Source organism: Xyrauchen texanus, chromosome 35, assembly GCF_025860055.1.
Source record: "Xyrauchen texanus isolate HMW12.3.18 chromosome 35, RBS_HiC_50CHRs, whole genome shotgun sequence".
In the NCBI taxonomy this organism is placed as follows: Eukaryota; Metazoa; Chordata; class Actinopteri; order Cypriniformes; family Catostomidae; genus Xyrauchen; species Xyrauchen texanus.
This window is the reverse complement of record NC_068310.1, coordinates 3,011,247-3,299,604: the sequence shown is the minus strand read 5'-3', so window position 1 is coordinate 3,299,604 and position 288,358 is coordinate 3,011,247. Positions and strand designations below refer to the sequence as shown.

The 288,358-nt window shown below is 40.1% G+C and overlaps 5 protein-coding genes and 1 pseudogene across 9 annotated transcripts; 2 read left to right on the top strand and 4 right to left on the bottom strand.

Annotated features, from left to right (window-relative positions):
* Positions 1 to 30,424: 30,424 nt before the first annotated feature.
* On the top strand, positions 30,425 to 33,858 carry snai1b (snail family zinc finger 1b). Its single transcript, XM_052106136.1, has 3 exons — positions 30,425 to 30,616; positions 31,304 to 31,846; positions 32,828 to 33,858. The coding sequence occupies exons 1-3, from the start codon at positions 30,541 to 30,543 to the stop codon at positions 33,007 to 33,009; spliced, it is 801 nt and encodes a 266-aa protein (XP_051962096.1). The 5' UTR covers positions 30,425 to 30,540; the 3' UTR covers positions 33,010 to 33,858.
* Positions 33,859 to 102,272: 68,414 nt separating this feature from the next.
* On the bottom strand, positions 102,273 to 116,411 carry LOC127629304 (uncharacterized; annotated as a pseudogene).
* An 18,767-nt stretch (positions 116,412 to 135,178) lies between these two features.
* pacsin1a (protein kinase C and casein kinase substrate in neurons 1a) lies at positions 135,179 to 208,519 on the bottom strand. Of its 2 annotated transcripts, none has more exons than XM_052105115.1 (10): positions 208,377 to 208,519; positions 167,883 to 168,003; positions 152,846 to 153,002; positions 152,281 to 152,516; positions 149,170 to 149,313; positions 143,044 to 143,219; positions 142,073 to 142,193; positions 140,545 to 140,660; positions 140,098 to 140,294; positions 135,179 to 138,073 (listed from the first exon to the last, which is right to left on the bottom strand). In XM_052105115.1, exons 2-10 carry the CDS (start codon positions 167,940 to 167,942, stop codon positions 137,964 to 137,966), a joined length of 1,317 nt encoding a protein of 438 aa, XP_051961075.1. In that variant the 5' UTR covers positions 167,943 to 168,003; positions 208,377 to 208,519; the 3' UTR covers positions 135,179 to 137,963. The 2 variants fall into 2 exon arrangements, with proteins under 2 accessions (XP_051961075.1, XP_051961077.1); XM_052105117.1 differs by lacking the exon at positions 208,377 to 208,519 and adding an exon at positions 176,706 to 176,850.
* A 2,420-nt stretch (positions 208,520 to 210,939) lies between these two features.
* Positions 210,940 to 238,656, bottom strand: LOC127629137 (diphosphoinositol polyphosphate phosphohydrolase 1-like). 2 transcript variants are annotated; one of them, XM_052106218.1, is made up of 5 exons: positions 238,375 to 238,656; positions 231,539 to 231,649; positions 221,288 to 221,332; positions 221,006 to 221,120; positions 210,940 to 213,287 (listed from the first exon to the last, which is right to left on the bottom strand). In XM_052106218.1, the coding sequence occupies exons 1-5, from the start codon at positions 238,471 to 238,473 to the stop codon at positions 213,130 to 213,132; spliced, it is 528 nt and encodes a 175-aa protein (XP_051962178.1). In that variant the 5' UTR covers positions 238,474 to 238,656; the 3' UTR covers positions 210,940 to 213,129. The 2 variants fall into 2 exon arrangements, with proteins under 2 accessions (XP_051962178.1, XP_051962179.1); XM_052106219.1 differs by having other exon boundaries at positions 221,036 to 221,120.
* Positions 238,657 to 242,861: 4,205 nt separating this feature from the next.
* LOC127629221 (small integral membrane protein 29-like) lies at positions 242,862 to 255,299 on the top strand. Of its 2 annotated transcripts, none has more exons than XM_052106350.1 (6): positions 242,862 to 242,966; positions 243,963 to 244,171; positions 244,519 to 244,544; positions 245,682 to 245,787; positions 249,308 to 249,384; positions 249,833 to 255,299. In XM_052106350.1, exons 2-5 carry the CDS (start codon positions 244,064 to 244,066, stop codon positions 249,374 to 249,376), a joined length of 309 nt encoding a protein of 102 aa, XP_051962310.1. In that variant the 5' UTR covers positions 242,862 to 242,966; positions 243,963 to 244,063; the 3' UTR covers positions 249,377 to 249,384; positions 249,833 to 255,299. The 2 variants fall into 2 exon arrangements, with proteins under 2 accessions (XP_051962310.1, XP_051962311.1); XM_052106351.1 differs by having other exon boundaries at positions 249,818 to 255,299.
* Positions 255,300 to 258,741: 3,442 nt separating this feature from the next.
* LOC127628680 (high mobility group protein HMG-I/HMG-Y-like) lies at positions 258,742 to 269,263 on the bottom strand. 2 transcript variants are annotated; one of them, XM_052105469.1, is made up of 5 exons: positions 269,126 to 269,263; positions 268,002 to 268,107; positions 266,456 to 266,548; positions 265,621 to 265,680; positions 258,742 to 258,885 (listed from the first exon to the last, which is right to left on the bottom strand). In XM_052105469.1, the coding sequence occupies exons 2-5, from the start codon at positions 268,089 to 268,091 to the stop codon at positions 258,814 to 258,816; spliced, it is 315 nt and encodes a 104-aa protein (XP_051961429.1). In that variant the 5' UTR covers positions 268,092 to 268,107; positions 269,126 to 269,263; the 3' UTR covers positions 258,742 to 258,813. The 2 variants fall into 2 exon arrangements, with proteins under 2 accessions (XP_051961429.1, XP_051961428.1); XM_052105468.1 differs by lacking the exon at positions 269,126 to 269,263 and adding an exon at positions 268,389 to 268,553.
* Positions 269,264 to 288,358: the final 19,095 nt, after the last annotated feature.

The window sequence follows — 288,358 nt, the reverse complement described above, 5'->3', positions numbered from 1 at the left end:
AGCAGCGGCTGAGGTCGCTGTGGGCCACTCACTTCCCGGGTAGCCTCAACACCACAGCGGACGCGATGTCGTGGCAGGTGACGCAAAGTGGATGAGTGGAGACCCCACCCCCAGGTGGTCCAGCTGATTTGGAGTCAATTCGGCAAAGCACAGGTAGACCTGTTAGCTTCTTGGTAATCCTCCCACTGCCCACTCTGGTATTCCCTGATGGGAGCCCATCTCGGGACAGACAGCCTACTTGCACACAGCTGGCCCAGGGGGCTGCATAAATATGCACTCCTCCCAGTGAGCCTACTTGCACAGATCCTGTGCAAGGTCAGGTGAAGACTGGGAACATGTCACCCTCGTGGCCCCATACTGGCCACTGGCAGTGGTAGGCTACGATGCAGCTCTATGCCCTGAAATGGCATTTGTTCATGAGGTGGTGACACGGTGACACGTTGGACGGTAAGTCCCTAGGGAAGCGCGACCTGACTATCAGGATTCTCAGAGGCGCCCGGAGGCTGAATCCTCCTAGGCCACGCCTATTCCCCTCATGGGATCTTTCCGTGGTCCTCCTGGGCCTTCGGAGATCCCCGTTTGAGCCGCTATAGTCAGTCAAGCTTAAAGCCCTCTCCTTGAAGACGGCCTTCTTGATTGCGCTCACCTCCATCAAGAGGATTGGGGACCTGCAAGCTTTCTCTGTCCCACAGATTCTTGCGTGATCCTGAGACCCCGGCGAGCTATGTGCCCAAAGTTCCCACGACCCCCTTCAGGGATCTGGTGGTGAGCCTGTAAGTGCTGCCCCGGGAGGAAGCAGACCCAGCCCTGTCGTTGCTGTGTCCGGTGCATGCTTTGCGCATCTACTTGGATTGCATGCAGAGCTTTAGACGCTCTCTTTGTCTGCTTCGGTGGACAGAGGAAAGGGAAAGCTGTCTCCAAACAGAGGCTTGCCCAATGGATCGTTGATGCCATCGCTTTGGCATACCAGGCTCAGGCTGTGCCCACTTCTGTGGGAATATGAACACACTCTACAAGGATTATGCATACTCGTGGCCAGTAGCTTATGGCACCTCTCTAGCAGACATCTGCAGAGCAGTGGGCTGGGCTACCTTTGCGATATTTTACAATCTCCGGGTTGAGCCAGTTTCGTCCCGTGTTTTGTCAGGTACGAACAGGTAAGTTTGGTAATACGGAAACAGCTGGATGGGTGTATCGCTTGCGTATAGCGCCTTTCTCCTCCGTGAGGCAAAGATGTGTGCTGCTTCTCCCATGTGAGTTCACAAACCCATGGATCCTAGATGTCCTTCCTCCCTAGCTCTGTGGCTCGTGAATTCGGCAGAGGAATTCGCAGCCAGACCCACTACGTGTGCTAATATGCCCTGTACTGAGATAGGTGCTCCACTGTGATGTATTTTCTGTGGTACGGTCTCCCTTTTGGCAGACCCGAATCTGGAATCAGCTGTTGTGGCCTTTTTTTCTATAGGGACCCCTAGTATCACTACATTGGCACAACGAGACACAACGAGTGACAGAAGGGGAACGTCTCGGTTACTGTCATAACCTCCATTCCCTAATTGAGGTAATGAGATGTTGTGTCCCTCTTGCCACAACACTGTACTAGCCGCTGAAATGGCCGGGACCTTATCTCAGCTCCTCAGCACAAAATCTGAATGAGAGTGGGCATTCCAGCTCCTTTTTACTCGTATGTACGTGGGAGTGGTATGCAAATTCTCATTGGCCTTTTCTCAAAGATCTGAGGTGTTTTGGGGCTCTCATGAGCGACCCCTATTGTCACTACATCGACACAACATCTCGTTCCCTCCATCAGGGAACGGGGATTACGACAGTAGCCGAGACATTTTGTACTTTATTTGTCACAACATTTGCAACACAAGATATTAAGTTTATGCTGTATTCATAATAATGAAGAAACTTGGGGCCTGGGTAGCTCAGTGATTATTGATGCTGACTACCACGCCTGGAGTCGCGAGTTCGAATTTAGGGTGTGCTGAGTGACTCCAGCCAGGTCTCCAAATTGGCCAAATTGGCCTGTTGCTAGGGAGGGTAGAGTCACATGTGGTAACCTCCTCACAGTTGCAATTAGTTGTTTTAGTTTATGGTTGAAAAGACTATTTCATTTTGCCGTCTAAACATTTTAATTCACTTCACAATCTAAAACTGTTTCAGTTTATGGTAAACATTTGGCAACCATTGCTGCCATGCATTTACCGTTATTTTAAGTTATTTTTTTATTTTTTTACAGTGTATGGAAATGCACATAAACACAAATGCAAATGAATCTAGGCCATTGGGTAGAAGAGACAGTTTCCAGATCTAAATAGAAAAATTAAGCAACCAAGTCTTACAAAAGAAACGTCTAGGTTATGGATGTAACCTCCGTTCCCTGATGGAGGGAACGAGACGTTGTATCGAAGAAGCGACACTAGCGGTCTCTCTTGAGTGCCAAATATGCCTCTGATCTATGAAAAAAGGCCAATGGGAATTAGGCAAACAGTATTTGCATACCCCGCACCCAGACATAAGGGTATAAAAGCAGGGAAATACGTCGAGTTCATTCAGGATTTTTCTGAGGAGCCGGAAAGGATCCGGCCACTACAGTGGCTCAGCGACGTGGCCGGGAGGACACAACGTCTCGTTCCCATCGGGGTAACCTCCATCAGGGAATGGAGGTTACATTTGTAACTAACACTGAGACTGAGTCTAACTCCATGCAGAGAAAAGAGATGCTCTGAACCGGGGCGAGCTTGCTCTTTTCTTGGCCCCAAACGGCTGAGGTGCCTGAGCACCTGGTCTCTGTGCGTGCATAGTAACTCTCGGGAGTGGGCCAGAATGAGCCAGTCGTCGAGTTAATTGAGTATGCGGATGCCGGCTTCTCGGAGTGGGGCGAGGGCTGCCTCTGCGACTTTCGTGAAGACGCGAGGGGACAGAGACATGCCGAGAGGGAGGACTTTGTTCTGATACGCCTGGCCGTTGAATGCCGGACGCAAGTTAAGATGTGTTTTTGCGTGGGAGTTTTTGCAAGGCCCAGTTGAAAACTGAAAATAAAATGTGCTTCTTCCTGCAACAAAAAATATTTGTAATAATTTTTGTAGCCAAGTGGAGAAATTTTATGTAATTTAATTCTAGTCATAAATTGGACGTGGCCCCTTTATGTATGTTAAATATGTTTGATATACAAGTTTTGGGACACCCTCTTGTGTTAGGAACGTGAAAATATGTTTTGCGCAAGAGAGCTCCCAGTTTTGTTCATCAGTTGAGAATTCTTGGGTAAATATCAAATTGTATTCAAAATGCTTATAAATTTAATTAAAAATGTGTTCAGAAGAGTCATATGTTAAAATTGAGAGTTTGTTATGGATCTTTTTTTAAGTTGGTCCAAACAATGCAACTGAATTGTGACCAAAACTTTGAAGCTCCAAAAAGCACATGAAGGCTTACACAAAAACAAATGTGGCTAAACCATATATTCTGAAGAGATATGATATGTGTGGGTGAGAAACAGATCCATATTTGTGGCAATATGCACAAGATGTCACGAACCCCGCTCCCTCGCTCCGCCCCCTCGAGCTTCCACGCTCGTTCCGCCCCCTCGAGCTCGCACGCTCGTTTTGCTCCCTCGAACTTCCACGCTCGTTTTGCTTCCTCGAGCTCGCATGCTCGTTTTGCTCCCTCGAGCTTGCACGCTCGTTTTGCTCCCTCGAGCTTCCACGCTCGTTCTGCTCCCTCGAGCTCGCACGCTCGTTAGCAGGTCTCCCTCCTCGGGCTCGCAAGCCCGCTCTCAGTCACCACATTAGTTTCACCTGTACTCGTCTGATCACCCATCATTGTTTACACCTGCACTCGCCCCTATATATATCACAACCCTTTCGTCTCACGGGGGTTGGTTATTGTGTTTAGTTTCCCGTGTCTTTGCCCCCCCACTAGTCCCGTCTAGTTCCGAACTCCCCTGTGAATAGTTACCCCTTAGCTTGCCAGCTCGAGTGTTCCCCTAGTTCCCCTGTCTTTGAACCACTAGTCCCGTCTAGTTCTGCGCCCTTGTTGTTAACTGTTTTCCCGGCTTCGACCTCCCGCTCTCGTTGACCACTCTCTCCCGGATTTGCCCCTTTGTTCCATTCTGATTCCCCGGCTCCGACCTCCCGCTCTCGTTGACCATTCTCATTTGGATTTGCCCTTGTTTGTACTTTTGCCTGCTTTGCTGTTAATAAAAGCAGTTTCCCATCGACATTGTGACTGTCTCGTCTTGTGTGTGCGGGTTACAGAATAACCAACCTCACCGAAGACAGTCACAATGCATCACGCAGAGGAAACCTTGGAGGCTTATGTTATGGATTTTTGTGCCCTGGCGTACCAGGTGAATTTTGATGAGGTGGCTCTGAAAGACATTTTTCAATGTGGACTGAATGAGCCAACCTCGTCATTCATGCCTGGTGGTCGCTGCTCCCTTAACCTGGCTCAGTTTATTGACCTCGCCCTACTGCACGCTGGTTCCTCGTTTACTGTGGGGGAGGCAGACACTGAACCAGCGCTCCATGCCACGGCCCCCGTCTCAAAGCCTACCACGGCCCAGGTCCCGAAGCCTGACACGGCCCTAGTCCCGAAGCCTGACAGGACCCCAGTCACGAGGCCTGTCACGGCCCCAGTCCCGAAGCCTGTCACGGCCCCAGTCCCGAAGCCTGTCACGGCACCAGTCCCGAAGCCTGTCACGGCCCCAGTCCCGAAGCCTGACACGGCCCCAGTCCCGAGGCCTGTCACGGCCCCAGCCCCGAAGCCTGTCACGGCCCCAGCCCCGAAGCCTGTCACGGCCCCAGCCCCGAAGCCTGTCACAGCCCCAGTCCTGAAACCTGACACGGCCCCAGTCCCGAAGCCTGACACGGCCCCAGTCCCGAAGCCTGTCACGGCCAGCGAGTCAACGCCCTTGCCTGCCACGGCCAGCGAGCCAGCGCCCATGCCTGCCACGGCCAGCGAGCCAGCGCCCATGCCGGTCACGGCCAGCGAGCCAGCGCCCATGCCTGCCACGGCCAACGAGCCAGTGCCCATGCCTGCCACGGCCAACGAGCCAGCGCCCATGCCTGCCACGGCCAGCGAGCCAACGCCCATGCCTGCCACGGCCAGTGAGCCAGTGCCCATGCCTGCCACGGCCAACGAGCCAGCGCCCAGGTCTTCCACGGCCGGCGAGCCAGCGCCCATGTCTGCCACGGTCAGAGAGCCAGCGCCTGTAGCCTCGACCGTCCCCATGGCCACGTCCCCTGTTGGCCGAAGACGTAAGAGAAGGAAGAGGGCCCCTTCTCCCCAGTCTCGTCTTGTGCTCAAGACCACAGAGGTTCCCTCAGAGCCTTCTAAGGCTCAACCGACCTCTGCTCCGCCCTCAGAGTCTTCCATGGCTCTGCCGGGCTCTGCTCCGCCCTCAGAGTCTTCCACGGCTCTGCCGGGCTCTGCTCCGCCCTCAGAGTCTTCCACGACTCTGCCAGCTTCTGCTCCGCTCTCCGAGTCTTCCACGGCTCTGCCAGCCCCTACTCGCCCCTCAGAGCCCTCGTGGCCTCCGCCTCACGAGCCTCCCAAGGCTCCTCCTCTCGAGCCTCCCAGGGCTCCTCCTCTCGAGCCTCCCAGGGCTCCATTTCTCGAGCCTCCCAGAGCTCTACCCCTCGAGCCCCCCCGGGCTCCGCCTCTCAAGCCTCCCAGGGCTCCTCCTCTCGAGTCTTTCAGGGCTCCCCCTCCTTCCAGGCCTCTCAGGGCTTCTCCTCTCGAGTCTTTCAGGGCTCCTCCTCCCCCCAAGCCTCTCAGGGCTTCGTCTCTCGAGTCTCTCAGGGCTCCTCCCCCTCTCAAGCCTCCCAGGGCTTCTCCTCTCGAGTCTTTCAGGGCTCCTCCTCCCCTTGAGCCTCTCAGGGCTCCGTCCCTCGAGCCTCTCATGGCTCCACCCCTCAAGCCTCTCAGGGCTTCGTCTCTCGAGTCTCTTAGGGCTCCACCCCCTCTCAAGCCTCTCAGGGCTTCTCCTCTCGAGTCTTTCAGGGCTCCTCCCCCCCTCGAGCCTCTCAGGGCCCCGTCCCTCGAGTCTTTCATGGCTCCACCCCTCAAGCCTCTCAGGGCTTCGTCTCTCGAGTCTCCCAGGGCTCCTCCTCCCCTCCAGCCTCTCAGGGCTTCATCTCTCGAGTCTCTCAGAGCTCCTCCTCCTCTCGAGCCTCTCAGGGCTCTGTCCCTCGAGTCTTTCAGGACTCCTCCCCCTCTCAAGCCTCTCAGGGCTTCGTCTCTCGATTCTTTCATGGCTCCCCCCTCAAGACTCCAGAGCTTTCTAGGGCTCCACCTCCTGAGCCTCCCACGGCTCTGCTCCCAGAGACTCCAGAGCTTTCTAGGGCTCCGCCCCTTGAGCCTCCTATGGCTCTACCCCCCGAGACTACAGAGCCTGCCAGGCCGTCGCCTCGGAAACCCCCCACGGCGCCGCCTCCCTTGGCTCCACCTCCAGAGCCTTCCAGGCCTTCGCCCCTAAAGCCTCCTTCGGCTCCACCTCCAGAGCCTTCCAGAACCCCGCCTCCAGAGCCGCCTACGGTGCTGCCTCTGACGGCTCCGCCTTTCACGGCTCAGCCCGGACTTCCTGACCCTCTCCCTGTGGCCTTTTCCCTGGCCTCCGGACCCTATTCCTGTCCGGTGGTCACCTTCCAGACCCCCGGACCCATTCCCTGTCCTCCAGTCGCCTTCCAGACCCCCTGACCCAGCCTCTGCCCTATGGCTGCCCCCTAGATCTCCCGACCACCCGCCTGTCCGCTATGTTCCCCCTGACCTTGCCTTGAAACTGCCCATTGACCCCATGGACTGTCTCATTTCCCTCTGTGCCCCTTGGACTGCCCTCAATTTTGTTGATGTGTTTTGTGGGTTTTCTGTTCAGGGGTTTTTTGTTTGTTGGGATCGTCCAGCACCACTTCCCAGAGGTCGCGCTCCTCGCAACCGAACGCGGCCGTCAGGAGCCGTCCGTTATAGAGTGGGGCGTACTGTCACGAACCCCGCTCCCTCGCTGTGCCCCCTCGAGCTTCGATGCTCGTTCCGCCCCCTCGAGCTCGCACGCTCGTTCCGCCCCCTCGAGCTCGCACGCTCGTTTTGCTCCCTCGAGCTCGCACGGTCGTTTTGCTCCCTCGAACTTCCACGCTCGTTTTGCTCCCTCGAGCTCGCACGCTCGTTTTGCTCCCTCGAGCTGGCACGCTCGTTTTGCTCCCTCAAACTGGCACGCTCGTTTTGCTCCCTCAAGCTTCCACGCTCGTTCTGCTCCCTCGAGCTTGCACGCTCGTTAGCAGGTCTCCCTCCTCGGGCTCACCACATTAGTTTCACCTGTACTCATCTGATCACCCATCATTGTTTACACCTGCACTCGCCCCTATATATATCACAACCCTTTCGTCTCACGGGGGTTGGTTATTGTGTTTAGTTTCCCGTGTCTTTGCCCCCCCCGCTAGTCCCGTCTAGTTCCGAACTCCCCTGTGAATAGTTACCACTTAGCTTGCCAGCTAGAGTGTTCCCCTAGTTCCCCTGTCTTTGAACCACTAGTCCCGTCTAGTTCTGCGCCCTTGTTGTTAACTGTTTTCCCGGCTTCGACCTCCCGCTCTCGTTGACCACTCTCTCCCGGATTTGCCCCTTTGTTCCATTCTGATTCCCCGGCTCCGACCTCCCGCTCTCGTTGACCATTCTCATTTGGATTTGCCCTTGTTTGTACTTTTGCCTGCTTTGCTGTTAATAAAAGCAGTTTCCCATCGACATTGTGACTGTCTCGTCTTGTGTGTGTGTGTGCGGGTTACACAAGAATGCAAATCGCAAAAACAAAAGAGGAATGTGAAAGTTGACATTTATAGTAAAAAAAAAAAAAATCATATGAATCATATGAATTAATTTTACGCTGCCTTTATGTGCTTTTTGAAGCTGAAAAGTTTTGGTCACCATTCACTTGCATTGTATGGACCTACAGAGCTGAAATATTCTTCTAAAAATCATAATTTGTGTTCTGTAGAAGAAAGAATGTCATACACAACTGGGATGGCAAGAGGGCGAGTAAATGATGAGAGAATTTTCGGAGCTGTTTGTTTTTCTTGTCTTATATTACAAACATCAATAAAATTGTTAAATAAAAAAGCTTTGTATAGACAACTGACATGACTGTGTATTGGTCTTCATCTCATGCGATTCTACATCATTTTAAACATATTTATCAAAAGTAATATTCATTTCTTTATGTATTTTTTATGTAATAATCAAAAAATTATGATTGCATTTCTAAGTCTAAAGAACTAAAGTGTGATTAGACAGAAGAAAGCCCATTTCAAATTGTACTTCATGCTCTTGCTCTTTATTGATTTGGTGATTCATGATAAGATGGGAAAATGAGGGACCATGAACTGACTTACTGTACTCTTTATCTGTGTACTACATATAGATTGTTTCTGTTTCAGAGAGAGTACAGTATGTTAATGTGCAATAAACTTGCATAACAAAGCAGACCTGGTTGTTGCTGGAATTTTCTGTTCTAATGAAAACAGATTGAAAACAATCTGGGTTTCCCTTTAACTTCAGTTTATTTATCGTACAACATTGTCATATTACTGTAGTTTTTTTCTTGTTTTAAGCACAAATTTCAAAAAATTCAGTTATTAAATTAAATTAAAATATATATATATATTTTTTATTGACAATCTAAGAAATCTTTTACTTGTAATGTTGTTTCTCAAGTAAATGTCTTGTTTAAACAGCCCATATTATGCAAATGTATGGTTCATGATTTTATTTTGGGGGTCTGCTAGAATAGGTACATGCTTTAATGTTCAAAAAACAAATGGTCTTTCTCATAATGTACATTTATTTTCCTGGCGCTTCATACTCTGGCCGAAAGGCTCTGAATTAGCTACCACCTATTGCCCCCCTTTCCGAAAAACCCAGTCTGCTGTGATTGGTCAGCTGGCCTAGTCTGCTCTGATTGTTCAACCATGTAGAGCGTGTTTCAGAAATGTAACACCCCTTACCATATCTGAGTTTCAGGCTTCCTTAACAGCTGTAAACACTTTTGTAACTTTGATAACAAAGGCGTCGGTCTTTGCCATACCAGTTCGAGCCAGAGTCCGATAATGAATGAAATAATAAAAGTTTGGTAGAATAAGCTGATCGAGTATAGACAGACTTTCAAAGCCAACCTATCTTTTTAAAATGCCTGGATAATATAACACAAGACACAGTGATATAAATACATAAATAAAAATACAGTGATATAAATACGTGGAACAATGTTAACATTTATATTATAAAATATGATGCATAATATATAAAAATAATATTGCAATTTAGTTTATTCCAAAGGAACTGCCGAGCCTCACTGGTATTTTTTAAAGCCATGAGAATATAGTAGCACGTCCAATGCTGTTGTGTGCCAGATGTTTAGCGCCACCATCACACTGGATTAAGTAGCTGCAGTGACTCTGGGAAAAATGACAAAAAGCGATTATCTCATTGATCAATCAGTTTACATTGCAGTCCGAGAAATAAGAATGTTGACCACTCACCATAAAAAAAACATCGGATTTTTGGCAGACGATTTGTCAGACCCGATGTGAATAGTGCCGTAGGAATCCATTCCTATCCATTCGGAATGTACAATTGCATCGAAAAAAAAACGGTTTTGGTGTGAACCCGCCTTATTGTGGTGTCAACTTTTGCGTTGACAAGTACCATTTCTTTAGAAAATGGTTTCTTTACGATACTGACTCAACTCGGAGATTGTAGAATCTCGCAAAAGTGTTAGGTGTTGCCCAGCCCGCTGCTCTTTAAATGTCTGCTAGGGCAGTGCCCCTAGCCAGTGCCCATGAGGACGCAACACTCCTGGTGGAGTGGGCTCGGACCCGCAAGGGGGGGGCATGGCCTGGGTGTGATAAGCCAGGGAAATGGCGTCGACAACCCAGTGGGCGAGTCTCTGCTTGGAGACAGCGTTCCCTTTCTGCTGTCCCCCAAAGCAGACGAAAAGCTGCTCAGAGCGTCTGGTGCTCTGTGTGCGGTCCAGATAAATCCGGAAAGCACTTACTGGACACAGCAGTGAAAGGGCTGGATCTGCCTCCTTCCGGGGCAGCACTTGCAGATTCACCACCTGATCCCTGAAGGGTGTGTTAGGAACCTTGGGCACATAGCCCGGTCGCGGTCTTAGGATCACGAAAGTGTCTGCCGGACTGAACTCCAGGCAAGCGTCACTAACAGAGAACGCATGCAGGTCCCCGACCCTCTTGATGGAAGCGAGCGCGATCAGCAGGGCGGTCTTGAGAGAGAAGGCCCTGAGTCCAACTGAGTCAAGCGGCTCGAAGGGGGGTCTCTGGAGTCCCGTAAGGACGACCGAGAGATCCCAGGAGGGGAACAGGTTAGGCCGGGAGGGAGTTATCCTCCGGGCACCTTTTAGGAACCTGACGATTAAGTTGTGCCTATCAAGAGACTTGCCGTCTACTGTGTCCTGGTGGGCCGCGATAGCGGCGACATACACCTTGAGGGTGGAGGGGGACAGCCTCCTCTCCAGCCTCTCCTGAAAAAACACGAGCACTGACCTAACTGCGCACTTCTGCGGGTCTTCGGCTCGGGAAGAACACCAGTCTGCGAACAGATGCCACTTTAAAGCGTAAAGATGCCTGGTAGAGGGGGCGATGGTAGGCCGGCTAGATCGTCCGCATCCCATCCAAGGGCCAGACGTGGAGGTTCCAGAGGTCTGGGTGTGGGTGCCAGAGCATGCCCCGTCCCTGAGAAAGAAGGTCCTTCCTCAGGGGAATTCGCCAGGGAGGGGCTGTCGTGAGGAGCGTGAGGTCCGAAAACCAAGTCCGGGTGGGCCAGTAAGGGGCTACCAGAATGACTTGCTCCTCGTCCTCCCTGACCTTGCATAGCACCTGTGCAAGAAGGCTCACTGGGGAAAGGCATACTTGCGCAGCCCCGCAGGCCAGCTGTGTGCCAACGCGTCTGCCCCGAGGGGAGCCTCTGTCCAGGCATACCAGAGCGGGCAGTGGGAGGTTTCTTGGGAGGCAAACAGGTCTACCTGAGCCTTGCCGAACCGGTCCCAAATCAGATGGACTGACTGGGGGTGGAGCCTCCACTCTCCGCCAGGCAAGCTTTGTCTTGACAGCGCGTCCGCTATCACATTGAGGTTGCCGGGGATGTGAGTGGCGCGCAGTGACTTGAGTCGCTGCTGACTCCAAAGGAGGAGACGACGGGCGAGCTGTGACATGTGGAGGGAGCGTACTCCGCCTTGGCGGTTTATGTAGGCTACGACCGTGGTGCTGTCTGTCCTGACTAGGACGTGTTTGTTCTGAATTAACGGGAGAAACTTCTGCAGGGCCAGAAAAACAGCCAGCAGCTCTAGGCAGTTGATGTGCCAGCACAGCGGGCCTCGGTTCCACCAGCCTGCGGCTGCGCGCTCGTTGCACACGGCGCCCCAACCCAATTTGGAGGCGTCGGTTGTGACCAGAACGCGTCGTGACACCTGCTGCAAGGGTACTCCTGCCCTTAGAAAGCAGAGGTCTGTCCAAGGTTTGAAGGTTTGGCGGCAGGCAGAAGTAACTTTTACATTGTGCGTGCCTCGGTGCCATGCTCGTCTCAGGACTCGAGTCCGGAGCCAGTGCTGAAGTGGTCTCATATGCATCAACCCCAGCGGCGCAGCCACCGCGGAGGATGCCATATGCCCCAGGAGCTGTTGGAAACGTTTTAGCGGGACCACGGCGCCTGGCTTGAAGGAAGGGAGGCATTTCAGCACTGACTGAGCACGCTCGTTGGAGAGACGTGCTGTCATTGAGACTGAGTCTAACTCCAGACCGAGAAAAGAGATGCTCTGGACCGGGGAGAGCTTGCTCTTTTCCCAGCTGACCTGAAGCCCCAAACGGCTGAGGTGGCTGAGCACCTGGTCTCTGTGTGCGCATAGTAACTCTCGGGAGTGGGCCAGTATGAGCCAGTCGTCGAGGTAATTGAGTATGCGTATGCCGGCTTCTCGGAGCGGGGCAAGAGCTGCCTCTGCGACTTTCGTGAAGACGCGAGGGGACAGAGACAGGCCGAAGGGGAGGACTTTGTACTGATACGCCTGGCCGTCGAACGCGAACCGTAGGAAGGGTCGATGTCGAGGGCGAATTGAGACGTGGAAGTACGCGTCCTTCAGGTCTACCGCTGCGAACCAATCTAGATGCAGGATGCCAGATAGAATTTGGAACGGGAGTTCAAAGCATTTTGAACGGGAGTTTGGACAAGGTCCGATTGAAAACTCGCAGGTCCAAGATCGGTCATAAGCCGCCGCCTTTCTTGGGTACAACAAAGTAAGGGCTGTAGAAACCCTTCTTCGTTTCGGTTGGAGGGACAGGCTCTATCGCGTCCTTTAATAGAAGGGAGGCGATTTCTTCGCGCAGGGAATGGGCATGTTGGCCTTGTACTGTGGAAAAATGTACGCCCACGAAGGGGGGCGGAGACCTGGCAAACTGAATTGCGTAACCGAGTCGAATGGTCCGGTGCAGCCAGCGCGACAGGTTGGGCAGTGAAAGCAACGCCTCTAAGCTCCGTGCTAGGGGCACCAAGGGGATGAGTTTTTGGACGTACCCGGCGGGGCTTCGCAGCGGTGCGGAACAGGTAACGTGGCGTCGGGAGGCAACATGGTGTCCCGAGGCTCTGGTGCTGAGAATAAACTCAAAGCACTTACCTTGCTCCGCGCACCCGGCAGGGGGCGGGTTCTAGACTGAGGAGGAGATCTGATGCTGGCGTCCTCTGGACTCGTCTGAACCGGCCGGCCGGGTAACAGTCGTGAGGCTGAAAGGGGGGACACCGCGTCCATGGAGCCGGGACTTTTGAGGCCTGAAAGCAGAGTGCCGTGAGAACGACATTTGCGGGCCATGTGCCCCAGAGACAGAGGAAATAGCTCTTTTACTGAGAATTTGGGTACCGCAGCCCATGTTAAGGGGTGCGGCAAATGAAAAAACAAAGGATTCTCCTCCCGGCCCTCCACCGGGGGATGGAGTGGTCTTGCCACCTCCGGAGCTAACATCTTGGGCTCTGGGTGCTTTGTCTCAGGAGCGCTTGGGAACCTTCCGGTTGAGACAGGGGGCGTGCGCTTCCCGCGGTTTGCTCGACGCTGGGGCTGAGAGCTGGGCCCGGGTTGAGGCGGAGCAGGAGCTTGTCTTCTGGCCGTGGGAGGACGGGGGCATGGGCCGTGGCTGCAGGCTTGCGGCGAGGCGTGATGTGAGAGATGGCCTCCGTCTGCTTCTTTACCGTGAAGAACCGCTGGGCAAAATCCTCGACGGTGTCGCTGAAGAGGTCGAACTGGGAGACAGGGGCGTTGAGGAAGCGAGTCTTGTCGGCTTCACGCATCTCGACCATGTTCAGCCACAGTTGACGTTCCTGGACCACTAGCGTGGCCATCGCCTGCCCGAGCGCTTGCGCTGTGACCTTCGTTGCTCTCAGGGCAAGGTCGGTCGCTGAGCGAAGTTCCTGCAGCGTGTCGGGATCAGGGCCACCCCCATGCATGTTGCGTAGTGCCTTGGCTTAGTGGACCTGCAGGAGAGCCATGGCATGCAGGGCAGAAGCGGCGCATCTGGTGGCGCTGTAGGCCTTCGCTGTTAGCGAGGAGGTTGCTCTACAGGTCCGGGAAGGGAGTACGGGGCGACCTCGCCAGGTGGTAGGGGTTCCGGGGCATAGATGGATCGCAACCGCCCTATCCACCTGGGGAATCGCCACGTACCCGTGGCGCGCTCCGCCGTAGAGGGTGGCGAGGGCGGACGAGCCTGTGGCGGTGTGACGAGTGGAGAGGGGTGCTCTCCACGAAGACGTCAGCTCGTCATGCACTTCCGGGAAAAACGGAACCTGTGGGGGCGAGGCTGTGAGCGGCGCCCGGACCCCAGGAACCAGTCGTCCAGCCGTGATGGCTGTGGGGAGGATGGAGGGTTCCAGTCCAAGCCCACGCTGTTGGCTGCCCGGGAAAGCATGTCGGTCATCTGTGCGTCGGCCTCAGCCTGGATGTGCAGGCCCGAAAGCGGCAGCCCAGAGGAGTTCTCAGCATCAGATACCACGCCCTCCGATGCCGCGGCGAGCTCATCTGCTTCCATCGCAAGAGGGTCGGCAGACTGGCTGTGAGGCGAGGCGCCGCCGCCTTGAGCACGGACGGGAATCAACGAGCGTGCTGGGGTGCTGGTGGTCCGAGGGGGCGTACCCGGCGGAGCTGCACCCGCTGCCATCCCCAAATCGCCTCCATCGCCAGCCGCATCGTCCTACAATCCCGTGGGAAGAAGGAGCAACACGGGGGGCGGCTGGAGTGGCTTGCTCACGGTTGTAAGCAAGCCGTGACCACAACGTTGTCATGGTCATGTTCTCGCAGTGAGAACATGAACCATCCACAAACGCAGCCTCGGTGTGATCGCTACCCAGACACACGAGACAACGCCTGTGGCCGTCTGAAGCGGAGAGCACTCTACCGCATCCAGAAACAACACAGGGGCGGAAAGGCATCTTTATAAAGACGTGTCCTTAAAAGGACGTTCAACGCCGCTGTGTTTTGCTCTTTTAGAGGAAATTACTCTTTTAAATAAAATCACTCTTTTATGAAAAAAGGACTCGTGAGAGTTCTTTTATGATCTGCACTGTCGAAGCGCCCAGGGGCAGGAATGCACAGCCGTGCAAACAGGAGAAAGCCGGTGTTGTGCGCCGTGGAATCCAACAGCATGCAGCAGAGGAATGACAGGAACTCGGTGTGTAACACGCAGCAATTGCAGACACATCCATCGGCTCCAAAGAAATTTTCTGAATGAACTCCCGTATTTGCGCCGCTTAAATACCCGTATGTCCGGGGGCAGGACATGCAAATACTGGTTGCCAACTCTCATTGGCCTTTTTTCATAGTTCAGAGGTGAATATCGGCGCTCAAGAGAGACCCCTTGTGTCGCTTCTCTGACACAACGTGGAGAGAGCGACAGAAGGGGAATAAAATATATAGATATATTTTTACTTTGGATCCTTTTTTGGTATTGGGTTGTAGAAAGCATCCTTAAACAGCTGAAAAACATTTGATGAAGAAAGTGATTCTCATGTTACAAACTAAAGGGCTCATTTGTAGCAGACCTGCTTACTGTGTTCTCACATGTCACTCGTTCATGGCCTGCCTCCTTATGGTCTTCTCCAGTTGTGTGATGTGACATCAACCTTACAGCACAAGTGATTCAAAACAATACAGGAATGAATATAAACACAAAATGACATAATCCCTCTGTGGAGGTAGGGGTATGGTTGAGCGCCGATTTGTGAATGGAGAGCGAGGCCAGGAGATGATAGTGGTAAGGAGTTATACCTGTGGGGAATTATAATAAGCTGTTCTGTGTTGCAGTGAGAGGTGACAGAGTGATAAATGGGAGCTGAGAGCCACTGAGGAGGAGAGGAGTGACACGCTTGCTGTGTGTGTGTGTGTGTGTGCTGTGTGTATGATATTTACTGTGACACTGAAAAGTAACTTGTGCAATAAAGACGAGAGGTGGAAATTTGTCTAGCTCCAGCTTCATCATTCCACGAGAGAATTAAAGAACCAGTAACACCCTCCTTTTAATTTTACTGCATTGTGACTTAAATCATACATTAGGGCATTTTAAGTTTTTACAGATTATGTTTAAAAATGTGTATTTATTAAGCATTTAGCCTTTTTACACAGGCTCAGTCAGTGCTTTATAATGCTTTTGTAAATGTTTATTAGTCATTAACGAACCCCTTTATAAACCTTTAACAAAGGAAAAATTAATGAAAAGTTTTACCCTATTTACTATTATTCTTAATGGATTAGTTGTGCTGTCTAAATGAAACTAGTGAGCTACAACACAACCATCTCAATTTGTAAGACTTTAGCCTGTTTGGTCAGTTTTTAGCATCTGCAACCAAAATAAATAAATCGTTATTTACACAGCAATAAACCTGTATGCTGATATTTTCTTCAGTGAAACACAACAGTAGAATTGAAGTCTCGTTAAGCAGATGTTGACAACAAATGTCAGTACATAGTGACTAGGTGCTGTCAAGCTCTAGAAAGGACACCAATACACCATACAACTATCATAAATGTAGTCCATATGCTGTTTTTGAACAATCTAGTCAACACTTAATATATAACAAAATGCAAGCTTCTGGAGGGGACACAAATATCAGTTAATAACGTCAACAATTTCAGTGTGTTCCACTCACAAATTTATTGCATGGCTTCAGAAGACTAAGAATATAGAACACAAATTGTATAGACTACTTTTATACTTTAATGGTGCTTTTATAGTGTTTTATTTATTTGTTGTCCTTTTTATTTAAGATATGGTCACTATGAAATATTGTAGAATGAGGGGGAAAAAACTGTGTAACGATTTTTCCAACTTTTGTGTTTCACAGAAAACTACCAGCATCATTTTGTACATACATTTTTTTATTTTATTTTTTATAATTTGCACACGTACAGTATATACACAGTTGGCACGCAAGGCAAGTTGAATGATAGTCTGCAGAGCATCAGGGTGAGTTTAAACTTCAGATTACATAACTTTTCCCTGCCCTGTCCTAAAATATCCTGCCTGGTCCTGTGTCTCCTCTTACCCTGAGTCTCTGCATGATGATAACATAAACCTGTGCACGAAGCAGGGGTTACACGAAGAGACTCATCAGGCCAGCAGCGTAATAAAATACAGGTGCAACACAGATTAGCTTAATAGGCTGTCAAATATAGAGCAACAAGAGATGTAAAAAAAAGTGTATATATATATATACATACTACTGAGTTTCAAAGTCCAAACAAAAAAAAATTATTTGCAAAAAATCTCCATATTGTTCATAATGAAAAGAGCATTTAGATAATATTAAAAATAAATATATATTAAAAATAAACACATGGCCCCTAGAATTAGGAAAACGACTTTCCTTTTTCTTTATGTAATGAAACAATTCAGCCTCTGTACCAGAGTCTATGAAATGTTTAAATAATTTGCCAGAGCAACCGAAGCATAATAATTTATAATATTAAGTACACAACACAAGTCCTCCACATGATTGTAGAAGGTTTTAGAGCAGCAAAGCACCTCATCCAAATATAGGACATTTAAGCCCTGTAAACACACCGTTCATTCATCTCTGAAATGCTACAGGAGCATCAAATTAACTCAAAGATATCCAGATTTACTCATAAAGTCTTCAAGTTGCACTAAATGCTGCTGTGAGCCTTGGTGGTCTGCACTACCTTGGTGAAGATTTGAAAACCAAACATATAAAATGATTAGGTATTTGCCTCAATATTTCTTACTTAACTTGTGGAGGTACAACAGACATGTTAAATGCTAAAAAAAATTGTGTAGCATTGGTGTCCCTGTTTTGTTTGGTTATATTTGAATTAATCAAGCAATAAATCCATTAATGCGTGTGTGATTTCCTATCTACAGTTAAAAGACAAAAATATCGTGTCTCATCCCTCTCCCTTGTTCCCTATGTAATGAACACAAATGTGGGCGCTAGCAAGAGCCCTGAGCCGCTAAACAATGGGACATGTTTACGAGGTTGTGCATTAAAATGTAGTTAACAACATCACTGCCATTGTGTATGTGCATTATAGCTGTTAAGAAGTCTAGTGCCATTATGATGAGCACTTGTACTAAATTATTTATCAAGCAAAAAAAAAAATTTACATGTATAATGCCATTCGGACATTGATTTAACAAATATAAGAAAAATACATAAATTAAGAAATAAATAGAAAGAAAATGGGTGAAAGATTATTAAAAAGAACAGTAAATCATCCTGATTTATTTTCAGAACTCACAAAACACAAGAAAGAGGTTTTGGATCTGTGCTTTGTTTATTTTAGGCTACATATACAATTACAAATGGAGTATTGTTCAGTTTCTAGTTTTCTGGTAAGCAAATCAACATACCATGTGATCCAACAAGGTCCATTTGCACTGACTCATTTACAGAGAAACAGACCCCTTTCTCAACGAGACTGTTTACAGTAGTGCGTTTCATTCAGAAGTGATTATCCATATCTTTGGAGGGCTAATAAGTGTGAGACTAAACAGTCATCCAGAACTCACTTTTAAGTCATTTGTTTTGGAAAATTCTGTTTAGAACGAACTTACAGGATGACTATCATGACTGTTCTCCCTTCAAAGTGCCATTAGAAGGCATAATTTATGCAGTTTGGAACGCATGATGAATACAAACAAAGCCTTTCTAGCAAGTCAATCCACTGTCGGCCATCTTTGGATCGCTCTCGGGAGGCTATTTCCAGTCATGCCAGTGTAGCTCCTATCTACTTGAATGGAGAAAGACCAAAATATCAAAAATGGTTGGTTGAGATTACGATCAAAGAACATATTTCAAATCAGCAATAAAATCTGACAACAATCAATATTATTCTTTATCTCATAATATGCTAATTCAATTTTCCCTGCTTGTATAGCTAATGCGCATGCACGTTCTAGAGTTGATTAACAGGTGATGTCTGTATGTGTAGGGAGCTCAGTAGAGTTGGGGTACTTGAGTTTGGACTTGGACTCAAGTCCGAGTCACGAGTCCAATTTTAATGGACTTGGACTTGTCACGGACACTGATTCATTTTTACTCTGACTTGACTTGGACTCGAGCCTTTGGAACTCTGCATTTTTTTCAGAGTCCATGACATTTGTGATGCAATGAAATAAACAAATAAATATCAAAACAGAAATGAAGGAACACATCTCTGTCTGCATGCAGCTGTATTAGCCTCTGAAGTCGTATATGTAGCCTTAGTTGTTTCACTGTGTTTAAGCAAACACACAAACACACATACGCACGTGCACAGGCACACTCATCAGTCAACCAATATGAGTCCCCAGAGACCATTCCTCATGCGGCTCCACCCGCTCCCCTAGCGACGCCTTCTTCAACTGTTACGTCCGCGTTACTAGTGTCTTCCCCTATAGCAGCTCCTCTACCTGAACCAGTCCCTGTCCTGTGGCCTCCTCCCAGGCTTCCTGAACCAGTCCCTGTCCTGTGGCCTCCTCCCAGGCCTCCTGACCCAGTCCCTGTCCTACGGCCACCTCCCAGGCCTCCTGACCCAGACCCTGTCCTGTGGCCACCTCCCAGGTCCCCACCTTGAGGTCATCCCCTTGGTCTCCTGGCTGCCCGTCTGGTCTGCTCTGGTTCCCTTGGTCTCCTGGCTGCCTGTCTGGTCTGCTCTGGTTCCCTTGGTCTCCTGGCTGCCCATCTGGTCTGCTCTGGTTCCCTTGGTCTCCGGGCTTCTCGCCTGATCTGCTCTGGTTCCCAAGGTCTCCTGGCTGCCCTCCAGATCTGTTCTGGTCCCCTTGGTCTCCTGGCCATCCGCCTGATCTCCTTGGTCTCCTGGCCGTCCCCCAGATCTGCTCTGGTCTCCTTGGTCTCCTGGCCACCCGTCTGATCTGCTCTGGTTTCCTTGGTCTCCTAGCTGCCTACCTGATCTGCTATGGTCTCCCTGACCTTGCCTTGTTCCTCTGCTCCCCTTGTGCCCCCCTGGACTGCCTGTTTATTTTAAACATTTAAATGTTTTTATTGTAAACAACCGAACTTATGCACGTCTTTTTTAGCCTATATCTCTGAAACTTTTCAATTCTGTTAAATTTATGACTCAAAATTATTATTCTCCATGTTTTTGCGGTTAAAGAAGAGCTTAATTAAATTTTCTTTGGTTGGTATTTAAAGTTCCCTATCTGTCACTCACTCAATGTTCTGTCGATGTAGTGACACTAGGGGTCACTCTTGGGATCCCCAAACACCTCTGATCTTTCAGAAAAATTCCAATTGGAATTAGCATGCCACTCCCTGGACATATGGGTATAAAAGGAGCTGGCTCACAACTATTCATTCAGATTTTTTCTTCAGAGCCGAGTGGTGTTGAGCTGCAAGTTCCACTGCCGTTCCATTCACCTCATAGATGAGAAGTGTATGCCACTGGATATATGGCGCATTTCAGCGGCTTTCTCCCCTGTGCACGATTAATGCAGAGTAAGCCCCTTTTCTTGCAGAAAAGAGTATATTTCCTTCTAAAACTGTGTGTACTGACAGAGAGCATCTTTTTAATCTGTGTGTAGTTCCTGGATGTGGTCAATATCTCTCTGCCTCTGACGGTCATGAGCGCTGTCTCACATGTCTGGGCTGTCACGTTGAGGCAGCATTCGTGGATGGTTCGAGGCTGGGTCAGCAATTTGGGGTCCCCAATGGGAGCAGTTCCTGCGGGTAATCCCCCACCTCCCATTCCTCAGTATGCTTGTTTTCCCTGGTCGAGTTCTGGGATGAGACAGGCAGCTCACTTCAGGGCGTTTAATGTCTCTTTCTGGGCTCATGAGCTTGATGAGCTCTCGATCGCAGCATTGGAGAGCGGGTTGGCGCAGTTGGACGCTGAGGTCTCGACTGAGCTTCCACCTTTGGGTGTGGCCGCCCAGTCTGAGGCTGACATGGAGCTGACCGCTGCACTTGCCTGGGTTGATAATTGGTTCCTGGGTTCAGAGCGCCACTTGCAGCCATGCATTGCCCTGGTTCCTGGTAACTGATCTCGCCCTCCGAGCGATGAAGGCACTCAGGCAGGTGATGTCCACCTTGGTGGTCCAAGAGCACCACCTATGTCTTAATCTGGTCAAGATGAAGGACACTGACATGGTCCGCTTCCTCAATGCTCCCATTTCACAGATCGGCCTATTCGGCGACACCATTGAGGACTTTAACCCAGCAGTTCTCAGCTGTGAAGAAGCAGACGGAGGCCATTCAGCACATCCTGCCCCGGCATGGATCACGGTCCCAAACCCCGTTCTTTTCGCTGAGGGCTTCCTCTGTGGCTGCAACTCATGCGGCTCAGCCGCATCCCGGGCCAAACGCTCCCCTCATCTCACAGGTCAGCACTAAGAGCACCAGGAAGGCCCCCAAGCACCCCTGAGATTGATAACCTAGGGAGGAAGAGGCCCACTGGAGCCCTGGAGCTGGTATCCAGACCACTCCATCCCATGGAGAAGGGTTGGGAGGAGAATCCTGTGTTCCCCTTAGTTTTGTTTTGGCTGCGGTACCCACATTTAAAAAATGTGGGTCCCTGGGTCATACATACGGTGTTTACGGCCGTCGTTGTCACGAAGTCTGTTCACCGAACACTCGCGGCTAGTGCGCTATAAACACGTGCCCCCCACCTTCATGCACCCCCTTCTCCCCCGTCGCTGACCGGTCCTATGGTGGGTATGTGGAGCAAGGTAAGTTCTTTTATGTTTCTCTCAGCACAGCCACAAGCTCGGGATGTGAGGCCCCACCCGCAGGTAAGTCAAATGCGATCGTCACCTTGGTGCCCCTTGCTTGGAGTTTGGAGGCATGGCTAGCACTTTAAAACCCGTCGCACTGGTTGGCTGGTTGTGTTTTTCGTATAAGGACCCCTATTGTCACTACATCGACACAATGTCGAGTGAGTGACAGATAGGGAAAGTCTTGGTTACTGCTGTAACCTCCGTTCCCTGATGGAGGGAACGAGACGTTGTGTCCCTCTTGTCACAATCCTGTACTACCCGCTAAAATGGCCGGGACCCTGTCTCGGCTTCTCAGCGCAAAACCTGAATGAGTGGTTGCAGCCCAGCTCCTTTTATACCCGTATGTCCAGGGGAGTAGCATGCAAATTCCACTCGCCAATTCCCATTGCCATTTTCTCAAAGTGTTTGGGGCTCCCAAGAGCAACCCTTAATGTCACTACATTGACACAATGTCTCATTCCCTACATCAGGGAACGGAGGTTACAACAGTAACCAAGACGATTTCATAATGATTGCATACAAAATAGGCACTATACAAACAAAAATGACTTGACTTAACCAATGCGGCTTCCGCTCAAGCAAATATAAATTATTATAATTTTTTTATCTGCTGTGAGACGCACAGGGACGCATCAGGAATTTAGGTACACGTTCAGCATGCAGAACTGCCCTGCATTGTGCTTTTCCCACAAATTAACTAGAAAATCATGTCCGTGACTACATGGTCCCAATATTAACAGTGGGCTTTTCAAGTGTTTTTGGATGTAGAATTTGCAGTCAAATCGTGATACTTCTCAATGAGTGCTAATTACTACTGTGTTGACTCATTTGAATGTACTGAATTTTCCCAAACCAGTCGGCAGATAGAGAAAAAATATTCAGAAAGAAATCTCAGTATAGTTTATTATTTCTTTAGACAGGGATAATTTTAAATAAAACAACATTTTATTTAATTGACAATTTGAAAATGAAGTAGAAATAAAAACAAAATTATAAAGTAATAATACCTCGGGTTGTAATGACTAATGTAGCGTTCACTTTCCATGTCTATGTTTGAGTGGAGGGGAAAAAGCAACAAATAATTGAAACGTCAAAAGAACACAATAAGAATTGTGTTCAAGGACAGTTTTGTCTTCATACACCTAAAGCATATGCTTTCATTCTGAAACCACTTTAAAGTTTGTTCAGCAGGATACTAATCATAAAATATATATATTTCTCCCATTCATTTTAATAGAAGTGGCCCATCTCTGGTAAATAATCTATGAAACAAACAGAAAATGGTAGACAGACACTGAGGTGCACAGAATGGGGGCTGTCACTGTAGACAGTTGAAAACAATGAAGAGAGACACAGTTAAAAAAATTTATCAAGTGTGACCTATAGTGGTGAGAAGGTAGACTTTTAGGTAGAAGATTTTTAACTAAGGAACTAACTGATTGAATGAACAAACGAATGAACAAACAATCAAAAAAACAAATAAATAATATTATCATTAAGTACAAATGGCAATGAATAAAGAGTGTAATGTACACATTAAATGCTGTAAATAGTGGAAGAACAAGTGTTTATCAGACTGAAAATATTGTTGGACAAGTTGCCTTTAGAAGGTGTAATTTCATTATGCTTGACTTGCTCTATACATAAAGGAAGAAGAGGAAGAATGTGTGTTAACCCTGATTTGAGAATTCATAACAATTTCAACAGTGAAACCACTATACATCACTCGTGAAAACAAAAAGGGAAAATACAAAATATTAAACCATTGTTTGGCAAAGCAGAAATTGCAATTAATGAATTGCATAAAATTACAACATATAAAACACATGTGTCAAACAGACTGACATGAAAAAAACTACTCTTCTCCCAAGAAGTTTTCCCCAATCCACCTTCAGTGTATAGCCGATGCTTATTTTAACGTTTGGTGGTTTTGGTGCAACCCAAAATGCTCTCATATAAAGTTGAAGTCAGAAGTTGACATACACCTTAGCCAAATACATTTTAACTAAGTTTTACAATTTTTTTTTACATTTAATCGTAGGAAACTTTTTCTGTTCTCAGTTAGGGTCTTTATTTTATTTTAAGAATGTGAAATGTCTGAATAATAATAGAGAAAATTATTTATTTCAGCTTTTATTCCTTTCATCACATTCCCAGCGGGTCAGAAGTTTACATACACTTTTGTATGTTAGTATTTGGTAGCATTGCCTTTAAGTTGTTTAATTGTGTCAAATGTTTTGGGTATCCTCCCACAAGCTTCTCAAAATATTTTGCTGGAATTTTGGCCCATTCCTTCTAACAGAACTGGTGTAACTGAGTCAGGTTTGCAGGCCTCCTTGCTTGCACAGTACACACTTTTTCAGTTCTGCCCACAAATTAACTTTGTTGTCCTTAAGCCATTTAACCACAACTTTGGAGGCATGCTTGGGGTCATCATCCATTTGGAAGACCCATTTGCGACCAAGCTTTAACTTCCTGCAGCAAAGCACACCCAGAACCTGATGCTGCCACCCCCATACTTCACGGTTGGGATGGTATTCTTTGGCTTGCAGGCCTCAGCCTTTTTCCTCCAAACATAATGATGGTCATTATGGCCAAACAGTTCAATTTTTGTTTCTTCAGACCAGAACAGGACATTTCTCCAAAAAGTAAGAACTTTGTCCCCGTGAGCACTTGCAAACTGTATTGTGGCGTTTGTATGGCTGTTTTGGAGCAGTGGCTTCTTCCTTGCTGAGTGGCCTTTCAGGTTATGTCGATATAGGACTAGTTTTACTGTGGATATAGATATTTGTCTACCTGTTTCCTCCAGCATCTACACAAGGTCCTTTGCTGTTGTTCTAGTTTTGATTTGCACTTTTCGCCCCAAACAATGTTAATCTCTAGGAGACAGAATGCCTCACCTTCCTGTGGTTCCACAGTGTTTATAATTGCGTACTATTGTTTGTACAGATGAACATGGTACCTTCAGTCATTTGGAACTTGCTTCCAAGGATGAACCAGACTTGTAGAAGTCCACAGTTTTTTATGAGGTCTTGGCTAATTTATTTTGATTTTCCCATGATGTCAAGCAAAGTGGCTCTGAGTTTGAAGGTAGGCCTTAAAATACATCCACAGGTTCACCTCCTATCAGAAGCTAATTGTCTAAAGGCTTGACATAATTTTCTGGTATTTTCCAAGCTGCTTAAAGGCACAGTTAACTTAGTGTTCAGTACACAAACTTCTGACACATTGGAATTGTGATATAATCAATTAAAAGTGAAAATATCTATCTGTAAACAATTGTTGGAAAGATTACTTGTGTCATGTGTCAAACTTTAGTTTGCTAATATTAAATTTGTGGAGTGGTTAAAAAATGTGTTTTAATGACTTCATCCTAAGTGTTTGTAAACTTCTGACTTCAACTGTAATGATGAAATAACTAGTCTACTGCAGTCAGTGAAGGTCAGCGCAGTGTTTGTGTTATCCTGTAGATAGCAGCAGTGAGTTTTTATCATGCTCTCATCCTCTGTATGTGGTCAGTTAGTCTTCTAGCTTCAAACAACATAGTCAGTGCTATCTGAGGTGTGCATGTTCAACAGAAAATATCATAGACATAATATAATTACTATAATTATAAACTATATATGATGTAATACTTGTACAGTGTGTACTAGTCCAAGTAGCCTAAATGAGAATGCAATGCACCTGCACATTAAAATGTAGAGAGTTTGAAATTTTGATCTTCCCATTCTGAAAATAAAGTTGTATTTATGATTTGATTGTAAATGGAAAAGTTTTACCGACACTGTGACACTTCAACATCAACATTCTGGTTCATATCGTCAAACACATCAAGAAGGCTGGAGACTGTAAACCTAATTTAGACTGCTCACATGGACACCCAATCATTCTTGACATAAGTTTGTGCCACTGCAGAGTAAGTTAAAAAAAGATGTGTTCTTTGGAATCCTCACTTTCATCTGGAATTTATTGGTACATAAAGACTGCACATAGGCCTATATGGAATTTACCTTAGATCGGATTGCTCCGAAAAAATTCACAACATTTTGTTGTTGTTTTAAAAGGATTTTTACTATATCTATAAATACTAAATATGCTGTATACTTCAAATAAACAGTAACACATTTTCTATATTACTATTTTCATTGTTTCATGAACATATATTTTATTCACCCCAGTCCCATGACAGGTTGTAATAATAGGACGAGATGGTGAGTGGCTTGTGAAATGTACAATTTTACTCCCATAGAGGAAAATAACAAACAAACAAATTATGTTGTCAAATTTTTTAACCTATTCATATGATTTTGCCATCTAATTATTAACAATTATTTTTACAATTGGTCATGAGACTGTTGTTTTTATTTAACCATTATTTAACCATTAAAAAACCGGAAATGTCTCATTGTACTCTCTGTGACCTGACAAGGAAGCAATCAAATAATTTCTCCAAGGTTTTTCATTATGTTTTTCTTTAAAGCGGAACAATGTCATTTCTGTACAGGTAGCATGACCAAATGGAAATACAAAAACAATGACTGTTTTCAATCAGATTACATAGACACACCCCCTGTCTGTGATTGGGCAGACAAACAGATAGTTGTGCCACTGGTTGAACCAATGTTATTGTGTCTGCAATATTTGAAAGTCCCACAGAGTCACAGTGTTTACTTTTTTTGGGACATCTACCTACATATGGCTATCTAATAGCTGACTTTGTATAAAGATGCTGGGATAAGAGAGAGAGAGAGAGAGAGAGAGAGAGAGAGAGAGAGAGAGAGAAACATATTTCACCATTAAATTTCAATTTCTCAGATTTTTGCTGGATATATTCATTTGTTTGCACTATAATTATGTCTTTTCCTAATAATTTTTTGTTAAGTCAGTGTGTCTTATCCAACATCTGTGGTTATTTTCACACACTATGTGCCAAAACACATGGTGTGAGTCACCCAGCGGCATCCAGTCTCCGTCGGTCATCTGAGGATATAGGTTTGTTTGTCTTAGGTTTGGAGGTGTTTTGATTGCGGTTGAGTCAAGAGGAATAGGCAAGTCTTAAGCGACAGCTCATCAAGGTTGATAAAGGTTGTTAAGTAAAATTCCTGAGCTGCTCTAACAAAAGGAGCATTTCACCATATGTTTCAGCTTAAATTCCAGAGGGGGTCTGTCATGCAAGGGGTCTACAGTACCTTATCTTGCCCATAATGTGTCAGGCAGGGGTTCAGAAGACGAGCATCTCTCGTCCCCACTGCACCCTTCCCCCTGGCCCTTAAATGAACTACTGTGTTCACATGACAGTCAACAATGTCTTTCATTGAGTTCACTAATCTGATGAGGTGCAACAACAGCATACAGCTTCTACTAAATCAAGTGGAATCTGCAGCACATTTGACAGAGAGAGACCATAGCGGCTTGGACTACAAATGATATTTCATGAGTCATGACTACGACGTGAATTTTCTTATATCTCAAAGGGGTGTAAAACAGAGTCAAATTACTTGCAAGATTAAAGTCTCATGCATTGTGCAATACTGTACACTCAAATAGTCCTACAGTAAAAATAAAATGAGCTATTTTAAACAAATACTAATTTTTGTCTAATTATTATAAATGCAGTTTGTACCCTGAAAACTCTATTATGTTGACTCTACTCAACTGACTGAGTAATGGTTTCACCAAACTTTGTGTAATAAAGTTCACTGAACTTGATCATTTTAATTGAACGGACTCAAATGTTTATTAAAAGGTGACACTTAAATAATGAAGATTATAACTGATTCTAGGTTAATAACTGTATTTCTCTATTTCTCTACTGAAATGTATATATATATGCCTTCAGTTGCACATGCACAACGAGAACTGAAATAGTGTTAAAAGGGTCCAACTTGACCAAAAGTGGACACAGATCACCCTAATAGTGACATCACGCCAAACAACTATATATTTGCAACATAAATAATACTACAAAAAAGATAAAAACCTCTATGAATTCTTAATAACAACTATTTAAATGCCTCCATATGTTCCCATTATTCCCTTAAACATAATTAAATAATTCAAGCCCAAGGCGTTGTGTATTAGTCTCATTTTTGTACTCAATAGTTCAAGTTATATACAATAAAATCTTAAGTCTATGTATTTCTATTATTTATTTGAGTTAAAAGCCCAAAACTAGACATTTTAAGTAATGTTTAATAAACACAACTAGATTTTCTTCCAGTAAGGACAACATTAGGGTAATGTGATTCTGTATTAATTGAGAAACCTTTTTTTATACATTTAAAAATGCATTTGACACTGCAGCACTGTTTATGCACCTCAAAAATATATTAGGAAATTGTGACATTTCTTCAATACTAATACATTCATATGAAATTAAACCTTAAACAAAAGAGAAAAGTTCATGTCCATGTTATTTGCCAACAAGAAAAAAATACCTTAAATAGGTGCAATATCAAGCAATATAATACATGAAAATCACAATGCATTGCAGCCTCAGACATGTATTTACAAAGATCAAATACATCCACAAATACCAATACACAGCTGTTGAAGTACATTATGATCAGATGTCTAATCTTGATGAAGTCATCTGAATCACATACAGGTTCAGTGGTGAATGAAGCTTGAGTACTGGGTCAGTCTGCCTCCTGCTGAGCAACACAAGAAAACATCTGTTCACAGCTGAGGACATTTCTGTGCTTATATCCTCTCTGTGTCCAGTTCAAAAGATCATCTGCACTCTGGTCAGAAAACACAACCTGTGACTGTTTCCTAATGTGCACTGACAAGCATGACATGCAACAAATTATGTGAAAGCCGATTCAACACTAAAAACTGTTGTATGCGTGTTATTTTGGAAATGCATTTATACATTTTATTGTGTCTAATTTATTGTGTTTCTTATTATTGAATTTACACAAAGTACTCCTAATCGTTTTCAGCAGCAGCAAAATAAATAAATAAATAAAAATAAAATAATAAAGGATATAGGCTATATATAGGCTATCCTTTTGCATGCTCTATTTACATAATGTATTAGGCTGCAATGAAATACAGCCTAGATATAGGCCTACCCGTCACACCCCATATTATTAATTGTCGTGTTTAAAATGAGAATTGTTTGAGTGTGAGTTATTGGAATGTGCCTGGTACTTGTAAAGTGGTGTCGTTTGTAATGGATTTTAGGGGCAGTGGTGCTCCTTTGACCCGCGCCTGCATGGCGTCGGTGTGAACGGCGCGTGAAGAGCCACTAACATGCGCCACATTCCTCAACAATCTGCCCCATGCACAGGTGCAACACATGACAGGAATACTAAATGACAGCAATTAACACCCTCACAGTCTAATGTGATGGCCACATCGACTCTGACAATGACCAAATTCATTCGCATAAGCACCGATTGAGTGAGTTCTTTGCACCTCATTTTCCATTAGGTCTGAGACGGGTAATATATGAGCAGTGAATGTGCCTGAGGCTGGATCAGAACAGAGGAGGATTCAGCACGGACACTTTTGTTCAAAAGAGTCGGTTAATTTTCAGCCGCACCCGCTGAGCGCTTCTCTCGTGTCCCGTGGTGTCCCGTGCGGGAAATGCATTTAATGTGTGTCCTCTCATCCCGGAGAAGAGGGATAATAGGAGCTTGTGCTCCAAATGACTGTAAAATCACATGAGATCAGCAATTGTGCTTTGAATCACATTTAAAGCACGTTTTCAGCAGGCACAGTCGCCTACCAATTAAAGCTAAACAGTGCGTGTTCAGTGCTTTGCAGTCTGATTTCAAGCAAATTCTGCATTAAACAGAATTCATAAAACATTAAACAATTGCTGTGTCACGACAGTGGTAAACACTATTTTCAACCTGCTTTTCCCCATTAGTTAACTGACATTTAATAATTAATACATGAACATTAGATGTGAAAAGGGCATTCCTGGATATCAATATCCAACAAAAGTTATATATAGCCTATATATAATTTTATATAAAAATATTTTTATTTAGTTAGTTATTAATTATTATTTAGTGCAGAATATTATTCATTCGAACAGCATCCATAATTTTACTGAGTAAGTTATTTATTATTTTGTCTGTGAGCAATTTGAAGCTATAAAAAATGGCCTAACTATATTGTATATTTTTTAAATCACACCACTGTCCGCATTAAACAGCATTTGAACATATAGGCCTAGTCATTCTGTAAATAAATGAATCAAAAGCAAAGTGCTGAACAGCAGCATTTAGGCAAGCTAAAATTCAGCATCAAGAAGACCTGACATGATGCGGAAGATATCCGAATTAATCGTTATAGCCTACACAGTTCATCTCCATGAATCATCCGAACAAACCGATTCACCTATGAATCAGAATTCCCAATGCTTTAAATAAGAAGGAGAGGACGTTAGGATAGCTTTACATGAATCGCACAAACGAACTGATTCACTAAAACGAATCGGACTTTCTAATGAATCACATGAGTTATTGGTTTAGGAGAAAGGGTTTGATCAGTTTCTTCTCTTGAATAGTGTGCATATAAGTGCTCATGGATGAACTCGTTCGGAAAATGTTCAAATGTCGGGACATTTTGCATCCAGGAATAGAATTTATTTTTCCAGAATAGACGGCCAAAAAACAAGGACGACCCAGGAAAGTCCTGGACTGGTGGCAACCTTTCACAGCCTCGTTTTCCTTCACGTTAAAATTAAATAGGCTATGCATAAGGAGATATGTAGCATAAGAGAGGCTATAATCTAAATAATTACATAAATAGCAGTTTTCTATATTTACTTATTTTGTTTATTGCAAAACCTTTGGAGAGCGATAATTTAAGAGAACACATATTTATAAAAAATAACTAGCATTATTTAAGTCTGAATGCGGATATTGGAATATTCAGAACAAGACACATATACGGCCATAATGCTAACACACAAATTAAATGAAACATAGTCTACTATGCATGCATAATGACGGCCGATTAAATGCAAATATATATAAAAAGTTGTCCCATGTGCGCCTGCAGGAGGCTGATTGTCAACCAGTGGGATATTCTGGTGGGCGGGATTGAGCTCGAACCCTTGCCGCCCCTTTTCCAGCTCAGCCTCATATGAAGGGACTCGTCTGCTCTGAATGGCAGAATATCATCTGCAGCTCTTAGGAACTGTTCGAACACCACTGGACATCTGAAGCTGATTCTGATTCTTACATTGAGTCTGAAGAGCTTTTCGAGAACTTGCACTGAGATTTGACGCCGTGGAGAAGATTTTCACAAAATGCCTCGCTCATTTTTGGTCAAAAAGTATTTTTCCAACAAGAAGCCTAACTACAGTGAACTGGAGAGTCAAACTGGTGAGTCGATAAGAGCTGTTTGTTTGTGTGTTGTCGTTGTATAAACAATACTCATCTAAGTTGTTGTTCAAATCAAAACTTATTAAACTGATAGGCTAAATGATAGCCTATTCCACGCTCCACGCACGTTGGCATATTTAAAAAAAAAAAGTTCCAAACAAATACATTCTGCACTAGACTAAAATCATTGCCTCGAGCCCATCAGAAAAGATGTTTAGAAGTAAAACTGTTAAATGGGAACAATACTGTTTACAAAAAGGCAACAATTATAATATCATTCACGTTATTCTTAATACTGCCAACACTGTAAGTGTTGTTCTTTACAATGCTATTAAAAATAATGTTGGATAAATATTTGATGCAATCTTTAATAATTTAATAGGAAAATTACTGTTTAGAAAAAAGTAATAGTGTGAAATGCTGCACAGAAATTTCTGGGAACATTTGTAAGCAATGACTTGGTTGTGAATTAATTTTAGAGCTGGTTTTATTAAATGAATCCTCTGAACGAACCGGCTACAATGAATCAGACTTTACCCCACCTCATGTAATCAGTGCTGCTAACATTTAGGCATTTAAATCTGATTTAGACTTTCTGAATATTTGAATCGCTTGTGATGTTGAATCCAAACAAAGTAGCCCATTACTCAACACCTGACCCTCTGTTTCTCACTTGCCCTCCTCCAGACAGCCGGTATGCCATTATCCCACAATGCTTCCCTCTGGACAACATGCCCACCAAGGGCGTCGACTCTCTGGTGCCCGCCTACACATCCATGCTCGTCTGGACCACCAGTGTCCTACCCCTCACTTTCACTCCAGTCTCACCCAGTATTCCCTCTCCTTCTGGGCCTCTAGACCTGAGTTCCCAGTCCAGTTCCAGCAGTGGAGAGGAGGACGATTGCCGTACGTCCGATCCCCCCAGTCCAGACCCAACTGACCGCTTCCAGTGCGCCCACTGCGGCAAGACCTGCAGCAGCCCTACCTCCCTCTCTCAGCATCAGCTCACTCACTGCACCGCCAGCCCAGAAACAATCGTTGCTGTGACAGGAACGGCCAGTACCACATCTAGAGCTGCGTTTCACTGCAAGCACTGTTCTAAAGAGTACAGCAGCCTCGGTGCACTCAAAATGCACATCCGTTCACATACGCTGCCCTGTGTGTGCACCACATGCGGAAAGGCTTTCTCCAGACCCTGGCTACTGCGAGGACACATTCGCACGCATACCGGTGAGTTCCTAGTGCATGGTTTTCTCTATAGTGAAAAGCATCCTTACTAATTTTGCTCACATTAAAGCCCAAAGTATACTTCTATCAGATACAAATGCTACAAGTGTCTGCGTGCAGGACAAATTATGCAAATTTGCTGCATCAGCAGGGTGCTCGAGCACTGTAGGTATGCATAATTTTTCGAACCGCGCATACTGTAAATGAGTCTGGAATTATTTAAACTAATTAGAGGGTCCACAAGGTAGCGACACTCACAATTGAGCCACTGCTTTCACGGAGGCACGCTAGAAGAAGATGTGATCGCCACTAAACAAAAGGAGAGAAGTTAGTAACATTAATAGTGGAAGTGCATGTAAAGAGTGCATGTGTGAGGAGGTCAGGAGATACCTGAAAGTGTATAACTCAAGTCTGAAGGAACTCCTGAAGATAAAGAGTCCAGTATTTCATAGCAGTGGTCGCTGAAGTAAATTAAGTATATTTTTGGAGGCTGAGTGTTTGACTGAATGCAGACGTTAAGCGCTTACATCAAAACCAATGTATGAATTGGGCTTCAGGGTTAGGGATTTGAACAACCATTTAACCCCATGATTGATACCGCAATTCATGTGGCTTGTTTGGGAGTTTGTTTTGTATGGGCAAGCAATAAAGTGTCTTTTATCGCCTTACATAAATTGGTCAGCTGGAGAGTTTAGAATGCATTATAACCATAAACATACTTTTGTTCATTTATCACATACGTAAATGAACCATGGGTTTTTATTACAGTATTACTGTAGTAAACCCATGGTTAATTGTATCAAAAACAATGGATTTCAGCCAAAACATGGTTACTACAGTTACGGTTAGACCTGTCAATAATATGACTAATATGTAAAACCATGAGTGATTTTTGTAAGGGAATACTCATGTACAAATACCCTTTTTTATCACATTCAAGTCTGTGTGCATATTAAAATCAGAGTTTTTTTTCTCTGTTTCAAGGTGAGCGTCCCTTCTCATGCCAACACTGTAACCGGGCTTTTGCGGACCGTTCAAACCTGCGAGCTCACCTCCAGACCCACTCCGAGGTGAAGAAGTACCAGTGTGGAAACTGTTCTCGAACCTTTAGCCGTATGTCTCTCCTGCACAAACACACCCTTTCTGGATGCTGTCTGTCTGCGTAGAGTAGAAGACAGCTGCCTTGCATCTTCCAGAGTTAATCTGGGATAGGTTTATTCCCTAAATGAATGTTCGGACTCATTTCAAGTATGAGATATTTTTTAAATATCCTTATAGTGCCTTTTGATCATACAAACCAAAGAAGAGATGCTGTTTTTCTACCAGTTTTAGTCTTAGACTCAAACAATGTCTACAATGAGGGCTTATCATACGTAGTTTGCCCACTGTGGATTCCCAAGATGAAACTCGGTGCCGGCTGGTCCGACACTGTGAGGGGGCAGCTGCTTTAAAGTGTGTGTGGGGAGAGAGGTCATCTCTCACCAAGATCTCTGCAGACTCCCAGGGATGTATTGAGACAGCTGTCGAAGTGCAGGCCTGTCCACAAATGCACTGGCCTCGAATCTGCTCTCCGTTTGTGTTGTGCCTGATACCAAAGACCTGTTTTGATAAGAAGTTCAATTAGGCTGTGGAATTTGTCTCTGTAATTTGAGCTTCGAGGCTTCACTTATCATCCCCTGAATTTGCAGCTAGACTCTTAAAATCAGAATTATTTTTTTTGTCATGTAAAATGTTTTCTAAAGACTGTCAAGTTGTTTACTCAAAAGCACAAGGCTGTTACAAGGGTCATTTGATTTTAGCTGTTGTTTGTGTGCCAAGTTTTCTCTTTCAATTGCTGGGAAATATGCAGTCTCTCAGTTGAGGAAGACTTTCCATGAAGCCTGTATCATTTGATCTACATTTATTCCAAAGCCACAACGATATATGAAGCTACCTGTCAACAAATAGTTTATATGTTGGACGTATTACAAAAACCAAATGCTATGCAATCTTTTTTGAGCAGTGGTATTTTTACTGGGTCTCCACTTGCTATTTTTTCCAATAAAAAAAATGTATGTATGTTTAACAGAAGTTTCTTGTTTGTGTTTTTCTCAAAGGTGGAGATGTTAAAGTGCTAACGCTTTACATTAATGTTCTCATTATAAATTATTAATATAGCATGCATAAAAAGGGTGACTTTCATGCAATACTTCCAAATAGTGTGAATTCAGTTCTTCATTCTCATTCACAGCAGATATCATATAACAAAGCCTGATGAACATGAACCATACGGAACTTTATGGACAGGTTTCTAACATCTGCAGCTCTTTAATAAATGCTTTACATGTGTCCACTTTACATTACAACAATAAGGTATTTTAGGTTACTAATTTTGAATTAGGTTTATTAAGCATTTATAACAAAAAGGTACAACAGGTCACAATTTGACTCATCCTGTTTAACCATGTTTTTATAACTGCATATAAATTAGTTATATTGCATTCATAAATTACTTATTAGTCATTAATTTACCCCTTTATAAACCCCTAAAAAGGAAAATTTGTTACTGTAAATGTATTACCGTAAAAATTCATTTACTCATATTCATGAATTTTAGTCAATTGCTGAAGCTGAAGATAATGTGCAAAATGACAAAAATATAAAAATGTAACTGACCAAATGAATAAACTATTTGCAATTACTGTATGTAAACATGCATCAAACATTAAAAAATGTGAAAACTGTCCTGAAAACCAGAGCTCTTGAAATTATATCATATAATGAATCTACTGAAGTGTCAGCTACTTTTAGAAGTTACTCTGTTGTGAATTTCTCACATTAAGACAGTTCAGGATATTACGTTAAATGTAGTGTATTTTTATGGAAACAGCACATTCACAAAGCAAGTTACACATTCTGACTGGCACACACATGCACACACTTTCTGCTCAGGCAGACACTCATGCATTAACACAGTCTAGCTGACACATGGCCAATAAATGTTCATGTCTGACACACTGCAGGTGGAGACAGAACGAAAGAGAGGCAGAAGAATTCGTAGAAAAGTAATGGGCCAGTCTGCACCATTCAGACCAGTAGATCCAGCTCTGGGCTCCAGCACCTCAATCTGTCAAATAGATAGAAATACCTCCCAAGGGGAAATTGAATAAATGTGGAAATGCCAGCAATCTGTGCACCAAACCTGGCCAGAGTTTTGAGGCTTTGAGTTTTCGAGACCTCCTCCACAACTTTTCGACAGCAATCCGAATCCACAAAGCCCTTGTGACCTGAGCACTGACGCCAGGCAGTCGTGCTGGAGTAATGATGCACTTCCTCTGCTGATCTGGAGGCTCTGTTAGTAATGTTAGTTTGATATGTTGGGGCACACTTCAAGCAATATTATGTGTTAAATACCACTTAAGCTCTATCAACAATCTGTGAAGTGCTATCTCTTCACCACAGAAAATAATTTAGATGCAGTTTGAAAACAAACAAACAAAACAATGAATGCACAATTCATTAATCAGTTTTAAAATGATAGCCATAACAATTCCATAACAACTGTTTGCATAAACGTCAACTTTTACTTCTGTGTCGAACCTACGATGTAGGTACTTATTCTGGCAATGTCCTGGTGCAATGACCATTAGAGGCGCCATACCAACGACTTGTATTCACTTTCACACAAATCACGAGTAAAACGGCTGATAATCAGTTAATAAACACTTACTTTTCACCCTTTTCCTCACACAATGCTATGACATCTAAACTCATTTACCAAAGTGTATGACTTGAAAAGTGAAACATTCTAACATTTTCATTGCATCACCAACTACATTTACAAGCTTGTTTCATCGCGATCAAACTGCGCATTAGCTCAAATGATAGAGTGTTGCACTTGCGATGCAAAAGACTGTGATACAAGTGAAGATATATGTGGGCAGGTGGTGATATATGATTGGTGTTCAGTAGACTGAAGTCATCTGGGCTTGTGGGTTTGATGTGGTCGGTCTGCACCGGAGACATGAAGTCAGACAGAGTACCCATGGAGGATTGAGCTGCCCCCTCAAACACATGGAGTCATGTTCACAGAGAACATGAGAACTGTGGGTGGGTGGCGAGATGGATGACAGAGGATGATGTCATTGTCTTTGAACCCTCGGAGGGGCACAAATCTGCAAGAATGCCCCATGGAGCCAAAAAATGTCCCATCGTACCTGTGAGGTGGTGAGATAATGTGTTCATGAGAGTTCATATATACAGACTGGAATATCGTAAAAACTTGGGGGTGGACTCTGTTACTTTCTCACAACATTGCTCTGTTTGTTTGAGCATCCCAACTATGGCTCGCGTTAATCTGAAATTCTCTGTCTGTTTTTATTCAAGCATTGACAGAAAATTCCAAATGCTGGCAGTCATTTTAACAGATGAAAAACAACAACAAAGAAACCTTTTACACCTAATGTATCTGTTTTGACTTCACACTATATTTTTTTCTAGTTGCATCTAGGTGTTTTTTTGAGTTGACACAACTATATTGTCCAGTCAGCTTAACACATTAAGTTGTGATTCTATTGCCTGTGTCTATCAAGAAGCAACCATCCTGCAGTGCAAATCTTTCAGGGTTATCTTGACAATTAAAGTCACTAAACTGATTAAATTCAGCCATGAAGTTTTTACAAATCCATTCAATCAGTTCAGATTACTTTTAAATTTGTTAGATAAGCTTATCCAATTAAGTAAAGAAGTGCATGCAAAAAAAGGCACTAAAAAGATAACGTTGACAATCAACAAAACATTTTTTATAGTGCACTCTCTCTCACTTCTGCGCCGTGTGTGCCCTGTTTATTGCCATGTAATAAGATGTTTTTCAGGTGATCTGATCACAAGAGGACAGGAGTCATCGGCATTTACAGCTGATCATAATATGTGTCTCTTCTGACATCTATTCGGATTTCGAAGGGAGTCTCTGATTTCAGGACTGCATACCTGAATCATTATGTCAGTGTATAAAACAGCAAAAAAAAGCACAAGAACAAAAAGAAAGCATGAAAAAATCACCTTACTATTTCTGCATTTAATCTAAATGCAAACATGTAATTTACAGCAGAATTCCCTGTTATTTTATAGGAAAATCTGTTTTAACTGAGCTGTGTCTAACTTGATGTGCTTGCTTCTCATCCGTGCCGTTTATTTTCTGACCAGATGGTTATTTCTTTTTCAAGCCACCCGTAACTGGCAAACGTAACTATCTTGTTTTAGCACAGCGGTTGATTGACAGATCAAACTTTCTTCCTCAAACTTCTGTTTCAACAGACTTGTGCTTAGGGAGCCAAAAATCGATCCTATAACCACTGTCATGTACAGTATGCCATTATAATGTATGCTATGCCCTTGAATGTCATGTATTCAGATACAAGACAAAGGCAGGCCTAACACAGTCCTAAAACCTGACTGAGACCTACAAACACACAGTCATAAATCTTACTGATACAAACCGCACCAAAATCAAACAAAGGGAGTACAAAAAAGACTACAAATCCCATGAAGCCTTGCTCACTTTACACCTATGTGTGAAATTACAAAGGATCGAACTCTCAACTCCTATTGGATGAGGTGCTCAACAGAATGGCCCTAAACCACAATGTCATCAGGAGTAGAAATACCTCTGAGATCCTTCTGTGCATTGCTTCCAGCGACTTTGGCGTGCATAGATGCAGCTCATCGCTGCTCTCAGGTGTAGCCTCAGTGCACAAGGAAATAACGTACGACTTGAAATTTCTATAATTCAATTCAATTTCTATCTCGCTGGATGAGTTGAGATTACTCTGTGTTGCACCGAACACTCCGAAGGAGACCCCCGAGCAATCCGCATCTTCATCCGTTTGCCTGCAGAAGTGAAGAAAGAACATTTATCTTCCCTCTTCAACCAAGTCGACGTCGCTGATTTCTCCGCCAGCCTGCCGAGAATCAGCAGCTGTGCAACAGACAGCGAGGAAACGGCCTTCTGTCATCACCCGAGCCTCGATGAACCGAGTCGGAGTTAAAGGATGGATGAGCACACGTTCTACCAGCGTTCTCACGTGATCCAAGTAAGAGGTATATGTCTAGGCAGAGATAGACTATTATAGTATGTTATACTTGTGTATCAAGGTTATTGCAGTTTATGGACTGCCGAGTCCACTCATTGTTGCTAATAATACTCAAGGTATTAATATAACGTACTGTGATCGTAAATTAGATTTTGCTGTATTTACACCATCTCAGATGAGTTTATCCTTTAAAGAATCAAAGACCACGGGACAGTTTACGAGCCGTTCACTGCGTCTCTGAGTGATAAACTAACAGCTGCCTTCTCTCCCACGATTGCGAAACTGGATTCGGTGCCGGCACTTTATTCTCTCTCTCTGTCGTACTAACTGCACACACAAGTGACCCCTCACAAACATTTGGCTAGTAGATAACTTGGTGATAAATCTCAGCTTTGTCCACAAGTTATCATACAAGCGGTACAAGCAGTATCATTTACACACGGTAAACAGACACGCGGTAAACAGGCTCTCCGCCCACATTCATGGCCATATTCTCTGGCCGGAAATCTCACGTGATGTACTCTCCACGAGAGTCACGTTCGCCATTTTGTGTGCATCACTCCTTTCTCACACACACACACACACACACGCACACCTGTGTCAAAGGCTGGCAGGGGATGCCAGTGCTCGGATTCAAGTCTTTGTTGTTTCCTTTTGAATATTGATCTAATATCTAATCTAATATTGAGACTGTTATACTGTCTGGTTATTAGTCCCTGATACCAGGTTGGTGCCCCAGTGATATTAATCCTTATTAATATTCTATTAATTTTGATAATTGTCAATTAATTTTGATGATTGTTGAATTTGAAGGATCAATAAGCTAGTGTTAATTCTAATCAATGTTCCATTAATTTTCATCATTAGTGATTATCTTTGATAATAATTAATATTCTATTGAATTTGATACTTGATGTCTTTGATGATTGTTGATTTAAAGGATTAAAAAGCTAACATCGTGTCTAATTAGTGTTCTATTGATTTTAATAATTTATAAATAAAGGGAACAAAGTGTTACTGTTAGAAGACAGATCTTTTTGGTGACACTAGTGGTGTAGAAAACAGAAGTCACACACTTCACCTTTAAATGTATAAATATGTTGTTCAACACATAGAGGATTGGATTACACTTATAAATAAATAAGTAAAAAAATAAATAAATAAATAAAATGTAAAAAATTATTTTATCATTAGAATATCGCGTCATACCTCTCATGTAACCTGTATTGAAATCAGTTGTGAATCGATACTCTTGTGTGATGTGTGTGAGTTGGTGCCAATCTACAGCATTTTTAAACCCATGTTTTATGAGGATCCACTTCAGTAAAGATGCTGCCATAGAAAACAGCTGCATATGTAGACATGTGTGACGTCATTTAGAAAACATATCTGGTGTTTTATCGTTCGTTTCAGTGGTTCGCAAGATTGCAAGGGTGAACTTTCGGCTTAAAACACAATCTTACCGCGATTGGTCAACATCATCGGTAGGTGTGACCAGGAGCTCCACCCACTTTGAAGCCGACAGCGAAACTTTGAAGCGAGCTGGTGCAAATGTACCTACATCTGTACGATTGTTCATGTAGAGACATTTTCCAAGATCATGCAATTTTTTGTTTTTGTTTAATTAGTCTACAAAAGGAATAAAATCTTCGGAAATACTCTTAAGTGCCCATTCACTTATGTGCCATCTGCAGTGAAAGCCATTCACACATCTGCCAAAAGATATTCCTCTATCATCTTTCTTTTGTCATCATTCTACCCATTTATGCATTTTTATACATGTATCTTTGCAGTAGTATCAGTGCCATCATAAATGACAGTAACAGAGTGAGATTGGCACATATTATGGCTGTGTATATTACGTTAGTGCATTAGAGCCATGAATGCAGAATGTAAACAAGACAAATTACTCATGATCTGCATTTATATTAATTTCAATCATCATTGAGTAGTTAAAACAGTTTCTTTTCTGACATCATGTGAATTGTACTCATAGAATAAGGCATGAAGTCGTTGATAACACATTTTAATGTCATATTAGTTGATGTTTTACATATAGTCTTGAGAGTCCTCATATTTAAATTCTCTTCTAAATGCCTCCCACAGTGGTGTAACCGATGTCTAATTGTTCACGAACAGTATGTCGTTGCTCAGCTTTTACAACTTCTTTTTGGCTCTGAGTGAAGAACAAATAAGCACTTCACCGTGAGTGTACCGGGGCCTTAAGTGTGAATTTAGAACTAGTAAATCATTATTTAAACTCATTATATTTTATAAGGCCTATTATTTAGATAATGTTCAGATGTTTCCCTTTAAAACATCATACTCGTTATTTTCTCTAATATAGTGCTGACATTTATAGGACGACAGTGGTCTAAAACCAGTTTCTTATGTCTTTCTTGTATCTTGAGACTTCTTTTATCTGTTATTGACCTAGTTTAACCTCACTTTCCCTTTCAACTCAATCTCTGTCTTTCATTTTCCTCTCTGCAGGCCTGAGAGCTCTGGGTAAGGGACACAGGAAACAGCTTGTCAGTTACATATAAACACTGACCTTTCTGCAATACAGATAAAAAACATCTGAAGCTTCAAATAGTACTGTTAACTAGAGAGAGAACAGTGGAGGGAGAATGTCAGTTATTTTTACATAATTTTTCTCTCGTCATTAACTCACCCTCATGCTGTTCTTAACCTGTAGGACTTTCTTACCTCTGTGGAACGTGAAACAGGAAATGTTGAAGAATGTACTGGGGCTATCAAGCTCTAAAATGACAAAAATGCTCCATAAAGTACTTCATACAACTTTTGCACTATATTCTTCTGAATCCATACAATAGCTTTGTGGAACACACTGAAATTTAAGTTATAATTCACTTTAATTCTTACCTTCCACCATAGCTTTTAAATCTTTTAAAACATTCAAGATGTTTCGCACCCATCATGATGGCATGTCGTTACAGATACTTCAGGTACCCTAGGTTTGATCACATTGTTCCGACTCACTAATAAGTGTCTCCTAGCATCTCCAGTGTACCTTATAAAAAATCTAGAGCTCTGGAAAACTACTCGCAAACTATCCTCAAATTTGCAGCAAATTTATGTCATTGTGTTGACAAGCAAATGAGCTTGTGATTCACCGTAAATGTTTGCCAGAAGTTTGCAGCTCTTCACCAGTAATGGTGAACCTGAAGCAAAAACTTTGGCAACAATGGACAATTTGCCACTAGGTCGCACTGCATTCTGAGGTTGCATTTTTCCCTCTAACATTACAATTTGACTTCACTGATGGTTAGGTTGAGGTTTGGGGTTTGGGTTGGGAGGGTGCAGTTTATAAAATATACATTCCTCTTCAATGTATTTCAACCCGTACAGCTGAAAACCACTCACTTCACAACTCGCTTTTGGCACCCCTCTGTGGACATTACACCCAAAAAATGCAGCTCACATGTGTTCATACGCTCAAAAACACTTAACCCTTTGGCCACTGGGGGCAGTGTTTTGAATTTCGGAAAGCACAGACCGATTTTAGCTAAGGGAAATTGTACCTACTGTTTCCGATTTCACAGTGACCTTTTGTATTTCACAGAAGAAAGACAAGTTTTGGATTTGACCATTTTAATTTTGGATTTAAACTCTGAATGATGGTCTTCAATGTGCAGTGCAGGGGCCTTTGGACTGGTTGTAGTCGTGCATTGCCTTTAAAAGGGCATATTTGAGCAGTGATGTTCCTGTCTTGTAATGCTTGAGGTGGTAGTTTAAAGAGCTGAGTCACAGAGGATCATGTTAGAGCCAGGAGCTGTTATGATGGTTTGGATTACTAATAGTGTTCTGGTTGACTATGCTCTGGTGTTTGTGGATTACCCACATACTTGGACTCATATGCTTATTTCCCCAGTATTCTCTATGTATTTTCCAGATGCACCCCTCCTTTTAGAAACTGCTCTGGCACTAGCAATGCTCCTACCTTTTTATCCCTTGTTCTTCTTCAATGATCTTCAATGGAGTCCTTAATGTCCCTTAACTAACTGCTTATGGAACTGCATCAAATAAACATTTTCAGACCCACTTTATATTAGGTGGCCTTAACTACTATGTAACATTAAATACAATGTATTTATTATGTACATACTCTACATTTTGTTGCATTGCAATTACTTTTAAAATACTTGCATTTAATTACATTTGCATTTACACTGTTAACTTTACCCTTAACCCTAACCCAACCCTTACCCCAAAACCTAACTTTAACCCCTAATCCTAACCCTACACTTACTCCTAAACCTACCCCTCCTCAACATCAGTAGCAATACATGTGGGACTTTTCCACTTTTTTACACAGTAAATGCATAGTCTTGTATGTATTAAATGTTAGTACATAGTAGTTAAAGCAACATAATATAAAGTGTGACCACATTATCAAACAAGTGCTGGTACTACCATGTTTTTTACACATGTACTATGGAAGTACTTTGGTATTATTTAAAATACTATGTAGTAGAACCATATCATTATCATGGTACAAACAACCTGCTATCCAGAAGCATTTCAGAGCCATAAACAAATTGGTCAACCATTATTTTTAGTAAATTTCTATAATGTTTATAATATTTGTATGGAACAGTGTATGGTGTATAAAGTATAAAGGATTTGAGGCTCTCAAATGCAGTCACCTATAGAGCTGAGACAAAGAGCTGTTATGCAACATGACAGAACCAGCATGCTTAACTCTATGTTTATTCTGTTGGTTCATATTGTCATGTCTTTTATTTTGAAAAGTCTAGTTCCTGGTTCTTGTCATGTGATTTTATGTTTCCCTCCATGTTCATGTGTCTTGTTTTCATTGGTTCATTGTTTGATTACTTTGTTATTAGTTCTAGTTTGACATTGGTTTTAGATTATTAGTCTTTTTTATCTTGCTTAGTATTCTGTTTGATCATTGGTTTATGTTTCCCCATGTCATGTATTTAAGCCCTCATGTTTACCATTGTCCTTTGTCTAGTAGACAAGTCAAGTTTAATCAAAACCTCAAAAGTCAAGTTCATGTTTTGTTCAAGTGAAGTTTAGTCAAGTTCATGTTTTGTTCACATTTGGAGTTATGTTTTTTGGATTTCAATATTGTAAATAAACTGCACTTGGGTTTGTCACTCCATCGTCAAAGTCTTCGTCATTGTCATTGCCATTGCCATTGCCAGTTACAAGACGTTACAGAATACTTGACCACACAATGGACCCAGCAGTTCAGCTTCTGAGCCTCTGTCAGGGGAGTCGTCCCCTGGAGGATTATGTTGAGGACTTTTGTGCCCTAGCCAGTCAGGTGACTTTTAATGAGCTTCCCACAAGGACATTTTTCGGTTCTGACTTAATGAGCCCATCTCCTTCTTGATGCCTGGCAGTCGCAGTTCCTTCAATCTGGCCCAATGTATCGACCTCACCCTGCAGATCATTGGTTCAAAATTCACTGTGGGGGAGGCGGATACCGAGCCAGAGTTCCTCGACATGGCCGCCGCCAAGCCAGAATTTCACGTCATGGCCGCCAAACCAGAGTTTCACGTCATGGCCGCTAAGCCAAAGTTTCACATCACTGAGTCTCAGCCTGTGTTCATAACCACTGAGATCGTTCCCGAGACTCTGTCCATGCCCACGACCTCAGAGGTCACTCCCGAGACTCTATTCACACCCACAACCACAGAGGTCGTTCCCGAGTTTCAGTCCTCACCCCTGATCACAGTGGTCGTTCCCGAGTCTCTGTTCATGTTCATGACCACAGAGGTCGTTTCCAAGTCTCTGCCCATGTACACAACCACGGAGGTCGTTTCCAAGTCTCTGCTCATGTTCACGACCACGGAGGTCGTTTCTGAGTCTCAGTCCTTGCCCCCAGACTGCTCCATGCCATGTCATAACCGAACCTCAGTCTGCCCCATGCCATGTCACAGCCACGCCAGCGTCAGCTCCAGGCCATGTCACAGCAATGCCTCAGACTGCTCCATACCATGTCACAGCAATGCCTCAGACTGCTCCATGCCATGTCATAACCGAACTTCAGTCTGCCCCATGCCATGTCACAGCCAAGCCCCAGACTGCTCCATGCCATGTCTCAGCGAAGCCCCAGACTGCTCCATGCCATGTCTCAGCCAAGCCCCAGACTGCTCCATGCCATATCTCAGCGAAGCCCCAGACTGCTCCATGCCATGTCTCAGCCGAACCTCAGTCTGCTCCATGCATTCTGTAATGGATTTACTTCAGTGTTTGGGGACGTTGTCCTGAATCCATTTTTCCCTTCGATGATGGCAAGTGGCCCAGTCCCCAAAGCAACAAAGCAGCTACAAATCATGATGTTCCATTCCAGTATTGGGGAGTAGAAATGCTACAATTAGTGACAATACTACTATACTTAATATATATATATATAATATATAGTATAGTATATATATAATATATAGTATAGTATAGTAATATATAATACTATACTTAATGAAATTTTTCAGTAGCTTGACAGTAGCTCAGCTGCTTTGAAAACAGAGTAGCTTTTCCAGTAGCGAACTACTTTATGTCAGCAAGTAGCGATGCAGATAATAACCTTCTTTATTGTGTAACAATAACCTTATCATAAAAATGTCTGACGAACTAGCAGCGCATTTCTGGATGCTACTCAGAATCAGGCAGGGTCTTTCTTCATCTTCTTTTGTAATGGCAAGTCACAAGCTAAAATAGTGCATTACCACGATCTAAGGTCAGCTTATTACAGCTCACAATAAGAAGAGATTATGATGGTTATGTAAGAGCGACCAACCACAGTTTGCTTTCACAACACATACAAATTGATAAAAGAACACCATTCTATTCTATGAAACAATGTTTTAGACACTTTGTTGTTAATAGACACCATAACAGCTTATTTATGTATATTTTTTTAAATTAAATAATTCAAAAGTTCTTATTGCCTTTCTCCTGTTTTAAATATGGTTATTTCACTTCTCATTATCGGTATGTTATTGGGAGCAGCGAGATAAATAATTACTATTTGATTTCTCAATTTCTTTTATTAAAGTATTATGTTCATGTAAAATAAATAAAATTCATAAAATAATTTATTATGGCATGCATTATAATGCAACAATCTATTATAGGGTGACTCTTTTTTTGGACCTGAACAAAGCGTCCAGCCGGGATTTAAAATTTGCCTCTAAATGTCTGAGAGATTTTTGTAGAGCAACAAAGCCCAGTTCTATTGGGGTGCTTGGGGGTGCGAAGCACCCTAAAATGAACCTTAGAGCACCGTCAATTGCAGACCAGGGCAAACTGCTCCCCGCGGGTCAATTTATCGTGAACATTTTTTATTAGATCTTTCATTTATTTGGCTTTGGGACCTATCGGCATCCATAAACCTTTAATATGCTCAGCGTTGCCAGATAATAGATGCAAAACCCCAATCAGAGATTTATTCATGCACAAATAGGAAATATTTTGCCTTATGCAAATCAGTATGTCCTAATCTGCACCTGCACGTGCTGATATTTTCAGATCATATGAAAAAAAACAAAGCAGTAAATGTTTTGTACATCAAACATTTTTATTTACATTGTTTTAGTATTTAAACATGATATAATATATTTAAAATATATGTAATTACGATACAACTCCACTTTATACAGAGCAACCCCACTATTTTTTACAAGCACTGAGTCTCTTTTCATATATTATCCGTACTCAATATTATGTGACATGCACAAACATCAGCCCAAGGAGAATTTGTCATAAAAATGTGATCTTTAGAGAAGTAGGCTACGCCTGGGCACAGCAGGAGGACTGAAAAGTGTGAAGTTAATCATTTTATTTAATGGCGTCTGATCTTTTCTGTTTTTACATTATGTTGTTGTATTGTATTTTATGGCCATTATTAACTGTATTAGTGTTACTATTCATTAAATTAATTAAATACAACTTTATTTGTGTACATTTTGTTATTAATATTTGTATTATGTTTGATAGTAACATTGTAAAAAAAAATATTGCCTCATTAAGTAGCTTCAATGTAGCTGTGGCATGGGGGCGTGGTCATGTGTCTGTCTGTGTGAGAGCGAAAGCTGTAAGGCTCGTCACCTGGGCTGTAATTACTCTATCTCTCAGTATAGTGATGGTGGCGGGAGACCTGATAAGGCATGCCAGAGCGTCAGAGAGGGAGAGAGAGTGGCAAGGAACTGGTGTTTGAAGGACTGGCAGCAATAGACAAAGATTGCATCTTACTGTCCATGAGCCCTATTTGAGTTGGCCACTGAAAGATATGTTTTCGTTTTGGTCTGTTTGAGTGTGGAGGAAATAAATACTAACCTCAACTGTTTGCTGTCTCCTGACTTCTCCATTGCCCATAAACTAAGATACTTTAGTAATTTGTAGTGTAGCTAACTTCTTTTTCAAAAGAGTAGCTTGACTGTAGCTGAACTACTTTAAATTACATTTACATTTATGCACTTGGCAGACGCTTTTATCCAAAGGGACTTACAGTGCACTTATTACAGGGACAATCCCCCGGAGCAACCTGGAGTTAAGTGCCTTAGTCAAGGACACAGTGGTGGTGGCTGTGGGGATCGAACCAGTGACCTTCTGATTACCAGTTATGTGCTTTAGCCCACTATGCCACCACCACTCCATTTTCCAAATGATGAGGTCTTTGATCTTGAAGCTTGTCAAACTACAGTTTCAAAGTAGCTTCCCCAACACTGCTCCCTTCACGTTACTTCACCTTTGGGATGATGTTTTCATGTTGGTATGCAGTACTCTTTATACGCCATACGTAGTGCTGCACATTCTTCCCAGACAATTCAACCATAGATTCATAAGTCCATAAAACATTTTCCCAGTAACGTTGTGGAGTGTCAAGGTGGTTTTCAGGTGTGCAGCAATGTTTTTGTTGGAAAGCAGCAGCTTCCTTCTTAGCTGTCACTCAGCTTAGCAGCATTCTTGTTCACCTCATTGAACTTTTTGCGGTATGCCTTTGAATCATCTTGGCTGGACAGCCACTTCTAGGGAGAGAAGCCACAGTAATAAATCATCTCCATTTATAGATAATTTGTCAAAATTTGCACAGATAAATATCTAAGCTCTTCGAGATAACTTTGCAACCCTTTCCAGCTTCATGCAATGCAACATTTCTGGATCGTCTCCTTTTTGCGAGGCATGGTCACGTAAGCAGTTGCTTCTTGTGAATAGCAAACGTGAAATGTTTAGGCACCTTTTATAAATCAAAATAGCTGTAATCCACACCTCTAATCTCATTTCATTATTTGGATGCCAAGTTTGCCAACTCCTGACTCTAATTAGCTTTTGTTGATGTCATTAGCCGAGGGGTTCACATACTTTTTCCAACCTACCTACACTGTGAATTTTTGAACAATGTATTCAGTATGTACAAGAACAATACAATAATGTGTGTATTATTAGTTATAACAGATTGTGTTTAATTCATTATTGTAACTGAGATGAAGATCCAACCAGATATTAAACTATTAGTGTTCTCTTTAACATTATTATTTCTATTTTATATATATATATGTATGTATTTACTGTATATATTTATATACTGTATATATGTATGTATGTGGGTGTTTTTTTAGCCATGTGGACTTTTTTGTCAGTTATCAACTCACAATGTCCAACAGTGAATGTACATGCATCAAATGAGATTTATGTAATTTTTGTAATTTTTCTGGAAGTCATGAAAATTCACAGTATAGTGTAATTTCCAGCACATATCAAATTCTGTATTATGTGCTGGAAATGATGGTGTAATCCAGTAAAAAATATTCTGCTCACAAGTGATATTTAACATGAATCTCGTCTCATTTTTAATCTCAAGCATGCTCTTCACTCTCACTTTCATCCACTTGGTCAACAAGTACACTTGTGTGGTGGAAATGATTGCACAACTGTGGAACAGGCATAATTTTTGACAAATTAATTGAAATAATTTTCATACAATATATCTGTTGGGGCCTCTGTATAAATAAATTTATGTGAGATTTTTCCTAATTTGAGAGTGGACTTACCTTTTGCATTATTTTCGAGCCTATACACACCTGGGCAATTGAATCATTTTTGAAGCTTGGACTGGTGTTTGGCACAACATTGTTTGTTTTTGTGCTTACATGCAATATATATTGAAAAGGTTTATTTCATTCTTTATCACAGTTTTAAATATGTAATAATTAGTATTAGTTTGAATGTCAAGTCAAGTCATTTTTATTTGTATAGCTTTTTTCACAACACACATCATTTCAAAGCAGCTTTACAGAAGATCATACATTAAAAGAAAATGAAACTGTAATATCTATAAAGACTTAAAGTCCTGTGTAGTTTGATAAAATACGACTGTGAATTGTGTTTGAAAATAAGTAATTAAATAATAATTGTATTAATAACCCCAGTGAGCAAGCCAATATGGCAAGGAACACAAAACTCCATAAGATATAGATTAATGGAGAAAAATATCCTTGGGAGAAACCAGACTCACTGTGGGGGCCAGTTCCCCTCTGACTAACATCATGAATATAATGTAAATATTACTTATGTAAAGTTAAAATCATGGTTTAAAATTATTAAACTAAGTAAATGCTAAGGGTCAGTGTTTAAACATCGATTTTGTTTGAACTGTAAGATTAATGACCAATGTCTTTGAAGTTCATCCTGGATTAACTGCAGATGTCCACATTGCATCCTTTGTTAGTTGACTGATGAAGACTTTTGTTGACAAATTAATTGTTAGTTTATGTATTCCATTTCAAGAGTGAAGTCCATCATTAGACCAAGGTGATGCAGGCAGAGATCAGTGAGGTGCATCGCAGTTCAACCGGACGTTAATTTCAGTGAGGTCTATCCTAAATCCAAGGTTCAGACAATGGCATATGAAGTATCCCATGTCTTATGGTTGGAAATGGCATCAGTTCATCCTCTGAAGTCCATCATAATAGACTGAAGTGATGTTTTGCTGGCACCGGCTGCATTTAATCGTCATCACTCAGATGCCATTCAATTTATTGCAGAGTTATAGATCATGATCAATGTTTCTGGTTTCTGGTTCCGGCAGACTAAACTATAAACGATAAATTAGACTTAAACTGAGTGAGTGTGTCTGAGTCCCGAACAGTGTTAGGGAGACAATTCCATAGTTTAGAAGCCAAATATGAAAAGGATCTACCACCTTTTGTGGATTTTGATATTCTAGGAATTATTAATGAGCCAGAATTTTGTGTACATAATGAACATGATGGAAGATAGCATGGTAGAAGGTCACTTAAGTACTGCGGAGCTAGACCATTCAAAGCTTTGTACGTAGTTATCAGAATTTTTAAATTAATATGAAATTTAACAGGTAGCCAATGTAACGATGATAAAATGGGGCTAATATGATCATATTTCTTGGTACTAGTTAGCACTCTGGCTGCTGCATTTTGAACCAATTGACAGATTGGTATCAAATATAACAAATAAGTACTTCACAGTAGAAGACGATGTAACAGTGCATCCATCAAGAGACAAATTATATTTTAGCTGCTTATTTTTAGAAGTTTTTGGTCCAATAATTAGTACCTCTGTTTTATTAGAATTGAGTAGACGGAAATGTATGGCCATCCAATCTTTGATTTCACTGATACACTCTGCTAATTTGGTTTAGATGAATATAAAGTTAGGTATCATCGGCATAACAGTGGAAATTTATTCCACGATTCCTGATAATATCTCCCAGGGTAAGCATATACAAGGAGTCAGATGCAAGTCTAAAACATAGAAATATCTATAAATAAAAGGCATTTGAAAAGTACAAAAAATAAATAATCAAGGCCTGGTAAATAGTTTTATAGTCACCTTCATATAACAAATATATATATTTTTTTTAAGTCTACCCCTGATACGTAAAAGTGCCTGAAACTTACATAAGTAAAAAAATTAAAAATATAATAATTATTGCACACCTAAAGCTGAAATAATCCAGACAGTAAAGTTTGAATTAAGGTTGTATGCTAAGCAGATCAAGCTGAATTAAGTGGTGAAAATTATAGAGAAGAGAAAAAGATGGGGAATTTCAATACACTGCTTATCGTGCCAGCACTCAGTCGAGTTGTTTTTCTGAGTTTTGTACTGAAATATAGGGCGTCTCACCGTGTGCTGCACCTGCAAGTAACAGAGAAAACACCTGCTCTCTCTCTCTCTCTCTCTCTCTCTCTCTCTCTCTCACAGTGAGTGTGCCACAGGTATTTGAGGCCTCAGGAGGTGCATTGGATGATCTGAAAAGTGCACTTTTGTTCTGCTTAAGACCTGCAGCACCTTACATCTCTATTGTCCTGCCACTTGAGTGAGGCAGAGGTGAAGGGGACTACAGACAGGCACGCACACACGCACGCACGCACGCACACACACACACACACACACACACACACACACACACACACACACACACACACACACACACACACACACACACACACACCTGTTGGGTTTTATGGGGACTTTCCATAGACATAATGGTTTTTATACTGTACAAACTTTATATTCTATCCCCTAACTCTACCCCAAACCTAACCCTCACAGAAAACTTTCTGCATTTTTACATTTTCCAAAAACATAATTTAGTATGATTTATAAGCTGTTTTCCTCATTGGGACCAACAAATATAATTTTTTTTGTTTGGTTTTGCTATCCTTATTGGGACATTTGGTCCCCGCAAAGTGATAAATACATGCACACACACGCACACAGACTTATTTCACTATATAAGTGAGGACATCTCATAGACTTCCACTGATTTCATAGCAGGCTAATGATATCTCCTAACCCTACCACTAAACCTAACCATCACAGAAACTTGTGCACATCAGTAGATTTAATGCTTAACATGATTTGGCTGATTTATGAGCCTTGTTTCTATTGCGGACCACCTAAAATGTCCTCACTAGTGGATTTTCAACAAGTTTCACTATATTAGTATAGACATAAGGATTTTTATACTGTACGAAATATAGTTCCAATTCTTTCACTCACTTAAAGTTGTGTCATGATGTAGTGACACTAGGGGTCATCCTTGGGAGCCATAAACATCTCTAATCTTTGAGAAAAGGCCGGTGGGTATTGGCGAGTAGAAATTGTATGCCACTCCCCCGGACATACGGGTATAAAAGGAGCTGGCTTGCAACCACTCATTCAGATTTTTTCTTTGGGAACCGAGCGGTTGTGTTTCAGCAAGCTGAATTTCTCCGCCGATCCATTCACCTCCACAAAAGCTGTTGGATTTACGGCACATTACAGCGTCTTCTCCCTCTCTTGCACCGGTTGAGTGCAGAGAACGCCCTTGGGCGCTTCAGCAGCCTAAAAGAGTATATTCTTCCTCTAAAAGAGTATATTTCCTTTCTAAAAGAGTGGCACTCATGGATAGCGTCTTTTTAAAGATGCCTTTCCGTTTGTGTATATTTCCTGGTTGCGATCGTTACCTCTTCCCTTCCCGCGGCCACATTCGCTGCCTCATATGCTGGGCACAGCCCACTCAGGGACAACATTTGTGGATGGGTCATGTTCTCACAGCAAAAGCATGATTATGGCAACGTTGTGGTCGCTGATTTTACCAGAGGGAAAGAGTCGGATCCCACCGAGTCGGAGACCCGCTATACAGGGGCTGGTAAGAAGACCACTCCATCCCCCGGTGGAGGGCCGGGTGGAAAATCCTTGTTTGCCTTTTCTTTTGATTTTGCCTTGCGGCCAAGTGTCTGTGGTACCCAAATTTCAAGAAAAGTGTGGTTTCCTCATTTACTGGGTCAAATATTCCATGTTCACGGTCGTTGTTATCACGACCACCGGGCCCCGTTTCTTTATGGCAGGTACTTTACTGAGGCGGGCCCCCCGCGCCCAGCTGTGGCACAATCCCACCCACCCTGGACAGGTCGGTTACAACAGGCTGCTAGGACAATTCTACTCCTTCCCCGTCCCAGACAACTCCTACAGTGGGTATACTGGCCAGGTAAGTGCTTCGATGTCCCTGGACTCAGCACGTTGTTCCCTTGGTTCCCCTCACCCGGAGCTTGGGGCGTGGCTTGCGCTCTCCAACCCGACGCGGTGGCTAACCAGGACTGTCTGACTCGGCAACGCAATTCAGTTTGCCAGGCGTCTGCCCAGGTTCAATGGCTTCCGCTCTGCCTCTCTGCGAGGTGAGAATGCCGCTGCCCTGCACGCAGAGATCATGTCCCTTCTACAGAAGGACACGATAGAGCCTGTTCATTCAGCTGAGATAAAGAAGGGGTTTTACAGCCCCTACGTCATCGTACCCAAGCGGCCAATCTTGGACCAGCGAGTTCTGAACCGGGCCTTGCACAGACTCCCGTTCAAGAGGCTGATGCAAAAACGCATTTTAGCGATCGTCCAGCATCAAGATCGGTTCACGGCGGTAGACCTGAAGGACGCGTACCTCCACATCTCGATCTTACCTCGACACAGGCCCTTCCAACGATTTGCCTTCGAGGGCCGGGCGTACCAGTACAAGGTCCTCCCCTTCGGTCTGTCCCTGTCACGTCGTGCAGAGGCAGCCCTTGGCCCATTAAGGGAAGTGGGCATTCGCATCCTCAACTATCTCGAGGACTGGCTGATCCTAGCTCACTCACGGTATCTATTGTGTGCGCACCAGGACCTGGTAATCAGGCACCTCAGCCGGTTGGGGCTTCGGGTCAACTGGGAAAAGAGCAAGCTCTCCCCGGATCAGAGCATCTCTTTTCTTGGCATGGAGTTAGACTCAGTCTCAATGATGGCGGGCCCACGAGCACACGCAGTCAGTGCTAAACTGTCATTCAGGCGTTCAGAGAACAGTGGTTCCACTGAAAATATTTCAGAGGTTCCTGTTGCATATGGAATCCTCGATGGCTGTCACGCCACTCAGGTTGATGTATATGAGACCGCTTCAGCACTGGCCTCAGACTCGAGTCCTGAGATGGGAATGGCACCACGGAGCACACCGCGTACACGTCACGTCGGTCTGCCGCTGTTTCCATTTCCTAGAGCAGGTGCATCGTGGTTATGATGGATACCTACAAGCATGACTGGGGTGCTGTGTGCAACGTGCATGCAGCCGCTGGTCCATAGACAGGGCCACGACTGCATTGGCACATCAACTGCCTGGAGTTGCTGTCAGTGTTGTTCGCACTGCAGAGGCTTTGGCCATTGATCCAGGGCAAGCACGCATTGGTCCAGACAGACAACACGGCGATGGTAGCGTACATCAACCACCAAGGTGGCGTTCGCTATAGTCGCATGTTGCAATTCGCCCGCCGTCTCCTCCTCTGGAGTCAGCAGTGGCTCAAGTCATTGCGAGCCACTCACATCCCGGGCAACCTCAACAGCACCGTGGACGCGCTGTCATGGCAGGTCACACTCAGGGGAGAGTGGAGACTCCACTGTCAGGTGGTCCAGCTGATCTGGAGTTGATTCGGTCAAGTGCAGGTAGACGTGTTCACTTCCCAGGAATCCTCCCACTGCCCACTCTGGTATTGCCTGACCGAGGCTCCCCTCAGCACAGATGCACTGACCTTCCTCCTTAGCCCTGTGGCAGGCAAGTTTACGGAGAAACTCATTGCCAGTCCTGTACGTGTGCTAACTATTCCCTGTACAGGGGTAGGTGGTCCACATGAATTGGTTGCCCGTACGTAACCCTGTGTGATGTATCTTCCGAAAAAAGGTTTCCCGGTTGGTAAACCACATCTTCCTTGGGCAGTGGTCCCCAGTCACCGTGTTTGTAGAACTCCTCCCCCCGCCTGGGGTAGGACCTACCATGGGAATCTCCACATGTGACACAACCGACCCGGACCCTATATGGCCCCCAGCTGAACTAATTTGTTCTTTTTGGGGAGAAATAAAGAGAAGAGGCTGCGGCTGGATCAGCCGGTCACTAATTTTGGGCAGTCGACTTGTCCCAGAGGTGCAGGGGACCGTTTGACACCCATAAGAGCATTGGGGGAGGTTACGTGAAGGCCGGGTGTTCTGCTACGAGGCACAAAGTAGTCTGCCCGGCTTGCACTGCCAGTCCATGTAACACAGTTAATTTAGTTGTGCCGTTTTGTATAAGGAACCCTAGTGTCACTATATCAACACAGCACTGAGTGAGTGACAGACGAGGAATGTCTCAGTTACTGTCGTGACCTCCGTTCCCTAATGGAAGGAATAAGACGTTGAGTCCCTCCTGCCACGACCCCTAGTGTCACTACATCGACACAACATCTTGTTCCCTCCATCAGGGAATGGAGGTTATGATAGTAACCGAGACGATTCTATCCCTTAACCACTAAACCTAACCCTCACAATAAACTGCATTTTAACATTTAAAAAAAAACATCTTTTAGTATGTTTTTTAAGCTATTTGAAGTATGGGGACACTTGAAATGTCCTCATAAACCACATTAATAGCACACTCACACACAAACAAACACACACACACACACACACACACACACACATACACACACACACACAGCCTGCAGGTGTATAATTGCACCTGCCTGAAATGCAACCCCTCAGACTTTTTTCCTCTTTATCGTTTGGACAGGTTTAGCAACAGATCGGCAAGTTCATAAGTTTGTTCATCTATCAAATCAAATCAAATCAAATCAAAAACTTTATTACAGACTCAAGTCTTTAATCAATCACAAAATCTATCTGTGAGTGTGTGCATTTTTGCCAATAATTTGGTGTCCCCTTACCGTGACTTATGTCAGCATATTATATTCTTCTTCCAAATAGTATATCCGGCACTGATCCTGTCAAGGTACTGTTGAGATGATAAATGTCATGGAGCATATGGGAAAACGGATATAATTACACACACCACCACCATCTCTTATCTATTCTAGAGATATAATAAGCAACCAGGTTTGGTATATTAATGAGTTAAAGGGTTTATAAGAGGTTTGTTTCATCATAAAAATAAAATCTTGCAGAAAAGATGAATGGTGCTGGTAAAAAAGTAAAGTATTTTTGATGCCAGCATCAAATCATCCCTAACCAGTATAGACCATCTTGGAAATACTTACAATACACTTACAATGTTACAATGTCATTGCATTAAATATCAAAATATTAAAGCATGTGGCACTTATTTTATCCCTCCTAATTATTTGGCCATTTTTTACCCCGGACAGGTAAAGAATACATTATATAGCATAGTTTTTGGTACTGGAACCAAATGCTGTGAAAAAACTAAATAAAAAAAATATATATTTTTGTATATAATTTAAGAGAAAGAACAATTTAAAACAAATGGTTCCTTCCATTGTCGTAACGGGTCAATTTTGACCCGTATAGGAAGAACCAGTCGTGACCTTTCACCTAGAAACTTTCTGGATGTTATACATCTTTAAATTACTTTTTTGTGCATCTATGAATCAATTTTTACTAGGGCTGTCGAGTTAACGCATTATAACATGGGATTAATTATACAAAAAATAACGCGTTCAAATTATTAACGCATTTAATCGCATGCTTGTAGTACCACCTGTATACTCCAGAGGGCAGTAAGGGAAATTTCAGCTGTGTGAGCAACACACAGTTTATACAGTGAAGAAAACAACACAGATATGCGTTACTAAGGGTTCAAATGCGAACTAAGGGATCTCAAGATGTGTTTAAAGATTGAGTATTAAACTATATTTAACTTGACACAGTGACCTAAACATTTTATTTTTATGACGTAACACACCAGAGACGTGACACAAGCATGTCTGACGCAGGTCGTATGGTAGGGTGACCACCTGTCACGCAGAGTCATAAGCAGTGTCCCGCATTTCAATTTTGTCTGTATAATTTTGTATCTTTATTATTATTTCGGCATCATTTTATTTAATCGTCCTTTAATTACAAAATCACTATAAAAAAAGTTAATAAGAAAACACTGAACATGCACAGCGCAGCCTTTTTTTCTTGCCAGAGCGGCAAAACACTGGAAAAAAAAACTGCAACAGAAAAATGGGTCTATCCGGAGCTCCCGAGAGGAAAAAGTGTCTGTTCGTATAATAAAGAATTGGAGAAAATATATACATGGTTAAAACCAGTTACAGGTGACCCTAAAAAAGGAGAGTGCAGGGTATGCCACTGAAGTTTCACGGACCTCTCTGCTGAAGCAGTTCAGTGCCCCAAACATGACAGCTCTGATATCTTTGGCTTTGAGCATTCCTGTCACCAACGTGTTCGTGGAGAGGGTGTTTTCACTGATGACCGCTGTGTGGACAGAGACAAGGAACTGAGCATCTGTGGACCTCATCAAAAGTGAACTCCTGGTGAAAGTGAACACCTACACCTGCCAGGAGTTCTACAGTCATAATGCATGAGAAGGCCCTACTCGAAGCAGCCAGATCAGACAAAAAAAATTTATTCAAGATGCACTAAATCCGGTAAGAACGCATTTAATCGTTCTAGTCTTTAATAATGGAATTGATGTGCTTGTTTGGAAATGTGCTTTTTAACGATTAGATTATTATTTTCCCTTCATTATATTTACATTGAGTAGGTCTGAGCTGTTAAAATGAGCTTGTACCGTAGACCTTATGCCAAACGAGTGACGTTCACAGCGCCGTCATTAACATTTAAAATCACTGCAAAAATACATCTAATATAAAATCAATATTTATTCACCTAGTACAATAATAGTAATAGTTATCTCTCCCACTTGTCGGGCAAAATCAGGTCTGCTAACCTGCAACAGAGCAATAGCCAGGTGGTCACCCTATTGTATGTTCTTTACCTCACAAATATTGAATTACCAACAAGGTTAAGGAGGTGTCCTTTAAACTGTTACACCATATTTACCCAGTCAATCTTTATTTAAGAAACATGCTCCCTGAAATAGATCCACTTTGCTCCTTCTGTAATGCTGTAGATGAATCTGCCCCTCACCTTTTTTGGGAATGTGTCCACGCTGTAGTATTTTGGAGATTTTTTTTTTAATCTATTATTTAAATACTCTTTGTACCTCCAACAACTCCAAAGCATTGAAAAGCATTGCACTATGTAATGAATATAATGTCTTGGCATTATTGTAAAATATATCTGTAGTATTGTGTACTATGTTTACTACGGAAGAGGATTAGGGCCAAGCAATAATAAAAAAATAAAACCATCTCGAGAATAAAGTCATTATAATGCGAGATTAAACTCGTTAAATTTCGAGAAAAAAGTCGAAATACAATCTTGAGAATAAACTCATTAAATATCGAGAATAAAGTCGTTGTGTTTCGAGAAAAAACTCGTTAAGTTTAATCTCGCATTATAATGACTTTATTCTCGATATTTAATGAGTTTATTCTCAAGATTGTATTTCAACTTTTTTCTCGAAATTTAATGAGTTTAATCTCGCATTATAATGACTTTATTCTCGAGATGGCTTTATTTTTTTTTATTATTGCTTGGCCCTAATCCTCTTCCGTAGTTTACCCCTGGCTTGTTTCTAAAAAAAAAAAAAAAATGTCTGACGCAGGTGTACATTGACAGGTCCTTAAACAACTCCTCACAATAAATCTCCAACTGATTGACAAATTCACTTGTGAAATGTATTGCTGTTAACTGTATGCCAATGATTGACTTATGATCAATAATATGGTAGTAAACAATACATTGTATTCTAAAGCTGCTTTTTGTATTGTATTATCAATGATTAACTCTTCTGCCACAAGAATGTAATGCATTTTAATTATCTGAATATTTTTTTATTTTATATATATATATAATTTTTTAATATTTAAAGATAACTATGTATAATTATTTCATCTTTATATATTTAAGTATTGTTATATGAGGGGCTTTCTCAACAAATATTTGTATATGCGATTAATTAATCTGGACACCATGTAATTAATTCGATTAAAAAATTTTATCGATTGACAGTCCTAATTTTTACCTAAATATATTTAGCATTTTCTCTAATTTAGCCCCATACTGTTCTCTAGCGCCTCCGTCTGCTCCACTGGGTACTGCATCTGTCACACATATTGCATTTTACCAATCAAACAGGGTACATGCACACATTCACATGTCCACACAAACTCACACAGAGACAGTATTTTCTACAGTTTTAAACAGGTAATTTTTAAGTAAATATGTCTACTAACAGGATTTTATATGATTGGGTACAATGGAGCCAAAGGCCACCAAATGGTAAAAGACCTATTGATAAAAATGTTCTCCTAAAACATTAGATGGCAGAAACATCAGCAACTTATTAAACCCCTGTAAAACAGCAACAAATTGTTTGACATCAGTGGGCCAATTTTAACTGCAGTAAAAGGTGATAGAAATTAATTTGTGAAATGGCATGCACTAAAATTGTAACTTTAAAGGTACACCGTTGATTTTCTACAGGCAGGATAAATCAGAAATTGTTGTAATGTAGTAAAGATGTTTTAAAATGCCAAAAGCTTGAAATAAACATAAACTGTGACATTCTTGGCCAATATTTGCCAAGTTTTGTAACTTTTTTTAAATTTATATTTAAAAAAATAATAATAATTCATTTTCAGAATATATCATTTGTAACCCAAATTAACTTAAATTTTTTAAATGCTTAATAAATATACTTATGCATCCTTATATTATGATTTATGTCACAATGCAGCAAAAAAGGCTATTATAGTGAGATTACAAGGAGGGATTATGTCATTTTGTGTTTATATTCATTACTGTAATGTCTTGACTCACTTGTGTTGTTAGGTTGATATCAAAAGAATGATGCCACTCCGAGTGCTGTCCCAATTTACATAGTCCCAGTTACCTAAAGTCCTCTGAAAAAAACACTATTCAGCTCTTCATACTTATTCACAACATATACTACATAATAAAGCCTGATGACCATTAAAACATACTCAACTTTGTGGACATAGATTTCTAATGTTACCAACTCTTTAATAAATGCTTTATATGTGTCCACTTTACATTAAGGTACATTTTCAACCGTTTTTAATGTTGAACAAGCGTTATAAAGCATTAATAACATTTGAGGTAAAATTATTTTTATTCATGTTGTTATATTTTAAATGTTCATGTTTTTATAACCACATATCAATGATTTATAATGTACTTATAAATGACTTATTAGCCATTAATGAACCCCTTTATGAACCCTTAACAAAGGGAATATCATTGTTAAGTGTTACCATTCTAGCATCATTTGTCTACAGATACAACTTGCTTTGATATTTTGTAATCTAATGCAATGATATTCATATATTATTCATATAACTGTGACTTTAGATGCGTAATACTTTTCAGGTTCACTGTAAATAAACTGTGAAAGCAGTAATGCTAAAGCTCATCAGGGTGTTGATTCAGCAGGAATGAGGCCTTGGATTCCTGCTGGGCTGAGCACATCCACACATACCTGTGTAACTAACCCCCCTCCAGCATGGAGCCGGGGGCAGGAGATGGTGCCCTGTTGTTTTGGCTCCACAGGCTGCTCAGGTAGACTGATATCTAGAGTTACACCATGACAGCTGCAGAGACACTTCAGGAGACCTAAAACCAAACTGGCAGGTCACTATCTGTTACAGCTCCCTGGTCTGTGTGTGTGTTTGTATAAAGACTCTGAGATCCATTTAAAAGAATAGTCCTCCTGAAAGAAATTTCGGTCATTTACAAACCCTCATTGCATACCGAACTTATATCATGTCATTTTTCTCTGGATAATGGCAGTTCATCTTGACCACGTCTGTCAAGAACATTTGCAAAGAGAGATAGTGTGAGTGTCTCAATCTTGTGAAATCTTTAGTCCCAGTAAGGGGACAGGTGTGTGCCCACCTGACCGCATCCTTAGGTCACAGTCACCTTCTGTCTCCCCTCCATCCACCTGTCCTTGCCTTCTGTGCTGGGACCTCTTTCTCTCTAAACACAGTAAAGTGTGACAGATATACTTTTGGAGCTACTGTAGATCTGTAAAAGCATTCACAAATACAATACTTCAAATAAAGTGCACATAATATACACACATTCAAAAATGCACATTCAAGGGAATGAACGTTTTAAGGAAGGTAAATTGTCATTGAGTCTTTATTTTCTTTAGAGCATTCCAAGAGCAATTTAATTATCAGCGCTGATTGTAAAATACCCTAATGGTGCGTTCATATACAACGCCAAGCGTGCATTTTGTGCGGTGCGACTACATACAAAGTCAATGCAGAGATTCGAATAGACGAGAATTCGCGCCGGTCATAGCGATTTAAGCGAAAGGCGTGACTCAAACACACAAAATCACTTAATTCGCTTCATTACATTTTTCAACTTGAGCGAAAAATCTGCATGATGCATTGATGCAAAAGCCTGTCAGCATTGAGATTGTCCGAATGTCAATAACGTATTGACGTAGTAACAGAAGAAATCTGGAAAAATGAATGGAGTTGTAGCGGTGTGTGGGCACACGGAATTGTATGACACAATGTTATACATGTACAGACACCGGACGAAAAAAGGCATCGCTTGGAGGAAAGTGAGCGAGGAAGTCGGACTAGCGGTTAAGTTCTGAAAATATGCGCATCTATTGATTCCAGCTATTGGTTGTACTTTACTATGAACCAAGTCATAGAAGCCCCTCCTCCTGTCCTTTTCCGGAAGAGAAGGTGGAATACTTGCATGTTCGCGTTACTCGCACAAACGCAAGTTTAAACACACATTTATAATCATTTATTTACATTTACGCATTTGGCAGACGCTTTTATCCAAAGTGACTTACAGTGCACTTATTACAGGGACAATCCCCCCGGAGCAACCTGGAGTTATGTGTCTTGCTCAAGGGCACAATGGTGGTGGCTGTGGGGATCGAACCAGCGACCTTCTGATTAACAGTTATGTGCTTTAGCCCACTACACCACCACCACTCCTTATCTTATCTTATCTCCACAATGACTCCTAATCATGCGGTCAAACGAGCAATGCAAGGCAAAACATCAGTAAGAATCAAATATATTAGAGGGTTCTCTGGGGCAGAGAACTGAGCGCGACACATACATGTCATAAACTTACATGTGTGTGCCATTATATGAATGATGAGAAGTGTGTCACAGCTGATATACTACAATATACTACAATTATATACTGTACATTGATAGATTGGTTATATGTTTGGGTGTAGGTCTTGATTCAAACTGCCTGTATTCAAACTGCCACACCACATTATTTATGACTTTTCCCCAACAGACCGCATGATTTTCAGTCTCTCTCTCTCTCTCTCTCTCTCTCAGGACATGGTGCTCATACGCACGCACGCACGCACACACACACACAAGCGGCCAGTTTAAAGACCCAACAGGTCACAACAGGTGTAAAGAGAGACATTTTAAAGGGAAGGAGTGAGAAGAAACATCTGTCATAGAGACCTCCAATTGTAATGTTTACAAGAATAGTGCCCTCAGAAACATACAAGTTGCAGAAAATTAGATGTAAAAGAATTAAAAGGGAAAATCTTCCCTTCCGAGCGGCTGTAGCTCAGGTGGTTGAAAGGGTTGTCCACTAATCGCAGGGTTGGTGGTTCGAATCCCGGCCCACACGATTCCACATGCCGAAGTGTCCTTGGCAAGACACTGAACCCCAAGTTGCTCCCAATGGCAGGCTTGCATGGCAGCTCAGCTGCTATTGGTGTATGAATTGTTTGTTTTCTTATTCTTTTTTCTTTTTCCTTAGTCATTGAAGTATAAGGCTGCTCCTAGGGCCCACTGGAGGACAGTTGGGGTGGGTCTCAAAAGTGTTCTGTCCAAATTTGAGGTGTCACAGACCAACACTCTAGAAACACCAAACAGAACAGACAAATCTTTGCTTATAACTTCTGAACCCTTTGAACAACAAGAAGAATTCTTATCCCTCTGATTTTACTCCTTATGCAGAGTATTTTTAATATTTTCAATGCACGTTGTATCGATTGAACAATATCCGAAAAAAACTACTTTTACAGATCTTTTCCACTACTCCTACTACAAATTTTGTCCGACTTTTTCCAAATTTGTCTCAGATAATCTTGAGACCAAGCCACACAAAAGTTTAAAATTTTTTTATTTCATTTTTATTTATTTAATTTTTACTGTTACCAAATGATGACTCGACAAAATACAAAGAGTCAGGTTGTATCCCCGCAAGGCTTTGTCCTGTTGAAACTAAACGTGTTATGCATCACTGCAACCACAATCTAAGCATAATACCATGTTTGTTAGCAGTGCCACCTACTGGTCAAAAAATCCCCAAAATGTAAATTTTTGCTCATATCTTTTAAATTATTTGTCCAAAAATTACCACATTTACATGATTACACCTTAAGAAAACGTATTCCTGAGTTTTTGTAGAAAGTGGAGTTCTATTTCTAAGACCCAGGAATAAACCCAGGAATACGTTTTCTTAAGTGCATTTAAACATGGTAATTTGTGGAGAAATCGTTCAAAAGTTATGAGCAAAAACATACATTTAGGGGATTCCAAATGTCATTTAAGGGATTAAGAGAAAGTGGTTTAACATACCCAGGTTTCTTCTGGAGAACATTGCTTAATGTGGCCATGTAAACACATAAGTAGCGTTCTTATCGGTTTTTGAGGAGCGCGCATGTGTGTGAACAGACAGGACAAAAAAGGTCATAAGACAGAGCCCAACAACAAGTCAACACAGCAGAAAGTATTCAACATTTCTGGAGGTACAGTAGGAAAAGCACATACAAATCTGTACCCATTTATAGACACCAATGTAAAATATCAGCTGTCCGTCACATTCGTATATGCGCTTTTACATTGGGGGAATCCCAAGTTTTAACAAAAGAGGGAAATCCCACTATTGCAGTGCTATTCCGCTGATGGTCATGAGGTTAAGGAAACAAACAAAGCAAAAACACTGGACTATCTGGAAATAAAGCGAAGAAACTGGAAATAGTGAAGTCTTTCTCTGATCCCATGTTTGTTATTTACACAAATGTTGCAGGGAAATTATGCTGGTGTGGAGAAAGCTGCTTACTGATCGAGTCGCCTGTATACAGGAATGCAGAGAAAGCTGCCATACAGCTCAAGTAAATGCATACACCGATTTCAAGCCTTAAGCAGCTTTCATGCAGTAAACCACTTTCTGGTGTCCATGTAAACATAGTCAAAGTTTTTATGATCAGACATACTGTCTGTCCTCCATTGTGATTTTAATCATTACTGTATCTTATAAACACTTTGCTGTTTTAGTCATTACTGTATCTTATAAACACTTTGCTGTTTTAGTTAGCATGATAACTGTATGGTATGCTATCTCAGCAGGCAACTCCAGGCTTGGTACATATCTTTGTCTATGTTCATAGTTGTTCATGGTAGTGTGGCCCAGGATGTGAAGTGCTATACTGATGGAAAGGCTGCTGGAAAGTTTGCACATTTAAACCTTACCCAGCTTAGTCTTAAAGTTGTATATCTGTACTCCTTCAGCTCTTTGCATCGGCTAAGTGAATATTGGCTTGGCCCCGTCATTGTTGCTTGCTGTTATAAATGCTTAAATATGTATCTATTTTGTTATGTGTTTTGGTTTGGAATTTTTACGATTTCATGCCAATAATTCACTGCACTAAGCAAAATTGAAGTTGCCATGAAGCTTGTTCATCTTTGCTACAAGTGAAGTCATATTTAATGTAGACAGGGTCCTAGTTTTTTAGCTTGTATACTTTTGTTCGAGGTTTTCGAGGAAGAGGGCATGTCATGCGACCCGTCTATGTTGACATTCTTTTTAAAAGTTGACAAGCTAATTTACTTTACTATCCTATCTATGCACGATAATATGATTAGTTGCATTTTATTATTTACATGTAGGATTATTTTTCCCCTGCTGTTTGCAATGCAGTTAGAACAGACCTGCAACCCACCAGTTGAGAAACACTGTTCTACACAAATCATCAGATCAGTAAATTAAATCTTTGCTGCATCTGGACACACACTGAAGTCATTACTTTAAAGCTTGTGTTTAGAGGGGGTTTGAGAAAAAATGCCCCCCTACAGAGAGAGCTGAGGGAGTTCCCACACACACACACACACGCTGCAGCACCACACGGCTCCAGAGAGCCCGCTTCCAGCAAGTAAAACCCTTCCAGATGTGCTTACATCCGACCCACTGCTGAGAGACACCACCAAACAAACACAAACACACAACCGTTAAATACTGTCAATAGTGACCAAATAATATTCACAATGTAAAGGTCCTTCATAAACACATAACTTTACTGGATTTATGTTTGAAACAGCACTGACAGGTTTTATTTCATGTACAAAAGGATGTTTGTTAGTATGTGTGTAAAATACAATTGACTTGTCAACAATCCAATATACATGTCTAGAAAAACACAACATGTTCGCAGAGAAAGAATAGCTCTGTTCTGAAACCTAGTGAGCTGCATTTCTAGACATCATTTTAAGGTAGAATTAGTGTACTTCTGTTACAAAGGCTGTTCAGAAAATGTAGGCAGCATAATGCCAAAATGTCAAAGAGTTAATGCAGCATAAAGCCTTGTATGATACCAAATTTCGGCCAAATTCTACAGCAGCAATACCAGAATGCGTTGCCACAAGCTCAGTGAAAAATTCATCCAAAATGACAGACAAGTCTATATTTAAATAAAAACTGAAAAGTAACTAATTTAAATTGGCTAATTTACCTCAGTGTTGCCAATTTAGTTAATTTTTTACCCCCTTAGTGAGTAAAAGAGCTATCTAGTGACAATTTTATTGACTTTTGTAGTCGGCTTTAGTGACATTCTTCCACATCTGGCAACACAAAAGAATATCAACTCTATTGTGAATGATGTCTAATTTTTCACAGTGTTCTAGTACCCTTCACTGTTGTGACAGGGCGGAGGGTGAGGCCGGGTCGTGACGCTACACACCCGGCCCCTAATCAGGCTAATCAAGCCTCCTTCCCGGGTCCCGAAACCCGGGAAGAAGGAGGGATGCACCGTAGTAGAGTACTCGCCACTACCATCCACCCCAATAGAGCAGACCACGGCCATCCGCCGGAGGACAGAGGAGCCCGGCCGCCTGAGAGCAGATGAACGGTTCTTGATCGTGAAGGAAGAAGGGGCTCCTAACCTAACTCCGGGCCGCTGCCCAGTGGCAGAGGAGACCCCTACCAGCGACTGAAATGCGGCGGGGTATGAGACCGCTGACCGCGAGAGGGGAGGGTCTCCTGGCCGAACGCCTGGAGCGAGAGAACCGCTGCCAGGGGCAGGGGAGATCCCTTCTGTTTCCCGAGAATGCGGCGGGGCATTCCGTCCGTCAGGGGCCGTAAGACTGCCTTCGATCCGTCCGGGGAATCGCGGCTGTCGTCCGTTGGAGGAGTGGCCGAGGACCAAGCTACGCCGTATAGGAGAACCAGCGAGTAAGTGTTTTTTTTTCTCTCTCTCTCTCTTCTCTTTCACTCCCACTGCTGCTCCGTGTTTGACTTACCATCTCTCTTTCCCTCTGTCTTTTTTTTTTTTATTTGGCATGATCGCCGTTACGGTGTGTAGATGGCAATTTGTTTTTTGTTTCCCTTCCCTTGTCCCCCTCCCTCATCCAAGTAGACTGGGATGACCTGCTGGCAGACAAGGCATTAGGCACGCCCCTCCCCAGGGACGTCATGCCGGGGGTTCCCTGGGCTGAGAGAACGAGGGAGGAATATGACTGACCTGCATGCTATCAGGAGTTGGATTTATGTGCATACAGATGTTCTATAAATTGAAGGATTGACGAGCTTTTGTATTGTTGCCATTTGTTGCGACAGTCTCAACCTCAATTCACTTGCATGCTCTCCGTTTAGAAAAGAAAAGTCAGCCTACAGCAATAGAAAAGTATTGAGGAGTTATCTAGCAGGGCAAGAGAGAGAAAGAGAGAGAGAGAGAGAGAATTTTGAATTTTTAACACACCTTTATTACAAATTTCCTAAACTAATACAATCAGTTCCTACCTATAGAAAATACAAAATATACACATTCAATTCATAACAAAAAAACAAAAACAAAACTTTTAAACCAAGTAATTTTAAAACATGTACAAATTGTAAATTCAAAAGACATAAGATCCCCCATAGCCTTGTAATACTGAAAGTCTATTAAAATTCTAGATTTCACTAGGTTAATAAACACAATTTGTAGATTGATGCTTGAATTTCGCTAAATTTTTATCTTCCTGGTGTCATAAATAGCATTTTTCGCTTGACCTAATATGAAATTCAGCAGTTGGCAACAAAATCGATGACTCCGAGTATATTTAAAACCACAAATAAACATTTCCAAAGAGAAAATCTCATCAAAATGATCACATAAACTCTCTAAAACCTGAAACAAAGGTACAAGCCTGTTACAATACAGAAAAGCATGAAATACATTCTCTTTCTGAAAGCAGAAGGGACACTCATCACTAGTGCCGGGGTTTATAACCGAAACAAGAGCATTCACTGCAATAGCGCCATGAAGAATTCTCCATTGTAAATCCCCCACCTTCTTAGGCAAAGGTGACTTGTATAAAGCTCTCCATTCTGGTTTAGCATTTTCCCATAAATAGAGGACAGAGCGCCAAGGCGTATCGACTCTTTTGTGTAAAGACTGCTTGTTCAGAGTTTTGACACAGCTCTTGTACAAGACTTTTCCAGATACTGGATTTGGACCCATTAACATCAACATGTTGGTTTGTAAAAAAAACACTTTCACATTCTTCAAAGTCAGTCAACAGGTACAGATCAGGAAAGGGGTAATTGAGCCTTCGGTGTATTCTTCTAGTAATTTGAATTCTTCTGACGTGAGTGTTAGCTTCTACTTTTCAAGTAATTTGGCTGTGATGCGTTTTGAATTTATCCCCAAATGTCCCGCAGCTGTATCAATATCCTCGAAAGCCAGTCCAGCCAGATTAAGTAAATGTCCAAGTGTTAAAACTCTGGTTTTAATAAGAATGTCAGAAATTGCAGGAAATATCTTTTCACTCGATAAGTCCAAGCATGATCCATTAATCAGAGGTTCCTGTAGTAACCAATGCAAAGAGTTTGTGGTGCTTAGCTTCTGTGCCTTAAACAGAGACCAAACTTTAAATAGGTTGTGGTAAAAGGTGGGCAACTTAGACAGATCCATCTTTTGTGGGTTCAACCAAAATAAAGATCTCTCAAAGTCTAGACTTCTGAAATCCCGCAAAATGACACAAGCAGCGAATTTCCAGTTTGAGTCTATTGGTCCAGTCAAGAGTCTTTGAACAAATTGAACCCTGAAAACTGCTATTCTGCTCTGTATGTGGATTAAACCATGTCCCCCTTCTTCTTTGGGAAAATACAGAACAGCTTTCAGTACCCAATGCATCTTGTCCCAAAAAAAATCTACTAAAATTGATTGTAACTTGTGGATCTCGTGGAGGATCCACACAAATTAATCGGTGCCAAAAAGCAGAAGAAATTAAATTGTTAATAATCAAAATTTGCCCTTTATATGACATTTTATGGAGTAAAAAATTCCACTTGTTAAGGCGACCTTTAAACTTCTCAACAATTCCTTCAAAATTCTTTTGCATGAATATTTAGTCCCCTAAAAACACTCCCAGATATTTAAAACCATCATTGGTATAGGATAAAATCTTCTGGGAGCCTTGGTTCTATATCTTCCAACCAATATTGCTTCACTCTTGGACCAATTAACTTTTGTGGCAGAAACTCTTTTAAAATCATTCAGGATCTCCAACAAAACATTAACATCTCTCTGTCCATTAATTAAAACAACAATATCATCAGCATATGCTGATAACTTAAAAGCATAAGAACATCTTGGGACATGTAAACCATACAATTCTGCTCTTATTGTTTAGGAGGGGCTCTATAGCCAAAGTATACAGCATACCAGACAAGGCACAGTCTGATACCTCTAAAAACTCTAAAAGGGGCACACTTTTCTCATTAAGTTTCAAAACACTTTCAACATCATTGTACAACACTTTTATCAAGGAAATAAAATCATTACTAAAACCAAAGGCTGTTAAAACATTCCATAAGTACATGTGTTCCACTCTGTCGAAAGCTTTTTCTTGGTCAATGGACACTAGACCAAAATCTAATTTTAGGCTTTTGCCAATAAGAGATATTATCAGAGATTCGTCTCCCTGGAACACAATAAGTCTGGTCAGGATGAATAATTTGGCTAAGAACTTCATTTAGTCTTTTTTGCCAGAACTTTAGAAAGTAATTTGTAATCGGTGCACAACATGCTCACAGGTCTCCAGTTTTTAATCTCATTTAGATCCCCTTTCTTTGGTAGTAATGTGAGGACCGCCCTTCTACAACTTAAAGGTAACTGCCCATTGACCAAACTTTCATTCAGTACCTGCAATAAATCTGGGCTCACCTCTTTCCAAAACGTCCTATAATATTCAACTGGTAGCCCATCAATTCCCGGTACTTTACCACCTTCCATGTTTTTAAGTGCTTTTTCTAATTCCTCTAAAGTTATAGCTTTACTAAGTTCAGCATTGACTTCTTCAGGAACTTGAGGCAAATTTTCTGTTTCAACATGTGTTAATTCACTCTCATATAATTTTCTATAAAAATGAACTGCCCTGTTTCTGATCTCTGAAGGATCTGACAACAAAACTCCAGACCCAGAGCGTAGAGAGTGTATAATTAAAGAAGAATTTAGAAGGTGCATCCATCAGCTATTTTTCGAACATTTCAATCTCAACTTTTCTATCTCTTGTGGCATTAATGGTATAATTTTGACTCAGCTGTCTGACTTGTGTTTTAGCAAAATCCCATCACTGCTGGATAGACTGAAAAGAAGATTTTTGGGATCTAAAGTCAACCCAAAATTCTTTAAAAAGACAACAGATTGTTATTAAAGTGCCAATAATCACTTTTTGGCTTAACAGAACTCACTGTCACAGCACACTTTACTAGACTGTGGTCAGAGAAACCAACTGGGATAATAGAACATCCCCTGAATATATTAAGTTGATGTTTGTAACCATAAAATCTGTCCAACCTAGCTAGAGATATTGGACTATCTTGAAAATGAAACCAAGTATACTGCCTCTGAGTAAAATGAAAATTCCTCTTTTGTGATGGCATATGAGGCTCTACGTGGTTTCTGTCTGAGAAATTTTCAGTACAATTAAAATCCCCCCCTAAAATCAAAACATCCTCTGTGTTACAATTTGCTAATACATGACTCAAAGTATCTAAAAAACACATTCTTTCAACTGCTCTGGTAGGAACATATACAGAAATAAATACAAAAAAAAACAATTCTCAATCTGAGCTCTGACTTTTAAAAGTCTACCTTTTATGATCTCTTCCACTTGATATGAAAAAGGAATAAATCCCTTGGAAAATAAAATAGCAACGCCTCCACTGGTGGAGCTCAAATGGCTTAGTATAGATAATCCGTCGAACTCTCTTGCCCAATCACTCACGTTTATCTCATCACTATGAGTCTCTTGAGCAAAAAAACATCAACCTTTTTCTGCTTAAAGGTTTCAAAAAGATGAAGCCATTTTTTTCCTTCTCTTGCCCCATTTACATTCAGAGAAGCAATACATATTTCTCCCAGAAATGAAGAAAGCAAAAAAACAATTAGACGCAAATAAAAACTAACATGAATGTACTTTTCATTTTTCATTGCTAGTATTGGACTCTGATTGAGCATTGAGTTTAGCAAGTATTTTCTTCAGACGATACACTTCTAAATTGCTAAAGCACCCTTCACTCCTATATACTTTAGCTTTGTCAATGAACTGTACCACATCAGGAAATTACTCTTCAATACAGACTTTTCTTGCATTCTTTGTTGTCTTTAAAAAGGATGTGACATCATCTGCACTATAATCCCTATTAGAAAATCCACTTTGTGGCAAACTGCACATTACACTAAATTCCGAGAGATCACTTTCACTTTCAGTGTCTGCTTGACTCACAACTGAATCCTCTTTTCGCCTGCTGTTCTGAAGGACGTTGTTCTCCACTTCATTCTCTTCACGCACGGATCAAGTGCCCCATCTCGCCACAGTTAAAACGTTTCATGTTGTTCGTAGTGGCAAAAATAACATAGTTAAAATCCTCATATCAAATCTAGTTCATCAAGGTTGTCCTGCAGGATCATATAAACACAAAAGGCTAAAAGACACAACATGTTTCAAGAGAGGAGATTTGGTACCAATCGGGATAATTTTAATTGGGGAAAATGTTTTACCATCATGGGCAAGCATTTTGATCAACACTTAATTTGGGACAAATGGTGGCACATTTGATACCGTCACCTTTGTTGAAGGTGTAGACAATGGCAGCACTGGTGTAAAAACACCATTAATCACAATACCGTTTTGCACTAGCTCATTTGCAAGATCAAAAGTTTTCACAACTACAACAACAGCGCTTTTCATACGGGATGCTGACACAATGTTCTCATAACCAATTACTTCTCCCACCACTAAACTGCATCCCTCCACACCAGCAGCTGAATCTATTTTTACACCATGACGCCTTGTCAGAGAGTTAAAACTCCCGCTGCCTGGGGCAGCCATGCTCCCAACAAGCGGGGGCTGACACCCCGGCTAAGACACAACACCTGCTTTCCTTTTTACAAAATAAATCTACACAAAAAATAAAACTACAAACTGTAACTAAAGAATGACAACTAAATAAAGAAGAAAAAAGAGCATTCCGCAGCTACACGCTCACTCCAAACACACACTCCCCACAGTCACACTGCGTATGCGCATGAGAGAGAGAGAGAGAGAGAGAGAGAGAGAGAGAGAGAGAGAGCAGAGTGATCATGATATGCATGAGCTCTTAAATGTTCTTCTTTTTTTGCTGTTTTGAGATGAGAGTTAGATAAAAAGAATTACAAAATTGGAGAGAATACCACATATAGAACTGAACTTTGATGGAAAGAACTCAGAAAATGCAGTATTTTTGTTTTTAAAACCAAGTATTCAGCGCAGAGGATCAGACTCTAGCAACGCAGCAGCTCAGGGCTGCAGGAAAATTGGAGGGAAATTTAAAACAAAGACTAGATCCAACAATTCACAGATGGAGAAGCAGTGAGTACAACTAAAACTGCACTTAAACAAAAACTGCACTGAACAAATTTTATTTTTAAACAAAAGGGCATAAAATTGCTATTTTGGAGGTTTTTAAGCTACAAATGCTAAAAAGCTAACAGCTATGGCAATTCCAGACTCTGACATTCCTCAATGTATCAATTCAAATGAGCCAGAGAAAATGAACCAATCAGAGGAGCAGCTGCAGTCACCTCACTGCCATATGCAGATGACCTCCCCACTCTACACAGACTGTGGGCCCATACAGTATCCCCCTGATGTCAAAACAGAGTCTGCAAGACAAATCTATAAGCAGAAACTTCTTAAAGACAATCCAGAAACTCTGTTTGCAGATTCATTTAAAACTGGAGAAGTCTGCAACCTAATTTTCTTCTCTGATCACCCAAGTGCATGGCATAAAGCCATAATCAGCCATTACCCCTCTGTAAAGAAAGAGGGCATCTGTAATGGCTGGAAGGTCAAAATCAGAGAGCCACAGGACCCTGATAGCACAATTATAACTGTTAACATCTATAAAAATGGCACAGCCATGGTACAGGGGAACCTGAAGGCATTCCAGGCTGACTACAGTGCCATACGTGAAATAATGAACCATGAGAAAATCGTATTAGCTAAGAGTCTTTCATCTGAGCAGAATCCACAGAGCAGCACCCCAGATCTCAGCCCCGCCCCTGCAGAAACTGCTGAAAATGAGAGGCACCCCTCGCCCTCCCTGCTCAAATATATACCTCTGCTCCAGGAGCACTTCACAAGGCTGGAGATGGACCTGGTGCAGCTCAGAGAAACTGTGCTCAAACAGAAGCAGCCTGTGCACTCAGACACATGTGCATGCCACACTAAACTCCGGCAGAACACAGAGCACACCACACAGAAACTGTCAGCCCTCACGCAGCAGATGAGAGAGCTTCAGAAAGAGAAGGACAGCTATCAGAGTGAGCTGACCACAATGAAACTTCAGCTACAGGACAGAGAACAGTCCTCACTAGAGCTGAGGCAGCAGCTCAGAGAGTTACAGGAAGAGAGAGAGCATCAGCGAAGTGAGATCCAGGCACTGAGAGAGCAGGTGAGAGAGCTGTTCCAGGCCAGAGAGGAATCACAACAGATCCACAGAGCTCATACTCTGCCCCCCTCAACACTGCATTCCACCCCAGAGACACCTGATACAGACAGTCAACATCCACCACCCCCCAGCCCAGAGAGGCCTGACATTGGCAGCACACAGTCATCACAGTGCCCCCTATCAAGTGCCCCAGCACAGCAGCCCCCGTCTGACAGCAGCCCAGCGCCAACCAGCACAGAAGGACCTGAAATAGCCCTACTTATTGATTCAAACGGGAAATTCATTGATATAAAGAAACTTTTCCCCCGACACAGAGCTGTTAAACTCTGGTGTCCCAACACTGACAAAGCACTGGAGCTATTAACAGAATCCAAGCTGGGCCACCCCAGCCAGATCATAATCCATACGGGCACAAATGACCTGCAGAGTCAACAGGACAGAGTGTCCGATTCTCTCAGAGCTGTTGTGGAGAAAGCAAGACACATTTTCCCCAAATCACAAATCATCCTCTCCACTCTGCTTCAGAGGAAAGATTTCCATCTCCAAACAATTAACAAAATAAATGTTAGCATCTCCAGACACTGTGCCCTTCTGCCTAATGTTCACTTGGCCCACCACCCAGAACTGGACACTGACTGTCTCTATGATCACGTGCACGAATCTGGTGCATGTTCTGGCAAAGAGACTGAAAGATATTGCTCTTAAACAGGACCAACCAGACAAGCCCCAGGTGGAACAGAACCAGCCCCATCCCAGCCAATCCAATGAGACACACTTCGAGAAACAACGGCCCATCCAGCACCCCATCTAGAACCCCGGCCAGAGCATCTACCAGGGCACCGCCCAGAGCTTCAGCACCCACACAGGAGCCACACAGACAGAGATTACACTATAAAAGCCACACAGCTCCTACATAATACCACACAGCACTGGAACCCCCTCCACAGCAGATCCCGCACCAGCCAGGTGGGCAGAGCTATGCCCAGGTTGTCAGTGGAGGAGCAAACCGAGCCGAAACTGAAATTAAAAAAAAAATAATAAAAAATAACACAACAACAATAACATACACACACACACACACACACACACACACACACACACACACACACACACACACACACACACACACACACACACACATAATCTCAGTGTAAAGACAGTGTAAATGTTCATCATTACTCACATTGATTGTATCACTGTTGTTTTTTTTTTTTTTTGAACTGTTGTGTATTTTGTGTGTTTGTCTTTCTCTTTTCTCATAATAGCAAACAAACCCTATAGATTCTTTATATTTTGTGATGAAATCACTTAGTATTTCCATGTGGAACATTCAAGGTCTGAACTCTTCAGTTTTTGGCCTAAAGAGCAGAAACTCTGACTTTATGAGAGGAATTGAAGACTTAGATGTCATCATCTTACAGGAAACCTGGTGTAGAGGAGATGAGTCCACTGGTTGCCCCTCAGGATATAGAGAGATAATACTACCATCAGTCAAACGCACATCAGTCACACAGGGGAGAGACTCAGGAGGGACCATAATCTGGATAAAATCTCAACTGGCCATAGAATTAGTAAAAAGAGAACAATGTCACCTGTGGCTGAAAATTAAAAAAGGCATCATATCAACATCTCAGCCTGTCTTCCTATGTGCCATATATATTCCCCCTCTTGAGTCGCCCTGTTTCCAAGAAGAAACTTTTCAAAACTTACAGCGAGAATTCAGCCATTTCCAGGCCCAGGGAAATGTGCTGTTTCTGAGCGATTTAAATTCTAGAACTGGTGTAGAATTAGATTTCATAGAATCACATGGTGCCCGATTCATTACTGGCAATAACATACAATTTCCTTCTTACCCCCCCAGACACAACTGTGATCAAACAGTAAACTCTCATGGAAGGCAGCTGCTGCAGCTCTGCCGAAGTCTGGGTCTGTACATCGTCAATGGAAGACTACGAGGGGACTCATTCGGGCGGTACACCTACAGTTCAGCTCTTGGTAGTAGCACAGTAGATTACGAAATCACAGATCTGGACCTTTCTTCTTTGAGAGCATTCACAGTCAAACCATTAACGCCTTTTTCAGACCACAGCCAAATCACCCTCTATATCAAACAGTCTGAAACAACAACCAACACAACCAGCACACCGTATCAAATGAGCCAAATAATATAATTCAAATGGACAGAAAACAGTGTCACTGATTACAGCAATGCCATTGAATGTACAGAAATACAATCTCTCTTACATTCATTCCAAATACAGCAATACTCTAAAAATCAATTCGGCATCAATCAGGCAGTGAAAGATCTAAATGATATATTCTACAAAACAGCACAAAAAAGTGATTTGGCACTCGTCAAAATTACAAAAAAAGAAATTGGACACTGAAAAATGGTTTGATTCAGACTGTAAGGCTCTGAGAAAAACACTCAGAAAGGTATCAAACCAAAACCACCGTCAACCAGATAATCAGGACCTTGGTCATCAATACTGTGAGGCACTACGACAATACAAAGCCACACAACGAAATTTTTGCAGAGCCAGCTTGAAGAAATTGAAAAATCAATCAAAACAAACAAATTCTGGGATAAATGGAAATTATTATACAAATCAAATCAAGAAGATCTGGCAATCCAAGATGGAGGGCTGTGGAAAAAACATTTCCAAGAACTTTACAGCCCAACTGAAAATCAAAATTCAAATCAAAATGAAATCTAATTCCAATTAGACCAATTGGAAAGTTCAATTAAAACAAATCAAAGCCCCTTAGATTTCCCCATTACAATGAAAGAATTGGAACAAAAATTGCAAATACAGATTTGAAAAATTGTAAAGAACAGATTTTTTTCTCCAGAGGCGTGGAGTGAGACAGGGCTGCAGTTTAAGCCCCACCCTCTTCAACGTTTACATCAACCAAATGGCTAATACACTAGAACATTCTCCCATTCAAGGTCTCACTCTTCATGACACAGAAATAAATTGTCTCCTCTATGCAGATGACCTGGTTCTCCTGTCGCCCACTAAAGAGGGGCTGCAGGACAGCCTGAATCTGCTGGCGGATTACTGTCAGTCCCGGGCCCTGTCAGTCAACCACCAAAAAACGAAAGTCATGATTTCCGGAAATGTTCCAGATCTCAGGGACTAACACACACATTCACACTCTCACACAGAACCATTGAAACCACACAAACATACACTTACCTCGGACTGACACTCAGTCCAGTGGGTAACTTTACTTTGGCTGTGAATGAACTCAAAAAGAAAGCTCAAAGGGCTTCTATGCCATTAAAAGGTCAATTCAAATTGATATTCCAATTCAAATTTGGCTCAAACTTTTCAAATCAATAATTGAACCAATTGCATTATATGGCAGTGAAGTGTGGGGTCCACCTATAAAATTTGACTTTGTAAATTGGGAAAAACATCCCATTGAAACACTACATTCAGAATTTTGCAAAAGAATACTCAAAGTTCAAAGAAAAACACCAAACAACGGATGCAGGGCAGAATTAGGCCAATACCCTCTCCTTTTAAACATCCAAAAAAGAGCCATCAAATTCTGGAAACACCTAAAGACAAGTGACCCCAACACATACCATTATAAAGCCCTAAAATACCAAGAGCTGAGCGGGGCGAGGAGTCCCCTCTGCCAGTTGGTGCTGAGACTGACTGACCTCACTCCTGCAGAGATCGGACAACCTCAGCACAAACTCACAATCATTCGGACCAACCAAATTATAAACACAGAAAAAGACAAATACGTCACCATTTGGACAAACACCATTAAAAATCAACACAAGTTGGAATGTTATTCGGCACTAAATCGAGAGTACACTGTGGCAAACTATCTGAGCACGGTGACTGATGTGAATTTAAGAAAAGCATTGACGATGTACAGACTCAACGAGCACAGTCTGGCCGTAGAGATGGGGCGGCGCAGACAGACGTGGGTATCCCGAGAGGAGAGACTCTGCTCTCACTGCAATCTGGGAATGATGGAGACAGAGCTGCACTTCCTCACAGAATGCCCAAAATATGAAATCATCAGAAACCACTATTATCCCAAAATTATCAAAGTATTTCCCCAATTTAATAATTGCACCCCAACTGAAAAGCTCCCTATTATTCTCGGCGAAAAAGCTGAATGTGCAAATATAGCAGCAAGATATGTAGCATCCTGTCATCTCCTGAGGGACAAACACAACTAAAGAATGAACCTCCATAAATGTATTATTAAAAATGTAACCCCCACTCACACCACAAACCTCTCACCACACATAAATGTAGATCATGTTTAATTCAGTTTATATAGTTCATCAGTTAAAGTTAACATGAAACATAATTAATCATAATTGTTTTTATTATCTGCTTTTCTTTAATGTTTTACAATGTTTTTCCTTTTATATTTGCTTGATCAAATCCCAATTCAGTTGTTCTAAACTATTTTATATGTTGTTTTAAAAAGCTTTGGCAATACAAAATGTACTTTTGTCATGCCAATAAAGCAAATTGAATTGAATTGAATTGAATTGAATTGAATTGAATTGAGAGAGAGAGAGAGAGAGAGAGAGAGAGAGAGAGAATGGAATGGATATGAACCCCTGATCTATAATAAAGTGTAGAGTTAAGTAATATGAACAAATGAGGTGTCACTGATATATTACATATTATCTCATTAACAGCTCCACGTGAGGCATTATTAGGCACATAGATCCATGTTTAAAAATAAATAATAAAAAAGACATCCCTAACACTACACCGCTTCCTACTCCTTGTTGCTATTGCTAGGATAATTTTGGACTTTGTCATTATTCAATAATGTAGTTTAGTTACAAAACAAAATAATAATAATAATAATAATAATACAAAAATTGAAATCTTCTACTGTCTTTTTGACGTCTTGTGTAATAAATGAAATCATCACGTTACTTTTGAGCCTTTGGCGACTTCCCATGAGAAATACTCTAAGAAATTACCTAATATGCGTATTAGATGATCTAGAATATTAAAAGTGTCCCCACCACTTTTTAAAACAAAGTGATGCCCATGTTGATGTAACATTTATTTCAGCTATCATGATTGGATATTTTACCAATTGTTGTTGCAGAAACACCAGTTTTGAGTTACTGAAATTTAGTATTTTCATTAAGCAATTTCACATATGAAACTGAGCAGCTTTGAGAGCAATGTTGCAGTAAACAAAAACAACAGTCTGTGCTACCCCACAGGTCATTAAGTGTGTGCAGGACTCTGACTGTGAGTTGCATAGTATGCGCTTGGCTTTACAAATTGATGAAATGACTGAACAGGTCTATTGTTCTGAAGAAAGTCTTCCCCTGTAATGCTTACATGCTAAACGCTGCCTTTCACTAGGGTGCTAAATGAGCAGCAAACGGCTAATTAGCCATTTCAAAGAGGCGTGTGTGTGTGTGTGTGTATGAGAGAGAGAGAGAGAGAGAGAGAGAGAAGGGAGACAATCAAGAAGTTTATGTTTTCTACAGTTTCCAAAACCTTATCACTCACACACACACACGGCCAGTTTAAAGACCCTCATGTCTCAACAGGTGTAAAGAGAGACATTTTAAAGGGAAGGAGTGAGAAGAAACATCTGTCATAGAGACCTCCAATTGCAATGTTTACAAGAATAGTGCTCTCAGAAAATTGTACAAAGCAGCATTTCCGTCCACAGAACTGCCGCTCACTGGATGTTTTTTGATTTTTGGCACCATTCTGAGTAAATATTAGAGACTGTTGTGTGTGAAAATCCCAGAAGAACAGCAGTTACAGAAATACTCAAACCAGCCCATCTTGCACCAACAATCATCCATGCGATTATCTAATCAGCCAATCGTGTTGCAGCAGTGCAGTGCATAAAATCATGCAGATACGGGTCAGGAGCTTCAGTTAATGTTCACACCAACCATCAGAATGAGGAAAAAATGTGATCTCAGTGGTTTGGCCCATGGCATAATTGTTGGTACCAGATGGGCTGGTTTGAGTATTTCTGTAACTGCTGATCTCCTGGGATTTTCACACACAACATCTAGAGTGTAAAGAGAAGGGTGTGAAAAACAAAAAAACATCCAGTGGAAGGGCAGTTCTGCAGATGGAAACACCTTGTTGATGAGAGAGGTACGAGTGGGACCTACACAATATTAGGCAGGTGGTTTTAATGTTGTGGCTGATTGGTGTGTATGTCTGTATATATATATAAGGAGCTTATCTGAAGAGGGCAAGTGTTTCACAGCAGAGTTGCATCCAGGTCTCTCACTGCATAGATCTATTGCGGAATTTGACATGGGTAAGTGGGCAGGTCCAAATCCCTGAAAGTGGGGTAAGAACTCATCAACACCAACAAATTCACAATATGCAGAACAAATATTAACAAAATTACTGAGTTAACTTTAACCATTAGATCCTCTAGCTATAGTGTCATGCTGCCAACATTCTATCTGAATTATGCGAGTTACCTACTTGGGAGTTGTAAGTTGAATGCCTCCTCAAGTCATAGTGGCGGAGGAGAGTACAGTTTCTAGAGTGATTGACAGATTTTATTAATGTTTCTAAATGCAGCAAACTTGTAAGTGCTTGCCGTTTCAGTCATCAGAACCAGAATCCGAATAAGCTTAACAAACTGACTGACAACATGCTTTATGCTGTCAAAATAAGAGTTCCCCAATAAATATTAAGAATTGCACATGGCATCCAACAACAAAGAACTTGAAGGTTACATACTCGTAATTACTACTTTAGAAATGGGAAGAATAATAATTCTGATAGAATGCCATGGCAGTATTACTAAAGATATTTAACACATGGGGTGACCCAGGGACTGTGCCCTGGAGCAAAGCACTTATCCTCGAATTGCCCCAGGGGACTGTTTCTGCTATTAGTGCACTGTAAGTCTCTCTGGATAAAAAAGTGTCTGCTAAATGACAAGCAACCAACAGGAGGAGGGAGAGACAGAGAGTTAGAGATGTGGGAGGCTAAGATTAGGGTAATCAGTCCATCAGAGGGATTGATGGGGGCGACATGCAAAGTTTAAGGAGGAGCTCAAGTGAGCAGTCTGACAGAAGAGCAAGTGCAGTGGAGCAGGGGGTTGGGTGGGCACGGCACCTTGCAACAGCTGCTCTCAATTATCCACCCAGGAGCCAAGGGATGCATGGGGCTATGGGGGCACGGACGCAGGGGAAGGGGGGGTTGGAGACCACTGGCGCCAGGAGAAGAGCAACAGGTCAGGGAGGATGGAGATTATAAAAATACTAGCAGGCAGTGGGCCCCCGCAGTCAACCGCAGAGAGAGAAAGAGAAAACAGATATGGTGTGAGTGTGTGAATGTGTGAATGTGTGTGTTTCAGTGCCTGTGTGGGGTTTGTTGGGCCAGTGCCATAGCATTTTGAGAGGAGGAGCCAAAGAGTGGATGTTTTGTCTTCACTTTCTGTAGAAAGCTAAATTTAGAGCAAAAAGAACAAGAGAAACAAAGTGAACCACAACGTATTTAGACACTTAAGCAACATATGTTTGAATATCATTGTATTAGATAACGAAACTATTTACTATATTTTAAAGAAAGATAGCACAATCACACTTTTCAAGTAAAACATTCCAGAAACAAAAGTTTTATATGTCTGAAACTGTAAAATTATTGGTCATTTAGAAATAAGTTGAATAAGAATAAGGTGATGAAGGTTAGAAATATTTTACAAATCTAGTTTAAAACAGGTGCCAAGTTTGCAGAAATGAAATCTTTGAACCCATGTTGGTTTCATATATATTTTTAAATTCATTATTTTTCTACAAACATAAATAATTTATTCACTTTAAAAATGTCATGTGATGTAACCAAGTTAAAGGTATTAATATACTTTACTTTTCATGCACTGCAAATACATGAGTGTATGCAACTTAATCGTTAATAAAAACAAAAAAAAAAACAAAAAATATGCCTTTTCAAAATGTCAAAATAATGACTTAAAAAAAACAAACACTTAACTACATGTCAGTAATGTTATGTAGTGGGAAGCAGGAGAAGGCAGACGGGAGATTTGGATCCAAGCGCAGTACTTTATTAACAAGCAAAAACAGAAATAAACAAACTCAGGAACAAACGAAAAGTCCACGATGGGAAAAGACTACACTCAAACACAAAAATACACACAGGTGAACACAGGTTGACAAAACATCCACGAAGTGCAGGGTTACCATGAACGAACATGAGTGACAAAGAGTAAACATCGGCACGGACATGAAACGTCACTAGTGAGACAGAGAACACAGGGCAGACAACAAGGGATCGTAACATAACCCCCCTCAAAAGGACCGGATTCCAGACGGTCCTGAAAAACACAAGAATAACAAAAACAACCAAATGTTCAAGGAGAGAGGGGCTAGAACTGGGGGAGAACAGACAGACCAAAGGGGGCACAAGGGACACAGAGACAGTCCAAGGAGGCACAAGGGGCAATTAGGCAGTCCACGGAGGCACAAGGGACGATTAGGCAGTCCACGGAGGCACAAGGGGCGGACAGGCAGACCAGGGAGGCAAAGAGGGCAGACAGGCAGTCCACGGGGGTGTGAGACGGGGCCAGGGTCAGGTGGCCTGGGGGGCATCCACCGGGTAGGGACAGGTTTAGGAGGCCAGGGAGGTGTCGACCGGGCAGGGACAGGTTTTGGTGCTCTGGGAGGTGGCCATAATATGGGGACAGGTTTGGGAGGCCCGGGAGCTGGCCATAATATGGGGACAGGCTTGGGAGGCCCGGGAGCTGGCCATAAGGTAAGGGCCGGTTCCGGGGGCCTGGGAGGAGGAGTGGCCACTGGGGGAGCTGGCGGAGCCAAGGATGACTTCTGAGGCGGAGCAGTCGAAGACTTGGGTGGCGGCGCCGAAGGAGGCGTAGGCAAGGCCGCAAGAGACCCTGGGGGTGGAGCAGAGGGAGGCGGAGCCGTGGGAGACTCTGAGGGCAGAGCAGAGGCAGGCTGAGCCGTGGCAGACTCAGGTGGTAAGGCCTCGGGTGGGTCAGGAGGCGGAACCGTGGTGGGCGGAGCCAAGGAGGACTTCGGAGGCGGAGCCGTAGAAGGCTTGGGAGGCGGCGCCGAGGAAGGCGTAGGCTGTGCCGAGGGAGGCTCAGGAGGCGGAGCCGAGGGAGGCGATGGCGTAGAAGGCTCAGAGGGCGGACCTGAGGGAGCCACTGGAGGCGGAGCCGAGGGAGGCTCAGGAGGTGGAGCCAAGGGAGGCGGAACCATGGAAAACTCTGGAGGCTCAGGAGGCGGAGCCGTGGGAGGCTCAAGAGGCAGAGCAGAGGGTGGCTCAGGAGGCGAAGCCGAGGAAGGTGGCGCTGTAGGAGGCTCCAGAGCCATATAGAGAAAGAGTTGCAACAACTCCATTGACTCCAATGGAACGTTTTTTTTTTTACAGCAATGGCGGCTCGTGGAGCCTCTCAATAGTTCCTGGAAGTAGCAGCAAACACATGCCGCGCCGTAGAGATGCAGCAGAACAAACCGTTTGCTACGCACTTTTAAAAGGTGAGACGTTTAAAGAATAATATTATCTTATTCTGTATATTATCAGTACATCTAAATAAAAATTACTTGTAAATTAAAACCTTATAGTTGAGTATTACTCATTAAATTAGGAGATAAGGGATGTTATCGGATAACTAACAGATTAGGCAAGGATTGGAGCTGGATAAAGTTAGTAACGAACACCCTATTAATTGTAAAATCTGTTCTCTTGATTCAGTTTCATCCATCGCTTTAAAAAAAGGTAATATCGTAATATATTATTACAATTTAAAATAACTGTTTTCTATTTTAATGTATTTTAAAATGTAATTTACTCCTGTGATGCCAAGCTGAATTTTCAGCCTCATTACTTTTGAACGGCAGTTTATATACGCAGTATGCTTAAGTTGTTTTAAAGCTGAATATATTGTGTATATGAATAAGTATTGTAAGAATTATACATTAGATATATAATATTTATAATACATAAATAATTATATTACTATATATAGAATTGTAAGAATTGTAAACAATAAGCTTCATTTCACAAAATTTTACATTTACGTAACTGCTGCTAATAGTTAATAGTTCATTGACCCATTGTGCGGTGCGAGCTGGAAATCACCTGTCACCAGCCTGTCTCTGTACTATCTGAAAAGTCATAAATATGACATTAGTTACCATGAGATTAGTGAAAACAATGAACATGAGGTAACATAAAAAGGCAACAGAAACCCTAGCCTGAAATAAGTAAGTCTAACACTAATCCTCAAATATTAGCTGATTTGATCTTTAAAAAACAACATCGCTGTAACAACATACTCATGCTACATACATATGTCGGTGTGTTACATAAATATATAAAATAAATGCATTTATTGACTACTAATTACCAGAAATCGCAGTTCTGTCACTCTACTCTAACAGTTTGAAATGCCCGCCAAAGCACTTCCTGGAACTATCTGAAGTCTACGTGAATCACGTGACGATCAAGCATTTAGAACTTCCGTTGTCGCAACTCTCTCTCTATAAGGCTCTGGGAGGCTCTAGAGGCGAAGCCCTGGAAGGCTCTGGAGGTGGAGCCGTAGGAGGCTCGGGAGGCGGAGCCGTAGGAGGCTCGGGAGGCGGAGCCGAAGGAGGCTCGGGGAGAAGAGCCGTAGGATGCTCTAGAGGCAGAGCCCTAGAAGGAGGCTTGGGAGGCGGAGCCGTAGGAGGCTCGGGGGCGGAGCCCTGGAAGGCTCGAGAGGCTTGAGAGGCGGAGCCCTGGAAGACTCGAGTGACTTGAGGGGTGGAGCCCTGGGAGGCTCGAGAGGCTTGAGGGGCGGAGCCCTAGAAGACTCGCGTGACTTGAGGAGCGTAGCCCTGGGAGGCTCGGGAGGAGGAGCCCTGGAAGGCTCGAGAGACTCGAGAGGCGGAGCCCTGGAAGGCTCGGAGGGAGGAGCCCTGGAAGACTCGAGAGACTTGAGAGGCAGAGCCCTGGAAGGCTCAAGAGGCGGAGCCCTGGACGGCTCGAGTGACTTGAGGAGCGGAGCCCTAGGAGGCTCGAGAGGTGGAGCCCTGGAAGACTCAAGAGGCTTGATAGGCGGAGCCCTGGAAGGCTCGAGAGGCTTGAGAGGCGAAGCCCTGGAAGACTCGAGTGACTCGAGAGGTGGAGCCCTGGGCTGCTCGAGAGGCTTGAGAGGCGGAGCCCTGGAAGACTCGGAGTGACTTGAGGAGCGGAGCCCTGGGAGGCTCGAGTGACTTGAGAGGCTCAGGGACAGTCGAGGCTACAGGCTGGCCCACTGACATCTGGGGCTAATGGCTCTGACTGGTTGACCGGGCTGACGAGGGCTCAGGCTCAGCAGACCGTGGCTGACGAGGGCTCTGGCTCGCAGACTGGGGCAGGCGTGGGCTCTGGCTCGCAGACCGGGGCAGGCATGTGCTCTGGCTCGCGAGACCGGGGCAGGCGTGGGCCTGGGAGGAGGAGTGGCCACTGGGGGAGCTGGCGGAGCCAAGGATGACTTCTGAGGCGGAGCAGTCGAAGACTTGGGTGGCGGCGCCGAAGGAGGCGTAGGCAAGGCTGCAAGAGACCCTGGGGGCGGAGCAGAGGGAGGCGGAGCCGTGGGAGACTCTGAGGGCAGAGCAGAGGCAGGCTGAGCCGTGGCAGACTCAGGTGGTAAGGCCTCGGGTGGGTCAGGAGGCGGAACCGTGGTGGGCGGAGCCAAGGAGGACTTCGGAGGCGGAGCCGTAGAAGGCTTGGGAGGCGGCGCCGAGGAAGGCGTAGGGCTGTGCCGAGGGAGGCTCAGGAGGCGGAGCCGAGGGAGGCGATGGCGTAGAAGGCTCAGAGGGCGGACCTGAGGGAGCCACTGGAGGCGGAGCCGAGGGAGGCTCAGGAGGTGGAGCCAAGGGAGGCGGAACCATGGAAAACTCTGGAGGCTCAGGAGGCGGAGCCGTGGGAGGCTCAAGAGGCAGAGCAGAGGGTGGCTCAGGAGGCTGAGCCGAGGAAGGTGGCGCTGTAGGAGGCTCCAGAGCCATATAGAGAGAGAGTTGCAACAACTCCATTGACTCCAATGGAACGTTTTTTTACAGCAATGGCGGCTCGTGGAGCCTCTCAATAGTTCCTGGAAGTAGCAGCAAACACATGCGCGCCGTAGAGATGCAGCAGAACAAACCGTTTGCTACGCACTTTTAAAAGGTGAGACGTTTAAAGAATAATATTATCTTATTCTGTATATTATCAGTACATCTAAATAAAAATAACTTGTAAATTAAAACCTTATAGTTGAGTATTACTCATTAAATTAGGAGATAAGGGATGTTATCGGATAACTAACAGATTAGGCAAGGATTGGAGCTGGATAAAGTTAGTAATCGAACACCCTATTAATTGTAAAATCTGTTCTCTTGATTCAGTTTCATCCATCGTTTTAAAAAAAAGGTAATATCGTAATATATTATTACAATTTAAAATAACTGTTTTCTATTTTAATGTATTTTAAAATGTAATTTACTCCTGTGATGCCAAGCTGAATTTTCAGCCTCATTACTTTTGAACGGCAGTTTATATACTGAGTATGCTTAAGTTGTTTTAAAGCTGAATATATTGTGTATATGAATAAGTATTGTAAGAATTATACATTAGATATATAATATTTATAATACATAAATAATTATATTACTATATATAGAATTGTAAGAATTGTAAACAATAAGCTTCATTTCACAAAATTTTACATTTACGTAACTGCTGCTAATAGTTAATAGTTCATTGACCCATTGTGCGGTGCGAGCTGGAAATCACCTGTCACCAGCCTGTCTCTGTACTATCTGAAAAGTCATAAATATGACATTAGTTACCATGAGATTAGTGAAAACAATGAACATGAGGTAACATAAAAAGGCAACAGAAACCCTAGCCTGAAATAAGTAAGCGAACACTAATCCTCAAATATTAGCTGATTTGATCTTTAAAAAAACAACATCGCTGTAACAACATACTCATGCTACATACATATGTCGGTGTGTTACATAAATATATAAAATAAATGCATTTATTGACTACTAATTACCAGAAATCGCAGTTCTGTCACTCTACTCTAACAGTTTGAAATGCCCGCCAAAGCACTTCCTGGAACTATCTGAAGTCTACGTGAATCACGTGACGATCAAGCATTTAGAACTTCCGTTGTCGCAACTCTCTCTCTATAAGGCTCTGGGAGGCTCTAGAGGCGAAGCCCTGGAAGGCTCTGGAGGTGGAGCCGTAGGAGGCTCGGGAGGCGGAGCCGTAGGAGGCTCGGGAGGCGGAGCCGAAGGAGGCTCGGGGAGAAGAGCCGTAGGATGCTCTAGAGGCAGAGCCCTAGAAGGAGGCTTGGGAGGCGGAGCCGTAGGAGGCTCGGGGGCGGAGCCCTGGAAGGCTCGAGAGGCTTGAGAGGCGGAGCCCTGGAAGACTCGAGTGACTTGAGGGGTGGAGCCCTGGGAGGCTCGGAGAGGCTTGAGGGCGGAGCCCTAGAAGACTCAGCGTGACTTGAGGAGCGTGAGCCCTGGGAGGCTCGGGAGGAGGAGCCCTGGAAGGCTCGGAGAGACTCGGAGAGGCGGAGCCCTGGAAGGCTCGGAGGGAGGAGCCCTGGAAGACTCGAGAGACTTGAGAGGCAGAGCCCTGGAAGGCTCAAGAGGCGGAGCCCTGGAAGGCTCGAGTGACTTGAGGAGCGGAGCCCTAGGAGGCTCGAGAGGTGGAGCCCTGGAAGACTCAAGAGGCTTGATAGGCGGAGCCCTGGAAGGCTCGAGAGGCTTGAGAGGCGAAGCCCTGGAAGACTCGAGTGACTCGAGAGGTGGAGCCCTGGGCGGCTCGAGAGGCTTGAGAGGCGGAGCCCTGGAAGACTCGAGTGACTTGAGGAGCGGAGCCCTGGGAGGCTCGAGTGACTTGAGAGGCTCAGGGACAGTCGAGGCTACAGGCGCTGGCCCACTGACATCTGGGGCTAATGGCTCTGACTGGTTGACCGGGGCTGACGAGGGCTCAGGCTCGCAGACCGTGGCTGACGAGGGCTCTGGCTCGCAGACTGGGGCAGGCGTGGGCTCTGGCTCGCAGACCGGGGCAGGCATGTGCTCTGGCTCGCAGACCGGGGCAGGCGTGGGCCTGGGAGGAGGAGTGGCCACTGGGGGAGCTGGCGGAGCCAAGGATGACTTCTGAGGCGGAGCAGTCGAAGACTTGGGTGGCGGCGCCGAAGGAGGCGTAGGCAAGGCTGCAAGAGACCCTGGGGGCGGAGCAGAGGGAGGCGGAGCCGTGGGAGACTCTGAGGGCAGAGCAGAGGCAGGCTGAGCCGTGGCAGACTCAGGTGGTAAGGCCTCGGGTGGGTCAGGAGGCGGAACCGTGGTGGGCGGAGCCAAGGAGGACTTCGGAGGCGGAGCCGTAGAAGGCTTGGGAGGCGGCGCCGAGGAAGGCGTAGGCTGTGCCGAGGGAGGCTCAGGAGGCGGAGCCGAGGGAGGCGATGGCGTAGAAGGCTCAGAGGGCGGACCTGAGGGAGCCACTGGAGGCGGAGCCGAGGGAGGCTCAGGAGGTGGAGCCAAGGGAGGCGGAACCATGGAAAACTCTGGAGGCTCAGGAGGCGGAGCCGTGGGAGGCTCAAGAGGCAGAGCAGAGGGTGGCTCAGGAGGCGAAGCCGAGGAAGGTGGCGCTGTAGGAGGCTCCAGAGCCATATAGAGAGAGAGTTGCAACAACTCCATTGACTCCAATGGAACGTTTTTTTTTACAGCAATGGCGGCTCGTGGAGCCTCTCAATAGTTCCTGGAAGTAGCAGCAAACACATGCCGCGCCGTAGAGATGCAGCAGAACAAACCGTTTGCTACGCACTTTTAAAAGGTGAGACGTTTAAAGAATAATATTATCTTATTCTGTATATTATCAGTACATCTAAATAAAAATAACTTGTAAATTAAAACCTTATAGTTGAGTATTACTCATTAAATTAGGAGATAAGGGATGTTATCGGATAACTAACAGATTAGGCAAGGATTGGAGCTGGATAAAGTTAGTAATCGAACACCCTATTAATTGTAAAATCTGTTCTCTTGATTCAGTTTCATCCATCGTTTTAAAAAAAGGTAATATCATAATATATTATTACAATTTAAAATAACTGTTTTCTATTTTAATGTATTTTAAAATGTAATTTACTCCTGTGATGCCAAGCTGAATTTTCAGCCTCATTACTTTTGAACGGCAGTTTATATACGAGTATGCTTAAGTTGTTTTAAAGCTGAATATATTGTGTATATGAATAAGTATTGTAAGAATTATACATTAGATATATAATATTTATAATACATAAATAATTATATTACTATATATAGAATTGTAAGAATTGTAAACAATAAGCTTCATTTCACAAAATTTTACATTTACGTAACTGCTGCTAATAGTTAATAGTTCATTGACCCATTGTGCGGTGCGAGCTGGAAATCACCTGTCACCAGCCTGTCTCTGTACTATCTGAAAAGTCATAAATATGACATTAGTTACCATGAGATTAGTGAAAACAATGAACATGAGGTAACATAAAAAGGCAACAGAAACCCTAGCCTGAAATAAGCGAACACTAATCCTCAAATATTAGCTGATTTGATCTTTAAAAAAACAACATCGCTGTAACAACATACTCATGCTACATACATATGTCGGTGTGTTACATAAATATATAAAATAAATGCATTTATTGACTACTAATTACCAGAAATCGCAGTTCTGTCACTCTACTCTAACAGTTTGAAATGCCCGCCAAAGCACTTCCTGGAACTATCTGAAGTCTACGTGAATCACGTGACGATCAAGCATTTAGAACTTCCGTTGTCGCAACTCTCTCTCTATAAGGCTCTGGGAGGCTCTAGAGGCGAAGCCCTGGAAGGCTCTGGAGGTGGAGCCGTAGGAGGCTCGGGAGGCGGAGCCATAGGATGCTCTGGAGGCGGAGCCGTAGGAGGCTCGGGAGGCGGAGCCGAAGGAGGCTCGGGGAGAAGAGCCGTAGGATGCTCTAGAGGCAGAGCCCTAGAAGGAGGCTTGGGAGGCGGAGCCGTAGGAGGCTCGGGGGCGGAGCCCTGGAAGGCTCGAGAGACTTAAGAGGCGGAGCCCTGGAAGGCTCGAGAGGCTTGAGAGGCGGAGCCCTGGAAGACTCGAGTGACTTGAGGGGTGGAGCCCTGGGAGGCTCGAGAGGCTTGAGGGGCGGAGCCCTAGAAGACTCGCGTGACTTGAGGAGCGTAGCCCTGGGAGGCTCGGGAGGAGGAGCCCTGGAAGGCTCGAGAGGCTTGAGAGGTGGAGCCCTGGAAGGCTCGAGAGACTCGAGAGGCGGAGCCCTGGAAGGCTCGGAGGGAGGAGCCCTGGAAGACTCGAGAGACTTGAGAGGCAGAGCCCTGGAAGGCTCAAGAGGCGGAGCCCTGGAAGGCTCGAGTGACTTGAGGAGCGGAGCCCTAGGAGGCTCGAGAGGTGGAGCCCTGGAAGACTCAAGAGGCTTGATAGGCGGAGCCCTGGAAGGCTCGAGAGGCTTGAGAGGCGAAGCCCTGGAAGACTCGAGTGACTCGAGAGGTGGAGCCCTGGGCGGCTCGAGAGGCTTGAGAGGCGGAGCCCTGGAAGACTCGAGTGACTTGAGGAGCGGAGCCCTGGGAGGCTCGAGTGACTTGAGAGGCGGAGCCCTGGGAGGCTCGGGAGGAGGAGCCCTGGAAGACTCGAGAGACTTGGGAGGCGGAGCCCTGGGAGGCTCGGGAGGAGGAGCCCTGGAAGACTCGAGAGACTTGGGAGGCGGAGCCCTGGGAGGCTCGAGAGACTTGAGAGGCGGAGCCTTGGAAGGCTCGAGGGGCGTTGGCTCTTGGACGGTCATGGCTACTGGCGCTGGCTCTTGGACGGTCATGGCTACTGGCGCTGGCTCTGGGACGGTCGTGGCTACTGGTGCTGGCTCTGGGACGGTCAAGGCTACAGGCGCTGGCTCAGGGACGGTCGAGGCTACAGGCGCTGGCTCAGGGACGGTCGAGGCTATAGGCGCTGGCTCACGGACAGTCGAGGCTACAGGCGCTGGCCCACTGACATCTGGGGCTAATGGCTCTGACTGGTTGACCGGGGCTGACGAGGGCTCAGGCTCGCAGACCGTGGCTGACGAGGGCTCTGGCTCGCAGACCGGGGCAGGCGTGGGCTCTGGCTCGCAGACCGGGGCAGGCATGGGCTCTGGCTCGCAGACCGGGGCAGGCGTGGGCCTGGAGGCGGAAGCCCGTCTTCTCTTCCTCCTCCGGGCAGACAAAGTGGACCGCGCTGGCTCGTGGAAGGCGACTGGTGTGGGGGTGAGCTCGCTGACAGGTGGGACTGGCGTGACAGGAAGCGCCATGGGTGACTGGAGATTCACCACTGAGGGAGGAGAGGTAGGGTCCTCCTCAGCGACGCCCACGGTTAACGGCGAGCCGCAGACCCGCAAAGTCACCTCCACGAAGCTGCAGAGAGTCCACTCGTGCGTTGCCGGTGGCAACCGCTCCCTCAGTGAGGCGTTCAGGTTGCCCCTGAAGAAGACCACCAGGGCAGAGTCCGGGAAGTCAGAGACGTTAGCCAGCTCGAGAAAGTCGCCAATCCTCCACCGGTCGGTCCCCTTGTTTCAGACAGAGCAGCTGGTAGTTTGCCTGTTGTACCGCTGGATCCATTTTGGGTCGATCGTTCTGTTATGTAGTGGGAAGCAGGAGAAGGCAGACGGGAGATTTGGATCCAAGCGCAGTACTTTATTAACAAGCAAAAACAGAAATAAACAAACTCAGGAACAAACGAAAAGTCCACGATGGGAAAAGACTACACTCAAACACAAAAATACACACAGGTGAACACATGTTGACAAACATCCACGAAGTGCAGGGTTACCATGAACGAACACGAGTGACAAAGAGTAAACATCGGCACGGACATGAAACGTCACTAGTGAGACAGAGAACACAGGGCAGACAACAAGGGATCGTAACAAGTAACACCATATGACTTTTATTTGGTGGACAAAAGTTTTATAGAAAAAAAAAAGAATAATCAGATTTTAAAATAAATTTTTCACTGCTTTAAAAAAATAAATCGCCTCTAATGCAAATGTTTATTTTCCGAAATAATTTCAGCTTTTAATGACACTGATTTTTTATTTAATTTTTTCTCCGGATGACTACACCACATGAAGTTCAATGTATTAAAAATGTATTTCTGAATAATTTAAGAGATGTGGACAAAAGAATGAGCGTCACATAATTGACCCTTTAAGGGATAGGTCACCCAAAAATTAAAATAAATTTTACCCTCGTGCCATCCCAGATGTGCATGACTTTCTTTCATCTTCTGAACACAAACAAAGATTTTTAGAAGAATATTTCAGCTCTGTAGATCTATACAATGAAAGTGAATGGTGACCAGATCTTTGAAGCTCCAAAAACCACATAAAGGAAATATAAATGTAATCCAGATGACTCCAGTGGTTAAATCTGTATCTTTGGAAGTTATATTATAGGTGTGGGTGAGAAACAGATCAATATTTAAGTCCTTTTTTACTCTAAATCTCCACTTTATCTTTTACTTTTAGATGCAAAATACTTTGATCTGTTTCTCACCCACACCTATTATATCGCTTCTGAAGACATGAAAATTATGGGATGATTTTCATTTTTGGATGAACTAACCCTTTAACCACTGGAGTCACATGGATGACTTTTATGCTGCCTTTGTGCGCTTTTTAGAGCTTCAACGTTCTGGCCACCATTCACTTGCATTTGTGAGGACCTACAGAGCTGTATTATTAAAAAATATTTGTTTGTGTTCTGCAGAAGAAAGGAAGTCAAACACATCTGGGTTGGCATGAGTGTGAGTAAATGATGAGAGAATTTTCATTTTTGGGTGAACTATTCCTTTAAGCAGTATCATCCAAGCAAGAGTGTGATTGTAAGGGTGATATTGCTTTTATACAGCAGTTCTGTAAACAGGAGGGTAGTATTGAGTAACTTACATTTTAGACAAAATATGCCCAATTGCAATTCGAAAATTGAATTTGCCGACAGAGCTAGGTTAAAAGTTATTTTGCTGAAATCAGTCTGTGGTTACTGAAATTCATAGCACTCGCTGCATCTGAATATCCATACTTCCCTTCTATATTGCATACCAAAAACAGAGGCCAATCGATGAGTATTTTTGAATTCTCAGTATTCATCAAACAGTAAGTGAGAAATACCCAGATGACCTACTTTTTCAGGTGAGATTCTGAAGTGCAGATCAACTTGACATTTTACTATCCCATAATCCCTCGGTATCTGATGAAACATCTCGTTCAAAATGCTAGGTAAAAAAAAAAACGCAAGAAGGGTGACTCTTCTGGACTTTATACCAAGAAAGAAGTTTGCTTGTTTAACAAAATCAGAGCAGATTATTTTTGCAGTTGTTATTATAACATCATATATTCGGGTCACTGGACAATGCCCACATTCCTTGATAAAGTATGTCCAGAATCTATTTACACAGCTCTCATGCATACCTAAATAACATTTTATCGGCAGAGAAGTGCGTCCTCTATCAAAAACAAAACATACTCTGACAGTACGCAGTTTCATACACAGCTACTGTTCCCTCTAGCCGAAGCGAGAAGTGTTTATGTGCACAGGTGAGCTTCAGTTTCCAGGTGAAATGTCCACAGAGTGTCGCCAAAATCAAGTTGAAAAGAGAGTTGTTTTTAGTTGTAAATGAACAAATAGTAAAAAGGAATGCATATTTTATTTAATCTATGCCCTTACCCAAACCCCAATCCTAAACAACCTCACTGTCAGTGGAGTCAAAATTTCATATTAGAGGAAAAATGCATTCTCCGAATCTCACGCATCATGGATTATGTGAACATGGTTAAAAAGGTTAAAAGAGGAACTTCCATGAACCATGCATTAAACAACACTGATGCTTTGAGGAATTCTGAGGAACTCAAACACAATTAATTACAAATAACACAACCTCGGAAGTAAATAACTGCTTTGTCTCAACCCGGCATGGAAATATATTAGGCCTGGTGTATTTATTCTAAGAGTTTATTGATCAAAACACATCTAAATGAGAAGTAGTTTCCTGCACTATCAAGTCTATCAAAGTACTACATGTTATTTTAAACTGAAATCACCTTGTCCAAAACAGTGATACCGTACAACACGAGTAAACTGATTAATAATGAATTAACCAAATATACTTTTATTAATGATTAATGATAGTTAGCTAAGTGGATGGTTGTATGTAAAACATATTTTTGGGCTTGTTTATCTGTAGCCACAGACATTCACTGTCAAAAACATGTAAACAGAGGGTGTAATGCCCTCTGCTGGTTTTTTTCGTACTATGCTGTACATAACAACTATACAGTACAACTATTAAACTATGTTAGACTAATATATATATATATATTGCAGACAATTAATTTATACAATTTAATTAATTATTTCTGAGGTTCAAATTTACAAAAAAAAAATAAATAAATGTGTCTAGCGTATAAGGCAAAGTTTGTTCAGATAAACTTTGATTTTGGTTTGACAAAGCCTTGTCTAAACATAAAAAAAAAAAAAACGTTTAAAAAAGACACATGGATAGACAGAAAGACAGAGGGATAGACATTAGTTTACAATTCCTCAAATTGGTCGATTTAATTATGAGATTATCAAGTAAAAATGTTGCAAGTTCTTTTGAGCACTTGAATTGATCAGAAAATAATAATAAGAATAATAAAGCTTTCTAAAACATGATGTCATGATCATCACATAGACTATTTATGTATTTAAAATTAATAGGTCCTGTTTAAATATTTCTTATAATTTATTAAGGATTTCAATAAAAATTTCTCTTTTGATTTAATTGTATTTTTAAGAGTCATCAAATATTTTTTTTGTACAGAGTATACTATAAACCTTTTTCAAAAATGTATAAAACCAACATGAACACATAAGTATCATCTCTGAACAGAACTTGGCACATCAATTTGGCAAATATATGCCTCCTTTTTATGATCTCGTCATCCTTATGTGCCACTGACCCTAATGCCATTTTTGTATGTTAAAAAAATAATAGTGTAACCGTCATTCCTTTCCACCTCAAATACAAAGATTATAAATATTTTAAAATGATCATTAATTTTTATAGCACATTTTACAAAAGTTGACCAAAATGCTTGATAGGTAAAAAGACATGAATAAATAAGACAAAAATAAGCATACCAACAAACATCATGCATTCAATAAAATTCATATAATACCAACAAACATCATGCATTCAATAAAATTCATATAATACCAACAAACATTATGCATTCAATAAAATTCATATAACACCAACAAACATCATGCATTCAATAAAATTCATATAACACCAACAGTACCAACAGTACCAACAGATTATACAGTAATATATGTTAAATGTAAATTAAAATTCATATAACACCAGACATTTTCCCGGCCGCGATATGCAGAATGTGCCGCAAAACGGCGCCGCGATATGCAGAAAAGGACAGCGACAACTTTTGGGCCAGTTAAATGTAAATTTTGATTTCTCTTCCCAGTCCACCCCTGATCCAGAGAGCAAAAAATATCCGCACGGCTTCTTTTTGCCGCCGTCCCTAAGCTGTCGGCTATAGGTGCGTCCCGCTGGCGGGGATGAAACGTTTGCCGCCGAATTCGTCACTCCCATTTCTTGCCGCCAGCCGCCCGCTTCATTTTCTCTGGCGGTCGGGCTGATCGACCGCGGGCGGCTGGCGGCAAGCCGCTTTGAAATACAAGGATTTCTACTCTCAAAATCGACCAGCCATGTTGGCTATTATTATTTTTTGCTCCAAAGCCATTAGGGTTTATAACAGAGTCTTGACTCTTGATTCCATGATAAGGTAAGGTTTAGGAAATGACATTTAAATTACTTTGAAACTCTGAAGCGATTATACAGTAATATATGTAAAATATATTGAATTATTTTATGCACTTGAAAATTGTTTACATTTCTTTGATTGCTGCGCATTTGAGACATGCACCAATAAACCAAAAATAATTCCTTTTGTAAAACTTACTTGGCAATAAATATCTTTCTGATTCTGATTAGGTTTTAAAATAGATATTTAATTCATGGTATGAACAATTTAGCAGAATAAATTGATGAAGTTAGACTTTTCACGAATGCCTGTATCAGTGAACAGTGAAAGACATCTGCAACATGGCCAAAATCTTGGGTATACTTTATATTTTTTTTTATTAATTTGCAACCATGGTGATATCTATCATAAACATGAAAATCCCCGTTTTGACGTGAAAGATAAACTCAAATGAAAAAGCGAAATTATCCTCTGGTTTCACAGTTGCGCAGAAATTTCATTTATGTCTACATTTTTTCCAACCTCGATTTTTTTTGTTATTTTACCTTTTACAGGTTTTGCAATTATGACCTGTACAAATGTTTAAGAAAGTGTTAAAGTCCCTGTAAAGGCAATAAAAAAATCTAAACGCATTATAAATGTTAAAAATGTATTGCTAAAACACATTACAAAGACTGAACTGTGAAGTTCCGCTGTCGCCAAATCTGTTTCCGGTTTACTTGCGCGTCGCCCAAAATGTCTGTTTTTACTCGACGTCTCCAGAATCTTCCGAAAATACGCGTCAGCGATGTTCATCGCATTGTTGATGCCTGGTCCCCTGCTCCGACAAGCAAGAGGGACAAGGGCTTTAAACTCTACATATCGAGTTATCTGCACAACTACAAGGGTAAGTATTTTAATCTAATGTGGTGTGCCGGCAGATAGCGGCTAAGCTAGTTCGCCACGTGTACATTTTTTATGTAAGGTTAGTATAGAAGCTTGTTTTTTCTTAGTTTTAAAGCAGACTGTTTGTTAATTTTTGTGATAATTGTAATATCAATTATATTAACTTGCTCTCCTCTCAGTTTCTAATAAAGATCAGGGCACAGGTGAAGTCACTGTCAGGGCATTGTGCTACAGGTCCACGAGGAAAACAGATAAACCTCACAGTTTGAGTGTATGGTGAAGCTAGAATTGATAAGACCGCAGTTACAGGCTTGTTACTTTAATAGCCCGATGTTCCTGGGGACTCGGCTAAGGTTATTCATGATTAATGTAACTCAAATGAAAACAGTTATTGTGGGCAGGTAAGTTTCCCTAGCTGGTCCCCTCTGTGTAAAATGCTTTCTTATTCAAGTTTTCAACTCAGTCATTCGTTTAAGATGCAATCTTGTGTTATAAGTATTAGGCTATCATGATTATACAGTGAGCAAGCTATATAAATAAGTATTTAATATAATAAAATTGTAGAGCAACAACCAAGGGTGTAAGGTAAAGGCTGAATATTGTAGATTTATTACAATATGTTGCATGTTTGAATTAAAATACCTGTGGATATGCAGGAGCACACACTCTCTATAAAGGCCTGACTGGAGATTTGCCTGATCTATCCGTCCTTCAGGTGAGTAGAGATACAACAATAGCAAATTTCACTGTACAGTATGATATATCAACCAAAATCTGTATACCAATATTTCATGATTTTCTTTTTCCTCCCCTTTTACAAACAAATATTCTGCTTCAAAGAAAAAAAATGAAATTGATGTTCTCATAAGGGTTCTTCATTATGAACTTGTATGCCATGCATAACATACGGTGGATAGAAATTACAGGGAAAGTTACTGGTATGATAATTGTGGTTATATTATATTACTATTATATTTAGTGTATTGCTAATCAATATATTGTTACTTCCCAGGTGACAGCGGCTCACTTCAAGAGCAGGTGAAGCAAGTTGGGACAATGTTGAAGATATTTGCTCGCACTGGGCAATCGGGTACAACTTGCAAACAACACCTGTGGTTGTTGGTTTAATTCCCACTGGGGCCACCTGTACATGTAGTAGACCTATAAATGTCATAGTTTAGTATTTGAAGGTCCAGGACTGACTACTTTATTCTTTTATTCTGGGAATCCCTGTAGGTGCAGATCAAACCCTAATGCTGCGACGTCTTGGAGAGTTTGGCGATGTTGTGCGTAGCATGGACAACAAAATGCTATGCTGCAACATTTCAGTGCCAATGTGTCTGTTGGAGTTATCCCTGCCAGGGGATCTGTTACTCCCCCCTAGACACCCAGGAAGATTTGGCGTTGCTTGACAACAGTTTGAGGCAGGATAAAGAGCTCCAGCAACGATTTGTAAGTGTGCCGATTTCGTTTATAACGCCATAGGGTAATCTAAAAAGTAAAATTAAGATCGTACACTGCATATTCTACAGTCTGAATCCACAGCCTGTCACATTTTAAATTTATGAGAAGCTTCAGAGAAATATAATTTGTAACATTTTTTTTTTTGTATTTTCAGCTTCGGTTTTTGGCATCAAATGTGGGAGGGACCTAAAGACAACCGTGTGGCGAATGCTTCAGAGTATCTTCTCTAATCACCTTTCCATCAATACAACCTGGACTGGTGTAGGGGATAAAGCATGTTTTAGAGACATGTTCCTGAAGATCATTGTTCAAAGTAAGTTGGATATTTTTTTATATTTAAGTAGATGTGTATGACCTTATGCCATTCAAATGGAATGACAGATCTTTATTTTCTACAGGAGCCATCTGGAAGAACCCAGGATGCCACTGATGAGGCGATCCAGGTTAACGTTACGCGTTACCTGAAAGGAGCATCTGAACATGAAGGTGGAAAAAGGCGCCGCACAGCTGAGAGGGACCCACAGCCGACCCCTTAAACCTAGGCTGACTACTGACACCCCAGCATCACTGACAACTGGAACCCTTTCTTTATCCTGCAGTCAGTAACATCAAGACCCCTAAAAAAGCCTGCTAAAAGTGTCAGACTACACTCACCCAATCCACACTGTTCACTGTGGAAATTGCTTTTTTTGGGGGGGATTGTCCCTGTAATAAGTGCACTGTAAGTCGCTTTGGTAAAAGCGTCTGCCAAATGCGTAAATGTAAATGTAAAGATCTTTTGGGATTTTACTAAAGTTCATCACTGAAAAGAACACACAGCATCACTTATGGACACGGAGTGACTGCATCACACTTTTCTTTGAGCAGAATATTGCACTATTGAGCACGTTTTTTTTTTTTTTTAGAAGAAGAAGAGAGAGAGCGCCATATATGGTTGCCAGATTGCATAAATTAATTATGACATAAGGCGAAATATTTCCCATTTGTGTAAGTATAAATCTCTGATTGGGGTGTTGCATCTATTATCTGGCAACCCTGAGCATATTAGAAGTTTATGGATGCGCGATAAGTCCCAAAGCCAGATAAACTAAAGATCTAATAAAAAACATTAATGATAAATAGACCAAGACTTTGCACCCTCAAACACCCCAGTAGAACCGGGCCTGAGTCCGGTACAGGCTGCTGGTTGAAATCCCACAAACCCAATAATACAAGAGACTTCCCCTTCAGCCACTAACTTGGAGAAAAGCCCAACAGGTACAACATCCAAATGAGATCCAAATTATAACACACACACACACGCGCACACGTGTGCACATGTTGGGTTTTCATATTTTATGAGGACTCTCCTAACCAGGGGTGGAAAGAGTACTGAAAAATCATACTCAAGTAGAAGTACTGTTACTTCTGTAAAGTAACGAATTACAAATACTCACGTTACTGTAATTAATTACTTTTTCTTTTTCCCAAGAAGTAGTTTACATTTTTTTTACTTTTACTTGTTCATTTTAAGTGCTGTAGCTGTACTTTTACTTTGCTATTTTCCCACCATCTGTGTTCACTACTTCCCTGTCCTGATTTTATTTTGATCCATCAACATGATTGGCAAGGGAGAGTCTCATGACTCCTGTCAAATCAAATCACACAATGTTAGACATTTCAAATTGTTTTTACAGTAACTTACTGGCCACACTGTTGCCAGTAAGTTACTGTAATTGAGATTTACAGTACCATAACCGTATTTCAGTTTTACAGTAACTAAATGCTACTTTATATAATACAGTGCCATTACTGTAAAAACCCTAGGTTAACAGTACACTACTCTAATCCTTTAATTTAATTAATGAATTTGTACAAAATATACATTTGATTTTATAATTTTTTTATAATTACACTAGATTTTTTTTTTTTTATAACTACACAAGTACTGCTGACATTCAATCCAAAAAGACACAATTTCTTCAAAATATCAAAATCTTTATTTAAAACATTGCAAATGTGTGGAAACTTTGCATTTAAAACTGTCAGGCAACATGAACTATGAGGACCCAAGTCCCGAACAAAAGTTAATTCATGAATCAAACCTAAACCTCAAGCCAAAAAACTTGGGAGAACAGGAAGAATATCCACAAAAAACCAGAAGGGCTCGGCATATGGAGATTGAGAGAGGCATAGGTTGGCAACAGCAGAACAGTCCTTATCTTCACAGCCAGGGAATGAGAGGCAAGCTAGGTCAAAACAAGGAGGGCAGTCCAACGCAGTCGGTGGTGTAACGGCAATGGAAAAATGAAACCAACAGCAACTGGAGCAAACTGGAATAAATAGAAAACAAAACTAATAACGGCAAAAGGAAAGCAAGACAGGAATACACAGCACAAGTCAGGAAGAAGGCACAAAACACTTTGGTAAGGACAGAGAGACAGAAAGGGAAACATAAAGGTGCAATCAGAAAAGTGAAGCCACCGGAAGTGTTCCAGCGGACATCTTTTTAGCCCTAAATGCAAGTGGGCGTCAATGACTGACATTTTGACCAAAAATGACCCAGTGGGTTGTGTATCAATCAAACAGGATTTGTTTTAGGACATTTGTCTATAAAGTACATTTCACTGCGGATATCTGTCATGTTTACCATCAATAAGCACAGGATAAACAATATATAAATCACCAGGACATGTGAATCTACTGTAATTTATTCACTGCTGACACAGGTAATTCACCTAACAAATGTGTGTGCGATTATTAGCAGAAATCGATTCAAATACAATAAATATTCTAAAATGCCCCTCTAACGCATTCACGAGAGAGTCGAGTTCCGGCGTATGACATAGGCGTAGCGTAAGCTCCGGTGAGAAGTGACGAACGCAGAAGCACAGTGTCACGGTTGTCTGCCCTGTGTTTCACCAGTTTTTGTCTAAAACTACACTTCCCACAATTCCTGCCAGCCCTGTGTCATTGTTCTCACCTGATTGTCGTTTGTTATCATCATGTCTCCTGTGTATTTAAACCCTGCTGTTTCTCCACTCCTTGTCGATTGTTGTATGTTTCACTGCTTTGTTGAATGTCAAATGTATGTTATGGTGTCTTTGACTGTGTTCCTGCCGTGGTTATTTCTAGTGTTTACATTTTGTTATCCCCTCGTGGATGTTTTGTTTGTTCCCTGTGTTTTGATTTATTCCGTGTTTTCTTGTTTATTTAATAAAGAGCTGCACCTAGATCCTCACTTCTCGTCTGCCCTCGTCTGCATACGTAACAGAACGAGCAACCATAAATGGATCTAGCAGCTTGCTTCACGGAACTGGCCCAGGCGGATTTGTCAATCCACGTGTACACCTACTACTTCTCCACTGTGGCCGTCCACACACCGGTTTCGATGACTCTTCCTTGAAGACCATCTACCGATTCGGACTACCAAAATGCCTGCATTGGGAATTGCCGGAGACTGGAGACTACACCTGGCAGGAGTATGTGAGTCTCGTCGTGGAGGAACTCGCTGGCTGGGAACCACCTCTCTCGATCCCGGCTCCCGCCCCTGGGCTCTCCACGCCTGCCATGGCCAGCGAACCAACGCCCCCGCCTGTCTTGGCCAACGAGCCAGCGCTGCCAACTTCGTCCGCCCAGAGGAGCAGGAGGAGGAGGAAAGGAAAGGCTTCCGCTCCCCAGTTCACGCCTGCCACGGTCAGTGAGCCAGTGCCTGTAGCCTCGAACGTCAGTGAACCAGTGCCTGTAGCCTCGAACGTCAGTGAGCCAACGCCTGTAGCCTCGAACGTCAGTGAGCCAGCGCCTCGACCGTCAGTGAGCCAGCGCCTGTAGCCTCGACCGTCAGTGAGCCAGCGCATGTAGCCTCTACCATCAGTGAGCCAGCGCCTGTAGCCTCTACCATCAGTGAGCCAGTGCCTGTAGCCTCGACCGTCCCAGCACCAGTAGCCTCGACTGTCCCAGAGCCAGCGCCAGTAGCCTCGACCGTCCCAGAGCCAGCACCTGTAACCATGACCGTCCCAGAGTCAGCACCTCCCGAGCCTTCCAGGGCTCCGCCTCTCGAGCCACCCGAGCCTTCTAGGGCTCCGCCTCTGGAGCCTTCCATGGCTCTGCCTCCCGGGGCTCCGCCCCACAAGCCTTCCTCGGGTCCGCCCCTCAAGACTCCCATGGCTTCAATTCCTGAGCCTCCCAGGACTCCGCCTCCCGAGCCTCCTACAGCTCCGCCTCCAGAACCATTCAGGGCTCCACCTCCCGAGCCTCCTACGGTTGCGCCTCCCGAGCCTCCTACGGCTCCGCCTCCCAAGCCTTCCACGGATCTGCCTTCCACAGCTCCGCCTCCTGAGCCTTCCCCGGCTCCGCCTTCCACGGCTCCACCTCCCGAGCCTTCCCCAGCTCCGCCTCCCTAGCCTCCTACGGCTGCGCCTCCAGAGCCTCCTACGGCTGCGCCTCCAGAGCTTCCTACGGCTCCGCCTCCAGAGCCTTTCACGGCTCCGCCTCCAGAGCCTTCCACGGCTCTTCCTTCCATGGCTCCGCCTCTAGAGCCTCCTACGGCGCCACCTCCCTCAGCTCCGCCTCCCGAGCCTTCCACGGCTCCACCTCTAGAGCCTCCTACGGCGCCACCTCCCTCGGCCCCGCCTCCAGAGACTTCCAGGTCTCCGCCTCTAGAGCCTCCTACTGCGCCACCTCCCTCAGCTCCGCCTCCTGAGCCTCCCATGGTACCGCCTCCCACGGCTCCGTCTCCTGAATCACCCTCGGCTCCGCCTCCGGAACCTTCCGCGGCTCCGCCACCTGAGCCTCCCTCGGCTCCGCCTCTTGAGCCTCCAGAGCCTTCCTCAGCTCCGTCTCCAGAGCCTTCCTCAGTTCCGCCTCCTGAGCCTCCCTCGGCTCCACCTCCTGAGCCCCCCACGGCTCCGTCTCCTGAGCCTCCCTCGGCTCTGCCTCCAGGGGTTTATGTCACGATTCCCTTGTACTCTGCCCTGTGTTTCACCAGTTTTTGTCTAAAATTACACTTCCCACAATTCCCGGCCCTAATCACTGCCAGCCCTGTGTCATTGTTCTCACCTGATTGTCGTTTGTTATCATCATGTCTCCTGTGTATTTAAACCCTGCTGTTTCTCCAGTCCTTGTCGATCGTTGTATGTTACACTGCTTTGATGAATGTCAAATGTATGTTATGGTGTCTTTGACTGTGTTCCTGCCGTGGTTATTTCTAGTGTTTACATTTTGTTATCCCCTCGTGGATGTTTGTTTGTTCCCTGTGTTTTGATTTGCCGTGGTTATTTCTAGTGTTGTTATCCCCTCATGGATGTTTTGTTTGTTCCCTGTTTTTTGATTTATTCCGTGTTTTCTTGTTTATTTAATAAAGAGCTGCACCTAGATCCTCACTCCTCGCCTGCATACGTAACACACACAGGAAGACAGTGATTATAGTTTTCTTACAAAAACACATCACTTCAGAAGGCCAATATTAATCCCCTGGAGCCATATGGATTACTTCTATTATGGATGGATGCACTTTTTTGGGCTTCAAAATCTAAGGTACCATTCACTACCATTATAAAGCTTGGAAGAGCCAGGATATTTTTTAATATAACTCAGATTGTGTTTAGCTGAAAGAAGTAAGTAATATATAACTAGGATGGCTTTGAGTAAATTATGGAATAATTATCATTTTGGGGTGAACTAACCCTTTAGCTGTTATTTTTATATTAAATGTTAATTTTACCAATGTTTAAAACACTGTTGAATCATATACATTGTTACTGTACTGATAAAACAATATTATCTAACACATAACAATTACATAAGCACAGTGAATAACTGTACAAGGCGAATTAAGTTGTATGCACAGACCTTACGATGTGTAAATCTGTATTCAGAATAAACATTTTGACATTTGCAATACATATGTTGAGATGTCTTGTCCATCAGCTGATCTGATATTATTTACTGTAATGAAGATGAACAGAACTCGCTCTCATTTTTAATAAGGACATTTTCCCAAGTCTAAATAAATAACTTAAAAATTAAGTCAATAGAATGTTTAGGCATAGCAATATCAGTGGTCTTACCTAATCCAAGTTACTCCACTCAAATTCTGTTAGCTGCGAAGGATGACAGTCTGTTGTTGATGATTGTCGTCTTCCTCTTCACCATTTCTCCTGTCTTAAGACTCACTCCGGTTTTTGCGGTGCATTTTGTTCCATCCTCTTGATTTATCCTCACAAAGAATCTTTAGGCAACAGAAAATGAATGGGGGAAAAAAATAAAAATAATGGAAAACACATTTAATACATAATCAATATTAGGTTTCATATATTAACTGTCTATTAATGTATTAATTATATTTTGTGAAAAATGACTCGGATGCTAAACATTCTTATTTTTTGAGTAAATATTGTTGTGAAATGACAGTCACATTAGATGCACTCTAATCACCGAACCATGGTCACATGGTCCGTCCGCATTGTGATATGACAGTGTGCGCCATGGTTTGGTGATCAAGACTGTATAGGTGCTATATTCCAGAAGGTAAAAATTGATAGTTACAGTAACAAAGTAGTGAAAAAGTATATTTTTATGATTCAGTTAAAATAACAACTAAACATGTGTGATAAACTTAACAGTAAAATGTAGATAAACAAAGAGAGGTACTTACCTTTGTATGAGTTCCAATATCGCACAGACAGGCTCCTGTGCGATGTTGAAAACATAGAAGCATCCAAAGAATACAGATAAAGCATCTGCAAAACCCAGGTGCTCCTCCAAAACTTAGGCCACCTTTCCATCAATGCTCACATTCCAATTTGTTGAAGAAATAAATGTTTTCCCTGAAAAACAACAAGTACAAATTAAACACTTTTAAAAAGGCATACCCCAAATGGAAAACATTATCCTTTCTCAAAATAATAAGCAAGTCTTCATTTACCAAGCATAATCAGTCTCAGTGTGGCTGGCAGGCTCATGTCTTTCTCAATGGATGGCTTTGTTGCAGTTGTCTTTAAAACAAACAAACAAACAAAAAGCCTGTGATTATAACATGTTTAAAATATAGCCTAAAAATGACTAAAACATGTTTCATGTAATTTAAAAGATTATTTGCCTACTTACATTTGCCAAAATGAAGATGGCGTCCTTCATCAAAAGATGCACAGCTGCTATACCGGTCCGGCTCTGCTGCATGGCTGTTGTGTCGCTCTCAATGTCCCGTAGAAGACCCTGAATGTCTCTGTTCTGAGTCTGTCTTTGGAAGAAATATATGATCCTCTTCCCCTTGGTTTGAAGAGCCTCTCCTACCCGATCACAGATATCAATACCTGTGAGAGTTTTGAAATGGGCAAAGAGTCCTCTTTTTGTAAAGAGGAAAGGCCATTGTTCTTCAATAGAATTCATACTGGGGGAGGTCAGCTGTTTATCATGTGACAGATAAATGTACGTCAAACTCATTGAATTGTCTATATCTGGCATGTCCGCAGCTTTGGGTCCAGTAGACTGATATATGGCTGCCATATTTTTTCTTCTGTCTTCTAAAGAGTCAACTGTCTCTCCTGCTGGGAGACATTTTGGCTGCTAGTTTGTACAGCCATAGCTGTCTACTTTGCACCGTACTGTTTTGGTGGTAGTTCTACCATCACTAGTTTCTGTCATTGTCCTTAGTCTCCGTATTCTCTCACTTACATTGTTACGGTTGACATGTTCAACTCTTGTTTTAAGCTGATTAACAAGTGAATAATAACCTATTCCCAACTGTTCACCTTCCTCAGTTGTGTCTGCAAAAGTCAAAGGGCATTTTGCCACAATCACTATCGCTATCTCTACACAGGCAGACTTGTTGGGATTTGGACAGTGTTTCTGCATGGCAGCCACCAGTGTTCTCACAGTGGCTCTCCTGTCTGCAAGGTTAGACCTCTTAATATTACCTGTGAGAGTGAAGCAGGCATCTTGTCCCAAGGAATCTCGAATTGACTGATCCATGAGTTCTGTGTTTTTGTCAATGATAATGCAGGATTTTGGGATTGTGTACAAGGAGGTGTTAGGTGGGCACGCCCATCTGTCAGTTCTGTGTCCAAGGATGAGAAGGGCACTGTCTTTTCATCCGACACGCAGTTGACATCAGTGTCAACTCTACCATTCAGTTCTTTAAAGAAAAGGAATACATTAACAGATATTTACAAAAAAAAAAAAATGTATTTACAGAATGTAGTTTACAGATAAGATAATTTTAATTTGCTTTATTAGTGATTCTCAAATCTTCTTTTCTTTTGTAAACAATATAACGTCAGTGGTTGTTTTTCTGGCTGTTGTGCTTTGAGCAGTTTCACAATATTAATTTGTGCCCAGATTACTTTGTCCTTTCTCTACTGTAATTTTAAAGTCTACATTAAGCTACATCAAGATTTATTTGGAGAAATACCTTCAACATTTTACATTGCTTTAGATGTATTTTCTCTCACCTCTATGTTTGAAGGCCTTGATGACTTCACGGCACTGTATTGGTGTTAAATGATGCTGGAAGACATCCCTCTCAATAAAGGCAAGGTCCTCTTTCTTTGTAACTCCAACCACTGATGACAGGTGTTCAACGATTACCATCAACCTCTCATAGTTCAATTCAGGTAGCACTCTCTGAATTTCCTGAATTCGACATCCGTACCTAGAATGAAGAACACACTGAGTGACGCAAGCAAACAATAGGGAGGTCCAAGATGTTGTACACCGGCAGTGGATAATAGTCTTGCAACCTATCTGCATTAATATATGCATATTCATTTTCTGACTTACATAGGTAGTAGACTCAAAGATCAACTAACAGAACTGAGTGATGTATCAAAACAACAAAGTGCACCTGTTTCTCATCAGAAAGTATATATTCATATATATTCATAAAGAATATCTATGGTGTTTCTGTTTGATAATGAAAGACACCCTCGTAACACTAGTTAAGATTTGAACAAGTTCTCCACATTTCTCTGTTGCTTAAACAGCTATCACTCTCTTTTCCATATATGAAAAATATTACAAAAAATATAACTTTTAATTCAGTTAAGCCTTTTGTTAAATACAACACTAGCGCAGTTCAAGCTGGTTTTTTTTTACCGCTAATATTTACGTGCAAATGTTATCCTAGTTTAAATTCAGGTGCACAAATCTGAAACTGTGGGAACTGTAAGTAGGGTACACGCGATTTTTTTGTATTTATTATTTTACCTTGCTTGCTTATTCTCTCAGGGATAAAAATCTTCGTACAAAGCTTTTTTTATCGGTGTAAAACTTTTTTTTATGTGTGTTTCACACACCTTGTCAAAACTTTTTTCCACTGTTAGGAGAGAATCAGTTAGGCAGTGTGCAGTGAACGTTGTTCTATTTTTCTCTTCTGTTTAGAAAATATTATATATATATATTTATAAAAAAAAAAAAAAAAAGAGAGAGAATGACTGAAAACCGCAAACGGTGCATGTTCCCCTCTTCTCGCTCTATAGCTGAAGATGACACACATCAGTTCTCTTACGAGAGGTTCTCTCGTATTGCGTAAGCTAGCTTACGCTACGGGAAAGATTCATCTTTTCTGAGATATTGAAGCCAAAAAATTATCCTTAATTTTTGTATCCATTGTCAACGCAGTGCGGCAGCTGCAGACCTTGAGCGGGCTAGCTAGCGAGCTCATAGGTTGCTCTGTGGCAACTGCTGCAGCCTATAGACGAGCTTGGGCGAACTCGCATCCAATGAGAGGCGTCCAGCGCTCACTGCATCAAAGCCCGCCAAAATGGGCGTGACTAGAGTGCATATAAGCGTAGTTCGTAGGCTGGAACCCTGATTTTCATCTCTTCAGCGAAGCTCTTCGCATCGCTGACCTGGAAGCCGCGTCGCCGTTCGAGGGGCATCAAACAAGCGTAGACAGCGCTAGAAGAAGCCGGCCGTCTCAGCCACCTTCAGCCATCCTGCGAGCTACGCCATCCGACGACGTATCCTTTTATTCAGCAAGCTAGTTCTCACGAACTATTCACAAAAGAGTACGAGCGTCTTTTTCAAGATGCCTCGCTCCACTTGCGCCTCATGTCGTGCCCTTCCCAGCACAGGAGACCGCCACATCATCTGCGCTCCCTGCCTGGGACTGGGGCACGCAGAGCTCGCCCTCACTGAGGGCGGATGCGATTTCTGCGAGGAGCTACCCTGCGGGCTCGACTCGAAGCGCTCAAAGCAGAAACCGCCGCGCCGCCTTACCTTCAGCCGCGCAGGAAGAAGCGCCGCTCACAAAGGCTGCCGGAAACTGTGGTTGAAGCGACTGCCTCGCCGGAGCCTCTCCCTCGAGCATCGCTTTCACCCTCCCCGCCCCCCCGGGACGCGCAGTTGCTGCCATCTCGGATGACGAGGCGGAGGATAAGGGCCGCTGTTCCATCATGGCTTCGGACAGCAAGGAGTGGTCTGGCTCCCAAGCCTCCTCCTTGGCCCAGGAATCCAGCAGGACCCGCGCCGGAGTCGAAGAGGAGTTAACACGCCTCCTCACACAGGCCGTCGACCGCCTCGGGCTCGAGTGGTCACCGCCCCCTGAGCAGGCACCCAACAGACTCGACGGCTGCTTTCTTCAAAGCCATCGCCGCTCTACACCCGCGGCCCGGGCCGCTCCCTTCCTGCCGGAATTACATACGGAGCTTGCAAAGTCGTGGAACGCTCCTTTTTCAGCCAGGACCCGTTCCCACGTCTCCACCTCTCTCGTGTCAGTGGACGGCGCCACTGAGAGAGACTACTCCTCCATCCCCCCGGTCGAGGACTCGGTAGCAGCACACCTTTGTCCGCCCTCCGCGAGATGGCGTTCCAAGCCTGTGCTCCCGTCTAAGGCCTGCAGAGCGACTTCCGCCTATGTTGGCCGCGCCTATTCCGCCGCCGGCCAAGCCGCATCTGCTCTGCACTCAATGGCCGTTTTACAGATCCTACAAGCAGACCTTCTTCGGGAGTGGGATGAGAAAGGCAGGCACCCAGAGGCTGTTACTGATCTACTGGCCGACAGACCTCGCCCTTCACGCTACCAAAGCTGCAGCCCAAGCTCTAGGGAAGTGCATGGCCTCGCTGACTGTGACCGAGAGACACTTATGGCTAACACTAGCCGACATGGGAGAAGCAGAGCGCTCCACGTTCCTCAACGCACCGCTCTCTCCGACCGGTCTCTTCGGCTCCGCGGTGAGTGGCATTGTAATGTAATGTAATGGAAATACGTCTCTTGCAAATCTGGAACGCGGTCATTCTTAGAAGTATCGATACTAATACATTTAGGAATTGTGATGTTTTAATTTCCGAGAATCGTGATACTTTTGAAGTATGTGCACCGTGCAACACTACATGGGAGAGCGGTGCTTCAAAGACAATGTAATACAGCAGGTTGTGAAATGGGATTAGTCAAATTTGTCTTTTACTTCACAGATAACTAAACTGTCATTGTCTGGTGGCAAGAATTTAAAGGAAACAGTTTGGAGAGTCTGCACTAAAATATTTGACCAGAATCTTTCAACTCAGCTGAACTGGTGCGGTAGGGGTCAGAAGACAGGCCTTAAATCACGGCCTATTCATCGGGTACTCCTGAGTAAGTCCTACAATGTGTTGAAGCAACATTCTGTCACTATTCAACCCATATGTGGTGTCTGTATTTATATCAGTTGTTCTCGATATTTATATACTATACTCACACTATTCTCAACCAAATGTCTTTTTTTTTTTCGTAAAATGCTCTGACTTTTCTGAATTGTTTTTATAGAAACAATCAAACAAAGATATAGACTTTTGTGCTACTGTCTTATTTTTTCCCCCGTTGCTCTATTTTTTTTTTTGTTTTGTTTAGGTGCTGTGTTAAGAAATCCTGCCCAACAAAATTCCACTGAGGCAGATGTAGAGATGACTGTGAGAAACTGACTGCGGCTGAGCAGGGACAGGAATGGGGGGGCGGCAAAGGCAGGGCGAGCAAGCATCTTAAAGTAAAATAATTGATTGGACTGATTTTTCTTGATTAAATATTTTGGAGGAAATTTGTTTTTTTGTTGTTGTAGTTTTCTATGTGTGATTTGTTGAGTGTTAAAATAAATGATGCTGCTTTTGCAAAAACAAAGTAAAAATTTATTTTTTCAAGGTCATCTCCCGGTGTCCTATTTTGTTATTTCTCCCGGAAAACCTGTATTTCTTCCTGTAGCCTAATTTGCATGACCATCAAACTTAATTTTAAAATCACTGATCCATTCTTTTTTTCTGTTAGACTGACATTTTCCAGGTTGTCAGATTGTGTATGAAATACACCCTACACATAAACAATCACTTACTTTCAATTTAAACTATTTTTTGTTATAAAACCTGCCAACTCAAAAATAAGGAAGTGGCTGCAGACTGCGCAGCCACGGAGTCTCGCATGCAAGTGAGCTCGTTGCCTACTTCTCAACTCTTGTCAAATTGTTAGGGAAGAAATTTTATGATTACACATCACATAAATGCTGTGGCGTTTCCAGCGATGCAGCCGAAAATCAGCGGTTCCAGTGTTGTCAATGGGAGAGCAAGGCGACCGAATGCTTTCCTCGCTCTAGTAGGATCGCGCCGCATAGGTCATAATAATTATTTCGGGTTTACGTTGGCTCACGGTCGGCGATCATTCTAATGCCACCATCTTCCCAATATCTTGCCGATTAGCTACCGATCTCCATAAGATATCTCACCGAGGCACTTTATGTCAGGCAGGCACACGCGCCCCAACGTCGGCAAGACCTAATTTGTTGTCTGGGCATTTTAAAAAACATGAACAGCAGCTGTAGATCAGCGCCAACTGTGGAGAATTCCTCAAGCACAGTTCAACACCCGAACATCACGGCTTCACCTGGAAGGGATTTTCGCAGTGTAAAAGTCCAATTGCATGATTGTGTCAGGTGAGCTTATCTTGCTCAAGCCAGATATCAGCATTAATTCTGCCTCTAATTTGAAGAAACATATGAAGGTAAATTTCATACTTCTGCTTACTAGATTCTGTGTGTCTATAACATGGCATGCATTTTAACTATCGATCACTAGCCTAGTTTCCATCCATCTTTCACGCTATTTTGTTATCGACAAAGTGAAAATGCGAAAAATACAATTGCAACATTTGCTGCCTTCTGCCCGTTTCCATTCAAATGGTATTTTATCGATAAAAGGGGTGTGCGTGATGACGTCATGCCTAAAAAAACACTTTGTCGCATAAGTTTTGGTTTAGCGCAAAAGAAATCTGCCCTGAAGCCGTTTCCATTCAGAAATGTGTGTTATCGCCAATTCGCCTCTCAGATGTCCCTCATTTTTTTCCTCCTAAGTTTTGGTAAAATGGGGAGATTATTGAGACAATTCATTAAAATTAGCAGCTTACTGTCATTTTAATTTCACAAATAAATGCAATCAGAAGATGAGGAATTGCAATCAAAAGGGAATGGTTGCCCTTCTGATAGGACTATTGTAATATTGGTCCTGATGTTGCGCATAACGCAGGTTGGCACCGGTTCTGACCCGAAAGTGAATCATCATGGCCCTGTTCAAGCTGGCAACCTGCACCAAGTAGTGGGGGAAACTTTCTGTCTCAGTATAAGGACCATCAATCGATGTGTATATACTGTGTGCACATCTATTAAATTAAAAAATATATATACAGTGTTATATTCCGGTTTACATATATGATACATTCCTGATATTCAATATTTTGGACAATCATCTAATCAAAAGCATCACCATCACAACTGCATTATGTCCCGCATATTTCTCCTGCAACTTTTAACGACCAACTTGATTATCATCTCAAATGTATTTTAGCTTCAAAATGCAAATTTATATTTTCTGAAGAAGCAGTAAATGCGATCAGAGCAGGGTTGGACTGGTAATCTGGCATACCAGGCATTTTCCCGGTTGGCCGACACACTTTCAACAACTTTTGGGCCAGTTGCTATGTAAAATCCCAGGCCCCTTTCTCTTCCCAGTCCAGCCCTGGATCCGAGGTATAAAGAGGTTTAGATTTAAAATATTTAAATGTTTTAAAATGTTCAATAGCTCATTTTCTGAAAGTGAACTCAGCATTGGAAAAATAGTTTTGATAGTTTGTATTTTTGAAAAAAGTGTAGAACATTCTGAGAATGTCATTCAGCCGACTGTTTTCATCTACAGAACAGGGTAAAGCTAAAGAAGTGGAGACCACACACTTTTCAACAAAGAAATAATGTGTTGGAATTATATGATGAGGGAGTTGATAATTTTTAACACTAATAATTTTATTATATATATTAATAAAACTGGTTTCACTCTTCCCACATTTAAAATGTTCTCCTACATTCTTTTGAATGTTTTTTAATGATTAAAATATTAGATGCCATGAGTGTACCTTCTACCATCATTTTCACATTTGAATGTCCATGAAGCAATGTTATAACATGAATTTAGAAATATGGCCATGGCATATAATGGGCATTCTTTGTGTATTGTTTAAGGCCAGGACAGCTGACATATGGTGCTATTGTCAAGTAACTGTTTGATGCTGTACACAACAGTGCTTTGCATGTCTGAGAGTTGGCTAATGGCTGTCTAATAGTTGCTGCAAGCTTTTTACAATTACAAGGCAGGAGTTACAGAGAGTGGTTAAAGCAATGCCAGTATGCGCACACATAATGAAGTATTAGACTATAAGCACATTATAATGAAAACAAAGCCGAATCAAATAATTTTTGCAAATTTAGAAATCACGGCTGGCTGAAAAAGAGGACATTATATTACCTTAATAATATTTAATTATAATTATTCAAACATTGTAACCAGGAAAATTGCCCACATAGAAAATGTTATATGGTTGAAAAAGTATTTATTTTGACTCACTGTATCTTCCCAAACAGGACGTTTCATAGTCAGCCTGAGAGTCTGGAGTAAATAGCAACAAGCCTCCCTTTAAACGGAAACCCATAGAAAACATTCAGCAAAACTAAACCAATAGGCAGATATCACTTATGACATTTCATGGTTATGTACACATGTTATCAAATTATGCCCGTCTAGTATGAAGGAAACAAGTTGTGTTGAAACAGGAAAGATGAAAGCATTTCTCGTTGTTATCATATGTATTATCATGGTCCTGAGTAGTGACAGGTGTCGACCATAGACTGTAAAAAAAGATGGACGACACAGGGCTCTACAGTGCGAGTATTTCACTCGCATTTGCCCCTAAAAATAGATATGTGCGAACTGGAAAAATTATTTACGAGCACAGTGTGCGATTAAAGATTACAAACGTAACCTTTCGCTCTTTTCCATTGAGAACTGAAGCCGCCAGTGTCCCTATATTGACACTTGGGACTTGAGTCTGCGCAGTTGCGATTTCGGGACCAGACCTGCGCAGTAGTGAGCAGGAAGTAAAGCCGCGAAATCAAGGCCCCGCCCTCACTCTCGCTGGATCAATCGCAAGGACACGCCCCTGCACTTTTGACGGTGTGAAATAATTAATTATAGAAATTTAGATATTAAATTTAAAGCTCCAATCTCCTCAGTCCTCCGAAGATCCCGAAAAAAAGTCTGTTGGTGCTTCAGTGACTACTTCCCTCAGAGAACCTGTCAATCACAGCTGTCAATCATGATGTCACAGCACCGTTTTTATAGCATCAAATAACTAACTAAAAACAAACTTATTTTGAAAACAAACACTTGAAATTACATCAGCGTGATAAAAACTACAGTAAATGACAGAAACTATCTTTGGAAAAAAGATATGTGAAGTGTAATTGTATTGTTTAGTTGGTCTCACGTCCCGTTGAATAACATGGGGAGGCGGGGTTTATGACCTATACTAGGACCAGTCACCGGGTTGCGATCGAGACGTTTTGGCTTCACTTTTGAGGGCTTGTGCGGCACTCTTGGTCCTGATTGAGAGCGGGAATAAAACACATTTGAATCACTGATCTATCAGTGATTTGAATGCATTGGAATGTCGTCTCGTGCTTGATACTTCAACTGACACAACGGCCTTAACGTCTGTTAGTTGAAAACAAGCTCCTATTGATTTCGTCTTTTTTCATATAAATTGCGTGTATTTTGAAGTTCATTGTTATACAAGTTAGTCATCTTGTTAAGTTTTGTTTATAGGTTAAGTTATAGTTACCATATATTATATGTATATTGTACAGTTTGATACGTTATATTTACTATAGGTTAAGGTTTGTATTTTATTCAGTGTAAAGTTAGGTTTGTTTATAAGATTAATTAGTTTATACGAGGTTTGTAGCTATATTTGATTATTTAAATGTAAATGTTTGCGTCGTGTAGTTAATTAGGTATCGTAGGTTAAGGTGTGTTGTAGTTCTCGTATTTTAGTGATTTTTAGTACGTCACACTGTATAATTATATATATATATATATGCTATAGACGCTGCGGGTGAAGTGCGCAAGATAAGTTATATTTCTAGCTCGTGACGCACAATCTGTCGAAATAATTTATTCTTAAATTATAGAAAAGAAAACATTTACTATCATGATAATTAAACACATTTTAACGTTTAATCTTACCTTTTAAAGGGGTTTCTGCCCCGTAGTCTGCCAGCCGAGCTGTGTGCATATTATAGGCGGATTTGGCTCAACTTCATGTTTTCCTGTGGGATACTGGCAGGCAGCACACTATATGCATGCCGCCACCTATTGTACTGGAGTTTAATCAAAATGGAGTATAGGATTGAATACTGTGGCAAACACACTGAAAAGTAGTCATTTAAGCGGATCGTAAAAACAATAGGCATGTCACTGTCAGTGCATTCAATTTTAAATATGAGGTTAAACAGTGGGAATAAATGATTCAGAACAGCAGAGGCATTTCCAGCATTGAAGGACATCTGGGGCTTAGCCCAGACCATTTTATTTTCACACTAGCAACCACTTCTCTGTAGTCCAAAGCTGGTGAGAGGGTATTCTTTGAGTTTTGCTCTGGCTGGGCCTGTTTCTACAGTTCCTAAATCTTCCACTCTATTACTATCCTCAACATCCTCTCTCCTCCCTGAATCATCTGTGATGCAAAAGAACAGATACACCACATAACTTATTGCAAATCAGCTTTAAAAAACTAATTCAAGTGCTACATATTTCAAATTGTAGACCAATACCATTGAAGAAAATGTATTGGGAAGAGCAGATCAGTGGGATTGCCCTAAGATGCTAAAATTCATGATTCTTGAATTTTCATGTACATTAACATAAAGTCATCACAAAAGAGTTATATTATAGTGAGTAAAGTGAGGTTAAAAAAAATATTGAATATAAATAATTTATATTTTTTGACATAAATAGTCAAAATGATGTATAAGATCCTAAGTTAAAGCAATACATGAATGACTTTAGTCTAAGTTCATTGACTCACCATGGCATCGAACTGTACATAATTATCAATGTTCATCTGTCAAAATCCTTTCATTTGGATCATTAGGAGCATTGGGATAAACAATGTTTCACTTTTAACTTTCTCTAAAGTAAAGTGACTGATTAATTGTTACCAGTTTCCATGCCTGATTCTGGCACAGCTGCTGCTGCTGCTCCTCAGTCTGTAGCTCATCTTTGCTACCCTCTACAAAACCATTTAATCAAATCAAAGTGTATATTTACTACAAACTAATATCACAAAACAAGTCACACATACATTTTATGTTAATGCTTATTGGTTATCCTTAGCGAAAACAACACCAAATAAACAAGAAAAGTACACTCCGAACAGGACTTGAACCGACGTCTCCGGCGTGAGATGTGGATGCGCCAACAAGGAGGCTAGAGGCTACAACATGTAATGACAATCGGTAGTGCACCTCTTGAGGTTTAGCCTACTGTGGGTGAAAGCCAGCAAGATGATGATCTTCAGACTTTAAGGACAAAAACAAATATGAATTCTTACCCACTGACTTCTTTCGGAAAAATCCCCAAAGCCTCATTTGGTTCATTTTTGCTGTCTTTCCTGCTAACTTTTATTTCTGAAAACCCTCAACCAAAATTGTAGTTGCAGTCACAAAGCTTTCTGTGTCTATGATGTTTATGTCCACTAGATAGCATGTGTGTGCTTAAACACTCATTTATTTCAGTAACCTTTGGTTAGTTTAATTTGTTTTCATATTTTGACTTTCATATTACACTCATCTGTCATTTATTTGAGAACAATTTATTCTTTCTAAGATTCTAATTTTATTCCCATTGTGCATTCTGGACAGATCACTTCCCGTTTTAGCATTTGCATGAAGAGATTTAATGATGTTATCATTGCTAAGTTTAAGGTGTTTTTCTCTACAAGCATAAGCCATCTGTAACTTCAAGATACAAACCCCTCTCTTAGCTCACAAGCAGGCAAAAGTGGTATGTAGATTTATTTTCTGTTTATTTAGAGTCTAAAGTCATATGTGTGTTTTTATGTAACTCAATGTGTTACTGATGTTTTCTTTCAAATACTTTTTTTTATTCAGTTCTATAGTGTTGATGTCGGTGTTGATGTCAGTGTCTGTATTGATGTCGATGAATGAACCTCAGCCTTCGCGTTGTGACTAAGGGTGGCATAAAAATTCTTGGATCTTTACACTTCCCCAAAATGCATGTACTGTGTCCATGTCATCTGATTGGCACCGCCAGCAGGTGGGTTTGTATTTAAGACCCAACCTATACAATATAGAGGGGGACCAGTGGAACTGATGCAAAATCTTAAAGGTGGGGTATGTGATTTTCTTTTTTGACCATTTTTCAAAATAACTTGAAATCCTATTCCTAACCCACTTACTGGCTGTAAATTAGAAGCACTGAAATGAAAATTAAGCAATTTAATCATCTGTGGAATGGGCAGGACTCGAAAAACTCCAGCCAATCATTTTCAAGACCATCTAGAATCATTGGACAGAAAATGTGTCAATCAAACGGTCGTACCATGCCCCCCTCCCCCCACCACCCTGGCCTGCGTGTCCCGTTCGATGCGCATACTCAAAGCTTGTGACCCAGTAACAGGAAGCGATTGTATTTATGTATGGAGAATAGAGCTTTTATAGTGCTAGTGGGGTTGTTCCACATTTCTATGAATCCTGTTTTGAATAGAAGACCGCTGTACAGACGCCAGGGCTGGCTATGTTCTTTTTTTTTACAGTTATGAGAAAATGAGCTCTACACCTTTCAAGAGTGGTATGCGAACCCCTCCTCCTGCTGTGTCAACAATTTGCTCTGAAAAATTGTCTGACAGGTGAATGCACTGTTTGACTAGTGAGTCTAGAACACTGCGCATCTGAGTTTTCGCTCGTGCATGATTGCGCGTCCATGTTTTTCGAATGGGTGGAGTCAGGGCCAGCGTTGGAGGAGAGAAGGTAGGACCTTAGAGTTGTGTATTTTCAAAATCTGCCGGCCGTTTTGCAAATCACATACCCCACCTTTAAAATCGCATCAGACGGACCCTTGCATCTTTAAATGCAGACTTGAGGATTTTTAGGATCTTAGCCCACACTCCCTCCTCCAATACCAGGTTTAGATCCTTCTCCCATAATCTCCTAAGAGAAGACGAAGCTCCATCCCCCGTACTCTGAACTAACAGGGAGTAATACACAGAAGATTATCGACCCATCTCTCAACATCTGCCACTCTTGTAACCAACTCTTGAAACCATTTTTTTTTCCATCGCCGTAATTGATTGATGTATTACAACAAGATCCACCCAGTCAGCAACTACCTTTGTCAGCATCACCAACATGTTGGACAGTTGACGCTGAATTCCTCCCACCGTTTTGCCATCCAAATCAAGTCCCCGGACCACAGGGCTATCAGGGCTTTCATCTTGAACATGTAAGTGTCTTTTAATGTCTCCAGAGCCTGAATTTTGACTTCTTTGCCATGTTTACCTCAAACAGCAAATGTGTAGCTGGGTGTATCGAATTTCACCGGATTATATCATGAAAATAATTAAAAAGATTAGCAAAAGTGCGCAGAGTGGTCTCTCACACGTCTGCCCTTTGCATGGCATCAGGTAGGACCCCGATAATTCTAGTGTTTTAAATACCGTATTGTTCTATATTCCTATGCACTGGCAACAGTCATCCATTCTCTTCCATTAATATAAACATATTACCTGATGCAGATCACAGCCACTTTAGAGTGTGAGACACACACCTGTTAATCTCAATCTGCATTTTATCAGACATGTGTGGACAGCTCATCAATGACGAGAGATCCTGACTGAAGCTCTTCATATCAATACTGAGACATAAATTAGGCTTCATTCACAAGAATTGCCTGGTGCAATTTACATCATGATATTACCACAGATGAGTGTCAGATTCTCTGCTTTACAGTGCTCAGAACCAGCCCACAAGGTTAGTCAATTAGTAAATTCCCCCCTAGACTGTTTATGGTCTGTTCAATGTAGAATGGTTCTAAATCAAGAATAATCAGTTAAATGTAATTAAAGAAGCAGATTTGTTAAGCAGATAATCTCTCTAGAACACCTTTATAACCTTATTATTTAGTAGCATTATTCTCCCTCTCTTGTGTTAATCTGTCATTCATTTTACACATATTACAGATTCATTTTATATACTGTATACTGTAAGTGTGTGTTTTTGTATGTGCGTGCATGTACGTGTTCAGCAAATGAAGAGTAGATAATCTTAAATGAGCTGCCTCGTGTGCCTGTGTTGCGATCACATGCACACCCCCCACAGCTAGACGATTGGTTCCCGGGCTAGGGCGCCGCTCACAGCCACTGTCCCTCCAGCCGAGATAAAGAAGGATCTCTACAGCCCTTGGTTCATCGTACCTAAGAAAGGCGGCGGCTTACGACCGATCTTGGACTTGTGAGATTTCAACTGGGCCTTGCACAAACTCCCATTCAAAATACTCACGCAAAGACACATCTTAAATTGCGTCCAGCTTCAAGATTGGTTTGCAGCAGTAGACCTGTAGGACAGGTACTTCCACGTCTCTATCTCTAAGGCCTGTCGTTTTGGCACGCAACTGCCTGCCCGCACTGGTGTCAGCAGCGCACGTACAAGGTTCAGCGCATGGCGGGATTAAAATTGGACCCCTAGTGTCGCTTCTTCGACACAACGTCTAAGTGAGTGACAGACGGGGAACGTCTAGGTTACAATTCCGTTCCCTGATGGAGGAATTGAGACGTTGTTTCCTCCCGGCCACGTCGCTGAACCAAGCCACTGTTAAGGCCGAACCTCATTTTTGGCTCCTCAGGCAAAATCCTGAATGGACAGATGCATTTCCCTCCCTTTTGTACCTGTATGTCTATGGGCGGGACATGCAAATTCTGTCTGCCAATTTCTCATTGGCCTTTTCTCAAGTTCAGAGATGCGTGAGGCTCTCAAGAGAGACCCCTAGTGTCGCTTCAACACAACGTCTCATTCCCTCCATCAGGGAACGGAGGTTACAATAGTAACCTAGACGTTTTTTCTGGTATTTTAGTGAAGGCATAGAGATGGTAGAAGTGTTTTAAAGTTGCCAATTCAGTGTTTCCATTACAACGTTTTTTATGCAACAAGTTTAAATATTTTGTCCATCATAACATTATTGTTCAAACAAACTCTAGTCCTTTGTCAAACGCTGCTACTCACATGCCTGCAAAATTATGCTTCATCATCACACTTGTAGTAAAAACATTCAGTCAGTGAACTGAATGAATGAATAGAATACAACAGGTGTATTGTTTTATTCAAAGACTAAAAGCTGTTTATTCATGCACAGAATAGTTACAGATGTTATGAACAGATGTGGCTTACTTATGTTTCTCTCATGAAACAAAGAGAATATGAGAAACTGTTACATACAATTTCTAAAAGCAAATTCCCCTGTTTTAAACAAGTCCAAAAAACATGATACAATGTGTAGATTCTCTGTAATCTTCATAGAGCATATTTTACATCTGAACCAGTGAATGGAGGCCGGGTGGCTGCTCCCGTGTCCTAGTGCCTGCCATATCCAACCTCTGTCAGTGCGACTTAAGGGCTCTATATACACAACGTGATTTTGATCCAGTGCAACTTATCAGGTGCGACATTATTAAATAAAACAATTATTTGCTGTTTCATTGCAAGTATTCATTTGCAAGAACAATCTACAAATTGTAAAAGTCACAAATTTGTTGGTTTTTCATTATCCTCATTATACAGCATGACCTCATTATACAGCGTACCAATGTTATTTGCATTTTTAGCATAGCCGAATTTTAAACATTACGAGTTCACGCTACTAAGACAGACAGAAAACATGGATAAGTTCTTGAAAAGGAAAACTATCGACAATTGTTATGTGGGATAGTGGTGTGCCATGGGATTTTTTAAAAATTTAAAAAAGTGTGCCGTGGCAGAACAAAAGGTTGGGAAACACTGACCTAAACCACAAAGAGTTCATCTGCAAAAAAACCTCCAAAAGAAAACACACAGCACTATGTAAATTCTGCAATGCAATGCTTACAGAGACGGCTGGGACGATGTCAAACTTTTATCAGCACTTAGAAAGGAAGCATAAAGTAATTTTAGCTAAGTGTAAGTGATGCTAGCTAGCTAACTTAAGCAATCTGCCTCTTGCTGTGTTCTATTCGACTCAGAAAGTTTGATTTTCCAACTATATTGGGAAAAGTGCAATGGAACACCACTTGACATAAAAGGAAGATGTACAAAATAAACATTAACTTTAATTATTGATAATTAATCTAAGTTCCTACATTACATGATATTGAAGTGTTTAACAAACGTTAGCAGAGTTGCAGGTGTTCAAAACAAGGTAAAATATACTCCATTTTGATAATCTTACACTTGTAGCACAAATGCTAGTATTGCAGAATTGTTTATAAAATGGGTTGCTGGGAGACATCTCTGGTGACCATCAAACATCTGCTAAGCTAATGGGAGAATTGCAGTTTTGTGCCTTTAATGTCATTTTCGGAGCATCTGGCATTTGAATGCCTTTAGTCGGAGATCAGAGATATCAAGTGGAATATCCTACATCCGATTTAAATGGAATGCAGCATCTGTACCTAAACTCATCTTCACCTCTCACCCAAAGAGATGTAGGGGGTATTAGTACCTATGTATTTACGGTTTTTAATGACATTAGTTTCAGTTGCATGTTAGCTATTTGTCACCTAGCTAGGTGCGCAAGTTACTTAATTTAGTTAACATTAATATTGAGGGATGTGCTAATGCAGTGTTAACTTCATTAGAGACTGCGGGGACAGGGCATGTAGTGACAAATTGTTGTTCTGAAGTTTTGCTTGTGATAAACAATGATGAGACACATAAAGCCATGTAGCTAATGTATATAGGGTTACATTATATCAACGTTAGCTTATGTCAGCTCTGACATATATGCTACACGTGTGGTGGAATATTGAAGTCTTTTCCCTCTTGCAAGAAAGCTCTCCAAGTAATGGAGTTCCAGATGTCAAAGATTAGACTTTATTGAACAAAGCAACAAAGCCGAGATACTAGCTGATCATATGACTATCCCGTTTCAAACTCATATTTTTATACATTACTGTTATCATCTTTTACCAAGTAAGCATACATACATACATACATACATACTGTTATCTTAGCTAATAGGCGTGCATCCCCACCTTCTTTGTTTGCCACAATTAGTTAACAGACCTTCTGGCTTCTTTTTAATAGTGGCATCCTGGCCACTAGTCTATTTTAATCATATTTATTAAGAAAGTGTACATTTCATTTAAAAAGAATATAGTAGGTAAATGAACAAAATAGAGTAGTTTGACTAATGATTGTACTATCCATTGATTGGGGAATGCTTTCTCCACTGTGTACCATTCTATATATAATATTGCTGAGGTGAGAAAAAATAGCATATGTGCAACCTTCAAGGTTTCCCATAGCAGAGTCACATAGTCCATGCAGCCTTCAGAGTATTTCTGGTTTACATAAGGTTTGCATAATGCCCAAGCTACTCTACAAATATCTTTTATATGTTTAATAAAACTATACATTCCCCCCCTTTGGGACTTTTCCAAGTCTCTCCTCTATCACCCTTACCCAGACTGCAACTCCTTCATTTCCATCAAGTGACCAATGTAAATCACACATTCCTCTAACAATGACTTCTCTCATGGAGCTGCACTCTGGAGGAGAAACAAGACCAAACATCTCCCCCACATTTGGCTAAGGGGAAGTAAAAGATCTCGTCTCCCTAACAAAGTCTTTCTTGGAGGTAACACAAATCAGAAACAAATCAAATTCTTGTATAAAAGCATGTACATACAAATTCATCCTTGCCCATGTTTGGCATGGTTATATAGAGTGTAACAGTGATTAAACTTATTTCAGTAGATTAGAATATTTCAGTGATTAACCCTTTCCAGCCGGAGCTTTCAAATTTGGGAACAATTATTCCCATGGTTCCTGTCTCAATATCTTCGCTCTACATGTTGTAGACCCTACCACTGAGGATAATCAGATCGCCTTAGGCAGTTGCTTTATCTTATGGACCACCTCAAACAAAAATGCCAGCAGCTCTTGCAGCCCAACTTCTTGCAATAGATGAACGTATGGTCAAGTCTAAAGCTTTAGATTTAGGATTTAAACAATACATGAAGGGCAAGCCTACTCGGTGGGGTTTTAAATTATGGGTAATTGCAACATCAGACTCGGGGTATACTCTCGACTTTAATGTTTACACAGGTAGTCATGATGGGCGTGTCGCTGACTTGGCCACCAAAGTAGTTGAATTGTTACTGCAGCCATTCAAAGACCAGGGCCACAATGTTTGGTTTGACAACTTTTACACATCCCCAGTTCTTATGGTTAAGTTGTTAGAAATGGGAACTAATGCCTGTGGGACATGCAGGGTGAATCGTAAACTGTTTCCTGCAGAATTTAAAGACATCAAAAGATGGGAACGCAAGACAGCTTGTGGGGATATGAGGTGGTGTAGGATTGAGGGGAATATACTTGTAATTCAGTGAAAGAACACACGTGCAGTTACATGCCTCTCCAATTTCCACTATGTGAATGGCTCAATCCGAAATTACTAGGTTTGTAAAAAATTATGGCGACTGGACAAAAGTAGCACTCTAGCCCACTGTCATCAGCGATTATAACAAAAACATGGGTGGTGTTGATAGGTCAGACCAAATGATAAAATCTTGGAGTGGCTGTGGCTCAGGTGGTAGAGCGGGTTGGTGGTTCGATTCCCGGCCCACATGACTCCACATGCTGAAGTGTCCTTGGGCAAGACACTGAACCCAAGTTGCTCCCAATGGCAGGCTAGCGCCTTGCATGGCAGCTCTGCCGCCATTGGTGTATGAATGCGAGTGTGAATGTGTGATTGGGACACAGTGTAAAGCGCTTTGGTAACCTCTAAGGTTAAAAAAAAAAAGCGCTATATAAGTGCAGACCATTTACGACGTCCACTTCATAGACATTACCGTTGTCAATAGTTTGGAATGGCAACTCATTCATGCAGCACCAGGGGATGAGCGTAGACCGTTGAACTTAACCAGATAGATTTCTGAGAAAACCTGGCTCGTCAGCTGCGAGGTATCGATATTCACGCAAGTTTCCCTTTGCAAACTCTAAAGCCTGCAGTCCCTACTTCGTCCCCTCCCCTCTTTTTTTCCTCCCTCTCTTTTCTCCACAGGTATTGCAGTTGTTGAGTATTTATGAATTTATATATATTCTGTTCCAACACTCTTTATTATAAATGTATTTACTGTAAAACATTCAAAAGTTTGATTTTGTATGTTTTGCTGTGTAATTTGTGTATAATTCTAATGTTCAAATTAAATAAAGTGCGTGTTTTATTGAACACATAAAATGTAAATTTCAGTGTTTGTGTCCTTCCATTTCAGATGCAATCTCAATGTATTATTACAGGTGCTCAAAAGGAGTATTTGAGGATTGGTCATGTGAAATGTATCTTAACATCCTAAATGTTTGTTTTATTCTGTTTTCCCACTAAATCACTAGAATGGTCATAACTTTTAAACAAAAGCTAATATATATTTCTAATCTGTCTGCTATTCTACATTGCCAACTAAACTATGTATATTTCATACACTCAAAGTTTCCCTCTAGCTTGTAATTAAAATGGTTGAAAATGCAGTTGTCTGATGAAGTATGGTGGCCAGAGAAGATTTTTGTAAAAATTGCTGTGTGAAATCTTATTGATAAAGGATGATTAGCCTTAAATAATCATACATATATAAATTTATATCATTTGAAAGCCCTAGTTCTTCTCTTCAAAGTGGTATATAGAGTTCATGTATGTGATGTAATATGAATATAATATGAATTTGGATTTTGAATACCATATTCTGGCACAGAATGGAATTTTCGGAATTTTGGGCACAGGCTGGAAAGGGTTAAACAATATCAACAGATTTCACAACATGTTGATATGTTCCACGGTGCCAGAGGAACTCACAGACATTTCTGGAGTGCTATCTGGTGGTGCTGGAGCAGACAGCAGGTTTTTAAACCACCAGTAGAGTCTGCCCTTGCTGCGAAGCACTGAGGTGCTTCATTTCAGCAGTTTTCCCTTCATTTTATGATATCTTAGTCTCTGGCATTCCAGTGGTGCTTCTTGTGTTTTTAGAGATTATAAATGCATACTATACTTAATTCAAAAGTGATTTACTTGAAAATTATTCAAACAATAAGTGATACTACAACTGTGCCTCTATTTACAAAAGGTCACAGTTATGATATAAATTAAGGGAGAGGGCCATCAACCAAACTTATTACATACACCTTAAATCACATCAGACCAGGAATGAAACATTTATAAAATATAACCACAGAGAGTAAAGTTTCAATTTTTATCTGAAATAACGTTTGTACTCAAATCCAAGATGACCAGGTGAGGTTTATGAGAAATGTCACCTTTAATAACCATTCACCGATGATAATCACCACTGATAGAGCATTAACCAATAACAGCTTTAGAAACCCAATATGAATTAAACCTTTTGGCATAGAAATAAACAAACATAATAGATAGAGAATAATAGATTCGAAGAAAAAACTTATCGGACCATTGTCCAATAAGAAATCACAAATATCCACTGATGAATGTCTGGCGTACTTGTCGAAGATGATGGTGATGAAATCCCATGAACACCAAAGGATAGTCCAAACGATAATAGTCCACCATGTGCTCCCAAACAAACAAAGGTTATAATCATTGAATGACTGATCCCAATCAATCCACTAAAAGATGTGGTGCAATTGTATCAAAATGTGAATCTCAAAATCCACTCAATTAATATATTAGTAGCACTAAAACTACCAATATTAAAGAGTTATTTTTGCCTGAGCTAGAAACACATATGTTTCTCAATCTGGTCTCTCAGTGTTGGTGATAGCATCTTCTAGAAAGCCATGCTTCCTTCTATCCAAACATCCTCTCTTCCTCTCTACTTTACCTAGTTTTATGCTAGAGGAGAGCAGCTTAGAGCCCCTAGTGGACAGTTTTAGTATGACATCATACTATATACACCATGTTAACAGAACTAAAGTCTGTTACAATACTTTTAAAATATCAAAAAGTACAGATAATTCTTATTGTTCCCTTTTAATTCTGGTTGCATTACCTCGAGACACTGCTTCATACCTTCATCGTCCCCTTTTATTTACATGACTTGATTAAACAACAAACATCGTTTTTTTATTAACTCTAAAATAAATAAATTACTTCAGGAAGGGGCATATGCCAAACTAATAAACATAATACCCTCTGTCTTCCTGCCTACTCTTCCCAAGATCTAGAGTACTACCTAACCTCACATAAAATAATATACAATGAGTATGCTGACTCCCTGTAACGGTTACCCTGTCTTGTTTCACTGTTGCCCTCTTGTTTTCCATCTTGTCACTTTTGCACTTCTTAGTTTTCACTTTAGTCCCTTATGTAACTCCATAGTCCTCTGTTAGCATTCGTGTTCCCTGTCATTGTTTTCACCTGCCCTCATTAGTTTGCCGTTTGCTTCTGTTAATCACCTTATTATCTTGTTTGAGTTCTGTTCGTTCATTGGCCCCTTTTTCCCTTGTTTGTGTATTTATACCCCGTGTCTTTGTTCAGTCTTTGTCGATCGTTGTTTGATGTCAACCCGGTGTGTGTGTGTGTGTGTGTGTGTGTGTGTGTGTGTGTGTGTGTGTGTGTGTGTGTGTGTGTGTGTGTGTGTGTGTGTGTGTGTGTGTGTGTGTGTGTGTGTGTGTGTGTGTGTGTGTGTGTGTGTGTGTGTGTGTGTGTGTGTGTGTGTGTGTGTGTGTGTGTGTGTGTGTGTGTGTGTGTGTGTGTGTGTCCTCCTCGAGTCCCCTGTTTTGCTCACGTTGTGTGTAGTTTACTATTTTATGTTTAATTTCCCCATCGTGGGTTGTTCCTTTGTGTTTTCCTGTTTTGGTTCGTCTAATAAAGTTCAAGCTGCGTTTGGATCCGCATTTCCTCGTCTGCCTCGTTACTCAAGCATAACAGAATGATCGACCCACCCATGGATCCAGCAGTCCAACTTGCGAACTACCATCTGCTCTGCTTAAAGCAAGAGGACCGCCCCATTGAAGACCACATCCACGATTTCCTGAACCTGGCGAGTGTCTCAGACTTCCCGGACTCAGCCTTGGTGGCCTTCTTTCGGGGCAATCTGAACGCGGCGCTGAGGGAGCGGTTGCCACAGGCAACGCACGGCTGGATGCTCTGCGGCTTCCTGGAGGCGACCCTACTAGTTTGCGGCTCACAGCTCACCGTGGGCGTCGTGGAGGAGGACCCTACCCCTCCACCCACTGTGGAGACCCTTCAGCTGTCCGGGGCCCCCCCTGTCACACCTACCCCGGTCTGCAAGCCAGAGCCCACGCCTGCCCCGGTCTGCGAGCCAGAACCCACACCTGCCCCGGACTGCGAGCCAGGGCCCAGGCCTGTCACAGTGAGCCAGCGCGAGCCAGTGGCGAGCCAGCGCGCATGTCACAGTGAGCGAGCCAGCGGCCACGCGATGTCACAGTGAGCAGCGCGAGCCAGCGAGCCAGCGCGCATGTCACAGTGAGCGAGCCAGCGCCTCACGGCCTCTACCATCAGCAAGCCTGAGTCGTCGTCAACCACGGCCAGCGAGCCTGAACCCATGCTGACCAGGAACAGCATCCCAGCCACGCCAGTCGCATCAGCCCGGAGGAAGAGGAGAAAGGGAGTGGTCTCTGTGCTCCAGCCTCCGCCTGCCGCAGCCCCATGCCCTAAACCCCCCTTGACTCTGCCCTCAGCGCCCGGCGAACCTAAGCCGGCACATACCACGGTAATCCAGCCAGAGCCTGTAGCCTCAGACGTCAGTGAGCCAGTGCCGTTAGCCTCAAACGTCAATGAGCCAGTGCTGGTAGCCTCAAACGTCAAGGAGCCAGCGCCTGTAGCCTCGACCGTCCCTGAGCCAGCGCCTGTGGCCTCGACTGTCCCTGAGCCAGCGCCTGTGGCCTCGACCGTCCCTGAGCCAGCGCCTGTGGCCTCGACCGTCCCTGAGCCAGCGCCTGTGGCCTCGACCGTCCCTGAGCCAGCGCCTGTGGCCTCGACCGTCCCTGAGCCAGCGCCTGTGGCCTCGACCGTCCCTGAGCCAGCGCCTGTGGCCTCGACCGTCCCTGAGCCAGCGCCTGTGGCCTCGACCGTCCCTGAGCCAGTACCAGTAACCGTGACCGTCAAAGAGCCAGCGCCAGTGGTCGTGCCCATCCTAGAGCCAGCACCTCCCGAGCCTTCCAGGGCTCCTCCTCTCGAGTCTTCCAGGGCTCCTCCTCCCGAACTTTCCAGAGCTCCGCCATCCGAGTTTCCCGAGCTTTCCAGAGCTCCGCCATCCGAGTTTTCCGAGCTTCCCAGAGCTCCGCCTCTCGAGCCTTCTAGGGCTCCGCCCCTCAAGCCCCTCGAGCCTACCAGGGCTCCGCCCCTCAAGCCCCTCAAGCCTTCCAGGGCTCCGCCTCTCAAGTCTCTCGAGTCTTCCAGGGCTCCGTCTCAAGCCTCCCAAGCTTTCCAGAGCTCCGCCCTCTGAGCTTCACAGAGCTCCGCCTCTCAAGCCTCTCGAGCCTGCCAGGGCTCCGCCTCTCGAGCCTGCCAGGGCTCCGCCCCTCAAGCCTCTCGAGCCTGCCAGGGCTCCGCCCCTCAAGCCTCTCGAGCCTTCCAGGGCTCCGTCCCCAGAGCCTCTTGAGTCTCCTACGGCTCCGCCCCCAGAGCCTCCTACGGCTCCTGCTCCCGATCCACTCAAGCCTTCGACGGCTCCGCCCCCAGAGCCTCTTGAGCCTCCTACGGCTCTCGAGCCTTCCAGGGCTCCGTCCCCAGAGCCTCTTGAGTCTCCTACGGCTCCGCCCCCAGAGCCTCCTACGGCTCCGCCTCCCGATCCACTCAAGCCTTCGACGGCTCCGCCCCCAGAGCCTCTTGAGCCTCCTACGGCTCTGCCCCCAGAGCCTCTCGAGCCTCCTGCAGCTCCGCCACCGGGGCCTCCTGCGGCTCCGCCCCCCGAGCCTCCTACGGCTCCGCCTCCCGACCCACTCAAGCCTTCGACGGCTCTGCCCCCAGAGCCTCTTGAGCCTCCTACGGCTCTGCCCCCAGAGCCTCTCGAGCCTCCTACGGCTCTGCCCCCAGAGCCTCCTGCAGCTCCGCCCCGGGGCCTCCTGCGGCTCCGCCCCCAGAGCCTCCTACGGCTCCGCCTCCTATTGCTCCACCTCTCGATCCACTCAAGCCTTTGACGGCTCCGCCCTCAGAGCCTCCCGAGCCTCCCACGGCTCCGCCACTCAAGCCTTCGACGGCACCGCCCTCCGAGCCTCCCGAGCCTCCTACGGCTCTGCCGCTCGAGCCACTCAAGCCTTCGACGGCTCCGCCCTCAGAGCCTCCCGAGCCTCCTATGGCTCCGCCTCCCGAGCCTCCTCCGGCACCACCTCTCAAGCCACTCAAGCCTTCGATGGCTCCACCCTCAGAGCCTCCTACGTCTCTGCCCCCAGAGACTCCAGAGTCTTCCTGGTCTCCGCTCCTAGAGCCTCCCACGGCGCCGCCTACCCCGGCTCCGCCTCCTGAGCCTCCTTCGGTTCCACCTCCTGAGCCTCCCTCAGCTCCGCCTTCTGGGCCTTCCGAGCCATCACCTCCCTCGGCTCCGCCTCAGAGGTCCTCCTTGGCTCCGCCTCACGTGGCTCCGCCGGCCTCCCCTGTGGCCACTCCATCTCCTAGGCCACCAAAACCGGCCTCTGTCCTGTGGTCTTCTCCCAGGTCCCCTGAACCGGCCCTTGGCCCACGACCACCTCCCAGGCCACCAAAGCCGGCCTCTATCCTGTGGCCTCCTCCCAGGCCTCCTGACCCGGCCCCTGTCCTGTGGCTTCTCCCCAGACCTCCTGACCCAGCCCCAGTCCCGTGGCCTCTTCCCAGGCCCCCTGATCCAGTCCCTGTCCTGTGGCCTCCACCCAGGCCTCCTGACCCTGTTCCCGTCCTGAGTCCTCCCTCCTGGCCTCCTGACCCAGTCCCCGTCCAGTGGCCTCCTCCCAGGTTCCCCAAACCTGTCCTAGCCCGGTGGCCCGCTCCCAGACCATCAAAACCTGTCCCTGCCCGGTCGATACCTCCCTGGGCCCCTAACCCTCATCTCCACTTGTGCCCCGTGGACTGACTCATTTCCCCCGGACTTCGTGTCTGCCCCTGGCACCTCCCGGACCTGCCTGTCTTGCCCTCTGTGCCCCCGGACTTCCTGCCTGCCCAGTGTGCCCCCTGGTCTGCCTGTCTGCCCATGTGCCCACTTGTACTGTCTGTTTGCCCCTGGTGCCCTCATGTTGTCCTTGTGGATTTTTGTCTTTTGTTGTTTGTTGTCAAGGATCATCTGGTATCCGATCCTTGAGGGGGGGGCTATGTAACGGTTACCCTGTCTTGTTTCACTGTTGCCCTCTTGTTTTCCATCTTGTCACTTTTGCACTTCTTAGTTTTCACTTTAGTCCCTTATGTAACTCCATAGTCCTCTGTTAGCGTTCGTGTTCCCTGTCATTGTTTTCACCTGCCCTCATTAGTTTGCCGTTTGCTTCTGTTAATCACCTTATTATCTTGTTTGAGTTCTGTTCGTTCATTGGCCCCTTTTTCCCTTGTTTGTGTATTTATACCCCGTGTCTTTGTTCAGTCTTTGTCGATCGTTGTTTGATGTCAACCCGGTGTGTGTTTCCTCCTCGAGTCCCCTGTTTTGCTCACGTCGTGTGTAGTTTACTATTTTATGTTTATTTTCCCCATCGTGGGTTGTTCCTTTGTGTTTTCCTGTTTTGGTTCGTCTAATAAAGTTCAAGCTGCGTTTGGATCCGCATTTCCTCGTCTGCCTCGTTACTCAAGCATAACACTCCCTTGCTATTCAAAAACAATAGAAAATTAAAAAATAAAGAGTAAAAAATAAAAAGGCTCCCCTTCCCTACCACTCTTTGTGTAGTGAGGTTTTACACTATTTCGTCCAGTTCGTCCTGTCCAGGACCTATGGGGTACACGTTGGTGCCCCCAATGTCAATTCCAGATCATTTCTGAGAAGAGGCACAACACAACAAAATAACAGTACAAAAATAATGACAGCTATGGCCATTATTATTCCCACTTTAGTAAGCCATTCTCCCCAGGATGCAAATATCTTGTCAAAACAGTTCCCAATATACTTGTCTCTTCCTGCATTTCCAGTAACCTCTTCCATTAAACTTTTCAGCTTCTTCATGGCCTCAGTAAAGGATCCAACAAGAGCTGTATTATTTGGGATATAAGTGCAACAGTCAGCTCCAAACAATACACAAACTCCTCCTTTTTCCGCCAGTAACCAATTTAGTGCTATTTTGCCAATTTTAATTATAGGTTCTAGCTTTTCTCCTAAGGCCTTCAATGCTTCATCAGTGTAATTAATGAATCTCTGCTGATTGTAGTAAATGTAAGTAATCCATTCTGTATTCTTATTTAGTGTCATCCATATGAATATAGACTCAAAGCCTGATGTTTTTTTTTGTACAGTTTCTCTAGATTCATTTGGGGTTTCAGAATCTTTTTGGTCCCAGTCTAACATCCTTATTTAATATTATGCGGCTAGGCTCATAAACTCCTTCCTGGTCATACATTTTTATCATCTAGATGTCAAATTACTGCACAGTTGCCTCAAAATTTTCCCATATCAACCTCTCCATTGGATATATTAAAAACTCATATTCAAGCGTGCCGTTTATAACAGATGTTAAGGGGTTTTCCGTTTTTCTTGCATCTAAACGTAACGTTTAAATTCATCTCCCCAACCTTCCTGTATGTAATATTTTTTAAATCTTGGATGTCCTAAAAATGCCAGACACTCGGCTGGGCAGAAGGGTACTCTGATGGTGTTGGTGAAAGGTGATGGTGAACATAACAAGCAATTAGACATTCCCAATTGTTTCACTGTATACTCAAACATTATGATATGCATTCTCTAGCAATCTTTCCTTTTCCAATGATGGGTCAACTTCATAGTCTGTATCATCATAAGAGGTCCATAGCAATTTTATAGATTTTTATAAAATACTATTTTTAATGGATTTATTTACTTGAGAACCTTGTGTCAGATCAGTGTTATTATGGGGGCCAGTCAAGGACTGAGAAGTTGATCGTGGGAAACTCTTCCTGCCTTGGGTCTGGGTATTGGTCTCTGGAAAGCCTTGGGTCTGGGGTAAATGCTGCATCAGTGTACCAACATTAGTATCAATGTCAGAACCTCTGGCTGTGGTACATCCTCCAACATTTGTATTTCATTTCTTGCTTCAGCATGCTAAGTTGCCCTAAAATGAGGTGCAACAGTGTTACTACACTCTCCTTCCTGCTCTGCACTTCCTTCTCCTTGTTCTAATCTTCCTTGGTCATGAGCTTCAAGCTCTCTTTCAACTTCAGGGGAATACAAGTTTAAGTCTTCCTGATCGCTTTCTGCACTGTCTATTTGGTCTTTTATTCATCTTGGTCTCAGTCTGGGCACTCTAGTGCAGTGATTCAAATGATACCACATCATGCTACCCTCCACCTGTGCTGCTGTTGGGGTTTCCCTTATTACAATATAAGGTCCTTCTCCTCTGGGTTCATTCCATTTCCTCCTGAAAACTCTCAGGTATACTTGGTCCCCAGGAACTATGGGATAGGGCATTTCTTCTTCCCTGGGTCCCCTGCTCTGTCCCTGTGAATAAATGGCTTCATGTATAGTAGTTAATTGTCTCATGTAAATCATTAATTCCATCCGCAACTGTTCTAGTGATGGTTCTTTGTAAGGACCTCTCAAGTATGGTATGGTACTGGCATGGGTCTGCCTGTTAACATTTCATGTTGTGTTAAATTGGTGATTCTATTGGTTTGCATGCAGTAACTCATTAGTGCAAGGGGTCAGCACACATTTTATTAAGCTTAGCTTTGAGGTTTTCATTCACTCTTTCTACCATTCCCTGTGAATGTGGATGATAGACACACCCTAGTCTTTGTTTTATTCTCAGTTGCTGTAACACTGTTTTTACTGTTCTTTGAACGAATGCTGAGCCATTGTCAGAACTGATTTCAGATGGTATGCCAAATCTTGGAATTACCTATCTGGTCAAAAATGTGATCACAGTTTGGGCTCCCTGATCTGCTGGTGGTACTGCATCTACCCATCTGCTGAATCTGTCTATTATCACCAACATGTATCTTTTTTCTCTTACTGATTTTATCATGTCCACATAGTCTATTACCAGGTGGCATGTAAAACTCCAGCATTGTTGCCTTGAATGACAAAGTCATTGCCTTTTTTGTGTGCTTGACATTTGATGATAGCCAATCTCTTTGGGTGCATCATAGCTGAAAACTGTTTAATTATTTGGTCACCATATTGAATTGGTGTCCCATCACTCTTTGTTTGCAAACCGCTCCAAATAGGTGGCACACCCCATGAGCATAGGCAGAATCCATGTAAATATTAACAGTTAGATTTTTAGCCAATTGACAGGCTTCAGAGAGTGCTTTTAATTCAGCCAATTGTGCTGAGCATGGTTGCTCGCAATGCTGCAGCACAATTGGGATAAAATTATTGTCTTCTTTCTTGTCAAACGCATACCCAGCATGATTTCCCAGATGGTCTCTGAAGCATGATCCATCTACAAAATAATCTGCCTCTGCATCAGTCATCAGTGTTGATTCTAGATCTGGTCTTAAGCGAGTAAAGGCTAGAGAGTCATTACACATTCATGAGGTGTTCCTTCCCCTTCTAGAGGAATGAAATTGGCTGGGTTTACTGATGTGCATTGCTTTATGGTGATGTCGGGGTAAGTTAGCAGTGTTGAGTATGTCAGACACCTGGCTTGTGTCAAGACAAATATACTTGTTCTAATAGTTCTGTGACTTTATGACGAGTGTAAATTATGACTGGGTAGCCCATTGTCACAGTGGAAGCTTTGTCATAAGCAAAATATACTGCTGCAAGTCCTTGTTGATAGCATGGTAGGAAGCCCTGTGCTGCATTATCCAATTTGGTGCTGTAATAGGCAATTGGTTGCTTTTTTCTTCCACTACAAGTTTCCTGTATTAGGACTGTTGACGCTTATCTGTCTTTTTTATCTGCCACATACAAATGGAATGGTCTGGCATAGTCTGGGGTTGCCAGACTATCAATGCATCAGTATTCCATGTTTATCATGCTCTGAGATTCTGATAACCTGTTTGTTTCATCAGTGACCTTAAGGGGTCGTTTTGATAGCATAATCTTCTATCCAATCAGCACTAAACCTGTCATGGCTAAAAAGGTCATCAATTGTCCCACTGTTTGTGGTTGATGTGCTTTACTTATGCCTTCCAATTGACTTGGTGATATTGCTGTAGTTTTATGTGCAATGATTTGTGCTAAATTTTCCAACTGTGGCAGGCAATATTGCAAATTCTTTTTAGGGACCTTGTAGCCTCCTTCAGCCAATTTGGTGAGTACTTTAATGGAATCGTGATGACATTGTTCTAATGTTGTTGAGAAAATCAACAGATAATCCACATACTGTATCAATGTGCTATCCAGTCTAAGATCTTCTAAATCAGTTTTCAAAACTTGATTGAAAAACATGTGGTGAATTGTTGAATCCTTGGGGCCTTCTGGTGTATGTATACTGTTTACTGTATAGGTGAATGAAAAAAGGTGGCTGCTTTCCTCTGCTGAATAAAGCAGAACACAGATCAATTACAGTGAAATAATTAGAAGCAGGAGGAACATTAGTCAATACCAATGTGGATTTGGGACCTCTGGAGGCCAATCTTCCACTACCTCATTAACTGATCTCAAATCATGCACTAAGTGCCATTTTTATTTGTCTGTCTTAACAACTGGCAATATGGGTGTGTAACAATAGCTGTAATCAATGGCTGTTTCAATCAATACCCCAGCTTTGATCAGCCCCCCAATAGTCTTTTTAATTCTTTCCACATTCTCCTGTTTCAATTTATATTGTTGTTTTCTTGGTAGCTTCGCTCCTGGTATAATTCTAACTGGATTAGCAGATTTCATTAAAGCTACGTCTGTATCATGTTTAGACCACAATTCAGTTTTGCAGTACTTGTTCTTCCATATCTAAAATCAATTCAACTGTCATAATGGTAGTACACAGAATCTTGAGGTATGTTTTGTATGCTGATTCAAAAATAAAAGGGTTATCTGTTGCTTCCCACTTTATCCCTTCCACTCTCTGCATCATTGGTCCTAAGTCTCTTGCCTGACTTCCCTTACTTACATATAAGGTAACATGTGGAGCTGAATCTGGTACTTGAAACCATTTTTCAATTAAACTACATTTCTCAATTTGCAGTGCTGCTCCCTCTGGTCCTATAATTATGTATTGCAAACTCAATGGAACTTCCTGTCCTTTAGTGTCATTCAACCATTTCTTTTCAATATTTGTGTCCCTGCCACAATCATATATTATGGTATTGGAATTCAGTTTTTGGCAGGCTTGGTTCAAAAAGCTGCTCTTTTATATATTTTCGCAATTTGTTAATCGTTTTTTCCACATCTTTCCCTAAATCTCCTAACCAATATATATTAGCTTGTGGCTCTTAGTTCTTGGAATTTTGTGATAATCTGCTTAGTTCTCTTGTTGTCTTTGTATATGTCTTTTTACATATGGCATCCCTTCCTAACAGATTAACAGGTGTTTGTTCTGATATTAAAATGGGAATTTTTATTTATATGTCTCTTAGCTTTATGCTAGCTGAAGCCATCATTGGAATTAGCTGCGTAAGTCCTGAGAATCCTACTGTCTTGACATATTTTCCAGACTTGGGGAGGTGAGAGACATAATTCAGATTTATACACGTGAACGTCACTAAAGTGCCTAGCATTACTGATGTTGTCCTGCCTTTTATTTTAACCTGCAGCATAGGTTCTTGATCAGCATCAGATGATTTAATTGGAAGCTCCCTGTAGGATCCTGTCAGCAGTCCTAGTAGCCCCGATTTGGTCCACGTCAGTTTCTGTTATTTGATTGTTCTGGTTTTAGGTAGATTATAATTGGTGCTGGTGGAGGTGATGTATTTCCAGCCATAGCCATCACATTCTGGACAACAGGTGCAGGTGATACTACTGTGGTCTGAGCAGCAGGTACAGGCAAGTTCACAGGAGCCATTACTGCTGATTGGTCCTCTTCTTTGTCTTTGACTGCAGTTTGAATCTTTTCCCTCTTGCTAGTTAGTTGTTTGAGTTGTAGTTGTGCCAGCTTTCTGTGCAGTTCTCTCTTTTTTAGTTTTAGTTAATTCTTCCTGTATTGTTCCACAGAATGAGCCACATGGTTGCAGAACTCTTTTTGTTTCTTGGAGTTCAGTCCAAACTTATCTTCCAGCTTGGCTTTCACTGTTGGTGGCATTGCATCTACTGTGGCATTTCTGAACAATGCTGTCCTCTCTGGATCTCCTTCTGGGTTTCGTTCCAACTCTTGTTTCCATTGTCTCAGTTGTCTCTGGATGTAGGTGGTAGGATCCTCTGTTTCACCTATTGGTTCTCCTTTCAGGTATCTCAGATCCATCTGTGTTGGGTATTCTTTTCTCAATGCAAACCATATCTCAGCGCAATACCTGTCAAATGGGATCCCATCCATTCTTGGATTGTCAATTCATCTTGAATCCTCCCAGGTATTTAGCCAGCAGTACTTTTATGTCTCCAACCACCACCAGCTTGCCCATTGTTTCTTCTTCCACCATTCTGATCCATTTTCCAGCCCCCTCATGGATGTCAGGATGGCTGGCTATCAGTCCATCGAGATCTTGATTGGCCCATGGCAAATACTCTCCTTGCGTTCCCTTGATCAGAATCAGACAATAGGGATTTCTGCCGATAACAACGACTCCAGTAGGGTGGATTTTGGAATGCAAAGTTTTATATATATATATATATGGCAATAAAAGAGGTGAATGAAGAGGAATCTTCATTTGTTTTCTGTGGGTGTTTTTATAGGAATGTGGATCTTTCAGATCAATTTGAAGAGTGCCTATTTTTTGCATGTTCCCCATATTATCATAAGGGTGTCATGCAGTGTGGGACTTGCAATAGTTTGGTCTTGACTCGTTCACGCCATGCCTTGGTCTTGACTTGGTCTCAACCTCTCAAAGTCTTGGTCTTGTCTCGGTCTCCATACACTCTGGTCTTGACTTGGTCTCGGTTTAGGTGGTCTTGACTACACCACTTGATCCAACCCACAACTTTACGATGCTGTTTGCGAATGTTCGTAGGAACTATATTTTCGGGAAACACTAATGTTTTTAACATTTAAATTTAAGACCATAGTTGGCTAATGATGCTTTTGGGAAAGTACCCTGCTGTATACAGTTACACTTGAGTTAATATGTACAGTATATTTACAAACATTAGAGGGATAGGGTTGAGAACCACTGCTCCACTGGTTTGTTAATCATGTCAAACTCACACCATTTGTTGGGTCAAAGTTGCTGTGTCAGGCAGGACAGGCCAATCAAACAAATAAAGGAAAAGCAAAAAGAGAAAAATCAGAGCACAGGTTTTGCAAGTTTTCTCAACAAACATGTTTTTCCTTCCAAACTAATATTGCAATATTGACATCAGCACAAAAACTTAAAATCAGGGTTTCAACATCATTTGTTTATCGTCATGTTCATCATCTTAACTTTATGCATATATAAATTAACATCTTGTCATGGATAAGGAGGCACTACACCAGCAAGGAGGTCAATTTACATCTGCCAAATGCATAAATGTACATCTATTAACTATGAACATACACACGTCCTCTACACCGCAAAACGTTCACAACAGAAACCTTCATTCCTTTGTTGCATAAAGAACAAATCAACATAAAAAATAGCATTTACATTACATGTTTCTTTACTGTCTCAATGTAGGTGTTTGTCTCTACTCACCACAGTTGTACAGTTACAGTAGAATACAATCTTAATAAATTACATCATCATATACATATATGACGGCGTGGACCCACACGTATTTATACAGTTATGGTACATAAGTATTTTCATTGCAGTCCAAATCAAATTAATACAATATGGTAACTATAGAGCATTACAGTATGTCACTTTTTCAAAGCATTGTTCTTTTGTTACCCAACATTTACAATCATAACACTATAGTTTTATTTTCTATACATAAACACAACTCATACACACTTAATATAATAATGAGGACAATCCCCAATACGATAAACCCAACATGTTGTGCGTGTATCCTTCTGCGCTTATTTTGTGTACATTTTACGTGATGTTTTAACAATGCAAATCTTTTTCTAGATTGGGAAATTTTTACTTGGACAAATCACAATGCTGAGGGGACATTCCTCTGAACATATTACCTCACATCATGTTCACTATATTTTAACTGCCATGCTGAAACTCCATGAATGATGCACATCTCCATGTATACACAGTGCCATATGTTCTTAGTACAGCAAGCATTGTCAAAATAATGGATGTACCATCATCAGGAGGTCAGTATTGGATGGAATAGCAATTTACTGTATTGCCTCCAAATCATATGTTGGCACCAATGTTTCTATAAACTTTTAACTTTGATATTATTTCAAAACTGATATTTGATTTTATAAGATACTATGCATTTAAAACTGCAGTCTTGAAACAGATGCAGAGGGTGTCGGTAAACAGGTCATGTAACAACAAGGATTCGTCCAACAGCACTGCAAAAAAATTATCATTTTCTTAATCAGTATTTTTGTACATTTTTTGTTAAAATATCTTAATATTGTTCATACATGATAAAAGTAGTTAAGACTTAAGAAATACGATTTCTCTAAAAACATCTTGAATTAAGTTTTTCTCCAAAAATTATTTTACCCCATCAGCTATTTTTAACCCTTGTTTTAAGCATTGACCTCACTACATTTTTGTACACCTGTGTTTCAAATTAACTTTATGATTTGTTATACTATTTGTATTATGTATTTTGTCTTTTAAAATGTGATGCACGTATGTAGCCCAAACTTTTTCTAAAACATTTATGTCCTTCTGAAGAACCTTGATTTAGTATCGAGGTGACCATGAATAGATGCGGAATAAAGATAAGTTTAGACAAGTCCTTCTCTTCCTGAAAGGCTCTATGAGACAACACAATATCTGTATAGTACAATTTACTCATAGTGTAACTAAAAACAGCACAAGGCTTCAACAAACATGAGGTGACACTGCAGTTGAAGTGCAGCAACTGTAAAACTGGGAACAACTGGGGCCATGTTTGGAATAGCATACTAACATACTACTCTTTCTTTTTTCTGGTTCCGCATTATATTACTTAAATACTGTATATACTTATCACAGTATGTGATTTCTTTTTGTATACCTGAAATTCTACATTTTCATTATATAGTATGACCTTCCATTTCCAGTGTGATGAATGAACCATAATTAATTGCAACATTACAAGGTCATGGGACAACTATGTAGCATACTACTGTTTGAAATGTTTATCATGGAATAATTTCTACAGTTTCACTTGCTATTACAATGAAACAGTAGGCAGTAAACTGTGTATACTGTGCAGTGTTGGGTAAGTAGTATTCAATTCTGAACATCGCCTGAGAGTTTCTTCACTTCATGGTTTGAGGTTGATGTGATTCTGCTGCCCGCCGTGGTCACTGTGGGTATTGCATACAGAACAGGTGTCCAGAGGAATTGAGAGCTACATGCTCCATAGCACATGCTTGCTATGCATAAGACACAGACATCAAAAGGACGATATCTAATATAATACACAGTGCAACAAGGCCTGAACACATGTTGATAGAAAACAGAATAGCCCGTTGAGTGTTATTTTCTGTTTAGACACCATGACTGAGTTGCTAGACATTGGACAAATACCCCGTAATGCACACACAAACTCTTCTAAAGTGTTTTGAAAAATTTTAAAATACACATTGTGGCCACATGAAGGTCTGTCCAGTTGAATATTGTCTTAATAACAGTATTCTATATTTATGTTAGTAATATCATTTCAAATAACTTGTAAGTCACACAAATAATCCTGTATTTGCATAACTGACTGGTCATTTATTGGTTTATGTGTTTGGTTGTGTGTATGTTTATATAATTTGTAAATATTTGCAAATAGATATTACTTGTGAGCAAGCTCGTCCTGTCTCCCAGACAAGATCAATATATATACAATGTGGTTATCAGTTACTAAGATTTTTAGATTTTAAACAAGACTGCATTGCACATCTTTAGGGAAAGTCGTTCATTTGAAGTCTCTGGCATTTTTGCCATGATATTAGGTCGGACAAACAGAGCTGCCTCCAATGGTGCGGTCTCCTCTGGTCAACTAATTAGATTTCCTCAACGTAATTGGCCGGGTATAATCCCATTTGGCTGTTGTCCAGGCGACCTCTGCACCAGCCCTGGTCATCTTCCTCCTCGATCTTCGTAAATTCATCACCTGTGTGTCATACATAATATCACTTACATAAATTCAGTGGTATAGACCATCTGTTCAAAAAAAATACAAAATAAATAATCATACATAAATACTTGTGTGATTCTCTCCTGGGCCCAAATGAGTAGTATGTACTATAGAGCTGTGGTTCTCAACCAAGTGTGATTTACTACTAATGTTAGTTGACTTTTCCAGTTGTAGGCTACAGCAAAACAATAACCTATTAACTGTTAACAACTATTGTTAACTGTCCCACCACTTGCTCAACAACTTTTTCAGACATTTTCTTTTAAATATACAGATACTTATGTGACTTTGCAATTCATTTTCATAAAAAATAAAATAAAAATGGTTATATGGACCCCCCGCAATTACGCAACGGACAAGCTTGTAAATGTATTTAGTTACAGTATGTAACGCAAACATTAAAATGTATCACCTTGCAAGTCATGCACTATAGTAGTGTTGTCACCATACTAAAATTTCAGTAGTCCGTACTAATACTACATTTCACGGTTCTCAAAATCAATTTTGATAGATTAAAAAGTGCTAATATGGTAATGTGCGTTTAAACACACTACTTTAGCCTAACATAAATAAAAAGGAATGAATGTTTCCTTCAAATATTTCTCAGTTAAGTAGGCATTGCTTACGTGTTTTTAAGCAGGGCACTATTGAAATCTGTTTTATTTTTACCCAAATCCATTTTTCATTTTTTAATTTGTAATTATTTTTCCAGAATTCCATGTTTTTAATTTCATTCAATATCAAAATTGTTTCTAATCAAATTAATTCTTAAAACTTTAAAAAGCTTTCAAAAAGTAAAGAATAAAACTATTTCTTTTCAACATACCATTGCATTTTTTAACAAACATTTACTCAATACAAATGCACTCTTGCTTGTGGTATATTGCTTAATTTGTATTATTATTATCATTATTCATTAGTCATTATTCATTGTTATTTTTAATGTGACTAAATATTAAATTTTTCTACACAGTTGTAATTTCTTGAATGTCAGACATCAAGCTTTTATTCAGAATAGAGCTTTTATTTTGACGTAAGCTTTTATTTTGACGTGTGGTTTTGATGGAAGCTTCCCTACTTGTTCTGATGAATAAACAGTTTGCTGCATGGCCCAGTTGCTGTGATTTAATTATTTAAATATATGGTCTACATAAGCTGCGTGGTTCACAGTGGATTAGTGTTCTGCCTTGTAATCTCATATAATGTGAATGATTCTCAATGTCTGTTTTCAGTGTATGAGCAGTCTGCTTCACACATTTATTTAAAGTACACTGCTCGAAAGCAGACTAAGTTTGCAGCCTTTCGTGGTTTAATAATCACACTAGGACATATTATGATTTTAATTTGATTAATTGTGTTTTTCACTGTAAAAGGAGTAGCAGAGCACAAGATCAAACAAGCATGTGAGCATTTGAATGTAGTCGAGTGCACAGGTACTGAATAGAGTCTGCGCTCTGTACTACCAGTTCTGCAGAAACACTGGGATTTTTACATCTTCTTTATTTTAGTACCGACTTGGTACCAAAGAACCTTTAATTTTGACAGCTCTAGTGTAGTAAAAGCTTTAAGATGTCATAAGATAGCATTTTGTGAGGAACAGGGTGAAAAGTAACTGACAATCTGCCGTTTTACTCGTGATTTGTGTGAAAGGGAATAAAAGTCGTTGTTGTTGTAGCACCTCTAGTGTTCATTTCACCAGGAAACTGCCACAATACATACAAAAAGCACGTAAGAAGAATTTAGCAAAAATGTAGGTATAGTTACGTGTTTCTACGAGACCAGGTTGAAAAGGTCAGTTGATTTTCAATAGTTTAGATCAGGTTTTAGAGTTTAAGCTAAGCTGACAACCTGTGCTCATTACTTGCTCATTCATTAATGCTAATAAAACATAATTTTTGTTCCAGTTTGCCTTAATAATACAGATGATGACATTGCGATTATCTGTTGCGATAGTCTAACCTCTGATTCTTTGCAGTGCATTCTAGCTGAGCAAATTGTACCTGCTTTGAAGATGAGCTCATCCTGCTCTTGCCCTTCATAGTCATACAGCGCCCGCACTCGCACACCTCCTTTGCTACCTGAGTCATCCTCAAAAGAGTTTGCACCACCATTGGTCTCATTCCCAGAGTATCCGGTGGGCTGCTCATCATCAGACCATTCTGTAGAGTACGTCTGGTTCTTATCATAGCTGCTCACACTAGACAAAAACACAAGACACATCATATAAGCAAGAACATGAAACAACAACAACCAGTTCCTCTATAGGTGAACCTTTTTGAAAAAAAAACATTGAAACCATTTTTTAATAGTGTTGGTAAGACAGGTGCCTAGTCATTGAGTTTAAGGACAGGAAACAGTTTTTTCTGCATCTTAAAAAGAGAACGATATAGAGGAAAATACAAGAAAGGACATCAGAAACCAGTGTGAAATCAGAAATTATGTCTGACCTGCCGCGGTCACCCGGTTGACCTCCATGCTCTGTGTTGGGAGTTGCCGGAGCAACTCCATCTGGCTTCTTCTTTTCTCTCTTGGCCACAGCATTGGTGGCTTCTGGATTATATTCCTGACAGAGAAACATACACAAGAGAGAGAAAAATGGTTTCTACACCTTATAACAAAAAATCTTGATTTATACCTGGTAAATTGCAAGTTGTCAGAATAGGAACTTTTTGTTGTCAGAATAAACATGTTTATTGCAACATGATCACACAGGAAATCGACACGCTGCTTCCAAATGTACATGTACCCTTAAATCAACCCCATTCTGCAGAGTTACTGACAAGTGCCATTCCACATCAGACATTCTTGCATCAATGTACATGTATTCATCTTTCCCTGTGGTGCTACTGATAGCATGTTGCACAAACTGTCTCAGAGACATGGGTTCTGGTCCCACATAATCCAGGAAGTAATCATGTTCACTTAAACAAAGTTGAGCATGCAGAGCCATTTCTAGCTATAAGTGGTAGCAGGTGCTTAAGTCCTGAGAGCCACAAGGTGGCTCCGCAAAGCAAGGTCTATTTTTTGTTTTTGTATTTCTAAAACTAATAAAAGCAACGAGTAAGACTAAGGCATCTGTTGGCTCAATTAGACAAGTATATGGAGCCCCCTTGTGGTCCAAGAGGGAAAGAAGTATGTAACAAGATTTACAAGTAGGGTTTCGCTTAGGGCCCCTATATGCCCCGAAACAGCCCTGTGAGCGTGATGCAGAGGTTCCGTTTTCACTTTAAATTTGCATTGGTATTTCACTGATGTTTACATTTAGAGTTGGGGTTTGGGTTAGGCTTTATGGTTAAAAATATGCATGTATCAGATCATTTACTACCAAAAATACAACTTGCTTTTAGCGCCACCCTGTGGGCATTTCAATTCAACAACACTTATAGCTTTGGCCACAAGAGGCAGTGGTTAAAATTTCAGCAGCAAAACTACTGTAGTCTAATTTACAGAGTGATCAGTCTGGTTTATTGACACTGATTTGAAAATAATACATTTATGTAAGGTGTAAAAGGCATTTTATACAACATACTGTATCTATATTTAAAATGTGTATGAGCCAAATGAATACTTTTCTGTAATAATTTAAACAGTAAAACAATTATGCAACACAATTCGTGAAACAGCAAAAATTTACAAAAATATCTTTATTTTGATCAACAGAAATTGTAATCAATAAATTGTTTTCCCAGCAACTATTACAAATGTATGGTGATATTTTAGAGGAGATTTTACACAAAAAAAATATATTTAAAATAGGAGTTTAAAGACCAAATACAAACCCACATATGTGACTCCTTGTGATTCGAATTGATTGATTGTGAAATGTATTTGTGTAATTTAAATTATAGCAACACTGTAATGTATATTATGAGAAAAGACCTAACCTTGATCATTTAAACTAAACCTAGAAACTTGAAAAGGGCATAAAACTGTTACAAAATCTCTGTTGGTAATTGTTTATTAAATGTTGTGTACCTCAAACTGTGGCCAGTTCATGTACATGCCCGGACCGTGATTATTACTAAACCACTTCAGATCCTCTTGTGTGTTCGCAGCCAGAATGGTGCGTTCAAACTCACGGTACACTGCAACATAGCTAGAGCATACAAAACACAAACACAGAAACACATTAAGATGTCACATATACATCTGGACATTATAATCCAGAGAACTGCATTGCTCAGAGATTGATGGTTCTTAGATTTGGACGTTCATAGAGATGTAATTGAAATCTCTGTTACGTTTCATTTCAGTATCAACTTTGTCACAAATATATGTGACAAAGGTCATATATAATTTTTAGAGCATTACTCATCATAATTGCATTTGTACTAGTAATAGTTCCAAGTACGGAGCTCTCTAATGACATTTTAATTGGTAAAAAATGCCATTGCAGAGCTCTGTGATTCAATTGTAGAGCTCTGCAGTTGCATTCTTACTGGTACAAATGCAAATAGAGAGCCCTCTAACTGGAATTCTTACTAGTAGAAAATATTTTGTAGTGCTCTCTAATTGAAATTTTCCTTTTTCAAGGGAGCATTAAAAGCTAAATCGGCTTGGCATAAAGATGTTTCTCCAAAACAGAGAAATAAAATAGAATCAAATGAGACGACTGTCATGGCATGTGGTAAGAATATAGAGATATAAAATGATTGTGTTTAGCACAGATTTGGTATTGGATGATTTCAATGAGAAATGGTTGAGATCATACTGAAATGACTGAGTTTAGGTTATCATTGGTATCTTTGTAAATCTGTGCACAGTTTGAGACATTGTTAAAGATCTCATTTGTGTCTTTCCTATTGGAATGGGTTGGTTTTCAATTTTTGTTCTATACCCCCCACGAATGACTATTTTATGATCATTTTAATCAAATTGGGTATTTAATGAATGTTTGAGTGAGTGCTGAGCAGTAAATGTTGACTGGCTTTTGTGGTTACACTAACTTTTGGTTCTCTGTGAGGTTGAGATGTCGTTTGATGTCCAGTAGAACCTCTTTGAGGAACGCCAGTCGCTTTACCTCGTGTTGCTGGCATTGATCAAACACTTGATCCATACACTCCATGTACTGCGGTGTGCACTTCGATAACTCATCCAGGGATTTCTCATACTTCTCTTTAGCCTATCGCACACACACACATTAGTTATAATGTGAACAACCAATGCAATCTAAATTCAGCAATGCAATGTTACAGAAAAGCACCTCTATCCTAATGTTACTGCGGAATTAAAAATGTGTCTCGTCACCAGAGGTGGGTAGAGTAGCCAAAAACTGTACTCAAGTAAAAGTACAATTACTTCAAAAACATAATTACTCAAGTAGAAGTAAAAGTACTAACATAAATAATTACTTGAGTAAGAGTAAGTATCCAATTAAAAGAGTACTCAAGTAAAGAGTAACTCATTACTTTCACAAATTACATAATAGACATTTACTCCCCTATATTCCATTACATAATACACATTGAACATGTACAGAATTATTATTATTTTTATTATTATTAATGGAAATTCTATCATCATTCACCATCATGTTGTTACAAACCTGTTTGACTTACTTTCTTCCATACAACACAATAAGGAGAAATTAGACAGAATGTTTGCCTATTTACTTTCAGTGAATGTTTTTATATATATAGAAAGTGAATGGTGACTGAGACTGTCAGTCCCTAACATTCTGTCTAACATATTTTGTGCTCCACATAATACAAAGCCTCCCACTGGTTTGGAACAACATGAGGCTAGAGAAATGATGACATAATATTAAATTATGGCTGAGCTATCACTTTAAAGAAATAGTTTACCCCAAAATGAAAATTCTCTCATCATTCACTCACCCACATGCCATCCCAGATGTGAATGACTTCCTTTCTTCTGCAGAACACAAATTCAGATTTTTAAAAGAATATTTTAGCTCTGTAGGCCAAATTTTTGATGCTCCAAAAAGCACATAAAGGCATTATAAAAGTAATCCATAAGACTCCATTGGTTTAATCAATGTCTTCAGAAGTAATATGATAGGTGTGGGTGAGAAACAGATCAATATTTGTAATTTTTTGCTAGACAGCAGGGGCGATATGCAGAAAAGATTGCAAATCACTAAAAACACAAGAAGAATGTGAAAGTGATCCGTTTCTCCGTTTCTCGTCCACACCTATCACATCACTTCTGAAGATACTGATTTAACCACTAGAGTCTTATGGATTATTTTTATGCTGACGTGTTTGTTTGTTTGTTTAGCTTTAAAATGTTGCCACCCATTCACTTGCATTGTATGGACCTACAGAGGTGAGAAATTCTTCTAAATATCTTCATTTAAATTCAGCAGATGAAAGAAAGTCATACACATCTGGGGTGAGTAAATAATGAAAATTGTACATTTTGTGTGAATTGTCCCTTTAAGGGCTCTTGTCAGATCTGGATGAATTTGTCAATAAGAAGAGAGGTTTGGAAACATTTCTAGTAAATATTACAGTGAAAACATGAAAACGTCCAAGGACATTTTATATAATGCTGAAATATAATGCCTTCATTTGCTACCTCATATCTTTTAAAGTCCTGTGTGGATTCTTATTTCAGTGCAGTTACAATTTTCAGTGTCGTAAGTAGTTATATCATTAGTTCTGTACAGTAGTACCACCGCTCTCTAAATGCAGAGTACACAACCTACGTTGGGCACCAACCCTGATCGTTGAACACTCGCTGTGTCTGAAACCACCCCCTATTCACACTACTAATATAGTGCACTATTTCGAGTTTTCGCTATTTTGTAGGAGTGTCTGAATTCTGAGTGAGCCACTCGTTCCCTACTTTTGTTCACTCATTCTTACCCACAATGCACTCTAATTTCAAGCGTAAATTTCAAGTACACTCGATGATGATTAATTTCCCACAATCCACCACAGGGAAGATGTACGAGCTGGGAGTTTACTGCTTCCTTCACTCCTGCAATATTTTATTTTATTCTGAATGTAGTTTAAATAGCTTTTTGATGAATAATTTCTGGATTAAAATAACATAATAACATATAGAGAGACAAAACATATAGAAACATTAAAAATGTATCTATAATAGGAAATAGTGAATGAGTGAACGATTGCGGACCCAACCACTCTCTTCGCGACGATTGCCTCGTGCACATCACACACGTGCGCATTGCGCACCTCACTGTGCACGTGCAGAAATGCTGTCTGTTTGCGCTCCAGTTGTTGATCATGCGAATCGCAGTAATTTACACTTAACTTGGATGTTTACACAGATTTTTACAGTTAACCCGCCTGAAGTAGCTGCAATAGTTTCCAGTACTCCCCGCGAGGGCGTGGAGTGAATGCATAAATACTGCTTATGACATGCGGGACAAAGCAAACTTATATTGCTGCACTGATTTAAAAATGTACACAAACTGATGTCATAAGAGCCCAGTTACAGAATCACCCTGTAAATGACCATCTCATTACACATAAAGCCAGCGTTAGAATTATAGCCAACATTTAACACAGCGTGCTGCCTGAAGTTGGAGCTGTGACTTTAATCTTGAAATATCAGCTTATCTTGGTGTTAAAAGAAGGAATTGCATGATGAAATAATTCTTTTTTCTGTGTGGAGTGCAGAAAGTGATTCACTTTGAAGAGTTTGATGCTGCTGCACTGATGACTTGAGTCTCATCACTCAAGTGGGAGCGTCTCATCACGCTCAACTGTGAAATTCTGCTCTCATAAAAGTCCCATTCAATAATCTCTCAATAAATTACACATTCGTTCAAATTAAACCCAGTAATATAACGACAGTAACACCACACATTGTATAGAAGTAAAAGTAAAAAAAAATCATTAGAAATTTATTTGAGAGAAAGTAAAAAGTACCCACTTTTAAACCTACTCTAAAAGTTAAATTTTCCCCAAAATGTTACTCGAGTAAATGTAACGAGTTACTACCCACCTCTGCTCATCACAATCAATTTATGATTGCGACACCTTATCATCCTCTATGTTTAATTATTTAGGGCCAGTGGTGGCTCAGTGGTTAAGGCTCTGGGTTACTGACCGAAAGGTTGGGGGTTCAAGCCCCAGCACCGCCAAGATTGGTGTCAAGATAGCCCCAACCACTGTTGGGCCCTTGACCCTATCTGCTCCAGGGCTGCTGTTTCATGACTGACCCTGTGCTCTGACCCCAGCTTAGTTGGGATATGTGAAAACAACAGCATTTCATTTGCTCTGTACCTGTACTCTGCACAATGACAATAAAGTTGAAACTTAATTCATAGTCATAATATAGTAATTCAATTCAGTAATGTTTAGATTTGATATTGATATCAAGCACACTACATAAAACAGTGCTTTCCCATTAGAATGACTCATAGTTGTAAGAGTTCTGATTGAAAGTGCATGTCTCTCTTGAGATATGGTCCAGAGCCAGCTCTTAATCCAATCAGAATACCATGTCTTTACTTGTTGTACTGGATTTGATTGTTTCATGGCTTTTACCGTCTTGTCTACTTTGTGGTTTTATATGGTATATAAATAATAGTATTACATAAACTGATAACTCTTTACATTTGTCAGGCTCTTGTCAGGCTCCGCCCCCCTTGTTTCCCCGCTCCAACTTTCCAGAATTCTAATCATCCACACCTGACAGTTGTTAACAATCTCATCATGGACTCTATATGTGCTCATACCAAACACTTTTCATTGTCTACTCTCATCTTGAGCTACCCAGATCGACTTCCTGATCCCATTGTGATTTTTGCTTCATACTAAGCCTTATTCTTCATTACAGTTCTTCGGTTGCTCTTTTCGTTTGTGTTAATAAACCTGCATTTGGGTTCCTATACACTGCCGGCAAACAGTTTGGAATAATGTAGATTTTGCGCTTATGGAAAAAAATTGGTACTCTTATTCTCCAATGCGGCATTCAACTGATCACAATTTATAGTCAGGACATTAATAACGTAAAAAAATTACTATTACAATTTGAAAAAAAGGCTCAGAACTTCTTTAACTATTTCAAAGAGTTCTCATCAAACAAAATCCTCCACGTGCAGCAATGACAGCTTTGCAGATCTTTGGCATTCTAGCTGTCAGTTTGTCCAGAAACTCAGGTGACATTTCACCCCACACTTCCTGTATCACTTGCCATAGATGTGGCTGTCTTGTCGGGCACTTTAGCTGATCCCACAAAACTCAATTTGGTTAAGATCCATAACATTCTATTACAATTATTATTCCAATGTCTGTGTTTCTGTGTTGCCCCCTCAAACCTTTTCTTTTTGTTTTTCTGTTTCAAAAGTGGATTTTTCTTTGCAATTCTTCCCATAATCAAGGTTGGTAGGGTTACTTTTGAAATTCACTACAGATTAAAGAATACATGCTGTAAAATATCATTTGTTACGTATTCCTTTAGATTACTCAAGGTCAGTAACATATTCTAAATACTTTGGATTACTTCTTCAGCACTGTTAGATTTTTTTCACTTGTTTTGACTATAAAAACTCTGCCAGTACAGTAAGACAAAATACACATGTTAAAAATACATTCTCTGAAAAACTTTTACTTAAATTACTTATATTTTGTATTTTAAATACTTAATCCTGTTACGTGTATTTCATTACTACCCAACCCTGCCCATAAGGCCTGCACCCCTGAGTCTTCTCTTTACTGTTGTACATGAAACTGGAGCCAGGTGTCCTTTGTCTTTGAAAACTGTAGTGAACACCTTTGTATGAAATATTCAGTTTTTTGGGCAATTTCAAGCATTGAATAGCTTGAAAATAATATATTAACTGATGATTAACTGATGATTAACTGATGAAGTTCTAGAGAAAGCTGTTTCTTTTTTACCATTTTTGACCTAATATTGATCTTAGGACATGCCAGTCTATTGCATACTGTGGCAACTCAAAAACAAACATGAAGACAATGTTAAGCTTCATTTAACAAACCAAATCATTTTCAGCTATGTTTAATTTAATGGCAAGTGATTAGTAGTACCAAATGATCAATTTAGCATGATTACTCAAGGATAAGGTGTTGGAGTGATGGCTGCTGGAAATGGGGCCTGTCTAGATTTGATCAAAAATGTAAAGCTTTTCAAATATTGATGGTGCTGTTTTTTACATCAGTAATGTCCTGACTATACATTGTGATCAGCTGAATGCCACTTTGGTAAATTAAAATACCAATTTCCTTCCGAAACGGCAAAATCTGTACATTATTCTAAACTTTTGGCTGCCAATGTATATATATTCTGCTGTCTTCGTTTGATTTGACATCATTAATGTCCCCCTTGTTAAGGGTTTATAAGGGGGTTTGACTAATAAGTCAATAATAATGAATGATTATAAATCATTTATTTGCGGTAATAACACCCAGAATAAAATTTTTGACTTACATTTTATAAATTCTTAATAAATACATATATTCATACTTATGTTAATAACGTCTTATCATGATATATATCACAATGCAACAAAAACGATTATATTATAGTGACTATTTTACTATTACAGTGAGATTAAAAGGAGGGATTATGTCATGTTGTTTTTATATCCATAACTATAATGTCTTTCCTTGATCCCACAAGGTTGGATTTCAAAAGAATGGTGCTACTCCAAATGCTGTCCAAAATTAACTAGTGAAAAGCACACTCACATATTCACAGCATATATCACATAATAAAGCATGATGACCATTAAACCATACTGAATTTGATGTACATGTTTCTTATGTTGACAACTCCTTAATAAATGCTTCATATTTTGATTTACGTCACCATGAATTCAAAACTGACAATTCGTATTTTCTTATTGGATGTTGCTGTTTTTATTATAATCCTTGCATGTTATTTTTTTTTAAATGGGTTGCCCCCTTAATCTTTAATCAAAAACAATAACTTATACCCCCCATACACACACACAATAATAATTTCTGTGTGAGGCAGATGAAACTTCATCACCCACTAACAATGAAAACATACCCATTAATTGTCAAAATTGTCAATGAGTGATTATTAATCAGATTATTACAATGTTTTTTTTTCTAATCAGCATTTATTATTGCTTCTGTTGCTTTTCTTACCTTTTGTACGTCTTGTTTGCATTTCTCTGTCTTCTCGTGCAGTTTCTTCTGCTGGTCAGGAGTGACAGATGCATCTGCTTCTCGAGCTGCAGCCAGTTTCTCCTCCTTACAGGCCATGTGGTAGGTCTTCTTTGCCGAATCCATCTGCAGCAGACAGACATGTGACATTTGACTAACTGCATTACAGCAAACAGATACAACTGGATGGAGGAAGCTAGGGGAATGTTCCTGTAGTTGAACATGACTAAATAAGCTATTATAAAATGTAATTGTAACACTTTAGTTTAGGGATCAGAAATTAGAAAGTAATTCATGATTAATAATTACACTTGTAAGAGACTAGTTATGGACTTGTTTGGCATTATAATGTATTTATTACACCTTTGTTGGCTGATTTCTTATTCTTGCTTTGTAGCTCCTTTATATTTGCTTTTTTTCATAACAATTAATTTATTAGCTAAAAACAAAACATATCAATAGCTAGTATTATGCTAAATCCCTCCTTTATAGGTTCTTAGTACTCTGTGTGAATGTGCGACTTATTAAGTAGGAAATACATGTGGAATGAATATAGTATTTCAACAAAGCAGGAAAGCTTATTGTTAGGTTTAGGGGTTGGTGTAGGGTGTTTGTGGGACTCTAAATAAACACAATAAACATGTTGCATTGATGCCTCTATACCGTATGTTACTATTTAACTAGGGGTCCAAAATAGCATCTAACACTATTTGCCCTTAGTGCAAAGAAGATGCTTTTTGTTGCTATTTACACTAAGTATCAAAAGACTCTGCATTCTATATTCATTAGGGCCCAAGCACTGAAATTGGAGAGGTCCTATTGTTCTTCTAAGGATTATTAGGACCATAGACTGAAAAGTGGATTATTATTATTATATACAAGGTTTTCTGTATTTTTGGGGTACTTAACATATGTGAAAATCTTGAAATTTTGCACATACATCAGTGAGTTATCGGCCTTTAGGGCTGGGCAAAGTTTCAGGGGGCTCTGTAGCGCACCTTTAAAATGGGCAGGTAAGGGATGATCTGTTGCACCCCCATTTTCATACTAACAGTCATTAGCTCCACCCAAGAGGAAGTCAGCCTTTTTGGATTTTCTGAAAATCCTCCTAGGGGATTCATGTGACTGGCACCAAATCTGTCGCCATGGTGAAAAATTGGAAACAGGAACTGTCTTATATCTTCTGTGTGCATTGTGTGATTTTGATGAATAATCCGTTGTATGCTTGGTAAGGGGGTTGATCACATTGTTGCAGCTATTATGGGTCATAATGCCACCAACTGGCAGCAGGAAGTATGGCACTTTTAACAGACTTTGAAATAGCCCTCTTGTGTTTTCTTCAAAATTCTTAAAATAATGTCAAGATACTGCTAATGTAAAATTGTAAAGGGATATTTGATATATGAAATACTGTTGCCATGGCAATGCAGTAATTGTAATTATTCTCTCTATAGGTTTTTTTTTTATTAACAACTAACTATAACAATAAAAAATAGATTACACATTACACCATTGTAGTGGACTTTTCAAATGAGGAGGCAGAGTACCATCTCAGGAAATAGTTTTTTTTAGTCCAAAGTAAATTCACTTTTCAGTTCCATTTGACATCTAACCTCGTGCGACCCCACGTCCACATGTGTGGACGTTGTATTTTGGCTTCGCTATATGCAACGCATAATTTAAATACATTAAAACCAACTGAATACTGTTCACGAGAATCTGCACTGTCCTTTAAGGGTTAAACTTCTGGCGCACAGCATCACGTGACACAACACCTTGGCATTGATTTACGTGAAGCGCTCCTACAGGCGCAGTGACAACAAAAGTGCCTCTGGTAAGAAACCTTTTTATGTTTTTTGATTGAAAGCTGTCTGTTTGTAAATAGTAGTGTGTCTAGTTTTGTTTTATGTGCAACTTTAAAATAATCCATTAATTTTTCATGCTTCACCATGCTGATAAACGTGATGTCCACATATGTTGAAATTAGGACCACGTTTCCTCAAAGGTTGAAAAAACATTAGTTATTTTCAATATTTTTTAACATTAACACATCTGTGGTATTTTCCCTTCTTTTAAATATAAATTTAGTTATTGTTTAATTGTGTTATCACTGTAAAATATGATTCTGTTAAATAACATTAGTATATCCATTTCTATATATTTATTGTGCATTTTCTCATTGAGAATAAATGTATTCATCCAAAAGCTCAAAAATGTTGCTTTCAGAGGATTTATATTGCGTTAGGATGAAAATAAGGTGCATTCCTAACTATTCTGAGACCACATACTGGATGTGGACATCAATTTGTAGGAAAACTATTTGCTCTATAATTTGTTTGTTTTTTGCTTGTTTATTAGATGCTACTAGTTAAAAATCAAAAAGGGAATTGGAAAATGCACACAGCAGAAATCTTTAGAGGTCGTTTTATCAAAAAACAAGGTTTTATGATAGACAGTATTCAAAAGATTATATCTCGGCAATGGGTTGGGATAGAAGCATTAATGTTAAATATTTTTGACTTGAATAAAAGCAGTTAATTTAGATGTCACAACATGAAGTACATTTTAGATAGGTTTTTATTTTTCTGTATATTGCTCATACATATAAATGAAAAATAATATTATCTTTATCAATAATGTATTGTAGGAAATGACAGTATTCTGCCTCAAAATTTGAGTTCATTTAGAATAACCACATCACCAAATTAATTCATTATTATAGAGACAAAGAAGTGTTCACACCTCCTCTAGTGGTTGTATCACAGCATGATAAAATGGTCAACACTTGTTAAATGAGAGCCGGAGTGGGCCATTGAGAACCATCCCAGACAATGGGGTGCCTGAGCTTCATTATCATACGGGCCATATATTTTAGGGTTCTTAATTTACATGAAGAGCACAACCTAATTAACACTGTGGGAAGCAAAATTTGTTTATAATGTTCTTTGATCAGCCTGACTGTCACTGCAACAATATAATAAAGATTTCAACATCTTCCAGCTAGATAAAGATCTGTCCTGTGTGTGTTTATTTTTTAAAGTAAATCATTAAGATCAGTATTCATTGAAATGGACCATACGGGCACCACTGTACCTCTTTGAGTTTCTTAGCCCAGGGTTTCTGGGCTTTTTTGAAGCCCTCCTCAGCCTCTTTGGTTTCCTTGAATCCACCAATTATCTGTCTGTGGTATGAGTCTTTCTGCCAGTTCTTCACCTTCTCAATGTCCTCGTTCATGAGTCCATTCTTCACCTCCTGATGAAGTTCACTCACCTTATCAGCCTCTGTCATCATGGCTAACCAGGCTCGCTCCACAGAACCATACTGAGGCCCTGTCAATTACAACACTCACATATAAACTTTACATATACTGTACAAGACCCCAGAAGCTTTTGGACAGTTAAGCCACGTGTAAAAATGTACACAACTAATCAAATAGTTTTCATGTGTTTTTGTCTTGCTAAAACTTTGGGGGGTAAAATCTGCCACTGCCACAAGACAAAATACACATAGAAACTATATATTCTCTGAAAACAAGCCTTTTATATATATTACTCTGTTTTATTATCAGGAACATTCATAATGTATTAAGGAAGAAAATGTCTCTTTAATTATTCTTGATAGGATGCACAGAAACTACAGGACTGTTTCATGTCAGAACCTTTCTCAATAAGTTGTCTCCATCTCTTGGACCACTCTGTGAGCTGTGCACTGTAGGACTTCTCGATCTTGGCACGTTCCTGAAGACAGTTCATGAGATCATTGCAAAGTCGATGGCCGTCGTCAATTCTCTTGACAGCACGCTTATAATTTCCCACCTAGGTGAAGAGGTAGAGATTATCCTACATAAATACTCAATCTGTCTTAATCAAAATGATCATCAATTCATTCAAAAGTAAAACATTAACTTATTGTTTTGATTAATTATTCTGCTAACAATTTACATGAATGTTCTGTTTGTTAAGGGTTTATAAAGGGGTTCATTAAGTAAGGGATAATGTACAGTCAGCCAGTTGTTATCACACAATAAACCTGACAGGGTGATCAGGACCTGGCGTGAAGCGGAAGACACTTGTATCACCCTGAAGGGGTTTATTTTGCAATAACAACTATTATTTTTTCCGCTTTTTACACTTATTACACAGCTACTCACTAAATAAAAAAATAAAATGCACATTTTACACTGATTTGTGTTGAAATTATGTAATAATGTGAGAAGAAATAAATCACCGAACAGCTGAAATCCACCTCCTGTTTGTGTCGGAGTTCTGTTGATGTTTACTAATTTCCATATAAATAAATAAATGCACATGAAACATTGATTTTAGTTTAAATTATTTTATTAGCTTACTTGTAGAGATCGCACAGTGATCCGAAAAGCAGGAGAGATGGCTCGCAATACCTGGATGACCATTCTGATGTGTGGATGTGCGGTTGTTACAGAGAAATATCAGACTGCTAGATGGCGCCATTGACCAATCAGGATTGTGTATTACAGAGAGCCATGTAGTAATGAGTAATAAATAATTTACATATGCATTATAAATCATTGGTTTGCAGATATAACAACATTAATTAAAAGGGAAACATATTACAATGCTTTCCAAATAATGAGCATTATAGCATTATGCATGCACTTATTCATATTTGTATTATTAAAAAACAAATAAACAATGAAATGCCCTACTTCATTCTCACTTGTGTTGTCGCTTTCCTTGTCAGGTTGATGACAATGGTGCTTCTCCAAACGCTGTCCCAACTTAACTAGCCATAGTTACCTAATGTCCTCTGCAAAATCACGTTTCACCTCTTCATGCCCATTTACAACATATATCATATTATAAAGCCTGATGTCCATTAAACCAGACTGAAATTTATGTCTGTAGGTTTCTAATGTTGTTTAAGGATCCACCCCAAGCCATAATGAGGGTGAGTCAGTATAAAATGGCTGCCCGTTAAAGTGTGCCAGGTGTGTGTTTGACCAGTGTGGAGTGGAGAAGTTTGGTGTGCTCAGAGTTGATACAAGGATGTAGTCTGCCATCGTGTACATGAGTATAGGAACACCATCGGAGGAGTGAGGACAAACAAAAAAGGACTGCTAATTAGCACTTACCACAACAAAGGTAGCCAGGATTTAAATCAGGGACAAAGCTACCAGACAGAAAACTTGAGTTAAATGTGGAGTGGCATGAGTACAGAGCCTTCCGACCCGCTAAAGTTCTCTATGACCAAGTTGAACTGGAGCCAGCATCAGGAGCTAAGGTGACCTGATATGACTGTATTCCCATTTTGACCTCTCCTTCTGCGCTCCTGCAGCAGTGCCTCACACACACACTCAAGGTACATGCAAGCATCCCCCTGAAACCAGCGCACTCTCATTTTTATGTATCCCATATACAGAGTGCCTGAACGCTCTCTCTCTTACACCCACATACACCCTACACACGCACTGGCTGTTTGATGTTTAATTAATTTTTAATTTATTTTTTTTAATAAATGTACTAAAGACATACACTTTGTGTTTTCTGGTTTATGGATAAAATTCTGTATTTCTTACTAAAAAAGGTATTTTATTGCTGTTACCGGTGGCTTGAAAAGAGCTATACTGGGTTAAATTATACTTTTGACAGGCTTAAACCTGTTTGGAACCCACATTTTTGTTTTTTTATTGTTTAAATTTATTTTGGGGACCGCCACTGTTACAATGCATATCGCCACCTACTGGGCAGTAAAAATGTATAGTAAAAAGGACTTCAATATTGATCTGTTTCTCACCCACACCGATCATGTAGCTTTTTAAGATATTGACTTAACCACTAAATTAGTTTTATGGATTACTTTTATGCTGCCTTTATGTGCTTTTAGGAGCTTCAACATTTTGGCACTCATTCACTTATTGTATTATATGGACCTACAAACCTGAAATATTCTTCTAAAAATCTTCATTTGTGTTCTGCAGAAGAAAGGTGAACCATGAAGTACATTTTACCCAAAAAGATTTTTGGGTGAACCATCCCTTTACTAAATGCTTCACAGGTGTCCACTTAATCTTAAGGTACATTTTCATTGGTTACTAATGCTGAATAGGTGTTTATAACATTTATAATGTGAGGCAATATGGCTTACTATTTAACAGGCATTGCATGGTGTAACGCACACTAGACGAGTCAGTCACAATGTTGAATAAAACTGCTTTATTGGGCAGAACGGCAAAAGTACAAAGGGGCAAATCCAGAGAAGCGTAGTCAAGCGGAGTGTCAGGTCGAAGCCGGAAAATCAGTATATAACAAATGGACAAATCCAAAGAAGCATAATACAGGGAAGCGTAAGGAGGCGGAGCCATGGAAGGCTCGGGAGACTCTGAAGGCGGAGCCCTGGGTGGCTCGAGAGACTGGAGGGGCGAAGCCCTAGAAGGCTCGAGTGATTTGAGGGGCGGAGCCCTGGGAGGCTCGAGAGACTTGAGAGGCGAAGCCCTGGGGGGCTCGAGAGGAGGAGGAGCCCTGGAAGACTCGAGAGACGGAGCCCTGGAAGACTTGAGAGGAGGAGGAGCCCTGGAAGACTCGAGAGATGGAGCCCTGAGAGGCTCGAGAGGAGGAGGAGCCCTGGAAGACTGGAGAGACGGAGCCCTGAGAGGCTCGAGAGGCTTGAGAGGCGGAGCCCTGGGAGGCTCGAGAGGAGGAGGAGCCCTAGGAGGCTCGAGAGGCGGGGCCCTGAGAGGCTCGAGAGGCTTGAGAGGCGGAGCCCTGGGAGGCTCGAGAGGCGGAGCCCTGGGAGGCTCGAGAGGCGGAGCACTGGGAGGCTCGAGAGACTTGAGAGGCGGAGCAGAGGTTAGCAGAGCCGTGGAAGACTCTGAGGGGCGAGCAGAGGCTGGCAGAGCCGTGGAAGACTCTGAGGGCCGAGCAGAGGCTGGCAGAACCGTGGAAGACTCGGAGGGCCGAGCAGAGGCTGGCAGATCCGTGGAAGACTCTGAGGGCGGAGCAGAGGCCGGCAGAGCCGTGGAAGACTCTGAGGGCGGAGCAGAGGCCGGCAGAGCCGTGGAAGACTCTGAGGGTGGAGCAGAGGGTGGAGCAGAGGCCGGCAGAGCCGTGGAAGACTCTGAGGGCGGAGCAGAGGCCGGCAGAGCCGTGGAAGACTCAGAGGGCGGAGCAGAGGCCGGCAGAGCCGTGGAAGACTCTGAGGGAACCTCTGCGGTCTTGAGCACAAGACGAGACTGGGGAGAAGGTGCCCTCTTCCTTCTCTTTCTCCTTCGGCCAACAGGGAGTGTGGCCATGGGGACGGTCGAGGCTACAGGCGCTGGCTCTGGGACGGTCGAGGCTACAGGCGCTGGCTCGCTGACCGTGGCAGGCATGGGCGCTGGCTCGCTGGCCGTGACAGGCATGGGCGCCGGCTCGCTGGCCGTGGCAGGCCTGGGCGCTGGCTCGATAGCTGTGGCTGGCATGGGCGCTGGCCGTGGCGGGCATGGGCGCCGGCTCGCTGGCCGTGGCGGGCATGGGTGCCGGCTCGCTGGCCGTGGCATGCTTCGAGACTGGGGCCGTGGCAGGCTTCGAGACTGGGGCCGTGGCAGGCTTCGAGACTGGGGCCGTGTTGTGGAACTCTGGTTCAGTGTCTGCCTCCCCCACAGTGAATGAGGAACCAGCGAACAGTAGGGTGAGGTCAATATATTGAGCCAGGTCGAGGGAGCAGCGACCACCAGGCATGGACGATGAGGTTGGCTCATTCAGCCCACATTGAAAAATGTCTTTCAGGGCCACCTCATCAAAGTTCACCTGGTTAGCCAGGGCACAAAAGTCCACCACATAAGCCTCCAAGGGTTGACTCCCCTGACGCAGAACCAAGAGCTGGGCCGCTGGGTCCATAATGTTAAGGGCAAGGTCTATCGTTCTAAAAACGCTGCCCTGCATAAAAACCCTTGGCAAGCGTCCGAAGAGTCATCAAACCTCTCGGGGGGTTGAAAGCTTACGGCGCTCGGGGATGCGTTGGGAGCATCAACGGGCTCAGGGACAGACACAGGTGGAACAGGGTGAAATGAATCAGAAATAGCACGTACCGTATGTAGTATCTCCTGTATCTGCTGCCCCTGGGCCGTGAGCGCTTGGTCATGTCTCCCAACCGTAGATCCTTGGGCAGAAAGTGCCGTGCAAATCCGCTCTAGTGAGCTGCGAAGGTGTTCAGCGGAATCCATTGTGACTAAACGCTGTTAGGTTGGTTATTTTGTAATGCACACTAGACGAGTCAGTCACAATGTTGAATAAAACTGCTTTATTGGGCAGAACGGCAAAAGTACAAAGGGGCAAATCCAGAGAAGCGTAGTCAAGCGGAGCGTCAGGTCGAAGCCGGGAAATCAGTATATAACAAATGGGCAAATCCAAAGAAGCGTAATACAGGGAAGCGTAAGGTCGAAGCCGGGAGATCAGAATATAACAAAGACGAAACAAGCGAGTTGAAAAGACAGGGGAAGCTAGGGGAACACTAGAGCTGGCAAAGCGAAGGGGTAAACTAAACAATAACCAACAAGAGTGGAGAGAAAGGGCAGCGTATATATAGGGGAAAACGAACAGGCAGGTGAAACTAATAATCTAGTGATGGGAGCGAGTGCAGGTGAAACTAATACTCTGGTGATTGGGAGCGAGCGTGAGAGCTAGAGGGGGCGGGGTGAACTTGAGGATCAGAGTTCGTTACACATGGAAGTCACCGTTTTATGCATGTTATTATGAATGCATACTGATCATTTATAATGCATCTGTAAATAAATTATGATTCATTACTGAACCCCTTTTATAAACCCTTAACAAAGGGAACATTAATGTAAAGTGTTGTATGTATCCTGTAATAAATGACACTGTAATGCATTGTTATTGTGTATGTAGTATTGTACTGTACATCATGCAAGTCGTTTTGTGTATCATATATTTCATTGATTTTTCTCTTTCTGTTTAAATTGCATTATTTGCTATGAGTATATGTTTATTGTGTGTATGCGTGTTCTTGGAGCAAACCACTGAGCCAAAAGTAAAACTTACTTGACCAATAAATGTGATTTCTGATTCTGATTGACCAACAATTTGCAAAAGGGTAATTCCGTCTAAGCTCAGCCAGAGGTCCCCAGTTCAAATTTTGCTTTCACTATTTTATTTATTTATTTTACTTGTGAGAGAAATACCTAATGATAAAATCAGTTCTATAAAAAATGTATTACTAAATTCAGTTGACTTCAGCACCCTTGCTGCAACCTGTTGCATTATATGCCAATGGTGTGGGAAAAAGACATGTTTATGTGTTGTTTTCCCAAATTTGAGTGATTATAACTGCAGAAGTATTAAGGATATCTCAATATTTTTCCTTTTTGTATCTTTATTTAACTTTTTTTTTCAATGGTCAAAAACCACATGAAGTAAATTTTTCTTGTTCAGTTAAACAAAGGTCTGAAGTAAAATGATGAAAGGTGAAATGTACCTTTATTTTGTTCATAAAAAAAATATGTCAAGTATTTTGTGCACACATGTCTCATTGGCTTTTAAGGGGTGCTAAAGTCAACAAATTTTAGTAATACACAAAATTAACATTTTGACCCACCACTACAAAATACTGGATTACTCAATACATTTTGATCCATGAATCTTTACTGTAGCATATTACTTTGGCTTTATCACCATTTATGTTCATATTTCTTCAGGAAAAGTATTTTAAAAAATAAGACAATTCAGCCGGTGAAGTTTCTGAAATTTGGTTGATTTGGCATGAAATAACCTAGCAGTCAAATTGCCTAATAGCAAAAAATATTTACTGTTTTCCTTATATCTTCTCCCAGGTGCTGCAGGTGGCGTGATGCACTATGGAATGAGTGCGGGTGGGAGGAAGGTTTATATGAGAGGGGGATGGGACTCATTCTGTGCATGTGGTGTTATGCAATGGCCACCACAGCTTTGTGTCCATGTGCTCTTAGCATACTAATCCTGCACTTCACTGCACTAACATCACAACAACACACAGGCACATGCACTGGAAAGATTGGAAAGACTCTGAACTAGACAGGTTTAAAAGGATAAAAGACACAATATATCCATTTACTGCAATACACACTTCAGTTTATAAACAAAACAGTATTTGTCTGTTTACACACATTTGATTATTTTTATACATTTTCTTTTTACATATGGCCAACATATCTAAGGGCCAATCCCTTTTTTGTAAAATATCCAATAGGCTTTAGTTTATATCACAACCATGATTTACTATTGTTAGTCTGTGGGGGAGGGATATAAATTGGATATAACTTTGAATACACCCCTGAGTGCAAGATGAGTCATCAATATTTTTCCAAAGGTTTTCCCGAAAGAGAAATACTGTACAGTTTGAATCTTTATATCTGTTTTTTGTTTGTTTTGCTTTATATATATATATATATATATATATATATATATATATATATATATATATATATATATATATATATATAAATACAGTGCATCTGGAAAGTATTCACAGCCTTATTCCAAAATTGATTAAATTCATAATTTTCCTCAAAATTCTACAAACAATACCCCATAATGACAAAGTGAAAGAAGTTTGTTTGAAATCTTTGCAAATTTATTGCAATGAAAAAAATCACATGTACATAAGTATTCACAGCCTTTTCTCAATACTTTGTTGAAGCACATTTGGCACCAATTACAGCCTCAAGTCTTTTTGTGTATGATGCTACAAGCTTGGCACACCTAATTTTGGGCAGCTTCTCCCATTCTTCTTTGCAGGACCTCTCAAGCGCCATCAGGTTGGATGGGGAGAGTCGGTACACAGCCATTTTCAGATCTCTCCAGAGATGTTCAATCGGGTTCAAGTCTGGGCTCTGGCTGGGCCACTAAAGGACATTCATAGAGTGGTCCCGTAGCCACTCCTTTGTTATCTTGGCTGTGTGCTTGGGGTCGTTGTCCTGTTGGAAGATGAACCTTTGCCCCAGTCTGAGGTCCAGAGCGCTCTGGAGCAGGTTTTCATCAAGGATGTCTCTGTACATTGCTGCATTCATCTTTCCCTCGATCCTGACTAGTCTCCCAGTTCCTGCCGCTGAATAACATCCCCACAGCATGATGCTGCCACCAACATGCTTCACTGTTGGGATGGTATTGGCCAGGTGATGAGTGGTGCCTGGTTTCCTCCATACATGATGCTTGCCATTCAGGCCAAACAGTTCAATCTTTGTTTCATCAGACCAGAGAATTTTGTTTTTCATGGTCTGAGAGTACTTCAGGTGCCTATTGGCAAACTCCAGGTGGGCTGTCATGTGCCTTTTACTGAGGAGTGGCTTCCGTCTGGCCACTCTACCATACAGGCCTGATTGGTGGAGTGCTGCAGAGATGGTTGTTCTTCTGGAAGTTTCTCCTCTCTCCACAGAGAAATGCTGGAGCTCTGTCAGAGTGACCATCGGGTTCTTGGTCACCTCCCTGACTAAGGCCCTTCTCCCCTGATCTCCCAGCTCTAGGAAGAGTCCTGTTAGTTCCAAACTTCTTCCATTTACGGATGATGAAGGCCACTGTGCTCATTGGGACCTTCAATGCTGCAGACATTTCTGTACCTCGATACAATCCTGTCTCGGAGGTCTACAGACAATTCCTTGGACTTCATGGCTTGGTTTGTGCTCTGATATGCACTGTTAACTGTGGGACCTTATATAGACAGGTGTGTGTCTTTCCAAATCATGTCCAATCAACTGAATTTACCACAGGTGGACTCCAATCAAGTTGTAGAAACATCAAGGATGATCAGTGGAAACAGGATGCAGCTGAGCTCAATTTTGAGTGTCATGGCAAAGGCTGTGAATACTTATGTACATGTGATTTCGTTTTTTATTTTTTCAAACAAACTTCTTTCAAGTTGTCATTATGGGGTATTGTTTGTAGAATTTGAGGAAAATAATGAATTTAATCCATTTTGGAATAAGGCTGTAACATAACAAAATTTGGAAAAAGTGAATTGCTGTGAATACTTTCCGGATTCACCATATATATATATATATATATATATATATATATATATATATATATATATATATATATACCGATCAGCCACAACATTAAAAGCATCTGCCTAATATTGTGTAGGTCCCCCTCGTGCCCTCAAAACAGCGCCAAGAAATTATATATGAGATGATATTCTTCTCAGCACAATTGTACAGAGTGGTTATCTGATTTATTGTAGAATTTGTCAGTTCAAACCAGCCTGGCCATTCTCTGTTGACCTCTCTCATCAACAAGGCATTTTTGTCCACAGAACTGCCGCTCACTGGATGTTTTTTGTTTTTGGCACCATTATGAGAGACTGTTGTGTGTGAAAATCCCAGGAGATCAGCAGTTACAGAAATACTCAAACCAGCCGTCTGAAACCAACAATCATGCCACGGTCCAAACCACTGAGATCATGTTTTTTCCCCATTCTGATGGTTAATGTGAACATTAACTGAATCTCCTGACCCATATCTGCATGATGTTATGCACTGCCCTTCTGCCACACGATTGGCTGATTAGATAATCGCATGGATGTTTGTTGTAGCCAGATGGGCTGGTTTGAGTAACTGCTGATCTCCTGTGGATGTGTCCCACCTCACCTGTATTATACAGTTAAGATGTATTTTTCATGATTTGCAGCACAACACTGTAAAATTGTTTTCAAGCTAAAACATCATTATTTATATTGCTGCATTCAGTTGGTGGGCTATCGGACAAAGTTTGTCTGGCTGCTTAATGTGCATGAGCAGAGTTGTAATAAATATGCAACTCTCAAACGTATGGAAAAATGTGAATGATCTTAATTAAAAACAGTGACTAAAACAGTTTAAGGAACGAAAACCAAAAATGATCTAAATTGTTTGCAGAACATAACCGAAAATGGGAACAAAGTCCCTTTCAGACATTATAAGCTGTAACCGGTTAATAACTGGTTAAAGTTGTTCCAATATTTTTTTCATGAAACCAAAATTTAAATTAGGGATGTGCACGAGTAGTCGAATATTCGTTCTGCAATATTCATTAGAATGGTAAAAATACTACTAGAATTTCGCAAAGTTTTGGTTTGCTGGCCATATATAAATTCAGATGCATGTTAAATCCTGAACACACAAACTAAAACTGGCAGGGCGGAGGGCGGGGCCGGGTCATGATTTTACACACCCGGCCCCTTATCAGGCTAATCAAGCCTTCGAGAGGGATAAAGGACTACTGCGGACGGTGGTGCAACAGAGAGAGAACGTTTAAGGGCAGCTGTCCGTCCAATGTGTGTGTTTGTATCTTTTGCTTTCCACTTTAAATTAAAATATTATTTATATTGTCAAGCTGGTTCTCGCCTCCTCCTTTCCATTGTTCCCTTTACACTGGTGCCGAAGACCCGGGAAGGAAGAGGGATACGCCGTAGGGGAGTTCTCGCCGCTACCATCCACCCCAACGGAGCAGCCATGGCCATCTGCCAGGGGACGGAGGAGCACGGCCGCATGGAAGAATAGGAACGGCCGCCAACCGCGAGGGGAGAAGGAGCTCCTAACTGACTGCCTGGAGCGGTCAGAGCCGCTGCCAGGGGTGGAGGACTGCCTCCAATCCGCCTGGGGAGGCCCGGCTGTCATCCGTTAGAGGGTGGAGGAGTGGTGTATCAGCCAACCGGCGAATAAGTGTTTTTTTTCTCTCCTCTCTCTCTCCCACTGCTGCTCCGCATTGGCCTTTTCCCTCTCTTTTAAATTTTACAGTTTCTTGTTGGGGGTACTGCACTGTTACAGGGAGTACCCCCCCTATTTTTCATTATTGTTTCCCTCCCCCTGTCCCCTCCCAGGTTCAGGAAGGGGATGAAGACCTGCTGGCAGACAGGGCGTAAGGCACGCACTCCCTCAGGGAAAGAGGGGGAGGTGTACGGCTCCCCGGCCTGAGAGAACGAGGGAGGAATGTGACAGGGCAGACGGAAGAGCCGGGTCATGATTTTACACACCCGGCCCCTTATCAGGCTAATCAAGCCTCCGAGAGGGATAAAGGCCGACTGCGGATGGTGGTGCGACATTTACGGGCAGCTGTCCGTCCTATGTGTGTGTTTGTGTCTTTTGGTTTCCGTTTTACATTAAAATATTCTATTGTATTGTCAAGCCAGTTCTCGCCTCCTTCTTTCCATTGTTCCCTTTACAGTCAGTTATAACAGAATACACTGGGTGGCGCTGATGAGTGTGCACACAAGTTGTGAGCAAACGGTTCTGTCACTCAGTAAGTACAGATGGACACCAGAAAATTGTGTTATTGTGAGAATGTGGCTTACTGTGAGAAAGCTGGGTTCCTTGTTTAATGTACTTTAAATGTACTGGATAAGCGGTGTACACTTTACTCTTTACAGAGCACGTGGATGTGCTTGTTTTTCTCAACAAAACATGAGATACAATATAAACTTGAGAACTATTATATGGCGCGTGTTTTTCTCATCCTGTACGTTAACTGTGTCAGTCTACTTCATAAGCGGTTTCATTTTCTTCGCTTTGCGTGAGCTTAAATGCTTTTCTTTTTTTTCACTCACTGCTTGTTTAAATATAAAAACTATTTATAAAAAAAACTATTTATTACTAAAAAACACAGGACATGATATAAGCTTGTTTTGATGATAATTAGAAACTTGTTTTTTTAATGGTGATGCAACCTTTATGACTAAACAAATTATTTTACAACGTCTCTTTCTCATTAATTACCTTAATTTAAATAATATAATTTGTCCCACATAAGATGATGTTTTTTTCAAATGTGCCCAATCAGTGTGTGTATGCTGGAGAAGAAGATTTAGGCTATTCATTTATTTTTGATCACAAGATTTATATGAGCATTTTTATGTTTTCATATCATTTATTGAAAATACCTTATTTTATATAAGCTACTGTAAACTATGCTTGTTATGATTTCTATGCTGATAACTCCCAAATTTTCAGGGGGGAAAAATCAATAGCTTATTTTTGCTTATTTTGGGTGACGAAATGTTGAGCTTTTCGTTTTTTCAGACCAGGTTGCTTGTTTCTCTTGTGAGATCTGGCAACACTACAACTGGTATATCACCCACCCCTTAGCACACAGTAGCCTACTGTCATTTTAAAAAGAATGTTTTTTGCCGTTCTTCTATTTCGTACTAACCAGTTAACATTTGGAAAGGAGGCAGAATGCTGGAAAGATGTGGGGCTCCAAAATAACAGTCAATTTGGAGTTCACTTTTTAGCAATTTTTATTGAAAAATTAGTTTGAAGCTATCTATTATGAATGTTCTCCCTTTGAAGTGCCCTTTGAAGGCTGATTTATCCTGTTTGGAACACAGCCAAAAAAGCCACTTGTGCGTTATCATTCACTAAACAGTTTGTGTTAAAGCACTTTCTCTTAACAGACTGCAAGCGCTTAAACGGCTGCATTCATGTTTATATTACATTTCAGAATGACGTTTTCTGCAAAGCTCAGAATAAGTATTTTATAAATGCATGTAAATGTGATCAAAGTCTTGACAAAATGAAAGGTATACAGGATATGGAATAAAAGATATAAAAGCCTCAACGAAGTGTTGTCACGATCCCCTGTTGAACTGCTAGATCCATTATTGGTCGGTTGTTCTGTTGCGAATCAGACGAGGAGTGAGGATCTACATGCAGTTTAATGGGAAAACAAAAGATGAACCGGGTAACTCAGAATATACAAAAACATAGGGAACAAAAATAAGACATCCACAAGGGGAAAACCAAAATATAAACAAGATAAACATCCACGAAGGGCACACGAAGGGCACACGAAGGGCACAAGCAGGGCACAAGCAGGGCACAAGCAGGGCACAAGCAGGGCACAAGCAGGGCACAAGCAGGGCACAAGCAGGGCACAAGCAGGGCACAAGCAGGAACAGACATTAACATTTAACAACCGACACAGACTGAACAAACAACAGGGCTTAAATACACAAAGGATAATGACACACAGGTGAGAACAATGAAGTGCATTGGCAGTGATGAGGGCAGGGAATTATGGGAAGTGTAGTCCAGGACAGATGACAAGGGATAAACACAGGGCAGACAACAGGGGATCGTGACAAGTGTTATGATGTCCACACAGCAAACAGACAAGGAACTATGCTACAGGAACCACAGGAAAAGAGCTGTTGGGACTACGGTTTCAGGAAACACCAAACCGTTGAACTGTGTTGGTAACACATTTGCGACCATAGTTGGCTAACGATACTTTTAGGAAACACACCCAGAATGAAGCAAAATGAAAAACATATGGTTTTTAGTCCCTGATTAAAAATGAGACCAATCCATTTGCAGACCTCTATCATACTGAACTCTTATTCTTATGGATGCGATTAAGGCAGGACAGATGATGGTGCAGGTTGACCAATTGCATTTCAGACTCGCCCACATGTACAAATCAAATATTCAAGCTGTACATTCATTTTACATCCATGAGCAATAAACATGGGAAATTGAGCTGATTTCTCACTTTTTAATTTAATAAATAAAAACAAGCAGTTTCTCCTTTTTTGCTTATTTCTTTTGAATGAAAGACCAACATGCAAAGCTTGGTTCATCCTTTATTTTTCAATTTCGAAACAAAAACGAATGAATACAACGTACACGGACGCATAACTTGCAGAAATACCCATTCTTGATGTAAAAATATCCGTTATACTATACATTGGCATTATTTTTGCATTTCTCACAGCCATGGATGATAGCGGTCTCTCTTACAGGGGGAGAGAGAAAGAGACTGAAGGTCCCCCTTACTTCACTTACTTACTGTTGCTGATCCCATCCAATTTTTCTATTGGCATCTATTCTGCCACAAAGCACAGAGAGAGAAGCCTTTGTGTAAATTACCTGATCAATTATTAAATAACACATTTGTTATCCATTGTATATATAGTATATTTGCTCACTGTTTATCGGGGGGGGCAAAAGGGTTGGGAACCACTGCTTTATACTACAGTTCTCCTTCTAGTCAAAGTTGTACTACAGCTCATTATAATCTTGTATTCAGCTACACTGACCTCCAGAAAAGCTCTGATGACATCTGTCAGCCTGTAAATAATACCAACAGAAGCACACACACTGACAGGGCTCTTTATTCACAGTCACTATGGACAAAACTGGCATCTCTAGCGCTGGAGGACTGCAGAACAGATGCAGGTGCAAGGCTCCCTCACAATTGAATTTGTAACTTATTAAATCACTCAATAATGCACAAAAAGGGGCCTGGGTAGCTCAGCAAGTATTGACAATGACTACCACCCCTGGAGTCACGAGTTTGAATCCAGGTGTGCTGAGTGACTCCAGCCAGGTCTCCTAAGCAATCAAATTGCTAGGGAGGGAAGAGTCACATGGGGTACCCTCCTCATGGTCGTGATTAGTGGTTCACTCTCGGTGAGAGAGTTCTGTGTGGATTGTGGAGAGTAGCATGAGCCTCCACATGCTGTGAGTCTCCGCAGTGTCATGCACACCACGTGATAAGATGCGCATATTGACTGTCTCTGAAGTGGATGCAACTGATTTTTCCTCCACCACCAGGATTGAGGTGAGTTTCCGCGTCACCACGAGGACCTACTAATTAGTGGGAATTAGGCCAAATTATTCCAAATTGCGGAGAAAAGGGGATTAAAAACAAAAAACTTTAAATAATAAACAAAAACAATCTAAACCAAAAATTATTTTAAAAATCAGGTCTGCATCCTCGTATATCCAAGCACTGATTGTATTTGCAATTATTTGACAGAATGCAGACATGGCATTATGAATAGTTCATCCAAAAATGAAAACCCTGTCATCATCTACACATCTTCATGCCCATTCCAAACCCAACTTTCCTTCTACCACAAAAGATGAATTTTTAAAGAACATCCTGGATGCTCTTTTCTATTTAATGAAAGTGAATGTTGACTGGGTTGTCAAAAATATAAAAAAGCACCATTAATGTATGGTAAAAGTCATCCATACAACTCTTTATTCCTAGTCTTCTGAAGCCATATGGTAACTTTATGTGACAAACAGACTTAAATTTAAGTTCTGAAATCTATTCTCTGAAAATATTCCCCTTCACTGTAGCTCTCAGATCAAATATGCTGCCATTAGATCATAAGATATGTCATATATGCATATATGTAAAATGGCATCAACACACCATTTTTACAGTCCATTTGACTTTTGTAGTATTTTTCATTTCCACGGATAAGGCTAAAATATAGCTTCAGAAGACTTGATTTGTAGAGCGAAAGTCATATAGAAAACTTTTATAGTGCTTTTTTATGTTGTCAAACTCGACAGCTCCCCAAGTTCAACAAGTCCCCATTATTTTTCAATATATGGAAATGAATGACCAGTACATTCTTCAACATTTCTCCTTTTGTGTTTGACTAAAGAAAGAAAGTCATAAGGGTTTGGAATGACATGAGGGTAATTAAGTCATTCTTGGGTGAACTATCACTTTAAGATTGTATTGGCTGCCAGATCTTCACACAGAGTGATTATAAGGGCTCTGGCAACATCACAAGAGCAGTCAGTGTCATCCAAATGGAGCTCATTGTGACAGTTCTGGCAGATTCTGATACTGTGAACACAACATCTCTCAGTGTTCAAACCATAGCTGGCATCAACACAACACAACTACTGATGACATGCTGAAAACGTTGGTAATGTAGCGTTTTAAGGAAGGAAATGGTGGTGTTTGTACCTCCCAAAAGCTGTCCATGGCCTCATCTGCTGCAGCGGATTCATCGTAAGAGCCAGACATCGTGCTGCGTGAGGCGAAGCAAAACTGAATGCGCCTGCTGAAAAGTGGACTTCCTCAAACACTGAAACAGAAAGAGAGAGAGAGAGTTATTAATACAAAGCTTTAATATAGCTAACAAAGGAACCTATCTAATGAAGGAACTCAGTTCAGAGTTTCATATTCACTGAGTGCTTTTCAAGAAAATCCTGGCTGCTCTTTTCAATATAATGAAAGTAAACAGGGACTGGTTCTGTCAAGCTCCAAAATGACCATTAAAATACAATAAAAGGAGTCCATGTGACTTGTGCGCCATATCCCAAGTCTTCGGAAATCATACGAGAGCTCTGTAAGAGGAACAGACCAAAATGCATCACGCTGCATCGATCTATCAAATACATTTTGATGCATCCATAACGAAATTTAAGAATTGATTATCACTATATATTAATACCCAATGTGTCCGTGAACCAACATAGGATAAAACAGACAGACAGACGGATGGATAGATACAGTTGAAGTCAGAAGTACACCTTATCCAAAAACATTTAAACTAAACATTTAAAACGTTTTTCACAATTCCTTTCACATTTAATCAAAGAAAAAAGTCCATGTCTTAGGTCAGTTAGGTTGATAGAGGACTCATTTTACTGTGGATATAGATACTTATCTATCTTTTTCCTCCAGCATATTTTTGTTGGTCCTTTGCTGTTGTTCCAGGATTGATTTGCACCTTTTGCCCCAAACTATGATCATCTCTAATAGACAGAATGCGTCTTCTTCCTGAGCGGTATGATGGCTGCATGGTCCCATGGTGTTTATACTTGCATACTATTGTTTTTACAGATGAACGTGGTACCTTCAGGTGTTTGGAAATTGCCCCAAGGATGAACCAGACTTGTGGAGGTCTTGGCTGATTTATTTAGATTTTCCCATGATGTCAAGCAAAGAGGCCCTGATTTTGAAGGTAGGCCTTAAAATACATCCACAGGTACACATTCAATTCAGTACACCTCCTATCAGAAGCAAATTGGCTAACTGTCTAAAGGCCTGGCATAATGGCATAATGACTGCTTAATGACACAGTTAGCTTAGTGTATGTAAACTTCTGACCCACTTGAATTGTGATATAGTCAATTAAAAGTGAAACAATCTGTCTGTAAACAATTATTGGAAAAATTTCTCATGTCATGCACAAAGTAGATGTCCTAAACGACTTGCCAATTCTATAGTTTGCAAATATGAAATCTGTGGAGTGGTTAAAAAATTTGTTTTAATGACTTCAACCTAAGTGTATGTAAACTTCTGACTAGATACTGTAGATAGATAGACAGACAGACAGATAGACAGATAGATTTATTTTATACTGCGTAGTTTGTGTTTCTGTGTCATTCAGCTGTTTGCATCCATTTGGCCAACATAAGTTCATTGTTGTTTCGTTCTTCCCTGATTATGATATATATTATGTTTGTATTGCTTTTGTATCTCCATACAATTGTAATTTCTCTATAAAACAGTTTAACCATGAATAGAACTAAAATAAATGTGACTTTGGAAGGAAGTTTGGAAGGAAAATTCACTTTTTGGGAAAACATGTGGGTGATAATGACAGTATTTTCTTTTTAGGGGGAAAACCATTCCTTTAAAATTGACTGATTAACTGATTTTAAAATCACTGCTTTGTCTCCTATATTTATGTAAAAACAGTTAAACAGTCAGACGTGCAGAATGAATAAGCTGGAAGAAAGCTGATAAAGACATACAAAGTGAAATCAATGCACAGCGCAAAAATGTAGGTGCGTTGATGAAGTTTTGCTTATCACCTTTCCCCAATAAAAGAAATCGGTTTAAGACGTTTATGTATCCTAAATCTGAAATCTCTGTAAATTTTGGATTTATTTTTTTAAAGAGATGTCATCTTCCCTTCGTCTTGCAAAATTGTGCAAAGTTTGATGGTATTATTATTATATCAAGCAATATGAATTATGATTAAGTAATAAGTTAGTTGACACAGAAAACAATTACACTCCTTTTATAAATGTTGTGCCAGTACAATGTGAGAAATAATCATCTTTTTTATGGCAGAATGAACAATGCTGTTCTTTCTACAATCCAATATTGTCGTATTCATTGTGATGAGGTTCATACTTCATAATAAGAATTTTTCATCAGCCCCACCAGCATTCCAAGCCGATGGCATTTTTGTTTTATCAGCAAATCATACAGTGACAAAATATATCTGTGGGTGCATTTACCAAGACTCCATCATGACATAGAGCTAATTCATTTGATGAAGCCTGCTGACTAAATGCAACAAAGACTAAATACACTGCAAGCTGCCCTGTTAAATTAAGCTACCGCATAACAAAAACTGGCTAATTATTTGTAATAGGCAATATATATATATATATCTTGGAGAAAAAAAAAACAGCCTAAACAAGCCTAGGGTGGTTTGCTGGTTCCCAGCTGACACGTACACAAAACCTCTCTAAAACCAACAAAACAGACCAGCCTAACCAGCTTGGCCAAGCTAGGAGACCAGCTTACCACCTTAGGTTGGAACTACATTTGCGGTCGATATACAAAGATGCATAACCTAGCAAACCTGTGCCACTGAGCAATGGAAATATTTATATGGTTTAATGAGTCATCCTTAACCCACTTTCTAAAACCCAGATTCCTTAAGCCCTAATGTCTGTTGACATACATATTAAACACAGAGCTGAACCCTTAATTATACACACAGCCATCTTGAAAGATCCTCAGGTATATTAGCTGCTTTGCATAGCAGTTTAATGACCAGAAAATATGTAGCCATTTCACAGAAAGAGGTCTAGACTAGTCTATCAGCACCAAGTCCCGACCGTACCCAGCAAGATCGCATTTCATAAGCAACTCCTTCACATAAACTCATACTATTTAGTCCACATATAAACCCTAAAATAGTTTACTGGTAATGTTCCCAGTAATGCTATTAGCAGCCTGCTGGTGCAGCAAGACTGTCATGGAAAGTTAAATAAAATGCATGCAAATGAAAACAGCTATTTTTTATATTAAAAACATGCATTTCCATGTAATTTCTACAGTATATATTGCCACAATGAAAGCCCCATGTACACACAGCTAAGAGACTCCTGAATTATAGCCTACTCCTCAAATTCAGGTAGTGGCAACCTAATTGTTATTAAATTAATGTTCCAAGTTCAAAACAAGTTAAGCTCATTTAACAACATTTGAGACATAATGTTGATTTCCACAAAAAATTATTGAAACTCATCCCTTATTTACTTAAGAAAAAATCAGGGTCACAGTGAGGGACTTACAATGGAAGTGAATGGGCCAATCTGTAAACAGTAAAATACTCACTGTTTCAAAAGTATAGCCACGATATGTAAACAATGTGCTAACATGATTTTAGTGTGATAAAATCCTTTCTAATCTTATTTGTGCATGGTCATTCAAACACCAAAATTTGCTATTTCCAATATATCAACTTTGTTGTCATGACAACAAAACAAAATGTGTGATAAAAATTGTGTGATAAAAAGCACCTTATTCTTAACACATATAGTGTTTACTTTTGTAAACTTTTGAAATAGTGAGCATTGTCATGCTCTGAAAGTGCCTCACTGGAATTGTGTTTTTGTACAAAAGTGAACTGAATAAGTTGTTAAACCAGTGCTATAACTTTCTCCTGTTTCCACTCACTGAGTACATTAATAATGACTGGCTGTAAAAAACACATTTCTTGAATGCACTGGTAATCAAAAACTCTTTCTCTTGCATGATGCTGCATCCACGCCACTAGGTGTTAGTATAAGTCCAAGATGACTGCCATGTCGGCCGGTGCATCATGACTGAGTGTACCTTTACCATAAACAATACACAGCACTTCTGTCAGTTAACTAATATTAAGAAAGGTGGTTAACTTAATTTTTTTAATTTTAAACCTAGTCTCATAGAACAAACGTTACTATAACAACATTTTTGCAAACAGATTTTTTTGGTGCCTCTTTCAACGTTTTGCCGAAGTTTCCTCATGAAATTAACTCAAGAGGTGCTACAACAACTCTGCGTTTTATTCACTTTCACACAAATTACGAGTACAAGGGTTGATTAAGACTTTCTTAACACTTATTGTTGCTCACACACAGTTATGATATCTAAACATTTTTACTATAACACATTACAGGCCCACAATATTTACACACATTCCAACATGATTAGCTTTGGTGGTATTCACCTGACTTTGGACTCGAGAGACCGCGAATCAATAAAAAAAAATAAACAATTTGCTTCTAATTATTTTCACATGCAAAAGAGCGTGACTCGCCGCAAATGTTTTCCAGATGTTTGGTGCTCTTCACTGCTGGCGATGAACATGCAGCGAACCTTTGACAACAATGAAAAATTTGCCGCAAGTTTGCCGTAAAGCTCATTTGCATGTGGAAATGATCAGAGGCGAAATTTGTGGGAGGCTTGCGGCAAATATGCCATGAACTCTCGATTTTTGTAAGCCAAGCCAAACATGATGACACAAGAGAAAAGTGTCACAGAAGTGACACGAGATGACGTGTGTAATTCAGAAAATGTGCTTTTCATTTCCATTTTCCTTTACAACACTATTGGTTAGGTCTAGGTGTTGGTTTAGGGTAAGGATGTCTGTTTAGTTCAACTCTCATTTGATTTTAGATCTGAATTGGTTAGGTTTACATTAAAATTTTAGGTTATGGAGTTACTTTTTACCCATTAAAACCCATCTAATATTCATCTTAATTTCACTCACTTTTGGCACCCCCTGCTGGACATTTCACTGGAAAACTGCAGCCAAATGTGTAATGACCTAATTTCATTTTCCAAAAATGTTGCCACAGTCGCTCGCATAATGTTCATAAGATCAGTCTGAAAAATGTCCAGATGCTAACGTCTCCGGTTACTAATATTTCTTGCTTTAAAAATCTTTATGCATGTTTCTTGTTTACAGAAACCAATACATATATTATAGCTATGTCAACAATCGCAATTTCACGAGGGACTTCTGTGCAATAATTCTGGGGATTCACTACTACTTTTTATTGTGGTTGTCACTCCAAATACACATATGCCTGTTTATGTTCTGATGCAGAAATTAAAAAACTTGTAATTCTTGTAAGCATACCATGATTTTCAACACACTGTTGCAACCACTAAAATCTAAAGATTCTAAATACTTTATTTGGTCAGCAGCTTATATTTCAAAACCATTTACAGTACAGTCACATTTAAATGTTGTAATTGCAATATATTTTGCTGTTGTGAGGAATTTGGCTGTTCTGTATTGCTGGAAAACCAATATTCATACTTAAAACTGGCCCATGAATTATGCCATAATTATATGACTAATTTTGCCGCTTCATAATTAATATTTGCCTAATGTGTCGACTGTATAGGCACATTCAAAACATTCGCTGCTTGACAAATATATTTGGATGAATCCACGTGGTAGATGAGACTTGTGATGATGACAGAGGACTGATTCATATTTCAATTACATAACCATTACCATTTAAATCACAACATAAAAACACAGGTAAAGGAATGAAATACATCAAAGAGCTGTAGCTGATCTCAGTAGCATTATGTTCAGTAATGGGCTCACAGCCATTAATGCGAACATGAGAAATGGACAGTGGTTTCTGGGGCTTTGTGATGGAACTGTAGGGGTTCCTGAGATTGTGATAGAAATGCCAAAGCTGATTTCAACTTTATTTAAATATGTGTAATTCAAAATAAAAAAAATAGTCCAAGCCTAATCAAAATAGATAATTTCTATCTTATGAAACATGATTAAATGAGATTTTGGCTTACTTCATCTTTGAAACCTCAAGGAATGCTTAGAGTAATAATTAAGGTCAATAGAGTTCAGCTGAGAAAAAAGGTTTGGGACCCAAGATAAAGATGATGAGTACCAAAGAGTACAACAAAATGGTGTTTGTGTTTTAGAACAGAAGAATAACCTCTGCTTCAGTTACTGACATTTTAACAGAGAATTTTCCTCCAAACTGACAAAATAATAATTACAGTGACAAACATATCTGCAAGCAACAATTAAAGGGCCAAGCACATTAACCATTATTAGGCACAATAGTGGCCAAGAAAATGAGTAATTAAAGCAATCTTGCCATGGTTTTAGGCAAATAAATGAATATTATCAATAGCAATGGGACATAAAATCTTATTACTTTTGACCGACAGTTGGCGCTGTCCCCAAATTGATATGATGTGGTCAAGGTGTGGTCATAATGACACATATAAAGTTTCATGTCAATACCCCAAAGCATTGCCAAGATAAAGCCTGAAAACCATTGTGGCACCGTGCCATCAAATTCATTGTTGTGTTAAATGTGGGTTTGGTCTGTCAACAAGAAATCCATAACATTTTGTCAGCATGGTCTTATGGTGGTCTGATTCGATTTTGGTTAAAAATATATATATTTTTTTGAGTACCTTCAAGGCATTGAGCCTATGATACATAACGAGTTTCGTAACGATATGTCAAAGCGTTTGAAAAAGAAAGCATTTTACAACTAAATTCAAAATGGCCGATGTCCAAAATGGCCAACATAAGAATTTGGTATCATTTGACTCGGCATCCCGTACAGAATCTAACAAGACCAGATTTGTGATTTTAGGTGAAATCGTTCAGAAGTCATAAGCAAAAATATGAATTTTTCATATCTCGTGACCACTAGGTGGCACTGTGCTGAAACTGTGCCGGTACCTTTAGTTCATGGTTGTCATAACACACACCAAGTCTGGTGAGAATACACTAAAGCCTTGTGGAAATATAGCCTCATGTCCAACTTTGCGTGCTCTATGTCGAATTTGTTTGCACGTTATTCAAGAACCGTTTGACTAATCAACTTGAATTCCACAAATTTTGGTCAAACTGTATCTTTTTGCCAAATTTCCCAATGTTCCCGCATATGGTTCTATGGGCAGCCATAGACTCAATGGTGGAAGAAGAAGAATAAAAAAAACATTAACGATTACAATAGATGCCTACGCACTTTTAAAACAGCAACACAGAACATGTCAGCATGTGCAAAAACAATGATCATTATTTATATATCATTATTAGACACAGTGTGTACTCACTAAATTCACCTCTGTAAGGCACAACTTCTGTATCGGTTACTGCTTTTGTGAATCAGTACAAATGTGTTCAAGGATTAAGCTCCACAAGTGTTTGAATTGTATTAGACATATTGATTTATACTTAGACAATGATAGATACCATTGTATATAGACAAGGGAGAATAATGTCATCATATGTGCCCATCGTTCTGAGCATCTAAGAATTAAAGCAGAAAGATTTAAACATGTGTAATTGAATAATTTAATTTAATATGTGATGCTTTTGATAATTATTAAGAATTGTACAACACATTGATGAACATTACCAAAGCAAAACTGTATCGATCAGATGTTGCTCTGTTATTGCTCAGGAGACTTTATGAAGTTATCAGTTTTGTTTTCATCAACATTTCAGCAACATAAAATTGCTGCATTACAGTTACGATAATACACTGAAAAAAACAACAGTGCAGAAACAATATAGACATGACAGCAAGCCTATTAAACCAAAACTCTTTAAAAGGTTGTTTCGCCAGTCATTCACACATTAGTCACACTGATGGCCCAAGTTCATACCAAAAACATTTGCAGAATAGACAGAAATGCACTTCAACAGGTGGCAAAAATAACACTTCTACATGTAAAATAATGCAAAACAGCTCAGAGTCATCAGAACATTTTGACGCTACATTCAATACTTCTCACTGCGTTTAGTTGTATCTCGGCTCTTATATAAAGTGGGGTCCGAAAGTCTGAGACCACATTGAAAATAGAACATTTTCTTCGTTTCAACCTATGACATGGTTTGCATAATTTTTTAATAATGAATGACTTTACCAGGCATTTACTGTATCTTTCTGGATACAGATATTTTTTAATAATTTGAGTTCAGACCAAATTTGCTGATTCACTAATGAATCATTGAGGCAAGAGCTGACAGAAAAAAAATTGATATATCTATAGTTTGCACACACATTTTACTCTAGAAAAAAGCAATACATAGCTGATATGATATTTTTAGATATGTAAAAATCTATATATGTGAAATATGTGGGAAACTATTTGAATGGTGTGTATATTCGCTATAGAAACTTCCATGAATTTTCCAGGCCAGGAAATCACAATTTAAAAAATTCCCTGATTTTCCAGGTTTTCAGTGACCCTGCTTGAAAAGTTTTAAGATTTTTTAAATACGTTACACAATAAAATGTATAAGGTAAAATAAAGAAGAACATTCTACACTATTCATGGGGAACTAATCAAATGAACAAAATTGTGACATAGATCATGTTACAAAAAGTCTGATTTCCTTGTTTCCAGTGATGGAACGTTGTCAAATTTTCCTGATATATACGTTTTTGGGAGTCTATACTAGCAAAAGGAGTCTTTTAAAGCAAAAGAGGGCCATACTAAATAAAAATACATTATGTCGATGACATAATTTGTCATGAAAAATCTTCAAAACATACACATTTTCACTTTTAGACCCCACTATGCATTGCAAACAACATAGTCTACAGTTTTGGGGGTTGTGCACAACAGATAAATCAACAATCTATTCCAAACTGCAAAAGACCCCAAGACATTATGGTCACAAGGACACGTTCGTCAACTCATAAATATAAGGAATCAATCTTGCACTTTGTTTTGATAAATCCACTGTGAACTTACCAACAGCGGACCCATTCACAAACTAATGGTGTGACTTTTTAAGAACAAAATTATCCACATATCACAGCACTGCTACAGCTGGTGATTTCTGGCTATTATTTCCTTTATTTGATCATGCTCTGTACTGGATCCATGTGCAGTCTTGGTGTTGGAGAGTGTCTGAAGCTCATGTGGGATTATCCTGCAGTGTTCCACTTGAGTGGATTAGACCGCATGAGGTAAAGGGTTACGGGGAGGAGCGAGAGACAAAGAGAGCAACCGAGGCAGAGAAATACACTGTGTTTGGAGTAGAGTACTAGCTTATTACTGAACACTGTATATTATACTGACTACTAGTTTATACCAATGTATTAAGTGATACAGTACGCATTATTTCAAACATGCTACATTGGTATCAGAAGATCTCATCACATGGTGTCCAGTTATCATTTACACTGCAAAAATTATTCTTCCTCAGAATTTTACTGAGTAACTTTTATGTTTTATTTACTTCTATTCCAGTGGAAAAACAACCCTAAAACAATATAGATTCATTGAGAACAGAATTACATGAGATACTAAGTCTTGATTTCAGAGAAATGTCACAAAATTTAGAGAGGGTTATGCTTAGAAAACAAAAAACAAACTGAAAATAAGATGTATTTTTGTTTTTAAATTAAATGTATTTTGTTTTAATGCAATGGGTGATACAACTTATTTTCTTTACAATCTGATAGCAGCACAATGTACAATGAAGGCCACACCAATACCAAGATCACCTCTTTTAATTCGATTTTTTTCTTTTTTTAAACATGTTTTAAAGCTACTGTTTAAGCTATTTTTATTTGTTTTACATTGTTTTAATAATAAAAATATATATATATATATCATTTTTTATTATTATATTTTCTTTTTACATTTATAGAACTAAAAAAATTATTTGAATGTTTTGCTTACACTTAAAAAATGTATCATTGTTTTACTTCAGTAATCATAGTTTAACCATGATATTTTAAGTAAAATTATAGTAACCACAAAATGAATCATGGTTATTACAATATTACTATAGTAAAGCCATGGTAAATGTCCATAAGGGTATCATTTATTAACAAATTTGAACAACATCAGTGTTTTAACAACTTAAAATGTAAATAAATTTGTAACAAATGTCACACAAACCCATTAGAAAACCGTAAATGTCATGTTTAGATTTGTAATTGTTTAGTGTGAATTAAGTCCAGATGCTGTTTGTCTGTGACTGCTTGTGTCTTTCAGCATTTCTGTGCGGAAGAAGAAATATTTCCTATCCTATCCTACCCTAATTCTATTTGTTTTTCACTTCAAAGCTTATGATATGCATTCATTTTCATAACAATTTCATTGTTTGATTCAGTAAAAATAAACATAATATCACTAGTTTAAGCATCAATACTTAAGGATTGTTCCAACAAGTTTTAAAGAAGTTTAGGTATTTTTGCTTGATAACGAGACAAATTGATTGCAGTGTTTTTTTTTTTTTTTTTTGCAATTTAACCCAATTTAATGAAAAATAGAAAAGTATTTTTCTACTTTAAAAAAAAAATAGAAAAAGTCAAAATTGGGATGTTAAAAATATGGCTGATGTTCTGTCTGGTTCATTTGTCACAATGGAAATGGAAGGTCAAGTTGAGCACCTTGTATTCTCGGATACAGTATTCCATGCTGTGTGCTCTGCTTTAAAATTACTTGTCTGCAGATGTCGGAGGCAATCAAGGTATTCCATGCATACTGAAAGTTCACATACTGCGCAGAACAGTATAAACACTATATACTGCAGAAACTTTAAGAGTAGAATATGCTATTCCAAACAAATCCATGGAAAAGAAGAAAGGCTATGGTAAGTGCACTGGGAGAGGGTGAGATAGTACACACTAGTACACTGGGGATCATTGTGATGGAAAGCTGCTGGGTTGCTCTGGTGAGGAAAAATCTGCACATTTGCCCAACCCCTCATTATTAAATGAAATTCAACCTGCACAACCAGTCACACCCCACCAGCGAAGGTGATAATGAAAAACACCATATAAACACAAAACCCAGTAGCACAGCATATGGGATATGAGAATTGAGTCCCAGTATGGGCCAACAGTACAAATGACACTTTCATCATCTGTATAAACAAACCCAAGCATTTACCTTCAGCAAAACTCAGAGCTGAAATGACAATAATAACATTCTCTTCTGATTTCACTAAGTAAAAGCAGTACTATAAACATCATTATATATGCATAAGGAAATTGGAAGACTGTCTGTTGAAAACCAATATGGCTACAGCCATTAGACCTAAAAAAACAAACAAACAAAATCCTCTGAAGCATTTCAAACGATATCAAATGTGAGAGATTTGTGATGGGTTATGTGTTGTAAAGTTTCTGCAATGGTTATTTCTGAGAACACAAAACTTATTGATTCTAGCAAAGATGTCCACATTTTCATGTAGTCCACTAAACCTGAAAGATTTTGTGGCTATATTCAGAATACACCACAATACTTTTTCTGACATTATAGTGTGAGAGCAGAGAATGTGTTTAGTGATATTTCCTAAACAAAATGATTGGTAACACTTTAGATTAATGTTCCCTTAGTTAAGGATTTATAAAGGGGTTCATTAATGACAAAATAATTTACAAATGCATTATAAATCACCGATATGCAGTTATAACAACATGAATAAAAAGGGTGACTTCATGCAAAACTTGTTATAGCTGCGTATTGCCAATTTTCTTCACGATAATAAACACACAGTAATGCATATATTATGATTCATTAAGTCGTGAGCCATCACGTTATAATCAAGCTGCAGCAAGCGTGCGCACTCGAGGGACGAGTGTACCTGTGACAGTGTGCCTCAGCCGTGTGCCGTTTCAATCCCTCCCCCTTAGATCGGAACAGTCACACAACTCATAGTAGAGGCGCTGACCGCACCGAGAAATGCCAGTTTCAGCGTTTGTAGTTATTTACATGACCAGCTTCCACATTATTTGAACTTTAATAAAGCTATAATGCATTAAATATAACTGTGTTGAAGATGTAAGTTCCGGGTGTTTCCTTTAAAGACGCTCGACTCACAAGTTTTGCTTCAGCGGAGCAGCAGCTACAGCTCCACTTATTCCACAATGAGAATGCTTCTGTATTTACTTATTTTGTATTTTTGCATTATAATGACCTCATACTTTGTGATCTACATCACCTGAAGCTGTTTGGAAAGTTTGGAGTGCATCTGGAATGTGATCTGTGTAATTCTTCCTCTCCTCAGTCTGGCACGAGCTGCGGTGCTGTTCTCGCGCATCACCATTACCGTTTAATGTGATCTCATGTTACATTAAATCATATAAAACGACTATTCGACAACAAAAATTTATGTCAACAATTTTTTTTATTGTCGATGTTGTCGATAACGTTGACAAATCATTTCAGCCCTATACGTGGATATGCGGTTGTTACTGAAAAACATCAGACAGCTAGATGGCGCCATTGACAATTACAATCGAGTATTCCAGAAAGCCAATAATTAATTATGAATAATTAATATACCTATGCAATACAAATCATTGATATGCAGTTATACCAACATGAATTCAAATAGCAACTTTTGCAATGCTTGCCAAATAGTGAGCATTTTAGCTTTCACATTTTAAATGCTTAATAAATGCACTTATTCATATTTGTATTTGGAAAAACAAAAAAACATAAAATGTCCTACTTCATTGTCACTTTCCTTGTCAGGTTGATGTCAAAAGAATGGTGCTACTCTGAGTGCTGTCCCAACTTATCTAGTACTAGTTACCTAAAGTCCTCTACAAAAACACTTTTCAGCTCTTCATGCTTATTCACAACATACAGTATATCATATAATGAAGCCTGATGACCATTAAAACATACTGAACTTTGTGGACAGGTGCCCATATGTATCCAATTTACATTAAGATACATTTTCATAGGTTACTAATGTTGAATGACTGTTTTTAAGCATTTAGAACATGTAAGGTAAAATGGCTCACTATTTGGTAAGTATTGCATGAAAGTCACCCTTTTTATGCAGGTTGCTATAAACATATATCAGTAATTTATAATGCAATTGTAAATGACTTATTAGTAATTAATAAACCCCTTTATAAATGAGAGCATTAATGTAAAGTGTTACCAAATATTAAAACATCTGACAAATGTACAGGTTAACTGGAAATTACTAGGAAACATTAGTGCTTGTAGTAAAAGAACGGTGTTATAGTTTTAGGTAAGTCAAAGGAAGATTTCCCATATTTAATCTACATTGTCTTACAAAGTATAAAGTTTACATAAATTAAAAATAGATATCATATAGATATAGTATAGCACCCTTAAAGGCTTTTAATTTTTGACATTCTACGCCGTAGTCTCCGCAGTGGTTTGCATTTATATTTCCGCATTGATGTCATTGTTTTCATTCTGCAAGTACACAGAGAAAATGCCTTACTTTCTGAAATAATTATACATTTAATAAATAAGACTTGTATGTCATTTGTGGATTCAAATGTATTTAATAAATTATCGCGGCATTAAAACAAGGTAATCAAAGTTGAGTATATGCAAAAATAGAGATATAGGCCCATATTTTTATTAATACATAGTATCACCCTATTTATGTTGTCTGCCATGCACAGAAAATGCTGTTAGCATTTTGTATGCTTGCTCTTGTGTCACTTAAATAAGAATAATGAATTCATTAATAACTACTCATTTGAACAACACAAAATGGGTGTTGTTTTAAAGTTTAGAAACTGGAATTCACAATGCGTATAGATAATATAACAAACTCTTAACAGGTGCTTTTTAATGGCAAATTAGAAGTGATTAGTTTTCACAACTTATGAATATGATTATTGACTGTACACCATACTGTCAAAACATCATAGAGATCGTAAATGTCTTGAGTAGAATACAACAGACATTGTCCACTCTGACTGAGGTCTATTGTCTGAAATGTTTCATACACACCTGTGGAGCGGAGGGGGGGCGCGGCCGATCAGAATATCGCGCGCCCGGTCCCCAATCGGCCTGATGAGGCGCGCGAGGGATAAAGGCGGCCGGTGACGATGGTTCGAGAGAGAGAGAATTATGGGCATGTCCGTCGTGTGTGTTTGTTTATGTGTTTTGGTTTAAGTTTTCATTAAATTATCATTTATATTGACAAGCCGGTTCTCGCCTCCTCCTTGCCCATCCTTGAGCTATTTTACATTGGTGCCGAAAGCCGGGAAGGAGGAGGGATGCCCGTCGCAGAGTCCTCGACACTGCCGCTCACCCTGGGGAGCGCCGCTGCCATCTTCCGGGTGACGGAGTAGCCCGACCGCCCGGATGCGGGAACGGCCGTCGTCCGCGGGGCAAATGGGGACTGGATAACCGGACTGCCTGGAGCGAGGAGCCGCTGCCGGGGCGGAGGAGTGCCCTGCCGTCCTCGAGACGCGGAGGGGTCGAGGGAGACCGCCGTCCGCGAGGGGAGGAGGGAATAATCTCCCGACCGCCCGAGCGGTAGAGCCGCTGCCAGGGGCAGAGGAGTGTCCCCATTTGCCGCCAGAAAAGCGGAGGCGCTGCTCTGCCCGCTGGGGGTCGAAGGTGTCACCGGTTTGCCCGGGGTTGGAGCGGCTGTCATCCGCCTGAGTGTTGAGGAGTGTTCGAGGACCACGCGACGGTACATCAGAGAACCGGTGAGTGAGTTTTTTCTCTCTCTCTCTCTCTCTCCCTTTCGCACCGTGTTGGCCTTTTCCCTCGCCTATTTTGTTGTTTGTTTGTTTTTTTTCTCCTCCTCTCCTCCCAGGGTGAGGAAGGCGGGGATGACCACGCGGACGCTAAGATACACCCCGCCCCAGGGATGGGGGTATCGTCATGCCGGTGGCACCCGGCCTGAGATAACGCCGGGAGGAGTGTGGAGCGGAGGGGGCGCGGCCGATCAGAATATCGCGCGCCCGGTCCCCAATCGCCTGATGAGGCACGCGAGGGATAAAGGCGGCCGGTGACGATGGTTCGAGAGAGAGAGAATTATGGGCATGTCCGTCGTGTGTGTTTGTTTATGTGTTTTGGTTTAAGTTTTCATTAAATTATCATTTATATTAACAAGCCGGTTCTCGCCTCCTCCTTGCCCATCCTTGAGCTATTTTACAACACCAAATGCACATTTTCTGAAATAATTTAGAAAGCCAGTGTTACTTTTTAATAAAACCTATGAGCAGCCTGAAAAATAATATGAAGCTCCAGGAGTGAAGCCTTGCTGGGTCTGGGGTCACTAGGGGTGACCTCTGGATAAACCTCTGGTGACATCATCACATTTACAACTGAATAATGTAATGAAACGCATGCGATATGAATGCCATAGATTCAGCCTGTTGCAGAATCATTCATGTGAGATACCTAATTTCTCACGTTTCAGTATCAATTTGCAGATATTGAAAACATTGGTTTTGCTTACTGTTAGATGTCACATCTCTATCTCAACTTTGTTTACATTTATGCATTTAGCAAATACTTTTATCCATACCGACTATGGCATAAAACACACTCTACACTTATACATGAAAACTAAAGACTCAAGCTACGCAAGTGTGACATCACATCACGCATTATTGTGTTCAGAAATGTGTACATTCAAAGTACAAATGTCAGAGTACAATTCAAAACACAAAAAAGGACGACTTGAGCTTGTGCTACCCATATGAGAGCCACAATTCAACATTTGTGACAAGAAGTAACGAGTAAAGACACTACTTGTTGCATAGAGGTTACTAGGATGGCGTTCCTTTGAGAACGCACTTGGTGATGGGTAAACAATTGCCTGGTGAATGAAAACTGCCACACATACATGTAAACCTATTATAGTAAGTAGATTTAAAAGACTGCTTCTAAATTTATCACAACCATCTACCAGCAGGAACTGTGTTTTGAGAGTTTGCTTAGTCTTTAAAGATGAAATTACATAGATGAACTGTCTTCATAAGGAAATAGAAGATCCTTAACACTTACCGGTTTTTACTATTGTTGAGTCTCTTTGTAAAGAAAACATTGGCATTGACATCAGAATTTTTATTGAAATGCTAAGTGTAAATGTACAGAGGACATTTGAAGATAAACAGATGCAACCATAAAGCATGTATTGACTTTCGCATTGACATGCAAAATGCATTTGATCACATATTTTATGCATCAAACACCTATTTCAATGATGACTGTAATGCACAAAATATTGCAAACAGTTTAAAGGTTGTGTGTTAGTAATTTTCTCAGTTTTAAAATACTTTCTGACCAAGAGAATGGAAAGAAAATGTGATGATATCAGTGAGGTGTAGCAAGTGGAGAGAGAGAGACACAGATCGCAGAGGTGAGTACTGTCAGATGTCATTTATCTAAGCAGATTAGAGATGCCACTGCTCATACATGAGCTTACAGCATGCAAGGAGTTGCTTGGAGACAGCACTGCCTCAGATACAGCTCGCAGCACGTGCAGCCTGATAAGCTGTGATATGTCAGGTGAATGGGGGTGCAAGGGGTCAGATGTAATGTGGTAGAGGAAGAACGGCCATTAACAGAGAGAGAGAGAGGAGAGAGAGAGAGAGAGAGAGAGAGAGAGAGAGAGACTTTTTGACTTTTAAAACACATTTAATCACGCACAATTCTACAGTCACTAAAAACTATTAATTGTCAGAGGAAAAAAGAAAATAATAATTTCACCAGTTGAATGAAATGGTTCCATCCTCATAAAGAGTAAGTAAAGCACCATTCCCACACCACTTATTCTTCAATTCATACATATTTCCTGTAGCTTGATAAAAAGCATATTAAACTTGGATTCTAGACTCTATCAGTGCAGTGAAAAGATGTAGAACATTAACATTTCGCCTTTCAGTTGATAATCGACAAGTCTTCCAAATAGCAAGTATAGCCTGCCCAATTATCCATCCATCCATCCATCCATCCATCGTCAACCGCTTATCCTGTGTACAGGGTCGCGGGGGCTGGAGCCTATCCCCTGCCCAATTATAAAGTTTGTAATTGTACATTTTTCTCTGCGTGTTTTCAAGTACCTACAACCAAAAATATAAAATTACTTTGTTGAAGGTAAAACCTAACCTTAACAATATTCCCTCCAATACTGTGTGTCACGGATGCTGAGGTTTCTGTCCCTAAACTTTTAGATTACATTTACACTTTTAGTCAATTTTCAGGATACTCAATAAATTGGAGTAAAAGTGAATTTATGCCACTAACGAATAATTTACGCACCAGCTTTTTAAATAGTATACCATTTAAGATAGTGGAGGATCACTTTACATATCTTGGCCTGAAAATTCCAAAGAACCCTAAATATTTGTTAAAATTAAATTTCTTAGAAATTTAGTTAGAAACTACTCCCCTTATGTCACGTACCCCGCTCCCTCGCTCCGCCCCCTCGAGCTTCCACGCTCGTTCCGCCCCCTCGAGCTCCCACGCTCGTTCCGCCCCCTCGAGCTTGCTCTTTTTGCTCGCTCGAGCCCTCACGCCCACTTTTACTCCTACTTGCTCACATGCTCGTAGGCAATCTCCCTTCCTCGAGTTTCTCACGCGTTTCCAATCCCCCAGAACATTATGACCACCTGCACTCGCGTCATCTGCACTCCTGCACATTAGTTTCACCTGCACTCGTCTCATCACCTGTCATGGTTTACACCTGCACTCGCCCCTATATATATCACCACCCTTTCGTCTCACGGTTGTTGGTTATTGTTCTAGTTTACCCCGCATCTTCGCCCCCCCGCTAGTCTCGTCTAGTTTTGTACTCCTCTCGTTTACCCCTTAGCTTGCCAGCCCCCCTTGTTCCCCTGTCTTTTCCTCTCGCTTGTCTTGTTAGTATATTTATTCCCCGGCTTCGACCTCACGCTCCCTTTGACTACTCTCTCCCGGATTGCCCCCTTGTTTATATCTTGATTCCCCGGCTTTTGACCTAACGCTCACCCTGACCATTCTTTGCTGGATTTGCCCTTGTTTTGTACTGTTGCCTGCTTTTATTTAATAAAGCATTTTTTCCCCGACATTGTGACTGTCTCAACTTGTGTTCGCTACACCTTATCATGAATTGGCCATGTGAATGCAATAAAGATGGTTACTCTTCCTAGGTTTCTTTACCTCTTCCAAAATCTCCCCTATTTATTTACGGGCAACCTTTTTTAAACAACTAGATTCAATTATTCTCTCATTTATATGGACCTACAAGACTCGCATAGCAAAAGCCCATTTACAAAAATCTACTGGATGTGGAGGCCTTGGTCTTCCAATATTTAAACACTATTACTGGGCATCAAATGCTAGGGCTCTTACTTATTGGCAAAGGAGCGTTCTAGATGATATGTCACCTGAGACTTTTCCATTATGGGTCAGAGCGGAGGCCATGTCAGTGCCGGAGTTCTCTCTCCCAGCTTTACTTTTTACAGAGATCAAAACTTTTTTTGATGAGCGGTAATTTTGTGCTGAGAAATTTCTTGAAGATCTTGAATCAGATTAGTCAAAAGTCTCAATAAATACACCAATATCATGTAATCCATCATTTGAACCTTCTCAGATTGATGGAGATTTCTCAGCATGGCGGAGAAAGGGACTATGTTGTATAGAGGATCAGTTTGCAACTTTTTTCAACTTAAAAATAAGTTTACTCTTCCTCAGTCTAATTTTTTCCATTATTTGCAAATCAGAAATTATGTACAGAAAAATATGTCACAATATATAAATAAGCCTGGAATCTTCTGATCCTGAAACCAGACATTTAGTATGCTGTTTTTTCATGCTTTTGCAACAGCAACACCTGTATGCACCGGCCACCTTAAGGTGGCTTGGTCTGTTGAGCTGAACGATGAAGTCTCTGATAAGATCTGGGAAGAGGGCTTGTTGAGAATAAAGAGTTGTTCTATAAATTCTAGGTATAAATTAATTCAGTTTAAAGTTATACACCGGCTTCATTATTCAAAAACTAGATTGCATAAAATATTTCCCTCCATACCATCTCATTGTGATAGGTGCAGGACGGCGGAGGGAACATTGGCGCATTTATTTTGGTTTTGCCCTATTTTACATTATTTCTGTTCAAATTTTTTTTAATTGCTTTCAAGAGTATACGGAATTGTTCATGTTCATATTTTCAGTTTCTCTGTATGTGCTGTCAACTGAGGCAGTCCAGTTGTTGTTGTTGATTTTTATTTATTTATTTGTTTTTGTGTCAAAGTATTTGTTTTATTATTATTATTATAAAAAAACAAATAAAAAAAACAATATTCCTGTGATATTGTGATATTCTGTGATATTCACAAAAAACATGAAAAACTGTCTCAGTTACTGTACATTACAAAAATTGCAAGGAGGTCTAACATTTGTATTGAACTTAGACACAAAAGCATTAGTTGCCAACACACAGTGCAAAATCCTCCATTAAAGATCTCCTGATCAGTAATAGTAACAGTAAGGAAATCTCTCCACTTAGTATCACATCTATCATTAATTCCAAAAAAATTATCAGATTTAACACAAACATGATATAACTTTCTTTCCAGCTACCTGAAAATGTAACCCTTGCAGTCCCTTAAAGGTCAGAAGCTTGCCTACTGGAGCATTGTCTGGACAAATAGAAGGAGATACGTGAAGCTCTGGAAAAATACACTGAGTGGGACCACCAGATAATACACAGTTCACAAACTGGATAAGAGGAGGAGGAAAGGCAGCTTTCAGATTACCTATCAATTGCTCTACTGCCCTCACAAATCTAAACCCCAAATGATTAGTAAATCTCTTGGCCTGATCTCCATTTCCTTGAAATTGCATCAACCAAGTCACAAATTTTAGTAATTCCTTTGTTCATAAAGGTTTCAACAACTTTGTTGTACATTTGATCATTACCTAAAAAGGAACTAAAAAAAAAGAGGTTCACTCAAGCCAAAATGCTCATTTTCTGACCTAAAACACTTGAATACATTCCAGGAAGTTAAAACTGAGACATAAAATTTGACATTAGGAGAAAACCTCTTAACAGCATTAGATGACATTAGAAAAAGTTGCTTATCCAGATTGAAACCACCAAAAGATCGGAGCAAAGCCAGACCAACTGATATCCATGGTTTATATTCTGTGGTGAATAGCAGTCTCTGAGCAGCTTTTAATCTCATAGCTTTGACTTTTGCTGACAGATTGATCAGTCCTCCTGGAAAAAATAGAATACTGGGTGGGAGCCAATGATATCATCCCAGAAAAAGTCCTGCAAACTTTTCATCAGATTATTAGGCGGATCAATCACAGTCAACCGGTGCCATAGCATAGAGGCTGCCAAATTGTTTATTACAAGCACCCTTCCTCTATATGAGAGTTGAGGGAGTATCCATCTCCATCTCTGTAGGTGCCCAGACACTTCATCATACATACCTTCCCAGTTTCCAGGAGCAGTGCAGGGGAAGTTTTGGAGGGTTACCATCTTTCCATTGACCCAGTAAAAAGAAAGTACATTTCTGCCAATATATTTGTGCAGAGGAAGACATAATATTAAATTCTTCACATCCTCATTTGTTCTTATGACATCAGTTACATCATCCGCATATGCACTAAGTTTAACTGTTACTGGGTCTTCGTTAGATGATCCAACTACTGAGATTCCACAAAGCTGTCTTCTCAAGAGCTATCAGTAGTGTTTTAATATCAATAGCATACAGAAGTCCTGATAGACCACACCCTTGCCGTATACCCCGGCCAACAGTAAAAAGTATTGTAAGACAGCCATTTATTTTTAAAATACTATAAATGTCTGTATTGATAAGTTTTACATAAGAAGTAAATACAGGACCAAAACCAAAAAAACATCTAAAGAGAAAAGAGTGACCGACTATGTCAAAGGCTTTTTCTTGGTCCACAGAAACAAACTCTACATCAAGCATTGTGCGATTAGGAATACAATATGACTGATCTTCATGAATAACTGTTGATATACATCGTTTAAGTCTATTGGTTAGACATTTGGAAAATATTTTATAATCCACCCCAAGTAAAGATACCGGCCTCCAGTTCCCAATGTATCCAAGATCACCCTTTTTAGGCAATAGTGTAACAACAGCTCTTCGTTGGCTCACTGGTAGCGTGCCCCTTTGTAAGCACTCAAGGAAAACAAAAGATAAATCTTCTCCAATCACAGGCCAAAACTGCTTGTAAAATTCTGCAGTTAGCCCATCCAATCCTGGAGCTTTACCAAGAGATATTTATTGAACAGCCACTGTCAGTTCACCAAGACTGAGTGGTCTTTCAAGCCTGGATTTTTCAGCCTCAGTGAGACAGTGTCAGAATCACATTGTTCAGCTCTGTAAAGTTCTTAAAATAAAAATAAAAGGAAAGTTTGTAGGAAATAATTTCATGTTCATCCTTTATTTCTCTGCCTTCAGGATGCTTTAGATCAGGGGTGGGGAACCCTGCTCCTGGAGGGCCACTGTCCTGCAGAGTTTAGCTCCAACCCTAATCAAACACACCTGCCCTTACATTTTTCACGTAATCAAGACCATGATTAGTTTCCTCAGGTTTGTCTGATTAGGGTTGGCGCTAAACCCTGCAGGACAATGGCCCTCCAGGAGCAGGGTTCCCCACCCTTGCTTTAGATGACTTAAAACCTTTTTGCCTGAAACTTTCTTTTCCAAGTTAAAAAGTAAGCTGTGGGAACATCCATACTATTAAAAGATGTAAATCTTGTGCAAATAAGTGTCTCCTGGACCCTTTCTTCTAAGAGATTTCGTAGAAGTAGTTTTTCCCCCCACTAGGACTTCAGGAGTATCCACATCGTCCCCTTCAAAGCTCAGGTGAAGAATGTCTTGCTCCAGTTGCTTCATCTTATCTTTTAAAATGGTATCATTATAATCTGTGTACTTCTGGCAAGCAATTTAATTTGAATTTAAGGATTTATACTTATAATTTTTCTCTCTCTCCAGGTCTCCCTCGAAAAAAGGTGAAAGAGTGCACAAAGTTTTTATCACGCAAAAGTCTGCTATTAAAATGCCAGTGAGAATTTGTAAAAGTGCTCTGTGCAACAGAAACATTTACAGAAATAAATGATGGTCTGACAATGCAGTAGGAATTGTGCAACTGTTGAAATTATTTTTTTTTTTACATAAACCCTGTCAAGTCTTGCTCCAGACACCATGTTGGAATTAACTTTGAGCCATGTATACTGTTTGGTGCAAGGAAATATTTCCCTCGAGACATCTACCATGTCATGATAAGTTAACACATTTCTAAGTGCATCAGCAGAATTGCTATGGGGTTCTTCATGGTTCCTATCTAGAGCTTGATCTAAAGTACAGTTGAAATCTCCAGCCAAAACAATTAAGGACAATTTTTAATAGCAATATTAAGTTTTTCAAAAAATTAAATCCGCTCTAACCCATTATTGGGGGCATACACATTAAAAAAAGAGAAGTTAAGACCATGAAGTGTCACATCAACTCTTTGCATTCTACCAGACATTAAACTGATAACATTCACACATTGCTCTCTATATTCTTGTCCAATAAGTATAGCAACTCCTGCATTATTATTAGAAAAATGGCTCAGAATGACCTGTCCCTCCCATCCACTTTGCCACTGCATCTCATTGCGAAGGTCTGTGTGAGTTTCTTGTAGAAAACTACACTGGTTCTTTTTACAGAAATGAAATCAAAAAGAGAAGAATTTTTAACCGCCTCACAGCATCATTTATATTTAAAGAGCCAAAAGTCAAGGGTCCCATGGCATAGACAAGAAGAAAAATACTCAGTAATTATATGTAGAAATTGCTCAGAGTCAACCAATCCATACTTAATTTAACTTATATCATGTACATTCAAAGAACTTCTCACATTGGACAGAATTTTCTTAAGATCTTTTGTGTTTATCAAGCTCATCAAAAGAGGACCTTCTCATCACAAAATTACCAGACATTAGCAATAATTTTAAATCAGGAAAAAATTATTACATTTTTGGCTTACAAAGCCCTTTAGTACTGTCAAGAAAATCAATGATCTCTTTAACAGAATACAATTTGGTCTTACCATAGGCTTGCTCTGTCTGCATGCTTAAATCCATACTCTCAGTATCTTCATAATCATGGTCCGATTCCTCAGATTGTAACTTTAATTCTGGAAAATCTTGGGAAACAAAAACTTATGAGCTCTGACTGCTCGGATCATCATAAATTACAGATACAGAATGTGTTTGCCCTTCATCAACAGCTGAGACGGCCTCAAACACGATCTCTGTATTCCCCTACACATGGTTTGACTCTATAGGGACTTTAATCATCATCTCAGTTGGATCAGCTGTCACTTCAGCTGTCTCCACAGAACCACCATTTGAATTATCTGATCCAGACTGCTCTTGATTAGGTGTGGATTCCACATTCGTGATCCGTGGTTCAGTACAAACATTTGTTTCCTCACCATTCAAGCCCTCTCTGTCCTCAGCGCTCTGCACTTTATCAACAAAAGCCACCTCACCTGTGATCTTTTCATGTTTATTTGGACAGGTTTGTCGCCCATGTCCGTACTTGCCACAAACAAAGCATTTCATTGAGTCTGAACTGATGAAAATAGAGTAATCTTTGCCTTCAATGCTTAAACTTCACTGACCGGTTCAAAGGATCACTCTGAGAGTTCAGAATCATGAATGCGTGATGTCAAAATTACGTCACATGTTTGATTGTAGGATTTTTATATCCAAGTGGAATCATTTTGATTGGCCTCATTAACTTGGTGTATCTTTTTAATATTTCCTCAAGCTTTTCATTTTTAACAAATGGCGGAACATTTGAAAGTAGAACCTTTTTTGATGGGCTTGACAAAGGTAGCACTGGCACAAATGTGTCATTGATTGTCAGGCCATTCATTCAAATGCCGACCTAATGTTATCTCCGCCCACTACACTGCTCATGGCCAGCAGGCAATCTTCCACTGACACAGAGGCGTCAGGCATGTATTTGCAGCCATATTTGCAAATACATATTTGTATTTGCAACACACGAAATCCCTCACGTTTGTTCCCATTTCACCTGATGGCTGACTAAAGTCAGGTAAACAGGTTATATATATTATTCAATAAAGAAGGTTAAATGTTTCACCATCAAACTCCGTCCACTCACTCGCAACATCCGCTCAGAGAGAGAGAGAGCGAGAGAGACGTTCTCTGGCAACACTGCATGGTTATCAACATCACATCTGTTTGCCAGAACACCAGCTGATTAAAACAGCATTAAGTAATCACGCTCAGCTCGGGCATGAACTATTGGGTGGCAACTACTGTCAACTAACTACTGATTCCAATTGAGAAACAAAATTACTTCCTCAAGGGGGCGCACAAGACCTTAATCTTCTGTTGTGCCACATTCTAATTCCAAATAACAAACAAGATGTTCAGCATTTCTTTATATATGAAGATATTGAAGGTTTTATATTCACTTAATAATAATATCAACAACGATTAAAGGTGGTGTGCAAAAAATGTTTGTCAGTTGAGGGGCTAATGTGCTACTGTTGAATTTGACATCAACAGGAACTTTCACTACTCAAAATGATCTTTGGTGGGTGGGGTTTTGGAATGAAGGTGTGTGGCTAATTCATTGGCTCAGTCAAGTAAAAGCTTCAGAACTCTGAAATCGCTTACAGCACCTTAAAGCTACAATAAAATAAAAATCACATTTATTGGAATTTTCCGGGTACAATACAAGTTGAGCTCATTCGACAGCATTTGTTGCATAATGTTAATTACCACAAAAATTTAAATCAATTCGTCCCTCCTTTTCTTTTAGAGAACCAAAAAATTGGATAAAAATGTTTTGGAACATTAAAATACTTACTTTTTCAAATGTATAGCCACAAACCATAAGCAATATGCAAGTAAACATGATCAAATCACTTATAAAGGTTACAAATAACCTTTTGTGTTTAAAGTTATATCCAATTTTACAACTTTGTTGTCATGACAATGTAATGTCAAGAAACCTTAAAACCAGAGGCATTGTCAAGGGTAGGCCTGGTCCAACCCAAAATAGACAAAGGCCATCCATTGTAAGCACTTCACTGTGACCCCCATTTTTGCATTTTCTAAAGAAAAGAAGGAAAGAATTTAAATACATTTTTTTGATAATCAATTTATGCCAAAACATTTTGTCGATTGAGCTTAACCTGTATTGATCCTGGAATATTCATTTACTTAAAAAAAAACGCATACATTAAAAAATAAGTCTGCCACACAGCAATGCTTTATTTACACAAAATAAAGAACAAGCAGAAGTTTGTTGAACAGATGTTCACATTATTCCTTGAACCAGGTGGCTTTATTAAATCCAGCAAACTCATCCCTTCAGTTTGGGCATGCTCCAAAAATCTTTCAAGCGACAGGACATAAAGAGCTCATAAAAATTAATGTGTCCAATATCAAGCTACTATCCTATGTCACAACTTCTGTCTGTATGCAGATACATGGAGAAAGTTGGCACTCATTTAAGTTCATACAATCAAAGCACTGAAACAGCACTGGTCAAAATAGTCAGTAACATACTGCTGTTTAATCTCATTTAGCATAAATGATGAACTACCCAAGCATTAAATGGTACAATGGCACACATACATAACTTAAATCTGCGAAACAGGTTAAGGAATATGTAGGCTGCATCTTTAAACCTAGTGACTTACTGTCTAGTGCCTATATGGGCAGCTGTCTACTGTACATGAACAGCATTCTGATTGGAACCAGTATGTGACTGATTTTAGATGCTCTCCATACGCTTAGAACAAATTGGTCTTTTTGAATTTATCTTGTTCACCTCCATAAACTGACTCATATTTCTTGTTCACAGATGTGTTTCCCTTTCAAAGCCAATGAGCTCTAGTTTGAAGCACGAGACTGCTTAGCATTGGAGGATTTACATGCCTGTAAAGACTGACTATAGCATGAGGCAATAGCATTCGAGGGCGGGCTGTGGAGGAGCATATAATTAGTTTGACCCATTATACACCCTTTTACAGAACCATTAGAGTCAGTCATTTGAGTCTGAACAAAATGAGACATCTTGTTTATGAACGAACTAAATGCACTGGTATACACGTTCGTGAACGAAATGAATGACTTGTTAATCTCATTCGTGAAAGAAGAGGCATGTCGTTCATTCAGTAATCAAAAAAGAGAAAGGGGTGAAATGCACTTAGACATGTTTACAGGTGTTATGAATGTGTAAAAATGACTGAGGATGTACAGTTAAAATAACATGAATTATGGTTGGAAATGTTGTGCTTTGATGCACAGTGTGTGATATGATTAGGCTTTTCTTAACGTTTTTCTGTCTTTACAAGAATTAAGCCCTGCATTTGAAAAAATATTAAAAAAATAAGACCTACCATTTCATCCACATAATTTTTTTTTATAGCTTGATAAAAAGTCATGCTCAGCAGTTCAGAATATGATAGATGTGATTTATTGGAAATTTTGTAGAAACCCTTGTGATGCTTAAACACTGCAGTCCTGAAGTCTCTTAGAAGAATTGTAGACACACAAATGTTTATAAAGGATAAATAGATATGTTCTGGTCATGAATGACTAATGTGCTTTTGGTTCAATTTAATTTACTCCTTCAAAATGTAAAATACGGTAATTTGGTGCCATCTACTGGCGCAAAGGCATAATTTGAAGAAATGGTCAATGAAAGTATCAATAAACGAATCTGTACAAATCTTTTTGGTGAACAGATTCAAAAGACTCGAGTCACTGATATGAATCAAATTCACCACCATAGTACTTTGGGAGAACCATATGTGTAAAGATTTACTTCCCCATCTGTTCTAATGTAATCGGAATTATCATAAATATGAGTTACCCACTAGGAAGTTGCACACGAACAATCCCGCAAGTCGACTGGGAAACTCGGAGATAATTTTGATACCGGGTTTCCGAGATGGGAGGAGTCATAAACTTTAAACATGGAAGAGGAGAGTACCGTTTCTATGGTGAATGACAGGTTTTGTTAATTTTTGTAAATACAGCTAATTGTTAGCACTTTCTGTTTTGGTCATATTAATTTTTTATATATCAGCAACCATTCTATAAATGTTGTACATTTTTCCACAATAGTTTGTATTAGACCAAAATTCCATTATCCTCAGAAAGCTAACTGAGTGATATGTATTATTGAGTCAAAAATATACATATTTATGAATGAACACGACGTGCTCGTAATTACCACTTCGGCGACTGTGGCTCAGTTGGTAGAGCGTGCCGGCTGCTAATCGCAGGGTTGGCGGTTAAATTCCAGGCCCAAACGACTCCACATGCCGAAGTGTCCTTGGGCAAAACACTGAACCCCAAGTTGCTCCCAATGGCAGGCTAGCGCCTTGTGTGGTAGATCTGCTGCCATTGGTGTATGAGTGTGTGTGTGAAATGTTATTTGATTGGCTATATAATTTAGTGAATAGTAGTTTAGTGCTCATTGGCACTGTCATGCAGCACCATTAGAAAATATCTATATTTTTTAGTTACTAATGCCATTGTAGAAATGCACTATTCACTGTTGCCCATGATTTATTACCAAGTTTTTGGCTGGCAATATGAAGTCAAGATGTGGCCCAATCCATGTAAAATAAAACAGCTTTTATTAGACTACTATCATGACTATAAATTACCTTTGATGAAGGATACATGTGATATTGCCTAAAACTTAAAATGATCTCTTCCTCTAATTTGAGATTACCTTTTTGTCTGGAATGTGGGGCCCAAAAGGACAAGGCCCATTCTGTCGAAAATATATTGACATTATTTAGAAATCGCATGTAGACTTTACTGTTTCATTGCTAATTTACAAACCTTTAAATGTCATACTGTCTTTTAATAACTGAAACCTCTCCAAACAACAATCTACTAACAATGTCCCCCATGTCTCAATTCCACAGCTGAAGAGGTCTGAAACTAAATGCTTTTCGACCAAGAGATGTTCTTACAATACTTGAAACAAATAATAGGGGTACATGCTTTCATCAAAAGAGATGTCTAAACCCTCATGCTCAACTCAATTGTCATTGATTCAGAGACAGAGGCTGAGGAGATGCTGCGAGAGAGATGGTGTCTTAGGCTACAATAGGGGATTTATTTTCCCAGGTGAAGGTTTGAACTTGAGTATGAAATGTATTTGGTTACCTGTAATTTTTCTCCAAAGTGATTTACAATTCACTTACTATGGGGATAGTAACTCTGGAGCAATGGCAACCTGGTCTCATAGAATCATGCTACCAGGGACGTTTCTAGGCATAGGCGAACGAGCAGTCCGCCGTAATTTTTAAACAAACTTCTCACAATTTTTATTTGATTAATTGTCCATTTCAGTGTAAAAGGAGTCACAGAACATGCACTCAAATATTGTGAGCATTTTAAAGCAGTCGTCTGTATATCAGACTGCACACCGATACCGAATTGAGCGCTCGGTACTATCGGGACTGCAGAAACACTGGTATTGTTACATCTTTTTTTTATTTTTGTATTGGCTTGGTACCGAAGTACCTGTACTTTTGACAACACTACTATCTTATAATCCTTAACACTTTTATTATAGTCCATGACTTGTAAGGATATACATTTTAATGTTTGCATTACCTAACCAATATCTATAACTGAACCAGCAGTTTCCCTTTTAAAAAACATTTTCAGCAGATCTTGCCACTTCTAATAAGCATGTCAGCAACTTCTTTTCCAAGCATCAGATCCAGTTCTAATGTTAGAAACAGGTAGAAGTTGTAACCTCTCTGATTTTTATGTTTGCCATGAATCATTTCAATCTGTAGCCATAATGTTTCTCCTCTTTATCAAGTCTCTTCAATTTAATTTTCTACATGCTGCAACTACGTCTGTTATCACATTGCTGCGTTTGTGGCCACCACTAACTATTATAACTTGTCTGTCATCTAGTAGTGGTGAGTGGCTGGCCACCACTCATAACTATCACTGCTAGAGTTACAACCATATTTAGGTGAGTGAAGTCCCCATTGGTAAAACCAGATTTCAACCAGAGCATCTCTGCACATCATCTCAACTGTGCTCTCTCTTGGATTACAAGCCAAATCTATGATTGATGTGACTGTTGAGATGTTTGCCAGCATCAATTTGGCATATCAATCTGGCATATAGTTCTTGAGGTAAGTGGACTAAAGATGGGGTGCTAAGGCCCCTCCATCTTTGGCGCCAAACAATGCCAGAAATCTTTAAAGCCCGGGACACCATCTTCAGGCTTTGGCAGAGGTACAACAGGTGTTGAAGGACCCATCAGAGCCGACTAGTGCATGTCATTGGCATCCAGCGACTAATTATGTCTGGTTTCTCCAGCTCTCTCAGATGTTGATAGTGTAGAAAGAGCAGGAGGAGAAAAGACTAAAGGCGTACCCTCAGTAGTTAAAGTCTGCAACAATATGGACACATATGAATTTGTAGATGGGTAAGGCCAATCATTGAGTCAAATCCACTGAACAACAGATTGAGTTCAGTAGTTCTAGCCATGTTTCCTTGCAACTGCAAGGCCTTTTGTAAACCTGAATGGTCCTTATTTTACTCTGTACCGTAACCTTGTGCAATCACGCGTCCTCCTACATGGACTGTGAATTTTGTCTTGGCTATATGCTTTGCATAATTTCATTTCATTTAAATAGACTGATCTCAGTTAAGATCAGTCTGGGCTGTCAGTAAAGGGTTAAACTTTTGATGCACCGAGTCATGTGACAAAACAACATGGCGCCGATCTCAGTGGAGTTTGACTTTGGGGGAAATGCCAACAAAACTACAACTGGTAAGGAACCTCATTATGTTTTTACATTGAAACCAGTTTGAGTCTCCAGTTTTATCCAAAATGCCATTTCTTTTAAATTTCAGCGATTTATCGTTAAACAGCATGCCGTAAAATACAATGAGCACTTACATGAACTATAGGGTGATCTTAAAATTTTCTCTTCAATACAACACACTGCAACAAGAGAATACTTACAGGTACACTTTTACTATGAATGCTGATGTTAGGTAAGTATCCAACATTAGGATGTTATTCTGCAGTACATCCTGTGGTTGTGTAATAGTTTATAAGCCCATATCACTAAATTCTGCTCCTTCTAGTTATTTACATTGTGGTTAATGATAGTGGAACTCATTCACACTTGCCAGAAACACAGCCGCTTGCTTAGTTCCAAGCGCATTCACTCCTAAAATCCGACCAAAAGTTCAGTTGCAGGCTGCATTACTGTATGATGTTTGGACGACTCAACATGGTTGGCAGACATGTGACAATGATAATCAGTACACAGATTCAGAATTTATAATGCAAAGTTTTTTTAGTTGGTTGGCAGTGATTGGATGATGCTGGCCATTACTTTGAATCAAAATTAATTATGCTAATTTAAAATCGGTAAAATGCTTAAAAAATCAGAACATTGAGATTTTGTTGCCAAAGTAGAAAACATAATTGTAGATTAGATTGTGGACTTAATGGTGAATACATTATATATTCATATAACATGCACACACATTTATATATCAGGGCTGCACAAATAATAAAACTAAAATTGCAGTATGACATTGTGCGTTTATTTAACCACAAATGGCTAAGACGATTTAATTAAATTAATAGATAAATCAAGCTGTTTGATTCAAAGTCTATGCATGCTGCTCTGTCCTGTCTGTATTGTGTATAAGCATTATAACAGTGTATTCAGAGCGGCTCTGTGCTCCACAACTCCATCTCATGATCAGAGTAACAGATGTGCTCCATTCGGTTCCATTTGCTGAGCAAATCATTTTTAAAGTGCTCCAGCAACTTTAATTGAATACCCCTGCACTATGTGATTTTCTCTGTAGCCACGGATAATCAGCTAAAAAAAATCAAACATGTTTGATATCCTCCGAGTAGATGGAAGCATCGAGTCAATACCTATTATAAACTACGCAATTTACTTAAAATGTTCCCAACATTTGCACACTAGTGCCGACTGGCACCAACTCTACCCGACTGAAATTTGGGGATGAAATGAGCGTTAAAGCCGTGTAGTCTAATCCAGCCTGTGGTGGTCTCTATAGCTGCTTTTTGAAGTCTTTCAGTGTCCTCACCATGTGATTTACAGAACCCAGTCTACTTCAAGCCACATATAAAATCCTTCTTGACCTCCACCTCCATATATTCCTGGTGGTAACAGCCAGACGGGCTTTAATGTGGGCATGAGATGGGCCAAGTTGTGGTTTGATTTGCCCAGATGGATTTAACAGAGTATAATTGCATATAACAATTATCCTGTTATTTCTGGTGTGAAAATGGAGTGAAACATGATTAAATCCCAAAACCCATGTGACAGATATTGAGGCCACAAGTCTTTTTATTGTTCCACAGCCGTCCCATCAGCAAACCTGGCTTTACTGTGCAGATGCAGCTGCTGTGTTAAGAAGCAGAATGCCAGTCTTACCAGTTTTGCAGTTTGTAGTGAAGAAACAAATAACAGATTCCAGAAAACCCATGACATTTTTTTAAACCCAGAACTGCAGTTATTCCTTTTCCCTCCAAAGGTTCCCACTAAAAATAAACTTTGCTTGATAAATTCGCTGTTTATTTGCATGTGCTGTCTGGTCTAGTTTAATGCCCAATTCACTAATGCAGATCAGGAACTGCACAAACACACCAACAAAATTTGCACAATGCAATTATGGTCTTACAGGTCGATTCTTAACCCTATACTGCAGAGGATGCAGCACACCACCGTGACCATGGCACACACTGCCTGAACTGTGATCCAGACACTTGAATCATCTCTTTAACATACAGAAAGTGCACTTGACTACTATCTGTAGTACATCTGGATATATGGAGTTTATAACACTCCTCTACATTACTCAATCATTATTTAATGAATTTCTAGATCCATGATCAATAGAAAATACAGTATATGCAGCATCTCTTTTTTATAAAAATTCCGTTTACCGGCTGCTTTCCTCAGGTGTTAATAGCACAATGTTTATTGCTCCGAGCAAATAGGACAGTTTTCTGAATGAAGCGTAATATATAATGAGCCTAATTTGGATAGAAAGGAGGCGTGTTTGAGCTGAATGACAATGACTTAATTTACAGTAAATACTCAAGACACTATATTTCAGTGATGATTGCACCTGCTTAAAGGGGTCATGACATGAGAAACCAAATTTGCCTTGATCTTTTGGTATATAAGAGGTCTTTGTATCATTAAAACGTCCTGCAAGTTTAATATTTTAAGACGTCCTCCCCATTCTAAACGAATCATTTATTTAATCAAGCTCAAAATACAGCTCGTTCTGGATTCATGGTTAGAAGTGACGTGTCGGTTAGAAGTGACGTAACAGCGTTTGCATATGACCGCCTCCAGCACAAGATAACTACGCTTTAAGCGCAAAGACAGCTACGCTCATTTCAGTATCGCCGTCGCCTCACAAGTGTTCAGTCGATGGACAGCGAGCTCTGACAGAGACTACTTGTGCACAGGAAAATTACGATGCCACACAGATGTGCTGTTCCTGGCTGTGGTCAAACAAAACCTCTGAATAAGCTGCTGAAAGATCCAGACGTCAGGGAAAAATGGATGCAGTTTATTTTTTGCGGACGACCCAGTCACAGCAGTGTTAACTTAAGCGTTTGTTCTGTACATTTTAAGGATGACTGTTTTGAGAACAAATCTCAATATGATGCTGGCTTTGCCAGAAAACTGTTGCTCAAAGATAAGTCCGTGCCGACTATTCTGGGAACAACGACGACGCAAACTGTTAAGTAATCTATTTTAAACTTTAAACTACTTTTTAAAGCGCAATTTCATTCATTATGAATAATCACAGTGTTTTTACTTAGTTTACTTGCATATTGTTCTGGCTGGGGCGTCAATAATTGATACATAGGCACTGACGTTAACCAATCATAACAGTGGGCGTTAACACTGAAGTCTTAAATGGAAAACGCCCCCAAAACAGACTGTTTGAATCAGAGGATGAGAAACAGGGTGGGAAAAGGTCATAAATCACTAGATTTTAAAAGTTTTTCTTAAAAAAAAATATATTAATACTATAATTGCACCTAAGTGAACATAATAATACAATAAAAAAACCATGTCATGACCCCTTTAAACTAGATTGTGTAAGTGAATAAGATGCAGGCTTTTGCGCTGAAATACCATGTGCAAAAGTGGCGAGCGAATTTGCCCATGTATGTTTGACATACAGTGCTGACTGTATTATTTATTTAATTTTTTTACTTTTTAACACAACACAGGAGCTACTGCAGTGAACAGATTCTTACAGTAGAGCCAAAGGTATAATACCACTCAAACATTGCCATTTCAGCCTGAAAACTTCAGAAACCAGTTTTCTTAATAAAGATATAAAATTGCATCTTTCCTGAACTTTCAATATATATGCTGCATCAAGGACTTTGCTCCAGTCAGCACTGTCTTTGCACTTACAAACCACAAGATTAATAAGATTAATTGGCTTAGTTGACTAGCGAGTGTCTGTATCCAATTAACTCAAGTCATTAATATATTGTTCCAGTTAAAACCATTCCTATTCAATTCAATTCTTAACCTAATGTCATCTCTAGCAAAACATCTTAACAGAGCTAGTATGTTGACTGTGTTAGAAAATCGGGAGCCTTGTCAGCTGTTAGTTATTCTTGTGCAAGCTATATCTTTATTAAATAAGTGCTTTTGTGCAGCAATGACGCACTAATGTATTGCTAATTGTGTGTGTGAGTGTGTGTGTGTGTGTGTGTGTGTTGTTTGGCTAACCAGTAACTTTATGCATACCCTAATCAATGACGATAATTTTTCGAAGCCTCCTACTTCAGATCAGTTGTCGAATGGCAGCTAGTCTTGCAGCAGCTAGGCTCTTGGCTAAACGGCTTATCTGTATTTGTGTCAGTGTTGGCTAACAGAGTTCTCTAATCTAATTGGACAAGCAGTGTTTCTAAGACTGCTCTTTCAAGTTTTAAATCAACAAAACTGACCTCCCTATGCTAAATCTTTAACCTAAACCTGATAGCATCAGAAAAAACAAATGTGAAAAGAAAAACACAATTGCTAAAGTAATCATGTAATTTTGCAAAGTTTATATGACACTTTCGGCTCACGTGTCGACTCTATTGCTAAGGGGTAGGGGTAGGCAAACCAGGCAATTGCCTGGGGCCCCGAGCTGGAAGGGTGGCTGACAACATGGAACACCCTTAAATTCTTTGATGGTACAAGACACTGCAATGTTAAATGACAGACCATGAAGCGTATTTACCCGTCCGGGCATATTAAAATGAAATGCAAGAGGAAGAAGAAAAGAAAAAACGAGACACTGGTAAGTGAGAATCTGTTACACTTAATGAAGGAGTAATGTCAAGGGATATAATTTGTCCCACCACGCATTGCTAACAACAATGATGCTATCAACAGTTACTTTGTCAGTAGAATATGTTAGCTTGTTCTGTCGAAACTGTCACAGTAACAGATATAATATCTTCCAAATATGCATTAGTAACATATTTGGAAGATATTATATCTGTTACTGTGACAGTTTCGACAGAACAAGCTAACCTATTTATTTTATACATCTCATTGAATTTGCTTGTAAAAACTTTACGGTAAACAAAATGTTAACATAAGCTAAAGTGTAGTTGTTGCCATTAGCTGTTTGTGAATTATTTCATACAGATCTTAACCATTGGGTGTTTGTGGACTGTGCTTGCATGACCAAATACAATTGTGCTCTTTTCTTTTTTTCTCATGGTGCTTTGCTTAAATTTCTTTGTCCATCTCAACAAGATGCCTCAAAAGATGAAGGTAAAATGAAGTTATTCTAAGTTGACAGTGACTCTCCACTATACATATATTAATCGATTATTTTATTAAATTTGGCCACATAGATATTTGTCTATAAACAATGACTTCTTATTTGTATAATTTTTATTTGTATACTCATTTATACTTTACGAGTATTTTTTTCTCCAGCAATATCAACTTCAGGTCATGAGGAGGACCTTGAGGAAGACATGGCCAGTACATCCAGTGGCAGCACGCCAGTTCCATTACAAGTGGCCACACCACTCCTTACCACCACCGCCTCCTCATCACCTCCAGAATTAACTACAGCAGCTCCAAGCTCTGATAAAAAATGTGCACTACGGTTCTGTATGCAAATATTTTTGTATTGTTTGTGTATTTGGAGTTATTTATATTATGTATGCAAAGTTTGCCTTTATTTATTTATATTTTATACTATTTCCATTGAAAACAAAGCATTTTACGTAAAAAGGGGGGGTTGAAGGGGTGGTTGTTTGTTGGGGTCACCAGGTCCCTTCTGCCTGGGGCCCCCAGAGTCTCTAGAAACTCCCCTGACCCCAGTCCTTTAAATTGCAAGTGAATGCTCTATCAGTTGAGCTGACAATTGAACAAGCTTGTAAATGTAGCTGTTATGTAATGCAAAAGTTAAAATGTATCGCCTTACAAGTCCACATCCACTTTAGTAAATTTGGTTAGATGTCATAAGATAGCATTGTGTGAGTAAAAGGGTGAAAGTCATCGTTGTTGTAGTGCCTCAAGTGTTTGTTTCACCAGGAAAGTACCTCGAAATGTACAACAAGCTACATTAAGCAAATATTTAGATATAGTAGCTGAATGTGATTCTATGAAACACAGTAAAATACTGATATTTAATGTAACTGTACTTCTAAGCTTCACTGTTTACCCACTATTTTCCCTAGCAGGGTAAAAAAAAAGACTAAATAACTGAGCATATTGTGTCTAAAATGTTAATTATGTAAACTTATTGTTTATAGAATTGCCTGTGGCTTTATGTCTGGTTGTCAGTAGAATAGCTCTCTTACTCTTGTGAAATTGCCATGCCTTATTACAAAAATACACAGATCATTTCACCTTTATAGAGCCACCACAGAGCCTTCTCTTCTTACTTGAGTTGTATTTTTAAATTAACGTGTGGTACAATTCTCAGGAAACTACTAAATGATAGAGCCATGTAGTAGCTGAATTTGTTTTCAAGGTTTTGCTGAGCAAGCCAAGGCTACGCTGTACTATTTACATTTAGGTATCTGATTATTGATAAAACACACTTAATATCTTTAACTGCCATTTTCAAATGCTTCGTGTGGTATTAGAAAAAGCTAGAGTCATATTTCATCCATTATCTACACAGCAGAGGAACCATTGCCAGACAGGTGTCCACATTTAAGATTAATGTTTGAGTCTGTGGCTAAAATAGTAATTTGCTCACAAAGTGAGATATGTGAATATTGCTGGTGTTGAAAGGTAAGCAGCTCTAACTTCTGCACCTGTGGAGAAACCTGATTTCCAAACACCCCACAGAGAGATCTGTTAAAACGATGCTGCTGTCAATCAACTCTACAGGGAGCTGTTTAGCAATATGATAATGCGGGAAAAGTTATTTTTGGAAAACACGAGTTGTTACAGAAGAAAAATGTGGTTTTGGCATTCATTAACTGAAAGAAAAAAAACGTTTTTAAAATCGGGGGGCAGAGGATGAATCTCAGTTGCCCCTGCGTCTGAGACGTCAGTCCGCACATCTTATCACGTGGCTTGTTGAGCCCACGGAGAGATAGCGCGTGTGAAGGCCCATGCTATTCTCCACGGCATCCATGCACAACTCACCATGTGCCCCACTGAGAGCGAAACCACACATTATAGCAACCACAAGGATGTTAACCCATGTGACTCTACCCTCCCTAGCAACCGGGCCAATTTGGTTGCTTAGCAGACCTGGCTGGAGTCGCTCAGCACACCCTGGATTCGACTTGTGACTCCAGTGGTGGTAGTCAGCGTCAATACTCGCTGAGCTACCCAGGCCCCCGATTTATAGAATGTTAAAAAATGTATCTTTACTTTCAGAGACATTCCACAGATATAGATGCTGCAAGAGTAAACAATTAAATAAAATCCCAGATGCAGTTTATTGTTAAACCAAAATCCCAGTACTACACTTGACTGGTAAAACAGATATATCGGTCTACCTTTACTAGACAGTGTAATAGAGCTTGAAATCTTGATGTTGCCTTGAAACTGCAATGGCAAGATTTACAGTATACAGGATTATATTTTGGTTTGTTCTCACCAAAAACCTCCTCACTTGCAGAAGACATGAATTTAACAACTGGAGTCTTATGGATTACTTTTATTGTGATATTATCGCCTTTTTGGAGCTTCAGAGTTCAAATCACCATTCACTTGCATTGTATGGATCAACAGAGCTGAGATATTTTTCAAAGAAATCTTTTTTTTTCTCCAGCAATGAGAGGAGATGAGCTATGTTGTATGTCCTTGTTGTATCAGACTATGCTGAAACCTATACACCCTTCATTAGCTCCTTGTCTCTGTATACATTCTTGAATTAGTCCATCTTTCAAAGAATGATTCAAGAAACTGAGTGAGAGAAGATTAAATCTCAGACCTATTAAGTCAATGTTTGCTTTTATGATCTCGATTTCTCTGCCCACATGAATGCCTGAGTTGACATCCATTCTATGTAATGACATTTATTTTTCAGTCGTGGAATTATCTTCCAACAGAACACAAAACATAATGAAATGCTAAATGAAGACTGTTTATTTCTCCTTGACATTTTAAAACAAAATTCAGATGCAAAATATATAAGGAGTTTACTCTGAAATGTTTCAACATTCTTTTCTGACGATAGATAGATAGATAGATAGATAGATAGATAGATAGATAGATAGAAAGATAGATAGATAGACAGACAGACAGATAGATGATAGACAGACAGACAGACAGACAGACAGACAGACAGATAGATAGACAGACAGACAGACAGACAGACAGACAGACAGACAGATAGATAGATAGATAGATAGATAGATAGATAGATAGACAGACAGACAGATAGATGATAGACAGACAGACAGACAGACAGACAGACAGACAGACAGACAGATAGATAGATAGATAGATAGATAGATAGATAGATAGATAGATAGATAGATAGATAGATAGACAGACAGACAGATAGATGATAGACAGACAGACAGACAGACAGACAGACAGACAGACAGACAGACAGATAGATAGATAGATAGATAGATAGATAGATAGATAGATAGATAGATAGATAGATAGATAGATAGATAGATAGATAGATAGATAGATTAATTGATTTTAAAGCTCTTTCACACAAAGAGGACACATCTGACTTCAGCACCCTGGACAGCTCCCAGCACCACAGCAAAGTGTATAACACCCAAAACAGCCATCCAACTGACCCAGCAAAGCAAATGGACATTTATCCAGGCAACATGTAGTAAATATGGCTGACCAACATTGACAAATGACAAAAATTCACAAGCTACTTCTTTCAGCATAAATACAAAGATACTCATTCACTCTTCAAGTTTAGCATTTGACAACCAAATCAATCTTTGATCCAACAAGTTTATGGATCCAGATTCCTACAATTCCAGATTTAAAGGAATATTCTGGGTTATATTCAAGTGAAGCTCAATCGTCAGTATTTGTGGTGTAATGTAGATTACCACAAATAATAAATTCAACTAATCCCTCCTTTTTTTTTTTTTTTTAAATGCAAAAATCTGCGTTCCAGTGAGGCACTTACAATGAAAGTTAAAGGGATGGTTCACCCAAAAATGAAAATGTTCTCGTCATTTAATTCGCCTCATGTGTGGCCTTTACCTTCGCCCAAATGTGCTCTGTAGGTCCATATTATGCAAGTGAATGGTGACCAAAATTTTGAAGCTCCAAACTCTGCATGAAGGCAATATAAATGTAATCTAAATATTAATTTGTGTTCTGCAGAAGACAGAAACTCATACACATCTGGGATGGCATGAGGGGGAGTAAATGATGAGAGAATATTCCTTTTTGGGTGAACTAACTGGTCCAATCCATAAATGTTGAAATACTTTTATGCCAAAAGACACAAACATTATGTTTGTTAACATAATTTTAGTGTGATAATATCGCTTGCTTACCCTATGCATTTAAAGTTAAGTTATATCAAATTTTACAATGTCATCGCCATGGCGACATTAACACTAAAACTACTATAATAATTGTAATGAAAAGTAAATTCAAGAAACATTACAGCTCAAATAATACATGAGTTTAAACCAAAGAATTAATGTAATTGCTTTTAAAAAATTATAAACGTGCCTTTAAACCCTCCAAACATCTTGTGTGTTTCACTGTAACCTCCGTCTTTGCTTTATTTCTTTTTTTTTATGAAAATGATTGACGAGTTGAAATACATTTTTGTGGTAATAAACATTATGCCACACATGCTGTTGATTGAGCTTAACTTGTATTGAACCCGGAATATTTTTTTCAACGAGGCTAAAAACATCATTGAGCAAGAAAGTTAATGTATCAAAATAACAACTATTTCTTTTCATGGTAAGTTTGTCATGACTTCTTATTTGTGTATTATGTATAAACTACAATCTCTGAAGCAGTGTTTGTGCATGGGTCAGTTCGCACATCTACACTCTTGCATATCACACTTTGAACTTGTGGATTCCACACTTTATTCCTTTCCTTGTCTTTAAGATGAATAAAGAGCCCATATTGCCTGACAGACCTCATGTGGCCATCTGAAAGAATGAAATCATATGATTGGCTGCAAAAAGATGATCTGTATTAACATGCACTGGACAACGCAAGTCCATCAAAGTCTTGTGTAGAAAAAGCTCTCACTTGGATCAATGAGTGAAAGCAGATGTCACTGATAAGGATCACGTGTGAAAACGTGTTTTTTTTATTTATTATGGACCTAAAACGTTTGAGTCGAGGTTCATGCCGACGAAAAAACAAACAAATTATTAAACTGAAGAATGAAAACATAAAGAAATGAATATCATGTCATCTCATCTGTAGCAGTAGTAGTTTCTGTAAAGAATGGTTCATATTTTAGCAGAAGTGTTTTTGTTGCTCGCTGTTACGTAACGAGCAGTCGTGATGCCTTCATCAGATTTATAATTCCCTCATGGGGCTTAAACGTGCCTTTTAATCGGGCGTTCGGTAAAATCGGCACACGCTGATTGATTTTTCTAGCTTTATGTGCTCTTGGCGATGCCAGTTGGTTTGTTTATCCCTCCTCGAGATCTACGTTAGAGTAAACAACAACAACCAGTAAATCTCGAGTGCTCTCTTGAAGAAAAACGGTATATAAATCGAACAAAACACACAGAGCATTGCGGATATCATGTATATAATGTATAATCCCACTGCATGGCCTTGCTCTGGTCTTCCGCTTAAAATTGTTCATTTACGCTGTTTAAATTGATATTTCTATTACGATACTGACATTTTCATGTCAAACATCTGCTGTATACTCGGTGGAGGAACAACCGGAAAATACAATTGTAATTACTACAAGAAGTAACGACGCGTCGCGAATCGGCGACCGAATCGCTCGATATTTATAATATTTTCTTCGTATGGAAACATCGGAGTTTAACCTGATTTCGTGTCATGAACCGCAAATAAATCCCGAATATTCAAGATTTTCCCCGCAAGCAATGAACACGCTTCAGATCTGTCCGAAACAACAGTGTTCATCAGCATGCTACATCATGAAAGTATTGTTGTTTCCTACCTAAAATGACGTGTCACCGCGGTGCGGATTCCTCTTGGCAGTGATAGAAGGTGACCCCGCGCCCTGTTCCTCAGCATCCACCGGATCACGATGTTCGCAGCGATGTGCTCGCGCTTTCTCCGCCGGTGGGGGATGGTTCAACCCGGAGCTGTCATTCACATGTGTGATGCCCAACGACACGGCACCACCGCGGACCATGACGCCTCTTTCAGTTATTTCTGCAATCATTATATCAGCATTTGATCATTGAATGTTTTGTGAGTAGGCTATACAGGGATACATTGTACTTAATCTTTTACATTTAAAGTTTTCAACCAAATCCACAGTTTTTCAATATAGGGTTAGTAATGGAGAGGAGCCAATAGTGTTTTGCATTTCTAGTGCACATCCAGAAAACAGCGTGTCATATTTAATCTTCTTCTTCTGTTTCTTTTTGTTTCAGACTAATACTGACAGATTCAAGTGCGCGCGCGCGTGTGTGTGTGTGTGATATATAAAGGGGTAATTCTCACTAAACCCGTCAAAAAACATACAAACGAACAAAATAATAATAATAATAAAAATCCTGGTCATATAAACCCAAAATCAATAGGAAAAATATTCAATTATTTTGCAATAAAAAATTCATTTAGGACCATAAATAATTTTTTGTTTGTTTGCTTGTTGCATTGTTAGATAGGCCTACTGTATTATCAGGACACTTTAGCACATTTGATTACACTTCATTTTACAGTGTCTGTGTTACACATATTACATGTTACCATTATTAATGACTATACAATAACAATATGAAAAAACAAGCCGCTCTACAAAATAATTACATAGTAAATACATGTAGCTCATTAGTATTGCTCAGTAATTACCTATGTAAAATACACAGTAACATAAACATTGTAAAATAAATCATTTTACCCCCCAATTCTCATCACCCTAACATGTCAGGTAATCCCCAATTTGGAATGCCCAATTCCCAGTACTAAGTAGGTCCGGTTTAAAGGCGCGGTTTCTCACCTTTATCTGGGTGGCGGAGGACAAGTTTCAGTTGCCTCCGCTTCTGAGACAGTCAATCTGCACATCTTATCATGTGCCTTGTTGTGCATGACACTGCGAAGACTCACAGCATGTGGAGGCTCATGCTACACTCCACAATCCACACAGAACTCACCACGCACCCAATTGAGAGCGCGAACCACTAATCACGACCATGAGGAGGGTACCCCATGTGACTCTTCCCTCCCTTGCAACCGGGACAATTTGATTGCTTAGGAGACCTGGCTGGAGTCACTCAGCACACCCTGGATTCAAACTCGTGACTCCAGGGGTGGTAGTCAGTGTCAATACAGTGTCAATACTCGCTGAGCTACCCTGGCCCAAGGAATGTCGTTGTATTCAATGATGATTCTCATTACCATTGCACATTCTCTTATTTTAACTGCACTACAATAAAAAAGTAATAAAAAATGCTGTTGTACGATGATTTTCTTAAAGGAATATTCTGTGTTCAATACAAGTAAAGCTCAATCGACAGCATATGTGGCTAAATTTTGATTACCACAAAAAATTATTTCAACTCGTCCCTCCTTTTCTTTAAAAAAAAAAGCAAAAATCGAGGTTAGGCCTACAGTGAGGCATACAATGGAAGTGAATGGGGGGCCAATTTTTGAACGTTAAAATACTCACTGTTTCAAAAGTATAGTCACAAGATGTAAACAATATGTGTGTTAACATGATTTTAGTGTGATAAAATCACTTACTAAACTTATCTGTGTAAAGTTATAATCAATTTTACAACTTCATTGCCATGAAAATGTAATGTCAACAAACCTTTGTTGTGGTCTGAGTATGGTGGTCCACTGCTTTAGATCCACCCAACCCCTTAAAACTGAGACCTGAATGTGTTCAATATTTTTTTTATTCTACAAAAGGTGGGTCGGGTCACCCCTTCCTGTTGGCTGCCATGTTTAATAAGCATATCCAGCGGAATCCTGCTCTGTAACCCCCCTATAAATGAACACTTTTGGTTCTAGAACAAATTAACCTTTGATAAAAAAAATATGACTATGAATAGGGTATTTCTACAATGATATCCAGAAACCAACGTTTGCAAGATGCTGCATACACACTTAATGTGTTTACTGTCCATGCACACCAATACAAAATCTGATAATGCAAGAAAACCACGTTTATATGATGTCACGTCATGCGCACAGCACTTGCACACATTGGATAAGCCAGTAAAGCTGTTTACATGCAACGTGAAATCGGCTTCATGGGCAAAAATCTACATTTGCCAATCAGTTTTAGCTTAAACCAATTACGACCTTACCTCGATAAAGGATCGGTGTTTAACTGACCATACAGTCGGCTTATTAAGCATAATCGTGTGCGATCCTGCATGTTTACACCCTTGCTGGTGTCAGAACAAAGGCCAGGACCACTGTACTTAGCCAGTAAAAACACAATATAAATGTAACTACTGCTCTGTTGGGCGCTTACCAGTTAAAATGAACTGAATTAAAAAAAATTGCACCTGATAAATGATGTGCACCTAGCATTTTTGGTTGTTGATAGGTTTTATTGATAGATTGTGGACCAACGTTTGTACAATCTGGAGTCTAATTTTCTTTTGCATGAATCCAAAATCAACTTAAAGAAATATAGATGAATCACTTGAAATTTTATAAAAGGGCTAAATGGACTGGTCAAAGTAAATGTTAAAAATAAAACAGCAATATTTAAAACAATGATTAAAAAATTATTAATGAATATTGTACACGAAAATAAAAAAATTTGATCAGTGAAAAACTTATTTTCCCCAATAATGCAACGAATGAACGTAAAAGGATCTGCTATTAGTTCAGTATATCAGCCACCAAAATTACACTATATGAAATGCTCTGTATCAAAGGTATGAGTGTTTTGATGATTGCTTACATTCCACTAATAATGACAAATGGGCAGACAATGACAAACCGTATGATCTAAAAAGGAATCAACTGAATATATGTCAATTATAATATTGTTGTGCCACATGTATATTGGTTTATATACACACACATATGAGATTGGGTTTAGTTGATTAATCTTACCACCAGAAAACAGGACACTTCTGTTTTCATATTATTAACCCAAAACCACAAAAAAATACAATGGAGAGGATTTAACAAATGATCCACCATACATTTTCACTTGAGCTATCCGAATAAACATTTTGAAAAACTGATAAGACTGACTTTTCCCAAAAAGTCCCAAAATTACATCATGTTTGTCTGAAGTGTGTGTTTGTGAAAATCATGTTTTCATCATTGCAACATACAGTATTTTCATAATTGTACAACTAAGAACTACAAAAGTGCCTCTGAAAATCAAAATGACACCATTATTAACAGTTATCTATAACAAATGAGAAGAGGTCAGTGAGTATCCAGTGTCTAAAGAGAAACTACTATCACATTGTAAACATTTAAATGAAAAACAGCCCTGTCTTAATAAATGGCAACCCATGAGGCCATTTATTAGGTAGCTAAACTTGGCATCATGTCTTTTGACTATCACGCAAATCTTTTATTTTGTTGTCACATCTAGAACGTTCTAGAATTGCAATTAACAAAATTCATATTTAAATACTTTTGCCGTCATTCTAGCTCCATATACTCTCACATCAGCAGCTGCTGAGATCAAGTGTACATCTCAACCACTGACCATCATGCTATAAATGCTTATCCTTCCAAAACATTTCTTCTCCATTAGATCTCTTTGATTCTTTCATTTTAAAACTACAAACCTGGTACCCCAAGATAACAAGTGCATTCAATAAACTGGACTGACCAGCATCATTTAAGCCACTTTACCCTTTTCACCATTTGGGACCAAATGCCCAGAAAACCTACTACAACAAATAAAATACTTCAATCTACTGTCACTTTTCAGGAAAAATGTAGACATGGATGAATCCTAACCAGTGAATTCTTGAAAACGAATCGGGACAGTAGCTGCAAATATGAGATATGTTGTTTGGAAATTACCAACATGAGATCGAATACTGGCATGACAGACTAAGATTTCAACCATTTTGTAATCAAATGTAAGACCTTTCTGTTGTTTAGCGATTTACAAAAGATTATGGATATGCAAAAACAGCATGCACAGCAAACACTAAACTAACATTAATATTAGTCAAATGGCCCCTTCTGTTGCTGTTGTCAACAAAACATCTTCATTTGTTTTAGTTTATTTCACATAAGCCTAAGACTCCTCTGTATTTTAAGATCATTAATAAGACATGCTCATGCAATAATTCAACCAACTCATATAAACAGCAAAACACAGCAGAATGAAAGGGCCAAACATTACCACAACATTATTACAAACACATCCTTTCTCTTTAAACACCAGTTATTATTCCACGACACAATAGTAAAATGTAGTTGCATTCTGTAAACCTTGTGTTTGGCTATAGGAGAGGACAATAGCATGCAATTATTCGTGAAAAATGAAGAAAAAAAAAAAAATGGTTAAGAAACAAGTACATTTCCATTTGAAAAGTGTTCTGATCTTTTATCACATAAATCAAGTTTCCATCTGGATGCTAAAAAGGCTGGTAAGGCAATTCTCTTTCATTCTAACATGGTGCCATTAATGTGCTGAAATAAAAATAGTGGTGCCAATAGTGGTTGCTGTAGGAGTTCAGTCTGTAAGAAAAGGTATAAAAACATTGAGAATTGTGCCGATGTTTCTGTGTCTGTTGTGGTGGTTATCCGACACTGAAGAGAGAGTTTTGATTGATGCTATAAGTGCCGTTACTGCTCATACAGTCCTGCTGAAGAGCTTCAAAGTAAGATGCTTGCACAGGTTTATGACACTGCAGCACACACCGAGCATCTTCTGTCTTAAACCACTCCCTCTTCCTACCTGTGGGCAAAAAACATCAGAGAATCAGGAAATAAAATGTCACCTTGGCATTGCGGAAATGCTCAGTGCACACTGCGTCAGAATGAACATAACTGGCACTACGGTTGGCATTATGCAACAATAAATGTTTCAAACACTACAGTGATGTCTCACATGACCTCATCACATTGCATGTTTAATTCAGTGAGTGGCATAAATAAATAAATATTATATATGCTCTTCAATCCAAGTTATTCAATTAAATATACATACATGTTTATTTATTTGATATTATGGGTGTTTCTTCAACTTCGGGCACTTTTAACACTGTGGAAGACTCATCAAAATGATTTTTGTCATTTTTTTCTTAAATAAAATTCCCAGCACATAAATTCTGTTTTGAGTTCAATAGAATTCTGTACTGGAAATGACACTGATGGAAATTGTATTTTTAATGTTTTTGAAATAAAACAGCAGACTTTTTGAATTGCTAAGGCTAATTTATAGTAAATGTTTTATGTTACCTGAATACACAAATAAATTATATTTTCTCTTTTTTCTGAAATTCAGCAAAATTATATCTTGAAGGGAAATGACGCACAATTAAAAATATTCTGCTCAAGTAATTATGGTTAAAAAGTACACTAACTTGTACTCCCAAACTTAGAAAAAAAACTCCCAAACACCGGTATTTCCGCAGGTTGGATGCTAGGTGATACTATGGGACAATTCTCGGTAAACATGGTTGGCGTTAAACTTACACAATAAAGCAAGACACCTTGATTTCAAACTTTGAACTTTATTTTTATTTATTTTAACTAAAAGTTCAAAAGAAACTGGAAAATAATATGGGCATTTAAATGTGTTGTTAAACTTTTTGAGTTGTGAATATCTCTCTGGCAAAGAAGCTTCATCCATGCATTCTCTACCCGTCGGGTATTTTGTTATCCAGGAAAATATATCATGTGTGTGAATAAATTAGTTTTGTTCCCTCCTTCGCGATATATATATCCAATTACATCGGAAACCTCGGGGCTGAGGGATTAGTGAATATTCTTGCTTTATTGATTTTGCATTGAAAAATTAAATAATTAAAAAAAACTTAAAATCAAAACACATTTCTAAATTCAAATTGCACTCCAAACAAAACGAAAAAGCAAATAATTAAATAATAAAGTGTGTCAACGTGCAAATTATTTGTAATATAAATAATGATAATTTGATAATAATAATAGTCTAATAATAATAATTTATTAGATTAGTGGGAAAACGAGACAAATATCGTCATGACATGGTCAAAGGCAACAGCTATTGGTGATCACTCTGACCATCATTGATCCAGAGATCGTCATCTGTTGGCACAATGCGAATGTGCCTTTCTCTCTATAAATTAACTAAATGTTCAGTCGCTTGCTGATTTTTCCGACACATTCAGAATCATTACCGCTTTTCCAGGTGTCGCTGCAGCTCACTTCGTGCGTGCGCTTGTAAAATGTACAGTATCTCACAAATGTGAGTACACCCCTCACATTTTTGTAAATATTTGATTATCTTTTCATGTGACAACACTGAAGAAATGACACTTTGCTACAATGTAAAGTAGTGAGTGTACAGCTTGTATAACAGTATACATTTGCTGTCCCCTCAAAATAACTCAACACACAGCCATTAATATCTAAACCGCTGGCAACAAAAGTGAGTACACCCCCTAAGTGAAAATGTCCAAATTGGGCCCAAAGTGTCAATATTTTGTGTGGCCACCATTACTTTCCAGCACTGCTTTAACCCTCTTGGGCTTGGAGTTCACCAGAGCTTCACAGGTTGCCACTGAAGTCCTCTTCCACACCTCCATAATGACATCACGGAGCTGGTGGATGTTAGAGACCTTGTGCTCCTCCATCTTCCGTTTGAGGATTCCCCACAGATGCTCAATAGGGTTTAGGTCTGGAGACATGATTGGCAAGTCCATCACCTTCACCCTCAGCTTCTTTAGCAAGGCAGTGGTCGTCTTGGAGGCGTGTTTGGGGTCGTTATCATGCTACCCTGCGGCCCAGTCTCCGAAGGGTGGGGATCATGCTCTGCTTCAGTATGTCACAGTACATGTTAGCATTCATGGTTCCCTCAGTGAACTGTAGCTCCCCAGTGCCGGCAGCACTCATGCAGCCCCAGACCATGACACTCCCACCACCATGCTTTACTGTAGGCAAGACACACTTGTCTTTGTACTCTTCACCTTGATTCCGCCACACACGCTTTGACACCATCTGAACCAAATAAGTTTATCTTGGTCTCATCAGACCACAGGGCATGGTTCCAGTAATCCATGTCCTTAGTCTGCTTGTCTTCAGCAAACAGTTTGCGGGCTTTCTTGTGCATCATCTTTAGAAGAGGCTTCCTTCTGGGACGACAGCCATGCAGACCAATTTGATGCATTGTGGCGTACGGTCTGAGCACTGACAGGCTGACCCCCCCCCACCCCTTCAACCTCTGCAGCAATGCTGGCAGCACTCATACATCTATTTCCCAAAAACCTCTGGATATGATGCTGAGCATGTGCATGGCGAGCCCTGTTCTGAGTGGAACCTGTCCTGTTAAACCGCTGTATGATCTTGGCCACCGTGCTGCAGCTCATTGTCAGGGTCTTGGTAATCTTCTTATAGCCTAGGCCATCTTTATGTAGAGCAACAATTATTTTTTTCAGATCCTCAGAGAGTTCTTTGCCATGAGGTGCCATAATGAACTTCCAGTGACCAGTATGAGGGAGTGTGAGAGCGATGACACCAAATTTAACACACCTGCTCCCCATTCACACCTGAGACCTCATAACACTAACGAGTCACATGACACCGGGTAGGGAAAATGGCCAATTGGGCCCAATGAGAAACATTCTTTCTCAGCCCTGGAACTCAAAACCATTTTTTGATACTAGTGTTTTTCCTTGATGCCTAAACACAGCCAATCACCAACACTTTTAGATTTGGGCACATCTAGCATGCTACACGCTTATGACTGACGTTGACTAGATTAACCCCTTAGTTTGGTACCGAACGACAAGACATTTTTCGATACTCGGTTGTTTAGAAGCAATTCGGTCGGTGCCTAAAATGTATCCAACTCGATACCCAGCCCTAGCCAAGACCTCAGAAAGAAATTAATTGTGGATCTCCAAAAGTCTGGTTCATCTTCCAATTTCCAAATGCCAGAAGGTACCATGTTAATCTACACAAACAATAGTACTCAAGTATAAACACCATGGGACCACGCAGCCATCATACCGGTCAGGAAGGAGACGCATTCTGTCTCCAAAAGATGAACATAGTTTGTTTCGAAAAGTGTAAATCAATCCCAGAACAACAGCAAAGGACCTTGTGAAGATGCTGGAGGAAACAGGTACACAAGTATCTATATCCACAGTAAAACAAGTCCTATATTGACATAACCTGAAAGGCTGCTCAGTCAGGAAGAAGCCACTGCTCCAAAATGCCAGAACAAATCCAGTTTGGAAGTGCACATTGGGACAAAGATATTACTTTTTGGAAAAATGTCCTCTGGTCTGATGAAACAAAATTTTAACTGTTTGGCCATTATGACCATCATTATGTTTGGAGGAAAAAGGGTGAGGCCTGCAAGGCAAAGAACACCATCCCAACCGTGAAGTATGGGGGTGGCAGCATCATGTACTGGGGGTGCTTTGCTGCAGGAGGTACTGGTGCACTTCACAAAATAGATGACATCATCCATCCATCCATCCATCCATCCATCTTCAACCGCTTATCCGAAGTCGGGTCGCGGGGGCAGCTGCTCCAGCAGGGGGCCCCAAACTTCCCTATCCCGAGCCACATTAACCAGCTCTGACTGGGGGACCCCGAGGCGTTCCCAGGCCAGTGTGGAGATGTAATCTCTCCACCTAGTCCTGGGTCTTCCCCGAGGCCTCCTCCCAGCTGGACGTGCCTGAAACACCTCCCTAGGGAGGCGGCCAGGGGGCATCCTTACCAGATGCCCAAACCACCTCAACTGACTCCTTTCGATGCAAAGGAGCAGCGGCTCTACTCCGAGCTCCTCACGGATGACTGAGCTCCTCACCCTATCTCTAAGGGAGAAGCCCGCCACCCTTCTGAGGAAGCCCATTTCGGCCACTTGTACTCGCGACAGATGACATCATGAGGAAGGAAAATTATATGGATATATTGAAGCAAAAGTCAAGACATCAGACAGTAAGTTAAAGCTTGGACACAAATGGGTCTTCCAAATGGACAATGACCCAAAGCATACCTCCAAAATTGTGGCAAAATGGCCTAAGGACAACAAAGTCAAGGTATTGAAGTGGCCATCACAAAGCCCTGACCTCAATCCTATAGAAAATATGTGGGTAGAACTGAAAAAGCATGTGCGAGCAAGGAGGCCTACAAACCTGACCAGTTCTGTCTGGAGGAATGGGCCACAATTCCAACAACTTATTGTGAGAATTTTGTGAAAGGCTACACAAAACGTTTGACCCAAGTTAAACAATTTAAAGGCAATGCTACCAAATACTAACAAAATGTTTGTAAACTTCTGACCCACTGGGAATGTGATGAAAGAAATAAAAGCTGAAATAAATTATTCTCTCTACTATTATTCTGACATTTCACATTCTTAAAATAAATTAGTGATCCTAACTGACCTAAGACAGGGACTTTTTTCTTTGATTAAATGTCAGGAATTGTGAAAAACAGAGTTTAAATGTATTTGGTAAAGGTGTTTGTAAACTTCTGACTTCAACAGTAAATATGTTAAAACTCATGGCTGTAACCACTCCCTAGTTTATTCGTCACACTGGAAATAAAGGGTCAAGTAAAGCCCACTGCATTGCTTGATACAGTTAGTTGTGTGAGTTGCAAAGGGATAGTTCAGCAAAAAATGAAAATTCTCTCATCATTTACTCACCCTCATGATATACCAGATGTGTATGACTTTCTCTCTTCACCAGAACACATTTGAAGAAAAATAGGAAGATATCTTTGTTCAGTAGGTCCTTAAAATGCAAGTGAATGGACATTTCTCTTTTGAAGTTCCAAAAATCACAGACAATCAGAATAAACGGCATCCATACGACTCCAGTCTTCTAAAGCGATACAATCGCTAATATATATTTACGTCAGGGTTTCTGCAGGTATCATCAAATCTAATTTAATGCTTTTTAATGCCTTTTTTAATGGCATTTAAAAAAAAAAATTATGCCATACACGACCCATGACTAACCACGTATACACACACACACACACACATATATACTGTATATACATACACACATATACATATATATACAGTATATATGATGCAATGATATACTGAATTAGAAATGGCTCAGGAGACAGCTTAAAATGTCAACATTTCTTTGCAGATATGTCAAAATTAATTTAACATAGTACCAAACAACTAGATACTGAATGCTATAGGCATATTGAAAAATCAGGTCATGACTGGAAAAAAGACATTATGGTTGTTTGTGTAAATTGTACCGCCATCGAATACACGTGACCTCCTTCAACTATAACCCCAAATTCTATCAGTCTGGACAGTGAAGGAAAAACTCTGAACTTTTTAAGGCTGGAAATTAATTTATGCAAAATTCAAGTGCTATAGAAATTACACAGTTTTAACTTTGTGTAAATAAGAGAATTAATCCATTGTGCCTTAGTTGCTCACTTTTAGTTCCAACTCTGACTCAACATATTTCAATTCATTGCATTTGTCCTTGTATCTCCTCAGGGTATTCGATTTTGTAATTATTTGAGCCATGAGTGTGTTAGATTTGTTTTTGGCCTGCTCGGCTAGTTGACCGACATCATTCTGAAGGCTGGTGCACATCTCCATCAACACCTCCCTTTTCTTTTTCAGTTCTTCCAGCTCAACTTCCAAAGCTTTTCTCTTAAGTCCACACATGGCACCCTCACTCTTCCTCCTCTCTTCATCAAGGCAGATCATGTATATGGTCCTGGCTGAGGCTACATTGTTAATCGCAGAAATCAGTTTATTTTTGAAGTATGGGGAAGTCCACATTTTAAAATGTAGCTGGTTTTGTCCTTTCCACAGGTGAAATATTTAGCTATTTGCGAATCAGGAAACATTCCCTGGAACAACTCAGAAACACCTTCATTTGATGCGTATGAGTGTTGCTGCACGCTCTGGTGTCTGAAACGTCTGCCTGCAGAGTCGCATTCGAACCAAATGCTACTCAAAGGTCGATCGATTTTCCTTCGGTAGTGGCTCCGCAGGAAGCGGTGGTCACTACAGCAGCAGTTGTGGTGTTTGTGGTGGTAGTAGTAGTTGCTGAAGAGTTTACTTTGTCGGTCACGGCGAAGTAACTAGAGATTGTTAATTGCTGTCTGCCTTTTAAAGCCGATTTGTGGCCATCGGGCTGTATGTGAGATTTAACGGCTCCATGTTGACAACCAACGGGCTGCAACCATGTCCTACATTCTTTGTCTTCTAGCCACTTTTGCTGGAATTTGCACTTCCCCATTTCTTTTCGACTTTACTAAATTTACTTTCTCTGTTCTAACACCTCCAGGTCTCAGCCCGCCGCTGTCCAAACATCCGGCGTTACGGCAATTTTGCACCGGCCGGAGGCAATTACCAAACTGGTTCTGCGTGGTTCTCACACCAATGAACATATTTTTGCGACAGCAAATCGAAGTTATTAATTATGAAGGTTATATTCAAGATAAATTGGTAATATTATTTTTTCAAAACTATCTATATTTTTAATGCATGTAAGAATAACATTTAATGCTTTTTAATGCTATTTAAGGCCTTAATTTTTGCAAAATCCATTTAATGACTTTTAATGCTTTTCAATGCCCCGTGAAAACCCTGCAAGTACTTTTTTTTTTAACTCTAAATCAAATCCGTTCAGCAGTGACGTAATCGCATTGGCATTTGAAACACGCAAGAACTGACACATGTGAGTCACAGCTGGAAGAGCAACACTGTTTACAAGTGAGGAGGAGGAACACTGTAAATTAGCTCGGTTGGTTTTGGTTTAGATCTGTATTTGTTTCTTTACTCACAATGATGTTTTTGTGTGCTTATCCTGGATGTCTCAACCAAGTGGAGAACTTGAGATTACCTCGGTTATCCATGGCAACATGGATATGTCACACAAGAGACCCCCTCATGAACCTTACCCTCACATTGGATTGTAGTAAAAAAGTACTTAAATATTGATCTTTTTCACACCAAAAGAAATTGTATCGCTTTAGAAGACATTAATTTAACCACTGGAGTCATATCGATGACGTTTATGCTGACTGTCTGTGATTTTTGGAGCTTCAAAAGAGAAATGTCCATTCACTCGCATTTTAAGGACCTACTGAGCGGAGATATTTTTCTATTTTTCATCAAATGTGTTCTGCTGAAGAAAGATAGTCATACACACCTGGGATATCATGAGGGTGAGTAAATGATTAGAGAATTTTCATTTTTGGGTAGACTATACCTTTAATATCATCTGCCTTTGGAATTTTTAAATACGTATCTGCTATAAATTGACTTAATTATTCGCTAACTAATATTTTCAAATGATGAGGTTGCTGCCATTTTGTTTCTTTTAAATGATGTCAAATTGGAGTCTGAGCTTTCATAACATTTACAAGCTTGCAATTTGTGTTCAACAAAGACGTAAATAGTTTATACTAGTTAGAAACTTGCAATTACAGTAATTCTGTGAAGGCTGAAAAATAGTAGCACAAGCTCACCAATGTTTTCTACTGTACCGGTACTCTTACCGATGTTCACTGAATCTTCCCAGTCTTCCAGCACTTCAGTTACGATGAGAACATAGACGTACGTCCTGTGCTTTCGATCTCGGTTCTGAATAACCAAAATAAATTACTTAACGTAACATTTTATCATCACAACTGTGAGTTTAAGTAACAGTATCACAGGAAATGCTCAATGGATTTAATATTCACATTTCATTCAGTGACAATTTCTTTTTTTACTCACTTTTGCAGACATTACAATTCAGAAATACTCACCTCAAAAATGCCTACCAACCTTCCTAACATGCCTTTTACTCCTGCCTGTGGAAATGAAATAATAATAATAAATACAGCATGAAAAACTGAATTCAGGACGTTTATAATGTCCTCTGGTTTCAGCAGAGAAAAATGGCTTGATAAATGAATAATCGTATTTATTTATGTACACTACTAGACACAAGTTTGGACACGATTGACAGAATTTATGTTTCTCATTATCTTAAAAACCTTTCGATCTAAAGGCTTATTCTTTAATGACTATATAAGCATAAATTGTGCACACAAATCTCTTTATAAACATTTTAAATGTTAACATTTTGGTAACACTTTAAAATAAGGTTCCATTTGTTAGCTTTTGTAAATAGGTATTATGAACTAACAACGAACAATATATTTTTAATTATTATATTTTTACAGCATTTATTTATCTTGTTTACACACAAGAATATTTATTATCTAGTTTAATGTTTAACTATCTAATCTTAACATGCAACTTTTGATTTAAAAATGTTTAAATATGTAGAAATATAAATTAACAATAACCAAGATTGTGTTGTAAAAGTATTATTCATAGTTAGTTCAAGCTAACATATGTTGTTAGTTAGTGTTAACAAATACAACCTTATTGTAGTTAAAAACACTTTATTTTGACCAACAAGTAATATTCAGCCAACAAGTGTCCAGTGTACTGGTTACTTAGGAGACCTGGCTGGAGTCACTCAGCACACCCTGAATTCGAACTCGCGACACCAGGTGTGGTAGCCATTGTCTTTATTGGTTGAAAATAATGGCCGTTTCACTTCGGAATTTATTTAGCGATAACAATCGCTAAATAAATTGCCTGTACATTTTCCCACTTATTATATGGCTACCTAGAAAATAAATAAATAACTTGATATGAAATATTGATTAGCGTTGTTAGAGCCATGAACAACGCTGATTAGGGAAAACTGCCCTGCACCAACATCAATTACAAGACTTTTCACATCTTCACATTAACACCTTTACTAATCACTGTAAACTGTAACATACTTTTTTCAGTACAACTGTGGAAGATATAGCTAAGAACAAAACACATAGAGCACACACTCTCCTGTAGTGGGTATGTAAGTATTTTGGATTGAAAGACTTGCTTGACTGTTGTACTGATGACTGTTGTCACTGTATTGATTTTGTCATTCCACAAGCCAATGATCTGTCATCAAACGATTAATGATCACATGTATGTGATTCTATTCTTTCTATTCTTTATTTTTCGGTGTAATATTTTGTTGTGGATATCCCAATGTGGATACTGGATTTGCACATTTCAGATAGCTCAATAAAATATTCAAATTATATTATTTCAATTGTGAGATAATAAACGTAATTGATTTTGTAAAATAGGCACATCAAATCATAATATCGTTTGCAGGCCACTGAATCAAATAAAAATCACATTGTGCCAGACTTTGAGGTATCGGCAAACATCAGATCGCTGGCTAAGCGAATCGATACAAGATTGCATCGTGAAGAAATGTGATTTACACCCCTAGTTCCTACAGCTGTCACTTGAACGTTAATGGTGGACTGCATGTCTGGCAATATCTTTATGATCACAGATGAGACATATTGCCAGTACAACTAAGATTTCATTCTAATTTGATAAGGAATCAGTTTTCTTGCAGCTACTCTGCTGTTGAGAGCATTTTATACAGTATTAGAGGTAGATCCGTATATCAGTTTTACTGATTAACCAGTGCTGATAGTTACTTTTTAGAACTACTGTTATCGCCAAAAAACTCCATGGCAATAGATACAGGTAGTTTTTCATGATTTCAAAATAAGAGTCTCCAGTGTGTTTTGGGCTTGTTTGTACTTAAGTTCCACATTATGCACCAAATTAGGGATGCACCGATACCACTTTTTCCCCCCAAAAAAAGTGGTATCGGCCGATACCTATCCGATACCAGTGTTGATTTTTTGCATAATCAGTTTAGAATATCTTTGCATTATTGTGTGGAACTCATTATTGGAGTACTCTTTAATATGTAAAGAAACACAAACCTCTAACTAAACATTATTTCAATGTAAATTTATAGCTTATTAAGAAAAACATTAACTAGTATACTGGATAATGTAGCAGCAAAATTAACAGTAATTCCAGTCTTATAGTCTAGTGTATAGAAAAAAAACTAGTGTTTTATTTTTGCCTTTCTTTCTTTCTTTTTTTTTTTTTTAAAAATATTCAACTTACATCTGGACTTCAGATCTCTTTTTTTGTTCAATTTAGTTGTAAGACATCAGTCCAATTTTCATTCACACAGTTATTTTTTTAAACCCATTCAATTTAAATATTGTTATAAATTGTAATCAAATACTAATGATGATAATAATAATAAAAAGTTATTAATATTATTGACTTATAATTTTAAATACAACAGTAATACATTTAAGTCGTGCAATTTTTAAAACCTCACACTTTCATTTTGACATTCCATCAAAACTCTTGTCTTGTAAGTGAGTCTGTTTGAAGGCAAATTCAAAGTAGTTTCTTATTCAAAAATGCACCTCCGATGCCATTGTAAATGCATATTGTAAGTGAACCGAACTTTTGAGCATCTACATCTGAGATATTATTCGTGAGTAGCGCTCAAATACCCTACAAATGAAATTCTGCAGGGGCGAGTGTTTTAATATGAACTGTAGCCATGCTCATTGAATCATACCATTAACAAGATGAATGATCTATCAATGTATGAATTAAACTCAGAGCGCCTACATGCATTCATGTATCACTATTATTAAAATCATGTATGTGGTTACAAACAAATCATACAGAACAGTAAACTCGCTCACAGAAACTTCTCCTGTCTTGCCTACAATCAACGTCATTGTCTCACAGGAGATGGATGACACAAGCTCCACAACGTCTTCACCTCTATTGGTTGTCGCAGCTGAAAGTAGCTTCACATTTGTATTAAGTAAAATAAAATAAGTCATCGCTGGACATGCCCATATACACTCACCTAAAGGATTATTAGGAACACCTGTTCAATTTCTCATTAATGCAATTATCTAATCAACCAATCACATGGCAGTAGCTTCAATGCATTTAGGGGTGTGGTCCTGGTCAAGACAATCTCCTGAACTCCAAACTGAATGTCAGAATGGGAAAGAAAGGTGATTTAAGCAATTTTGAGCGTGGCATGGTTGTTGGTGCCAGGCGGGCGGTCTGAGTATTTCACAATCTGCTCAGTTACTGGGATTTTCATGCACAACCATTTCTAGGGTTTACAAAGAATGGTGTGAAAAGGGAAAAACATCCAGTATCGCGGCAGTCCTGTGGGCTGAAAATGCCTTGTTGATGCTAGAGGTCAGAGGAGAATGGGTCGACTGATTCAAGCTGATAGAAGAGCAACTTTGCCTGAAATAACCACTCGTTACAACCGAGGTATGCAGCAAAGCATTTGTGAAGCCACAACACGCACAACCTTGAGGCGGATGGTTACAACAGCAGAAGACCCCACCGGCTACCACTCATCTCCACTACATATAGGAAAAAGAGGCTACAATTTGCAAGAGCTCACCAAAATTGGACAGTTGAAGACTGGAAAAATGTTGCCTGGTCTGATGAGTCTCGATTTCTGTTGAGACATTCAGATGGTAGAGTCAGAATTTGGCGTAAACAGAATGAGAACATGGATCCATCATGCCTTGTTACCACTGTGCAGGCTGGTGGTGGTGGTGTAATGGTGTGGGGGATGTTTTCTTTGCACATTTTAGGCCCCTTAGTGCCAATTGGGCATCGTTTAAATGCCACGGCCTAACTGAGCATTGTTTCTGACCATGTCCATCCCTTTATGGCCACCATGTACCCATCCTCTGATGGCTACTTCCAGCAGGATAATGCACCATGTCACAAAGCTCGAATCATTTCAAATTGGTTTCTTGAACATGACAATGAGTTCACTGTACTAAAATGGCCCCCACAGTCACCAGATCTCAACCCAATAGAGCATCTTTTGGATGTGGTGGAATGGGAGCTTTGTGCCCTGGATGTGCATCCCACAAATCTCCATCAACTGCAAGATGCTATCCTATCAATATGGGCCAACATTTCTAAAGAATGCTTTCAGCACCTTGTTGAATCAATGCCACGTAGAATTAAGGCAGTTCTGAAGGCGAAAGGGGGTCAAACACAGTATTAGTATGGTGTTCCTAATAATCCTTTAGGTGAGTGTATATATATTTATTAGGGAAATGGGAGACTAGTCGACCAAACAGTTCAGATGCTAGTCGAAACGAATTACTGTTGGTTCATATTTTTCTCCATTAAACTGTTCAACATATTTAAACATTTACGTTTGGTTTTAAATTTGTACAGATGCTGTGCTTAAATTACTGTCATATTAATGTTACCGTAATTTCCGGACTATAAGCCGCAACTTTTTTCCCACGCTTTGAACCTCGCGGCATAAACAACGACGCGGCTAATATATGGATTTTTCCCGCTTTCAAATTTTATAAAAAAAAAAAAAAAAAACATTCTGTGACGTGCTCAGTTGTTAGGCGGCATGAAGCTATCATTAGACCAATGAAATTGCCGAACGGGTTAAGGTCAAACAACTTTTTTGTTTACTGTTTAGATTAAATCGAGCGCGCTCAAACTTCCCATCATTCTGATTACGGTAGTCATTTTGTCACCCTCAAGACACGGAGAAATGCATATGATGCTGCTTTCAAGTTGAAGGCGATTGATCTGGCTGTTGGAAAAGGAAATAGAGCTGCTGCATGGGAGCTTGGTCTTAATGAGTCGATGATAAGACGTTGGAAACAGCATGCGTGAGGAATTGACTCAGTGCAAAAAGACAACTAAAGCTGAGGCTGGCTATTCAACTCCGACACCGAAGGAGATGACTTCAGTGGTTTCAGTGCACAGGACGAGGAAGATAGTGACCAATGTCTTTCTTGCTAGGCTACTGTTTACTGCTAATTTTTTATTTTTTGTTACAAGCCGTGTGTGGCAGCGGGGGCGCGGTCAAGCGCCCGTCCGGGAGAGAAAAGCGGTAAGGGCACTTACACCTGCGCTAATGTCTAACACCTGTGTCTAATTTCAGTAAGCGTGGGGAGAGCGGCATAAAAAGGCAGCAGAGAGTGTGAGTGTGTGAGTGAGTGAGTGAGTGAGTGAGTGAGTGAGTGACAGACACACGTCAGTCTAGTGTTGGCGCATAGAAGACCAAGAATTGAGAAACTTTATAAAATTGATTGTAAACATTGCTGTGGCCATTAAAAGCCTTACCTGGAACGTCAAGTGCCCTACTTCACGTGTCCTTCTTGGGAAAACTGTCACACTGGCACCAGTGTGACAGTTTTCAGCACTTGCAAGCGCCCTTACCGCTTTTCTCTCCCGGACGGGCGCTTGACCATGCCCCCGCTGCCACACCGTGTTTCGTAAAGCCTATTTATTTTTGTTACAAGCCGTGTTTCGTTAAAGCCTGTGTAAAGTTCATTTGTTTCAATGTACCGGTAGGCACCTGCGGCTTATAGACAGGTGCGGCTTATTTATGTTCAAAATAATATTTTTTTTTTAATTCAGTGGGCGCGGCTTATATTCAGGTGCGCTCAATAGTCTGGAAATTACGGTACACATTTTACAAATATTATTTTTATAAAAAATAAAAAAAAGAGGATATCTGGAGCAGATACAAGTTTCATTTCACCTCAGGCTGCACGTGTTCTTCCCTCCCTCACTCATGGCATGCGCACTCCTCGCAAGGAAAATGTTCTCTAGCTAGACAAGCAAACTCAGCAAAGTAGATATGAAATCACTTCGGTGGTGGTGCGGGAAGCGGATTTCAAAAATGTTGGGTTACAAGTTATTATGGATGTAATATAATTTTTTCACATACGAGTCTTCTTTAAATCTGTGCGTGCTTGTAAGTTATTTTCCTGCCGAGCGGGCATTTTCAAGTGCAGGATAGCCACCTCAGGTGAGTCAAGTCCCGTCTTTCACTGGACCATGCTGACATGTTATTTTTGCATATCAAATGTATGCTTTTGAGTAAATATCCTAGAAAATGAAAATGTTTTAGGCTAGGTATGCCATTTTTTTTATCTGCTGATAAAGAAGGCTATTTTCAAGTAGGTGCTGACTGCTTAATGGGTTAAACTGTCTTTTATTGTGTGCACATCATGTTTAGAATATATTAGGTTTATTGTAGGCCACATCACAGGCCTATTTTTTCAATCCTATGGCTTTTTTAATTTTTTTTTTTACAGTAACTGTTATTGGTTAATATTGTTACAGAAGTCATATCAGATCAATGGCTAATGCACGTTGTGAAATACAAACAACTTTTCAGCGCATTTTAACCTCTGGAAGATTTGGCTTACCTGTTATTTATTTTCAACAATGTCCTGACTGTTTTAATATGTCAAGTTATTTTTACTTGGTAAATTTCATTTAGAACAGGCTATTAGGGTTGCTCTATTGGTCCTGCACCATTTATTAAATTGTTTTCAATAAATATGCCTGTTAAATATTCACTAACGTTGATTCAGTGAATGCATGTCATGCTCTAGATTTAATTTACAATGATCATAATGCAAGCCGAGCATGTTGCAGATAAATTCCCCTTTTCAGCTGAATTTAGCATCAGATTTGGAATTAAGTATTTTAAACGGGTTGCATTTTTTACCGTTTTCTGAAAGTTGGTTCCTTTTTAGACATTTACATTTTTGGTTTAACCCTCTGGGGTCTGAGGGTGTTTTGGGCCCTGGAGAAGTTTTGACATACTGAAATACTGTAAATATTGCCTGCATTTGTGCTTTTATTAGTTGCTTAAAAACACATTATTGGCTAAAGTCTGATAACACTGTATTCAGCACAAACTGGGCTACAATAATATGTGAGCAACATGTGTGTACATGTTTGTATTTTTGAGAAAATAACATTTATGCATGGTTTTTGAAAATAAATAAATTTTAAGTCATTGAAATAAGGTCATATAACACATACTAAACGTTTGTCCACAAGACTTTTGAGAACTGGATATTGTAACCTAGAGTTTTTGCTACAAAATTATGTGAAAAACATCCTGATCACTCATTCATACAAAACAATATACTTATATTACAATAATACTAATTTAACTTTTGTAAAACACTTTTAGTGTTAGAAAGGTCATATGCGAGGAGGCGTGAACTATCATGAATATTGATGTAATTCACACCTGAGGAGACAAAAGACCCCTCCCCTGGGCCTATCAGTGAGGAATGTGACCGAAAGAGAATGAATGTGAGGAGACTTAAATGATCAAAATCAAGTTTTAAGTTAAAAGTAATCTGACTATACATTTTCTTTACATAAAGACTTTATTTAATTTTAGACCTACACTACCGTTTAAAAGAATTCTCTTCTGCTCACCAAGACTGCATTTATTTGATCAAAAACACAGTAAAAACAGTGATATCTACGATATCTAGCTATGAAATCGGACATCAGAAGACTACAGAGGACAGTTCGGACTGCTGAGAGGATTATTGGTTGCCCCCTGCCCTGCCTTCAAGAACTATACACTTCCAGAGTGAGGAAAAAGGCTGGTAAAATCACTCTGGACCCCACTAACCCAGCCCACTACCTTTTTGAACTGTTGCCTTCTGGCCGACGCTTCAGAGCTCTGAGCACCAGAACAGTCAGACACAGGAACAGTTTTTTCCCTCAGGCGATCCATCTCATGAACAGTTAAAATTGCCCCATTGAGCAATAATTATGTACAATACACAGTTAAGTCTATTTATATTATCCAACATATCTAATTATACAATATTACATACATTGCAATGTACATATACTGTATTTTTGTTCTTTATATAATGGATTTGTAATAGATTTGCACTACGTGTGTAGTGTACGTACCGTAATTTCCGGACTATAAGCCGCAACTTTTTTCCCACGCATTGAACCTCGCGGCTTATACAATGAAGCGGCTAATATATGGATTTTTCCCGCTTTCAAATTTTATAAAAAAATAAAAAATATTCTGTGGCGTGCTCAGTTTTTCGGCAGCGTGAAGCTTTCATTAGACCAATGAAATTGCCGAGCGGGTTAAGGTCAAAACAACTTTTTTGTTTACTGTTTAGATTAAATCGAAGCGCTCAAACTTCCCATCATTCTGATTACGGTAGTAATTTTGTCACCCTCACCATGGCAAAGACATGGAGAAATGCATATGATGCAGCTTTCAAGTTGAAGGCGATTGATCTGGCTGTTGAAAAGGAAATAGATCTGCTGCACGGGAGCTTGGTTTAATGAGTCGATGATAAGACGTTGGAAACAGCAGCTTGAGGAATTGACTCAGTGCAAAAAGACAAAATCTGAGGCTATTCAACTCCGACACCGAAGGAGATGACTTCAGTGGTTTCAGTGCACAGGACGAGGAAGATAGTGACCAATTACTTTCTTGGTAGGCTACTATTTACTGCAAATGTTTTATTACAAGCCGTGTGTGGCAGCGGGGGCGTGGTCAAGCGCCCGTCCGGGAGAGAAAAGCTGTAAGGGCGCTTACACCTGCGCCAGATTATGTCTAACACCGGTGTCTAATTTCAAGTGCCCTGCTTCACGTGTCCTTGGGAAAACTGTCACACGGGCACCAGTGTGACAGTTTTCAGCAGGGCACTTGACGTTCCAGGTAAGGCTTTTAATGGCCACAGCAATGTTTACAATCAATTTTATAAAGTTTCTCAATTCTTCTATCGCCAACACTAGACTGGCGTGTGTCACTCTATCAGCTCTGTGGCTGCTGCCTTTTTATGCCGCTCTCCCCATGCTTACTGAAATTAGACACCGGTGTTAGACATAATTTAGCTAAGGTGTAAGCGCCCTTACCGCTTTTCTCCCGGACGGGCGCTTGACCACGCCCCGCTGCCACACCGTGTTTCGTTAAAGCCTATTTATTTTTGTTACAAGCCGTGTTTCGTTAAAGCCTGAGTAAAGTTCATTTGTTTCAATGTACGGTAGGCACCTGCGCTTATAGACAGGTGCGGCTTATTTATGTTTAAAATGATATTTTATTTAAAAATCAGTGGGTGCGGCTTATATTCAGGTGCGCTCAATAGTCCGGAAATTACGGTAGGTATGTCTGAAGGTGTGTGTCTGAGTGTATGTACGTATATGTATAATTATTTATTTGTATTCTTTATTTTTTTTTATTTTATTATCTATGTCTTGTTGCTGTTTTCGTATTGTTGAATACCTGTAGCTCCTGCACCAATACAAATTCCTTGTATGTGTAAGCATACTTGGCAATAAAGCTGATTCTGATATTGTGAACTATTTTTACAATTTAAAAGAACATATATTTGAATATATTGTAATGCAATTTGTGATCAAAGCTGAATTTTCAGCATCATTACTTCTGTCTTCAGTGTCACATGATCCTTAAGAAATCATTATAATATGCTGATTTTCTAATATGGGCATATTTAAAGTGCATTTTACTCATTTAACCTGAACACATATTTGCAAGTACAAGCTTCTCTGATGATAATGAGGCAGCATAAACACTAGATAAAATATAATCTAAACATTCATATTATTTTTATATCAAATTACATATCATATTTATATCATACAGCATACAATTTAAATAACTGCTTTAGCCAAAACAGCATTTAAATGTAACTAAAACTTGCTTATTAGGACATATTTCAAATTTCAATACTCTGAATCCTGGCTGGCAAGTCTGGAAACAGTCCCACTAGTAAAATATGTCCAGCTCTTCTTCTGAGGAAAATTGTAACTCTTTGTCACTATCCAGGAGTTTTCTCACTTGTGTATCGTGCTGTCTTTCAAACGCATAGAAAAGTGAAGGAACTTTGTTTTTATGGCACAGTCGGGGGCGTTCACCATTTGCATTGATCGCACATTACCGTATGAATAGCACCCTTTGCCCGTGGGTGTGATCACATTTTTGCAACGTGTATCAGATATATGCTCACAAACCCAGAGACTGCTGACAGCTCACCCTTTTTATTTTCTTTATTTTACAAAAGCACAAGGTTTTGTTGTTATTGTGAGTGTACACAAATAAAAGTAGACCCTTTATAGTCTCTAATGATGTCTTACACTTATCTGTATGCCACAAAATGACAGAGAATTTTATGTTGTTTCTGCTGTAATGGCGAAAATATTCCATACATCACTAATATATATATATATATATATATATATATATGCAGAAAAATGTGTTTTAAAAAAAGGCCTACCTCTTCGCACACCTCCCTGACAGCAGCAACACTGGGCTCTTCCTCTGGCTCCATCCCTCCTCCAGGAACAATCCATCTATCAGGATGACTGCTGCTGCTCACCAACAAAACCTAACACACAGAATAAACACATGCATCAGGCCAGACTGGCATCAGTGTTTTGGTGTGCACAGAAGGACAAAGAGCATTCACACTGTCCCACTCTTCCCATTCTTTGACTCATCTCCACTGTGCATGAAGTTACAATGAAACAGTTCTTCTCACACTACTACATGACCTATCAGCAGTACTGTAATGAAAAGGATGTGAAGGGAGTTAGGAGAGTTCCCTGGGGAGACCAAAGACAGGTGGAAATGAACTGATAGCAGAAACCTCCCAATCTGGCACACAAGCAGTCAGATCAGTGTCTGTTGGCAAAATCTGTTATACATCAGGCTCAGCTCATACCGGCTCCATCCCTGTAGCCCAGGGGTTCCCAATACGTCGATCGCGATCTACCAGTCGATCGCAAAGGCAATGCTGGTAGATCGCACAAAATGTAAATGTACTTTATATCTATTTTTATTAAAATTTAACTAATGTCTTTCCTTCTTTTAGTTTCTGTCTGACTTGCACTTGACGAGTAAATATTGACCAGGCGAGGTTTTGTTTATTCAGTTGCCATGACAACTAGGTTTGCGCATTTGTGCCTTCCAAGGACTTCTGAGAACAGGGCGCGAAATTGCGATGCTACTGCCCGGATTAGGCAAAACTGTCTGATTCCATTCAGTGCAAGTCATCAGAATAAGGTAAATGCCCTGGCTATTGTAATCTATTGTGCTGTAGGTGTTTTGGGTTTAGTTTTAAAACTGAATATCAACATTGAACATTATTATATATTTTTCTATTAATTAGAAGATGAATTCCATGTAGGAATACGTGCAGTAGTCCCAACAAGCATTTTCTTTTTTTAAATGAAACTGTGTTTTTTTAGTTGGTAGATCTTATTGAGTTGGTCATTTAAAAGTAGATCATCACACAAAAAAGTGTGGGCACCCCTGTTGTAGCCAGTTTCCAGCCCATTTATATCTAGTGATGGTCCTCATTTGTCAGTTTTTCTTGTTGCTCATTTGAATACAACAGCACTAGTTCTTCTTTATTAAAGACATGAAGGACCTGCTGAACAAGGCAACGTCCTTCATGTCCTTTGTGATCGAAATGTTTCCAGTACTGCATCCCAAAGACTACACCACATCAGACACGAAACATGTTAGATTCCCAGTCTGTCCCTTGCACTTCATCCTAAAATATCACCTCAACAGTCCAACAAGTCCTGTATGGTAGAGTGGTCAGACAGAAGCCACTCCTCAGTAAAAGGCACATGACTGCCTGCCTGGAGTTTGCCAAAAGGCACCTGAAGTACTCTCAGACCATGAGAAACAAAATTCTCTGGTCTGATGAAACAAAGATGGAACTCTTTGGCCTGAATGGCAAGAGTCATGTCTGAAGGAAACCTGGCACCACTCATCACCTGGCCAATACCATCCCAACAGTGAAGCATGTTGGTGGCAGCATCATGCTGTGGGGATGTTATTCAGCGGCAGGAACTGGGAGACTAGTCAGGATCGAGGGAAAGATGAATGCAGCAATGTACAGAGACATCCTTGATGAAAACCTGCTCCAGAGTGCTCTGGACCTCAGAATGAGCCGAAGGTTCATCTTCCAACAGGACAACGACCCTAAGCACACAGCCAAGACAAAAAAGGAGTGGCTACGGGACAACTCTGTGAATGTCCTTGAGTGGCCCAGCCAGAGCCCAGACTTGAACCCGATTGATCATCTCTGGCGAGATCTTAAAATGGCTGTGTACCGACTCTCCCCATCCAACCTGATGGCGCTTGAGAGGTCCTGCAAAGAAGAATGGGAGTAACTGCCCAAAAATAGGAGTGCCAAAGCTTGTAGAATCATACTCAAAAAGACTTGAGGCTGTAATTGGTGTCAAATGTGCTTCAACAAAGTATTAAGCAAAGGCTGTGAATACTTATGTACATGTGATTTATTTTTTTTTACATTTGCAAAGATTTCAAACAAACTTCTTTCACGCTGTCATTATGGGGTATTGTTTGTAGAATTTTTAGGAAAATAGTGAGTTTAATCCATTGTGGAATAAGGCTGTAACATTAAAAAATTTTGAAAAAGTGAAGCGTTGTGAATACTTTCTAGATGCACTGTAAGGTCTCACAGCTGAAAATGCATATACAAGCTAAAACCCAGCCATGAGGTCAAAGGAACTGCCTGCAGAGCTCAGAGACAGGATTGTGTCGAGGCACAGATCTGGGAAAACAACAAATTTGGCTGCAGTTTGGAAAAAAGTTTGGAACAACCAGGACTCTTCATAGAGCTGGCCGTCCAGCCAAACTGAACAATCGGGGGAGAAGGACCTTGGTAAGAGAGGTGACCAAGAACCTGATGGTAACTCTGGTTGAGCTCCAAAGATCATGTGTGGAGATGGAAGAAACAAGCAGAAGGACAGCTATTACTGCAACACTCCACCGATCAAGGCTTTACGGCACAGTGGCCAGATGGCAGCCACTCCTTAGTGCAAGACACATGAAAAAGCACTTAAAGGCTCTCAGACTGTGAGAAACAAGATAATCTGTTTTGATGAAACGAAGATGGAATAGTTTGGATTAAATTCCAAGAGTCATGTATGGAGGAAAATAAGCACCGCTCATTACCTGCACAATACCATCCCAACGGTGAAGCATGGTGGTGATTTAATCATGCTGTGCGCGTGTTTTTCTGTGGAAGGGACTGGGGGACTAGTCAGGGTTGAAGGAAAGCTGAACGCAGCAAAATACAGAGATATCCTTAATGAAAACCTGGTCCAGAGTGCTCAGGACCTCAGACTGGGCCGAAGGTTCACCTTCAAACAGGACAATAACCCTAAGCACACAGCCAAGACAACACAAGAGTGGCTTAGGGACAACTCTGTGAATGTCCTAGAGTGGCCCAGCCAGAGCCTAGACTGCTCAATCGAACATCTTTGGAGAGACCTGAGAATGGCTGTCCACCGGCAGTCCCTATGCAACCTGACAGAGCTTGAGAGGATCTGCAGTGAAGAATGGCAGAAAATCCCCAAATCTAGATATGCAAAGCTTGCATCATACCCAAAAATACTTGAGGCGGCCGTATTCGCTGCCAAAGGTGATTTGACTAAGTACTGAGTTAAGGGTCTGAATACTTATTTCTAGTGCTGCACGATAAATCATATCGCAATCGCGAGACCGGGAGAGATATAAAGTTCTACCGGGTGATGCGCACTCTAACACGGAGACGCTCGTCTCTCACCCCGCTGTCTGCAGCACAACGAAGTAGCATCATTGATGAGATCATCATGATAAGATCAATCTTATGTGAAAAATAACACTAAAATGACAACAACAATAAAATGTGTGTGTGTGTTTGTATATATATATATATATATTGGTTTTGTATATACAAGATTGACAAATGCTTATCAATAATACTCTTATGGCTAAAGTGTTTACAGTGTTCAGTGGCTAAAATATCAATATGACTAAATGTTACTTAAATATGACTAAAATGTCAACAGTTTTCATTTACTAAAACTACATTAAAAAGCCCAGTAAGCCAAACAAAGCACAATTACAGATGTGTTGGCGAGTGTCACGCCATATGACAAGTCTTCACAGAGATATAAAGAGACATGATGCACTGTTAGCAAAGTGGGATTTCAGAAAATTATCTACACACTGGACGAGAGGTACCAGCGATAAGTAGAACTTTTTAGAAAGAGGATTTGGAAATACCAGTTGGTCATTTAAAAAAAGAAACACACACACACAAAAAAAACACAACAGCAACAACAACAACAGTTTTAGTGGTTCGAGTGAACCACACTTTTATATCCAGTTTCCTTTTCAAAAGAGTTTATAGAAAGTACATGTTACATCCTGCTTAAATGTCCCTGTTTGTTTGGACAATCTTATTTTCATGAAAATTTGTATGTTCTTATTTATGGTTCCATTTTATTTAGGTGTAATATTGAGAAATAACAAGTTTGCAGTATTGCGAAGATGTTATTATTTAATTTTGTAAAAAATATTATTTTAATTTGAAAACACTGCATTTATAGTTGTTGTTGTTGCTAGTTTGTATGTTTGAGTTGAGAAAAACACATTTCAGCATTATCAGTAATCTATTTGTGCATTTTCCTTGATAACCAAGCAAGTTGAGTCATGATACCATTTATTTATTATATCGCAATCACATATCGCAATATTAGCTCAATAATCGCAATATGACATTTTCCCCAAATCGTGCGGCCCTACTTATTTCAATGTGATATTTCAGTTTTTTCTTTTTAATAAATTTGCAGTTATCAAATATCTGTTTTTCGCTTTGTCCTTATGGGGTATGGAGTGTAGAAAAAAAGGTTTAAAGCATAAGGCTGCAACACAACAAAATGTTGAAAAAAAATAAGGGGTCAGTCACTGTGTTTTTGACAATCCTGAAAGCTGGTCTGGTATAAATTGGGGATACAACCAACATGATCACACAAGAGGTCGACATGTTGTTTGTGATACTTCGGGTACCTTAGGACCAGCCACATTATGCCAACTCGCCAACAAACGTCATCTCCCATCAGACGTTTCTGCATCAGCTCCAATGTGTTTACCTTCCCCTTTGGCACAATTCAGAAGAGAAAATTGCATTTTCCCCTCTAACATTAAATTTTTACTCCACTGATGGTAAGGTTTATGTTTGGGATGAAGAGTACAGTTTATAAAACATGCATTCCTCTTCACTGTATTACTGCCTTTGCTGCAGAAAACAATTCACTTCACAACTCACTTTTGGCAACCCTCTGTGGACATTATACCTGGAAAATAAACGAGGTTGATTCTAGTTTGCAAGCTCCTCGCCCAAATGTATTTACATTTTAACATATTTCATGTGGGGGTAATTTTGCTCATCTACCCGCAACAGACGGGTGACCTTTAAGACGTCTCGGAGTGACATATGACAAGAAATGACTGACTATTGGAAACAAAGACACGCACTTGAAGAAACACAATTTATTATATTTTATTATACAAGAACAAACAAAAGAAAAGCCATCAATACTAGTGTCTGATTCACTGATTGTTCAGAGGTATGCAGAGCAAGTCTGTCTTGTGGAACAGGCGCATGTAAAGCGTTATCACTATTTTGTCCTCTGTTTCATTCGTCTAAAACTATTTGGAAGAATAATGTTGTCTATGAGAATGCTGCAAATGATCTCTGATCATCTCAGGAGTGTGTAAATTTAGTTTGCTTTATTTCCACTCAGCTGGCATGCATTGTGAACGCAACTCTGCGGGTTCAGTAATATATATATATATATATATATATATCTATATCTTTGTATTAAAGAAACAAAGACGAAAGTGATTAAATAAACAAATAATACAAGCACGTTTACATTGAACCTAAAATTTGGACCACTCTCCACCGGCAAAATTTCCAATAATGGGCATATGAGCGTCAGAACTGGACCATGGAGCAATGGAAGAAGGTGGCCTTGTCTGATGTGGACGGCCAGATGCGTGTGCGTCGTTTACCTTCAGAAGAGATGGCAGCAGGATGCACTATGGGAAGAGGCCACGCCGGTGGAGACAATGTGATGCTCTGAGTAATGTTCTACTGGGAAACCTTAGGTCCTGGCATTCTTGTGGATGTTACTTTGACACGTAAACCTACCTAAAGATTGTTGCAGACCACGTACACCCCTTCATGGCAATGGTATTCCCTGATGGCAGTGGCCTCTTTCAGCAGGATAAAGTACCCTGCCACACTGCAAATATTGTCCAGGAATGGTTTGAGGAACATGACAAAGAGTTCAAGGTGTTGACTTGGCCTCCAAATTCACCAGATCTAAATGTGATTGAGCATCTATTGGATGTGCTGGACCAACCAGTGTGTCCAATCCATGGAGGCTCCACCTCACAATTTACAGGACTTAAAGGATCTGCTGCTAACGTCTTGGTGCCAGATATCACAGGACAACTTCAGAGGTCTTGTGGAGTTCATGCCTTGACGGGTTAGAGCTGGGTTAGAGCTGTTTTGGTGGCATGAGGTGGACCTACACAATATTATCTTAATAATACCTCAATCTTGATGGTTACACCACATGACAATTAAACCCATTAAATAAATGCTTTTGTAGAAATGTCTATAAAATCTATATTTTATATATATATATACACACACACATAAATAAAAGATTGAAACCAAATTAGCCACAAAGATTACATTTCCACGAACATGTGTGAACACGTATATTTTTTGCTAGATTTTTAAAAAGATTTTTCCTTTTCACCTCGGATAACCTTATTTATCAAGGGCTATTAGCCACCACTTTCGTCAAAAACAGGGACATTAAACAATATGACAGAAACTACATGTTTCCAAGGTCCTTAATCATTAACCTTTTTATGTGCCAATGTGTTTACATGGTACTCAAAAGTACTTTAAAGTATACCACAGTAGTAGCATACTACATGTACATTTTTTGTTAATAAAAACCATGATATTATCATTATACCATAGTATTATTTCACTGTTTGAGGGAGATCATATTATAATATTTTAGGGTTCCTCTGGTAAGTTTTACTAAGGGTTACTTTACCCACTCCATAATACAAAGCAAATGAGCCGCTAACGTGTAAGTACCGATACAACACCATTCAAACTCAAATCCATGCTGAACTCGTAACATAACTTTATTTCCTCATATATTTACAGTAAATGTATTGAAGGCGAAAAAAAGCGAGTAATGAAAGCTGTCTGACCTCCTCCTCGCGCTCACTCCTGAAGCACAGGCAGGCCGCGCGCTTTTTATAGCCGTCTCTGTCAAACGTGCGAGTCTGGTTCGACTTCAGCTTGATCATCGCGCTGGACAGATGAAAGATCTCAACTGCTGTCAACTCTGCTGCCTCTCACTCCAATTCCGCACCTACAAACCCTTCTACAACCCTTTTGCTATAATAAATACACCCTCCGTCGCTTCATTTTGAGAGCCTAGTGAGCCTGTCGCGCACAGAAGCCATTACCCTGAGCTTTGTAGTGATGTGTCGTTCATGAACGATTCGTTCATTTTGAACGAATCTTTAATATGACTCGGGACTACCGAGTTGTCTCAGAGAGTGATTCGTTCATTTTGTGTTGACCGCGCATGCGCGCAACATCGCATAAGGTACATGCGATGTCATAAATGATTAGTCATAAATGATTAGTTCATCTTTCGCGAGTCTTCGGGTTCGGCCGGGTTCGAGTCTTTCGTTCTTCCTGTCAGTCCCATAGAGACTATGCTGCTGTCAGTACCGGAAAGAGAAATGATTAGTTCGTCTCTTCGGTTTCGAGTCGTTCGTTCTTCAAGTCAGACTCACAAACCCATAGCACTATGCATTTTGCATATTGTGATTTAAGTTATATGGTTATGCTCTGTGGCTTTATAGTGTCCTTTTCATTCTTATTTATTTTTTATTTATTTTTATTTAATTCCTTTTTGGATAGTTATCCAATTTTTTTAAAGCATTGTTGGCAAAAAATAAACAAACAATAAACATCCAGTCAATATAGTGTGTACAGTGTTGTAATAAGCTATGTTACAAAGGTGTAGGTTTCATAGGTTTATTAAATAACTGCATATTTAAGTTATATACTGTGACTTTTCACAAAACAACTCGTAGACATTTTAGGTGATTTTTTATGGACTAAAAAACAGTGAATGGAAAAATGCATGAATACTACATTCTACATTACTACATTCAATGTTATAGAAAAGAATCTTCATGACAGAAATTCACAAATACATATGAAAAAAGATACAATTTGAGACCAGAAACGTAACATGTAACTGTAAAAGTAAAAATCAAATAAAAAAACTAACTACAACATGTTTGTAAGAATGATGTGAATTATGAACTAGGTTAAGTATTTAATAGGGCTGTCACGTGACAAAAGAACGAAGGACTCAGACTCGAAAGATGAACTAATCATTTCTGTCTCTGCATAGTGCTGTGCTATGGGTTTGTGAGTCTGACTTGAAGAACGAACGACTCGAACCGAAGAGACGAACTAATCATTTCTCTTTCTGGTACTGACAGCATAGTCTCTATGGGACTGACAGGAAGAACGAAAGACTCGGACCCGGCCGAACCCAAACCCGAAGACTCGAGAGTCGAGACTTGAACTAATCATTTATCTTTCCGGATCCGGACCGGTATGCTGCATGTGCATGCAGTCAGTGAGTGCATTGGCTGCTGTGTCACACCACACGGCCCACACACAGACACTGACGAGTCGACATCGACAACTAAGTATTTTTAACGTTTTGAAGTTCGAACCCGATGACACAAGAGGCGGAGAAAAAGGAGGTGAGGTGAACTAACTGCAATAGCTTAAACTTAAGACCCAATTCATAAATTAACATTTCGGTTTCTTATAAATTGGCTTTGGCTGCATTACCCTATAGTTTATTTTTATTTATTTCAAATTGAATCAACATTTTCGTAAGTAGACTACTTGATGTTTTGGGCTACTTAACATGACATTTAATTATATTCTGCTGAAATGAACGAAATGAACGAAATGACTCGAAAAAAGATTCGTTCATTTTGCTGAACGAGACTCAAAGATCCGAGTCAGTAAAATGATCCGAACTTCCCACCACTAGAGCTTTGCCCAAATTACGTAGCATTTTACCCCAACAGCGGGTTTCCTTCTGTGAATATCACGTTGCGCAGCAGAGGAGGGACTAGTTCAACGTGTGGAACGCGCCATATTAGTTACATGTTTATGAATCCTATCTGATCTGGAATGTGTTCTAATATACAGTAGGCCTACTGTGCAAATCCTTTGGCACATAAGATGCTTCACAAAAACATTTGTCTTAAGATGGTTATTTTTATCTTCAGCTTTAGTGTGTCAATAGGAAATCTACATATTATACTCCCAAACATTACTTTAACAAATAGAATAGAATAGAAGAACAGGGTGCCCTGCAACAGATGGCATGGCCCTCACAGAGCTCCCAATTAACATTGGGTCAGAACAACAACAAAGAAAGAAAATTCGTGCAGGTTGGACACCCCTATATAGCATAGTGTATGTTGATGATAAAACAACTAGATTTTCTGAACTGGAGTAATATATATTTAGCCATTAACGATATTTTGAGATAAATTGTGACAAAATAACTTCCGCGTCTATAAAGCACTAACCGGAAGTGACGATGGGCGAGGGAGTCTGGTCAAGTTCAGGTTCCAATGAATGCGAATGAAGAAACCGAGTTCTCCGGTGTGGACGAACATGCCTATGATGGCCCACAGGCCTATAATTATGAGCAAATTAAGAGTTAATATAATTAAAAGTAAGACTTACTCTACTAAGTCCTCGTTTTCGTTGCACAGAATGTCTGCTAACGTTAGCACTTTGTCCTCCAGTCCAGCTCGCGCCAAAATCCGGTGTACACTTTGACGGTGGACTTGATTCCATCGAGTGCACCGAGGGAACAGCATCAGTAATCAGCCTCACGTGGTCCTTACTCCGAAATCCCATCCGAGACTCCAACAAATCTCCAGGTCGATAATTCTCCGGAGTGAAATGTGCGCCACAAACGACCGAGTGTGTGGTAACAGACGCGGCAGTGAAGTCTGCTCTCTTCACCTGCACAAAACGCACTCAAGACTGAAAAGCCTTGTTTTTTCTAGAAGGAAAATGATGGACACGATGTCCTGACAGGCTGGAATTCGTGCAACCAGCACAAACACAATAATTTACCATTATGGCTTCTCTAAAACTTTCTGTACTGCTCTAACTACATCAACACCCGAGCTGACCGCGAGCTCTTTTGTTTGCCTCGCCCTACGTCATATGAAGCGTTGATAGCGGGAAAGGCGTATTCCAGAGCCTAGCACATTTTCATCAAAATCTCTACATAAAATGAGATTTAATTAGTAGTTTCTACATATGTGTTTTTAAAGGACCTCTGCAGACAATATAAAGTATTAATTCAGTTATAAATTCAACCTGCATGTTGCTCTTTAAGTTGTTGTTTGTGAGAACATTGCCTCCTACTGAAAAAGTTTTATACTTTATCAGTAGAAGGCAATGTTCTCACAAAAAATAACTTAAAGGGACTTTCTTTCTTCTGCTAAACACTAACTGAGATTTTTAGAATAGGCTATCTCAGCTTTGCACTTTGTTCATTACACTTTTTTTCAGAAAAGATTGCAATGACTAGGGTTTGCGTTTATTTTGGAATTGCATTTATTTGGTTACATTGTGGTGTAAAGAAATGCATTAATGAAAACAACCTTTTTTGCTGTTGTGGGAAAATTGACTTTTTGGCTTCACCAATGATCCAGAAGAAGATAATAAATCTATTTGTATATAATTCATCTATTTGTATTTAAATAAGTAAGCTTTAAAGACTATATATATTTGTAAGATTTTTAGAGTGTTCTTTTTACTAAACATGTACTTTTTGTCTTTATTTTGTTTTTATATATTATTACCTTCCTCTGCACTTCTCCTTTTCTTTTTATTTGTTTTTGTCTTATAATATCTTTCTGTATAACGTTTACAATTTCTAACAACACAAAAAAATATTATGTTTATTTGTATTAAATAAAACAAATATAATGTTTGCGGTGATCAATGTGGAAGTGGCGCTCATGCTTTATTTCTCCATACTCTCTCATTTGTGTTTGCCTTGCATATGCTTAAAACTCCTTAGTCCTGATAAATGGTGCTTAAATATTTGAAATTTATGTTTTTCCAAATTAATTTTTAAAAAAAGGGGCCTGGGTAGTTCAGCAAGTATTGAATCTCGAGTTTGAATCCAGGGTGTGCTGAGTGACTCCAGCCAGGTCTCCTAATCAACCAAATTGGCACAGTTGCTAGGGAGGGTAGAGTCATATAGGGTAACCTCCTCGTGGTCGCTATAATGTGGTTCTTTCTCTGATGCTATAATGGTGAGTTGTGCATGGAATTGGGCATTCCAAATTGGGGGGAAAAAAGGGAGAATTTTGTAATTTTTTTAAGCACATAAATATATGTTTGAGTTATTATTATATGCTATATTTTTTAATTTTTAATTAACATTAATTGAGAAGCGTTAATTGTACCTATATTTATAAAGTACCAAATATGAAATAAAAGAAATTATATGATATGATTCACCAGTAGCAGAGTATTTAATGTGGTGTTTGGCGACATCTGGTGGTCAACCGTGTTCATTGACAGAGTCGTAACTCCTCCCTCCATCACCACCATCACCGTTTCGATTTCATTACTGCACTTTCTTTCCGTAAACAGTGATCGTGGCGGACAAGCTCATGACTTGCGTTTTATTAACAGGATCTGGATTCATCTTACAGTTAAGTGAATTTCATTGTGCTGTTTTACGTGAATCTAGCCGGTTTATTTGAACGCATAATCTATGGCGAAATTCGACTGATCATGATGCTTTCACGTGAGTCAGCAGACATCGCAAGTGCTCAATAAAACGCTCTAGTAACATGACATTAATAACATTTTAGCAATGCTGGGCATCGTAATAATGGAGAATGAAAACTAATGACGGCTGCAGCCAATAACGCAGATAAACAGATACTTATGCCATCAAATGCGTATTTTCTCGCATATCCTACATACAACACTTTGGTCGTTGTAAAATGATTATTGTATGGGGGTTTTCTTTTATGGGGTTTAATTCATGGGTTTGCATTGCATCCGAATAGATTTTATGTTTCCATAATAAAAAGAAAACTGCGTTTTGAAAGATTGTTGATAGTCTGGTTCCTCTGCATTACAGTTGTGTACGCATTTATTTCGAGGACAGAGCTTAAGAAAACGTGTTTTGAAAATGCCCCTCTTCTTTATAGTAATAGTATACCATAGTACCTACTTGGATATGTCGTGATACTTTATAATAACAATATTTCCATACCTTGATATTTGGGTCATTGACAAATAAGGTTGTTCAGGGTCAAATGATTAACTGTGTGACAAATGATTTTCACTGTTAAACAAACAAACAAACAAACATTTATAAAATTTTTAACAATAAATAAATAAAAATCATGACATTAATTATATCATGTGGTGTACCCATCAAGTAAAATATATTAAAACACTTTCCTTGCACCCTTTATACTGTACAGGTGACTGTGTTATCATTAATCATATGGAAAAATCTCTAATATATATTATTACAAATATCATGAATTTGTAAGATAAGAATATCTAGATGTTTTCTAAGGGTTGCTCCAGATGACCCCCAAAAAAAAAAAACACACACAAAGTCAGCACACTGATCAGAGACTTTTAATAATATTCTCAAAAAATTGAATTTCTGCCTGTGTCTTCACAGTCATTAGTGTGGCAGAGAGAGCATGTGGGAGTCACATGCATGCAGAAGATGAGCGGTAAACAGACGATTGGAGCACAGCCCACCTCTGAGCACTCTGCACTATGAACAGCACCACACAGCCCCCTCACATTATCAATGGAGATGCGGCCGTTAGCTATGTGCTCGTCCCGTTCTTCCTCATTACTGTGATCGGGATTATTGCTGCAGTGGTAGGTGCCAGATAAAGACATGTTGCCATGATTTCACTGGGTAGCATGCATGATGTAGCTTCTTTATTTGTAAAGCTGTTTCACTGTGTGCCAGTGTGACGGGAGGAATGTGAAGTCGCATGATGGTGTAATTTGATTGAGGAGTATGTGCAAAACAAAAGGGCTTTATTATGCAGTGGATATGCCATACTGCATTGGCAAAAGTTTGTTGGCTGCATATTCCCTTGACAAAAAAATAAATAAACAGCAGCAGAGTTAGCGTGTTAATGAGCATTTACAGGCATTCATTTATAATTTGGTTTATTATGAAAATATAGTAAAATGAGAAAATATCTTCTGTGTTTCAGGTGATGTACATAAGAAGAAAGCGAAGGTAAACACATATTCTACACCCCTTTTCAAAGACAACTCTTGCTTCACATGGGTAGCTGACATGAACATTTTAGGTTAAAATGTATACTGAATTGTATATTTTATATACTTATGTATATTTTATATACTTTTAGGGAATAGACCAAAAAGTATGTGGTGTGACATGTGGTGGTATATACTCCATCGAAATCTATTTTAAACAGCATTTACTCTTTTTTAGTATTATAATTCATGCCGTTTTTATGACCTCATTTAGTCTTGAGACTATATGTGATATTTGTACTAGAGGTAGACCGATATATCGGTTTCACCTATTAATCGGTGCCGATAGTTGCTTTTTGGAACAATTATTATCGGCATAAATCCATGGCAATTGTTGCAGATAGTTTTTTCATCATTCTATCATTTCAAAATAAGAGTCTCCGGTGTGTTTTTCGGTCTTGTTTGTACTTAAAAGTTCCACGTTATGCACCAAATCTGAATTTTTTTTCTGGTTATTTGGGAGATTTTGGTTGCACAACAAACTGCATCTGGGATTTTTTATATAGGACTCTTTGTCTGTGCTGTCATAGTAAGGAAAGAACAAGAAATGTTTTTGACATTCTATCAATCAATTTAAAAAATAATCATCCTTAATCGTTTATTGCCCTTTCCCACCACCTATGTTATCGGTATTGGCAAAATCCACTATCAATCAACCTCTGATTTTTTTATTTTATAAATTCATTTGTCTCACTGCAGGACCATTTAAAATGAATAAAAGGCACCAGAGATATACACTTTCCCTCATACATTCATATAAATTTGAACTTGAAATCCATGGACACGTTATGCATATACAGTAGCAGAACTACTCATATAGTAGAAGGGAAAGTGGATGACTGGTCACCATTTTGAGTTTTTCTCCATTTAATCCCTATTTTACAATCCACTTAAATGGTCCTGAAGTGACAAATTAATTTGTAAAAGTACAAATGACTCTCAATTAATATGAAGTCATAGAAACGGCATGTATAAGAATTGTCCACATGTCTGGACTTTAGATTATTATATGAACAGTACCGTGTACTGCCTCGAAACAATCAAAGTAGTTGTTTGTCCATAAAAAATACAATTAAAGCTGCTCTTGTGTGTTTAGGATTGATAGACTGCGGCATCAGTTGCTGCCGGTCTACACATATGACCCAACTGAAGAGCTGAATGAGGCGGAGCAGGAAATTATTTGGAAAGAGGAAGACACGAAGGTACTCAATCCAATTTCTTCATTCTATTGCATCAAATGAAAAACGAAAGTCTAAAAACTAGACCTGTTTTAGGTACTAAGAGCAGTACCCACCAGTCCCCTCCCTTACCAACGGAGGTCAGATTATATTGCACTCAAGCACTGCTAGCAACCTTGTCCGTGTGCTCCATACACTCATCATCCAGCTTGTCTAGTGCCTCTAGTGGTGGTAGGCCTAAGTAAAAAAAAATATTAAAATGCAAATTAAACCAAACCATTTTCTAAATGAATTTAACCCTCACCTCTCCATTCTTAAATACAATATCATGGAATAAATACATAAGAACAAGAGATAAATTAGAGTTAAAAACACCAATAAATACAACAAATAGGATGGATAAAAAATTTACACAATAATGCAAAATGCCGTAATACAATAAATAAGTCCTTTGAACACATTAAAGTCCACTGCCAAATCCAAAGAAAGAATATTTGATAACAAATAATTCAACAGGTTTGAATTATTTTCAAAGCTTACTAAAAATGACCATGCTTTTACTACATTAACTATAGCTTAATAATGGTATTTGTTGTAAAATGTTTGTAAGAACAAAATTAACATGTTTACTGTCATGGTTACTATATGAAATTTACTGTATTACTGTTGTAAAACAATGGTTAATTGTATCAAAACTATGATATCTGCCAAGAAAACCATGGTGACAGTAGTCATTGTTACTTCAGTCATAGAAGGAACACTATAGAAGGTATCTGTGTTTAGTAATCTTGCTATTATATGAGAAGGGATGCCATACATGGAAATCCCATATCTTCATCAACGGAGTAGTTCAACATAACTTTGGCAATGAACACCCCAAATGTGGTGTGTTTCATGTGTGTCTGCATTAGCACCAAGTGCCTGCATAAAAACGGAAAGGAGTGTGGCAGGAACAGTTTCAGACTCACTCTGTGCTCACCGCATACTATTTATCCCCGGGTGATGTCGATGTAAATAATCAATCATATATCAATGAATACAACACTTCGTGCATGTCGATTCAGTTCTTGAGTCAGTTCTTTTAAATCTACAGTGTGAAACATTCAGTGCGACCAGTGTAGTCCGATTCCTGTACAAAAGACTCTTATGAGTTGGTTGTTTTTAATCTACAGCGTGAAACATTTGTACGACCAGTGTAGTCTGATTCCCGAAATAATGACTCTTATGAGTCGGTTCTTTTGAATTTACAGTATGAAACATTCAGTGTGACCACTGTAGTCCGATTCCCAAACCATTGACTCTTATGAGTTGTTTCTTTTGAATCAACAATGTGAAACATTTAGTGCGACCAGCATAGTCCGATTCTTAAACAAATGACTCTTATGATTCGGTTGTTTTGAATCTACAGCGTGATACATTCAGTGTGACCAGTGTACTCTGATTCACAAAATAACGACTCTTATGAGTCGGTTCTTTTGAATCTACAGCATGAAACATTCAGTGCGAACAGTGTAGTCCGATTTCCAAACAATTGACTCTTATGAGCCAACTAATTTGTTAAATGTGCCTTTTTAAATTTGAAATGATCTCATCATCTAGCAACAGGCTGCTGATGGCAGTAAATCCAGTTGAATTGCATTTCTTATTTATAAATAATTGTTCTTCAGAAGTACTAAATGAATCATTGAATGGAACCTTTAAGGAACTGGAATCTTTACATTTCATGTGATTCTCAACCCTGAACAACAGCCTACCAATATCAACTACTTTATTAGTTAATATCAGTATCAGTCTGTTCTTTTCTTTTTTTTGTTTTTACAAAAAGCTTACATTGTCAAGATGTTGTCAACTTTATAAAATAACAAAACTCTTTCTCATGAAACACAATAAAAACCTTTACTTATAGCTTTCAGTAGGCCAGTTAAGGGCTAAACAAAATAATGACAGGACACTTGGGCCTAAAATCTATGATATCAACCTATGAAATGCTCCAAGCAAAAAGGTGCTCTGGTAGCTCCTTGGCAGCATTAAATTCTTTTGACAATATGATGTTGTTTGGAAAGACATGTGGCTTTTAAACAAAAAGCATTATTTATAATTTTGGTGGTGGGGATCTCACTAAATGTTTATATGTTGCACACACTGGGCTGAGAACTTACAACCTTTGCTTGACCAGTCAAAACAGTGCACTACCTTCACCCATCACTAATCAGTCAGTCTGCTTCAGCAGCTGTCTGTCACTATGTTGGTGAATTGGACCTCGGCCCTTTCTGGCTATCAGTACGAACAGGCTATGCATCTTTATGTCAGCGCTGAAGCTCCAGGTTTCTGTCTGAACAGGTTGCTTTTGGAGTTGGTTGCTTATACACCAGCATTATTAGACATACAGTACCAGCCAAAAGTTGATTTACTCTAACTGACTGATCTATTGTCTGCATGTTTTTAAAGGGGTCATGACATGAGAAACCAAATTTGCCTTGATCTTTTGGTATATAAGAGGTCTTTGTATCATTAAAACGTCCTGCAAGTTTAATATTTTAAGACGTCCTCCCCATTCTAAACGAATCATTTATTTAATCAAGCTGAAAATACAGCTCGTTCTGGATTCATGGTTAGAAGTGACGTGTCGGTTAGAAGTGACGTAACAGCGTTTGCATATGACCGCCTCCAGCACAAGATAACTCACGCTTTAAGCGCAAGACAACTCACGCTCATTTCAGTATCGCCGTCGCCTCACAAGTGTTCAGTCGATGGACAGCGAGCTCTGACAGAGACTACTTGTGCACAGGAAAATTACGATGCCACACAGATGTGCTGTTCCTGGCTGTGGTCAAACAAAACCTCTGAATAAGCTGCCGAAAGATCCAGACGTCAGGGAAAAATGGATGCAGTTTATTTTTTGCGGACGTCCCAGTCACGGCAGTGTTAACTTAAGCGTTTGTTCTGTACATTTTAAGGATGACTGTTTTGAGAACAAATCTCAATATGATGCTGGCTTTGCCAGAAAACTGTTGCTCAAAGATAAGTCCGTGCCGACTATTCTGGGAACAACGACGACGCAAACTGTTAAGTAATCTATTTTAAACTTTAAACTACTTTTTAAAGCGCAATTTCATTCATTATGAATAATCACAGTGTTTTTACTTAGTTTACTTGCATATTGTTCTGGCTGGAGGCGTCAATAATTGATACATAGGCACTGACGTTAGCCAATCATAACAGTGGGCGTTAACACTGAAGTCTTAAATGGAAAACGCCCCCAAAACAGACTGTTTGAATCAGAGGATGAGAAACAGGGTGGGAAAAGGTCATAAATCACTAGATTTTAAAAGTTTTTCTTAAAAAAAAATATATTAATACTATAATTGCACCTAAGGGAACATAATAATACAATAAAAAAAACCATGTCATGACCCCTTTAATATTTTAAATAAAACATTGTATGCAATTCTGTGCAAGAATTATGATGGTAGCTACTGTATGCTCTACAACGGTTTACATGAATATGAACATAGATCAGACTATTTCTTTTTTCTCATTCTAGGTGGTAAAGGGTTGGATGAGGACATATCAACAGCGGCGACCCTTACTATCAAAGGATCCTGATGCATAAAAATGAAGGTTTGCTGCATCAAAGACATTTCCCTTTTACACATTTCTTTAACTTTACATTTTTGTGATTGTGCACACTGGGAATTTTGTCAATAACCAATCTTTAACTACAATTTAGTTTTGAGAAAGCTATATTGAAACTGTAGCTTCACAAGCTACAAGCTACTCATAACTTAAAGGAGTTAAACTACAGTAAAGCTATTTAAAACCAACGTTACACGGCAAGCGACTAACAAAAAGTAGCTAACTACATTGAAGCTATTTTAAGACAAACAAAAAACTTTAGATATATACAGTAGAAACCTGAGGATATTATTTTATTCTGCAGTCAGCTCTGTTTGCAGAATTCAATAATATCATCATAGTTATATATTTAATTAGGGTGAAGAAAATGAACCATGTTTTGACTGCTGTACCCAACGTTTAAACTGTCTCATGGCAGTGGCCTGTATTGCAGATTCAGAAGATGGAGAATTTTGAGCAATAAACTACTGATTTACCTTTTGAAGCAATGAGCCTAGAAGAGAATTTCTGCACCTCCATGACATGAGAAGTCTACAGGGTGCCGGAGACTCCTCATGTGGGTTACCTTCAGGCGTTGGGATGGTGCTTGTTTACCTCAGGTCTCTTCCTGCAAATATGGTCCAATATAGAGCCACATTTTCACCTCTTGAAGAGCAGCAAATTTGTTGTCTGAACAATGCTCGGTTACTAAGGCTCAAGAAGGACTTTTACTGTTATGATTCTTTATTTATTCAAATGTTATGTATTCTGCTGATGTTCTGTGCTATTAAATCCCTGTCTAGGCCATTCAGTTTAATGAGTATGCACAAATGTGATGTGTTCTGGGTGTGTGAACCAAAACCATGCTGGGTTACAGTGGCTGGCTGATCCTTTAAACCAGCTGTTCTCAATTGGTTTTGCTTCAGGACCTAGATATTATAGTACCGATATTGTTTAGAATGAAAATGTAAACAAATATGTCCCTTAAATCAAACCATTTTGATGGTTTCATACTCAGTGCAATACACATTGCAGTCAGCATAACTCATATTTAATATAGTCTTGGTTGTGTTTTCTTTAAAGCTGTCTTTAAAGGGCATGTTATGTTTGGCATCTGGAAATTTCTCTTGGTTCTACCAAATGACAGATGGTTTTGAGACGAAATACCGTACAGTTTAATTGGACACACTTTTCTAAAAGTCAACAAAACAGATGGGAAGCTTTTTATCCATCCTTTTAAATATTGATAAGCCTATTTATATTCATATTCTGACCCTACTTGTCCACTGGTGTGAAAGTAATCCACTCAATATCACCCGATACGAGAAGTCTGTTACTGGGCGTGCATCGGTAAAATGTACATTAATGTGGTTATCTTCAGTCAGTACTTCTCATGCACTTTAAAAGTTCAGTTTCAGTCAGAAGTCTTTATTTTCATTTATTTATTTTAAATTTTCTCCCCTTTTTCTCCCAATTTGAATGCCCAATTCCAAATGCACTCTTAAGTCCTCGTGGTGGCGTAGTGACTCGCCTCAATCAGGGTGGTGGAGGACGAATCTCAGCTGACTCCACGTCTGAGACCTTCAACCTGCGCATCTTATCACGTGGCTTGTTGAGCACATTTCCACCGCAGCATCCACGCACAAGTCACTATGTGCCCCACCGAGAGCGAACCACATTATAGAGATCATGTGGAGGTTACCCTGTGTGACTCTACCCTCCCTAGCAACCAGGACAATTTGGTGGCTTAGGAGACCCGGAGTCACTCAGACCTCCCTGGGATTCAAACTAGCGAACTTCAGGGGTGGTAGCCAGTGTCTTTACCATTTAGTTGGACTGTAATGTGCCAGTCTGATTTTCGTGAAGTCGGACTAACAGTAGTGTACCGAGTTAGAGGGATAACAAAAAAGTGTCACTTTTCAACTACGTCACTTTTACAGCTGACATCTTTCCTTCAAATATTCGATGACACATTGCATGATGTAAATTTGGACAGACAGATGAGGACTGATGCAAAACCCCGCTGTAGCAACATTTTAACTGTGCATGTAAACGTACTGAGTGTAGTGTATTGCTGCGTTCTGTTATCAAAAATCGAAATTTCCAACTTTTACTTACATCTTCAAATTTCCTCTTGTATATATGCAATGGAATGGCAATTGAAGCCAAAATGCCAATTTGGATATTTTTGCGGAAATCATCAAATCATCATTCCCGCAGATGCAGGTGCATGACATCACTCAACAATGTTGGCACCAAGGAAGGTGTACAACAGAGGATGGATTTTGCCGATACTGATAACTACATTGGTGGGAAAGGGTGATAACCGATTAATCGGCCGGTAGTTTTTATAGAATGTCAAAAACATTTCTTATACTTCCCTTTCTATAACGGGCACAGGCAAAGAGTCCTAAATAAATAAAATCCCAGATGCAGTTTATTGTGCAACCTAAATCCCCAAAATAACCAGATTTGGTGCACAACATGAAACTATTAATTATAAACAAGCCCGAAACACACAGGAGACTCTTATTTTGAAATGATACAATGATGAAAAAACTATCTGCAACAATTGCCATGGATTTTTGCCGATAACAGTAGTTCTAAAAAGCAACTATCGGCACCGATTAATTGGTAAAACCCATATATCGGTCTACATCTAGTGTACAAAGTAATGATAATCACTTTTAAGCACATAAAAACATAAATTAGTGAAAGTTCCTACATTACATGATATTAAAATTAGTTTAGCAAGTGCGGAGACAGGTGTGCTGAATACAGTAAATTGTCATCTCTTTTGATAATCGTACACATGTAGAACAAATGCTAACATTGCAAAGCATAGTTTAACCTTCACTATGGTTGCTAGGATACGTTTCCGTTGATAGTCTAACCTGCTACTCTAGTGGGAGCTTTAGAGTTTTGTTTCCCTATAGGCTACATCATCTTCTGAACAATGGGAAATGGAATTCTTTTACATTCAGAGATTGGAGATATAACAATTTATGTTACAATGATCGTGTTTCCATCCAAGGCGAAACACTGTAATATCAGATTACAAATTCATCACTTCTGGGGAAGATGGAGAAGATGCCGCCCAATTTAGCAGGGTGGGGGGTGGAGGGATCCTTGCCGCCAACGCTTGCCATCCCCGGCAAGTTGCCACCCCGGCGGCTGCCCATGTCGCCCATGCCAAAATTCGCCACTGTCTGTCGCTTCTATTACCTTAACCCTGGACACACTCATGCTCTAGGTATGTCAGGAGAATGACTGTATGTGATTGAGATTTTTACCACGATGGGATGGTACAAAATTTAGCTTTATTTATTTGCCGTTTTTTATTGAATTAGAAAATATGCAATGTGTTTAGTGGCTTGTTTTACAGTCATTAGATTGGACTTGCTGTTAAAAATGTGTTACTGAGTGAAGATAGTGGTTGGATTGGTTGGATAATTCAAACATACATTATACATTTAGAAATCTCAAGCCTGTCGAGTGCAAAAAATTACCATTAGTGATCAAAAGCTGGTGGTAAGAGGTCGAACCAAATACCAATGCTCGCTACTTGGCCAAAGGTATATGGGCGACCTCTTCTCATGTTTGGCTATTCTAGCTACACACATTTCTAACAGGTACATACTTGTAAGTTACAGCCATGTAAAATGTAGAATGGGAGTACAAGATTGTAACACCCAACATCAATGTTTCAATGGGAGCAAGTTTAAGCGTTTAAGAGAAGAGTTTAAGCTTTTATTGCAGCAAGAAACTTTGAAATTAAATGTTCAACAAGCACACACTGGTCATGTTCGGGTGTCTACATACTTTTGAGCACTATTGATTTATTGCCCCTGAATGAAAACCAACTGTTGAAAGTACTGTTACTGATTAAACTTCTGCACAAAGTACTGTGAATGTGTATTATAATGTTCCAGGTACAATACAAGTTAAGTTCAATGTTGCATAATGTTGATTGCCACAAGAATTAATTTCAACTCACACTTGTTTATTTCTACAGTAAGGCACTTACAAAGTAAGTGAATGGGGCCAGTCCATAAAAGTTCAAATAGACCCTGTTTCAAAAGTATAGCTACAAAACATTTTACGGATTATGTGGGATAGAATATACTGGTGTTACAACATTTACCAGATTACATGGTTTACCTGTGTTGTGTTGTCAGGACAATGAAGTTGTAATATTAAATGACAGATTGATCACTCTGAATTCGGCAACAGGAGGTTGAAAGTTCTGCTGCTAAAATCGGTATGTGCTTACTGAAATACAAAGCACTACCCCCAGTGGCTGAAGTGGGAACTGTTTATTTTTATGTATGAGCATGTGTGAGCTCCAGTTTCCAGGTGAAATGTCCACAGAGTGGCCGCAAAAGTTATTTGTTTTTAGTTATTGTTTTTATTTTTATTTTTTTCAGCTTACTCCAAACCCCAATCCTTAACCTGACTGTTAGTGGAGTAAAAATTGTACCTTAGACAATTGGAACCTCCGAATCCTGCTCGTCATTGAATATGTGAATGTGTTTACTTCCTGATTTTCTTAAGACCAGAACCCATATCTCTGAGGGTACTCATGCAACATGCTATCAGTAACACCACAGGAGAAGGTAAATACATTTGAATGAATGCAGAAAGGTGTGATGGGAGATGGTGCTTGTCAGTATCTTGGAAACTTGGCGCTTGTGTCAGGGTACTGGAATATTCTGCAGCAACATGTCAACTTCCTGTGTGAATATGTTGATTTTACACAGATAAGGTTTGTAAGAATATAATGTTTACATTTTGTGGCTATACTTTTGTGCAAAGAAATTACACTTTTGTTTATTTGACTGTCCCAATAACTTCCATAGTAAGTGCCTTACCGTAACGTGATATACTTTTTTTATCCCATTTTCTCCCCAATTTTGAATGCCCAATTCCCACTACTTAGTAGGTTCTCGTGGTGGCGCGTTTACTCGTCAATCTGCGCATCTTATAACATGGCTCATTGTGCATGACACCGTGGAGACTCACAGCATGTGGAGGCTCATGCTATTCTCCGCAATCCATGCACAAGTTACAAGGAGGTTACCCCATGTGATTCTACCCTCCCTAGCAACCGGGCCAATTTGGTTGCTTAGGAGACCTGCTTGCTCTCAGCACGCCCTGGATTCAAACTCGCGACTCCAGGGGTGGTAGTCAGCGTCTTTACTTGTTGAGCTACCCAGGCCCCCAATTTACTTACTTTTTATTTATTTTCACACGAGTCTAAATGTTTTTGTGGTATTTAACATTATTCCACAAATCCTTCTTCCAGAAATAAATTGATGCTGGTTTCCCAGATTACATTTTCCAATGTCTTTTTTAAAACAATGCCAGAGTAACAGTTCCAGGAACCATTTAACTTGGAAGCAGATTATAAGGAAGTGCTGTCTTTTGCTGACCTTTTTTATCATGTAGGCTAATTGGTGTTCTGTTGAAATAAGCTGACATCAACTAGTTTGAAATGCGTTTTGTTGTTTATTTAATGTTCATAGATTTGTAGTTCTAGTATCATTTATAGTTATCATATTTGAATGATGCATAAAAAAGGTGAGTTGGACAGTGGCAAAATAAAAAGATGAGTGTTAATATTATGAAGTTTGTTGGCTGACCTTAAGGAAAGTCAAAGTCAAGCTGAATTTGAGAATTGGATGCAGGCAGGTGGAAACGGACTCCTGGTTTTGTAGTGCTCTACCAGGTTTATTGCATTTACACAGATGCATCCAGCAACCTGCAGGTGTAGCTCCTATCAGATATCTGAATGCAGAAATGTTTTCATGACAGATGTGAGATCCTCTAGTTCATCTGTCGCATTAATGACTTCCAAAATCATTTATTTTAACAAGCTGATTCGTGTATTATTTGTTTGTTGTTGAATCTGTTATTAAAGTTGTTGCTTTATGTCATCTGCTTTAATTCTTTAGTCTAAAGGGGCAGTGCAACTCCAAGTCATTCATTTTCAGTAGGAATTGGCGATTTAAGGAGACTTGAGTGATGGTGACCATTTGCAATGTGACTGTGGAGATGAGAGTGCAGACAGTGATCTGTTGCCTGACAGAAACTTAATAACGACCAACAGAACAGACTCGGCAAACTCTAGCTCATCACTGTAATGGGAATTATAGACCTTATTCACAAGTGCCATATTTTCTATAAAACATTAAAAAAAAGGCTGTTTGGTATAGACTACCTTAGATCACGGTCTCTTTTATTACATGCGTATGTGCTGGATATGAATTAGAGACAGGGATAGAGTAACAGAATACGTGTAACGGGATTACGTATTTAAAATAAAAAATATAACTATTCCACTACCATTACAATTTAAATGATTGGTAATTAGAATAGTTACATTCAAAAAGTATTTTGATTACTGAAAAGATTACTTTGCATTTTATTGTCATTTGTTTCAGTTGATATTTATTCCTTTCAGATGGAAAACATTTATACATATAAACAATGCAATTCAAAGTGCATTTGAACAGTGGTGAAACTTTGATGCATTACATTCATACGAGCAGACAGAGAAGTTTGAAGATTGGAGCAGAAGAAATAGAAATAAACCCAATGTAAATTGTCAGCTTTACACAAAGCTAAAATGCTATTTCTAGCCAACTTACATGCATGTTACCAGACACAATCATATTTATCAAGAAAATTCACGTTCCAACAATTTCTTTTTTTCTAGCAAGACATTTAAAATAAGAGCAAAAATCTTTTTATTGATAATATTTGTATTGTTTTCCTGCAAAAATATTTGAAATTCCTTAAAACAACATCAATTTGATATATCTTGTTTTAGAAACACTGCATAAGATATTTAGATCTATCAGAGAACGCATTTTTAACATGTGTATTCTGTTTTACTGTACTGGCAGAGATTTTATAATCAAAACAAGTGAAAAAAAAAATGAAAGTGTTACGTAATCTAAAGTACATAGAACATTACTGACCTGGAGTAATCAAACAAAATACGTTACAAATTACATTTTAAAGCATGTATTCTCTAATGGAATACATTTCAAAAGTAACCCTAATTATAGATATCTATAATAGAATTTTCACTTGTTAAAATGCTAATTTAAATGCTGGATTAACACCATAACAACAAACATCATTAAATTATTCTAAGCTTCAGCTATTTTCTCAATGAATTATCTTATGCAAAGTCCCCTGTAGATTCTCTGCACCCTTGTGGTGTCTGATTTACATAGATGTTTTTATCCTCTATAAAACAAACCAATCAGTTAAACAGCTAATATCTTTCAACCATAAATACAACTAAGCATTTTTTTTTTTTTTACATTAAATATCTAGCCTGAGTCAGTCCACAAAACCCTTGCAGTAACTTCATGGACCAGTCCACAGATGAAATATCACAGGGAACAGCTGTTAAAATTATTTATTTTTTAAAAAAAAAACATACACCAAAATATGTAAGAATCCTTAAATTTATTACCATTTTGAATATAAATTCCTGCATTCCACAATAGAAAATACAGAGTGTATACATTGAAAAGACTGATCCCAAACCAGTTCTGTGCATGGGCACATTAAAACAAGACATCAGTATTGAGGGGGCATGTCAAGAACCATTGCATCAAACAGCCAATGTACCGTTATCTACTGAATGGGGCTCAGAGCGAAGCAACTATCAGGATGAAGTTTATTACAAAGAAAAAAAAAGAAAAAGAGCCCTAATCTTTAGGTGCAACAAAATAATTTTGTCCATGATAGATCAACTCAAGAAATCAATTCAGTGCACCAAATGAGTAATTTATACAAAACAAAAACTAAGAACAAAACACACACAACCTATATATCTCTACCACAGTCTGTTTACATGTTTTGCATCGCTCGGACTCAATGCAGTAATTCCTGTGGCATGTCCAGATGGTTATTTATATATATATATATATATATATATATATATGAAAAACAAACGTTTCTGTTCATTGATGTGCACAGCGCTGTAAGCAAAACCAGTAATGCAAAAAAAAAAAAAAAAATTGAAAACCACACTTGAAAGACAGCTATAAATGAATCAGACACTGCACTTGGAAAGAACCAAACATTCTTGCCAAAGGCTGCACCAAGACCAGTTGAACATCGTCAGGTAAGAGAAGAGTTAATCCGTCATAGGCTGTTGTACAGTGAGGTATGAACGTGACAGTCAAGTCCAGAGTAGAACTGACCTGGTTGCAGTTTTCCGGGTTTAATTAACCATGTTTGTAGCAGCATTTAGTTCTGAGAGGAGACCTAGTCACGCGACCGATCAGCATTCCCTGACATGGAATTTAACACGTCAAACAAAAAAAAAAAAACATTAAGCAAAAGCTAAATTATCGAAGATGTCTGAGTGGACAGTAAGATAGGATTATCGCGGCTGGGAGATTTTAAAAGGAAGATGAGAGCATATGGAATGATCCATCATCTTCTATTTAAAATTGTATTGGTTTGTTATCTCAAATTAAGGACTGATGTACAAATTAAAAGCATTGCTGGTGTCTAAAATTATTTGTGGTGCATTTATTGATTTACAATTAGTATGGCATACATATGTTAAGTATCTTTCTAAATTAAAATGGACAAGTCACCAAATTCAACAATTCCAAACACGGCCGGACAAGCAAACGGTTACTTAGCATTTCCATTGGGTGAAATCTGACCGTCACAAGAATAGAATTTCCCTCCCTATAAATTTATGGGGAATAACTGAAATTTTCATGGTGGCGGGTCAGCGGAGGTTGATAAAGGTTCATGGCGAAACATTAAATGATAAGTTGATTACAACGAGTTAAGTCCTCTAGAGATTATGCCCGCTCAAAAGTTGCTCAATTTTATTTCTAGCTCGAGTCACAGAGTAGCTAAGAAGTATAAATGGAGACAGTGTCGCACACACACACACCCCATATGAAAAACGAGTAGGTCAATTCACCTTTGTCCAGTATACAATGACATTAATTTCACACAGCCTACCATACTTGGATTTAGAGGCTTGGAAAAAGAACGAACTTGAATTCTTACGACGCCTTAAGCTGTTCTGTACTTAAAAGAAAGTTCAGTATTTTGCAGTTGTTTTATGTCAGGTTGCCATCAGAGCATATCTTTGTCCAGTATAAATGACATACGCTTTCAACCAGTTACCCATTGAGTGCGAGACCTATACATAAATGCATACACGTGTGCGTGCATCCATGTATAAACATACAGTATTTGAGTCTTTTTCCAGTGGTGTTACACAGAGAAGGCACAGGAAGTGTGCTGGCCTCCCTGACACTAGGGGCACTAGAGTACAGGTGAATTGGAGGGGGGGGGGACTAGTGTAAGTGTGGGGGGGTTTCAGTCCAGCTCTGGTCAACAGGAAGAAATAACATTGGATTGTGAGGTAGCACAAGTTGCTAGTTACTGTTCATCTTCCTCCTCCTCCTCCTCCTCCTCCTCCTCTTCAGAGGACTTAGATGGCTGCTCCTTCTCCTGGAGACAGAAAAACACAATTGAATGAGAAAAAACATGTATATCTGCATTACAACATGCAAAAACAATGCAATACAGGATGCACCGAAGATAATGATTTGTTTTTCCTGATCTTAAGGTTTAGAGATGAAGTTGAGATCATGAGAAAAACTAATTGGCAATTAGGTCTGCAACTAACGATTAATTTGATAATGGATTAACGATTATTCCACTATTCGTCGATTATTGCAATGATTAATCATTAGCTCTAAACCGATTATTCAGTTTGTGCCCTGACTTAAGGTTGTACTGAACATGCTTACAACGAGGAAAAATAATCTAAAATGACATTCACTGAACTAAAGGGAGAAAGTTTAACTCCGTATATAAATTTAAATAAGTGTGTCTTGTTTTCCATTTAAAAATGTCTGAAAACCCTTGACAAGATACATTTAATTGAGAAGCACCATATGATATTTAGAGACTTGCTTTAAGAGAATGTATCTTAAATATACAGTAAGTGTCTTTTGTATTAAAAGTGTATTTTTTAATTTTAAAGACAATGGCATGTACTTCTATTCAAGATCTATTCTGTAAAAGTCTAAATATCTTACAGGTGAAACTCGAAAAATTAGAATATCGTGCAAAAGTTCATTAATTTCAGTAATTCAACTTAAAAGGTGAAACTAATATATAGACTCATTACAAGCAAAGTAAGATATTTCAAGCCTTTATTTGATATAATTTTTATGATTATGGCTTACAGCTTATGAAAACCCCAAATTCAGAATCTCAGAAAATTAGAATATTGTGAAAAGGTTCAGTATTGTAGGCTCAAAGTGTCACACTCTAATCAGCTAAACACCTGCAAAGGGTTCCTGAGCCTTTAAATGGTCTCTCAGTCTGGTTCAGTTGAATTCACAATCATGGGGAAGACTGCTGACCTGACAGTTGTGCAGAAAACCATCATTGACACCCTCCACAAGGAGGGAAAGCCTCAAAAGGTAATTGCAAAAGAAGTTGGATGTTCTCAAAGTGCTGGATCAAAGCACATTAATAGAAAGTTAAGTGGAAGGGAAAAGTGTGGAAGAAAAAGGTGCACAAGCAGCAGGGATGACCGTAGCCTGGAGAGGATTGTCAGGAAAAGGCCATTCAAATGTGTGGGGAGCTTCACAAGGAGTGGACTGAGGCTGGAGTTACTGCATCAAGAGCCACCACACACAGACGGGTCCTGGACATGAGCTTCAAATGTCAAACGCCTTACCTGGGCTAAAGAAAAAAGAACTGGTCTGTTGCTCAGTGGTCCAAAGTCCTCTTTTCTGATGAGAGCAAATTTTGCATCTCATTTGGAAACCAAGGTCCCAGAGTCTGGAGGAAGAATGGAGAGGCACACAATCCAAGTCCAGTGTGAAGTTTCCACAGTCTGTGTTGGTTTGGGGAGCCATGTCATCGGCTGGTGTTGGTCCACTGTGCTTTATTAAGTCCAGAGTCAACGCAGCCATCTACCGGGACATTTTAGAGCACTTCATGCTTCCTTCAGCAGACAAGCTTTATGGAGATGCTGACTTCATTTTCCAGCAGGACTTGGCACCTGCCCACACTGCCAAAAGTACCAAAACCTGGTTCGATGACCATGGTATTACTGTGCTTGATTGGCCAGCAAACTTGCCTGACCTGAACCCCATAGAGAATCTATGGGGCATTGCCAAGAGAAAGATGAGAGACATGAGACCAAACAATGCAGAAGAGCTGAAGGCCGCTATTGAAGTATCTTGGTCTCCCATAACACCTCAGCAGTGCCACAGGCTGATAGCATCCATGCTACGCCGCATTGAGGCAGTAATTAATGCAAAAGGGGCCCAAACCAAGTACTGAGTACATATGCATGATTATACTTTTCAGAGGGCCGACATTTCTGTATTTAAAATCCTTTTTTTTTTATTGATTTCATGTAATATTCTAATTTTCTGAGATTCTGAATTTGGGGTTTTCATAAGCTGTAAGCCATAATCATCAAAATTATATCAAATAAAGGCTTGAAATATCTTACTTTGCTTGTAATGAGTCTATGTAATATATTAGTTTCACCTTTTAAGTTGAATTACTGAAATTAATGAACTTTTGCACGATATTCTAATTTTTCGAGTTTCACCTGTATTGCTTCTCAGGTGAATCCATCTTTTTTTTTTTTTTTAAAGGATTTAGATATTTTAAAATATTTGTATTTTTTATATTATATTCAACATTCTGAGAGAACATTTTCTTCAGCAGTATAGCTGCTAATTTTTTTAACGTTGTTTTAAGAATTTTACATATTTATATTGGAAACAAGCAAAAACAAATCAAACATTTTGTTGCTATGTATAATGGGGTGAAGACTACCCTCTTTCACCTTTGTTCACATCAATCCATCTTTAACAAAAAAAAACTAACTCTTATTAATAAAGCTGCATATTGCCAATTTTCTTCATGATAAGAAATGCACAGTGACATATTAGTCAATAAGTCACGAGCCAATAAATTATAATCTAGCTGCAGCAAGTGTACGCGCTCGAGGGGCGTCCCAGTGACACCCCCCCTCAGATCGGAACATTCGCACAACTCATAGAAGAGGTCCTGACCACACAGAAAAATGCCAGTTATGAAGTTATTTACATGATCTGCTTCCGTATTATTTTAACTTTAATAAAGTGATAATGCATTAAATATAACTGCAAGGGCGTGATCAATCTTGGTCCGGACCAAAACAGAAAATTATAAATTTACTCCTGGTTCACTTGGAGTTCACTCTGGCATTTTTAACACCGAACCAATAGATATGAAACAAAAGGCATCAGGAAACAGTCACAACCTGATTTGACAGCTTTTAATGACATGTTTTGCTGACGACGGAACTTGCCGAACATCAAAAACGATGCTGGCTGCTGGGCGAAATGCGCTAGTTTAATTTATATATGGTGGTATTTTTAACAGCTGAGAACAAACAAAAAGAGCTATTTAAATGTGTAAAGGAGTCAAAACAGCACCAGGTATTCCTCCGTTGCACACACAAACGAAGATATGCTGCAAGGACGGCGGCTACGACGTACCGAACTATAATGGGCAAAATAGCTCCCTATGATGAGAAGAACTAGGTATGCTTGAGGTCAGTATTAGGCAAATTACTTCCAGTTTTTGGTCCGGTTCAATTGATACATGAATGCAATATGGACCAGAGTTCGATTGGAAGCGGACTGAGACCCACCATTCAAGCGGTCTCTGACCACTTGTTTGGTGCGCACCAAGATGCGGATGGCACTGATCACACTTGTTCAAATGAACCGCACTAACAGAGCAATCGCACCAGAGCTATAGTTTTAATCAAACCAAACATGCCAAGTGTGAACACAGCCCAAGATGAAACATCAGGGTTTTATTAATTTGCATTGGAGTTTGTGCATATACACATTAATTTTTAGGCCCCTCTGATAAAGAATTTCAAGATTTAAATGTGTACAAAAATAAAATACATGTAAATAGAGAAAGTTATTTTATCTAGCCAGCCATTTCTATGTATAATATGAAACCATTTGTCTGTGATGCAATTTAGCTATTCGCAGTCAGAGAGAGAGAGAGAGAGAGAGAGAGAGAGAGAGAGAGAGAGAGAGATCTCGTGCACAGCGAGCACAACACGAGCCCAGCTTAATGAGTGACAGAACTAAACATTCAAACATAGCCTGGTTTAGATCTGTGATATTAGTCTGATTTTATTTTATATTTCACCTTCCAAAGATTATAAAAAGAATATTTATACATAAGCCGCATTCTGTCTAGCACAACTTCCTTCCCTTCACAGCGGTGCACTGACATTTCTCCCTAAAACTCAAACTTAACGTCAGAATCAGCACGATCGGTGATTGTTGTAAAATGCTACTGTTGCTAAATTGCGGGACACGTTTAATAATAAAGAGCGCAAGAGATACCGTTCCCAAGGCGGCGCGCTCCGAAACACACCGCAAAGAGACAAGCAAAGTATAGGCTACTTTGGGTTTCATGTGCGCGTCTAAACGATCAACTATACACAAAAATATGTCAAAACGACCGGCTTGGAGATTCACTTACACAGTTTATGTCTTAAATGGACGTAGTTATGGAAATAGTTGGGAGAAAATATGCTGCATCAGGAGTCTATTAGATCTGAACTCAGTCTTAAAGGGGAAGCAGTCTATTAAACATGTGACGATTGAGCCATTACTGCGAATCAAACAACAAAAGGCAAAGAGAAAATCACTTACAGCTCTTGAATGAATAACTTCTGCATTAATAAGCATTAATCTATGATAAACTATGCAGTGTTATTTTACAATTGATTACTTTATTAGATTTCTTTTTAGACCACACCTGAACAGTAATGTTAGTAGACATTCCTGAAATTAAATCACTGTGCCTATATAACGTTTATATTTGTGTAATATATATATATATATATATATAACAAAAAGAACCATTAAGAATACAGTTGAAGTACCGGATCAATAAGCAGTATCGGTAAGAGTAGTAATACCATTAAAACCTTAACGATACCCATCCCTAGTTATGCCTGTGCTTCTCTTGGATGCTCTGAATATTGGATTACGTGTCTGGATTGCCCCTTAATTAAAGCTGCATTTGGATCTCAACCTTCGTGTCTCGGAGCAGTTCGTAACACCTGCTTTGTTTATTTAATATATTTGTTATACATTATTTATACAATGTTTTTACATTATACATTTTTAATTTTAAGTGTACAAGTGCAGATTGGTCAAGTGTTCAATAAATGTATTTGTTGAGAAATTTTGTGTATCTTAATTATTTGTGTTACATTTTATCTTTCAAATAAAAGGTTCAAACAAGAGGTTAAAATCAAGCACATATCGGCCAAATATCGGCCAAAATAAATCGGCCATCGGCCGACCCAGATTTCAAAAGATCAGCATCGGCCTGAAAAAAACAATATCGGTCGACCTCTACTCTGAGTGACTACAAGTCACTCAATGCAGTAAAACGTAGTTGATTGCTGCCAACTAAAAACTGTGGAAATGCCCATAAGACATTGAAGGATTTTCTACATTTTACATGACACATATGCTTTAATTTGATTAAATATGGTGGATATAAAAAGGTTAAGATGTTTGGATGGCTTTCAAAACGTGGTCATGATAAGTGAGATGTTTGTGACTCAACTCCCTGAATTCCTGTGGACTATGTTTGAATGAGGTAAACCAGTGCCAGTATTGTGCCTCATGTGACAGGAATGCAGGGCTGCTGACTACACAGTGAGCTGTCGAGGAAATGGGCGGCACTCAGATCTGCCTGACTACATGCCAAACCAATCACATATCAAAATAAAGGTTTCAAGACATTAAATTTGTCCTCATAAACGAAACCTACAAGAGAAACTGAGGATGTTTTTCTTGAACTGCTTCAAGAAATCCCTCATAAGCAGCCACACAATTACTTTGTAATGAGGACACACTCAATACAAAATTTTGCATTTTTCTAGAATAATAAAATGTGTTGCTTATCGAAATGGACGTTTAGTCACTTTTAGGCACAGATGTATCGACCAATTATTGACCAAATTAAAAATCATTGTCACACCAGTTATAAGCATGAAAACGCAAATAGGAAAAATGGATGGGTTTATAATAATTACATAAATGTATTGCATTATTTAAAACATTTTAAACTTTATTTTCTGTGATTAATATAAACACCTAAATAAATGAAATCCAAAAAGTAAAGCATCTTACATGCACCTTATTTCTTATATTAACTCTTTCCCCGCCAAATACGGAATTTTCCGGGTATCCGTGTTTTAGGTGGTATACGGTAAGGAAGACCCGCACGCATGTTTTGAAAGAGTACGCAACTCTTTGATCAAAGAAACAGACTGCGATCGTCTCAAACGTGAAGTGGAACACCATACTAATACTAAAGCACTTGTTTGATAAAAATGCCTTTTTCTCAGCTTTTTGTCCGAAATGTTGTTTTTGACAAAACCTACCTCTGTTCAAGTGGCAATAAAAAAAGAATGAAGATAAAATAAAATCGTGTTTTTTTTTTGCCTAAAAGCAGAGGCTCAGATCTTTATTTTGATATATAGCATCTTCATATATTCATGGAAGAAAATATTCTGCGGGCTATTAAATTTTAGCGAAAATCGTCAAAAACCCTGGCGGTGGCTGGCAACTTTTTTTAAAAACGCTGGCGGGGAAAGAGTTAAGAATAGCAAAAACAGCAGAGCAAAAATGTTTTAGAAGTGCAAAATAAACTTATTTTTCCACCTCAACTGTCATGTTATCACATTTTGTAGCTTTTATAAATCATCTTTTTCTTGCATTTTATTCTAAAACAAATAATGTATTTTTTTTTTTTTTTAATAAAATAGCTTCGGTACCGCTTTGCTTTTTATACAAGTTTGCTTAAAATATACAAACAAAATGCTAATCCGATCAAATTAGAGAAAGTGCCAAAATATTGGCATCAGCCAATAGATTTTGGTTAAAATTAGCATTGGTCCATCAAAAGTGTGTAAATGCATGTAAAAAAAATTGCGCATACACACACACACACACGTTTTAAATTTATTTTTAAATAAAACATTTAAAATGTAAATATTTATTTCAATTTCCAAATTAGTATGTCCCCCAAAAGGGAGGTTTTGACACTTAAATTTGTCATATAGTGAAGTAAACCCACACATTTAAGTGCACTGGGTACAAATAAAATACTCACCACTTTCTTGGGTCTTCCACGGCGTTTAGTCCCTGCAGGTGCTGAAGCTGCTGCTGCTTTCTGAGAGAACAGGAGAATAAACATTTAAGAGTGCTGAACAAACAGATGAGCACAAGAGGGCGCTGCTGAGCTCATGTTGGCAGGTGGCCCGAGGGCAGCGAGTTCTTTGGCTATTATATTGGAAACGGACATGAGCAGCACGCAGTGAACTTCAGTTCGCTGGCCACCTGGTCCGGAGCTGAAAGACAGCTGGTACAACCGGGCGAGAGACACAAACACATGCACACACAATAGCAATATGCAGTGTGCATGTGGAGGGGAAGGGTTGGTGGGTCAGCTGTTGTCATGACAATAGATGGAGGGGAAGGAAGAGAGGAAGTGGGGGGTGGGGTTATCTCAAAGACTGCTATGCTACTCGTGCACCTGCAATGCACAGTGCTTGATACGCCACAGGAAACTAACATGCAGTCAGGGGAGTCAACCGAAATGGAGCAGTCGGTTTTATCTGTGGGCTTCTAGGAAAACAAAACTGCTCTGATTATAGTTCAATTTTAAAGAGATTTTCTTTAAGCAAAAAGAAATAACCAAATAAGAAAATTGGAGAGAAAAACATCAATATGGCAACATATGCATTTAAATACAAACAATTTTACATTTTTAAAAGCAATGTGTTGTCTAAACTGTTGCAGAATTTTTTTGTTTTTATTAGGGGGTTTTCCAAGTAGAGGGCTGCAAACCAATTTAGACAAATGTAAGACGGTCACTTTGTTGTCTTTAGATTATGTGGTTGCTGTATGATCATAACACAGCAAACCTGAGAAACAGGTCTACTCACTTTGCCCTTGCTTGCAGCACTGCTAGGCTTGTTTTTGCTGCCCTTTGGTCTTCCTCTAGGTCTCTTCGGTGTTGGAGATCCACTTGGTTCCTGCTGCAAGAATAGATTGCATGTAAAGTGAGATTAAAACACTGAAATAATTATGAATTTGAAAAGACTTCTGAACTGTTCAAATAACCCCTGATATTAAAGAATAAATAATCATCACCAAAGGACATTCACAGGTGAAATGGAGAATGTTGTGCAAAAACTATTCTCAAAATATCACTTTACAAGTTAAGAGGGAAGCCCAAGCATTGTGTAAAGATTATTTCCTGTAGAATATGATAAAGCGAAACAGGCATAAATGTTAACAATAGCATTTAAGAGTTTATACATTTCCAGTCTTCATGTTCAACTTCAGGCCAACCATGCTAAAGTGTGAGAGGAGCATATTAGCAGATGCACAACATAAAATAACTTTGATGAAAAAAGCCACCAAATTATTTATTTTTTTACATCTGGGACACATTTTGTATTCTGAACCACATTTCAGCTGAACTGTTTGTAGTGTGCTTGTACATTTTTACCTGCATCTACCAACTCTTACCTATTATAAAAGGTTGTACTGAAAAATCTCAATTGCAAAAATAGTGCAATTAAACTGTTTGAGCATGTGATGTGAACACTGCCCAAAGAGATAAAGTCAGTGTAAACTACTCTCAACTGCAAATTTGTTTTAATACAGCTTTAATGTACTAGGGATACTATTTATTTTGAAGCTCAACAAGACAAGCCTGGTAAACAGAGACTAATTTGGAGATCGGTCAGTGTTAACTAGGAGTAATATATCTAGCTGTCTGATGGTGGCCATGGATTACTACTCTCAGGCTCTGATTACACTTGTGAGTAATAGAAACCTTAAACCCAATGCCCTCATGAGCCCCTATGAATGACTGCTAGATGAGCCAATCAGGCATTGGCATCTCCCAGCAGCCAATCAGGGAGCAGCTGGAACAGAGTAAGTGGGTTACTCATGGTTTACAGAGATCATATTACCAGCCTTGGTCAACCTGCCACAGTGCCACTCCAAATGACCATTGCACAAGTGAACCTCGCTCTGAGATGTGTGTGCAATTCAGTGTTCGAGAAATCGAGGACATATTCTGCCACATACCCAGACAAAGCAGTTCAATCCATACAAGATTTCACATTTTAGGCTCACAACTTTTAACCATTTAATTTACATTTCTTACAGTCTCTGTCTTGAGACTTTGTATTTTAAATAACTTATTCACGTGAGACCATACTCACAGGGAGCAATTTATGGCAAATAAAATATGTAATATCATGAATAATAAAAAAGGCCAAAATTATCTGATAATTCCAGGTTGTCTGTGACCATGGTAGTCACCAGGTTTAGGTTTCCTCAGTCCATGTGCAAAAAGAAACCCACATACGTGCATTGTTTTAACAAACACAACTGTAAACGTCAGTATTTTCATTGCACTGATAAGTAAAAGCATCCAGTTACAAGCCAAACTGCCATCAGAAAGCATTGCAGTACCTGTGGGTTTTTTCGTGGTCTTCCACGACCTCTCTTCTCTGCTCCATCTTTCTCTTTAGGAGCCACTGTGTCCTTGCCCGAATCACTCATGTTTTTACTGGGAAACCTGTATGGGGAAAAAAAAAAAAAGTGTCTGTCGATTACGACTCAAACGACCGTGATAACTACGTAATTTCGCAAAACTACTGTAATAATACATAATGCGAGGTTAGTACATATCGATCGCAAATTAAAATTGACATTAAGGGTAAAGAAAGAGCGCGCGGGAAGACCGGCTTCTCGTTTGTTTACAACACGCGCTAGGCCCGAACTCGCGCGCGCGCACAGACCTTATCGTGCATTAATTACAAATAGCATGTTTCAGTTAAAGTAATCGAATTATAATACCTTCAACGACAGCCAGGAAATCACTCGGAAGTTATCTGCGCTGCGGCGAATTTTTAAAACAGAAAGCGAAAAGGCGAACGGCGGTTTCTACGGAAACCCTGCAGCTCCAGCACGAACCGGAACACGAGCACGCAGCGCGAGATTCGCGCCCTTTTAAATCCCCGTTGTGTTGTTTACGCGTGAAGACCTTTAATCGACCAAAATACTGCCAAAACACATTTTAAACGCACACTTCAGAAGTCCCTGAAACATTGTTTCAACACAGAACCCAATGTTGTTTATGCGACGAAGAGCTTTTTTATTTATAAGAGGTTTGAGTCACTTCAATATTATAGAACTAAAAGTTCCTGTTATATGTAAGTATTTCGTCTTTGTGCTTAAATTATCTTCAATTTACAAAAATAAGTGAGCCTGAATAACTGCATTTTTTTTTGTAATAAAAAAAACAACTTGATAAACTACTTTGAAAACTGTATAAAACAGAAAATATGGATAATTTATAAAACCGTTGTTGCTGTTTTTGTGCAAATGAAAGTTTCTTTGTGAGGTTCATTGTCTCATCGCGTAAACAAGACACTACAATTGAAACAGGCGCTACACGAGCCCGCCAATTTGTAAAACGTGACCTAATCTCGATTTTAAAACCCAAAATATCAGTATTTATTTTATTTTGTAAATTTGGCAGAGGAGACAAACTATACAAAACTTAAAAGCGAAAGATACGATTTTAAACTCACCCTTTAAAAAAAAGAAGCGTTCCAGTGCGTGTGAAACACGACGCGATGTGAATGCTGCGAAAGAAAGAAAAACAACAATCGCCTTCGGGAGTTTCAGGGGCATTTCACGGGATCTTCCACACGGGAAATACACCGACGGGAGGCGGAGACTGTGTTCGTTTGAATATTCAAGAACACGTTAACTTATTTGGTGGATTTTCCTGTCAATCGTGATGACGCAACATAGCGTTTCGTTCTTTGCCCCCCCCCATCTATTTTTGTTTCCCTTTTTTTTTTGCTTTTTAACCAAAATACACTATTTTATGAAAAAAATTACATTTAACGTTTTTTTTTTTGTTAACTAAATATTGTATTGAAAGCAAAATTAACTCGCCATTGAAAACGTTATTACTCTTCTAAATGTTTTAAGGTACCTTTCTTGTATCCCCCATAACCATAAGCTATTCTATACCAAAATAGCCTTGTTTAAAAATGTGTAAAATATGTATTAAACTATTTCTAACACAGCTTGTATAGCTATGCAAACTATGCAAAACTATACTTATTGGACATTACTAAACTGTGTGTTGTGTGTGGGTTAGTGGGTAACCATTTAAAAACAATTGAAATAAAAGCCAAAGCTCAAACCTATACATTTATTCAGTCTGATAACTCATTTTTCATTTACCTACATCTCCAGGGGTGTATTTTATGATGCATGTTGTTGGCAGTTGTTATTTGGGTGGGATCTGTGTGTTATCTGTATGATCTGTGAATGTGATAGCTTCGTTATTATGGTATAACCAGGGTCATAGAAACCCTGGGAATACTAGGAACAATTAAAATCTTGATTTCCAGGCCTTGACAAGTCATGATAATGTCAGTTATACATTTTAAAAATACAGAAATTCCTATAGCGAATATAAAGTTTTTTTTATGCTCATCTGTTAATATTTAATTAGCCAAATTCATTTTGTGGGTGTAATCTTCATAAAATCATTTTAAAATCAAAACCAACTAGTGCCTCTCCAGGAACTATGATCTTGAGGGCTGAGTTGTCTGGAGCCAGGTGCTCCTGGTAGGGTCTCCCAAGGCAAATTGGTCTCAGGTGAGGGGCCAGACTAAGAATGGTTCACACAGACTCCATGGAAAAAATGGCAAGAGGAGGAGTTACCCTGCCCGGGGCCAGGCCCAGATGGAGGGCTCACCGGCCACCAAGCGCTCGTCGGCAAGTGCTTGGTGGCCGGGCTTGTCACGGAGCCCGGCCGGGCTGTGTCCGAAGAAGCAACGTGAAACCCCCCCTCTACATCCCCATTCATAGGGGCACGGGATAGGGACGTTTGGGGCCCCCTGCTGGGGCAGCTGCCCCCAGGACCCGACTTCGGGTAAGCGGTTGAAGATGGATGGATGGATGGAACCAACTAGAAAAGTAATGAAAATTAATTGGTCAAAACTAATTCAGCAATTGATACCTGGATGGATTAAAATGTCTTCCATGACTACAGAACATCTCTGAAGTTTAATGGTAATCCAGAGAGTAGCATTACTTTTCACCTCCTTCATACATCAAAACAGTGAAGACTTGTTTTCCTTTTTATCTGGAAGTGCAATATTTCACAACAGTGTTGTAGTCTGGTTGTAAAGTCAATTTAAAGTTACTTCAATGGTGATGGTTGATTGGCTGATACGGTTGCAAATTCAGTCTGTAGAGGTCACATAATATATGTAACTCTACTGAAAAGAAAATCAGATAAAGAGAAAAATCCTGTTACTGTCTTCAAGGCTGGTCTTTTCCTGTTGAAGGCAATAGGCTAGACTTTATTACATTTGCAGGACAAAGCAAGGTGTGAAGCTGCAGCTATTGGCACCTCTACTTGTGTCAATGGGCATATTCTGTTGCAAATGAATGTAAAAGAACAGCATCATTCAGCAAAGCATGGCGCATATTACTGACCTCTCTGTTTACAATGGGCCATTTGGTCATTTGAGACATGATTTAAATGCAAAAATCAGTCCACTTATACACCATGCAAAGTAATAGTATAGGATTCCAACGTATTTGACTCATTCCTTTACAGACAAGTCTGTGTACACAATGGAAAACTAGCTCACTGAATACTGAGCAGTATTACAACTGTTTTTTTATATTATGTAAAACAGAATGCATTATTACATTCGACATATAGCTGTCACATTACCTAATCATGTTGTGTTTAATTCCGTGAGTGACATTCAGTTCATCTAAAAAATTAAAACAAATCTATTGTCATATCACATACATGTACAGGTGTAATAGTGAGTGAAAATCATATGTGCTTGCAGTACGTGTAAACTAAGTGAAATATATATATTTTTCACTTAGTTTACATTTACTACGTACTGCAAGCATATACGATTTTCACTCACTATTACACCTGTACATGTTTGTGATATGACAATAGATATTATAGATATGTATATATATAAACACACACACACACACACACACACACAAAGCTGTAGCAGCCAGGGGGGATATGGGAGCACATCCTCCGCACTCTTTAAAAAAGGTGGTTTGGTGCAACACACTTTTTGCAAGCTAAACCTAGTCCAAATAGTGGATTTGTATACAGTATTCTTTGCATTTTGTTACTTTGAACTGATTGAGCGACCATCCATCCAATCACAGGTGAGTTTCATGAGCCGAAACAACCCTTACGTAATAGGCAGTCAGTCAGACAGTCTAATCAAAGCAGCTCCTTTCATTTCTACAAAGTTGCTTTCAATAATTCTCATTTATCCATGTTTTTTATCGCCATTGATGTTGATCTATATAATAATCTAGAGATAATGAACACACAAATGATAGTTATTTATCTGTATATTGTGAATAAATATGTTAGTATTATTATATGTAGTAAGAACCATAGTAATAAATAATAAATAAATACAAATGTGGTTAAAAAAATGATAATCTTTCTGCTAAAAAGGAGCATGTTTACTTCAGTTTTACTATAGTAATACCATGGTTAATTTGTGATTTTTAAAATCAAGGTTACCATAAAAAAACATGCCATTACAAAAATAGTTTCCAATAGACCTTATTCATGCTAGCACCATCTTGGATTTTTAATGGGAATGAAAATGAGGCTATGAGGGATATAATCACCATCTCTCCAATGGCATGAACAGTATAAAGCTGTATGAAGCTCCTAGATCACATCTGATTTTCCACAACTCATGTTGAGTTCATGATGTTCTTGGACAGATATTTTATCAATGTTTTGTCCATGGAACGTTCCAAAAACACTTTAAACTGCAGTACAACCCAATGAAGAGACTGTACATCTATCCCTCACAGCCTCATTTACATTCCGGTAGACAATCAAAGATGAGCTACTGTGAATAAGGTCTAGTTAACCTGCATTAATCATGGTCCATGTGCCACAAATTAACCATTGTGTTAAAAATAGCCATATGTATTTATTTATTTTTATTATTATTATTTTTTTCTTTGGCAGAATTAATTATTTTTATTTCCACTATTTTGGTTTTCCTGTGCTATTAGTACAATTATACCACAGATAACATGGCTATCCTGTCTTACTAGTTTGTGGTTACTATGGTTTTACTACAAACACCATTGTTAAACTATCATTATCAACTGCAGTAAACCAGTGGTTAATTTCTGTAAGGGATAGGTAAAGGTATTGAGAGGTAGTGCAAAAATTACTGTGAGGGAATATAAGACTATTTCAGAAAATAAATTCCCTCCCTGTCCTCTATAAGGGGCTCCTTAAAAATGTCTTGGCAGTTCCATCAAATAATGAGCTAAGAAAGTTTGTGGAATACTGTATTTAGTGCAGTGTGTGCGCTGTTGTCCTCATTTTGGAATATAGTAATCGGTCATCTGGGTGTTCCAAGCATAAGGAAAATGTGTGTAATGTGCACAGTATCCATACAATACACTGCAGAAATAGTACGAGTAGTGTGGTAGTATTCTGTTCCAAACATAGCTTGTGAGTCACAGTGTGTCCATTACTCAGATCATTGAGTTATGCTTTTTCAGTATGAACTACAAAGGAGCCGTTCTGGAATTTGAAACTTGAGGAATTTTATAATAAGTTAAAGAGGGAGTCTTAATGACAAATGACTCGATTCCTGTTGACTCATATTTGTTCTGTTTTTCACCAGCTTCCTGTACAACTAAATATAAACAGATCTTCTTTCCAAGGCATTTGTCATCCGTTCACACACATACTGTATATACTCCTGGCAAAAGGAAGAGGCTGAACAGCTGTAGTGTTTTTTCTCAATGGACACTCTGCTCAGCATGTGCTCCTTTGGCACACTAACCACTCGCTTGTGTTCTCCACACATTTCCTCACATTCTCTTCCTGTACCCTTACCTCTACACTAAACCACACTGCTGACAGTCAATTTAGAAATATTCACCATCTTGTATTTTGTTTAGTTTAAACTGGCAAATGGTAACAGGGTTATAACATATTTTAGCAATATCTAAAAAAGACATTTATTTTCTATGCAATTCTATCTATTTTAGTATATTTTAGTCAACTCATCACATATTTCAGATATTCACAGTATTTTATCTATTTTATTAAAAGTTAAAGGGTGTAATGCAGCCAGCATTTAACAGTGCATTTAAAGGTGCATTCAGTATTTTTTTCCCTCATTTAAAAAGTTTTACTTCTACAGAAATGAATAGTAATTTTGAAACATATGTCTAAAATCATGAGCAGTCATATGAGATGAGGACTCTAGTCAAATCAGTAACCTTGTAAAAGCTCTTTTATTCTACATGGGGCAGAGGCACCTCATGAGGGCTGCCATGTTAGGACACATGACCAGCTGAATACTACTTACTTAATCTCAGTAACTGCCCTGTTATTGGACACTTTCACTCATGGATTAAATTAATCCTGGTTTACTGTGCATAGTGAAGTTCTACAATGGCATTGACAACTGAAATCTACTGTGTTTGAATGAAGCAGCACCAGGCCACAAGTGATTCACTTCAACATACTTCAACCCTTATATATGAGACGGTGTCCTGTCAGCAGACTACATGTTTTAACCAATCAATGATGATTTAAAGTAATATACCATATGTTCAGTAGATGATGGTCATTTGATTACATTCTGTACTTATTTTGCTTATGCTAACAATAACATATGGCCATAATATGCACTGATTACCATGTTATTGTACTTTATGATGATGTTTTTTTTAAAGAATTCCATGTACGATCATGTAAAATAGTTTTTATACTTGTTTTTCCAAAATCTATTATGCATTAAGTGTAGCAACTCTGCACTCTAGTGTGTTTACGTTGACTGATTTTGAACGAGTAAAGAAATCAACCAGAAAAATATGCTGGTGTCAAAGCAGATGGAGCACCTGGTCACACCCTCCATTCGCATGGACCTATGGCAGTAAGGTGTTTAACAGCCTGAAAGTTCGCACCGGCAAGCTATTTCAAACTACCATAACAAACTCTAAATATTCTTCTTTTTGAATTTTGTTTAAAATGTAAAAAAAAAACTGTTCTGATTTAACTGTTGCGCCTTAATACCTGAAGTTCTCTATCCATGAGCATTCCAATTCATCTCAATGGCAGTTACTCGACTGATCGCTCTGAAGTATCTTTGCTCACGGCGGCTCATGGCCACTCGGTTCTGCTGTCAGGTCGTTTTGAGTCAATCCCCTGAGCTGTAAATGCCTTGTGTCTGATCACTTAATATTAGAACTCTTTGCAGCATATCGGGAAAAATATCAGTTACACCAAAGTCCATTTTAAGGCAAGTCAGTCCAGATGGTGGCCATCTTGGGAATGTTCCAGGGCAGCTATTTTCTATGCATAGAAGTGGCATACAAGTACAGCTCAAATCTACTTGAATGGGGAAAGATCGAAATATCCAAAACATTTTCACATATTTCAAATCGGCAATAATATCTGACAACAATAGTATCATAAAAAAGAAATCAGCTCAGATCACACTAAAATTGCTATTTTCTTGGCTTGTCCAGCTTGAGTTGACTAGCAGGCGATGTCTGTATCTGAAAGATGATTGGCTCTTTTACCTGTAATATGGAACTTCCTTTTCTACACCTGCCATATTGGGTGTTCCAATTCCTCCCATTTATTTTAACAGAAGTGCTCCCTCTTAGTTGAACAGTCTCTGTTTACAATAAAGAACCCTCTAAAACCTAAAACCTCTAGTTTTGAATGGCTGTCAATGGAGATCATACATTTTGCTTGCATGATGGCCTGGTTACAGCATCTACCAACAGGGGCAAACTGCCATACTAACCAGCTAAACTTTGAAACTTAAATCTTTAAAAAAAATGAAAAAATATTTTTAGAATTAATCACAGTAACTTTAAAGAAAATGCAGAAATTGATAATTAACTTGAATTTGCATGGTCTGACTTGCATCCAATATTAGAGGGAGCTACAGGAAGTGTTACAGGAAGAGTTTTGCAAACTGAAACAAAAGTCCCTGGGCTGCAGGAGATGGTAAATCTATTGCACGAAGCATGTCTTTTACTACCAACCCCTTACTATGTCCAGATGATCAGGGAAACACATTTATAAATCTAAAACACTTAATAGTTTGTCTTCAGCAAAGAACAATTGATATTTCCATTCATAACTGAATACATCTTACATCTATTTTCTCTTGTCCTTTGTTGCCTTTAGTTTCTGTTTAGGCTCAGTGCTAATCACAGACGTCTGCAGGCTAACCAGCAAACAGATGTAGGTCAAAACCATCCACTCCTACTCTGTGTGGGTTTCCACCGCATGCCTGAGTGTTTCTGACTCCTGCTGGATCTAGACGTGAGTCACACACACATTCAATTTCATTCACAAACATGGTGGCCTGGCACATGGTCAGAAAGCGAGAGCAACATGAGGTTTGACCAGGTGGAAAACATTTATTTTCTGAACGAAGACAGAGGAAGAAGGATGGACGGACTCCCCCACCATTTTTCAAATCTGATTCACTCTGAGTCAACTCTGAGTCAGGCAAACACAGGAAGATGTGTGATACTCACAAAATGAATGAACTTTATCTCCGATAACAGTGCACAGATGTATTGCTATACAGACATGTAAATAAATATCTTATTTAGTGGCTTCCTCACTTTACAGTGAGTAACTACTCAATTGTTTCCATATTCAAACAGTCTGTATGAAATACACACTGCCAGTCAAAAGTCTGGACACACCTACTTAATTTTTATTATTGCTATTTTCCAATTTTAGAATATAGTCCAGTCATACAACCTATGAACTAATATAATAAGTACTGGCAATGAAGTAGTGACTGAAGAAAGTATTATTTTTGAGCTTCTTCAAAGTAGCCACACCTTTGTCTAGATCAGGGGTGAGAAGAAACATTTGCAGTTCAATTCAAATTAATTTACATTGCTTTTCATGTATTTGTGGACAAAACTCATTTTTAAACAGTTGTTTGATCTCCTTAGCTAGAATCAACCGCTGCTGACTCCAAAGGAGCATATAGTGGGAGAGTTGCGACATGCGATGAGAGCAAACGGCGCCCTGCCGATTTATATACGCTACTGTTGCTGTGTTGTCTGAGCAAATCAACACAGCAACTTGCCAAGGATCAACGACAGAAATCTGCGCAGGAAAAGAAATACAGCCAGCAACTCTAGGCAGTTGATCTGCCAACCCAGCCAGGGCCCCATCCAGAGGCCAGCGGCTGCGTGCCCATTGCCCACGGCACACCAGCCCAACTGGGAGGCGTCCGTAGTAACTACGATGCATATGAACACCTGCTGTAGGGGGACTTCTGCCCATAGAAAACAGAAGTCTGTCCAAGGGCTAAATAAGGGACGGCAGGAAGGGGCAGGAAGGGGCAGGAAGGGCACGGTATGTGCCGTGGGACCATGCCCATCTCAGGACTCGAGTCTGAAGCCAGCGCTAAAGCGGTCGCATATGCATCAACCCGAGCGGCACAACCGTCACTGAGGATGCCATATGCCCCAGGAGCCTCTGAAATTTAAAGGAAAGGAGGGGTGAGTTCAAATAAATTCTTGTGGTAATCAATACAATGTCACAAATTCTGTGTTCTGTCCAAAAGTACTCATCACTACACCTAATCCCTTCCAAGGCTTTACCCTTCAGAGGGTTGCAGGGTGTTATGCTAAAAAATATCGGTCATTTGGGACACACTTCAACGTCATCTATTCCAGCCAAAGGAGCTGGTGTACCTAGAAAATTAACATTTGAATGGTCTTCTGGTCATCTCTGCATATTAAGCTGTGATAGGAGAACACCAACAAAGTTACAAACTTCAGCTTTAAAGATCTGCCATTTTTGTTAATTTAATGTAAATATTTCAAATCAGAGTTATGACTTTTATGCTTTTGCAGTTTTGTGAGAACCACTGTAAATGGCATGTGCAACTAAAGCACTCTAGAGGTGTTTATGGCAAAACCTTGAATCTTAAAATAATCTTATGAACCCTGCAAGAACCAGCATCGCCAGGATTTTTTTTTTTTAATGCAGGCCTATTGTTTGGACATGTTTAATCAGTGTATAAAGTACAGTGGTATAGCCACAGGGCCTATACAATAAAATAAAATGACAACATCCCTGAATGTTCAGCAAGTCATAAGCAGAACACCTCTTCCAGGGGATAGTCACCAAGGTTAGCAAAACAAACCATAAATATAGCTGCAAGCAGCGATGGCGGGCCCAAGCCGGTGGCACCGCCACCCCCTGTGCCTTTAGGGTTGCTGTGCACGATGGGCAATAACGTAACCTCGCTTTGACTGTCGAGAAGATGTGTGCTGTAGAGCTTGCACTGCAAAAGTGCGCATTGAGGGCACATATCGACCACAAAGTATGCGTGAGCACCCTTCCGATACCTAAAATGAAAAATGAGACACCCTACGGTCTCATGGAGTTAATGGACACATGAAATAAGTACACAAGACTGAAAATATATATGAAGAGTGCCATTTGGGACAGGGCCTATGACCGTGAACCACAATAGTCACATCTATGAGATAATTCAAATGTAGAATAATTTTTAATGTCATAGCTCAATATCTTTTGCAGCACTTAAATGTGTTAATCCAGAAGGCCAGTATTTATCTGGAGGTCTTTGTACAGGTTTATCAATGTAATTATAATTTACGTTTATGTGTTCCTATGATATGCAATGGAAGTACATTTTTATTTTTAACATGGGTGTATTCACAATACATAGCATACGATATAATATCTTAAGATTATTTATCATTATGTTAAGTACATCACACAAATGTGACTGTATTCACCTGTAATGTCTCCAATAAGTACAGTATATTGGCCTGTATGGCCATGATATATTGCCATAGCTAGACTTTAGCTAACCTATTACATTAGCTAGTAGCTCATGAGTCATGAATGTTAGCAAGACACAAGTTAACTATATTTGCTTTTGGCTAATTAGCTGTATAGTCGAGGCACTGTACACGACGCTGAGGGAGGGAGGGCGGGCATCGACAAAATCTCATCTACCGACCTGATGTTTTGATTTTTTATTTAATAAATATATTTGTTTGACAGGAAGCTGTGCGTAAACAGGAATATATATATTAATTTATTTATTAAAAAATAAAAATAAACACCCCAGAAAAAAGGGCACTTTCTCTCGAGGAAGAAAAAGGGCAGGTGCTCAAGCCCCCTTTGATGTCTATGTGTGCACGTGCCTGAGGGTGAGTAAATGATGAGAGAAATATATTTTTGGGGTAAACTCATTTTATTTGAAAGACTATCTAGGCACATAATAACACTGCATTGCTGTGACTGTTTATAACTATTTCAAAATGTACAAGCTCACACTTTAAATGGTCAGTGCTTTGATTTTTAAATCATTAAAATAGCAACATATCAGAGAAAAAAAATGGAGATTGAGTGATTATTTTTACATTTTACATGCCATTCAAAAACGTGGCATTTTACAGCGTAAGCGAGAAATTAAAAAACTTAAAATAATACCATTTGTACTTTTCAATGACTTGGGATGTCTATGTTCAGGGCGAAGGCTAAATTGTTACTGTCTCTTTAAGAGGGTTTTATCGCATGTTACGATATTCAAGGCACAGTTCAGTTTAATCTTTTGAGAACTGAGAAGTAGGCCTATCATTATTTTCGTTTTGTGCCTTGCTTGTTGCATCTGTATTCATTGTGAGATGATAAAATACAGACTGCGTGAATGGCTGATTTTGTTCACTTGAATTTTGTGACGTGTTTCAGAAAGATTATCGCGAAGACAGAGACAGCGCAGCCGGTTTATTTTCTTTATTTTACAAAAGCACAAGGTTTTGTTGTTATTTTAAGTGTACACAAATACAAGTACGACTTTCATAGTTTGTGATGATGTATTAAATGTATCAGTATGGGCACAAATAACGCAGAATTTTGTTTAAGTTGTTTCCGCTGTTTCGAGAGAAAAATATAGCAGGACGTCATCTGGAATAATGCCAGAATTTGATATAATTATACCAGATTTCTTTCTCAACTGTTTGTTCACTTGAGACATAACAGACTCCTCAATATATCATGTATTTTTACACTTTGTTGTATGAAATTGTCCGTTCAGACGCTAAGCAGCAGGCGTTCGAGCGAAGCGTTAGACACGACGCGGCTCGATCGCTGTGTCACTCAATCTGCTCGCAAACATGTATTTGAGTTGTTTTCACATTTGTTGAGTTGAATAGTGTAAAATCGCTTGAATGTTCAAACAGGCAAACATTGTATACAACCGACAAACCTTCGTGAAGATGCGAGCAAAAATAATCTGTCAGACATAGAGCTGTCACGATAACTACTTTTTGTTGTGCGATATATTGCACATAAATTAATTGCGATAAACGATATTATTGTAATTTTCAGACCATTTTATGCCACTGATTACATAATGACAATATAATAGCATAATAATGCAAGTACACTGTTTCAAAGAACAAAGAACATTTTATTCTTATTCTATTCAATATTTAGACATTGTGAAATGTGAAACAATATATCCCAAATAAATAAAACAAGTAAATAAATACACTTTTGTTAACAAAAAGTGCAAGGTATCAAGAACTAGATCAAAACAAAGTAGGCTAATATGTCAATAATAACTTTTCAATAATGACTTTTAAAGTGTCTCACACAAAGGCACAGATGCATCAACAGGACATTTCTGCTGCCAGATTAGTTTTTTAATTGTTAGGCAGATTCCGAGAAAGGAACACCAACATGTTTACCTTGTGGGGCTTAAGGCAGGATCTTACTGGGGTAACAATGTTACCAGCTGTGCTAAACAGTCTTTCTTATAGCGAGTTACGCTATCCGTGAGTGTGCGCCATTTCGCGCTGTCACGTTTATATTTGCACTGTCGGGAAAAGGCATCTGCAACAGATAACTGTCTGGAAGAAGGCCCTCTCCAACTCCAGCTGCAGTTGTTGTTCCCAGGTTGAAAAACTGGGTGGGATGGTTATGTTTTAGGTGCGATTTTAAGTTTGTTGTGTTGCCTCTTTTCGTTGCTACTGTTTTAAAACACAGTCGACATACCGGCTCGTTCACGTTAATTAGCTCTCCTCTCTCGTTCGGCTTAAAGCCAAAATGTTCCCACACCGGAGCTGAAGATTGCGGCTTTGAAATCAATTCCATGTTGGACTCGTTCTTCCTAACTGGCTCGCTGAAGATGTCACGAAACAGAACACTTTAAAATGCAGTTGGTTCACGCCTTCTCTTCACCTGACGGTGTCCGCTCTCTCTCTCGTGTGTGTGTGTGTGTGTGTGTGTGTGTGTGTGTGTGTGTGTGTGTGTGTGTGTGTGTGTGTGTGTGTGTGTGGACACGCTGCCTGAGCCCCGCCTCCGACACAGAGTGCAGACAAGATGACAGAGGCAGCGCGATCAACTAAAATGTTGGTGACATTCATTTTAATGTAAAAATGAATCTGATTATTATTTTTAATAATAAAACAAATGATCAGTTGCAATATATCGCGGCACCAAAAATGATCGCGCTCATTTCCATATATCGTGCGATAAGTCGATATATTGACTATCGCGACAGCTCTAGTCCGACAACCCTAAAACAACATCATACTCGGAAGTTTTGATACGTTCGGATCGATCAGCCCATCCCTACTTTCTTTAGACATATGTTTCATGTGTTGGTTTTAAGAAAGACTCGGAATACTCATAAAACTCACAGAACGAAATATGCGTCACACTTTACTGCGTTCTCAACAACATGTACACAAGTCTTCTTCATACGTTAAAACAACGAGAATACAGAAAATAGGCTTAGAACTCCACCTAGTGGTTATATTATAGAATTAAAGGAGAAATTACATGAGACAGCTTTATAACTGAAATGGCTTTAACTGAAATAGACTAAAGTTTAATATAACTATTCTGATAAGTGTATATTTCCAACATCATGTTTGTGTTATCCGCTTCTGTAAGTTTTTGTGACGTGTTTCAGAAAGATAATCGCTTAGACAGAGCGATAGTTTATTTTCATCTTAACCGGACATTGATCACTGCAATAATTCATAATTCAGTATATTGATACCCGATTTCTTTATCAACTGTTTGTTCAATTGAGACATAAGGGGTGATTTCAAAGCATTTTGAAAGTGACACACTTCCTTCTGCCAGTTGGTGGCGCTATAACTTTGACTCAAGTAGTCACATCCATGTGACACACTGCTGAAGTTTCATCGAGATCAGTTAATGTATGCAAAAGTTATAACACACTTCCTTGCTTTTATGCTTCCTTTGTGTGCTTTTTGAGCTTCAAAGTTCATTTGCAATGTGTTCCACATTCAAACCAAAATATCTGACTTTCTGTTGCTCTGTTTGTTCACTTGAGACATAAGAGGGTGATTTCAAAGCATTTTGAAAGTGACACACTTCCTTCTGCCAGTTGGTGGCGCTATAACTTTGACTCACAATAGTCACATCCATGCGACCGGCCTCTTCCCGCGAACACACTGCTGAAGTTTCATCGAGATCAGTTAATGTATGCAGAAGTTATAACAAAACTTCCTTGCTTTTATGCACCCTTTGTGTGCTTTTTGGAGCTTCAAAGTTAATTTGTAATGTGTTCCACATTCAAACCAAAATATCTGACTTTCTGTTGCTCTGTTTGTTCACTTGAGACATAAGAGGGTGATTTCAAAGCATTTTGAAAGTGACACACTTCCTTCTGCCAGTTGGTGGCGCTTATAACTTTGACTCACAATAGTCACATCCATGTGACACACTGCTGAAGTTTCATCGAGATCAGTTAATGTATGCAGAAGTTATAACACACTTCCTTGCTATTTGCTCCCTTCATATGCTACCTTTATGGGGTTTTTGAGCTTCAAAGTTTCCTTTGCAATGTGTTCCACATTCAAACCAAAATATCTGACTTTCTGTTGGTCTGAGCTAATGACTGTAAATTAGAAAGTTGTCCGGCTCGATGAGCACAATATAATTCCTGAGTTTTGTGACTCTAGGATCGAAGTATAAAACCAATACCCCACTTTTGTCAACAGGTGGCGCTACTGAGCCCCTGCACCACGCATCAAAAAAGAATATTCAACTTTGAAGCGCTGCCACGACCACAGTATTTAAGATATCAATAATCCTTTCACACGCCTACATCTGCCGTGTGTTTACATTATACACATAAAGTTTTAAGTAAATTGGGTAAAAATAAGAGTGTGATTTCAAAGCATTTTGAAAGTGACACACTTCCTTCTGCCAGTTGGTGGCGCTATAACTTGGACTCACAATAGTCACATCCATGCGATCGGCCTCTTCCAGCGATCACACTGCTGCGGTTTCATCGAGATCAATTAATGTATGCAGAAGTTATAACACATTTCCTGTTTCACTTTTCGCGCCATAATTTCGTTTCTCGCCACGCTCAAACCGCTCGAGATATCAAAAATCCGCCGGCAGTTTTTCATCCTCAATGTCTTGACTACATGCTGACCGAAGTTTCGTGGCAATTGGTGGAATTCTCTAGGAGGAGTATTTCACATTCCATTGCATGTGTTTTCCAAAGAACCCTAAATAGACGATTTCCTGTTGGGCTGAGGTAAAAGTAAAAGTATGAAGGATATATGAAACAATGAGATCTATATGTGTACCGAAGTTTCATATTATTACATGCAAGCGTGTTTGATTTATGGACCAAGTTTTCGGACCCTGTTTCAGGGGCGCTGTCGAGCCCCCTGCCACGCTCGGTACCAGCTTCAGCCCGGCCCTAATGGCCGCGGGTTCTGACCAGTGTGCAAAGTTTCAAGAGTTTTTGAGCACGTTAAGAGCCCCAAAAGTGCCCCAATAGTCGTAAAAAAAAATAAAATAATAATAATAATAATAATAAATATAGCTGCAAGCAGCGATGGCGGGTCCAAGCCGGTGGCACCGCCACCCCCGTGCCTTTAGGGTTGCTGTGCACGATGGGCAAAAACGTAACCTCGCTTTGACCGTCGAGAAGATGTGTGCTGTAGAGCTTGCATCAGTGTGCATCGAGGGCACATATCAACCACAAAGTATGCGCGAGCACCCTTCTGATATCTAAAATGAAAAATGACACACCCTACGTTCTCATGGAGTTAATGGACACATGAAATATGTACACAAGACTGAAAATTCATATGAAGTGTGCCATTTGGGACTAGGGATGGGCGATATCTTATCGTTTGCGATATATCGTTGAAAATTCTCCTCACGATAAAAATGTGTCTCCTCATGATAATAATGATAAGTCTAGTTGATGACGTAGTTTTGTGAGCGCTGCGATTCACTGTTCACGCGCGGACATTCTCTGTGCGGAGTGAAAACAAGCATGGCGGAACGCAGCCGTTCCGCAACAAATCGGTATCTGGTATTGAAGGACGGCAGAGCACGGATCCGACACGCAGCGGAGCCGATCCGCAGTTGGTGGAAATCCGGGTAAGAGTGTGTTTCACTCTGAACTTCTTTACTTTATCAGGATTTATTTGCAGTTGTACTCTGTTGTAATTTTGAAACACAACTGAAGACATGGTTGGTGATTGTTACTTTTGCTGTTTGCTTTGCACTATTTTTCCACCATGAGAGTATAAATAAATGAAGAATCTGTGTTTACATTTTAAACTTGTAATTGATTTGAATTATTATTATTGTGTAATTGTTGTTGTGTGATGTTTTTCAGAACAGTCACTGGAACACAACTTAAACATAACATAATCTGATATTTTACAGAAGAAAATAATTTATCGTCATTTGTATCGTTATCGCAATAAATCCCTGAAATTATCGTGATAAATTTTTTTGGCCCATCCCTATTTGGGACAGGGCCTATGACCGTGAACCACAATAGTCACATCTATGAGGTAATTCAAATGTAGAATAATTTTTTATGTCATAGGTCAATATCTTTTGCAGCACTTAAATGTGTTAATCCAGAAGGCCAGTATTTATCTGGAGGTCTTTGTACAGGTTTATTAATGTAATTATAATTTACGCTTATGTGTTCCTATGATATGCAATGGAAGTACATTTTTATGTTTAACATGGGTGTATTCACAATACATAGCATACAATATAATATTTTAAGATTATTTATCATTATGTTAAGTACATCATTAAAGTTAAGATAGTAAATGTATTTATATATTTTGTAGTAGCTAATATAACAAGCAAGTACACTGCGGGAATTATGAATTATACCAATGGAGTATGGATTGCTTTTATGCTGCCTTTATGTGCTTTCTGGAGCTTCAAAGATTAATTTGCAATGTGTTCCACATTCAAACCAAAATATCTGACTGTCTGTTGGTCGGAGCTAATGACTGTAAATTAGAAAGTTGTTCGGCTTGACGAGAACAATATACACGCCGAGTTTTGTAACTGTAGATAGAACTAAGTTATAACACACTTCATGTGTCCTTTTTAGTCATAAATTAATTTCCTCGCCACGGCCAAAACGTTAGAGATATCAAAAATCCGTCGGCAATGTAGCATCCTCAATGTCTTGACTTCATGCTGACCGAGTTTGGTGGCTGATTGATTAATTCTCTAGGAGGAATATATATAATTCCAGAGCATGTGTTTCCAAACAACCCATAATATCCGACTTCCTGTTGGGCTGGCGTAAAACTTAGAGCATGAAAGTTGTTCGGCCCGATGAGATATAGAAGTGTACCGAGTTTCATATTATTACATGCAAGAATGTTTGATATATGGACCAAGTTTTCAGACCCCATTCAAGGGGGCGCTGTCGAGCCCCCCTGCCACGCCCGGTACCAGCTTCAGCCCGGCCTCGATGGCCGCGGGTTCTGACCTGTGTGCAAAGTTTCAAGAGTTTTTGAGTACGTTAAGGGCCCCAAAAGTCCCAGAAACCTTGAAAAACAATATCTTAATGCAAATCTTACCCATTAATCATGTTGTAACTACAGTGATATGCAGTTTATTAATTTTACTATGATTTTACTACAAAACACTATGATAATACTGGTTACTGTAGTAAAACCATGGTAAAAAAATGTTTAAGGAAAGTTTAAGTTTAGGGGTAGGGGTTGATGTAGGGTGCTGCAGTGCACCCCTATACTCAGGGGTGGAGCCCACTCACAACTGCAGTTTTGGTCATTTTTTGTCTTGGGCAAAAAAATATTTTTTTTCTATACCAACAACCACTAACCACATGCACATTTTAAAATTGTATTTGTTTTTGTGGATAGAGTTAACTAGATATATTTTTACAGGTATTAATCCTTGATACAATTATAGGATTAGCATGAAGGTGTATACATGCAATACAATCAGTGGACATGCTGTAATTAAAAGTTGGGCAAAATCCTCTGGAATTTTTACTGTGGACTTTAAACAAAATTATATGATCAAATCAGCAAATTAAAATTATTTAAAACTTTATTTGGCAAGAGAAACTTAAGTGTACATTGCCAATGCATTATTAGACACTAGACACAGAGTTATAAAACATATTGAATGCTAATGTTTAATTGGCTGAAGTTTAAAATCTCAAAACTGCCATTCAGTTCTAAAAGTGTACCTGTTTATTGCTTACTGAACATCCAGGTTCTTCAGTCTCTATCACGTGTAAGATGAAAGTAAGTGAGCATTTACTGGTGATGCAAAAATATACAGCTGCTTGCCCTTATCTCTCACACACCTGATTCACCACTTGCGGGTGAAGTCTTCATTCTCCGTACAGTAAATCCAGCTCCCTGCTGTTTATTATGCCCGGGACATGCGTTGTGCATAATGCAAAGTGTGCACTGCTCAGCCCATTCTACAAAGGTGCATTGGTTTGTTCCTAGCAGGCAGCAGATGCCTTAGTCTCATCCCACCATAATCCTAACCATATGAGTAGCCTGCCAGAAACAACTCAAGACACCTTTCTCCTATCACGTGAAGTTTCAGGAAGTATTAAAAAAAACATACTGCATTTATTGTGTTAATTTTTTTAACGCATTAACAGAAGTTATTAAATGCTGATATTAACATATTCAATTTTCCAGCACTACTATTTACACAAATAGCCTCTGCCAAAACAAAATTTCCTCTACAGAGGACAAACATTAATGGTTGGGTCTCAGGAGACTATTTAACATAATTTTCATAAATGTAATTTTTTAAAGTAATTGAGTATTTTGTTCAGTACTTATTTACTTTTTCACGAGTCATATTATTTCTCAGTACTTATTTCAGTTATTTCATCAGAAGCCATACTTTTGCTTTGGTAAAGACTTTCAGTACTCTTTCCACTACTGCTTAAAACCCATGTAGCCACCAAGTCTCAGATTGCTTAACATACAAAATAAATAAAGGAAATTAACAAGATGTTGATTTGTAACTCAAAATTGTGGCCAATAAAAATGTAACATGTAAAGCCAGCCTTCAAACTTACTGGTTACATTAAATTGTTATTTCACGTGTTGCATTTTCAAGCATGCTCTTTTTTTTGTGTGCTGAAAAGGCTAGTTGATGGGTTCAAAGATTAAAGACATCTCTGCAGGTCATGTATCACACACAGAGCCAGCAAAGCTTATTCAGTTTCCCTTAGTTAATATTGCCCAGTTTACACCATTAACATTTGTTTCAGGTGATCTGATCACCAGTGGTCAGTGCTAAATATAGGTGTAAACTGGGTCCAAAATGTTTTGTGATTTGATCACTCAAACCACATTTGGAGGTAATCAGAAAATAAATGTAAATGCTAATGTATTGAGGAGGGCAAACTGCCTTTTAAGCTATGGCCTCTTCCGTGCAGCTTTAAAAGGAAAAAAACATCTAATAAAAAAATCTGTAAATGCCCAGACACATACTACCCTCAAAATGCAATAACTATCCATTTTCCAGTAACGGCTTTCTAGCCGGGCACCTTCCAGTGGCCCAAACAGGGCATTAAGTATTTGGGGATTTTATTCCTAGCAAAATTGTCTGATTTTTTTGAGCGATGTGGGCAGTTGGGCTTCATTACATTTATTGATGATTGGGAAGGTTAATGTTATTAAAATGAATTGTATTCCAAAATGTAACTACCTGCTGCAGTCTCTCCCTGTATCTTTCCTCTCTTATTTCAAACAATTTGATTGCATAGCAAAGTCCTTCATTTGGAATGGTAAGTGTCCCAGATTGTATTTCAGTAAGTTGCATAGGCTGACTGACAAAGGTGGGCTAGGCCTACCCAAGATTTAGATTTAGTCTAGTCTCAGACATCTTGCTAATTGGTCGCCTCCACCTGAGAGAGTCCCTCCCTGGTTTGGTATTGAACAGGAAGTTCTTGCCCCTATTTCGCCATTGCAAAGCCTTTCTATCAAACTAACCAGAGAAGTTAAATTACACCGTTATCTCGCATTTGCTCTCGGTATGGACAAAAGTGTCCAGAATGTTTAAATCAGACATTTAAATGTTGCGTTGAGGATATGGCAGAACCTAAGGCTGTGTATTGGTAAGTCCCCTTTTTGCTGGTCAGAGTGGATTTTGAGGGGGGTTACTACACTCAGTGTCCTATATGAGAGTGGAGTATTGAGATCTTTTAAAAATTTGGTTCATTATTTTGTGATTCCTAAATCCCAGTTTTACAGGTATTTACAACTGCTTAAGCGGTAGATAGAAAGGTCATGAGGCATCAGTGTATTACTCCCTGTTAATTCAGAGTCTAGGGACAGAGCTTTAACTTCTCTCAACAGAGTATGGGAGAAAGATTTAAACTTGGTATTGGAGG

Excerpts from the sequence above, each read along its gene's own strand:
- LOC127629137 (XM_052106218.1), bottom strand. The coding sequence starts at position 238,473 with ATGATCAAGCTGAAGTCGAACCAGACTCGCACGTTTGACAGAGACGGC. Across the intron at positions 221,121-221,287 it reads GGTTGGTAGGCATTTTTGAG|AACCGAGATCGAAAGCACAG; the intron begins GTGAGTATTTCT and ends TTGGTTATTCAG. Across the intron at positions 213,288-221,005 it reads CGGTACAGTAGAAAACATTG|GTAGGAAGAGGGAGTGGTTT; the intron begins GTGAGCTTGTGC and ends TTTTGCCCACAG.
- LOC127629221 (XM_052106350.1), top strand. The coding sequence starts at position 244,064 with ATGAACAGCACCACACAGCCCCCTCACATTATCAATGGAGATGCGGCC. Across the intron at positions 244,545-245,681 it reads TACATAAGAAGAAAGCGAAG|GATTGATAGACTGCGGCATC; the intron begins GTAAACACATAT and ends TTGTGTGTTTAG. Across the intron at positions 245,788-249,307 it reads GGAAAGAGGAAGACACGAAG|GTGGTAAAGGGTTGGATGAG; the intron begins GTACTCAATCCA and ends TTCTCATTCTAG.
- LOC127628680 (XM_052105469.1), bottom strand. The coding sequence starts at position 268,091 with ATGAGTGATTCGGGCAAGGACACAGTGGCTCCTAAAGAGAAAGATGGA. Across the intron at positions 265,681-266,455 it reads GTGCTGCAAGCAAGGGCAAA|AAAGCAGCAGCAGCTTCAGC; the intron begins GTGAGTAGACCT and ends CTGTTCTCTCAG. Across the intron at positions 258,886-265,620 it reads GTGGAAGACCCAAGAAAGTG|GAGAAGGAGCAGCCATCTAA; the intron begins GTGAGTATTTTA and ends TTCTGTCTCCAG.
- snai1b (XM_052106136.1), top strand. The coding sequence starts at position 30,541 with ATGCCTCGCTCATTTTTGGTCAAAAAGTATTTTTCCAACAAGAAGCCT. Across the intron at positions 30,617-31,303 it reads TGAACTGGAGAGTCAAACTG|ACAGCCGGTATGCCATTATC; the intron begins GTGAGTCGATAA and ends GCCCTCCTCCAG. Across the intron at positions 31,847-32,827 it reads ACACATTCGCACGCATACCG|GTGAGCGTCCCTTCTCATGC; the intron begins GTGAGTTCCTAG and ends CTCTGTTTCAAG.
- pacsin1a (XM_052105115.1), bottom strand. The coding sequence starts at position 167,942 with ATGTCTGGCTCTTACGATGAATCCGCTGCAGCAGATGAGGCCATGGAC. Across the intron at positions 152,517-152,845 it reads GAGACAACTTATTGAGAAAG|GGCCTCAGTATGGTTCTGTG; the intron begins GTTCTGACATGA and ends TGTAATTGACAG. Across the intron at positions 142,194-143,043 it reads AACCTCACAGAGAACCAAAA|CTATGTTGCAGTGTACCGTG; the intron begins GTTAGTGTAACC and ends TGTATGCTCTAG.